This window comes from Sus scrofa, chromosome 1 (genome assembly GCF_000003025.6).
Source record: "Sus scrofa isolate TJ Tabasco breed Duroc chromosome 1, Sscrofa11.1, whole genome shotgun sequence".
NCBI classification, from domain to species: domain Eukaryota; kingdom Metazoa; phylum Chordata; class Mammalia; order Artiodactyla; family Suidae; genus Sus; species Sus scrofa.
The window spans coordinates 141,427,186-141,715,543 of NC_010443.5; the positions used below are offsets into that span (position 1 = coordinate 141,427,186).

The 288,358-nt window shown below is 44.7% G+C and overlaps 1 protein-coding gene and 1 long non-coding RNA gene across 2 annotated transcripts; one reads left to right on the plus strand and one right to left on the minus strand.

The window, feature by feature from the left end:
- Positions 66,366 to 240,161, plus strand: ATP10A (ATPase phospholipid transporting 10A (putative)). Its single transcript, XM_021098662.1, is given in 23 exon segments — positions 66,366 to 67,970; positions 143,849 to 144,053; positions 189,290 to 189,375; positions 196,065 to 196,171; positions 196,531 to 196,662; positions 197,676 to 197,806; positions 200,417 to 200,669; positions 204,184 to 204,240; positions 204,243 to 204,400; positions 206,401 to 206,595; positions 209,364 to 209,934; positions 215,249 to 215,352; positions 215,431 to 215,557; positions 218,118 to 218,302; positions 222,906 to 223,233; positions 225,932 to 226,008; positions 230,314 to 230,439; positions 235,328 to 235,528; positions 237,886 to 237,966; positions 238,061 to 238,165; positions 238,559 to 238,746; positions 238,890 to 239,401; positions 239,404 to 240,161. Coding segments are annotated over 23 exon segments (4,434 nt in total). The 5' UTR covers positions 66,366 to 67,506; the 3' UTR covers positions 239,445 to 240,161.
- LOC110261522 lies at positions 67,947 to 69,910 on the minus strand. The gene is made up of 3 exons (XR_002345713.1): positions 69,641 to 69,910; positions 69,361 to 69,474; positions 67,947 to 68,033 (listed from the first exon to the last, which is right to left on the minus strand). It is a non-coding gene; the product is annotated as an uncharacterized LOC110261522 (long non-coding RNA).

Consider the following 288,358-nt stretch of genomic DNA (forward strand, 5'->3'; position numbering starts at 1 on the left):
GAGGGACAGGATGAGTTCAAGGCACTAACAACAAAGGCAGGGAATTTAAGACAAGCAAGAGTGGTAATTGGGAGCAAAGGGATTAAATTTATTTGGGAATGTGTTGAGTGTGGAGTATCTGCATGATAGCCAGTTTTGTGTCCACGAGACATTTAACACACAAGGGAGAATTTGGGAACTCTAGGCATTTGCTACATCTTAGATGTTGCCTAGACATCTGGAGAAAATATTTAGCACCACCACCCTACCCCCAATTTGAGGGGGACTACATACCCCACCACTGGAAACACAGCCCTGCTCCATTCTTCCTGACCACAGAGGATGACAAAAGGCTGTCTTGATCCACAGTGGACAGATGGGGTTTTTTGTTTGTTTGTTTAATTTTTTGCTGTTTTTCCTGTTATGGTAACACCTGTGGCATATGGAAGTTTCCAGTCTAGGGGTCGAATCAGAGATGCAGCTGTAGCCTACGCCACAGCCATGGCAACACCAGATCCATGACCTTGCTCAATGGGTTAAGGATCTCAATGGGTGTTGCCATGACTGTGGCATAGACTGCAGCTGAAGCTTCGTATCCTCATAGAGACAAAGTCAGGTCCTTAACCTGCTGAGACAAGATTAGGAACTCCTGGACAGATGTTTAATTCAAGTAGCAGAGAACTGTCAGCCAACATCCAGGAAGGAGAGAGGGAAAAAATCTCCACTTCTTTTCTGTCAATTCTTGCTTCCTCTATAGGTTGAACAAAACAGTAGTAAGTATATCTGACAAAGCAAAAGACATGTTTACAGCTTCTGTTAGGCAGGGCTTTTTCAAGGATAGTTAGACAATTGTTAGACATGGAGGATGGTTAGGCAGGCAGGGTGCCAGCTGATTTCCAGCTCATCACAGTGTCTACCCCACAGCACTCCTCTGAGCCCATGGGGTGGTGAACAAATACCCTCAAGCAATGCCATCCACAAGTACCAAGTACTGACAAAATCAAATCATGCTCCCAGGGAAACAGGCTCTGAGAACCTCATGCAGCAGGCTTATCGGGAGTGTTTCCAGGAATCACTGCCTGAGAGGGAGGGGCAGGATGGAGCAGAGGGAGTGATTGCACTGTGTTTGATGCCTCAGTGGAGCCCACAGGGAATTCAGAAGCTGGGCCAACCATGCAGAGTCATCCACCCTGAGGCAAGAGGGTTGAGACTTTGTAGCCTTCTATAGATTAGTCACGGGGTATAGGGGGCCCAGGAAGCAGGTACAACCTGGATATGTCAGTTCTCTAGTGGGTGGCTTCCTGAGCAAATGGCCATAGGTCCCCTCTGGGGAAGGACTGGGTGTGTCATTAACAGAGAGCCTTTCCATAATGTCTTAGGGCCCTCCCTCAACAGGACCTAGACTTTCTTCCAGTCAGTGGAGTCCAGGTTGAGATTCTAGAATCACTAGCTGAAATGTGCAGCAGAAGGTAAATTTTCACTGGGTACTTTGCCTCAGAAAATAGATATACCATTTTTAAAGACTTTACAATGTTTTCCTATGTTGAGAGAAATCTCAACACAGAAAATGGAACATAAAGTGATGACTTTATGTTCAGAACAAGAACTCTTTTCATATGCTTTAAGCCAAGAAAAAGAAGTCTATGTATTATATGCACATTTCCACTAAAGTGCATGTGTTTATATGTGTATATGTGTGTGTGTGTATATTATATATATATATATATATATATCCTCTGAAGAATCTGCTGCATGTGTGGAAGATACATGTGTCCCCAAGGAAGAGATCTCATTGCCTACCTGTAAATCTAAGTCAGCTACCAGTGGATAGTTGACCCTTTGAAACATTTTCCTTTGGAAAGAGGTCATTTCAAGTTCAATGAAAACATCTCCTTCTTCTCCTCCCAGGTATCACATGTTATGAAAGAGGAATATTCACCTGAATATTGAAGATACAAGGTTGCAGATACTCAGGAAAGGGGGTCAGGGCAGAAATTGGTATGAATTTGAAAGAGGCATGAAGAAAAACAAGAGGAGAATACGTGGGGGGGGGGGCGTGTCAATCTTTTCTTGTTTATTAGCCTGTTCATTATAAGACACAGCTTCTTTCTTGGTCACCTCTTCCCCCCATCGTCATTCTAGACATCAATTTCTATTTGAGTGAAGGTAACAGATGGCATGTGCACAATGGACCGCTCTGCAGACATCACCTGTTTGGGGGGCAGTTGCCCTTTGTTTATGTCAATGTGATCCATGGGAGTTACAACAAGGCAAGGAAAAGTGGAAATCACAGGTGTGATTTAGACTGTTTAGTATGATTACCACATGAAGTACAGGAAGGGAAGCCAGTTCAATCTGAATTTCAGATAAACTCAACATATGTATATGAATATATATAAATATATACTTATAGAGTATAATATATAATATATACTTATATATGTATACTATACATGTGTGTTACATATGTAGTGTAAGCAATCTCTATGCAATATTTGAGACATACTTATACTTAAAACCATTCTTTTTAAAAATTTTATTTATTTTAAACTCTATTGTTTCTTTTTTTATGGCCTCATCTGAGGCCTATGGAAATTCCCAGGCAGGCCTACGGCCACAGCCTCAGCCATACTGGATCCAAGACACATCTGAGACCTACACACTGCAGCTTGTGGCAATGCCAGATTCTTAACCCACTGAGCAAGGCCAGGGATCAAACCCACATTCTCACAGACAATATGTCGGCTTCTTGACCCGCTAAGCCACAATGGGAACTCCAAAAACTTTTTTGTTTTTTATTAACACAAATTCAAATTTACTGGGCATCCTGTATTTTCATTTGCTCACTCCATTCTTCCTCACATCTCTTTCACTCCTGCCCTGTGATCCTATTTGCTATAGAAATCCACATTGTGGTCCTTCCTTATTGAAATCCTGAAGATAATAGACAAATGAGCAGATATGGCTCTCCAAGTCACATTACAGAAAAGGTGGACCCAAACTGGCTTCTTATCTTAAGAAACATTCAGAATTCACCCTGACCTTGAACATTCTTGGCAGAACTTTCCTCCTCAATAACCATCACACATCAGCATATAATACCAGTACTTTGTGATCAGCTCTCATGTTATCACATCATAAAAAGAATCATCTCCAGTGTATCACCTTAACCTTTACAGAGTTTGTGGGTTTTACTACATTATCTCCAAACTTAAGGGCTGAGGGCAACTGTTGATGACTGCTCTGGAGTCTTTCTGTCAGCTGGTCAATTCTAACCTCCAGGAATTAAACCCACAGACTGGGACTCAAACTCAACCAAAACTCACATTGGGACTTGAACCCACTCTCTTCTAGTTAAAATCACATGCCTTGTCTCAGGACTTACTGAAGTTCATGTTTTTTTTATCTCAGAGCAGAAGGAATTCAGCAAAAGGCAAAGTGATAGGTAAGTAGATTTACTGAGCGAGATAGAGAGTGGGCTCTCTCAGAAGGTGAGAGGTCCCAAAATTGGGGTGCTGAGTTTTTAAGGGCTAGTTAATTTCATAGGCTAATAAATGGAAGGATTATTCCAACTATTTCTGGGAAGGGGCAGAGGTTTCCAAGAACTGGGCCACTGCTCACTTTTTGGCCTTTTATGGTCAGCCTCAGGACTGTCATGGTGCCTATGGGTATGTCACTGAGCTAACGTGTTACAATGAGTGTATAATGAGGCTCAAGTTCTACTGAAAGTTAAACCTTCTAGCATATGGGGCCTAATCCATTCAAACCAGTGTCCTGGTACCTCTTCAACGGATACATATAAAACATCTTTGAGCTCTTCTGCAGGAACTAAGGCCCCAGTCCAGAGAGAAGCTGAGCACTTCCTGAAACACTGCCCTGCTATCTCACTGCCAACCCATCAGAAAATTCGCATACCAGAGTTCCAGTCCTGGCACAGCAGAAACAAATCCGAGTAGGAACATGAGGTTGTTGGTTTGATCCCTGGTCTCACTCGGTGGGTTAAGGATCTGGTGTTGCTGCAGCTCGGATCTGACGTTGCTGTGGCTGTAGTGTAGGCTGGTAGCAACAGCTCCGATTGGACCCCCCCAGCCTGGGAACCTCCACATGCCACATGTGTGGCCCTAAAAAAAGGACAAAAAGACAAAAAAAAAAAAAAAAAAAAAAAGAGTCGCATACCCTGCAGCTCTTTCCAAATTTTGCCTATAAAAATCTCTTCTCTGAAAACCAAGAGTTTGAGCATAAGCCACCCATACTCCTTGCTTTGTCCTGAAATAAACTTTTCTCTGTTCCAAACTCCAATGTTCCAGTTAGTTTGGCCTTACTGTGCCTTGCACACATGAACGTGGGTTTGACAACACGGTAATCCCAACACATTAACCAAATTTAATTTTCCCTCTATGGGATGCTCACCTGTGGTGCTTGATTAAATCACATATCCTTGTTATCTCTATCTACAACTCAAATAAATTGGAGAATACACAAAAGCTCCTTTCACAAATAGACTTAGGTATAAAAAACAATGTTTTTAATGAGTCATTGGATTTAATGAAATAAAAATCAGTAGGAGCCCTAAGTATTACAAAGGCTTTGTTTTGAGTGAGGGCAGTAAAGGTTGGAGGGCTTTGTGCAGCAACACATGGCTGATAGTCAGCAGAACTTGTAAACAGAAAGGGTAGGAGCCCCCAAAGAAAGAGAACCAGGCATGGCTTTCTTGACATAAGAGAAGCCATTTTGGCCTAAGCCATTTTGTTGTCTAATCCTGGCCCAATGCTTGCTCTTGAGCAGATCTCATTAATTCACAATCTCAAGGGGAAAAAAGGAATGCAGAACAGAAAAAAGGTGGTCAAACAATAGTGCAATGGTGATACAGAGTCTAGTTCCTCTCCAGGATATAATAATATAGCTTTGAGTTCTGCAGGAAGTAAGGCCTCCACCCAGGTGGAGGACAGGATGATGATGTTGACCTTATTGACTTCAATTTACTAAAGCTTGGACTCTATTGAACTTGGCCCCAATTCCATGCTGAATTCTCTGCGCAAGCCACCTCATGAATATGGATTTACCCTGAGTTTAAAACTTCCTAATTTTGTTGTTGGGGAGACACTGCTTTGGAAAAGATCCTCAGTGATCTCCTTACTTGCTGGAGTAATAAATGCTTCCTTCCTCCATGCCTTAAGTTGGTTGAGTCAATTGGCTCCACACCCACCAAGAGGCAACCCTAGTTTTGGGGTAACAGATTGAGACTCCATCCTGGAACTCAAGTGTCTTTATTTTTTATAGAGGGCCCAAGAGCTGCAATGATTTATAACAGTGTATAATAATCATTAGACATATCCAAGTTGGTCACATTTCATTTCATTTGTACTTTCTCCCTCCCAACAGTATTCATGTGCTTGACAATTTAATAAAGTATGATAATATTGAACTAAATGTCCTGAAGCTTGACAAGCATCATACATTCTCATAAAAAATAAAGTACTGCTTTCCAATCTAAGTTTCTCTTGTTTGCTTATTTAATGTAAGTTGCCCACTCTTGGGACATTAGTACCATAAAGTAGAAAATGTTCTGGACATAAATGCTGAAATATGGAGTACCATTCACTTCTTCCTTTCATTCGTTTATTCATGCATTCATTGCCGAAATGCAACCAATGAATCCAATCTACATTTTGAATGCCTACTCTATGCCTGGCATAAATCTATGCCTCTTATAAGAGACACACTAGTTTTGTAAAAGGCATCATCTCATCACAAAGAATATCACAGTTTAGTTGGAGGATAGCTACAGAGATATCATAAACGTATATCTGTACAGGGCATATGAGAGCACAGAGGGGGCCTTGAGGCCATCGTGGGTGCTAGGGGACCAGAGCACTAGGGAACACTTCATGCTGGGGAATGGCCTAGCATGACTCTCAAAGGATACAGGAGGCAAAACTGATGCAAAGAGCAGGTGTGAGAGAGGAAAAGGAGGAGAAGAGAAGACCAGCAGAGATGAGGAGACGGAGGTAGGGGGTGGGGCAAACGCATCGGAGCAGACCCAGAAATCACTCTCTGGATGGAACTACAAGCTGTAAGGTCAGGACACTCAAGATGGCTCTTCTCTTGCTCTCTGTACATCTTCTGCTCAACCAGTGTCTGCTTTACTTACACTCTATGCACTTGACTGACCTTCCTATGTATTTGCCCAGGCCCTAGCTAGTGATGGGGCAGTGAGGGGCATGAACCTTTCCTGGTTTCCCTGGTAACAATGGGCAAACCTGATGTAATTCCCCCTATAACTGGCAATCTTCCCTCCCCCCAAGGAGTGAAGGATGCCTCCATGTCCTGCCAACTATCAGCTGCATACTCTGAGGATCTTGTTTCAGATGTGTAATCTCCCCTATCCATTAACGAATTGTATCTTTGTTGCTGAATCTGGGCTCTTTCTTTGGTCTTGAAGCTGGGCAAGCATAGGCCTTGTAGGCTTCTTGGGTACAGCCCAACACAAGCAAATCCATGTTTCTGGACATCACGAAAGCCAGAAGGGCAAGAGCAAAGGTGTGGCCTGTTCAGAGCAGGCAGCTCACGCTGCTGTTCCCATGTGGAGCCAGGTGATTATGATGGGGACCATCCTATGCATCACAGATTGTTTAGCAGCATCTCTGGTTTCCACCTACAAAATACCAGGAGCAACTCTGCCGCAGAAGTGTCTCCAGACACTGCCAAGTATTCCCTGGGGGGAATGGCACCCTAGTTGAGGATCACTGTTGTAGGCAAAAGAAGGTCATTTTGGTTTCTTCTGTAAGGGGTGACAAATTGGGATTTGCCTGTGCCTGGGGCACAGAGCCTGGGCAAGTCTGTGACAGCCATACTGAGTGGTCTGGGTCAGGAAAAAGCCTGGGTGGGTAGGGGCGTTACCTGAAGTGACATTTGGGGTCAACCAGAAGTGAAATAAGAGGGAGAGACCTGGAGTCCCCGTCGTGGCGCAGTGGTTAACAAATCCGACTAGGAACCATGAGGTTGTGGGTTCGGTCCCTGCCCTTGCTCAGTGGGTTAACGATCCGGTGTTGCCGTGAGCTGTGGTGTAGGTTGCGGATGCAGCTCAGATTCCACGTTGCTGTGGCTCTGGCGTAGGCCAGTGGCTACAGCTCCAATTCGACCCCTAGCCTGGGAACCTCCATATGCTGCGGGAGTGGCCCAAAGAAATAGCAAAGACAAAAAAAAAAAAAGAGGGAGAGACCCCCTTTAATGCTGTGGGAAAGGTAGATTGAGTGGGAAAAAATGGCACGTCCCTTTGAGAACATGTCCCACTGTAGGTGTAACTATGGTATGTTGATGATTGTGGCATTCTTCGGTGTGAACCAGGAAGAAGGGTATGAGCTGAGGATTTCTATTTGGGTACCACGGCCACATACACAGTCTCTGAAACCTTGAAAGTGATTAGAACCTCTGCAGGAAAGCATTTCAGATAAGCAGCAGGGTGAGGAGAACCCTCATTTAGAGACAAAGAAGGCAAGGAACCCAGAGAAGATTCAGTCAGAGGTGGTCAGGGGGAACCCCAGATCTTGATGTCCTGGAAGCCATGGATGTGAAGGGCATGTGGGAAGGACCATGGCCAGTGACCCAAGGTAGACAATGAACCTTCACATTTGGAAGACAGTTGATCAGAACTATTGCATTTAGAATGGATAAGCAATGAGGTCCTACTGTACAACACAAGGAACTATATCCAATCTCTAGGGGTAGAACATGATGGAAGATTGAGAAAAAGAATGTGTGTGTCTATATATATATATATGTATGACTGGGACACTATGCTGTACAGTGACCCAGTAATACATATATTGATGCAACAATATACTCTAATAAAATATAATAAAAAAGAAGGACAGAGGAGGCATGAAGTGAGAAGGGCTCCTGCCTGCCCCACACAAGCCAGCAGGACAGCCAGAGCCTAGGCATTTGACCTCCCAGGATTTCTAGAATTTGAATGCCTAGCTATGTCACCTAGTATCATCAGGACTGTTTTATTTGCCTTGTTACTTGCTGTCCAAATCTGAGCTTTATATCAACTTTCCTATTCATGATAACTCCATCACTGTCCTTCTATTCTAAGCACCAAGCCCCAGCCTCCTGTTCAATCTCCCTTTTCCCCTTGACATACATACATATATACATATGTATATTGAGTTTATATACATTTATATACATATATAACTACCATATATATAACATATATATATGTTATATATATATATACACACATATATATGTGTGTGTGTATATATATAAAACCCATATGTGTGTGTATATATATAACACACATATATAATATATATAACACACATATGTAATATATATAACATATATATTTAATATATATATATGGAGTTTCTAGTCCACTAGACAAATTTTCTCCCAGAGTCTCTCAAATCAGCTCCTTCCTGTACATTACCAAGGTCACTGCCCCCAGCCTGGCCCTCATGCCATCTCCCTGACTTTTGCCCTACCTCTGTAAAATCCAATCATTACATTCTTCTTCCCAAAAGCCATCTGCAGGTGTCCTGCAGGGAAAAATCTTAACCACATTAACTTGGCATCTAAGACCCTCCTCCATGGGACTTTCACCCACTCTGGTTCCCACTGATTCCTACCTCAATCCTGTGTTCTCATTGGCTATGTGGTCCAGGGAAAAGCCATCCTCAGGACAAGAACTCAGAAGATAGGTCCTGTCAAATGGGAAGTGAGAGAATCCCCCTCTCTCTATATATAGGATCCACATCTCACAGAGTCTCAAGTGGCTTGGGGAAGCTCCCAGAAGGTAGCTGTGATACTGTAATTTATGGTAAGAAAAAGAACATACATATGTATGTGGGACTTTGCCATACAGTAGAAAATTGACATTACACTGTAAACCAACTATAATGGAAAAAATAAAAATCATTTAAAAAAAAAAAAAAGAAGTATACCTTTGGTCTTCATCTCTATTTTTGGCACAGAGTTCCTAAAACCCTTAAAATTTCCAACATATACCATAAAGGTGGGTTTGTTTTTCTCTGTTTACATTTGCATCTGCTAAATATAGAAGTTCCCAGGCTAAGGGTTGAATCAGAGCTGTAGCTGCTGGCCTAAACCACAGCCACACCCACCCCAGATCTGAGCCATATCTGTGATCTATACAGCAGCTCTAGGCAATTCCAGATCCTTAACTCACTGAGTTGAGCTGGGAACCAAACTCCCATCCTCATGGATCCTACTCAGGTTCAATGCCATGGAGCCACAACAGGAACTTCCTGAGGCTTTAACTTGTGGGATTTGGTTCTGTCTCCACTCTCTCTGATAGTATCAGAATGGAGTTGAATCGTAGGACACTCAGCTAGCATCAGAAAATTGCCTGGTGGTGTGGGGAATATCCTGCCCCATCCCTCATAGGAGCTATAGGTCCACCTGCATTTCAGACAGAGCTGGGGGATGGACAGGGACATGACAGAGTGGACTCTCACAGCAGGGCCAGAGAAGATTGGTCTCAAAGGCTCAGGCTGGGCACTCTGAATCTCTGGCCTGTGTGGTGACAAGGGCTGTGCAAGAGGTGGACTTAGGGGAGGGGGTGGTAGTGGTGGTTGAGGCATCATATTCTACCCCACGCCAGAGAGCAAGACTCCATACCTGCAACCTCACAGGGTCTGCTTTGTCCTTGGGATGGGGCTGCCTGCAAAGATGGGGAGCAGATGGTGTCCCCAGCTTCTCAGGAAGCTCTGTCTCAGTGAAGTCTGGAGACTGTCTGTGGTCAGAAAGCTCCAAAATTTGTCGTCCAGACCTTGGCCCAGCCCTGCCTTCTTTGCCCACCATCTTAGCCCAGAGGGAAGGACACAAAAGTCACAGCTGTGTGATGTGTGTCATTTTCCCTTTGCTCAACTTTTCCGTCACCGTCTGCTCCAAAAACTCCCACCCATGGCAGAATGCATTCCACCAGGTTCCTTTTTCAGATGTCACTTGCTGTGCAAACTTTTAATGACAAAAAGCCATGCATGAGGTGGATTTTTACACACTTTTGTTCAAAAGGCAGAGCTACGGGTGATCTCGGTCCATCAGGGGTTGGCGGTAGGAGAAAGAGGGACAGAAAGTCTCAGAAGCTGCAAGGCCAAGCCCCCTGGAAAACTGAATTGCCCTGTCAAAAAGCTAAACCCAGGACTCCATACAAATATAGAACAGATATGTGTCACAGCTTTGTATACCCAAGAGTAAAGGGTCCAGCAGGACAGCAGAGAGATTCAAAGAGTTCGTGGAAAAAGGTCTAGAGCATCACTCAGGAGGAAAGGAGAAAAAGTATCATTGAAATAAGTTTGCCAGGTTAGAGACAAATGTGGCTAATGTCCTAATGAGGAAAAAACACCTTTGGTAGGATCCTCTCCACTGGATGCAAACGGTTTGCATCTCTTGTGACCAAATGCAAGTTCACTGGTCACCTCATAGGGTTTGGGCCTGTGCTGAACAGAAACTGAAATGGCCCGAAGGCTTTGTCCCTAATCACTGGAATGATGAACATGATGAAATAGAACATGGTTCTGCTACCTTTCATGGCAAGAGGGGCTATGCAGATATAATTAGGCCCGGGTGGGCCTGGTCTCATCACATGTGCCCTTAGAAGCAGAAGGAAAAACCAGAGGGGGGATTTATGAGGAGAGGTCCTGGGTTCCTGAGATGCAAGGCAGCATGCAGCAAAGACCTGACAGCAGCCTATAGGAGTTAAGAGCGTCCCAGGCCAGTGACGAGCAAGGAAATGGGAACTCCATCCTATAGCCTCAAGGAGCTGCCAACTACCTGGATGTTACCAACAAGCAAAGGCAAACAAACCACCACCAAATGAAGGAGAATAAGAAGTACACACAGTCCAGCTCTAAACTATTTGTACCCCTTCTCACCGGCTTCCAGAGCCTGCCACCACCATCCCATCCCAAAGAGAAAGAAGGCATGGCAGGGCATCCCACCAGCAAATCATTGAGCCTGCATTTTCTTTAAACATCCAAGACCTAGGAGTTCCCCGTTCCCTGGTGGCCTGGTGGGTTAAGTATCCAGTGTTGTCACTGCTGTGGCTCAGGTTGCTGCTATGGCATAGGTTCAGTCCCTGGTCGAGGAACTTCCTCATGCCATGGGTTCAGTCTAAAACAACAACAAAAACCAAAACAAACAAACAAAAAAACCAAAAAACCATCAAGACCTATAGGATAGGAAATATGCTTTACAATGCAACCCAATCAACCCACACGTATTTAAAGGCAAATCTGCACAAAAAACATAGGGTTAGGGTTAGGGTTAGGACATGACATAATATGGGCTGAACTGTGATCTCCCCAAATTTGTGTGTTGAAGTCCTAATCCACGGTACCTCAAAACATGACTGCATTTGGAGACAGGGCCTTTAAAAGGGTGATTAAATTAAATGAGGTCATGAGAGTCGACCCTAATCCAACCTGACAGGCATCCTTAGGATATCAGGAGGTTCCCACTGTGGCTCAGCAATAATGAACCTGACAGTATCCATAAGAATGAGGGTTCAATCCCTCATGGGTTAAGGATCCGGTGTTGCCATGAGCTGTGATGTAGGTCACAGATGTGACTTGGATCTGGCATTGCTGGGACTATGTTGTAGGCTGGCAGCTAAAGCTCTGTTTCAACCCCCCTAGCCTGCTGGGAAGTTCCATATGCCACAGGTGCCATCCTAAGAAAAGGAAGAAAGAAAGAAGGAAGGGAGGAAGGAAGGAAGGAAGGAAGGAAGGAAGGAAGGAAGGAAGGAAGGAAGGAAAGGAAAGGAAGGAAGGAAAGAAAGGAAGGAAGGAAGAGATTAGGACACAGACAGGCACAGAGGGATGACCATGTGAGGACGCAGGGAGAAGATGGCTGTCTACAAACCAAACAAAGACCTCTGAAGAGATCCACCCTGACAACCTGGACTTCCAGACTCCAGAATTATTAAATCATACATTTCTGCTGTTTTAGCCACCCAATCTGTGGTACTTTGTTATAGTGGCCTGAGCAGAGTAATACATGATGAGCCGTACTCTATATTTCCTAGTCTGTTCAATTTCTTTCTTTTCTCTTTTTTTCCTTTTATGGATGCACCCACAGCATATGTAAGTTCCCAGGCTAGGGGTTGAATAAGAGCTGAAGCTGGCAGTCTACAACACAGCCATGGCAACACAGGATCTAGGTGCATCTGCAACTACACCACAGCTTGCAGCAACACCAGACTCTTAACCTGCTGAGTGAGGCCAGGGATTGAACCCTAATCCTCATCGATACTAACCAGGTTCTTAACCCAATGAGCCACAACAGGAACTCTTACATTTCTTTTTTTCTTTTTTTTTTTTAATGTTTTTTGGGAAAAAATTTATTTCACAGTGACAAATGGACCATACCCACAGCCTTAAGAACTAAGACAATTATAAGATCCTTCCATTTTTATACACCAACAGTAAGAAAATTGTTCCCAATAGTTTCAATTTTTAGAAATGAAAAAAATCCATATGTTCAATACAGGAAGTGGCCTTGAGTGGTGGAATCCAAATCTAATGCCTTTAATGAGGAACAGGAACTTCTCCAATCATCCCTGACACAAACGCAAATAATCCTTTTTACTGTTCTTTGAAGAAAGAGGAGTATATAAACTTGAGTTTTAAGGAAGGAAAGCAACTTTTTCCAGCTCTTTCTGCAGCTATGATCCCACTCCTGATTAAGCTATTTCTATGTCATACTGCACAAAAGAAACAAGGAGGGTCATTTAGCTTTGATGCTAACTGTCCATCCTGGAAATTTTGAGAAAGGGTAGTATATCCTGACCTTGGAAAAATCATTTCTCTGCCAAACAGAAAAAAAATGAAAAGCAGCTCAATGTGGTTAATCATCAGGGAAATGCCAATCAAAAACCACAATGAGGTACCATCTCACACTGGTCAGAATGGCTGTCATCAAAAAGACCCCAGTTGGAGTTCCTGTCGTTCCTAAGTGGTTAATAAATCTGACTAGGAACCATGAGGTTGCAGGTTCGATCCCTGGCCTTGTTCTGTGGGTTAAGGATCCGGCGTTGCTGTGAGCTGTGGTGTAGGTCGCAGACGCAGACGAGGCTTGGATCCTGTGTTGCTGTGGCTCTGGCATAGGCCGGCAGCTACAGCTCGGATTCGACCCCTAGCCTGGGAATCTCCATATGCTGCGGATGCTGCAAGTGCAGCAGTGGAAAAAAAGACAAAAAAAAAAAAAAAAAAAAAAAAAAAAGATCACAGTTAACAAATTTTGGTGAGGCTGGGGGGAAAAGAGAACCCTCCTTCACTGTTGATGAATATGTCAATTGGTGCAGCCACCATGTAAAGTGGTTTGGAGGTTCCCCATGAAACTAAAAATAGAACTACCATATGACCCAACAATTGCACTCCTTGGCATATTTCTGAAAAAAACAAAACACTAATTTGAAAACATAATGTACCCCAGTGGTCATGGCAGAATTATTTGCAATAGTCAAGGTATGAAAGCAACCCATGTGTCCATCCAAAGAGGAATGGATAAAGATCACATCTTCTTATATAAACCACACACACAATTGAATGGAATAAAAAAAGAACAAAATCTTGGCATTTACATCAACATGGATAGACCTCAAGATTATCATCCTAAGTGAACTAAGTCAGACAGAGAACACTGCTTATAAGTGGTATTATATACCACTTATATGTGGAATCTACAAAATACAAAAAATAAAAATTAAAAAAAAACACAACAAACTAGTGAATATAAAAAAAAGAAGCAGATTCACAGATACAGAGAACAAAGTAGTGGTTACCAATGCAGGGGCGCTAGGAGGGGAGGAAGGAGGAGCAATATAGGGACAAGGAAGTAAGAGGTACAAATTATTAGATATAAAATAAGCTACAGAAAAGAGAACATAGCCAATATTTTATACCTTTAAAAAGTGTGAATCACTATATTGTATATCTGTAAACATATAATAGTGCACAGCAATGATATATTTCAATTTTTAAAAAAAGAAATGGAAATAGAGACAGACATCCTATTGGTTCTGTTTCTCTGGAGAGCCCTGAGTAGTACCTTTGTCAATATTGGTTCATTAATCTTAACAATTGCACTGTTGCAGAAACTGTAGCAGCAGAAAGACACAAGCAGCACTCGGAGATGTGGAATAGCCAGGTTTATTCAGCACCGGTGCGGGCTCAGAGGAGTCACCTCCAGAGTCTGAGCACCAGGTCTTTGTTCTGGGTGGCTTTTATACAGTACAGACTTGGGGGTCTTGTTTTCCCCAAGCAATTACCCCAGCCCTCCCCCATCCCAGTACAGACAGTGATCCTGCCTAAGAAGACAAGACTACAAAAACAAAACTGATAAGCAATGCTTGGAGCATGGCTAGCAGAGCTGCTAGCAAGGACATAAGGCACATAGTTACTGTAATATTACAAGAAGGGTGGTATGGGGCGAGCAGAGCTGCTGTCAGGCAAGTAGCTGCCTCCTCATTTCGGGGGGAGGGGTGTTGTTTCTCTAGTTAAAACTCTTATTTCAGTACCTCACTGATTTCACATGTGAAGAAAAGGAGGGTCTCTGAATAGGGGTATACAGGGATTCTCTGCACTGTACTGCCAATTTTTCTGTTCATCTAAAACTGTTCTTAAAAATAAAATCTGCTAAAGAAAAAAAAAAAAAGGATGGTAACATTGGGGCTCAGGGTAGACTGCCGCAAAATGTGCCGCAATGGCACATTGATTATTTTGAATTAAATTTACTTAAGAAAGGGAGTTCCCTGGTGGCTCAGTGGGTTAAGGATCTGGCATTGTCACTGCTGTAGAGAAGGTTCAATCCCTGGCCCAGGAACATCCACACACTGCGGGAGCAGACAAGGACGAAAATTTCCTTAAGAAAGGACCAATGCAGGAGTTCCCATTGTGGCTCAGTGGTTAATGAACTTGACTCATATCCATGAGGATTCGGGTTCAATCCCTGGCCTCACTCAGTAGGTTAAGGATCTGGTGTTGCTATGAGCTGTGGTGTAGTTTGTTCGGATCTGGTGTGGCTGTGGCTGTGGTATAGGCCAGCAGCTACAGCTCTGATTGGACCCCTAGCCTGGGAACCTCCATATGCTGAGACTGCAGCCCTAAAAAGACAAGAAGAAAGGAAAGGAAAGGGAAGGGAAGGAAAGGAAAAGGACCACTGCAAAAAGATGCTCTGACCCTCCTCTCTCCCGGGGAGCAGGAGATAAATCTCCCCCATGAAAGATGCACTCCCTGCCTCTGTAAGTAGAAAGACCTCCTTCATCACCAAAGAAAGTGATTTCCGGCCAAGTAGCCGGAAATTATACATAATAAACAAACCATGTTACTTCTTTAATTGGTTTAGATTCTTCCCTAATGTTGGTGCCCCAAACCTAGGTTTCTTTGTTCTGTCAATTCCTCAGAAATGAATAATTTGTCTAAAATGAAAAGTTGCCTGCTTGGCACCCAGGTCCATTTCTATGAGACCTCCATGCCTATGAATTGAAATGTGTTTCTTTTTCTCCTCTTAATCTGTTCTGTGTATTAATCCAGCCACCAGAACTCAAGCGGGATGAGGGGTAATTTCTCCTCCCTGACAGTGACTAGAGACAACCTAGTGCCTTGTTTAGATGCACATTTGAACAGGCCTAGAATCAAGGAATCTCCCCAGATAGCGAGGTGGGGATGGGGTCGGGGGAGATGAGTGTGTGTGTGAAGAAGGTACAGAGCTGCTAAACCTCCCTCCAAGTCTCCTCTCCTCTTCCCAGACAAGCAGGAAGCCTTGGCTGCAGAAAGGAGAGCCTGTTCCTCAGACGTTTGTACTCCACGTCCTGCCTTCTCTGCAGCTGCTGCGCCTGGTTCTAGTGGGTGGGGGGGCTGGCGGGGCACCTCCCTCAAGGCTGTCAGACGCCCCCTTGCTCCTCCCTCCTCCGAGCCCTCCCCATGAAGACATCACCAGAGAAAAATGAAACTACCTCCGCTCAAGGTCTTACTTTGTTTTTTAAAAGGGAGATGGGTTTGCTCTTATTTTTGGTTCTAAAACGCAAGGAATGTGGGCAGAGGATGGGGGAAGCCTTCGCCAGGACCTTGATCTTCCCAGACCGAGTTCCCAGACGCTTGATGGGGCCGAGGCGCCTGCTCAGATGACTCATCTGGGGAAGGGGAGGCAAGAAAGCAGGGGAAGGGGAGGCAAGAAAGCAGAGGAAGGGGGAGAAAGTCCCCTGGGGACGGAGGAGGCCAGGCTCCCGAAGGCGCTGGGGGCTGGGCCTGGGCCTCCTTTCCAGGACCCCAGCTTGTGCACTGGGTTTTCTTCTGTTCTGGTTCCCACCCTCCCTCCACCAGCTGGAAGACGTGGCTCCCGGGGATCCTCTGAGGAGACCCGTCCAGTCGGGCTTCCCCAGAAAGAGGAGCAAAACAGAAAGCAGGCTGGTAAGCTGAGAGCTGGGTCTTAAAACCGCAAGAGAATTCGGAAGTGTTTTACCCGGAAGGATATGGGCCAAACAACTTCCAAGTGGGTGAACCCTCTGTTGGATGCAGAATTGTAATGAGGTTTAATAAGGCTCCACATAAAAGAGGAACCACTGGAAAAGCGGTTTTACACCGACAAAAACAACAATGCTGAGGTATTTTTAAAGCAGGCTGAAGTCCCCCTTCAGACAACTCCTTCCACCAAAGAAGCTGATCCACCTGCGAGAGCAGGAAAGAAAGTGGATCAGGGCATCTGGGGAAATAGCTTTTCTAGAGGGAGGCGCTGGGAGGCGGCGGGGTAGGAGTGGGGGGTGAGGGGCAGGGGGAGGGAGGGTCCCACAGCCCCCCAGTCCCTCCAGCATAGGGCATAGGCAAGATTGGGCACGCCACCGCCTGAACCTCAGAGAAGAGGCCTGGGAAAGTGCTTTTTACTGCCTGCTGGCTTTCTTTCTTTTTTTCTTTCTTGCTTTCTTTGTTTCGTTCTCTTTTCTTTCTTTTCTTCCTTTTTTCTTTCTTTTATTTTTTTCTTTCTTTCATTCTGTCTTTCTTTCCTCCTTCCTGTCTTTCTTTCGCTCCTTCTTTCCATTTTCCCTTCCTTCCTTCCTCCTTCCTTCCTTCCTTTCCCTCCCTTCCTTTTTTCTCTCTCTCTCTGTTTCTTCCTTTCTCTTTCTTTCATACACTAGTTGCAGCTTGGATTCAAATTTCTTCACACACAAGGAGTTCCCGCTGTGGCACAGTAGGTTAAGAGCCCAGGTGTTTCTCTGCAGCAGCTAGGTTAGTGCAAAAGCATGGGTTCAGTCCCTGGTGGGCACAGTGGGTTAAAGATCCAGCTTTGCCACAGCTACAGCTAGTGTTTTATCCCTGGTCCAGGAACTTCCTTATGCCATGAGTGCAGACAAAAAAAAAAAAAATTGTCTTCAGACACAGGCTTCTGTTTCCAACACCCTCCAGGGAATTTTGGAAACCTCACTTAGGGTTCTCCTGAGACACTGAACCAACAGGATATAGGGATGTAGGGTTGAAATGACTTTCTAAGCCCAAGATAGAACAGCTCCTGCTGGCATTCTGGACGGGGGCGGGGGAGCACGTCAGCAAAGCTAAACTTAGATCATTTTTTTCATCCCTGTAGATGCTTCACTTGACCAGTCAGCCATCCAGTCAGCCAGTCCCCAAACACCAAGCCAACTCTGGGCCTTTTCACCCCAAGAAAGGGTGACTCGGTGGCCCCAACCAATCGGGTATTTTTGATTTATCTCTTCCTTATTCTCGATACTTTATTATTATTTTTTTTATTTTGTTACTGAAGTATAGTTGATTTACAATGTTGTGATAATTTCTGCTGTGTAACAAAGTGATTCAGTGATACATGTACACACATCCATTCTCTTTCAGATTCTTTTCCAACGTAGATTATCGCAGAATATTGGGTAGAGTTCCCCCTTGTTTTTTATCCTATAAACACTTCCTGCCTTTTGCCTCATTTTGCAGTTCTGCTTCCTGAAGTGTTGAATACAATTTGTATCACCTAAATTGCCTTCTTTAATCATTTTCAAACAATAAGAAGAGGCTTATGGAGGATTGGCTGGAAACACCGTGGAGACCAAGTCCTGAGACCTGATGTTTGTGAATGGGGGCTCCAGACAAAGTCTGAAAACCTGAGAACCGGAGTCTGATGTCTGAGGGCAGGAGCAAACCCCAGTCATATGGAGAAAGCAAATCCTTCCTCCCTCCCTCTGCCTTTCTGTTCTGTTTGGGCTCCCAGCAGGTTGGGGATGCCTGTTGTCTTGGGGAGGGCCACCACCTCTACGCAGTCTGCCAACACAGATGCTGATCTCTTCAGGAGCTGTCCACATAAATATACCCAGATCACATTTTACCGGCTCTCCAGGCATCCCTTAGCCCAGCCAAGTGAACACATAAAGGTAACCACCATACTGCCCAAGCTCAGGGAACGCCTCCCATTCTAACAAGTTCCTCCTATTAAAACGCATCAGGCTTGGAGTCCCCACTGTGACACAATGGGATCGGCAGTGTCTCTGCAGCACCAGGACACAGGTTCGATCCCCAGCCTGGCACAGTGGGTTAAAGGATCTGACAATGCCCCAGCTGCAGTGTAGGTTGCAGCTATGGCTGTGATCGGATCCCTGGCCTAGGAACTCCATATGCCATTGGGTGGCCAGAAAAGAAAAAAAGAAGTCAGATTTGATACTATCACCACTACTGTATATCCAGGGATCATAAAATTCCAAAACTCCAACAAAACCAGGCAGGTGGTCCTCTGCATATCAAAGTAGGAGATGTGGGAGTTTTGTCTGGCTCTGAATTCTGTGCCAAATAAAGACAATACTGCAGGCTTTTAGGTGCAGATTCACCCCAACATCGCTTGCAATCAGCTAAGAGTCCTCAGATAGCTCTCTTTATGGAACTCAGAGATGCCAAGAACAGAGGGAAAGCTTGGATGATCCCTAAGTGGATGTGAAGCAGCACACTTGGATTCTAATAATGCTTCAAGATATAGCCTCAGATGCCAAGTGAGGACTCGGTCCACAGTCAAGACTCACAGGTCTGCCATAATGCCCAGGACTAGGGATCAAACTTGCACCACAGCAGTGACAACACTGGATCCTTAACCTGCTGCACCACCAGGGAACTCCATAAGTTATTCTTGATGACCAGGAAATGAGTGGCAGGAGTGTAATAATTCACTTGTCATAAAATCACCAGCAAAAGTGGCACATGACTGCAGTGTTCAGGAAGAAACTGTAAAAATGATTGAAGACGTCATGTTATAAATAGGGCTCGTGTCTAAAATCACATGTCAGGACATTTCCAAGCCAAACATTTCAGATATTAGAGCAAATGTCAAGGTTGTACCTTCAGTAGCTTTAATTTGTAAGAGGGCACATAAAAAGAAAAAACCCACCATAAATCAAGGATACTTTAGAATTATTATTTTTTTTGTATTAGTCTAGCTAAGATCTGTAGACACTCAGGAAATTGTATACATATGTGGAAGACAGATCTTTATTGAGTCTAAAAGCACTGTTAAGCATACCTAGGGGGTGATATTCCTGCTGTGGTGCAATGAAATTAGCTTTGTCTTTGCAGCTCCAGGATGCAAGTTTGATCCCTGACCCAGCACAGTGGGTTAAAGGATCCGGCATTCCCACAACTGCAACATAGGTTGCAACTGTGGCTCACATCTGATCCCTGACCCAGGAACTCTATATGCCTCAGGGGATCCAAGAAAGAAAAAAAAAGAAAAGAATATTCAGGGAGGTGCCAAAGGACTTTGGCCCAGGGGAAAAGGTGATGCCAGCCGGTGTGGAGGTACTCAGCAGGGCAGGAGTAGCCCTGGGACGGATCTGTCTGACCTTTCTGGATACAAGCCACCTCAAACAAATAAGAGTTTATTGTCTCAAATAAAAATGAAAGATGGTTGCTCCCAGGTGGTGCAGCAGGTTAAGGATCCACCATTGTCACTGCTGTGGCTCAGGTCACTGCTGGTCACTGCTGCTGTGGCTCGGATTTGATCCCTGGCCCCAGAACTTCCACATGCCATGAGGGAGGCTCAAAAGAAAAAAAATAAACATCAAATAAAATTTAAAAAATGGAAGATGAATCATTGAGCCTCTTTAGGAAATTAAAATTCTTTAAAAGACAAATGCTAGACATTTATATTGTTGGACTGCTAAACTGTATTCATCTCCCACTTGGTTTGACTTATTATCTTCAATCTCTACAAAACTCTTCTCATTTGTTGCTAAAGTACATTTTCCAATGAATTTACTGGACTAAATCTTGGTACCATGATGCCGTAATGTATCAAACACAAACGAATCTGGGGAAAATTAAGGGATGCTTTTTTTTTTTTCTTTTTGAGTGAATAGTAAAAGCTCCACTTTGTACGGTGCTACATTTCATTGGTAAATGTCCAAATGGCACCTCTTCCATGTCAGAAGCTCTGTGAGACCACAGGCTTCTCGGTGACTGCATCTCACACTGGCACAGAACATTGTGTTGTTCTTCCTTGGAGGATGTCATGTTCGATTTATTTTTATGAAGAGAAATTATTCAAGGGAAAGTCAGAGGTTTTAAGGGAAATGGAATTAGGACCCACATGAGTTATACATGTGTAACTGAATGCCACTGAATGTTCTTTGGGAGTCTTTGACAAATTGTCATGCCATCGGGATGTTAAACCCTCCAGCTGCTTTCCTGGATTTCTAGAGAATTCCCAGAACCAGAATAGATCCCATCTTGGTTTTCTAAATCCTCCCACTACAAATGTTGGCTTCAGATAAGAAGTCTTCTTTAGCTGAGGGTGTAACATTATTAGACAGAAATTTATTTAGAACATTTTTGTGTCTAACCTACCCAGTGCATTACATGGAATTGAATTCCATTTCTGCATGAATGTTAGAACTCTCTTTACCAATTAAGTGGTTGAAAAAGGTAGGGGTAAAAACAGCTTACCTTGGGCTGAGTGTGAATTGTGTCTCCTGAATGAAATTCAAAGCAGTGGCTCCTGTTCTCTGTGCTGCCTGCTGCCAGCCCCCCACCTTCCTCTTCCTGGGTGATGCCTAAACTGCCTGGGGCGCCCTCATGCCTTCAGCCTTTCCTCTTTTTCCCATCATCACAGTGCCTTAGGGGGTCCTTCTGCCAGCCATTCATTCCATAACTCAGCCTCATTGTTCTTTTTTTTTTTCCCCTTTTTGGCTATGCCCACAACAAGCAGAAGTTTGTTTCTGGGCTGGGATCGAATCAGCAACACAGCAGTGCCCAGAGCCACAGCAGCAACAATGCTGGATCCTTAACGCACAGCACCACTAGAGGAACTCTTAAGCCTTGCTGTTCTTAAAAGTCTCAAGCATTTCCTGAATGACTATTAGGTTTAGACACAGAGCTTCCTCATTTCTTAGAGTTTTCTATCAAATACAAATTGAAAGAAGAGATTTTTCTTTATGAAATTTTTTCAGTAAACACAGAGGAATGGTTTGGCGATAGCTTAGGCAGTTAGTGTTTGAAGAGTGAAGAGTGATTTTCATTTTAAAAAAGTTAACTGCTTTCTTCTTATAGTAAATAAGTATAAGATGCTTGTGGGAAGAATGTGTAAAATAGGGCTAGATAGATGATAAAATGTCTGTTTTTATTTAAAGTCCAAGAAAAGAATCCAAATGAAAAGCAAAGCAGTGTTTTGGGGTTAAGACATTTCTACTGTGAGTTTACCCCACAAGGAGGTCAAACATGATGCATCCTCTGAATCAGACTTGCCAACAAACCTTTACCTCCTGAATTTGGAGGTGCAGAGTGTGCCTACACCACTAGATGGCACCATTGCCCACCGCACACTTCAAATCCCCGGCCCATTTTTGCCTCCAATGGCTCAAAGAAAAACCCCCGTTTATACCCCACCCCCGGTGTCTTGTATTCAGTGTTAAAGATCACAGATGCCTCTTTGCCTTGGAGTTATGTGCTGCCTATCAGAGGCCGTTAGCAGAGCTCAGGACCCTCTGCAGCCTCCTCCAGAGCTTGGAAGGTGGCTGGAGACTGGACCCCAGTTTATACTATGTGTAGAAAGTCATGCATGCTGACGATCACCTGGAATCTCAAAAAGAGGATCTGATTCAAGAGAGAATGTGGAAGATTGTTCTGGAGAGAAGGAGGGCAGGCGCCTGGTGCCAGATTTGGGAGAAGTGGGAGCCATGCAAGGGAGCATCAGTAGAGGGAGAGAACAGCCTCTGGATCCAGGCCCGGGATGGGCTAGCCAGAGGCAGCTGTGTCCTCTGGTGCCAGCAGCCCATGGAGACAGGTAGTACTACCCCATGCTTCAGACAACATGCTCACTACAGCTTCTAAAGTAAAGAGTTGATGGAGTTCCCTTGTAGCTCAGCAGATTAAGGATCCAGCATTGTCACTGGTGGGGCTTGGGTCACTGCTCTGGCAGGAGTCCAGTCCCCGGCTCAGGAACTTCTGCATGCTCTGGGAAAAAAAAAAGAAAGAAGAAAAAGTGAGGCCTGACCCTCAACCTAATCATGCACACTGTGCCTTATCCCTGTGGCATTTGTTTTTTCCAGAAATCCCACTCCTGGGTATGTATCCAGACAAAACATTCATTCAAAAAAATACCTCTATGTTCACACAGCACTATGCACAATAGCCAAGAAGTGGAAACAACCTAAATGTCCATCGATAGATGATTGGATTAAAAAAATATACTATGGAGAACAGTTTGGAGATACCTTAGAAATCTATACATAGAACTTCCATATGACCCTGCAATCCCACTCTTGGGCATCTATCCGGACAAAACTCTACTTAAAAGAGACACATGCACCCGCATGTTCATTGCAGCACTATTCACAATAGCCAAGACATGGAAACAACCCAAATGTCCATCGGCAGATGATTGGGTTAGGAAGATGTGGTATGTATACACAATGGAATACTACTCAGCCATAAAAAAGAATGACATAATGCCATTTGCAGCAACATGGATGGAACTAGAGAATCTCATACTGAGTGAAATGAGCCAGAAAGACAAAGACAAATACCATATGATATCACTTATAACTGGAATCTAATATCCAGCACAAATGAACATCTCCTCAGAAAAGAAAATCATGCACTTGGAGAAAAGACTTGTGGCTGCCTGATGGTAGGGGGAGGGAGTGGGAGGGATCGGGAGCTTGGACTTATCAGACACAACTTAGAATAGATATACAAGGAGATCCTACTAAATAGCATTGAGAACTTTGTCTAGATACTCATGTTGCAACAGAACAAAGGGTGGGGGGGAGAAATGTAATTGTAATGTATATATGTAAGGATAACCTGACCCCCTTGCTATACAGTGGGAAAAAAAAAATTTAAAAATAAATAAATTTTTAAAAATATGATACATTTACACAATGGACTACTATTCAGCCATAAAAAAAACAACGAAACAGTGCCATTTGCAGCAACATGGATGGAACTAGAGAATCTCTTACTAAGTGAAGTCAGAAAGAGAAAGACAAACATCATATGATATCACTTATATGGAGAATCTAAAATATGGCACAAATGAACCTATTTACAAAGCAAAAACAGATCACAGACACAAAGGGCAGACTTGCAGTTGCCAGGAGGAGGGAGTGGGATGGACGGGGAGTTTGGGATTAGTGGATGCAAACTTAACATTTGGAATGGATGGGCAATGGGATCCCACTGCACAGCACAGGGAACTATGTGTGCTTGGGTCACTTTGCTATACAACAGAAATTGAAAAAACATTGTATATCAATGATACTTTAATTAAAACATTAAACTAAAAATTAAAAAAATAAAAATAAAGTAGGGATGCACAAGACCCAGAATAAATGAGGTTCCAGGCCCTGAGCCGCAGAAGGGCAGGAGCGAGCCCCTGGGAAGAGATATTACCCCGAGTGGGGGAGTGAGGGGCAGATACCACCCACCCTCCTTCTCAGCCACAATGTGGGCAGGAGGCTACACCCCAGCTACTTCCCAAAGTGGGTGCACTGTTATGAAATGTTCACCACTCTTCAGGCAAACGTTATCATCAGTAGCTTTTAAAAGCACCTCAGAAACTGCTCAAACTTATGAAGCACTGTCCTGGCTCCTGAAGCCAGTGGGTTTGTAATAGGGAAGAAAAAAATCTGACTCCATTTTGGATCTGTGTCTTTTTCTTTAACCTTTGCCTTCTGTTGCTTTTGCTGCAAGTTAATCTCTAAAGGAATGTTTCCTATGAGTTTAAAGTGTACATACTGGCCCACCTCTGGGAACCCTGTCTTCCATGCCTGAGTGTTTAGCTAAAATACCTTTGTTTGAGCTCATGGGAAGCAGCTTCACCAGGCCCACCTGTCAATGGCTGCAGGAAAAAAGAAATTAATGCGTCTCCTTAGGAGGAGTCTGGCCTGAACTAGGAAATATTTGCCTCCATGAATTACCTTTTTAACCCTCACCTTCTCCTCTTTGTTCTATAAGAGAAACTAGCCTCCAAACCCAGGCACGATGGTTCTTTGGGACATGAGTCCACCATCTTCTCAGTCTGCTTTCTGAATAAAGTCGCTATTTGTTGCCCCAACAACTCCATCTACTGGCCTGTCCAGCAATGAGCAGCATAAGCTTAGGCTCAGGCTTAGTCATTCTTGAGAGGCTTTTTCCAACGGCTCAGGACTGAAGGGGAAGGAAGAGGTGCCAGTGAGGCTGGGAGCCCCTCTGTGTCCATCCTGGGACCCACGAGAGGACAGGAGAGAGCCCATCAGGCACTGGCCAGGGGGAGCGGAAGGCACATCAACTTTCCCAGTGCCATGCGAGGCTAACATTTGGGAATGAGACATCCAGGACATCACATAGGTGACAAGCCCACCCTAGGCGAGGACAATAGCCCTTTTAGGAAACAAGAGGAGGGTTCTTTGAGGGATTTAAACACATTCCCCCTCAGGGGCGCCTTCTGGGTGTGGCAGCCCTTGAAGGAAAAAAGCCAACCACATCCTTCACTGAAATTTACGGATTTCAGGCACTCGCTCCCCACCTTCCCAATCCCGACCGCAGGCCTGTGCTCTGAAGACCAAAGAGGCCACTGACTGTTATTTTAAGAGCTAAAATTTCCCAGAACCCTGGAATGCTCTGAGAACTCTCAAAGAAAGCTATTTTTGTTCTCTGACAATTTGGCCAATATTTAACCTTCTCCCTGAATCATCCAATTTCTTTCCTATGAAAGTACTCCCCAGGTTCCAAAGAGAAAGCTGCATTCATGATGTAAATGTTTTGAGTTACACATGGGTTAACACTGGCCGGGGTACTGGAGCCCCTGACTGTTGGGGGGTCACACACTTCCACAGAAGCAGGTTCGGGGTAAGATCTCCTTTGATTGGGCTCTTTGTTCTACTCCTGGATTCACTGAGGTCTGCCACTGGTGTGGAAATGGTGTCTTCCTACCTCAGGTCACTGCCACCTTTATATAGAAAGACAAGAGAAAATGTGTTTCCCTACACCTGAAGCTAACACAACATTGTAAACCAACTCTATCCAATAAAATCCAATTTTTTAAAAAAGAGGGAGTTCGCATTATGGCTCAGTGGGTTAAATACCTGACATAGTGTCCGTGAGGATGCGGGGTTTAATCCCTGGCCTCGCTTAGTGGGTTAAGGATCTGGTGTGGCCACAAGCTGCGGCAAAGATGGGCCTTGGATCCGGCATTGCTGTCACTGTGGCATAGGCCTCAGCTGCAGCTCCAATTCGACTTCTGGACCAGGAACTTCCATATGCAGCAGGTGTGGCTGTAAAAAGTGAAGAAAAAGAGGAGTTCCCTCATGGCTCAGTGAGTTAATGGTCTGACATTGTTGCTTCTGTGGATCCAGTAGCTGCTGTGGTGCAGGTTTGATCCCTGATCCAAGAACCTCCACATGCCATGGGCATGGCCAAAAAGAAAAGAAAAGAAAAAAAAAATGTGTGTTTCCTTTATAGAGCAGGATGATTGAATACTTTCCCTATTGCTAATTCAAATTCACTTAACTGTGGGAAGTTTTTAATGTGTGAGATTAACCATAACCATTCAAACCACCCTCTTTTCTTCCTATTTAGTTTTAGAATTTGAGCATCAGGGTTGTGAGTTCCCCCGCTGGCAGCTGGCCTGTGTTCTTCCTGCCATCCGTCCCCACATGGTAGACTCAACTGTGCAGAGGGGCTGACTGGCAAGGAAGCTCAGGCCCAGATGGGGTCCAAGTACCTAAGGCTATGTTAACTGTAAGACTGAATGCCCACCAGTGGTTTGGGAGAACAGTGGGATAAGTGCTCTGAGAGGGGTCACTAGCCGCTGGGCAATCCCACAGTCACCAGTGTGTATTGAAGGCTCCTTGTTGACCCAAGGAAGCATTTTACCTTGATTCTTCCTGCAGTTTTTCACCCTTGGCAAGGTCAACACGAGGCTGGGTAATTCCTTGCTGCAGGGACCATCCTGGGCCTTGGAGGAGGTTTAGGGTAAACCTGGCCCTCCTCACTAGAAGCCCTTCCCAAGTCAGGATACTGAGACTGCCTCTGCGCACCAGCAAATGTTCTCTGGGGGGGGAGTCAAGCCATCAATCACTCAGTGGAGAACCACAGGAAAGGGTTGGCAGGAAAGTGGGTCAGAGCTATACCATGAACTGGGAGGGACATTCCCCAAGGTCCTTAGACATGACAGCACAGGCTTGGACACCCTGCAGGGGACAAAGGGGAAATGTGTCCAAGAAAGAGAAGGCTGATCGTGCTGCAGGATGGGAGGGACAGAGGCATAGAGACAAGAGGGACAAGGTGAGGCATCTGTGTGCTCATAGATGACCCACCCATGCTGCATCTGTGGGCTACGCCTGTCTCTTCACAAACCTGCTCCATGTGGCCATCTGCACAGGTCCATGTGATCCCACTGCAGAACCTGGGCAGCATGTCACCCACAGGGATGAGTCAGAGGCACTTTGTGCAGGGCATAGGCATACTCTTCTGTGCCCAAAGTGGCCATCACCTGGTAAAGGACATCAGCAGATCAGAGCAGAAAGACGAATGTGTCCAACATCACGAGAGCACCCAAGCCTACGTCATAGGAGGGATGACAGAAAGAATTAGACTCATGCTTCTGAGAAAAGAAAATGACTTTGAACAATGTGACAGAGGCTGGGGGGTATCCTAGCACCTGAAAAATAAAGGAGGGAGACAGAACAGCTGCGTTCATACAGCTGAGGACTCCCGGAGAAAATCAAATGAGGGTGATGGATAAATGGTCCTGGGAATGCAAGCCTCAGGGGAGCTGTCTATCCAGACGATTCTGAGATTCTCTGGTTCCATCCAATCTCCCCACACCCCTGGGGACCAGCTGCACCTAGGAAGTCATGGTTGGCTCTGAAGGCCACATCTCAAAAGGAATTCTGCAAGCCCAAACAGGCTCCAAAAAAAGCATCGTCTTATTGTAAGCAACATTGTCATGTTCAGTTTTGTATTACTAAGTTAATGGGGAGAGTTCTCTTCTGTCTCCCTTAAGAATAACATCTATAAGAGTTCCCTGGTGGCCTAGTGGTTAAGGATCCCATGATGTCACTGCTGTGACACAGGTTCAATCTCTGGCCCAGGAACTTCTGCCATGGGTGTTGTCGAAATAAAATAAAAATAACATCTATAATTTCATCAGATTATAAAAAGTATTCATATTCTTGATGCAACTAGAGATTCTCATACTAAGTGAAGTAGGTCAGAAAGAGAAAGACAAATACCATATGACATCACTTATATGTGGAATCTAAAATATGGCACAAACGAACCTATCTACAAAACAGAAATAGACTCACAGACAGAGAACAGACTTGCAGTTGCCAAGGGGGAGGGGAAGGCAGTGGGATGGACTGGAATTTGGAGATAGTAAATGCAAACTATTCTATTTAGAATGGATAAGCAGTAAGGTCCTGCTGTACAGCACAGGGAACTATATCCAGTCTCTTGGGATAGACCATGATGGAAGAAAATATAAGAAAAGCAATGTAGCAGTGTATATATATGGGGGGGGCTGGGTAACTTTGCCATACAGAAGGAATTGGCACAATATTGTAAATGAACTACACTTTAATTTAAAAATGTAAAAATAAAAGTAAGCCTATTCTTTTCAGGATATTTAGAAAATACAGATGCAAATAATCCCACCAACTGAAAAAATATTTTTAATATTTTTTTTTATTTTCCCACTGTACAGCAAGGGGGTCAGGTTATCATTAGATGTATACATTGCAGTTACAGTTTTTTCCCCCAATTTTTAATATTTTAATGTTCTCCTATGTTACATTCCAAGATTTTTTTTTTCATGGCTGTACCCATGGGTATGGAAGTTCCCAGGTCAGGGATTGAACCTGAGCCATGGATGTGACCTACACCATAGCTGCAGCAACACTGGATCCTTAGTCCACCACGTCACAGCAGGAACTCCTTCCAAGATTTTTTTCTATGCATACATCAGATTCCTACCTTCAAACATAATAAAAAGAATATTACAAATTCCTAATGAACTCTGACTTTCCAGACATGATCTTCCAACTTTATTCCTGTCACTGTGAAGTTCATCATTAATTTTGCATCTTTCCTAGGCAATTGAGCATAAAGAATAAATCAAAGCAGGTATAATTGGGCTAATGGCCCCCTTCAGATTTCTAGCTTGATGCTGATTTCGTTATGTTTGAGATGACCTCTCCTGCTGCATGCATGATTCCATTTTCTTCTCTGTTTCATAAAATAATAAGGGCAAAATGTAATAAAATTATTCAAATAATTGCTCAAACCTTGCAAAGATGAAGCTGCCAAAATTAGACATTTGGCCATCAAGCAGTGTCCCAATGAGAAGGCAAAAAATTCTGGTCAGTTGACATATAATGTGTTCAATCAGCCTGAAAGGGGGAAAAATGTAGGAAATCCAAGATCTTTATTTTTTCTTCTCCTAATGAGATGTATGTTGTATGTGAGGTTATAGATCCCATTCTTTGTATATAATATATGCCAACATTGCTTCTATGTCATTCACTTTTCCTGGAATGCAGATTGGAAATGGGTACATAATGCTCATCTGAAGAATTTCCTAATAAATTTACTATTCCCCTTTAAGTAATGGTTATGGTAAGATAATTTTTATCATAAATAAATAATCATAAAATTAAAATCCTTGTAGAGAAAACTCAAGTGCATTGTTTTTACAGGCAAAATGTCTAGAGGTGAAATATGACTTTGAAAAGTAAGCATTTCTGTTATACTTGATCCATTTTGTCAAATTGCTCTTCTGATATATAATTCTTTTTTTTTTTCTTTTTATGGCCTCATCTGTGGCATATGGAAGTTCCTGGGCTAGGGGTTGAATAAGAGCTGCCTACAGCTGCCTATGCCATAGTTACAAAACTCAAAATCTGAGACACATCTGTGACTTATGCCACAGCTTGTGGCAACACCAGATCCTTAAACCACTAAGCAAGGCCAGGGATCAAACCCACATCCTCATGGACACTATGTTGGGTTATTAACCCACTGAGACACAATGGGAACTCCCAGAAATATAGTTTTTTAGTGATGTACAGCCACAAGAGCAGGATATAAAGCTACCGTTTTATTTTCCCTACCTTGTTCATACTGGCTATTATCTCATTTTTTTCCCCTTCGATATTTGACAATAGGCAAGATGCTTATTTTTCTCATTTGCATTTTTATATCTGAGGAGTGGAAATTTCTTGATATTTATTAGGAGATGGTATTTACCTTTTGTGTGTTTTGTTTTCTATTCATCAATATTTAGAATATTAAGCATTTTCTAAATCAAAACTACAATGAGATACCACCTCACATCAGTCAGAATGGCCATCACCAAAAAGTCTACAAGCAACAAATGCTAGAGAGGGTGTGGAGAAAAGGGAACCCTCCTACACTGTTGGTGCGAATGCAAATTGGTGCAGCAACTGTGGAAAACAGTATGGAGGTTCCTTAAAAAACTGGAAATAGAATTGCCATATGCTCCAGCAATCCCACACTTGGGCATATATTTGTAATTTGAAAAGATACATGCGCCGCTATGTTCATACTAGTGCTATTCACAATAGCCAAGACATGGAAGCAACCTAAATGTCCATTGACAAATGAATGGATAAAGAAAAAGTGGTATATATTTATAGCGGAATACTACCTTTCCATTAAAAAGAATGAAATCATGCCATTTGCAGCAAAATGGGTAGATCTAGAAATTATCATTGTAAGTGAAGTAAGTCAGAAAGAGAAAGACAAATATCATATATCACTTATATGTGAAATCCAAAATATGACACTTGAACTTATCTATGAAACAGAAACAGATTCACAGATGCAGATAACAGACTTACGGTTGTCAAGTGGGTGGAGTGTTAGGGGGTAGGGAAGGACTGGGAGTTTGGGATTAGTACATGCAAACTGTTATGGATAGAATGGATAAGTAATGAAGCCCTATTGTATAGCATAGGGAATATATTTGATATCCTGTAACAAACCATAATGGAAAAGAAGAATATTTAGCATTTTCCTTGATTTCTGTTTAATATTTTTTGATAAAACTTATCTCTCTCCCAGTCCTTTCAAATTCTCCACCAATTGAGAAATCTGCCCATCAGCCAGCAAAAGACCTGGTTCCTTGTGGAGCTGGATTTCATAGGACTGGAGTGGGTTCTAAGAATAAACATTTCCAACCAGTGCTGAGAAATGCTGATGTGCCTGGTCTGGGGTGTGCCACACACATGCTAGAGGCACCTGCCCACTTTGCTCCATCTCTTTGCTCCCTCTTCTCAGAGGCCTTTAAAGTCACCTTCCTGTTACCAGATTAGGTCTGGATGCTCAGCACTCACAAATCAATACAGGTGTTGGTAGAAAGGAAAGATACTTTTAATCAGAATTATGTCAATCTGGGGAGATGGTGGACTCATTGTTCCCCCAAAACCACCTCCGAAGATTTTACTTGGCCGTGAAAGTTTTAAAGGGAAACAGAGAAGTGATCTCAGTTAATCATGGAGATGCGGGAAGGGGGTGTCAGAGTGGTCACCATCCCCCACTGTGTGCAGACTTGTCAACCTGTGTTTTTTCTTCAGATGCTATCTTTGCACAGTTTGTTTGTGAGATTACCAAGGGGGAAGCCAGGGAGGATATCTGGTCATCTCTTCATTACTTACTCTTCATTTCTACTGCCTTGATGTACAGAAAGGGCCAACAAATTAAGCAAGTTATGATGTGATTGAAAGATTTGAAAGGTGTGCTTGGGCTGGAGATGAGTGGAGCATGGGGGGTACTGAGTTTAAGGTTAACTACCATATAGCTCTGTTAAAGTGACAGGAGAGGAGTTCCCTGGCAGTCTAGTGGTTAAGGATCTGGTGTTATTGCGGCTGTGGTGTGGTTCGATCCCTGATGCAGGAACTTCCACATGCCACTGGCACAGCCAAAAAAATCCCAAAACAAAGCCAAAAAGGAATAATATTAAAGATAATAATAGAAAAATAAGGTGACAAGCCAAAGAGGTCCCCTGTAGAGAGCTCTTTCCTGCCCAAAGCTGCTTACACTGGGTGTAGACAGTGCCTTTGCGAGGAGGACAGGGACACAGGCAGGTATGGGGTAACAGTTCTATAGGTTATGTACACTCTGAAAGTTCTTTCCCAAGTCTCCAAGCCTGAGCCCCCAGAGTAGTTTGCCCAAGATCTCCTTCCATCACGCTTCCCCCACTTAGCATGGGCAGAGCGTGTGCCCCACCCATGCCCAGTTATATAAAGGAGCATGAAAGAGAGCTGAACTACATGACCCTTTTGAAATATCTTTCTTCAACAGCTGATAAAGCACCTTAATCCTGCTTAAAGCATCTTTCCTGCTCTTACGCACAGAGCCATTACTGGTGACACTGCTATTAGAAGCTGAGACCATGGTCTTTGTTGGGTTTCGTTACTTAGTGTAGCGGTGAGCATCACCTCGTCCACACTGCCCCACATTATAGCAAAGGATACACAGGGAGGGTTCGATGAGAGTAAAGCCAAGTGTCAGCTTCTAAAAATATCTTGTGTTCCTTCTCCCGACTGCATAGGAGAGAGATCCTTAGCAAGAAATAAATGTCCCTCGAAACAGGCAGGAGCAATGCATGTTAAAGGCACTGATTCTCTTTGTCCTAAATAGAATGTTTTTTCAAGACCATCAGATTTTTAAAGATATACAATACCTGCAAATAAATAAATTATGAGCTTTCTTTCAGATTCTGTTTGTCATCATTCAATAAGGAAAGCAAACCTATGTGGTCAAATGAGAACATGAAATATTTATTCTAATCATAAATTCCCACTTTTATTTGGTCAGATAGACTGGTTAATACGTTCTGCCATTTATTAACAAAAAGCAAAAATTATACCCTTGGTATGACAACAAAGAAAAGCTTGGTAATGATCCCTTTTTTTAAAAAAAAAAGAAAGAATTGGGATTTCCCTTGTGGCAAAGAAGCAGGTTAGGGATCTGGCATTGTCACTGCAGCAGCTTGTGTCACTGCTGTGACCTGGTTTGATCCCTAGCTGGGGAACGTCCACATGCCATAGACGCAGCCAAAAAAAGTTTTCTTAATTTTAAAAAAGGATTTATTTACTGATACTTTAAAAAATAATTATTTGGATTTTTTCTTCTACAAATGTATATTTTGTAATTCTTTTATTGTATCACCGAGACCAATAATATTTTGTTCTTTTTTTAATTGTATGATTGCATTTATTTTTTTATTTTTTAAAGTTTTATTGAAGTATAGTTGATTTACAATGTTGTAATTTCTGCTCTACCACAAGGTGATTAAATTATATATATACACATATTCATTCTATTTCAGATTCTTTTCCCATATAGGTTATCACAGAATGGGTAGAGTTCCCTGTGCTATACAGCAGGTCCCCACTGGCCAGGCATTCCATATACATCAGTGTGTGTACACCAGTCTCACCCCCGGTCCGTCCCTCTCCCCCCACCTGTCCACTGTGATAACCATATGTTTGTTTTCAAAGTCTATGAGTCTGTTTCTGTTCTGCAAATATGTTCATTTGTATCCTTTTATTAGATTCCACATATAAGTGATATTATACAATGCTTGTCTTTAAAGGTCTTGTTTAATTTTTTAAAATAATTCTTGTTTAACTATCACTGAAGCCAAACACTGGTGTTAAGTACTTGCTGGCCTCTACATGTGTTGAAGGTTTACCATGGCTCCTCATGTGCTCCTAACCCCTTCGTGTGAGTCTGGCTACGTATAACATTTCATCATCACAAGTTAGGTGATGCTGAACAGCGTCACTCTCCTGTTTCCATAACTTAATAGAACAGATAATTGAACTGTTTAATCAGTATTATTTTAATCTTGACTGCTATTGGTAGTCTATCTTCAAAAACAGGTTCATGACTTAGGTTTCAGTGTTTTTTATAATATTCCTCAAAATGCATGTTAATTCATTTATTTGCATATACAAACAAAGTTCCCTTTTTTTCTAACAGAAAATGACTGTGACTGCTGGTTTACCATTAGGTTAATGTGGCAGACTTTTTCTGTAGGTTGAATAATCCAAATCAACAGCAGCTTTGAAGCTTGGAGAAAAATATAATGTATGTGATAAAAAGTGTTTTATCAAAAAAAATGTGGTATCAGGAGTTCCCACTGTGGTGCACTGTGTTAAGAATCCAACTGCAGCAGCTCTGGTCTCTGTGGAGTTGAGGATTCAATCCCTGGCCCAGGAATTTCCATATGTCATAAAAAAACATAGCATCAGCCACAAAAAACATATCATCAGCAAATGTGTTTTTGAAAGTCATGTCTCAATTTTTCAAACTCTTTATTAAGAGCCTAAAAGTGAAAAAGAACCAAGGAAAGTTTCTGTAGAAGAAAATGTGTGCCTTGGAGGAGAATTCTTCACTGTCTAGACTCTAGGACACATCCTTCCAGCATGTCTAATTCTCGACTGGTTGTGCCATTGAGCTATTTTATATCGCTGTAAGTTGTAGACAGCTTATCTCCCTGAAAAATACTTTATGCCTGTAGCCCCATAAACCTGCATCCTCTGGGGTCCAGCTAACTCCTCCCCACAAAAGAAGAGGCCAGTTTGCTTCATTTTCAGTTTTCTTTCTATATTCCAGATTTCTAATCTTGAATTCTCCTTTGAACTGGTTGTAATATCTTTCTAGTTCCCTCACTCAATAATGAGCTTAAATAAAATCTTTAACATGTCCTCCTTTTATAAATAGATGAGAATCATGATCTCACTTTTTTTGAAAATCATCTTTTCAGGTTGTTATTCCTGATAAAGCCTCTTTCTCAGAAATTGAGAAGGTAAATGACTTTACAAACCGCACAGTAAGTGTGGGAAACCCCCACAGTAAATGTGGTTTCCAACTTTTACTTTTAAGAAAACTGAATCAAGAAGTCAGAAGATAGAGGGATGACAATAATGTATAATGGTGGATTACTATGGGATTTGGAGCATGGAACTCCAAAGACATCCAAAGTGTTGACTATCATTGCTGTTATAAAAATAGCCCATTTACGTCAAGACTTTCCAATGCTACAGCTATAAAAATCTAAAATAGGAATAGAGTCAAAGCTGAACTTTACCACAGTCTAGCATCAAGTAATGGTCAACCGTGGGGACATGTACTAAACTGGAACATATCCTCATTTATTTCATTGTGGTGTGTTTCCAGTACAAATTTCATAATTACTTAATAACAGTTTTAGTGCATTTGTGTTTTGATCCATTTATATCCATGTTCTATGACAGAGAGCATGATAGAATAATCAAAGAATATTAGGATAAAATTGTGGGAGAAAGTGGAAAAGAAATAAACAAAAGAAAAAAACTTACAATTTCCGGCTGTCAAAGGTTTTGTCCTTCTATATATATTTTGTGTGTGTGTGTGTCTTTTTTTTTTTTTTTTCTGTCTTTTTGCCATTTCTTGGGCTGCTCCCGCAGCATATGGAGTTTCCCAGGCTAGGGGTCCAATTGCATCCGTAGCCGCCAGCCTACGCCAGAGCCACAGCAACGCAGGATCCGAGCTGCGTCTGCGACCCACATCACAGCTCACGGCAACGCCAGATCATTAACCCACTGAGCAAGGGCAGGGATCGAACCTGCAACCTCGTTCCTAGTCGGATTCGTTAACCACTGTGCCACGATGGGAACTCCTGTGTGTCTTTTTTTTAGGGCTGCACCTGCAGCATACGGACATTCCCAGGCTAGGGATGGAATCAGATCTGAAGCCACCAGCCTGTACCACAGCCACAGCAATGCCAGATCCTTAACCCACTGAGCAAGGCCAGAGATCAAACCTGGGTCCTCATGGATACTGGTCAGATTTGTTTCTGCTGAGTCATGACACGAATTCTGCTTCTATATTTTTTTAAGGATGATGGTGTATTTCATTTTACTAGAGGATTTAGATTTCATTGCATACATGCATTCTAACATACACACATAAAATACATATATATGCATATTTAAATGTTAATATTTGCAATATACCAGAAATTGCATTCTTTTCAAATATTTAAACTGGGTAAAACATGTCAAGAGCAATTTGTGTAAATATGTGTGTAGTTCTTCAATGTACTTTGAGGAGTTTATGAGAAAAAGTTTGAAAGTCATTATTGTAACTATTGATGTTTAAGTTTAGTTGGAATGTCATTTGACATTCAGTTGCTTAAGTTCCTTTTAGGGTCAGATCCTGTGATTATTCTGGTGATTACTTTTACTGTCTTGAGGCTTAGAGAGTACTTCCTTGTTCATTTATATAGTCTAGGGATTTTAATAGCTCCCAGGAGTGGATTGCCACAGACCACTTCCCCCACACATAGCTCTCTAATCACTCTTTCCAGTGGCATCTTTTTATGACCTCAGAAAGGCACTTTGCCCATCCTGGTTCTCTCCACCCCTGAGGGATCTACAAGTTTTTGGACTCACTCTCTAAAAGAATGTGTCACTTTGCATATTTAAAGCTGACATTTACCATTTTTAATCACACATTGAAATAGTTTCAAAGATCTAACTTTCAAGAGTGTGACGTGTGTTGACATTACAAAATGTGCATATTCTTTTAAATGTGTCCAACAGTCTAAATAGCCCCAAAATGTGATACCCACTATCATTCATTTTAAAAATGCATCAACAAGTTCCTCCTTAACAGCTTAGTTTTATTTTATTTATTTATTTATTTATTTATTTATTTATTTATTAGCAGCACCCACTATATGCAAAAGTTCCCATGCTGGGGACCGAACGCATGCCACAGCAGCGACAACACCACCTTGACCTGCTGAGCCACTAGGGAACTCCCTTCACAGCTCAATTTTATAGTATTCATTTTTCTCCTTCATGTGACTTTTTTTAACTCCCTTTCCTCCCAGGATATTACTATAATCATTTCTATCATTTTAAAATAATGTTATAATAATTTTATGATGTTTCAAAGACTTTTGCAGATCACTATCAAGTTTTCTGCAACAAAAATATGCATAGGAACTTAACATTTTAGTTTTCTATAAACATAATGTTATATATCTCTAAATGTTAAATGATTTTTTTATAGATTAAGTTACATTGTAATGATTATTAACATTAAATTTCTTAAGGCAAATAATTACATTATAACTTTTGACAAATATTCTTAATAGTTACTGAAAAACATACATTTATCAGAAGCACATCTTATAATGAGGCAAATGGTCCTGAGTCTTTTTTGAGGCTATACCACATGTTCATGGATGAATATTACCCATCAGCAGCATGAGATAGGGTTTTGTATCAATTGTACTCCCGTTCTTTCTTATATATGTCAGCTTGGAGAAAAACTTGATATTAAATTAAATCTTTTAAAGCTATGTCAATGTGTGATTAAAAACAGCAACATGTGTTCTGTGCAAGTCATTTTACAAGTAGATGTGTTTTTTTGATGTGTTCGTGGGAGAAGGTGAAGGCGACCTCTTACTTCTCTGCCATTTTGCTCCGCCTCCTCCAAAAACATGTGAATGGAAGTTTTGTCACAAAGATTTCAGAGGTCCCTGAAGGCTCAGTGGGTTGAAGATCCAACATTGACACTGCTGTGGCATGGGTTTGATCCCTGACCCCAGAACTTCCACATGCTGCAGGTGTGGCCAAAAAATATTTCATACCTTCCATTTTATGTGCTGAAAATTACCTGGTGAATGATCATGATAAATTATCATCTGATCTGTCAGTTTGTAAACTGACTAGCTCTTCCTTTAGTTCACAGAAAGCAAAGATCTAGAACTCTCTCACTTGCAGAAGGACTTGTGACTCCATTAGTCCTTCACTTTCCAGGGCTACAAACTTCCCCTTTCGGCTGTCGTCCAGAGAGCTTTTACTTTCCATAGGGCAGATGTGTCAAGACCCCTCCTGGCCACAGGGAGAGAGGGGAGACTGTGGTGGAGGGGAGAGGAGCTTCCCCCTCATCAAGAGGAGGGTGATAGGTTTCAGGAAGTGGAGATCTGGACCATGGTTCCCTTGAAACTGCCTGTGTGCCCCTGGAGTCTGCTCCTTGCTAGGGTTTGCAGGTCCCAGTCTGCCGATGCTGCTGGCATAAATCAGGTGAGGACAGAAGTATATGGCCCCAAACACTCTCTCTCTCTTTTCTTTTTTTTTTTTTTTGCTAAAGTCTTACTTTGTTTTTATCTACATATTCAGCAAACTGAGGCCCCTGACTATATGGTCAGTCTTACTGCTGAGGGCCCCACCCTGCTAGGCAGTGGGGACTTACATCCTGGCCATGAAGTTCAGTGGCCCTGGGTGAGGGGCAGGGGTGGACAAGGGCATGGCCACACTGAACACTACTGGGGAGAAACTGCACACTGTCCTCAGACCCCAGACCCAGGGCACTCCCTTTCCAAATGCAGCCCATAAGAAATGAGAAGCCCAGAAGTCCCTCTCTCTATCCTGTCGCAAATATGGTTCTCTTCACAGCTGAAACCAGGTTAGAGACTGTAATTTAGTTTTCAGCACAGTGTCTGATTTTAAACACAGTGCACTCTTAGTGGTCATACTCACACTATTACTATTATTAAAAAAAAAAAAAAACAACCTACATATTGGAGTTTCCTGGTCTTAGCAATTAAGGATCCAGTGTTGCCACTGCTATGGCTTGGGTCACTGCTATGACACAGGTTTGATCCCTGACCCAGGAACTTTTGTATGTAGCAGGCATGGCTAAAAAAATAAAAATAATTTTTAAAAAAGAAAATTATCTGCCTCAGGACACATATATGATACACATGGATGCATGGTGTGTATCTATAAGCTGTATAATACTTTGTTTTCTTATGAAAGGATGATCTGAAGGTTTGGAGGCCTAGAGGTCAATGGCTTTTTTCTGCCAAGAACATCTTAATGTCATCACTGAAGTTCATGAATAAACAGAACACACTTGGGCCAGGTTACTTTGTCCCACACACATTGGCCAGCATTCCAGGCCATGGGAGAGCATGGCCTGCAGCCCAGAGGACTGGGTGGGCCGAGTGTGGGCCCAGGAGGAATGCCTCCAATGGGAAAGTGACCGGAGGCCAGCAGAGGGGAGGCCCTCTGTGATAAGGAAGATAGGCACTGAGAACTTGAGGAGAATCTGGAGACTGTCTGACAGTAGAGAGCTATCTCATCACCTTGTTTTTGGGTGACCATGTGATGTGACACCCTCGCCCCTCCAGGCTGGCATCTCAGGCTCTTTGGGGATGACGCTTGAGGGCCCTCTGGGATGGGTCAGGGCAGGGGCCATTGGGTATAGTTCAGGACCCAGCTCTGGACAAGAGTTCCCTCCTGACCAAACTCTAGCCAGGCCCCTCAGAGCCCTTCTCTGGACTGAGCCTCAACCTGGGCCTATAAAAACTTGAAAAAAACTAATCTAGCTTCTGGGATGACCCTGGACCCTGCTCACCCTCATTAAAGTGCCAGCCTGAGAAAACTCAGCCAAAGGAATTTAGTGTTTGTTCCATGCAACTCTGGGTGTTAGGCTCCTATCTCTGTAGAAGCTTAACTTTGATAAGTGCTAGTTAACAAACCCAGATGGGTTACAAGGGAACAGCCCTCACTTCCCACTTTTTCTAACTTTCCACATCCCTGGCTCTGCTGAGGACCCTCTTCCCCACCCGGACCCACACCCCTTTTCCTTCTTTCTCCCTTTAAAATGCTCCTCTACCCCTGAGCAAATAGACATGGTGTTCAGTTCATACTGGGCCCTTTCCCTATTTCAACAGTGTATTTTTGATGAAAATCTGTCCTTATCCTTTATTATTATCATTATTATTATTAATTTATTTATTTTGTCTTTTTGCCTTTTCTAGGGCTGCTCCCGCAGCATATGGAGGCTCTGAGGCTGGGGTCTAATCAGATCTGTAGCCACAGGCCTATGCCACAGCCACAGCAACATGGGATCCGAGCCGCGTCTGTGACCTACGCCACAGCTCATGGCAACGCTGGATCCTTAACCCATTGAGCAAGGCCAGGGATTGAACCCACAACCTCATGGTTCCTAGTCGGATTTTTTAACCACTAAGTCACAACGGGAGCTCCCTCTTTGTTATTTTTAGTTTTAGTTTTTTAGGACCACACCCATGACATATGGAAGTTCCTGGGCCAGGGGTCAAATTGGAGCCGCAGCTACTGGCCTACATCAGAGCCACAGCAATGCCAGATCCAAGCCACATCTGCGACCTACACCACAGTTCATGGCAATGCCAGATCCTTAACCCACTGAGCGAGGCCAGGGATCGAATCTGTGTCCTTGTGGATATTAGTCAGGTTCTTAACCCGCTGAGCCACAATGGAAACTTCCTGTCCTTACCTTTTAACTGTAGTCTGGTGTGTTTATCTTTGACACTCTGGATTCAAGTGCCAGGAGGGGCTGCCCACCACACCCCGACCAGTGACCCTGCTGGCCTGCTCTTTTTCCTCTCTGAGGTTTTGGAATGGGCGTTGGTTCTGCTTTGTTTGTTTTCCTGAGTTTCAGTCTGTCCACACGTAGCTGTGGTCACCATGGTCAGCCCAGGCCAGCAACCCAGTCTGTCTGGAGGCCCTAATTGTGGCCTCTTGCAGGCCAACCTGAGTCCCTCTGCCCCAGCAACAGCCATGGCTTCTCACCCTTCATCCAGACTCTTCTTTGGCCCCAGTCTCAGCCAACATGCCACCCAGTGATTGACATTCTCTCAACACCATACAGATGGTCTCAGATGGGTCCACACTTCTTTTTTACCCTCTTCCTGGCCACTGAGGCTTTCATTAGCATCAACTGTAGTTTTTCCCTTAACAGTGACTGCCAGTCCTTGTGTAGGCCCTGCACCAGCCCTGACACCGGTTCAAGCATCAGATGCCCACAGGTCCGCACCTGCTCAGAGCCAGGTCCCTGGGAGACCAGCAGTCAGTATGTTTGGATACTCCACTCAGGATGCTCCAGGGAGCCTTTGAGATAGAAGAATAATGCACCAGAGTTTACTGAGCACCTCCTGGGCAGCAGCATTGAGACCAGAGCTAAGGGTGGTCTCATGCAATTCCCCAAGTCCTATCTGGGGAGGGATATGCTTTACCGTGTTCTATAGATGGCAAGAGAGGCCTCCTTAAGAGGTGAATTGTTTCTTGGATTTCCCATTGCAGTTTAGCAGGTTAAGGACCTGCCATACTCTCCATAAGGATATGGGTTCAATCCCTGGCCTCGCTCAGTGGGCAAAAGAGATAATGTTGCTGCAAGCTAGGAACAGGTCATAGATGCAGCTCAGATCCAGTGCTGCTGTGACTGTGGCATAGGCCTCAGCTGCAGCTCTGATTAAACTCCTAGCTATGAGAACTTTCATATGCCTCAGGTGCAGCTGTAAAAAGAAAAAAAAAGAGAGAGAGAGACAGACAGACAGAGAGAAGCTTCTTTCCTGAAGATCTCAGAGCAGCAATGCTGAGTCGGGGGAATTCCTCACTGAGGGACTTCTCTTAGAAATGCCCCCTTGGCATGTGCAGTAAATCCACTGGATTCCTCTTGAGCTAAGGGACACAACTCTAAAGACTCTCATCCTATATTTGCTTCCTGTCGTGGAATAAGCAACCACCACACTTAGCCACTTAAAACAGCAACTGCTCATCTTCTCTCAGCTTTGGTGGGCTAGGATTCTGGACACAGCTAGCAGGTCCTCTGCTTGGGATGTCACCAGGCTGAGATGAAGGTGTCAACATGGATGGTGATCTCATCTGGAGCCAGAGTTCTCTTCTAAACTCCCTGGTTCCCAGCAGAAATCAGTATTTGTGGTTGTCAGACTGAGATCTGCATGCTCTTGTTGGCTGGAAGCTAGGATCACTCAGCTCCCACAGGTCACACTCAGCCTTGAGCCACATGCAACCCCCCACAATCAAAACATGAAGCCTATCACATGAAAGGATGCTCACCACTGCAAACTATTAGAGAAATGCAAGTCAAAACTACAGTGAAGTACCACCTTACACCAGTCAAAATGACCATCACCAAAAAGTCTACAAGTAATAAATGCTCAAGAGGGTGTGGAGAAAAGGGAACCCTCCTACATGTTGGTGGGAATGTAAATTAGTGCAGCCTCCATACTGGAAAACAGTATGGAGGTTCCTCAAAAACTAAAAATAGAGTTACCATAAGATCCCATGATCCCACTCCTGGACATATATCCAGACAAAACTATAATTTGAAAAGATACTTGTACCCCCTCCGATGTTCATAGCAACACTATTTACAATAGTCAGGGCATAGAAACAATTAAATGCCCACTGACAGATGAATGGATAAAGAATGCGAGGTATGTGTGTGTGTCCTATAATACACACACACACACACACACACACACACACACACACACACACATATATATAATATAATGGAATATTATTCAGCCAAAGAAATGAATGAAATAATGCCATTTTCAGCACATGGATAGACCTAGAGATTATTATATTAAGCAGAGTAAGTCAGAAAGACACTGTGCATCTATCCAGGGAAAACCATGACTCGCAAAGACACATGTACTCCAATATTCATTGCAGCACTATTTACAATAGCCAAAACATAGAAACAGCCTAAATGTCCATCGACAGAGGAGTGGATCAAGCAGATGTGGTACATATACACAATGGAATATTACTCAGCCATTAAAAAGAACGAAATACCAGCATTTTTAGTAACATGGATGGACCTAGAAACTATCATGCCAAGTGAAGTCAGCCATACAATGAGACACCAACATCAAATGCTTTCATTGACATGTGGAATCTGAAAAAAGGACAGACTGAACTTCTTTGCAGAATAGATGCTGTCTCACAGACATTGAAAAACTTATGGTCTCCGGAGGAGACGGTTTGGGAGGTAGGGGGATGTGCTTGGGCTGTGGGATGGAAATCCTGTGAAATCAGGTTGTTATGATCATTATACAACTACAGATGTGATAAATTCATTTGAGTAATAAAAAAATTAAAAAAAAGAAAGAGAAAGCAAAATACCATATGATATAACTTATTTGTGGATATAAAACAAAAATCAACATATCTATGAAACAGACACAGACTCATAGACATGGAGAACAGACTTGTGGTTGCCAAGGGGGAGGTGGGTGGGGGAGGGAACAGTTAGAGGTTTGGGTATTATAAATAGGGTAGCTAAACAACAAGTTCCTACTACATAGCACAGGGAACTATATTCAATATCCTGTGACAAACCATAATGGAAAAGAATATTTTAAAAAATCCGCTAGGCTTCCTTTCCTTTTAAGGACTCACCCAGTTAGGTCATGCCCACCCAGATTAACTCAAAGTGAGCTGATTAGGGGCTTGATTACATTTACAAAGGCCCTTTTTGCAACCACATAATCTATGCTATTCATAGGTGCTGAGTGAAAGCCCATCCCCTTCTCACGTGCAGCCCCTGCTCAAGGGGAGAGTGTTATGTAGAGCATAGATCATAGAGCGCAGGAACAAGGGGGCTCTTGGGAACCACTTTAGAACTCTGCCACTACATGCTCCATTACTGGATTCTGTCAGATCCTTCAGGGACCAAGGCCAACTATGGAATCCTTCATTCCCTCTCAGGCCCTGAGAGCAGTGAATCACTCACGCCTGAAAACAAGGACAGTCACACACGTGTTTAGATGTTGCAGGGACACAGGTGTCTATGTGGCCACCACATAACAACTGGAGATAAAGAAAGAAGTGAGTATGCAAGTCAAAGGGTGCACCCCATTAAGCCGCCCACCTACCCTGCCTGCCATTGTACCATCCCTGCACTGAATCTGCCACCAGACTGCCCTCTGCCCCATTCTGAGACTCCTACAGCTTGGGCCTGAGTCACCAGCTGTGAAAGCCAAAGTTGGTCCAAACAGATGAGGGCAGGGCTCCACCTTGGCCCCAGTCATGTCAAATAGACTCTCCTCTACACTCAGCATGGAAGACTGAATCAGTTTCCCCTTCTGACAAGCCATGCACCAGCCCAGGCAAAGGAAAGGAGAACTTCCTGAGGCATGAGGGAGAGAACAGGTGTGGAGATGCAGATTCCAGAGAGGGCCGCTCAAGGCTCAAGGAGATTTGAGTCCTTTCTGTGTGTTCAGTGAGAACTCAGAAGAACAGTGCCAAGTGTGGTTGAATATTCCTATTCAGAGCCACCAAGATGGCATCAAGTTTAATCCATCATTTTTATCATGTGATGTTTGCATACGGCAAAAGAAGAAATCCATGTGGTTTAGCAGGGCCCACAATGAAAAATCAAAGTCCTTCTTCTCTCCCTCCAGCCACACTCCATGAGGTGACCACTGGCCCAGGTTGCTGGTTTCAGTTTTCTAAGGGGCAAACTTTTTGTCCTTTTGCTCTAAGTCCATAGAGATTTCCTCAGTGCCAGATTTTCTCAAGTCAGCAGCTTGATACTCAGCCATCCCCCATTTATTACCCTGAACTTCATTTGACTCACATTTTATTTACAATGTTTCTAAATTCTAAGAACACATTCAAGTGCTCAGAGGCTCCGTTTTCACAGCAGTCTGTTGTCATCTTAAAGCTGTATCTTCCAGAGTTCCCTGGTGGCCTAAGGGTTAAAGATTCAGCATTGTCACTGCAGTGGCTCAGGTTCAATCCCTGGCCAGGGAACTTCTGCATGCCCCGGGCACAGCAAAAGATAAATAAATAGGAGTTCCTGTCATGGCGCAGAGGAAAGAATCCAACTAGGAACCATGAGGTTGTGGGTTTGATCACTGGCCTCACTCAGTGGGTTAAGGATCTGGCATTGCCATGAGCTGTGGTGTAGTTCACAGATGCGGCTTGGATCTGACGTTGCTGTGGCTCTGGCGTAGGCTGGCAGCTATAGCTCCAATTCGACCCCTAGCCTGGGAACCTCCATATGCCACGGGTGTGGCCCTAACAGGACAAAAGACAAAAAATAAATTAATTAATTAAAAATAAATAAAGCAAGATGTATCTTCCTATAGCATGAATTATGCTTTCTACATATATGTGTATGCAACATTATATGTAGTTCACACATTATTATAATGCATTGTGTGTGTAAGTAATCATGTGTGTTCATGCCTTAGTTTTCTGTATATTACACATTACTTATGTATTAATATGTAGTAATATATATGTACTAGTAATGCATATACACATGTTACATCTATGTAATATAGGCAATACAATATTTGTACAACATACATATGTGTTCAATTAATATTTATGTCAATTAGGTTTGTCCTACACTTTAGCTTCTCTCTCCTTTGAAGTCAGCTTGTTCATCTGGCTCTTTCTCTGTGGTTGGTAGTCTTCCTCAACTGTGGGATTTTCCTTTGAAGGGGGGCCTTAAGGGCTAGTGCAGGTGGTAAGGGAGAGGGCAGAATTTTCAGCCAGGCAGGCCACTCAAAGGTGCTAGGTGTGTGAGGGCCTTGTGTCTGTTGTTTAGAAGCCCCGGGTAGAAAGTAAGGATGCAATGCCACTAGTGGCCCCATGTAGTGATTCAGTGGACTTTGCCATCTCTCCTGCTTTCATGCTGAGAGACTCAGGTTTTTCCCCCAGTCTGCCAGGGGACAACCCCTGCTGACTTATGGACATCAGATCCTAGTTTATACCTCTTTCTGCTCAAATCGTCAGATCCCACCTGCATTATCTCTCTCAAGACCTAAAAACTCACAGCCCAATGATGCTTCCTTTCCTGAGTTGTGCATCAGTGTACTTTCTTACTTTTCATTACCATCTTTTCTGTCATTTCAATAGGACTCCAGGAAGGATGGAGTTGCCTGGTCATGTCATCATTGCATCATCATTGTGTCCTTCCAAGGCCACCACTGCCTCCTCTTTCTCTCCATCTTGTCCTCTGAGACCTGGCATGTGGCACTGGCTGAGGGCTGGATCCTCTCTCACAGTGGGTACATGAGACTGCCATGCTTTCTCCAGGGAAGGGGAACCCAAGGTCCCACTTCCAGATTCTCTGATTCCATAGGTTAGAATGGAGCTCAGGACATCAGTAGGGACATCTGGTCTTCCCATGAGAGGGCTCCAACCACTTTCCAGGAATAGGGCTATGCTGGAGCAGAGGGGGTGGTGGTATCCAGATTTGACCCTCCTTCATCACTTACTGGCTGAGTGGCCTTGGGAAATTCAGTCCTACTCTCCAAGCTGTGACAGGGAGGGAATCAGGGTCCCTCCCTCACATGGTTTGCCTGGATAAGTAAATGGTAAAATGCAGCAGAGGACAGAGCAGAGCAGGAGGAAGCCCCAGAGGTTCTGGCAGGTATACCCCAGCTTCGGCTCCTGCATTTGTGGGTTGGGGGGATTTCAGCTGGAGACTCTAAGCTGGAGCCTCTCAACCAGTGGCATTCAAGCTGTATCACTTACGTGGTATCTCACAAGTCAGCAGAGTGTAGAGGACAATCAAGTTCTTCATAAAGAGACTTGGGCCTGATGCCACTTGGATCCTCCTGACAGCTTTCCTGGGTCATTTTGACCCCTCCTTGGACAGTGGGCATTTCACTATCTCATTTCTCTTACCCTCAGATAATGTGCCATTGCTAACCTACCATTCTAAGGACAACACACCAAGTGTGTTAGAACAATACCTATTTAAAAGAAAGAGCAGAAAGACTCTTCAGTCTCTGATCTTATGGTCTGATTGGAGTGGCTGTTGCATCTACGTGTGCATGTCTAAGTGCCTTAATGAGACGGTGTGCCCTAGAGAGTACTGCACTTCCAGCTAGGACCAAGTAATTTTTTTTTTTTAAGGGCTGCACCTGGCATATGGAAGTGCCCAGGCTAGGGGTTGAATCAGAGCTGCAGCTGCCAGCCTACACCAAAGCCACAGCAACACTGGATACGAGCCGTGTCTGTGACCTATACCACAGCTCACAGCAACACTGGACCCCTAACTCACTGAGCAAGGCCAGGGATGGAATTTTCATTCTCATAGATACAAGTCCAGTTCATTACTGCTGAACCACAATGGGCTAAGTAATTTTTGTTAATACCTGTTCTTGGTAATAAACACCTTCAATATTTGTAAGGAAAACCCAAAAAGCTGCAGTGTTCCTAACCCTCATCTAGAAATAGAGACGTATTAAGAACCACATTTTCACCAGGAAGCAAACTTGGATAATAATTCCAAAGATTTTAAAGTAACTTCTGAAAGCTGAATATGAAATTGAGGCCATACACAGAACAGATCTTACTCTGCTTTGAAAAGGTGAGAAGACATCCACTGGTGATAAATAAACTAGTTGAGCTGAAATGAAAAAAAAAGTTTTCTTTTCTGATCTAATACAATGGTTGGAAAAGGAAGCTGATTTGGAATATCAGAGCAGGTGGGTCAGAGTTCATCTTGATAAATTTCAAAGGAAAAGAATGACCTTGATTTAAATTGTTGGTACATAGCTCTTCAAAAGAGAAGGGAGTTTGTTTCAAACTCCTTTCATACACCCTGCTTTCTTTTGATCCTGCCACAGAGCTGAAACATAAAACACATCATAACAAAACGGGTGTCCGTTTAAAGAAGGTCTACTCTGGAAAACATAACTTTATCAGAGAAAAAAGAAGAAGGGAAGGAGGAAGGGAAAAGGCAACTTGCATTGAGCACAGCAGTTCTAGGAATTAAGATTATTTCCTTCTGGCACAAATGCAGGAACATGGGATTACGAAAAAATTAGAATAAAATGCAATTATTTGTTTCCAATTCTTATTTGTTGTTATTGCATTTCATATTTTAATGAAATTTTAGGGAAAATTAAGTTCTCCATTTCTCTTTTTCAAAGCTTATGACCATCCCCTGCCCCACCCCGAGTGAGTCTGCTCTGTGAATGCAGCAGGGTTCCACCAGGAACACCAGCTCATCCTCCTCAGCCCATAGGTCCAGGGGCTCTAACAGAACCCAGTCCTCTGTGCTGGGCAGGAGGCCCCCTCTGGGCTGGCTCTGGTTTTTCAGGTCATTGGCCAGCTTCTGTTGACCACTGAGTGCTCCTGCCTCACCAGCCCTGAGCAGAGTAAGACCAAGAGAGGCTATGCCCCCACCCAGGAGAGTTTTTGTATAATGTGAGTGTGAATATTGAAGGCTTTCCAGAACTCCTTTCCGATAGAAACCATCTTCTCAGTATTTATCTCTATCGTTCCTGCATATACCCTTTGGCTGTTGATTCACAGTGGAGCTTCCTCACTACATTATACAGTTTTCCACTCTTCACTACTACATATTGGACTCAGTCTCCAAGAGCCACTGGCTGTCCTACTTAACACATCGTTCTTTTGATCCATTGGTAGAATATTTGTTACATATAATAATAACAATAATAATAATGAGCCTTCAAATCCAAAATGTCTAAAAGTAATTATATGCCATGATCAGGTGGGATTTATCCCAGGTATTCAAGGATGGTTCAACATTTGAAATCAATGAATGTAATTAATCACATCAACAGATGAAAGAAGAAAAATCACAACAGGATCATACTAACAGAGGCAAAACATCATTTGACTAAATCCAAGATCTATTCATGACAAAAACTCATAGTAAAATAGGAATAGAGGAAAATTTTCTGCAACTGGATGAAGCACACCTACCAAGAAAACCCTAAAGCTAATATCATACTTAATGATAAGAAACCAGAATCTTCCCACTGAGAGGAGGAAAAAGACAAGGCAGTTTGCTTTCACCATGTTTTTCTTTTTTTCTTTTTCTCCTTTTGGCCAGGCTCATGACATGCAGAAGTTCCAGGGCCAGGAGTCAAACCTGTGCCACAGGAGAAACCTGAGCCAGAGCAGTGGCACTAGCAAGTCCTTAACCCCTGGGCCAACAGGGAACTCCTTGATATTATTTTTAACTAGAACAATAAATAATTGGTTATGGTATCTGAAATTGACCACATCCTTCCTGCCCCAAGATTAGAATATTCATAATGACCTTAGGGATGTATGTTTTCCATCTCATGAGTCTAGCTATCATTTCTAACCTTTTTCATGCTATGCCCTTGGTTCTCCTCTCTTCTCATGTCTCCTCCCTCAACCCCAACACTATTTTCTCCATCACCATTTCTCAAACCTTCCACAAGCCCCTTATCTTCTAGTCTTTACACACTTTCTTCCCCTGTCTGAGTCTCTCCTACCACACAGCCAATTCCACTACTGGAATCCACTCCCTCTCCAAAGTCAAACATGAATGCCACCATCTTGTCAAAGGCTTCCAATTCCAACTGAATATCCCCTTCTTCTGTTTCATGGGAAACCTGGGATTCCAGTCCAGCCTTCCCCACAGCTATCCATTCCATGTGATCAAGTACTTTATTTATGTATTGGGTTCTGGCACAGATTAGGTAAATTTCTCTCAGAAGGTCTGTACCTTTCAGTAACTTAGGGCTGCTTGAGTTGTGGCAATTTATGTTCATTCTCCTTCACCAGATTGCAAGCTTACTGAGAGCAGACACTCCTCTACTTAGCTTTGTGTCCTGGGTTATAGATCAAGGTCAAAGGAAGCCAGTGTAACTACACACTCACTTCCATCCAGATGGCTGCTATGGGATGGAAGATATCTTGCCTTCAGAAATTATCCAGCAGTAAAAGAAGATCTGAATGTACACTTTGATCACAGTGTTCATATGGAAAGATAAAAAGAATCAAAAATAGTCAGAAAAACTCTGGAAGAAAATAACAGCAGAGGATACTGTCCCTACCAGGTAATAAATTATGTAATAAGTTTTCTTTCATTAAAGGAGTGTGCTGTCGACAAATGAAAGGACAGCAGGCCAATTAAACAATATAAAATCCTTACATAGAACCAAGGACATATGGAGATAGAAAACATTATAAAAATGACTTCATAAGTCAGTAAGTAAAGGATAGTGTTCTCAAGTTTCTGCTGTGATGCAATGGGTTAAGAATCCCACTACAGTGGCTTGGACTGCTGTGGAGGAGCAAGTTCAATCCCCAGCTAGACACAGTGGGTTAAAGGATCCAGGGTTACTACTGCTGAAGCTTGGATTTAATCCCTGGCCCAGGAACTTCTAAATACCATGGCTGCAGCTGTTAAAAAAAAAAAAAAAAAAAAAAAAAAAGAAGCTAGCATTCTCAAACAGATGTTTTTGGTATAACAGGATAGCTATATAGACGAGTGAAATTGGATCTATACCTCACTCTCTAGGCCAGAATATATTACATATGTAACAGAAATTTAAGTGTAGAGTTTTGAAAACTAAGTTCTAGAGGAAAATAAGAGGAAACTTCTTTACCACTTAGAGGGAAAAAACCTCCCTAATTACGACTCGGAATTCAAAGTGTAGAAGCAGAGTTTCCTGGTGGCACAATGGGTTAAGGATCTGGCTTTATAACTGTGTGACTCTAGTTACAGCTGTGGGGCGGCTTCTATCCCTGGCCCAGGAAATTTTGCTTGCTGTGGGTGAGGCCAAAAAGATAAAAATGTAGGAGTTCCCGTCGTGGCGCAGTGGTTAAGGAATCCGACTAGGAACCATGAGGTTGCGGGTTCGGTCCCTGCCCTTGCTCAGTGGGTTAACGATCCGGCGTTGCCGTGAGCTGTGGTGTAGGTTGCAGACTCGGCTCGGATCCCGCGTTGCTGTGGCTCTGGCGTAGGCCGGTGGCTACAGCTCCGATTGGACCCCTAGCCTGGGAACCTCCATATGCCAAGGGAGCGGCCCAAGAAATAGCAACAACAACAACAACAACAAAAAAGACAAAAGACAAAAAAAAAAAAAAAAGATAAAAATGTAGAAACAATGAAAGAAAATACCAATAACATTATAAAGACGCTTGTAAAAGACTAGGCAAGATACAGAGAGTTCACAGGAAAAAAAAATCGCAAATAACCCTTACCCATATAATAAGAGGATAAGCCTCACTCAAAATAGAAATACAGGGGTGTGGTGGGGGTGGGGGGGGTGAAAAGGGTGAAGGGAGTCAATAGGCACAAACTTCTGGTTATAAAATAAATAAGCCCTGGGGATATAGTATATAGCATGATGACTATGGTTAATAATACTGTACTACATATTTGAAAATTGCTGAGAGTAGATCTTAAAAGTCATCATCACAAGAAAAAAAAATGTAATTCTATGTAGTGATGAATATAACTAGACTTAGGGTGGTGATCATGTCATATGTATACAAATATCAAAGCATTATGTTGTACACCCAAAACTAACAATGTTATGTGTCAATTATATCTCAGTAAAAAAAGAAGAATGAAGGAAAAACTTGCAAATTACATTGGGATACATGTAATTAATAAGGGTTGAACCCTAGGTAGTTGAGTTAAAATAACTACTGTAAATATTATTTAGATTAAAATGTGTTGACATTCAAATTCAGTTTTCACTTATATAATCAATTTGTATTTCTCTACAAGAGATATTGTGTTTGGCATGTAAAAATGATTGATTCTAATGAATTAGGGCAACTGAAAAATGCAACTCTAAAATTATACTGCGTATATAATATAACCTTTCTTCAAACCAAGAGATTTACTTTCAGATTTACTTTCTTTTTTTATTTTTTATTGAAGCGTAGTTGATTTACAGTGTTGTGTTAATTTCTGCTGTACAGCAAAATGATTCAATTATATATGTATTCACATATATATATATTCACATATCTATACATTCTTTTTCATATTCTTTTCCATTATGGTTTATCAGAGGACATTAAATATAGTTCTCTGTGCTATACAGTAGGACCTTGTTTATCCTCTGTGTGTAATAGCTAACCCCAACCTCCCACTCCATCTCTTTCCCAATCCCCTGCCCCTCATATTTACTTTCGAAGAGAGGGAAAACATTTTTGTAGACTTTTCTGATTGTTCTGATTCTGACCTAAGCAGGAGTTGGTTCTAACAGGAGTGGCAAAGATTAGGCTACCTACTACCACAGGTATCTTTACACCACCCAAAGCAGACAGCAATAGCTGATCGTGGAGTGTTTAATCCTACAGAGTCTGGATTCAACTATAGAACATTTTTCAAACTAGTGCTCAAGTCCATCCCAAAAGCCATTCCTTAGCATCTATTGCCATTCCTGGCCTTTACAAAAACAATTTTTAAATAGGAGTAGGAAGAAACATAAATGGTCACTGAGGGAGCATGACCACTTCTTAATTCAGACCAAAAAAAAATGAGAAATACAAATTAAACTAAACAGAGGAGTTCCCATTGTGGCGCAACAGGGTCAGAGGTGTCTCTGAAGTGCCAGCACTCGGGTTGGATCCCCAGCCTGGAGCAGTGGATTAAAGGATCAGCATTGCCCCAGCTGTGGCGTAGGTGGCAACTGCGGCTTGGATCAGATCCCTGGCCCGGGAATTCCATATGCCATGGGGCAGCCAAAAAAGCAAAAAAAAAACCAAAAAACAAAAAAAACAAAAAAACCCCTAAACTGAGATACCATTTCTCAACTACAAACTGTGCTTTGTGTGACAAAAACACAAAAGGTTGACAACCAACTGTGTAGGGGAGGGCATGAGGAAACAGGCACTCTCAGATATTCAGGGTGTAATGCAACACAGGAAAATTCGGCAATGTGGAGAAAAATGACATACGTATTTACTCTTTGACCCAAAATCATGCTTCTTGGAATTCAGCTTAAAGCCACACTTGCAAAAATGTGAAAAGATGTCGGCAAAAGGGTATTCGTTGCAGCCAAGGGCCAGAAACAGCCCACGTGTCAAAGTAACAGGAACTGACTGAATGCACTGTGAAACGGTAAAAAGGAAGAAGGGCTCTGGGCAGTAGTGATGTTAAGGTTGTTGTGTTGTTCTCCTGACTTTTGTATTTACCTAAGCAAATTTTTAATCATAAAATGTTAAACACTATACTTATCTTTCCCCCCGAGATTAGCCAGGGGGGAAGATCACGAAACAATTTTTTCTGCTGATCACCTCAAAGCAAAACCCTGAGGGTGGCCTATGTCTGTTTAGGAGCTGGCCACAGCCTTCTGTTTGGGGAGTAGTGAATGTTCCGAAAGTCTGAAAAGCATTGCTGTGTAAAACATATCCCTGGCTACATTACAGAGAAATATTTTGTTGCCATTGCAATTCATTCCCACTCTTCAAATTTACGAGCCTGGCGGCTTTTCCATTGACTCCCTCCACTGCAGCTGGCGTCCTCCCGGGCTGCCTACACGCGACCCTGTGAAATGTTCCTGTAGCTTGAGACACCTCCTGCTTTCTCAATACTTCACAGCCTCCAAGTCTGTCTTCCTATGTTCTGAGGTGACACTGCTCATGGGGCGAGGACGTTCAAAGTTTCAGAAGGACTGTGTCACAGCCAAATACACATCCCACTCCTGTGGCACTAGAGAGCAACCTTGTAAATAAATCAAACTAAAAGAGATTGCATTTATAAATAAAAGGTGCTGGGGAAATTGCTAGCTGTTACTCAAATGGGAGGTCTGTTACATAAAAATGCAAGCCATGTAGCTTCACCATCCCAAGATTTTTAAGCCCTATAAGTCTGGCTTGGCTCAGAGTTTGGTCCATCCAACTTGCAACTGGTATGAATAAACATTTCTATTCTCGATTAAACACAGCTCCCTTATGCTTCCTAAGCTTTTATTTCCTTCCCAAATTCAGGAGAAGTAAATGGAAGGTAACAAATTTATCATTCTATAGAAATTTACCTTGTAACACATTAAAAAAGTTTTGGCATTGGATGAACGGCACATATTGAATTAAAGATACAAAAATTGCACTGGAGTTCCCATCATGGCTCAGTGGTAATGAACCCAACTAATATCCATGAGGACTCGAGTTCGATCCCTGGCCTTGCTCAGTGGGTCAGTGGGTTAATGATCTGGCGTTGCCGTAAGCTCTGCCTCGGATCCTGCATTGCTGTGGTGTAGGCTGGCAGGTGCAGCTCTGATTCTACCACTAGCCTGGGCACTTCCATATGTAGTAGGTTTGGCCTAAAAAGACAAAAAAAAAAAAAAAAAAGAAAGAAAGAAAGAAATTGCATTGAGGGAGTTCCCGTTGTGTCGCAGTGGTTAACAAATTCGACTAGGATCCACGAGGTTAGGTTCAATCCCTGCCTTGCTCAGTGGGTTAATGATCCAGTGTTGCCGTGAGCTGTGGTATAGGTCACAGACTTGGCTCGGATCCCACGTTGCTGTGGCTCTGGTGTAGGCCAGCAGCTACAGCTCCAATTTGACCCCTAGCCTGGGAACCTCCATATACCGTGGGAGCAGCCCAAGAAATAGCAAAAAGACAAAAAAAAAAAGAAAAGAAATTGCATTGAGGAGTTTCCACTGTGATGCAGTGGATTAAAGGGTCCTGCATTGCCCCAGCTGTGGCTTGTATTCAATCCCTGGCCTGGGAACTTCCATATGCTTCCATAAAAGAAAAACGAAAAAGAAATTGCAGTGAAGTTGTAAGAAAGAGGTGTAACAAAATCTGCCTTCTTCCACCCAAGACCAAAGCTCTGCATACCCAGTGTCCAGGTAAACTTGCTGCACATTTGGTCCAAGCTCCTGGCTGATTGCAACCTCCAAGAGGCTGCTTGACTCAGAGGATACCTTGATACCAGATCTCTCATCATCCCCAGAGACAGAGCAGTGTCTGAGCTCCACCTCACACCTTGGCTTCCCCCCCCCATCATCCCTCTCCTCCAAGACTTGGAGAAGACTCACACCTCCTTCTCATTCTAAAAGACCAAGAACAGCCACGATTCTGTCTTAGAAAATAAGTTAAACGCAAAAGCCAAAAAAAAAAAAAAAAGGATATGTATTTTATTTCATTTATTTATTTATTTATTTATTATGGCCATACCCATGGGATATGGAAGATCCCAAGTCAGGGATTGAATCTGAGTTGCCACTGTGGCAAAATCAGATACTTTAACCCACATTTATCAGTTCTAGTAGCTTTTGTGTAGAATATTTAGTCTTTTCTTTATAGAGTATCAAGTCATCTGCATATAATGACAATTTTATCTCGTTTCTTCTAATTTGGATGCTTCTATTTCTTTTTTTTTTTTTAATGACCTCACCCACAGCATATGGAAGTTCCCAGGCCAGGGAATGAAGCCACTGCTCCAGGCTAGGAATCAAAACTGTGCCTCTGCAGCAACCCAAGCCACAGTAGTCAGATTTTTAACCCACTGCCCCACGGCAGGAACTCCAGGATATGTATTTTAAAAACAAAAATACAGCAGACTAAATTTGAAAACTATCAGGCACTGGGATTACCAAAGAGGTACAACAGTTAGATGGGAAACCAAAAGATAACCCAAGGAGAACTCAGGTTTCTAAAAATTGAAATAGTAAACATTAGGGAGTTCCCTGGTGGATCAGCAGGTTAAGGATCTGACACTGTCACTGCTGTGGCTCCTGTTGCTATTGTGACTCGGGTTTGACCCCTGGCCCAGGAACTTCTGCATGCTGTGGATGCAGCCAAAAAAAAAAAAAAAAAATAGCATAAACATTAGGAAATGTTAAGTGCAAACTAGAAATTAGGTATTTAAGAGAATTGGTTAATGCATTTAAAAATGTAAAAAAAAAAAAAAAAAAAACAGTTATGAAGTATCCAAGAAAGAAGTTACCTGTCGTGGCGCAGCGGAAATGAATTGGATGAGGAACCATGAGGTTTCGGGTTCTATCCCTGGTCTCGCTCAGTGGGTTAAGGATCCGGCATTGCCATGAGCTGTGGTGTAGGACACAATGCACTTGGATCCCACATTGCTGTGCCTGTGGTGTAGGCCAGTGGCTACAGCTCTGACTAGACCCCTGGCCTGGAAACCTCCATATGCTGCGGGTGTGGCCCTCGACAAAAAGACCAAAAAAAAAAAAAAAAAAAAAAAAAAAAATAGAAGAAGTTACCTGAGGAATCAACAAAGCAAAGCAACCAAAAGAATAGCTTGTGCATACAAGAACAGGAGCCTTTTGGAGAAATAGCTGCATGTGATAAAAATGCAAATTAAAGCAAAAAAGTGCAATTTTATAACTAACAAGTTAAAGTATAGATAATGATAAAAATCCCAGGCTTTTGGGCTCTGTGGAAGCTGGTTCCCTTGCGTGTGTATATGTGTCCCCCATACCCCTGCCTCTATACCAGAAACACTTCCCCAAAGTGAGACAGGGCCCTCAGCCACTGGCATGGAAGACAGAAACTGGGGGAGACTTTGAGTGGGTAGGGAACAGAACCAGGGCCTGGGAGAAGTAGGGTGAACTTGGCTGGAGGCATTGAACTGCTCCCCCTCACTGGTCTTGTCCTATTACCCCATCTTTCTCTGTCCTTCCCCACCCTGTCACTACCCTGCCACATTCTCTGCCTTTCCTGATAGATGGAGAAGAGCAAACCATTACATCCTAATACCGGCATGTTGAGATAGTCTGTTGATATTAACCATGGTCTTTTCTCATGTCCCTGGTCTCATTTTTGCAGCAATCTGGAAAGTCTTGTCTCACTAGCTCAATAGTGTGAGGGCAGACAAATAAACAAAAACGGCCCTAAGATCAGGTGGCAATGAGGGCTTTGGAGTTAATCTGGGACAGTGGTTAGAGAGAGAGAGGAGAGGAATGGGCAGTGGAGACCTGGCGAAGGGATATCCAGGGTGGAGGAACAGCACATCTGAGGGTGGACACGGAGTAGCCTCAGTGTATTTAGAGTGTGTTCCTAGCTGGTAGGTCGGCACTGCTTGTACAGGTGTGAGCGATGAGGCTGTGAAGACAAACAAAAGCAGATGCTCTGGGTTTCCTTCACAGTAGGAAAGGACTTTTTGAAGTCTAGAGAGGACTTCAAATAGAGGAGTAACCTCTTCTGACACACAGAGTTAAAAAGATCCCTCTGGCTGCTGGGCAGGAAATAGAACAGAAGGATGATTTCCAGGCCAGGTGGAGGCAGGAGGCCAGTGTAGCCTCTTAAGGGTGAGGGTGGTAGCTGCAGAGGTGGCACAGGTAAAGGATGCATTAAGGTTTATTTTGAGTGTAGAACCTATAGGATTTGTTTATATAGTATATAAACAAATTCTTCTTCCCACCGAACTCTTCTAGTTTACTTTCTTGATGTTTCTCTTTTTTAACTTTTCTTTAAAAAGACCTGAACTAAATGTCATAATAAATATATTATTTAAATATATAAATTGTCTGGAAAAATCTTCATGCCTTAATTTTAATTATTATAATTCCTTCAAATATAATTCAATATATTTTAATATATCATAATTTCTTTTCTATAATTTTAATATATTATAATTTGAGTATATTATAAATTCTTTAGAATAAAAAAAACTCTCTGATGTTTGTGATAAAATTGTTTTAAAAATGTATGTGTTGTTCCATTTCTCTTATCAGTGTGCCAAGAGCCATTTTTCTTCTTTTTTTCATTCTTTCATTCTGAATGAAAACACTTTTTTTTTTTTTCTTTTAGGGCTGCTGCTGCAGCTGCTGGCCTGCACATATGGAGTTCCCCAGCCAGGGATCAGATCCAAGCTGCAGTTGTGACCTACACTGCAGGAGCAGCAACTCGGGATCCTTCAACCCACGGTGCCCACTGGGAATCGAACTTATGTCCTGGTGCTGCAGAGGTGCTGCCAATCATGTTGTACCACAGTGGGAACTCTGTAAATTGATTTTAAAAACTGTGTAGCCTGTCCTGCCTTTAATCCAAAGCCTTTATTTTTGTTGTTGTTGTTTGTTTTTCAGTTTACTGTTCCTTATTTTCTTCTTTACCATGGTAATTCTGTAGATGGGTTGGTCTTTTGGATCTTTTAAAGGATAAAAATGGTGTTGTTTATTTATTTATTTATTCATTCATTCATTTATTTATGGTCGCATCTGCAATATATGGAAATTCTCCGGCTAGGGGTTGAATCAAAGCCGAAGGTGCTGGCTATGCCACAGCCACAGCAACACCAGATCCAAGCTGCATCCTCGACCTACATTGGAGCTCACGGCAATACCAAATCCTTAACCCACTGTGTGAGGCCAGGGATTGAACCTGCATCCTCATGGACAGTATGTCAGGTTCTTAACCTGCTGAGCTACAATAGGAACTGCCTGAAAATGATTTTTAATGTTATTTTTCTGTGTTCTTTGATAGCTCTGTATTTTCTTGGTGGAGACAAACTCACCTGTGTGGAGTTGGTTTCTTTCTTTGCTGCTACTAATTCTCATAAAAAACCTGGTGACTCTTGACTGTTTGATAGGTCAAACTTACAACTGCAGGTAGAGACCAGAGCTCCTAAACCTACCAGCACTTGAGAATCACCAGTGAATAACTGGTCTCCAGTGAGACGTGCATGTTGGTGTGGCTTTTGAAGCTCACCAGGGGATGCTCACATGCAGCTGGCACGTGGAAATTCCAGGGCTGGAGATTGAACCTGCTCCACGTAGTGACCTGAGCCACAGTAGTGACAACACTAGATCTTTAACCTGCTAGGCCATCAGGGAACTCCTGGAAAACATTTTTTTTTTTGAGTATCCTTTTCTACTTCGTTATATAATATATTCTCTTATATTTATGTGACATCCTTGCCAACTCACTTTCACCTGCTTTGTGTCTCCAGGTATCCCTTTCAATCATCTGAAGATGCTTTCCCCAGCTTCCAAGTACATCTATACATTTGTCTTTGAAAAAAAATATAACCTGTTGGAGTTCCCACTGTGGCGCAGTAGAAACAAATCCAACTAGTATCCATGAGGATTTGGGTTCTATCTCTGATCTTGTTCAGCGAGTAGGGGATCTGGTTCAGCGAGTAGGGGATCTGGTGTTGCTGTGAGCTGTGGCATAGGTTGCAGATGCGGCTCCGATTCAACCCCTAGCCTGGGAATGTCCATATGCCTCTGGTGTGCCCCTAAAAGAAGCAAAGCAATAACAACGACACCAACTACATGTGTGTATGTATGTGTGTGTGTGTGTGTGTGTCTGTCTGTCTGTCTTTTCAGAAGGAGTTTAGTTTGGAGAAAAGGAAAACAGTCGTGCTCAGGCAAGCTTTCTAAAATAGAAATCTTGAGTCTCAGGAATTTGGCATTTCTGGGATTTGGGATATTATCGTGGACCATTAGCCAATTAATTTAACCTAATATTCCACAGCTCTATACTTTGATCTTATTTATCTGTTTATTTTGGCCACCCTGCAGCATATAGAGCTCCTGGGCCAGGAATTAGATCTGAGCCACAGCCACAAACTAAGTTGTAACTGTGGCAACGCCAGATCCTTAACTCACTGTGCCAGGCCAGGGACTGCACCTGCATCCCAGCACTCCCAAGACTCTGCCCATCCCATTGTACCACAGCGGAGCTCCTCATAGTTTTTAAGTGAAAATTCAGGCTTGTAAATTAATGGTTGGCATCTGTGCCTGATTTTATACATTACAAATCTCAGAAATTTCTTATGCATTTTTAAAAAATATTAGGGGCAGGAGTTCCCTGGTGGCTCAGGAGGTTAAGGTCACTGCTGTGGCTCCCATCATTGCTGTGGCTCGGGTTTGATCCCTAGGACATTGGTATGCTTTGGATTAGGCCAAAAATAAATGTAGGGGCAATTACAGAGTAAATATTAAACAAGTGCTATCATTTTATGAGGTTGAGAATGTGATTCTCACTCCAAAGTATTGTGAAGCAAGCATCACACCATCAAAAGTCCTCATTGTTGGTACATGAAGGCTGGATGCACTTTTGAGGAGTGCATTCTGAAAATGTGGTTCTCCACATTTTCCAGCATAAATGTCACACCAGAGTCTCTGCTCTACGTTCTATTTTCCCTATCTCTAAGTACTGGCTTTTCATTAAATCATCCTGTATCTCTGGCACTGGGCCCCCCTGTAATGTTGAGCCTTCACTAGCCACTGGTTACTTGGCATCTGTTTGGTGTCCAACAAGCACCTCACACTTAACAGGGCTTATGCTAGCTGTGTATTTTCTTTCACGATTCTTGCCTGTAGGGGTGTAAAAATGTCTTCTTCCTCCCTGCAAGGTGCCATGGCTGGTCTAATAGTTAAATTGACAGAGGACGAATTAATAGGAGAAAGAGAAATTTAATTTTGTACATATGGGAGTCCCATAAAAGAAAATGAGATTCAACGAAGTGACTGAAGCAGGCAGCTTTTACACCTTTTGGACAAAGAAACCATGTATTTGTGAAGAATGTTGAAGTGGAATGTACAAACAGACAAAGGGATTTGGGCTTGGGGCGTGGAGGAGCAGATGGGGAAGAAATAACAAGATTCGTGTATACAGCCTTCTCGTTTCCAAATTCTGGTGATAAGGATGTCTGTTACCCTCCTGGTACAGGGAAGGTACCTCCACGTGGGAGATTTATTTCCTGACTTCAGGGGGCAAAGGAGGGTCAGAGTGTCCCTTTGCACTGGCTGTTTCTCAAGTAACTTTTAACTCAAAATAATCAAGGTGCCAAAGTATCATATTTTAGGGTGACATATTCTGCCTGCCCTCATCCCCAAGTCATTAACTAAACTCTTGAGTGTTACCCTTAATCAAACATCCAACCTGTTGGCCAGTTAAATGACTCTACCCGGAAGACAAACTTTCAGTTGTTCGACTCTGTCTATTCATTCCCTGGGTCTAAGCCACCTCCTAATCAATTCACTACCTGGCCTGTTCCCACTGGGCTCCAAATCCATCTCTCATCTTTCAAAAGGGAAAATTCATTCTTTCATCTCATGCCTGTACTTGGGGGCAGTCTGTGACTTCTGGCTGCCCTTGGAGCAAATCCAGAGAGGCCTATCCCTTCCAAAGGCTGGCCCTTCGGTCTCCCTCCCACTCCCAGCCATGCTCTCCTCCACCCACACCTGCTCTTTGACCCAAATGACATCTTTGGCTGGGGCACGTACACCCCTGTGTCTTGTGCCACTGCTCCCGGGCCTGGTGACCAACCTGCAGGCCTCCTCCCAGGAGTCTTCTTGCTCCAGCAACTCAAGTTCCCAGCCGTGCATCCTCAACTTCTTTCTTTCTTTCATACTCCACACCCAGGCCCCCAACAGATCCCGCTTGCTTTGAGTAGTTATGTTCCAGCCTCTACCACAGCCATCAGGCCAGAGCCACTGCCCCCTCCCCAAGGTCACTACAGTGGCCTCTAATGGCCTCTCTCTGCTATTCTCACCCCTCTTCCTTCTATTCACAAAGCAGCCCATGAGCTTTGGGAACCTGAGTTCACTCCAAGTAGTCCTCCACCCAAACCCATCAAGGCTCCTCTTCTCTCTCAGCTCAAAGTCAAACACTCCTCCAAGGCCCTGCGGGAGCCCACTCTGAGGCCCTAGTCAACTGGCCTGTCTGGCTTGGCCCCGAACCCCATGGTCTCCTGCACTTGGCACTTCTTCCTCCAGACACCTGGGTGTAGCTTGTTTCCTCAGCCTCTGCTCAGGGCTGCTTGGGGGAAACCCCACCACCACCACTGTCACCTACTGCTGTAGCCACAGCGAGCCAGACCCCTCCCTTTGGGGCTCCCTGTGCCCTTCCATTTCCTGTGCCCTCCTTGTCGGAATTCCCCCAGGAGAACACAGCGTTCCTGAGAGCAGGGACTTAGCAGTGTTCCCAGAGTGGCTTGTTCAGTTGATGCCTATGTTATGGGACACCAATTCCAATGTGTGTGGTGGTGGAGGGATGGATTTCCCCCACACCATCAAGCAATTCTGTGACACCAGCTGGGAGGCCTTACAATTCAACTCAATGCCGACTCTGTCCACCTGGATATAGGGTCAGCTCCCACAGGGTAAGGGCACAGTCCCACAAAACTGTTCCCACTTCAAGTGGCAATCACAAGTTCAGGTTTGTCAGTTGAAGAATAAAATATCGCCTGTCCTATCAATAAAGAAAAGATGTCACAGTCAGCAGCATTGCAGTCACCTCCAAGCAGGTAAATCCTGAGGAACTCAGGGAGGAAACAAAGAACACCTGCCATCTAGCAGCCATCAGACTGCAGCCACTCCCAATGGTGAGCCCTCAGGATGTGAGAACACAAAATCTGGCCCCAGACAGCTGAGGTGCATATCAAAGGAATGATTTCAGTGAGCCAAGACTTGTTTTGTTCCTGCAACCTGTCTTTGAGGCAAAAACTTCTGTATATCCTAGCTGCCCCCTCTCCTCCTTGGAGCAGTTTCTCAGGGCTACCTGAGATGTTGTCTCCTAGCCTTAAGTCCTAATTTTGTCCCAAATAAAACTTAACTCTCAACTTTCAGGTTGTGGATTTTTTTAAATATCATTTTTATGTTTCGTTTAATTATTTTTATTTTACGATGACATATTTTTTCCATTATAGCTGGTTTACAGTGTTCTGTCAGTTTTCTACTGTACATCAAGGTGACCCAGTCACACATACATGTATACATTCTTTTTTCTCAAATTATCATGCTCCATCATAAGTGACCAGACATGGTTCTACACAGCAGGATCTCATTGCTTATCCATTTCAAAGGTAATAGTTTGCATCTATTAACCACAGATTCCCAATCCATCCCATTCCCTCCCTCTACCCCCTGGCAACCACAAGTCTGTTCTCCATGTCCATGATTTTCTTTTCTGTGGAAATGTTCATTTGTGCTGCAAATTAGATTCCAGATATAAGTGATATCACATGGTATCTCTTTTTCTCTTTCTGACTTACTTCACTTATCATGAGAGTCTCTAGTTCCATTCATGTTGCTGCAGATGGCATTATTTTGTTTTTATGGCTGAGTAGTATTCCATTGTGTATACATACCACATCTTTCTAACCCAATCATCTGCCGATGGATATTTGGGTTGTTTCCATGTCTTGGCTATCTTGAATAGTGCTGCAATGAACATGCAGGGGGATGTGTCTTTTTTTCAAGGAATGTTTTGTCTGGATATACGCCCAAGAGTGGGATTGCTGAGTCATATGGAGTTCTATGTCATTTTCTAAGTTGCTTCCATACTGTTCTCCATAGTGGTTGTACCAGCTTACATTCCCACCAACAGTGCCAGAGGGGTTCCCTTTTCTCCACACCCCCTCTAGCATTTGTTATTTGTGGACTTATTAATAACGGCCACTCTGACTGGTGTGAAGTGGTACCTCATAGCAGTTTTGATTTGCATTTCTCTAGTAATCAGTGATGTTAAACACTTCTTTCCTGTGCTTGTTGGCCAACTATATATCTTCTATGGAGAAATACCTATTCAGGTCTTTTGCCCATTTTTCAATTGGGTTGTTGGCTTTTTTGTTGTTGAGTTGTATAAGTTGTTTGTATATTTTTGAGATCAAGTTCGTGTTGGTTGCATCATTTTCAACTATTTTCTCTCAGTCTGTAGGTTTTTTCTCTTTTGTTATGATTTCTTTTGCTGTGCAAAAACTTATAAATTTGATTAGGTCCCATTGGTTTATTTTTGCTTTTATTTCTATTGCCTTGAGAGACTGACCTGAGAAAACATTTGTAAGGTTGATGTCAGAGAATATTTTGCCTATGTTCTTTTCTAGGAGTTTGATGGTGTCTTGTCTTACATTTAAGTCTTTAAGCCATTTTGAGTTTATTTTTGTACATGGTGTGAGGGTGTGTTCCAGTTTCATTGATTTGCATGCAGCTGTCCAGGTTTCCCAGCATTACTTGCTGAAAAGACTGTCTTTTTCCCATTTTACATTCTTGCCTCCTTTGTCAAAGATTAATTGACCGATGGGTATCTGTGTTTATTTCTGGGTTCTCTACTCTGTTCCATTGGTCTGTATGTCTGTTTTGGTACCACTACCACAGTGTCTTGATTACTGTGGCTTTGTAATATTGCCTGAAATCTGGGAGAGTTATGCCTCCTGCTTGGTTTTTGTTCCTCAGAATTGCTTCGGCAATTCTGGGTCTTTAGTGGTTCCATATAAATTTTTGGATTGTTTGTTCTAGTTCTGTGCAAAATGTCATGGATAATTTGATAGGGATTGCATTGAATCTGTAGATCATTTTGGGCAGTATGGACATTTTTACAATATCAATTTTTCTAACCCATGAGCATGGAATATGTTTCCATTTCTTTGAATCCTCTTTAAATTCCTTGATTAATATTTTATAGTTCTCAGGATATAAGTCTTTCACCTCCTTGGTCAGGTGTATTCTCAGGTATTTGATTTTTTGGGGTGCAATTTTAAAAGGTATTGTATTTTCATATTCCTTTTCTAATATTTCCTTGTTAGTATATGGAAATGTGACTAATTTCTGAATGTTAATCTTATATCCTGCTATTTTGCTGAATTTATTGATCAGTTCAAGTAATTTTTGGGTTGAGTCCTTAGGGTTTTCTATATTTCTACATATAGTATCATGTCATCTGATTACAGTGACAGTTTTGCCTCTTCTGTTCCAATTTGGATAAGTTTTATTTCTTTGTTTGTCTGATTGCTGTGGCTAGGACTCCCAATACTATGTTGAATAAAAGTGGTGGGAGTGGGCATCCTTTTCTTGTTCCAGATTTTAGTGGTAAGGCTTTCAGTTTTCCTCCACTGAGTATTATATTTGCTGTGAGTTTGTCATAAATGGCTTTGATTGTTAAGGTATGTTCCCTCTATACTCACTTTGGTAAGAGTTTTTATCATGAATGCATGTTGGACTTTGTCAAATGCTTTTTCTGCATCTATTGAGATGATCATGTGGTTTTTGACTTTTCCTTTGTTAATGTGGTGTATGATATTGATTGATTTGCCTATGTTGAACCATACTTGTGAACCTAGGTTGAATCCCACTTGGTCATGGCGTATGATCTTTTTTATATGTTGTTGGATTCGGTTGGCTAAAATTTTGTTGAGAATTTTTGCATAGGTTGTGCATTTTTTTAAGTCGACAATTTCAAAAAGACATAAATCAGAAACAGCAAGATTGAAGAGATGCACAGGGAATGCAGGGAGCATCCTACCTTTTTGAGCCAACCATGCTCCCAGAATCTCCACATGATTGATTATTACCCTGGAAGCTCTCTGAATATCATCATTTTTTTTTTGTTGGGGGGTTTAGGGCCACACCCAGGGCATATGTAAGTTCCCAGGCTAGGGGTGAATTGGAGCTGTAGCTACCAGCCTATGCCACAGCCACAGCAACACCAGATCCAAGCCACATCTATGACTTACACCACACCTCACAACAACACGTGATCCTTAACCCACTGGGTGAGGCCAGGGATTGAATCCATGTCCTCATGGATCCTAGTCTGGTTCATTACAGCTGAGCCACAATGGGAACTCTGAACACCATCCTTTTCCGTGATCAAAATCTTTGGTTACTGATGATTCAAACTCCAGGCTCCTTCCCCCAGAAGTCAGTGGGTAGGGCTGAAAGTTCCAAACTTCTAAAGGTGTGGCTGGTTCCCTGGCAACCAGCCCCCATCCTGAGGGACTTTCCAGAAATCACTCCATTAACATAAAGCCTAGCTGTGGTTGAAAGAGGTTTGTTATGAATATAAAGACACCATCATAGCTTGTATTACATAGGAAATTCCAAGGGATTTAGGATCTCTGAACCAGAAATGGAGACAAAGACCAAATACGTATTTCTTATTATAGATCACAAAATCACACTGCCTCCTCTACTAGAACATTAGGTCCAGGAGACAATTTTTCCCTATGGTCCTAGTGCCTAGAATAATGCCAGATACATGGTGGTCATGAACAAGTATTTGCTGAGTGAGGAAAATGAAAGGGGCTCGTCCAGGGGCCAGCAAGAGGGCCTCCTTAGAGCTCGGTGGTCCAGACAGCCAGCCCCAGAGTCCATCCAAGCCTCATCCTAAGGGCTCAGGCAGCTGAGAGTGTCTGAGAGTTTAGCTGACAGAACACATTCAAACCCCAAACCTCTATGGAGCCATCTTAGAGAGGTTTACATACCACTGCACATGTGTCAGAAGAGAAGTAATTCCACAAGGGTCAATGGATCGTGCAGTGTGGAAACCTTCCAGGAGGCCAGATGAGTGAGGCCTTGGTAGAAATACTGAATTTGGACGGGTGAAGAGCAGGTGGGGAGAGGTTCCAGGCTTAGGGAGCAGTGTGACTCACAGAATCTTGGAACCTTAGAGTGGAATGTAGATGGGATTGAACAAGGCCTGTTCTGAGAAGGGTAAGGAGACCTCTCCCCTGGGGCTGGCGGGGGAGGAGGGCGGGGCAGAGGCAAATCAGCAAGTTGGTGCCAGTTCCCCTGAGGGCCTCATCGGACCTCGCCTGAGGAGTCAGCCTTTGACTTTGTAAGCAGAAGGGGACTCCTGTAAGCTCCTGGGTAAGGAAACAAACCCAATAGTCAAGCAGGTCAAATAACCACTTTGGCTACCTGGGGACTGGCTATAGCTGGGAGACTAGGTGGCAGGGAGACCCTCCCTGAGGCTCTAGGGCAACCCTGGGGATACTGTAGGGATGGGAAATGGAGTGAACCAGTAGGCCTCAGGGACTTGTCAGTTCAGCAGTTGGGTCCAGTGATGGTTGATCCTTCCCTGGAGGCAAGGGAAGTTGTGGTCCTTTATGTACTGTTAAGACTCAGTTTGGAATTCCACTGGTCCACTGTGAGATCTGATTTCTCTCCCTGAAAATGCAGGCACTTCAGTCAAACCTTTCTCTGATCTGGGCCTCCACACATCAATATGGTGCACCTAGGAATGGTGGGGGGAAGAGGCTTGATATATGACATGGGTCATTTTCTTATGACCTGTCACACTATCATCCTTAAGCTGGATTCTAGTAAACACTGTGGTCTGTGGCAGGGGTCTCTGTAGAGACGTGAGCCCTTGGCCTGTCTGGCTGGGGTGTAAGATAGGGTTTGGGAGGTGAGGACCATCCTGAGAAAGGGTCATGGAAAAGAAACAAATGATTTGAGCAAAGCCAAGGGAGTGACTTGTCAGCAGGCTCCGAGGGAGGAACCCAGGGCCAGCAGGTGTGGCTAAGGTGGTCCTTTTGGCGTTGACAGGGTGTCCCAATTCAGGAAGAGAAATGAGGGGCTGGCCTGCAGGAGAAGGAGGCCAATATCCCCCTCAATCCAGACAGGCAGTACCTCACCCACCCCAGCCACAGTCTCCAGGGCAAGAAACCCCTGCTTCTCATCTCTGTAATTCTAAAGCAGAAGGCCAAACTGTCACAGCTGTACTACATCTGCAGAAGTGAGCATTCCCCATACCTTCTGACATGCCCAGCAGCTGCCCACCCTTTCTGATTCCCCATGAATACTAAGGGGTTGACAACAGTGCCACAGCAGCCACTTTTGCCATCTCTGTCACCCCCGCCCCCCATAGTCATCTCCAATGCCCAGTCTCTGTCTGAGTCACAGATGATACTTCCGAATAGAGCACACAAGGTATATTTTGGCGCTGAGGGTTTACCAGAGAGGAAAAGCGACTGAAATAGACCAAACCAAAGCTTGCCTTTCCTCATTGAAATATCCCTCCCTTAAATTAAAAAAAAAAAAATCCTATGTAGGGAAATAAGGAAAGACGATGATCATGAAATTTAAAAGTCTAGTTCACCCAAGAAGTTAATCTGCAGGTAGGTGAAGTCTGGGCAGGGTGGGGAAAAGTGTAGAGGCTGCGGAGAATCCGCTGTTCTCCATAAATAAGATTTAAAAATCGGATTAGCGTATGCCATGGCTCCTCTGAATTTTGATTCTAGTTAAATCCAGGAAGAGGTTCCCAGGCCAGGTCCCCTAGACCCTTCCCTAGATGGGCCCTGGATGAGACCGCCAGCCGCCAGTGACTGCGGTGCCTTTTCTCCCACCCGGGGCAGCTTCCTCTCTCCTCCGCTGGCGGGGCGCTTCTGCAGTGTGCTGGGACCCAACTGATGCTTCTGGGAAACGAAACCAAGCCGCGCTAAAGTTTCCAGCTTGACTTGTTTCCCGCTCTCTGCGATGTCCCAGGCGGGGCGCAGGGCGGGGCGGGGCTGGGAGCCGCCTCGGCGGAAAGGCCCGGACCCGTGCGAGGACAAGGGGGCTCTGTGCAGCGTCAGGCCCCGAAGGCGGTCTGGGCGGGGCGGGTGCTGACCGCGTCTCCGTGCGTCCCGCAGGCGGGGAGCCCGCGCCGCCGCACCCGGGCCGCCGGCGATGATCACCTAGGAGGCTGGCGCGGGCGGGCGCGAGCGGTGAAGGAGCCGGGCGCGGCGACACGCGGCCATGGAAAGGGAGCCGGCGGCGGCCGACGAGTCAGGGCCACCGGGACGGCGGCGGCGGCGGCGGAGGCGCCGGGAAGGCAGGACGCGCACCGTGCGCTCCAACCTGCTGCCGCCCCCCGGCGCCGAGGACCCCGTGGCGAGTGCTGCCAAGGGCGTGCAGCGGCGGAGGCGGTGCGGGGGCACGCAGCACCTGGCCGACAACCGGCTTAAGACCACCAAGTACACTCTGCTGTCCTTCCTGCCCAAGAACCTGTTCGAGCAGTTCCACCGCCTGGCCAACGTGTACTTCGTCTTCATCGCGCTGCTGAACTTCGTGCCGGCGGTGAACGCCTTCCAGCCAGGCCTGGCACTGGCGCCCGTACTCTTCATCCTGGCGGTCACAGCCTTCAAGGACCTGTGGGAGGACTACAGCCGCCACCGCTCTGACCACGAGATCAACCACCTGGGCTGCCTCGTCTTCAGCAGGTGAGCAGGGCGGGGCAGCTCAGGGTCCGCGCTGGGCCAAGGCGCTCCTGAGAACTTGGCGTCCTGCATGGCGTGAGTGGTACCGGTCAGGGAGACCCGGAGAGCAGCTCAACTCTGGGCGGAGGGCCGGGCCTCCAGGGATCAGGGGCCCAGGAAACCCTAGACTCAGCACGCGCGGGGATGCCCTGACCCTGATTGTTACTTAAAAGCCGCGATGGACCTGGAGTGATCCTAGGGCTGGAATCCAGCCGATGCTGGGTGTCCTTATTCCCAGCTGTCCTGCCTTATAAGTAAAAAGGAGGGAAATCTATTTCTTGGCTCCCTAGCCTGAAGTCCTGCCTCAGCCTTTGGCCAGGCTGTGAGGGCCAGGATGTTGAACATCTTCAACAACTTAGGAGTGTAAAGCTTGGTCTTAGACAACATCCCTTCTTGGGACAATGGAGTGAAACTGCCCCCAGGTTCTGACATGCCAGGCACAGACCAGATAAAAGGGCAGAGGTAGGAACAGCGGCATCCATGTACTGATGTGAGCTGTGGGCAGGCCACTCAGCTGGGTTCCATCCCATATTTGACTGTTAAGTTTTCTTAAAAAAATTAACCCCAGGAGTTCCCGCTGTGGCACAGTGGGTTAATGATCTGGCCAGTCTCTGTGGAGGCGCAGGTTGGATCTCCTGCCTGGTACAGTGGGTTAAAGATCCAGCATTGCCACAGATGTGGCATAGGTTGCAGCCCCAGCTGGGGTACCATCCCTGGCCTAGAATTTGCATACACCATGGGGACAGCAAAAAAATAAAATAAAATAAAAAATTAACCCCAGTTTCCAGATGGAAAGACTGAGGCTTTGAGGGGTTTTTCAAGCCTTGCCCCCCGTTAGTACCAGGGAATGTACTTCCTCTGGGTTTCTTCTGCTCCTTCTCACTCTCTGCACCTCCCTGAAGTTTTGGACCCTCAGGTGGGGCCTGTCTGGAATACTGCTGTCTCTTCTGTCTTTACACTCTCCTATCCCAAGAGAGCCCCTTGCCTGCAGACCCACCTTGGAGCTTTGTCTGCTGAAGGAGTCCACCTCAAGGCCACACCCCTCAGGAAGGCAAATAGTCTTGGCTTCCAACCAAAGCTTAGCCCATCTTTTTCTTCTATCCTCTTTGTTGAAGTCTTGGTGTAGAGGCTTCTGAGTGAAGGCCATTAGCCTTGTTCAGCCTCCATCACATGTAAGTGGCCTCCAGGAAGCCCCTGGTACTCTCAGTGGGTCATGGTTATTCCTGCCTCTTAGATAGCTTAGATGAAGACCATGAATGCCTTTGAGTATCCCTGACCCTCCCAGCAACACTGGTTGTACTTTATACTTATTTTACAAATGAGTACAGAGGTTCAGAGAGGTTAAGTAACTTACCCAAAGCCACACAGCTGCTGTATAGTAGTTCTGGCATTTCATCCCGGTCTAAATGACTCCACAGCTTTTACAATATTCTGGTGCTTATGCTTCTTAAATTTATATAAGAATTGCCTGAAGAGTTTATTAAAAACAACATTTTAAAAATCTGAATCAAAGAATAAACAATTTAACCATTCTCAGGCTCCATCCCCAAAACATCTGACAAGCTCATTTGGGATTGTGCCCAGGAATCTGAGTATTTAATTAGCAAAGAGGTGATGCTTATACAGTGGCCCACCTTTGAGTAATGCTGCCCTGCTTGCTTTCAAGGGGTGGCCATTGTCCAGTCAGCAAGCATGACGTTGATGGAAAGGGCTGTGGGATTTCCTGGCTCCTGTTCACCAGACTCCTGAAGCCGAGAAGGGAGGGGGCACCTTTACACAGACGTCCTTACTGTCCCCAGTGACAGCACTCCAGTCTTCTGCGCAGCATGACCCTGGTGGGGCTCCAGGTTTAAGTCTTTATACACATACCACTTCCTGTTTTTACTGAGCTGGTAGCTCCTGTAACCTCCTTTTTAAAAATACCGAGGCCTCAGGAAACATCATTTATTTTCAGTTTATAGCAACCATCACCCACCAACCCCCCAAAATGCCCACAAGAAAACTCAGAGTAGAACCCAGACACAGTGGGCTCCATGACCTCAAAAGTCTTCCTGGGATTCTGAAACCTTCATCTCCCCCTTGGTTCCACCCGCCCAGGTTCTCCTCCCCTTCTACCCTGACCCCACCTGGGTTCTCAAACACTCAGTACAGTCCTTGGCGGGGGCAAGGCCTCAGGCGCTAGGGTGCTTTCAGGAGAAGTTGCCTAGCACCTCCCAGCTCCCAAGTTGAATTCCTTAAATGCTTTTCTGCAGAGAGAATGTGTCTTCTACCTGGGGAGGGTCTGTGGGTGTGAGATGGGTGGCAGCTGTGTGTGGAGAGGAGGCCTGTCTGGAAGAGAGTCATCGCTATTCAGAAATCAAGTCAGGCTCCTCCAGGCCCAGAAAGCCTGGATTGGTGCTTGCAGGCCTGGGCTCTGAGGCGTGTGGATGTCAGAGCTCTCCTGTTGGTCTTCTGACCTGGCACCTGTTGCCTTCCATCCTCCGTGTGGCTGCCTGGTCACGCCTGCCCTGAGCTGTTCCTCACCGAGCCAGGACCCCACCTGGGGACCCATGGCACCTTGAGGTGTGTCCTCAGGGGGCTTGGGTGGGGATCCTGGCCCAGTGAGGCAGCTCAGGAGACTCTCAGAGGAGGGCATAAGAGCGAGGGGCACGTGATAGGGTCAGGGAGCCCTGAGACTGCAACCAGGTCTTAATCTGTGTGTGAGGGAAGGGGCGAGGAGGAGGTGCGGCCTTGATGTCAGGATCTCGGTGGCTGACATTGAGACTGGCCCAAGAGTTACTACAGAGTTCCTTTAGGGCCTTTGGTTACTACAGAGACAGTGGGCTGCACAGCAGTGCACACTTGGTCTTCTGCATTGTGTCATTGCTTTGGTGGATGTGCCAATTGGAATTTAGTCAGAGCGCTTTTAAAGCAGAGAGCAACCTTTAGTTGGGGAAACCTTGCCAGATGACACTGTCTCTAGACTGTGGCTTCTTTGGGACCTCCTCTGTGTTCTAACTACAGTGATTTTTTTTGCATCATTTATTTACACCCGTTATTTATGTGGTGTTTCCCAAATACCTGAGGTCTTGCATTCTCACTCTAGGAGACTCTCCCATCAGGCTTGCTAGAAGGGCAGGTTCCCAGTCCCCTCTCACCCCCCACCCCCGGCTCCGCACTGCAAGCCTGGGCTGCTGAACCCCTGCAGGTAGGAGAGCTGGCACCCACTCATGGCTCCATTTGCCCACACAAATCTGAGTAGTAATCCTCTGTTTCCAGTGCCTGAGCACACTGTATCATCTCCTGGATTTCAGACTATGTTTATGAAAATCCTCCTGAGCCACTCCAGCAGGACGAGAACGCAGTGGGTGATCCTGGGGGCTCATGTCTTGCCTGTGACTCCTGCCCTGCAGGAAGAGTCTGTCTGAGCATCACTCGGCTGTGGGCTGGTGGGATGGGGTGTGCATGGAAGACCTTATTGGTCATGTAGACCTCCTTTAGTGCCGGCGATGGCTGACTGGAGAAGCCACCTCCCTCAGGTTACAGATGGAAAGAAAGGGGTTGACCAGTTTCTCCCACCCCCCCAGTTGCACTCTGTTTCTAGTGCAGGTGATGCGGCCTCACGTTTCTGTTGCTGGGGACTTGGACTTGACTTTAGATGGTGGACACTGGCTTCCAACACCGAGGGAGCATCCAGGTGGGACAGGGCCAGTGCCACCAGGGTCAGTGAATGATCGCAGGGCCCAAGGCTGGAGGGGGCTGGCAGAGGAGAGGGGACAGGAGCGCGGAGCCAGCCCAGAGAATGGGTTCTGGTGGCTGGAAAGCACAGAATGGTTAGAGAAGAAGGGGTTGGAGGGAAATTGAAGAAGAAACATTCAGAAGGGGATTTGTCTGGGATGGGTGAGAGGTGGAAATGGGGAAAGCACTGTCATCCACCTCTCCAACCATAAGGCGAGTGGGTGACACATTAAAACCAGCCAACCTTACTCCCGCTGCCAGAAATGAAGCGCGCCTCTGAGGGGCGCAGCCTGAAATGGAGGTTCTGGGCTGGGTGCAGACCCTGCTGGGCCTGGACCCTGCATAAGCCTCCCTGCCTCACCTCACTCTGTTTCCTAATTTGTCAAGTGGGGTGCTGGCCCCAGGTCCACATGCCCTTTCTGGCTCTGATCCTGTAGCCCTGAAAGGGAGGGGCCCTTGTCCTGTGGCCCCCCCTACCCTGCCTGGGTTAATGTGTAATTTTTGGATGACAGACGCAGGCACCTTTCTGTGTCTGTCTCTAGGAGGGTGGAAACAGCAGCGCTTCTACATGTATTAACCTGAGGTGACCTTTCCCTGAATCTTTGGGGCCTTGGGTGCTCCATTCTTGGATTTGAGTGTGGCATTTTGGTATCTTTCTATCTTTTGGGAAAATAGGTGATCAGGGCACGGTCTAATGCTTATCTTGGAATTACATTAATTTTTGTCTCTTTGTTCCTTTAATTCTCACGCCGTTTCCCAGTTCATCAAGGTTATCTGTACTACTTGCTTATCCTGGGCTTCATGATTTGTTTTTTCAGAAGAGCCTGAAATGAGACCCAACAACGTTTTCCCTTTGTTTTCTGTCCATTTATCTTGTCTCCACCCTCCTTTGCTCCCTTTCCTTGACAGCAGTCTCTTCCTTGCCAGCAGCAGACACACTTCACCCCTGGGAAGTACAGCATCTCTATCTTACTTGACGTAAAAGATTTGTGGGAGCAGGAGTTCCCATTGTGGCACAGCAGAAACAAATCTGGGGGTTCTCAGGCTAGGGGTCAAATCAGAGCTACAGCTATTGGCCTACACCAGAGCCACAGCAACGCCAGATCCAAGTCGTGTCCATGACCTATACCACAGCACACAGCAAAGCTGGATCCTTAATCCACTTAGCGAGGCCAGGGATTGAACCTGCAGCCTCATGGTTCCTAGTCAGATTCATTTCTGCTGCACCAGGACAGGAACTCCCGTCACATTAATACTGTGTCCCCAGAACTTAGTTATAACTGGAAGCTTTTACCTTTTGACCACCTTTATCCATTTCCTCCGCCCACACTTTTCACTTTCAAATTCCACATGTAAGTGAGATCATGTAGTATTTGTTTTTCTCTGACTTATTTCACTTAGCATAATACCCTCAAGCTCCCTTTATGTTGTTGCAGATGGCCAGATTTCATTCTTTTTTATGGCTGAGTAATATTTCATTTTATGTGTAGTTACTTTTGGAAGACATTTTAAAAGATGAATCTTGGAGTTCCCTGGTGGCTCAGTGGGTTAAGGATCTGGTGTTGTCACTGGTGTGGTGTGGGGGTTCATTCCCTGGACTGGGAACATCTGCATGCCACAGACATGGGCAAAAAAAAGAAAAGTTAAAATAAATGATAAGGCTTGGAAATATTGGGAGGGGCCTCTGTGACTGCTGGGGTTCTGCCCTTCACAATGGGGTGGGTAGGCCAGCTCCTTGTTGAACTCCCTTAAAGAGGAAACCCAGTGTACTTATTTGTACAAGACTTACTTTGCTATATATAGAGCATTGAAAGAATTTACAGGAAAAATGGAGAACTATTTTGATCTCTGCTTTTTTAGACTACACTTTGCTTGGCTTTCTATGTTTACTTGTTTTGCATTTTTCCAGAGTACTGTCTGTATGCATTGCCCCTGACATACCCTCTAGGTTATTTTTCCATTGGGAATACCGTAGGTTGAAATACTTTTGCCTACCAAACTATTTTTGTTAGGCAATAATGAATTCCTTTGCCCACTTTAATTCAACCAGTGGCAATTAAAACACCCTTAATGAGGTGGAGCCCTTGCTAGCAGTAAGATGCTGGGCAGATGCATCTCTTCTATGGCCCAGTCTCCTCCTTTAAGCAGGAGGGAGGACCATGGCTTCTGGGCTGCTGTGAAAGCTAGTGAGCTACTGAATAAGATTGCAGAGCCAAGCCCAGGGAGGAGGGTCAGTATTGGACCAGGGGAGCTGCAGTACACTTTAGTAGGAACCTGCCACTGATAATCATTGTTGCTAAGATCTTTTGGTCCAAATTTTCTTAATATTGTTATGACACTGAAGTAGATATACTTCTAGCCAAAACAAAGACCTTTGTCATTTTGGAGTTCCCATTGTGGCTCAGTGGGTTAAGAACCCAGCATAGTCACTTTGAGGATGTGGGTTTGATCTCTGGCCTTGCTCAGTGGGTTAAGCATCTGGGGTTGCCACAAGCTGCAGCATAGGTCACAGATTCGGCTCGATCTGGCATTGCTGTGGCTATGGCGCAGGCCAGCAGCTGCAGCTCCAATTTGACCCCTAGCTTGAGAACTTCCATATGCTGTGGGTGTGTCCATAAAAAGATGAAAGAAAAACTTTATCATTTAGCCTGTGTCATTTTTTTTTAATTTATTTTTTATTTTTTTAATGGCCATACCCTTGGCATATGGACCCTCCCAGGCCAGGGATCAAATCCAAGCTGCAGCTATGACCTTTGCCGCAGGTACAGCAACACCAGGTCCTTAACCTGCTGTGCCACAGCAGGAACTCCTAGCCCATGTAGTTTTATCCTGGGTAAATGGACATCTTTTGAAAGCATTTTGAAATATTGATAGTAGCTCGTGGACTCCCATTGCTAACTTCTTGGACCCCAGTGGCTCAAGCATCTTCTTAGAAATGCACTTCACTGGAAAAGCCTGACGGGGAAATGGTGATATTAAGGCTCTTTTTGTTTGGATTAATAATTAGAAAGCAGTGTGGAAGCTAATATAAAAAAGGGAATGTGTGTATATATATATGTACGTATGTATATATATGTGTGTGTGTGTATATATATGTATGTATATATATGTGTGTGTGTGTATGTATATATGTGTATATATATATATGACTGGGGTCACTTTGCTGTACAGTAGAAATTGGTACAACTTTGTGAATCAGCTATAATTTAAAAAAAGAAGAAAACATTGTAAAAAGTTTTATAAATCCACTGGATTTGGTAAAACCCTTTTGCTGTGGTTTTAAAAACATCAGATGAGTTAAATTCCTTGACCTATTTGGTGATGTCTTTGAATTTCTCATTTTCACCCATCCACCTTTCTGTGTAAAACAACCACCACCACCTCCAGTAAGTCTTTGGTTTTTCAAAAGGAGAATAAGCCTTGAGCAGTCTGGGTGGACTTCCTCCCATGATGGGCTATGGACATGCAGGGCTCCTCAAAAGAGGACCTCACAGTCCTCCTGAGATCCTAGAACTTAGAGTAGGAGCATCCAATCAGCTCAGGATCTGCTTTCACTTTTCTTGCACATCAGGTTTGCCTCTTTTGGAAATAGACTTCCCTAGAAAGGCCCGGGTGTGAATAGACTGGAGGGTGGGCTGGGTCTTAAAAGTCTGCCCCTTCTAAAGCTCTGGGAGCCCCTGAGAACATAACCACTAGGCCACGAGGGAACCCCATTAGCACTTTTCTGGTGGAAATGTCTGCCTCTGAAGGGATCCAGTATCTGAAGGGTTGATGAAAGGGAAGGAAGCTCAGGCTGTCACTGGGCACTTGCCTCTCCCCATCTGTCCAGCCCTGTCTTTCTGCGTGCTCCTCTGAAGGCTAAAGAAAGTCAGGTACAGGAGAGCTCAGCTTTGATTCCAATCCCTCTCTTTGGTCAGATGTGACACTGGGACTCTGGGTGATATCTGCCCTAGGTGTCAAGCTGCAGATGGGGATGTGGACATGGTCCAGGCATGTGGATCCCACCCATGGTTCCTTGGCTCCTGGTCCCACCAGCCTGGAACAAGGGCAGCACCCAGGCTGGGGGGCTTCTCCAGAGAGCGAGTGGGTGGAGAGGGCACCCTGGGGCTTTATTCAGAGGGTGTGGCTACCTCTCATCCACTATCTTCCAGTGCTGTTCTCTCCAGCTCCTGGGGAAGAGACACAGATGGGGCCTCTCCCCTTGCCCTTGGCCAAGCTGCAAATCATTTTCATTTGAGCTACAAAATCCCTCCACTCTCCATATTCCAATCATCTTTAGATAGCAGCTCAGGAAGTCTGTTGACTCAGAAAACTCAGAACACCCTGAGGCAAGAAAACAATGCAAGGAGAGAGTAAGTTGACAGGAGGGGGAGCAGCCTTCTTGGGGTGCTCTCAGCTTGTTTTTCTGAACAAACAAGCCGTTTTAAAACACATCCAAGCGATTTGTTTCCCACTATCTCCTATAGACAAATAAGGGCCGCAAATGTTCCCTCTTCTTTTAATAGCCTCAAGAAACACATGACATTTCTTTATTTTTGAAAAGAGTGCTTCTATAAAATTGTGTGAGATTTTAGCAGATATGTCTGGTTTCTCATGACTAATGGGTAGAAACTGAGGCTGTAACATTCCAGATCACAGTTATCATCATCATCCTTTACTTTTCCTTCTTTAATTTGCTGTGACAGACTTTGGTCACATCAGATGTGCGCGACTGTTCCTGGCACTTGTAAGTGGCATTGTAACATTTTCCACTTACAGCTTTTTTTTTGGAAAGAAAACCATGGCTTTCATGTAGGGTGGAAAGTTTGATTCATTACGTTGAGATCTGGTTGCAGTGTTGCTGTCTTGAAATGCTTGACACATGGCAGCAGGCTGGGGCACTGGCCCTTGGGCTCCTTCACTGCAGCTGAGCATCAGGACTGGGCCAAGTCCCAGGCCTGTGGTCCCCAAGACAGGGGCGTCTCCCTGGGGTCTGTGGATATTCATCACTGGTCACCATACTTCCCTGTTTCTTCTTTTATTACTTTCTTCTTTTTATTCTTTCTGTTTTCTGTCTCATGGATTCCTCTGCGAGTTCATGGGAATTCCCTCACTGTGTGCGAGGGGGCTGGAGGAGGGAACACTGTGTGTGTCTGTCATTCTTGGCACTAGTCCCAACTGGTACATGCAGTGACATTTTAAATCTGTTCCTGCTTCTTTAGGCCAGTATTACCCTTGTCTTCTTGTGTGTGTTCAGATGCTTTGACATTTGGGGCCTTGGCTCCTCCTAGGACCAGCCAATTCCTAGAGATAGCAAAAGGCTGACCTGTGAGTATGCAAACCAACCAATCCATAGGCCATACCCTATGAGCCCTTTTGTCAGACTGTCACACTCAAGGCCACCATTCCCCTTCCCCCAACCCCCAAGGCCAGGTACCAGGCAGCTGGGGATGGCCCCTATGCCCCAGAGCCCGCTGAAATGGTTCCTGGGCCTGCTTACCCTGCCTCTCCTGGTCCTTCCCATGAAAACCACAGGAAAAGCTCAAGCCCATATTTTCCCGTCACTCCCTCTGCCTCCTGACTGACCCTGGTGCTTTCCTCGGTGGCCTCTCCTCCTGGGAACCCTGAGAAACAAGCTGTCTCTTCACTGACAGTGTGTTGGCTTCACCATACCCGAGTAACAGTAAGACTTGTCTCCCCAGAGCTACTGCCCCAGGCCCTCTTCAGCTTCTTGTGTGTCTGACATCACCTTCTAAATTACCTACCTGCCTTTGTCACCACCTCATCTGTGGTCTCCCTTATTGCCACCAGAGCTGTCTTTTTTCCTTGGACTCTTGAAAAAAGAGTCCAGAGTGAATCTGGACATCTTCTGCACCTTTCAAGCTGAGCTGCAGCCCTGGACCTCTGTGCGCAGGGCCCTGGGCCACCTGCTGTGTTCATACCTGCAGCTCCTCTACCCTACCCAGCCTCCCATCCCCATCCCAGGCCTTTTCTCCAGGGCCAGGTAACTGCACCCTCCTGCTGCCATCTGCCCCTGGAACAGGAGCCCCTCCTCTGTACCCTGGGTGTCTGTGCCCCACCTGATCTTGATCGTGAAGGCCACTCCGAAGGAGGATGGTTTTAAACCTTTTACTAATGAGTGAGTTCTTGCTCTACCTACATATGGAAAACCTTCAAGGAACACAAAAATTGTTTTTAAAGGAAAACAACTTTATTTAATTGCCCCGTGATTACCTGAGAAATTAATATATCCCTTTGAATATTGGACATTACAGGGAGTTCCATGGTGGTTAAGGATCCAGCTTTGTCACTTCTGTGGCTCAGGTTGCAGCTGTGGCGTGGGTTCCATCCCTGTCCCCAGAACTTCTGTGTGCTGCGGGTGCGGCCAAAAGGAAAATAGGACATCGTAAAAATGAATATGGATGGATAGAAAAGTATTTCTTAAGCTTCATTATCTTCATCAGGGTTCCCAGTTCAAGAAGGGGCATAAAAGCCCTTTTATTTGTGTCATAATTTTACTTGAGGTTGGAGTTTATTAATCTTCCCTTTTGTAGAGGGTTCTGCTGGCTGGAGGCGGGATGTGCGGAGAAACACCAAGATGTGTTATCTCAAGGTCATTTCTATGGAATGGCAAATTCTCTCCTTTTTGAAAGTGTTCAAATTGCAATGTTAGGACATACAACCAGTGGGAACTAGTAAACATTCTACTGAAGTGAGTGGCACAGCCATTTTTTAATCCCTGTGTGCTTTGTGGCCTGTGCCATTTGTTTCTCCCATTCTGGCTCCTTCGTGTTATTTGAAGTGATAGTAAAGTAAGGTGTCACCCCCACTTGATGTGTCTTGAACAGAACTTTCTAGTGAAGGGGGCTTTGACAGACTTTTGGCAGAGAGCCATGCTGTCGTGTTTTTGACAAATATTTCAAAACTGTGCTTGAAGACCAGGGGAAGGAGGAAATAAGTGAAAAGGAGACTCCAGCCCTTTCTGACATGTCTCTTGAGTGTTCATGAATTTAGAGCTTCCAGAATCAATCAGGAAGAGCATCCAGAAATAGCTTCTAGAATTAGAAGGTACCTGTGGCAGAACTTGGGGGCTGGCGTGATTGACCCAGAGCTCACACATGGAGTTTCGTGTAAGTAGCCAGACATCTGTTGTTTATTATTATTATTATTATTATTATTTTATGGCTGTATCTGTGACATATGGAAGTTCCTGGGCCAGGGGTCAAATTGGAGCTGCAACTGTGGCCTACACCACAGCCACAACAATAATGGATCTGAGTCACATCTGCAACTTGTGGCAATGCCTGATCCTTAACCCATATCGATTGAACCTGCATCTTCACAGACACTATGTTGGGCTGAGCCACACGGCAACTCTTGTCTTCATTCCTGAATGTACCTGAAGCCCCTTTTCTATTTTGGATGCTGGGATGAAATCTGAGTAGATGGAAATCTGTGAGGTCAGGGATGAGGGGGAGGATGTTGAAAGAAGTTGTCTTCATAGGAACGTAAGAGCCAATGTGCAGGTGTGCGTGTGTGTGTGCATTTACTATCATGAGGGATGCAAATGACAAACCCCCTCACAGAGAAGAATGTCTCTTTTCTGCACCAAACCTGGGCACTGAGATGGGAACATCATACATTCCATCTATACAGAGGCAAAGTTCAGTCGGCGTCTTAGAGAAGATGCCTTGCTCCCTGCCCTTTAATTGCCTCTGCAAGAGAGAGTTTTCTTCTGTCTGTCTCTAGTTGTCTGTTTTGAAAATTTGTTTTAAAAATTTTTAGATTTTTTAAATTAAATTATAGTTGATTTAAAATATTTCCTGGAAAGTGTCCCAGCACACACACACACACACACACACACACACACACACACACACAAAAGAAACATAAAAAAGGGAATATATATATTTTCTTATGTTTTGAAATTTGACATCTGCAGAGGCGTGTCCTCAGGATTCTCTGCACACCCTGACATGGGTTTGAGTGGTGAGAAAAGACGTTGGAATGGCCCAGCCATGTTGGGGCCAATGGGGGTGGAGAATGGACCTTCTGCCCCTTGGGTTCACATCTGCTCTGGCACTGGTGGAGGCATGTGGAGTGACCAGGGTGGACAGGAGTTTGCACAGCTTTATGTTGTACCTCTGCTCCAACTTTAAGTTGCTTGAATATCCTGCAGCTGTTTAGAACACCAGGTTTTGAAATTCTGGTTGGCAGAGGAAGGTAACTTTAACATTTAAATAAAAAAACTCCTTGATAATAGAGTCAGATTTTTAGCGGTAAAAGAAACCTTATAAAATCGGAGGTGGAGTTCCCACTGTGGTGCAGTGGATTAAGAATCCAACTGCAGTGGCTTTGATTGCTGCAGAGGTGCCAGTTCAATCCCCAGCCTGGCACAGTGGGTTAAAGGACCTGGCATTGCCACAGCTGTGGTGCAGGTCTTAGCTGAGGCTCAGGTTCAGTCCCTGGCCCAGGAACTTCCCCATTCTGCGGGTGTGGCCATAAAAAAAAAAAAAAAAACCAGAGGTGACATTTGTGCCTAAGGTCTGAAAGACTTGACATTAATCATATAGATAATGTAAATTCTATTCATCACAGGGTGCAGAATGATGCCTTGCTGATAGAAATATCTCGAAAGTACAAGGTGATGTTTTAGTTTCTTGCAATTCATTAAAACTGGTAGAAAAATTGAACAACAGACTTCTGGTTCCAGAGTAAGATGGCATAGATTCACTTTTCCCAATTCCTTCCTACCATCAAATCCTAGGAAGAATTCAGCAGACAGCAGACAGAAGACCCAGGAAGCTGAGAGATGAAGGTGGACTGGTAGGGGACCTCAGCACATGAGGAATGACTGTACAGTGAATTCTCTGGGTCTCCTTTTAATCTGTCATGTATGGCTAGCCTGTGCATGGAGATTCCCCTTAACTAGACCTGCCAACAGGTATAGACAGAAAAAAGGTCCTTTCTGGCCATAGGGGAAGCCCAGTGGAGACCTGGGAGACCCCTAGCCTGCTCCACATGGGGACCAGCTGTACGAGTGCCCCCTGCAGGGTCAGAAGCTCTGGTTCCCTGCACTCCACCCAGTGGCATAAGGAGACCCAGGCCCACCTACTCACACCACAGCAGAAAGCAGTGTAGGGATGTGTCTTCCACTCACTTAGCCCATGTACAAAAATCCAGAGTAACATAATACTAACTGTGAAAGACTGATGCTTCCCCTCCTAAGAAAGAGAAGAAGACGATGTTTGACTCATCATTCTTACTTAATCCATTACTAGAAGTTCTTGTTATTGCAATAAGATATGAAAAGAAACCAGGAGTTCCCATTGTGGCTCAGTGGTTAACAAATCCGACTAGAAACCATGAGGTTGTGGGTTCGATTCCTGGCCTCGCTCAGTGGGTTAAGGATCTGGCTTTGCTGTGAGCTGTGGTGTAGGTCACAGACGTGGCTCGGATCCCGCATTGCTGTGGCTCTGGCGTAGGCCAGTGGCTACAGCTCTGATTCAACCCCTAGGCTGGAAACCTCCATGTGCCATGGGTGCGGCCCTAGAAAAGACAAAAAGACAAAAAGACAAAAAAAAAAAAAAAAAGAAAGAAAGAAAAAGAAACCAAATGCATATAGTTGGGAAGAAAAATAAAACTCAGTTTGTGGAAAACATTAAAATCCTAAGGAATCTACAACCCAAACCAAATCAAACCAAAACAACAACAAAAAAAGAGCTCATTAAGGTTTCAGCATACAGGAGTTCCTACTGTGGCTCAGTGGAAATGAACTTGACTAGTATCCATGAGGATGTGGGTTCGATCCCTGAATTCCTCAGTGGGCTAAGGATCTGGCATTGCTGTGAGCTGTTGGTGTATGTCAGAGACCTGGCTTGGACCCTGTGTTGCTGTGGCGGTGGTGTAGGCTGGCAGCTGCAGCTCCAATTTGACCCCTAGCCTGGGAACCTCCATATGCCATAGCTGTGGTCTTTATTTTTTTTTTTTTATTTTTTTTTATTTTTTTGTCTTTTTGCTTTTTCTAAGGCCGCCTCTGAGGCATATGGAGGTTCCTAGGCTAGGGGTTGAATCGGAGCTGTAGCCGCCGGCCTACGCCAGAGCCATAGCAACACGGGATCCAAGCTGCGTCTGCAACCTATACCATAGCTCACGGCAATGCTGGATCCTTAACCCACTGAGCAAGGCCAGGGATCGAACCTGCAATCTCATGGTTCCTAGTCAGATTCGTTAACCACTGAGCCACAACGGGAACTCCATAGCTGCAGTCTTTAAAAAAAAAAAAGTTACAGCTTACATGTAAAGCACAGGGAACTATATTCAATCACTTGTGATGGAACATGATAGAGAATGATGTGAAAAAAAGAGTGTATATATATATATATATGTATAATATATATAAAATATATAAAAATATATATAAAATATATAAAATATATAAAAATAACTGGGTCACTTTGCTGTGCAGCAGAAATTGACAGAACATTGTAGATAGATCAACTGTAATAAAAGTTATTTTAAAAAAAGAAGATTAAAGAAAGTTACGTTTTTGGGGAAAATAAGATTACAGCGAGATAGAAATCAATTACTTTTCTATATACTGACCATGGACAAATGGAAACTGAAATCATAAACACAAAAATACCATTTACAGTTGCTCCAAAGAAAATGAAATACTTAGGTATAAATTTACCAAATCTCATACAAGATCTGTATGATGAAAGTTACAAAAAGCTGATGAAAGAAGTGAAAGGAGGTCTCTATTAATGTCGAGGCATACCATGTTCGTGAATCAACATCATAGAGATATCCGTTATCCCTAAACTTATCTTTAGGCTTAACATAATTCCCCTCCAAATCTCAGCATGGTTTTCATAGACATGGGCAGGTTTATTCTCATATTTACATGGAAAAGCACAGGTCGTAGAATAGCCAAAACTGTTTTGAAAAAGAGTAGAATGGGAGGAATCCCTCTTTTCAATATTAATGCTTACTCTTGAGTTACAGAATTCAGTGTAGCATAGTATTGGCAAAGAGATAGTCACATAGATCAAAGAAACAGAATAGAGAACTCAGAAATAAACCCACACAAATATGTCCAGTTAATTTTTGAGAAAGAACCAAAAGCAGTTTGATGAAGTATAACACTTTAAGAAATTGTGCAGGAAGAATTGAGTATCCATAGGCAAAAAGAAAGGAGAGAGAAACAGACAGAGACAGAGAGAGAAGAAGGAAAGGAAGGAAAGGGAATAAGCCCTAAACCTAACATCTCATTCAAAAATTAACTCCATACATCTGAAACTGTATTGTAGTATTGTATACTTCAATGAAAAAAAATTAAAAAGTTAAAGAGATCATAGATTTAAATGTAAAACTATAAAACTTCTAGAAGAAAACACACATATATATTTATCTTTTCTTTTCGGCTGCACCTGAGGCATGTGGAAGTTCCCAGGTCGGGGTTTGAACTCACGTCACAGAAGCAACAGGGGCTGCAGCAGTAACTATGCGAGGTCCTTAGCCAGCCGAGCCACAGAAGAACTCCAAAAAATTTTTTTCAGGACCTAGGACTAGGCATAAAGTTCTTAGACACAGAGTTCCCGGGTGGCCTAGCCGGGATCCAGTGTTGTCACTGCTGTGGCACAGGTTCTATCCCTGGCCTGGGAACTTCTACATGTGTGGGCATGGCCAAAAAAAGTCCTTAGACTTGATACTGAATTCATTATCTATAAAAGGAAAAGTTGATTAATTGGACCTCACCAAAGTTAAAAACATTTGCTGTGGGAAAGAACCTGTTAGAGAAAGAGAAGACAATTTGTACAAAGTGCTGAAGACAAAAGTACTTGTATTCAGAATACAGAACTCTAAAAATTGAATGTTACAAAAATCCAATTTGAAAATGGGCTAGACATGAGGAGAAATTCACTGGAGAAGATATATAGATGGCAGTAAGCACATGGAAAATGGTCAGCATCTTTAGTAATAAAGAAATGCAGATTAAAACCACAAGGAGATATCACTGCACATCTACTAGAACGGCAAGAATAAAACAGTGATAACACCAAAGTTTGCCAAGAATGCCGAAAAACTGGATCTCTCATATATTGCTGGTGGGACTGTAAGATACACCCATTCTTGGAAATAGTCCTTTTAAAACCATAAATAGAATTTCTTTAGGATCCCGACTGTACTCTTGGGTAATTACCCCAGAAAAACAAGAACTTATTTTCATGCAGAAACCTGTGCACAAATGTATGTAGATTAATTCATAATAGCTCAAATCTGCCAACAACCCAGATGTTCAATGGGTGAATGGTTAAACATACTGCAGTCCATCCACACCAAGGTACTCAGCAATAAAATGGAATGAACTATTGATACCCAATGGCTTGGATGGGCCTTAAGGACATTTTGGTAAGTGCCAAAAGCTGGTTTCAGAAAGAAACATGCTACATGATCCCATTTATGCTGCATTTGTGAAAGAACATAATTCTGGAGATGGGGAACAGATTAGTGATTGTGAGATTAGAGGTTAGAGATGGAGACGGTGGGTGTAGCTACAAAGAGGTACGAGGGAGCCTTGTATCTTAATGTGGTGTTTATACGAGGTTACAGGTGGGATACTGTGTAGAAGGACACATACCCACAAGGGTGCCTCTAAAGCTGGTGATAACTGAGTAAATTCTGTAGCTTATATTCTGGTCATTTTCCTTGTTAAGTATTGTTGAATATTGTCTGGTTATGCAGGAATGCAGGGTGTTAGCCTGGGAGAGGCAAGCTGAATAGTGCATGGGCCCTCTCTCTACTTTTCTTTGCAACTTTCTGTGACTCTCTATTTTAAAATGAAAAATTTAGGAGTTCATGTTGTGGCTCAGCGGGAAGAATCCAACATAGTGTCCATGAGGATGCAGGCTTGATCCCTGTCTTTGCTCAGTAGATTAAAGATCCAGAATTGCCACTGTGGCGTAGGTCATAGGTGCTGCTCAGATCCCACCTTACTGTGTCCTGTGGTATAGGCCAGCAGCTGCAGCTCCAATTCGACCCCTAGCCTGGAGACTTCCATATGCCGCAGGTGCAGCCCTAAAAAGGAAAAAAATGAAAAGCTTAAAAGTGATCATTTTAGTATTAAGTACTCCAACTACTAAATATGAAAAGGAGATGCAGCAATTCAAGGTACCTAGGACCTGACCAGTGAGAACGTGAGGCTGCCAGGACCATGGCCTCAAGAGGAATCCCTGGTCTGCCAGGTTGCTGTGCTACTGCAGACCAGAGGGGCAGAGGAGGTGTGCCTGCCACTCTGTCCAGAGGTCCATGGTGTCTGACGTCACACGTCCCAGCAGAGATGTAGCGCTGGGGAACGACATCTCGTATGGGTGTAGGTATAAGCATGTAAGACTTATGAATAACTCTAATTAAAGGCAAATAGAAGAGTCTTGCTTTTATTCCAGACCTGACTTTAAAGAGACTTGGTCCTCTGATTATAAGCAATATATATAAAACACTAGGGGATATTAGCTTACATGCCTGGAAATACCACTAGTATTTTATCTTGGTGTCCTTTTATCTTATTATTATGAGCAGTTCAGAAAGTTATGTTGGAAGGGATGCAGTAAAGCATCCTGGAGTGACTTATTAAACCTGTCTCAATCCTGAGAGTGTCACCATCCTTTGCCTTTGAAATCGGTATTGTAACTGGATGCTGGGGGATGGCCAGTGTCCTCTAGAAAGAATGGGCCTGGGATATCAGCATATTGTTATGTCACAGTTGACACCTAGGTATAGGCTCATTTTTAATATATTTACAAGAGATATGCTATAGTGCATCAAATGTTCCTAAAATAAAACAAGCTTTCAGCCAGAGACATTCACCCCTGCAAGACAAGCTATACTCAACACTGGCCAGTGTCTTGCAGTCCTATGGGAAGATGAGGAAGTTCTCAATAGGAAGTGCCTCTGAAAACACCTTGATTGCTAACTGTAAAGAAAGGCGACTTCTAGAACGTCTTGGAGGAATGCCTGGCGCTTTCCCTGTTTGCTCATGGGAAATAGGTTTTAGGGAAGTGCCACATGCAATATCATTAATCAAGAACCTTTGTGCTTTTTTGTTTGTTTGTTTTTTGTTTTTGGTCTTTTAGGGCTGCACTGGCGGCATATGGAGGTTCCCAGGCTGGGGAGTCAAATCAGAGCTGTAGCCACTAGCCTATGCCAGAGCCATAGCATCATGGGATCTGATCCCTGAGTCCTCATGGATGCTAGTCATGTTCGTTAACCACTGAGCCACGATGGGAACTCCAAGAACCCTCACTCTTAATGGGACACTCCCCTTATAAGAGGCCTCAGGCACTCCGTTGCACAGGAGTTGAAATCTGCAGAAAAGAGAAATTTGATCTGCTTTTGAATAACAACCCTTATTGTTGGATTAATAAAATATTATATGGGGGGAGGGGTGAGAGAGAGATGGGTTGGGAGTTTGGAATTACCAGATGCAAACTAGTATGTATAGGATGGATGGACAGCAAGTTCCTACTGTATACACAGGGAACTCTCTTCAATATCCTTTGATAAGCCATAATGGAAGAAAATATGAAAAACAATGTGTATATATATATATATATATATGTATAACTGAGTCACTTTGTTGTAGAGCAGAAATTAACACAACATTGTAAACCAATTATATGTCAGTAAAGGAAATTTTTAAAAAATATTATCTCAGCTCAAATGGAGCTCTGTGGCCTTGAGCAGAGAGCTGAGTCCTGAAGCTGTCATTGGAATGCTGTATACTCTGGTCCAAGCTGGGGCTGCTCTCGGGCTTTCACATACACCGTTTGGCTTGGAAAGTTGTTGCCCAGCCCAGGCGTGACTCTGCTAGGGATGTGAATTTGTCCCAGGGCTGCACAGGACCTGAGCTTGTTTGGGGTCCTGGGCCTGGATTTGGTGCCTACCTTCTGGAGGCAGGTAACCTGAAATGAGACACATTCCAAAGTGTCAGTTAGGCCTCTGAGATTCTTATTGCTGAGTCATAAGCACTTTGAGTGTGTTGGTTTCACATTGAAAAATCAGAATATCCCAGTTTCTGTTATGTCTGGATCAGGTCAAACGAGAACCTGAAAACCTCAGAAGACTGGACCTAGATGGGGTACACACTTTCTGAAAGGGTCTTCCCATGGGGCCAGCTCCATGGGACCCCACTGTAAAGGGAAGCCAGTTTGCATGCCTCTCTGACAGGTGTGCAGCAGAATTAAATACCTCTGCCATCTGGCCTTTGATATGCTCAGCTTTCTTTCTTTTTAAAAACTGGTTATCTACCCCATTTTGCTCCAGTAGCATCTTAATAATTTTCACGTATTTTCTTACCCTTAATAAATTTTTAACTAAGGATAACCCTGTGACAAAATAATTTCTCTCTATAATCACTATTTCTCTAAAGATTGAAGGCCGTTTCATATTTAATGAGATGTACTAAAGTTAAAATCTCAGGGAGGTCCCGCTGTGGTGCAGTGGGTTAAGAATCCAGCTGCAGTGGTTTGGATCACTGCGGAGGCTCGAGTTCAAAGTGGGTTAAAAGGATCTGGTGTTGCTGCAGGTGCCATGTAGGTCACAGCTGCAGCTAGGATTCAATTCCTGGTTCCAGGAACTTCCATATGCTTCGGGTGTGGCCATAAAAAAAGATCTCAGTATGTTTGAGTTTTTAATAAAGTAGTGAATCTTATAAATTATAATATACATGAATCCATTCAAGTTAGCTTTCTCAATTGTATGGAAGGGGGAAGCAAGCCCTCCTGGGGAAACTGAATTAAAATCAGCTGGAGAGCTGCTTTTTCAGAGTCTATTTGCTTCCCTACATGACTATTTCCTCTTCTCCGCTCCCCATCCACTTTGCTGCCTTGGTTAGCAGTCATCGCAAGGCTTGGTCTCCTGGAAGGATTCTCAGTGGGAAACATGCTTGCTTCCTGCTGGTTTATTCTTCTGCTCAGGATAGAATGAGGTCTGCTAAGGAAGGCTGGTGACAACAGGCACCTCTTCTCTGGAAAGCAGCTGAATCTGTGCGGTTTGTACTCAGGGACTTAGGTGGACCCCGTTTCAACTTGGCTAAATTGGGGGTGTAATGACAGGCAGCAGTGTGGAGCTTCACAGACACACAGTGACACCTTCTGCTAAAGTTGTGGCTGGAACTCTCTAGAGCAGTCCTTATCAAAAGTGTGGTCCCTGGACCAGCATCATCAGCATCACCTTGGAACTTGTAATAGGTTTACATTCCAATGCCCTGTCTGTCCCCCACCAGCTGATCAGACATTGCGATGGGTGCTTTCATCTGTCTTTGGTGCTTGCTGAAGTTGGAGCACTGGCCCCAGAGCAGTGGTGCCATCAGCTGTCCCCCTCCTCTTGCCCTTCATACTGCCAAGGGCAGTGCCCCCAGACAGGCTCATCTTTCCAAGAGCATCGTCACCTAGTTTAGCCCTCCCTGAGCCATCTTCCCTCCTGCCCAGCTCCCCTTTTAACCAGTTGTACAGTGTGTTCCCCCTTTAGTTTGCCCAAAGCCTGCCCCCTGTCCTAAGCTGTTTCCTGCGAGCCTCCCTGATGACTAGGAGCATACAAATGACTTCCATCCACCTTGCTTTTTGTGAATCTGCATGGTTTCTGGTCCCTTACCAAATAGTGCCCATCTACTTAAGATAATAGGATCTTAGAGCTTAAAGTGCATTGCAGCTTATTATACCTTTGCTTGTTTTTCCCGCCAGCATGCAGAAGTTCCTGGGTGAGGGATCGAACCTGTGCCATAGCAGTAACCAGACCCCAGCAGTGACAGCACTGGTTGCTTAACTGGCTAAGCCACCAGGGAACTCCTATACTTTCATTTTTGTTCAGTATCATCTATACATATAAAGCCCAGTTCAGGCACTCTTTGGACACCAAGGTGAAATATTGGCCTTTGTCTTTAAGGAACTTAAAGCCCAGCAAGAGGAACAGATGGTTTTGCTAGATGTATGGCTCTTTGCAAGTGACCTCTGTTCTCTCTCTCCTCTGTGAGTCAAGGGTGATGATGGTACCCATTTCCTAGGGTTGCCATGAGAACCAGCTCCTATGAGACAATACCCGCGGTGTATATAGGACACTTCATGGTACATAGTTGGCACTAATTAATTAAATAGCTATCTGAGAGGACAAAGAGGATGATCTGTCCTGGCTGCGCTGCCCAAGAAGACTTCCTGGAGGAAGTGGGATTTACCTGGGTCCTTCAGGATGTCTTAGTGTTTGAATAGGTAGACTTGAGTTTAATAATGTGCCTGCACTTGATTGCCTTGCTTTAGTGATGTCTGTGGCGGTTCAGCCCACGCCACGAGCCTTGAATGCTTCTTCCTCCGACGTTGGTGCTGCCACCTCAGTGGTCAGGGCATGTTTCTTTTGCCACCAGACTTGTAAGTTAGTTGGTTCAGACAACCCTCTGAAAGGAAGTTAGGGAAGAGAATTAACCACGAGGAAAGGGTGCAGAAAGTGGAAATGAAATGAAGAGATACACCTGGGAAAGGTGGAACAGGAATAACATAAGGAACTGGAGGGAAGGAAAAGCTGGAGGGGCTTGGAAAGGTGGGAATGAGGGATGCCGTTGAGCTTAAGGACTCTGGGATCACCATGGTGTGCACCAAGCCTGCACCGACTCCTGCAGCCCAGAAAGCCGCTGCCGATGCTGTTGAATGGGTTCCTGTCCCTTCCCTGGGACACAAGGGGAGCCACTTCTGGGGGGTGTTGCCCTGTTGGGGCCCATCATGGATTCTTTTTTTTTTTTTCTTTTCTTTTAAAATTTTGACTTTGAAGTGCAGTGTTTGGTAGCAGTACTCTACTGGCAAATGACCCTTCAGAAAATAAAATTGAGGACCCTACAATAAAGTCAGCCTGAACTGGCCTCTAACTCCTCCACCTTGGCTGCTATGGAACCAGATTTCCATTCTGTAGAGACACCAGTTTTTCCATTTCCTTATCTTTGGGGAGCCAGGCCAACCTGCATAGGTGCCTTATGTTCCTTTAATTTCCTTTCTGTAGGCAGGAGGCAGGTGCTTGCCCGCTTTTGTTTTACTTTTCAGCTTTCCATGTAATATATGAAAGTAAGGTGACTTGGATGCAGAGGTAAAATGTGCTTGAAAAAACCTGGAGCCCATTTGCAGTAGTTCCCGCAATCATAAAACAAAAAATGGAATCTGTCGGCACATCAACGACCTGGGTTGTAAAAATGCCAGTTTGGAATTCCAGGGATGGACCCAGAATGTCCTGTCTTTGGGAGGCCCGTGCCCTGTTGACATGGGGCCTGTGTCCGCATGGGAAAGGGAGCTCAGTTCTCTACCCTGGAGGTGGTAGTTTGGACATGAACCAGGTGGCTTAAAGCAATGGAAATTTATTCTCTCACTGTTCTGGTGGTGAGAAGCATGAAATGGAGCTGTCAGCTGGGTCATGCTCCCTCTGAAGCCTCTGGGGAAGAGTCTGTCCTTATCTCCTGTAGCTTCTGGTGGCTGCCGGCCGTCCATGGTGTTGCTCGGCTTGTAGCTGCACAGCTGCAGTTTTTCTCTTCATCTTTCCATGTGTGAGTCTCTGTGTCTTTGTTTTCTTTACGGCTGAGGACAGCAGTATTTGGATTTGGGCCCACCTTGTTCCAGTCTGGCTTCACAGTTAACTTGCCAAGACCCTGTTTCCAAATAAGGCTGTGCTCTGAGCTTCTGGGTTGGACAGGCCTTCTGGGACACCGTTCATTACAGGGTAATTGCCTAGTCACTTACTGACACTTGCAGGTCTCTGTTGAGAGGGTCTGTAGGTTCTCATTTATAAAGGATTCCATTTTGGTGCTGAAGATTAAGTGTTGCCTAAACTAGGCCTCTGTCCACCAGTGCTGAATAGACATGCAGAGACAGAGTTTGGGGTGGAGGAGGAAAAAAATCACTTTATTACTTTGTCAGGAAGGCTCCTGTCCTAAAGATAGGCCTACTTTTAGGAGACAATTGGAAGTGATTTTTATAGTTTGGGAGTAGGAAATAGGGCCGCACATAAGGATCAGGTTAGATGTAAGCTTGCATTCTTCTTCAAAGCAGGTGTTTAGTGACCCTGGGACTGGTTCTGGTGGTCCTGGGATGAAGAAGACTTCATAACACTGTCCATTTGTTGGGGGTTTTAGTTTTTCAAAAGAGCTCCGAGGTATGGTTATGTGTATCCCTGAAGGAGGAACCAGGATCCTGCCCCAAGGCTGCACCATTGTTTTTGATTGTTCTTCCCTTGTCTTTGCATGCCCTCCCTTCCCTGATCAGCAGCCGTTTGAACCTACCCTTTGGAACTCAAGGAAGGTTGTGGAGGTTACCTGAGGCCTATTTCCTACAAACAAGAAATGGGGGACACAAAGGTTTTTGTGCCCAGGAGCCTCAGAGGGTCTTGCTTGGTGTCATAAGTTGTTAAGCTGGAGGGTTGTATGGCTCTTTGGAAATCCCTGACCATGCTTGTCTTCTGGGTCAGCACCTGAGCAGGCAGTGAGGTGGTGCCCAGGGAGCATCTGGAAGTGCAGGGAGTGTCTTGGTCATGGTCCCTGGCTCCCCACACCTGGTGCAACACCTGGCATGTCATATGCTCTCAGTTGGAGCTTGCGGATAAATAAAAACTCAGAAAACATGCTGCATCAATCCATATGGTATTTGGGGAAAAAAAAAATCCTTGAAGACACTCTGATTGCCAAGTATTTCGAGGATGTTGCTGGGTCAGCTTTAATTTCACGTCACTACCCACTGACGTGTGTTTTGAGAGAACTCCCAAAAGTGGTTCCCTCCCCTGTTAGGAATTGCCCGCCCACAGCATTCCCCTGGAAAGTGTTATCAAGGAGATTAACTGTGTCCAGGAATAAATCTGGTGGTTTTTGGAGGGAGCATAAACACACAGAACTCGTTGCAGTTATGACACGTCATTGCAGCATGAGTACCTTCTATGGGTGGATCCGTGCAGCCCCAGCTGCACAGGGCTTTGGAATGAGCTGGGCTTCCTGAGGAGAGAAAGGGCGTGGGCAGCGGTTCCAGACGTCCAGACACAGTGGAGGGTGCTGGGTCAGGCCCAGGGTGCAGCCTGTCTGTGGGAGGAGGTGGTAGGCGGTGGGGAGACTGGCTGCATTTCAGTGGATTTGTCATGCACCCTGAGTATGGTTTTGGCTCTGAGTGGTGCGGATGGGCGGATGCAGGGAGTCTGGAACATGGTGAAGCTATGAAACTGAGGGAGGGTGGATACCTCCTCTGAGAGCCTGGTCAGCTTGACCAGTTGTTCTTTGGTATCATCTGTACATTTGAGGAAATTGATGCCTTAGATTTGAAATGTCAACTTCCATATGCTGTTAGGTATTGGAGGACTTATCAAGTGACAGGCTTCCAAAAGCTAATTTTTATTTTTACTTTTAAAATTTTTCAAATTTTTATTTTTGGCCATGCCTTGTCATGAGGAAGTTCCAAGGCCAGAGACTGAACCTGTTCCACAGTAGTGACCCAAACCAAGTAGTGACGACACTGGATCCTTAACTACTATGCCACTAGGGAACTCCCTAAAGCTGATTTTTTTAAAAAAAAGGGTTTAATAATTAAACCAAAAAGGGTAGTCTTGTAGTGTCATGCCTTTCTGGCTGTGGAATAATTACAGCCTTAAAGTTATAGTCTTAGAGTTCAGGACCAAGGACCTCCCTCAACCCACAGTGAGAGGAGGGGTCCTACAGAACGAAACCTGTCAGTCTAGCAGAGGTGTGGCTTCTGGAGACAGATGCTGAGTCAGGGTGATGGAGGAAGGGGGCACTGACCTTTGGCACTGTCTCTCCTGCAGATAAGCCCATGATGTGCCTCTGCTGTGGGGGGCCATCCTTACACCCCTTCCCTTCATAGATGGATCCTGGCTCCAGATGATTTTCCCTCACTTGTCACTGCACCACTGTCCCAGCTGGCCTCTTAGCCTTTACTCTGTCTAGTTCCTTCCATGGCCCCTGGCTCCATCACATGCCACATATACCCTCTTGCCAGAGGTCAGAGCAGTGCCTTAAGATCTAAAGGCACACAGGCTTCTGCTCAGCAGCCTCCCTGCCTCCACAGCCACCTGGAGGAAGACCCAAAGCCCTCCCTCTCGGGCCTCCAGGGCTCTGTACTCGGCTGGCTGTGGCCCGCCTCCCTCCCTCCCTCCCGTTCGTGCCCCCACAGGCATCCCGTCACACACTCCACCATTGGCTGTGCCCGCTCAGGACCCTTGGCAGCTGCCCATCCCAGAACCTTCCCTGAACTCCCTGACTTGCCCTACATAGTACTATCCACATCCAGTTCCAGTGTCATATCCACGGGGATCCCTTTCCTGCCCCCTGCTCTGTTTATCCTGACGGCACTCACCGCAGTCCACCTGCTACTTGTCTGAGCCTTTAGTTATTTTGGAGCCCCCTCCTGTTAGCGTGTGAACTCCATGGGTGCACACCTGGCCTCTTGAGGGGAGCACACCTGCCTCCAAAACAAGCTCACAGTCTACATACATCACATATATTTTAAAGAGCAAATGACGTCACAGTGCTCACTAATGATTGCCTTCCTTATTTAAGACTTTTTTTACTGGGATCCCCATTTTTATGCATTTTTTAATTTGTAATTTAATTTAATTTAATTTAATTTTTTTGTCTTTTTTGTCTTTTTAGCACAGCACCTGCGGCATATGGAGATTCCCAGGCTAGGGGTCTAATCGGAGCTGTTGTTGCTGGCCTACCCCACAGCCATAGCAATGCCAGATCTGAGCCACATCTGTGATCTCCACCATAGCTCACACCAATGCTGGATCCCTAACCCACTGAGCGAGGCCAGGGATCGAACTGCAACCTCATGGTTCCTAGTCGTATTCGTTTCCACTGCACCACGATGGGAACTCCTTATGCATTTTTTTAAATGGGGCTAATACTTCCCTGCTCAAGTTAAAGGGATGCAAAGTCCTGATAGCACTACTCTTTGGGTGTGACCAGGGGTTGTCCCCATCCTTGTTAACATGACCTCCTGCCATGAAAACACATGAAATGACACTCCCAGAGAGATATGATCAAGCTTTGTAAAATTCTTTTATAAAAAAGCAGTCTTTTGAGTTCCCTGGTGGCACAGCGGGTTAAGGATCTGGCCTTGTCACTGCTATGGCTCTGATTACAGCAATGGTGCAAGTTTGGTTCCGTCCCTGGCCTGGAACTTTCTGTATGCTGAGGATGAAGCTCCCCCCCCCAAAAAAAAAACTATTCACATATTTATGTTATTATAAGAAACATGGGAAAGGAGGGCGCATGCATGGCCTCCTACCCCTCCCCCTGTGTTGATTCTCTTGAGCACAAGTGCAGTCACAATATCTGCCACTGTGGTTTCTCCCACATGTGTCCAGCATGTGTAGGATGCTAGACATGGCCTCATACACAATGAACAGAAGGTGGCCAGGTATCACCAGCCATAGAAATATCCACCTTCTGAGTGGAGGTTCCATTTCTATAAATCTATCCTGAGAAAATCATTTTTAATGCAGTAAGATTCGAGTGTCCAAAGATAGTTTTTACAGCAGTAAAAACAGAACAGAACTTAAATTCTGCCATATTAGCATAATAGATATTATGGTATATTCATTTTTTGGAATATATTTATTAAAGTTTATTTATTTATTTATATATTTATTTATTTATGGAGGTTGCCAGGCTAGGGGTCGAATTGGAGCTGTAGCCACCGGCCCACGCCAGAGCCACAGCAACGCGGGATCCCAGACATGTCTGTGACCTACACCACAGCTCATGGCAACAGTAAATCCTTAACCCACTGAGCAAGCCAGGGATCGAACCCCAAACCTCATGGTTCCTAGTCAGATTTGTTAACCACTGTGCCACCAAGGGAACTCCTAAAGTATATTTAATAATACTTTTAATGACATAGGAGTACTTATATTTGAAAAAAAAGTACAAATGATGTTTAATATAGGTTGTTAAATTCGTTCCTGTTTTAGGCCCTCTTTTAACCACATTCTGTAAGTTTTAGTGTGTTGTGTTTTCATTTGCACTTATCTCAAAGTATTTTCTAATTTCCCTTGTGATTTCTTCTTTGATCCATTGGTTAGTCAAGAGTGTATTGTTTAAAGTCCACACACACACACACACACACACACACACACACAATGTTTTCATGACAAAAACTTTGACCAAAGTGGGTACAGAGGGAACACATTCAACATAATAAAATCCATTTATGACATACCCACAACCAACATAATACTCAACAATGAAAAGCTGAAAACCTTCCTGCTAAAATCTGCAATAAGACAAGGATGCTCACTGTCACCACTTATGTTCAGCAAAGTATTGGAAGTCCTAACCACAGTAATCAGACAAGAAAAAGAAATAAAAATGTGTCCAAATTGGAAGAGAAGAGGTAAAATTATTATATGCAGATGACATGATATTCTGTAAAGAAAACTCTAAAGATTCCACACAAAAGCTACTAGAACTGAGAAATGAATTCAGTAAGGTAGCGGAATACATGATTAACATATAGAAATCTGTTGTATTTCTTTACACTAACAATGAAATATCAGAAAGAGAGTGTAAAAAAAATCCTTTTTAAAATTACATTTAAAGAATATTTAGGAATAAACCTGATCAAGGAGGTGATCAGGTTGATAAAGGAAATTGGAGATAATTCAAAGAAACAGAAAGATATCCCATGCTCTTGGATTGGAAGGATTAAATTAATATTGTTAAAATGGCCTTACTACTCAAAGAAATCTACAGATTGAATGTGCTCTCTATCAGTTTACCCATGGAAGTTTCACAGAATTAGAACAAATAATCCTAAAACCTGAAACCACAGTAGACCAAGAATTGCCAAAGCAGGAGTTCCTGTCATGGCTCAGTGGCTAATGAATCCGATTAGGAACCATGAAGTTGTGGGTTCAATCCCTGGCCTCGCTCAGTGGGTTAAGGGTCCAGCTTTGCAGTGAGTAGTGGTGTAGGTCACAGAGGCGGCTCGGATCATGCATTGCTGTGGCTCTGGCATAGGCCGGCAGCTAAAGATCCAATTAGACCACATAGCCTGGGAACCTCCATTTGCCTTGGGTGCAGCCCAAGAAAAGACAAAAAGACCCCCCCCCAAAAAAAAAAAAGAATTGCCAAAGCACTTCTGAGGGAAGAAGAACAAAGCTGGAGGCATAACTTCCCCAGACTTCAGACAATACTACAAAGATAGAGTAATCAAAACAGCATCATATTGGCACAAAAACAAATGCATGGGAGTTCCCATCGTGGCACAATGGAAATGAATCCAACTAGGAACCGTGAGGTTGCAGTTTTGATCCCTGGCCTTGCTCAGTAGGTTAAGGATCTGGTGTTGCCATGAGCTGTGGTGTAGGTCGCAAACGTGCCTTGGATCTGGCATTGCTGTGGCTCTGATGTAGGCTGGCAGCTGTAGCTCCAATTAACCCCTAGCCTGGGAACTTCCATATGTGACAGGTGCGGCCTTAAAAAACAAAAACAAAAAAAAAAAAACAAAAAAACAGATATATGGATCTGTGGAACAGAATAGAGAGCCCAGAAATAAACACACACACTTATAGACAATTAGTCTTTGACAAAGGAGGCAAGAACATACAATGGAGAAAAGACAGTCTCTTCAGGTAAATCAGTGAAGTTAGAATATTCCCTCAGACAAACTGTATGACTTACTTTTATCATTATAAAATATCAATTATATGCAGAATCCAAAATATGATACAAATGAACTTATTTACAAAACAGAAACAGACTTACAGACATAAAAAATAAATTTATGGTTACCAAAGGGGAAAGTGGAGGTAAGGGATAAATTAGGAGTTTGGGATTAACAGATACAGACCACTGTTTATAAAATAGGCAAACAAGAAGGACCTACTCTTTGACAAAGGAACTATATTCAGTATCTTTTAATGGAAAATAATCTGAAAAATAATATATATATGTGGGTGTATAAGTGGATCACTTTACTGTACCTGAAACTAACACAACATTGTAAATCAAGTGTACTTCAGTTTTAAAAAGGAGTGTGTTGTTTAATGTCCATGTTTGTTTGTGTTTTCCAAGTTGGCATCTGTTACTGATTTCTAAGTTCTGTGCATTGTTGTTGACGATTATATAGTTGGTATGATATCCATTCTTTGAACATTTTGAGTCTTATTATATGGCCTGCTTTATGGTTGGTACTTCAGAGCATCCCATGTATACTTGGTAAGATGTGTGTTCTGTTGCTGGGTGGTGTGTTCTGTAGTTGCCTTATATTTCTAGCTAATTTATGCTAATTGTTCAAGTCTTTTTATTTACTATTTTCTGGTAGCTATTCTACTTGTTATTGTAAGTACTATGTTGTCGTCTCCAACTATTACTGTTGAATAATTTGTTTCATCCTTCAGTTCTATTAGTTTTTGCCTCATGAGTTTTGGACCATGTTGTTAAGTGCCTTTATGTTTATAACTGTATGACTTTTATCATTACAAAATATCCTTCCTTATTTTTAGTACCAATTTTAAGTCTATATTTCCTAATATTAATGTAGCTAATCCAGTTTTCTTTTGATTACCATTTTAGTGTTGCATACTGTCTGGGGCCGCTTTGTGCTGTTGTGCAGGGTTAAGTTGGTGGGAAAGAGATTTTTACATCCTGCAAAGTCTAACAGATTTACTCTCAGGTCCCTGCAGAAAAAGTCTGCCAAATTCTAGTAAATCAAGTAGCTATAGTAAATGAAAATTTTTTTGGTAATGTATTGGTAAAGGTGTTAGCTTAAAGTTTGCCTGCTACCACAGGGTTATTTTCGAAGGTCTAATGTCAAGAATAAACTCATCTGAATGTTTGGGTTGTGAGCAATGTATGTGTGCGTGTGTGTGTGTGTGTGTGTGTGTGTGTGTGTGTGTGAGTTTTTGTTTTGTTTTATTTTTTTGCTTTCCTTATAGCAACTAAGGATCAATGATAGTTGAATTAATTCCAGCCATGTTTTTTGTGCTCTGAAAATTGTATAGTAACTTCCTTGGAAAATCTTGTACTTGAAACAATTGGTCTCCCCACTTAAGTTTAAGCATTTGAAATATAATAGTATGAATTTCTGACTCCAAGAAGGAGGAATGCCTATGTAAGGGCACACACCTGGAGGAAGTATTCAAGCTTTCAGGTGACTTTGCCTTTCTGGCCTCAGTTTTGTCCTTTTAAGTGAGTATAAGATAACTCCTGAAAATGCTGTGTGAAAATAAAGTAATGTTTGTGAAAATTCCTCATAAATTATATGAGTAAACAATTTTCTGCTATTATTGTTATAACTAATATTGTTATTAGTGTATGATAGAGATGCCAAAGAGATTTTTTTTTCCTGTGGCCAATACATAACATTGAGGCCAGAACTCTTGTAACTATTAACCTCTGCTTTAATTTAAAAATATTATAGTCTTTTCCAAATTCAAACTTCTGTTTCTCATTTGCTTTTAAGCACTCTTCTTTTTTTGTGTTTTTTTGTTGTTGTTGTTTAAGTATGGTTGATTTACAATATTATGTTAGTTTCTGCTTTACAGCAAAGTGATTCAGTTATATGTATATATACTTGCTTTTAAAAAAACATTCTTTTCCCTTGTGGTTTATCATAGAATATTGACTATTCTGTATCATGGGATATTCAATATTTGGTCTTCTTCCCATTTTAGAGATAAGGAATCTGAGCCTGGGAAAGGTTAAATAATGTGCAGCAGTGGATCTCCATCTATTAAGAGTTGAATTGGTAGTTGAACCTCTTGATCCCTCCTTCCCCAAGGAAGTGACCAGTGTCCTCCTGGCTAGAATCTGGGTAAACTAAGAAAAGAAAGAGCTGATAGTATGTATGCATTTGGGAAGCTGTTGTTCCCTCTAAAGAAAAGATTTTCTCATTCACTTTTAGACACTTTGGTAAGATTAAGTATGTTAAATATGTTAAGTCAAATTTTATTTCCCCAAATGAATAGTATTTTCATTTTAATAGTTTTCATGCTATCAAAATTGGAAATTGATCTATTAAACTGATATATATTTATTTTTAATGGCCCATACCCATGGCATATGGAAGTTCCTGGGCCAGGGATTGAATCTGTGATTTATATCACAGCTGCAGCAACACCAGATCCTTTAACTTACTGAGCCAGGCCACAGATTGAACCTGCACCTCTGCAGTGACCTGAGCCACTGTGCTACAAACCCATTGTGCTACAAACTGGTCTATTTAAGTATGGATTTACTTAGCAAGCTATGGACTGCATTATATATTAACATAGAGAGGAAAATTGCATTATAAATTTTAGGTGTAAAGATTAGTAGATTGTAAAACTCAGGCAGAATTTTTTTCCTACACATTATCAAATTCCAGAGTGAGGACGCACACCTTCTGTAGCCCGGAGTGTCAGCTACAACAGAAATGCTCATGCCTATTCTTAGAGTAGACTTTTCTATGCCTAATGAGAATTATACTTTAAATGTGGAGATCTTAGATCGTTTCACTTTGCAGATAGATCACACCTCAAAAATTCATACGGATAAGAGAAAAAATAAGTTTTTCTCATTTTAAAGTTTTGCCTAATGTCATATTATCTCAGAACTATGTAGCATGATAGCTGACCTAGCAGGTTAGGGAGAAAAGTAGCCAAATCTTTAGCATGGTTGATGATTACTTTTTAAAGAGATATTAAAAGCATGGCACTATTTTTCAAAATATTAAAGAAATGTATACTTTAAAAAACTTGCACGGAATTCTGTATTTCATGTATTTTTACTATGTCATTAACAGAAATCTGATTTTTTTTTTTTCTGCCTTACATGAAACCAATTTTATTCCTTAGGCATAGTCAGAAAGAAAAACTGAGTTCATTTGGTTTTTCATATTTTTTCACTGTTGTTTTAAAAGCAAAACCAGGAGTTCCTGTTGTGGCTCAGTGGAAATGAATCTGACTATATCCATGAGGATGTAGGTTCAATCCCTGGCCTCGCTCAGTGGGTTAAGGATTCGGCATTGCTGTGAGCTGCGGTGTAGGTCACAGATGAGGCTCGGATCTGGCATTGCTGTGGCTGTGGCATAGGCCAGCAACTACAGCTCTGATTGGACCTGTAGCCTGGGAACCTCCATATGCTGCAGGTGTGGCACTAAAAAGACAAAAAATAAAAGTAAAACCAAAAAAGCAACATGTGATCAGTCATTTTATTCATCCTAAGTTTTATTATTTTGCAAGTTCTGTTCACCAACTTCATACATTTTTTTTTTTTCTTTTTAGGGCTGTACCTGCAGCATATGGAGGTTCCCAGGCTAGGGGTCCAATTGGAGCTATAGTTGCAGGCCTACACCACAGCTCATGGCAATGCCAGATCCTTAACCCACTGAGTGAGTCCAGGGATCGAACCCACAACAACCTCTAGGTTTCTAGTGGGATTGGTTTCTGCTGTGCCAGAACAGGAACTCTACATTTTAAATTTTACATTTTATTGATCATAAAGGAGTAGATATACCTAACTTTTAGAAATATTTTAAGGTTTCTTATTAAGTTATTTATTACAGGCATTCTAGATCCCTTATGATGGAAATTTCTGGTTAAAAATAAGATTTATGTAATTTTCCTCTTTTTCTTAAAACTCTTTCCCTAAGACACAATTGTCAGAGTAACCCTCAGATTATCAGCCTAGAATTGGAAAGGTAAAATTTCCTTACATTTGCAAGAGTTTCAACTGAAATGACCTGTTGATTGGAAGAATTAGCCCCTGTAAAGCAAAATGTATCATTCTAAGTGGGGAAACTAGTTTCTTGGAAGAGTTAACATTTCCTCTAAAATGGCTCATAAATAAAACCAGTCTTTTGTTTGAACATTTCCAACATAATATCATTTTCTTGGGAAAAGCCACTTGTCACATGTGCAGAAAATCTGGTCATTCTAATAAGGTTAATAAAGCACATCTGCAGAATTTATTCCTGAGTTTGGCCTGAGCTCTAAGGTTCTTTGCCATGTAAGATTCTGCAAACGTAAGCATATCTGCTAATAGAAACAAAGTGATGGGATCCTGCTGTGTAGCACTGGGAACTCTGTCTAGTCACTTATGATGGAACACTTAATGTGAGAAAAAAGAAAGTATACATGTATGTGTAACTGGGTCATCATGCTGTACAGTAGAAAATATATATATATATAAATAAATGATTAAAAAAAAAAAAACGAAGTTGATGCATTTAAGTTTTCCATCTTCCTCCTGCCTGACTGCTTTTGGCAGTGAGAGGAGTTGGTGGGAGGGTGAGAGTGAGTAGCCAGGCCAGGAGAGGCATGTTCTCCCCGCTGCTATCAGGTGCCAGGCTGGATAGGCATCCAGACCCCCATGATGGATGGTGGTTTATGCTGCAGAAGCCATCTGGGCCCCCAGACATGCCCCTTGTCCCATACAGTTGCAGTGCTGTCTGACTTTCACAACCAAGTAGACATCGAGATTTTTTTACAAATGTCTTTTTATAAGTCTCTCTTTTTGAACTCTCAGGGCAGAGTTTTTTTTTTTTTTTTTTATCTTTTTTTGGTCTTTTTGCCTTTTTCTAGGGCTGCTCCCGCGGCACATGGAGTTCCCAGGCTAGGGGTCTAATCGAGCTATAGTCACTGGCCCACACCAGAGCCACAGCAACACTGGATCTGAGCCGCCTCTGTGACCTACACCACAGCTCACAGCAACGCCGGATCCTTAACCCACTGAGCAAGGCCAGGGATCAAACCCGCAACCTCATGGTTTCTAGTCGGATTCGTTAACCACTGTGCCATGACAGGAACTCTTTAGATCAGAGTTTATGGTGGACTACTGGTTTGGACCTTGCTGTACCCATGGACTAGGCCCTCCGTCAACTCTGGTGATGCTATTTTAGAAGTGTTCAATATAGAACCTTGAAGAGCCACAGTCCCTCCTTTATGCAGTGAGAAATCAATGTGGTTATAAAATGAGAAAGCAGGCCTAGATGTGCAAGTGGCTGGTCTGTAGCTACAGCTTTCCAGCTGTCCTGTCCCTCTTTGTGTCCCCTCCCTAAAATGCCACACATACTTCTTCTGGTTTGGAGTTTGAGGTTATGTTAATCATTTTGAGTACCAGTAATCTCAGCTGATCCATAACCTCTGCTTAATGGATGAGCGAATAGGTATCTATTTCCAAAATTGTTTTTGTTTTAATGGAGCACACCTGCCTGTTTTATGGAATTGAACTTCAGAGAGCCCAGTGGGTTGCCATCAGCTTGGTAGAGGCTGAGGGGATGGGGAGAATTCAAATTAATTGAATTGATTTTAACAATGGCAGGACAGTTCATTGTAATATCTTTTTTTCTTGAAAGGACATTCGTTTCTTGAGAGAACCTTCCTACATACATATTCTTCACAAGCCAGAAGGGGATTTTGTGTTTGGGAGGTGAACACCTTACACAGTGCAGATATTTGTGCATTTTCCCATTAATTTTAACATATTAGTCTCATACTCTGACAAACTTCCCTGTACCAGGTTCTATGGCTGGTTCTGCCTTTGTCTTCTGTCTGTTCTCAAATTTGGAAATATAAAAGGTTTTCCTCTTTTTAAAAAAATTATTTTATTGAAGGATAGTAGATTTACAATGTTGTGTTAATTTCCACTATATAGTAAAGTGATTCATATATATATATATATACACATTATTTTTCATATTCTTTGTCATTATGGTTTATCATGGGATTTGAATATAGTTCCTTGTGCTAAACAGTAGGACCTTGTTGTTTATCCATTCTATATATAATAGCTTGCATTTGCTCATTCCAGACTCCCAACCCTCCCTTCCCCCAACCTCCCCCTCCCCACAGCCATGGGTCTGTTCTTTATGTCTGTGAGTCTGTTTCTATTTTGTAAATATGTCCATGTCATATTTTAGATTCCACATATAAGTGATATCATATGGTGTTTGTCTTTCTCCGTCTGAGTTACTGCACTCAGTATGATCATCTCTAGGTCCATCCATGTGGCTGCAACTGATTTTCCTCTTTTTATACACAGACTAAGTTCCCAAACCAGAAATAGTTCCAAAGGAAGTCCACAGTGGCCTAGTTTAAATTTAAGAAGGCATATTCATTTCTCCTTCAAAGTAAGGAACTCCCATCTGCCAGCATAAAGACGTGAGCACCTCAGGGGTCACAAGGAAGCATGTCTTTCCCAGAGTAACTTTAAAAAATTGCAGGAAAAGGAGGCACCAGTTGGACTAGGCGGTGCTGAGGAAAAGGGCAAATGGGGACTTGGACTACAGACCCAAAGGTGTGGATCTGCAGACGTCACTGGTGACACCAAAGCGATGGGCATAGCTTCTGGTGCCTGTCACTACTTCTGTGCCTGCAGACTCCCATCTGACAGCACGTTCCTTCTGCCCAAAGGCTTTCCATTCCCTTTCCTTGAGGACAGGTCTGTCCAGGATGAAGTCATGAAGTCTAAAAAAAGTCTCTTTTTTGTTTTCAAAATGTATTTTCACTGAGTGTACAATTATAGGTGGACAACTTTTTCTCTGAATACTTTGAAAGCATTGCTCCACTGTCTTTTTTTTCCCTTTCTCTTTTATTTATTTATTTTTAATCGTTATTTCCCCAATATGCTTTTTTTCCTACTGTACACCGTGGTGACCCCGTTACACATACATGTATACATTCTTTTTCCTCACATTATCGTGCTCCATCATAAGTGACTAGACATGTGGCTCTCAGCATAACTACTCAGCATTTCCACCGTCTTTTTTGCTTCAGTGTTTCCAATGAGAAGTTTATCATTCTTATCTTTGGTTCTCCGTAAGTAATGTACCTTTTTTCTCTGTTGTCATGATTATCTCTGTCACTGATTTTTAAAAAATAATTTTTATTAAAAATTTAAAAGAAATTTTATTGCTACGCCCATGGCATCTGAAAGTTTCTGGGACAGGGATTGAATCCAAGCCACATATGTGACCTACACTACAGCTGCAGCAATACTGGATCCTGTAACCACTGCTCCAGGCTGGGGATTGAACCTGAGCCTCTACAGTGACCCAAGCCGCTGCAGTCATATTCTTACCCCAGTGTGCCACAATGGAAACTCCTCTGTCATTGATTCCTACCCCCTCCCCGCCCCTGCTTCGTGTCCTCCCTGTGTTTTTGTTCTTGATTTTTATAGTTTATTTGCAATATTCTGTCAATTTCTGCTGTATAGCAATACACACACACACACACACACACACATTCTTTTTTAACCTTATCCTCCATCATGTTCCATCACAAGTGATTAGATATAGTTCCCTGTGATGTACAGCAGGATCTCAGTGCTTATCCACTTCAAATGCAATAGCTTGCATCAATTAACCCCAAATTCCCAGTCCATTCCACTCTCTCCTCCTCTCCCTTGGCAATCACAAGTCTGTTCTCCATGTCCATGAGTTTCTTTTCTGTAGATAGGTTCATTTGTGCCGTATATTAGATTCCAGATATAAGTGATATCATGTGGTATTTGTCTTTTCTTTCTGAGTTATTTCACTTAGTATGAGAATCTCTAATTCCATCCATGTTGCTGAAAATGGCATTATTTTGTTCTTTTTTATGGCCAAGTAGTATTCCATTGGATATATGTACCACATCTTAATCCATTCATCTGTCAATGAACATTTAGGTTGTTTCCATGTCTTGGCTATTGTGAATAGTGCTGCAATGAACATGTGGGTGCATGTGTGTTTTTCAAGGTAAGTTTTGTCTGGATATATGTCCAGGAGTGGGATTTCTGGGTCACATGGTAGTTCTATATTTGGTTTTCTGAGGTACCTCCCATTTTCCATAGTAGTTGTACCAATTTACATTCCCACCAACAGTCTCCACACCCTCTCCAGCATTTGTTATTTGTAGGCTCTTTAATGATGGCCATTCTGACTGGTGTGAGGTGGTACCTCATTGTAGTTTTGATTTGCATTTCTCTAATAATTAGTGATGTTGAGCATTTTTTCATGTACCTGTTGGCCATCTGTACATCTTCTTTGGAGAAATGTCCATTCGGGACTTCTGATTGTGGCTCAGTGGTTAACGAATCTGACTAGGAACTATGAGGTTGCAGGTTCGATCCCTGGCCTTGTTCAGTGGGTTAAGGATCCGGTGTTGCCATGAGCTGCAGTGTAGGTTGCAGACGCGGCTTGAATCCCGAGTTGCTGTGGCTTAGGCCGGTGGCTACAGCTCTGATTAGACCCCTAGCCTGGGAATCTCCGTATGCCACAGGAGCTGTCCAAGAAATGGCAAAAAGACAAAAAAAAAAAAAAAAAAAAAAAAGAAAGAAAGAAAGAAAAGAAATGTCCATTCAGGTCTTCTTCCCATTTTTCAATTGGATTGTTGGTTTTTTTTTTTGCTATTGAGTTGTATGATTTGTTTGTACATTTTGGAGATTAGGCCCCTTGTTGGTAGCATCATTTTAAACTATTTTCGCCCATTCTATAGGTTGTATTTTTGTCTTCTTAATGGTTTCCTTTGCTGTGCAAAAACTTGTCAGTTTGATTAGGTCCCATTGGTTTATTTTTGTTTTTATTTCTCTTGCTTTAGGAGACTGACCTAAAGAAAAGATCTATACGGTTGATGTCAGAGTGTGCTTTACCTATGCTCTCTTCTAGGAGTTTTATAGTGTCTTGTCTTATGTTTAAGTCTTTAAGCCATTTAAGTTTATTTTTGTGCATGTTGTGAGGGTATGTTCTAGTTTCATTTATTTACATGCAGCAGTCCAGTTTTCCCATCACCACTTGCTGAAGAGACTGTCCTTTTCCCATTTTATGTTCTTGCTTCCTTCGTTGAAGTTTAATTCACCATAGGTGTCAATTAATGGGTTTATTTCTGGGTTCTCTATTCTATTCCATTGATCTGTATGTCTGTTTTTGTACCAGTTCCACACTGTCTTGATAACTGCAGCTTTCTAGTATTGCCTGAAGTCTGGGAGAGTTATGCCTCCTGCTTGGTTTTTGTTCCTTGGGATTGCTTTGGCAATTCTGGGTCTTTTATGGCTCCATATAAATTTTTGGATTGTTTATTATATCTAGTTCTGTGAAAAATGTCATGGGTAATTTGCATTGAATAGGTAGTTTGTTTTGGATAGTATGGCCATTTTAACAATATTAATTCTTACAACACAGGAACAAGTAATATCTTTCAATTTCTTTGAATCCTCTTTAATTTCCTTGATTAAGGCTTTTCAGTTTTCAGCATATAAGTCTTTCAACTCCTTGGTCAGGTTTACTCTATGTATTTAATTTTTTGGGGTGTGATTTTAAAAAGTACTGTATTTTTATATTTCTTTCCTAATATTTCATTGTTAGTATATAGAAATGCAAATGACTTCTGAATGTTAATCTTGTATCTTGCTATTTTGCTGAATTCATTGATCAGTTCAAATAGTTCTTGTGTGGAGTCCCTAGGGTTTTCTATATATAGTATCATTTCATCTGCATAGCATGACAATTTTACCTCTTCTCTTCCAATTTGGATACTTTTTTTTTTGTCTTTTTGTCTTTTTTTTTTTTTTTTTTTTTTAGGGCTGCACCTGTGGTATATGGAGGTTCCCAGTCTAGAGGTCCAATCGGAGTTGTAGCTGCCATCCTACGCCACAGCCACAGCAACACCAGATCCAAGCCGCATCTGCGACCCACACCACAGCCCACAGCAATGCCAAATCCCTAACCCACTGAACAAGGCCAGAGATCAAACCCACAACCTCATGAATCCTAATTGGATTTGTTTCCACTGCGCCACAACGGGAGCTCCAAATTTGGATACTTTTTATTTCTTTCGTTTGTCTGATTGTTGTGGCTAGAACTTCCAATACTATGTTGAATAAAAGTGTTGGGAGTGGGCCTCTTAGTCTTGTCCCAGATTTTAGTGGGAAGGCTTTCAGCTTTTCTCTGTTGAGTATTATATTGGCTGTGGGTTTGTCATAAATGGCTTTGATTTTGTTAACATGTGTTCCCTCTATACCCACTTTGGTAAGAGTTTTTATCATGAATGGATGTTGGATTTTGTCAGATGCTTTTATGCATCTATTGAGACATTATGTGGTTTTTGACTTTTCTTTTGTTAATGTGGTGTATGAGGTTGATTTGTGTATATCGAACCATCATTGTGAACCTGGGTTGAATCCCACTTGGTCGTGGTGTATGATCTTTTTTATATGTTGTTGGATTCAGTTGGCTAAAATTTTATTGAGATTTTTGTGTCTGTATTCATCAAAGATAATGGCCTGTAATTTTCTTTTTTGGTAGTGTCTTTAGTTTTGGAATTATGGTGATGGTGACTTCATAAAATGTCTTTGGGATTATTTCTTCTCCTTCAGTATTTTGGAAAAGTTTAAAAAGGATGGGTATGTTTGGTAGAATTCACATGTGAAGCCATCTGGTCCTGGACTTTTATTCGTAAAGAGTATTTTTATTACACATTCAATTTCATTTTTAGTGATTGGTCTGTTCAGTTGATCTATTTCTTTTTGATTTGGTTTTGGCAGTCTGTATGTCTCTAGAAAGTTGTCCATTTCTTCTAGGTTATCAAATTTGTTGGCATGTAATTGTTCATAGTATTCTTTTTTTTTTTTTTTTTGTATTTCTGCAGTATCTATTGAGATTTCTCCTTTTTCATTTCTTATTTTATTTGGGTTCTTTCTCTCCTCTTCATGATGAGTCTGGCCAGAGGTTTGTCAATTTTGTTTACCCCTTCAAAAAGCCAGCTCTTGGTTTTATTGATTTTTTTCTATTGATTTTTAAATCTCTATTTTATCTATTTCCTCTCTGATCTTTATGATTTCCTTCCTTCTGCTGGCTTTAGGTTTTGTTTGTTCTTCTTTTTCTAATTCTTTTAGGTGGTAGTTTGAGTTGTTGATTTGAGATTTTTCTTCTTTTCTAAGTAAGGCCTGTTTCACTGTGAACTTCCCTATAAGAACTTCTTTTGTGGCATCCTATAGATTTTGAATGGTTGGGTTTTCATTATCATTGTCTCATATTTTTTAATTTCCCCGTCGACCCATTTTTTTTTTTTTTAGTAGCATATTGTTTAGTCCATGTAGTCAGTTTTTTTTTCTCATTTATTTTCCTGTGGTTGATTTCTAGTTTCATGCCATTGCAGTAAGAGAAGATACTTGAAATAATTCCTGGGAGTTCTCATCGTGGTGCAGTGGTTAATGAATCCTACTAGGAACCATGAGGTTGTGGGTTTGATCCCTGGTCTTGCTCAGTGGGTTAAGGATCCAGCGTTGCTGTGAGCTGTGGTGTAGGTTGCAGACGTGGCTCGGATCCCATGTTGCTGTGGCTGTGGCATAGGCCAGCGGCTACAGCTCCAATTAGACCCCTAGCCAGGAACCTCCACATGCCACAGGAGTGACCCTAGAAAAAGGCAAAAAGACAAAAAAATAATAATAATAATTTCTATACTCTTAACTTTATTAGGTTAGTTTTGTGCTCCAATATGTGGTCAATCCTTGAGAATGTTCCATGTGCATTTGAAAAGAATGTATACTCTGATTTTTTGGGGGTGTAACATCCTGAAAATATCAATTAAGTCTAACTTTTCTATTGTGTCATTTAGGATTTCTGTTGCCTTATTGATTTTCTCTCTAGAGGATCTGTCCATTGATATGAGTGGGGTATTAAAGTCTCCTACTCTTACTATATTCCCATCAATTTCTCCTTTTATGTCTGCTGGTGTTCATTGTATGTCTTTGGGTGCTCCTATATTAAGGGCATATATATTGATGAGTGTAATATTCTCTTCTTGAATTGATCCTTTTATCATTAAATAGTGTCTGTCTTCATATTTCTTTATGGCTTTCATTTTGAAGTCTTTTGTCTGATATGAATACTGCAACTCCTGCTTTCCTGTATTTTCCATTTGCATGAAATATGTTTTTCCACACCCTCACTTTCAATTTATATGTGTTCTTTGCCCTAAGGAGAGTCTCTCATAGGCAACATGTTGTAGTCTCTTGTTTTTTTATCCAGTCTTCCACTCTGTCTTTTGATTGGAGCATTTGGTCCATTGACATGTAAGGTAATTATTGATAAATATGCATTTATTGCCATTTTAAACCTTGTTTTCCAGTTGACTCTATGTTTCTCCTTTGTTCCTTTTTTTGGGGGGGGGTGGATGTTTTCCTTTTATTTTATGCTTGTGTCCTCTTCTTTTTAGTTTTTGTGAATGTATGATTTGGTTTTGATTTATGGTTGCCCTGTTTTTCAAGTATGTTAACCCCTTCCTGTATCTGCTTGCTTTAGCCTGATAATCATATAGCCTCAAACACATTCTTAAAAGAAGAGAGTCTAGATTTTCTTACTTTCCTTCCCACATTTTATGATTTTGATGTCCTTTTAAAATATCTTCATGTTTATCCTTTTGCTGTTCTTTGTGTTTACTGTCACTTTTACTATAGGTTTTTTTTTTTTCCTTTTAGATCTGTGTACTGGCTTATTTAAGTGATTACTTTCCAATTGTGATTTCATCCATCCTATTTCTTATTACTTCTTTTTTATTAGAGGAGTCCTTTCAGTATTTTTTCTAGTGTTGCTGTACTCTTTTAGTTTTTGTTTATTGGAGAAATGCTTTATTTCTCCTTCTATTTTAAATGATATCCTTATTAGGTAGAGTATTTTAGGTTGCAAATTTTTCCCTTTTAGAACTTTGAATATATCTTCCCACTCTCTTCTGGCCTGTAATGTTTCCATAGAGAAATCAACTGATAGCCTTATGGGGGTTCCCTTATAAATAACTCTTTGTTTTTCTCTTGCTGCCTTTAGAATCCTCTCTTTATCTTTACTTTTACCATTTTTATTATAACATGTCTTGGTGTGGGCCTGTTTGAGTTCAACTTGTTTAGGGCCCTCTGTGCTTCCTGTCTTGGTATCTACTTCCTTTAGATTTGTAAAGTTTTCAGCCATAATTTCTTCAAATATATTTCCAATTCCCTTTTCTTTTTCTTCTCCTGGAATCCCTATTATGTGTAGATTGGCCCACTTTACATTATCTCATAGATCTCTTATATTGCTTTCATTTTTTTTTTATTTGGTTTTCTGTCTGTTGTCTTGATTGGGTGATTTTCTTTATTCTATGTTACACGTCACTAATTTGTTCCTTTGCATTATTCATTCTGCCCTTCATTGCCTTTAACTGAGCTTGCATCTCTGCAAATGAATTTCCTAATTTTTCTTGTCCCTTCCTTATATTTTCTAGTTCCTTTCTGAAGTAATTTGAATTACTGTTCATATTCTCTCTTAATTTCTTCAATATTTTCACTATCTCCTTTTTGAACTTGGTTTCTCTTAGACTAAAAGGTCTGCTTCATTGTTTGCTCCTTCAGGGGAATTCTCTTGTTCATTTAACTGGGAATGGTTCCTGAGCTGCTTCATTTTGCTTATACTTTTCTTATTCTGTGTGTTTAGGGAAAACAGCAGCTGTAGTCTTAGAGGGCTATTTATATGTGAGTGCTCCTGGGCATTTTGTGGGGGCTTACTATTTATTTTTGACATGAGAGCTGCTTTGGTTTGGATGCTTGCTGTCTCTTTCTTCAGCATGTCCAGACTTTTGTACCCTTGATAGGGTGCTGCATGTGCTTCCAGGAAGACAAGGAGGATAGGCAGGCCCTGGTTGCTGGGCCCTTGACAGTGGCAAGGACCCCAGGGAGGTGGTGCAGGCTACTGCTATTTGCAGGGCCCTGGGCAGTAGCAGTGACCCTCAGACCATTGTATGTAGTGCCCAGAGTGTTTGGCGGTGGCAGCAGCAGGATGTGTGTATTCCCAGGAGAATAAGAGCAATAATCAGTGGTGTTTGGTTGTAGTACCCTCCTCTGTGCTGACCTCTAAGGTGACTGGATCCATAGATGGTGCCTGTTCACAGACCCCTAGTGATGGTGGACCACGCCCACCTCTGGAGTCTGAAGTGACTGCCATAGTTTGCCCCTGGTGCCTGTAGACCACACGAGAGGTGCCACATCATGCTTAGCCTGCATAGGAGGCACCCTGCTGCCCTTAGCTCACACGAGAGGTGCCCAGCCACCCGAAGCCCACACAAGAGGTGCCTCACTTCTCCTAGACTAGGCCAGAGACACCCCACCCTCTGAGAGTCTGCATGTGCACAAAGAAAGATATCTTTGTGGTGGTCTGCAGCTTCTCCTCTTGCCCTCCTCAACAATGGTGACTTTTTTTCCTATGGGCCCAGGCCTCCTACTGGGTTTCCTTGGCTGTAGCACTGGTTTCCCTGGCCCATGGTGCACTGCCCCTAGCCCCTAAGGCTGTCTCCACACAGCCAACCCTTGTCCTCCCCAGAACTGACCTTTGGAGCCTGAGACTCAGTACCCACCCCCTGACCCGAGCATCTCAGGCTGTGGTGTCTGAGTGTGGTGGTACCGATGGTTTGTGTGGCTTTCCCTCTGCTTTGCCCTCCTCAGTCCATCTTCTGTGCTTTTCTCCAAGACTTTGAGGTACCTCCATCTCAGCTGATCCCCCTATCAGTTAGATGGCTTCTCAGCGTGTGGGTTTCTTTCCTCTTTCACAGCTTCCTCTCAGGAGTGCTAGTCCCATCGTGATTCCTTTTTTCTTTTCTTCTCTCTCTCTCTCTCTTCCTTTTGTTCTAGTCAGTTATGTGGAGGGTTTCTTGCCCCTTTTGGAAGTTTAAGGTCTTCCACAGCATTCAATAGATGTTCTGTGAGAATCATTCTACATGCAAGTGGTTCTTTTTGATTTGTTTGTGGGGGATGGTGAGCACCACATCTTAATCCTCCACCATCTTGATCCTGCCTTCTGTCATTGATATTTAATCTTGTGATTTGCCTCTGTGTTGTTTGCTTCTTGTTTGTTGTGCTTGGGGTTTATTGAGTGTTTTGAATCTATGGTTGTATAGTTTTCACCAAATCTGGGAAATTTTGGTCACTATTTTTTCATTTTTCTCTATCCCGCCTCTCAGATTCTATTAGAGATATTGTCCAACAGCTTTCTGGTGCTCTTTTTATAGCCTCCCATCTTTTTAAAAAAATATCTATTTTTCAGATTGCATGGTTTCTATTTACATGTCTTCGAGGTCCTTTTTTTTTTTTTTTTTTTTTGCAATATCTAATCTGCCATTAATCTCATCCAGTGTTACTTTTCATCTCAGATTTTTATCATTTTCAACTCCTAAGTTTGATTTGGGTCTTTATTTTTAAAATCTGCTCTGAGTATCTACTTAATAATTTAATCTTTCCTCTAGTTTCCTGAACATACCAATTGCAGTTATCACAACTATGCTAAGGTCCTACTCATTCTTTCACCTATATCATTTCTATATCTGTATGTATTCCTTGATTTTTGTCTTCATTATCACTTGTATTTTTCTTCTTTGCATGCCTGTGTTTTTTTTTTTTTCAATTAGTTGATCAAGTGTTGCGAATTTTACTTTATAGGCTATTGGACACTTTTGCTCAATTTGAACTAGGAGATTTTCAACCCCAGATGATGACAACAAGGACTGTTCCTGGACCACTGGGAGCTTCAGAGATCATTCCTTGGCTTTTTTTTTCAGGTGGTTCTTTCCCTGGCCTTGGGTCCTTTTCCTCAGCAGAAAACTCAGGGGATTCTCCATTGGTTTCCAGAGTAGCCAGCCTCTCTGGGCAGCTCTCCCTTTCTGGCATTTCACCCTGCAAACTGCATTGGCCTTGGTCTCCCTGGCTCCGTCCCCAACTGGGTTTGGTAGACTGAGGGCTCTGCCTTGTTCTCAGTCATATCTGCAGCCTGAGACCCTCCAGACAATAAAATGGGGCAAGGGTGAGGCTTACCTTGTTCACTTCCCTCTCACAGCTTTCTTCTGTCCAGTGTCTGAAAACCATCTTTCAAAAATATATTATGTCCCAGCTTCTCTCTCTTTTTTTTTTTTTTACTATTTCTTTGGGCCGCTCCCACAGCATATGGAGGTTCCCAGGCTAGGGGTCTAATTGGAGCTGTAGCCACTGGCCTATGCCAGAGCCACAGCAACGCGGGATCCGAGCCGCATCTGTGACCTACACCACAGCTCACGGAAACGCCGGATCCCTAACCCACTGAGCAAGGCCAGGGATCAAACCCGCAACCTCATGGTTTCTAGTCGGATTCGTTAACCACTGCGCCATGACGGGAACTCCACCAGCTTCTTAATTGTTTCATAGAGGAGGATAAATCCTGTACTTTTATTTCACTTGGTCAGAAGTGGAAGTTGGGGATCATTTTTGAAAATGGAATTATACTTTGTCTTTTCTAAAACTCTAGCTCAGAGGAATTCCCTGATGGCCTAATAGGTTAAGCATCTGGCATTGTCACTGCTGCTGCACAGGTTTGATCCCTGGCCCGGTAACTTCTGTATATCTCAGGTGTGGTCAAAAAAATTAAAAAATCAGGAGTTCCCTTTGTGGCTGAGTAGTAATGAACCCAACTAATATACATGAGTACGCAGGTTCAATCCCTGGCCTCTCTCGCTCAGTGGATCTGGTGTTGTCGTGAGCTGCAGAAGCAGCTTGGATCTGGTGTTGATGTGGCTGTGGCATAGGCTGGCAGCTGTAGCTCCAGCTCTGATTTGACACCTAGCCTGGGAACTTCCATATCCTGCAGGTATGGCCCTGAAAATAAATAAATAAATGAATAAATAAATAAATAAAAAATAAATAGTTTTAAAAAACCTCCAGCTCAGAGATTAATACTTTGTCTTGCACTGCAAAGTTTCAGAGTTTGAATCCCTGTGTTCAAAGAAAAATAAAGACAGCCTAGTGCCTAAAAAATAGCTTGTTTTAATTTAAAGTGGAACAGAATGAGTATTTTTTCCTCTGTGTTTAAGTCAGATTGATCATAGATAAATTAAAAGGCTTTGATATCATCAGCAAAACATTCTTGCCAGTCCAGGGACAAATGCAAGTGTTCTTGGAAAAGGTTTGTGGGTGTGCTTAGGGCGTCCTTGTTATTTTCCCTCACTTTGAATGAAAAAAGAACCTTATTTATTTTTATAGTAATGTTTCCTTAAAGTGATTGTGTAGCAACGGTAGAACATAACACTCAACATTACAAAGCAGAAACAAATCGAGCTTTGTACTCAGCCCAGGGCATGCTATCCAAACTACAGAAGTGTTCTTTAACACGGTAAGAATCTGAGTGAGGTTCCTGTTTCCTGACTTGTTATTTTTAAGTGTGATTGATACCATGCTCTTTATCAGAGAGTAGTTAGAAACTCAGGAAACTGTTAAAAAAAAAAAAAAAAAAAAAAACTGACCTCAAACTCAAACTCATTTGGGCTTTAACTCCTGGGCATCAGCTTCTCAGTGCACCAGGTGGGCACTACAAGATCATCTTAGCTATTTTATTTTATTTTATTTTATTTTATTTTATTTTATTTTATTTTATTTTATTTTATTTTATTTTATTTTCACACCTATACCTGTAGCACATGAAAGTTTCCAGGCTAGGGGCTGAATCAGAGCTGCAGCTGCTGGCCTATGCCATAGCTATGGCAACACTGGATCCCAGCCACATCTACAACCTATACTGCAGCTTGCAGCAGTTCCTGATCCTTAACTCCACTGAGCAAGGCCAGGGATCCAACCCGAATTGTCGTACAGACAATGTCAGGTCCTTCACCTGCTGAACCAACCACAGCAGAACTCCTTGGCTCTTTTAAATGTTCACTGTCTCCAGAACAGTCAGTCCACTTTCGAGGAGCCAAGTGGGGTGAAACTCGGACTGGGCACTGAGCAAGCATTACCATTGTGCCAGTTTCCATGTGAAGCTCTGAACTCTGCCTGCTGGCATCTTCCAGCTTGTGCCTTTGTTTCCCCAGCCACAAAGAGTAGAGAGCTGTGGGGTGTAGCCTGGCCTGAGCAGATGCAGTGACAAGTGGAGCCAGCTGTGGTCCATCTGGATTTGGTGTGACTTCGGTGTCCGTGTGGCAGAGGACTCATGGGCACCGTCTCCCTGAATTCCTGACCCCTGTGTTGTTTCTGGGTCCCCAAGTCTCTTCTTCCCCATAATCTCACTTGTGCTTTTTCATTTTCTTCCTTGTAAATTTTCAGGTGGCTTTTCCACTTAGGCATTGATCCTGCCGCCAACACTTAGGCAGTAAGGATGGTGGCCTGTGCCTTCTCTGCCTATGAGGAGCTGAAGGGGTGTTACTGGAGCTCTGGCGGCCCCGCCCTATTCATTTTCTTTCTCCTCTCTCTTCCCTCTCTGTCTTCATTGCCTGCTTCTCTTTACTTTCTTCTTCTTCTTTCTTCTTCCACCTGTGCTTTATGTCTGGGTGGGATGCTTCACTCCCTCTGTGTCCACAAACTGGCCAGTCAGCAAAGTTTGCCTCTGGCCTTCATCTCCTTAATCATCCAACTCTGTGTCTGCAAAGAGCCTGCAAGAGCCCAAGTGGTCCAAGTCTGCCTGGGGCATCCTGGCAGCTCTCTGCTGGGCTCCTACGGTATCTGGGATGCTGGCCTTCCCTGCCTCCTGTGTTCTACCCACGCAGACCTCTCTAGGACCTATTCTCACTGGACCCCATTGTCTGGTGGCTAAAGGATGGTAAAGGTTGTAATTAGTGCAATGAAGTGAAATTCCTACTAAGGTGCTCTCAGGTCATCTGGGACCCCTACTGGATGGCATGAGTCCTCCACCTCCTTAAAACATAGGATCCATGGCTAGGAGAGTATGGCTGACTCTAGATCAGGCAAGAACTTCTCTGCCTCTGTCAGGTTTTGGTTAAAGGGAAGGCCGTGCTCCACTTGGCTTCTGGACATAATTTCTTTTTTTCTTTTTTTTTTTTTTTTTGTCTTTTCTAGGGCTGCTCCCATGGCATATGGAGGTTCCTAGGCTAGGGATCTAATCGGAGCTGTAGCCACCAGCCTACGCCAGAGCCACAGCAACGCGGGATCCGAGCCGCGTCTGCAACCTACACCACAGCTCACGGCAACGCCGGATCATTAACCCACTGAGCGAGGCCAGGGATCGAACCCGCAACCTCATTGTTCCTAGTCAGATTCATTAACCACTGTGCCATGATGGGAACTCCTGAACATAATTTCTGATGTGTCTTTTCTCCCCTTACCTCCATGGCTTTGAGGATGAATTAATTGCTGGTCACCCCGGGACCACCTCCTGGATCCCAGGACTGGTGCTTTCTGGGGAAGCCTTTTCTATCAGATCTGGGTAGACCTGGCCTTATAAGTCCTGGCCAGGACTGTTTCCTCAGTTTTTAGACTGTGGTACACATGTTGTTTGTTGTAGGCAGGTAGGAGATAAAGCCCTGTGGACACAAAGTCTGAATTTTTAGCTTGTCTGCTGTTTTCTTTGGCCACCTTTCATCGTATATTTTTAACTTTTGCAAAGTGGTCTCTGTGCCCAGAGCTCTGTTGGCATTGTTACACATTGAAAACATAAATAGATAGATGGGCATTTCCCAGAACATCTTTAGATTTAAAAGAACTGTAAGATATGCAAGAGAGGGGGTTGGTCTGCCCTTGAACTGTCTCCCAGCAGCTCTGAATTCTAAGTGGTACAGGCACCTCAGGCTCTAATGGTCTATTTGGTAATTCACCCAGCCTTTGTCCCTGCACTCTGTCTCCTGACAGCCCCACTGCTTTTGTAAAGGCTGTACTGTTGGGTGACCACAGCCAGGAAAGTTAAGGAAACTTGAACTAGCCCCTCAGGCTTTCGGCAGCAGGTTTTTTAGAAGGTGTGCAGGAAATGAGGAGTTGGAGGATGGTTTTCCTGCTCTGACCTCCTCATTCCTTATTCCCCACCCTGTGACACTGCAAGAATCACAGTGAGTTAGCGTTGAGTGATGGGGGAAGCTGCCAGCGAGACTTCATCTCTGGCCGATGACTCTGATGTTGAATATTAGACTCTAAAATACACATTGTCATTCTTGGGAAAAAATGTTTTGCAGTTAATTTCTTACATCAGGCTGTTTACCTTATGTGTCCTGGATCCACCTGAAGTACATAGAATCTTGGGTGTGGGTGACCCCGAAGCAGACCACTTCTGTCCTGAGTGGCCAGCCTGGGTCGTAGCAGCACTGAGAAGGCGGAACTGAGAATTCAGGCCGTGGGAAGGGTGCCAAGCGGCTCCCCATCCCTTTCTTGTTTCTGCAGCAAGTCCTTATGCTAAAATTACCATGTGCTGCTGGAGACCAAAGATGAGCGGTGGTTGTGGAAACGTCTTACCACCTCCCAGCACATCCGAGGTCATGCACTGTTCTCAAGCACATGGTGCATCCTTAGGACCTTGTGTGAGTTTGAGGATGTCCCAGGAAGGAAAGGAAAATGAGTATAGATAAAACATTGATGGCAACCTTGAAGATAGACTTTAACACCCCTCCCCCCACTCCAGTACCATTCCTGTGTAAATACGCCCTTTGTTAGTGTTAGCTCACAGCAGGTTGGTGATGAAGTGGATAAAGTTCTTAAGGTTTGCTGCTCATATGATTTTTTTTCTAGTTCTTGGTTTTAAAAGAAACTCCATTCCCTCCCCCCTTTTTTTTGGGGGGGAGGTGCTGCACACACCTGCAGCATGTGGAGATTCCCAGGCTGGGAGTCAAATTGGAGCTACAACTTCCAACCACAGCCACAGCCACAGCAATGCAAGGATCTGAGCTGTGTCTGATACCTACACCACAGCTCACGGAAACTCCAGATCCTTAACCCACTGAGCGAGGTCAAGGATTGAACCTGCATCCTCATGGATGCTAGTCGGCTTTGTTTCCACTGAGTCACAATGAGAACTCCTGAAACTCCATTCTTTTGAGAAAGTTAAAGTGAAGTGCGTGCCCTCCATCCCTCTCCCATGCGGTAACTGTCCCCTGATGCCTTCCCTGCCACCCTAGACTCTGTGTAGGAGTTACGGGCATTGCAGGCTTCCTCCCGTGTCCTACCTCTTGGGTGCTCCTCCGCTGGGACAAGTTTCAGGGCTTCTGCCATCCCCCACTCAGCTGGGCTCTTTCAAGGGGTAGACCTACCTCTCTGCCTCATGCCCTCTCATCTGTGGCTGCCCAGGGTGCAGAGTGTCCCAGGGCTTAAGAAGCTTCCGCAGGGTCAGGGGTCAGAGAACACAAGCAGGGCCCCTCCCACGTAGCCCTCACATCTCTCCTCCCCACCACATGGGCCAGCTTCCTGAAGGACCCCACTGCTCACATCTGACCTCTCTGCCCACCCCAGTCTCATGGCCAGTCAGGAAGCACAGCATGTCCTCCCAACCACATCCATCTTCCCCAAACCGTGGAAAGCCTGTGCTGCCATGAATACTTGTGATTCTCCCCAGCCTTTAATCCTAAAGCCAAGCCACACCTCTTCCAAGAAACTTCTCCTAGGTTCTCCCAAAGAGTATACAGCACTTGGCATTCCATAGATCCAGGCTGGGCACCCAAGGGGGAAGATGCTGGCAAAAAAAAATACGCAAGTTGGGAATCACTAGTTACTTACACAAACTGCCTTCCTACCTACGAAACAGGAAACAGATAGGAAAATGTTCCTAGGAGAGTTGTTGATCAGTTGTGCTGAAATACAGGTCTCCATTGCTTTTTGCCAGTTTGCTTTATGTCACTTTTGTTTTGTTTCGTTTGCTTTTACTTTTGCCTTAGTACCTGTTTTTGATAACCAAAAGAAATCACTCTTGGGCATATATCCAGGCAAAACTTTCCTTTAAAAAGATGCATGCATATGCATGTTCATTGCAGCACTGTTCACAATAGCCAAGACGTGGAAACAACCCAAATGTCCATTGACAGATGATTGGGTTGGGGAGACGTGGTGTATATATACACAATGGAATACTACTCAGCCATAAAAAAAGAACAAAATAATGCCATTTGCAGCACCATGGATGGAACTAGAGACTCATACTGAGTGAAGTTAAGTCAGAAAGAGGAAGACAAATACCGTATGATATCACTTATATCTGGAATCTAATATATGGCACAAATGAACTTTTCCACAGAAAAGAAAATCATGGACTTGGAGAATAGACTTGTGGTTGCCAAGAGGGAGGGGGAGGGAGTAGGGTGGAAGGGGAGCTTGGGGTTAATAGATGCAAACTATTGCTTTTGAAATGGATTAGCAATGAGATCTTGCTGTGTAGCATTGGGAACTATGTCTAGTCACTTACAGTGGAGCATGATAATGTGAGAAAATAGAATGTATATTTGTATGTGTAACTGGGTCACCATGCTGTACAGTAGGAAAAAAAAATTGTATTGGGGAAATAATTAAAAAAAAAGAATAACAACAATAACAACAACAACCAGAGATAGACTCACAAACATAGAGAACAGATTTGTGGTTACTAAAGGGGAAGGGGGAGAAGGGATAAATTAAGTATTAACAGATATACATGACTATATATAAAACGGGTAAACAACAGGAACCTACTGTATAGCACAGGGAACTGTACTCAATATCTTGTAATAAACTATAGTGGAAAAGAAAGTAAAAAAAAGAGTATATATATATACATATAGATGGAATATAAATATATATATGAATAACTTTGCTGTATACCTGAAACTAGCACAACACTGTAAATCAACTCTATTTATTTTGCTTTTATGAAAAAAGGCAAAAAGCAAAAATAGCATGCAGCGAGCTCTGTTAGAAGCAGTGCATACCTGGGCAGTGAGGGTGGCACCACGAAGCAGGCTCCTGGGAACCACTTTCAGCATCTCTGCATCAAGTAGCTTCAAACTGTGTGAGCATCTGCACTTTATTTTGTGCATCCCTTAGCCAGATGTGTCCTATGGTAATTACTTCTTCCCTTTCGCCATTTTGGGTCAGGAACGGTTTTGTAGGAATACTGTACTTTTGGATAGTTGGCCATCCCATGGCATTTGGAGTTTCCAGGCCAGGAATTGAATCCAAGCCACAGCTTTGACCTATGCTGTAGCTGTGGCAATGCCAGATCCTCTAACCCACTGTGCCAGGCTGAGGATGGAACCTGTGTCCTAGCGCTGCAGACACTACTACTCCTGTTGGGCCACAGCAGGAACTCCCTGTTATCCTTTCTTGCTCATTTAATCATTAATTTATGTCTAGCTGCTTTGTCTAAAATACCCTCTATGGTGGTAAGGTCATAGTGAGACCTTGAAGAAAACAAATGCAACAGTGAGAACGAACCCTAGAATTGGCCCTCACTACCCAGGGGTGACTTGTAGCACTGTTATTTTCATATTGTGAAATGAAGGGCCTTTTACATGCAGGGAGTCAACAGTTAAATTTGGGACTGTCTGCTCTCAGCCTGCTGATGTATTTGGCATGTTTGACAGTAAATAGGATATATTTAACTTTCAATATTATTTAATTACTTGTTGCTTTTTTTCTTGCTAAAATGTTCTACTGCTTGCTTGTTGCTTGTTTGTTGCTTTTTTTCCTTGCTTGTATGTTCTACTGTGGTCTTCCTGAAAGAAATCTTTCATTTGAACTATTAAAATTTTTTCACTGAAGTATAGTTGATTTACAATATTGTGTGAATTTCTGCTGTACAACAAAGTGATGCAATTATATATATATATATACTCTTTTCCAATATAGGTTTATTACAGACATTGAATATAATTCCCTGTGCTATGCAGTAGGTACTTGTTATTTATCCATAATAGTTTGCCTCTGCTAATCCCAAACTCCCAATCCTTCCCTCCTCCATTCCCCTACCTCTTTGGCAACCACATGTCTGTTCTCTATGTCTGAGTATGTTTCTCTCATGCAAATAGGTTCTCTGTGCCATATTTTATATTCCACATATAAGTGATATCATATGGTATTTGTCTTTCTCTTTCTGACTTCACTTGGTATGAGAATCTCTAGTTCCATCCATATTGCTGCAAATGGCATTGTTTCATTCTTTTTAATGGATGAGTAATATTCAGACACACACACACACACACACACACACACACACACACACACACACACCCCACATCTTCTTTACCTCTTCATCTGTCAATGGACATTAGGTTGTTTCCATGTCTCTGCTATTGTGAATAGTGCTGCTGTGAACATAAGGGGGCATGTTATCTTTTTGAATTAGAGTTTCGTCTGGGTGTATACCCAGAAGTGGGATTGCTGGAGCATATGGCAACTCTATTTCTAGCTTTTCGAGGAAACTCCATACTGTTTTCCATAGTGGCTTCACCAGTTTACATTCCCACCAACAGTGTAGGAGGGTTCCCTTTTCTCCACACCCTCTCCACCATTTGTTATTTGTAGACCTTTTAGCAATGGCCATTTTGACCAGTGTGAGGTGGTACTTCATTGTAGTTTTGATTTGCATTTCTCTAATAATTTGTGATGTCAAACATCTTTTCATGTTCCTAGTGGCCATGTATACGTCTTTTTTGGAGAAGTGTCTATTTAGGTCTCCTGCCCATTTTTCAGTTGGGTTTGCTTTTTTTGTGTCATTGTTGAATTGAATGAGCTATTGTATATTTTGGAAATTAAGCCCTTATTCATTGCATTGTTTGCAAATATTTTTTTCCCATACAGTAGGTTTTTATTTCATTTTGTTGATGGTTTCCTTTGCTGTGCAAAAGCTTGTAAGTTTGATTAGGTCCCATTTGTTAATTTTCGCTTTTGTTTCTGTCACCTTGGGAGCATTCAGTCAAACTTTTCACCTTCACCTCCACTATAAAGATAGTTAACAAAATTCTAAAGGACATCATTTCAGAGTCCCAACTGGCACTGATGAAGACATTTTTCTCTTTAAATGATTTGGTTAATTAGGACTTCCTTAAAACCATCATCCTGTGAGGAATGTTTGACTGCTGCAAGAATTTCAAAGCCTTCTTCAATTCAGCCAGCAAAGCCAACTTCACATCTGGGGGGCTGGGCCATGGGCAGGGTGAGGCGATGGGTGGCTCATAAGCCCATGTCTAGCCTGTGCTATGGCCAGATGGACTGGGTGAGGAAGCCCACAGACAGGCTTCCCATCCACCATGCCTGGTGTAGGTGCATTGGTCCCTTTCAGCGATCTGAGGCAAGTAATGGAGGAGAGGGATAGAGTTCGGGTCAGTTCTTGAAATATGTGAAGATTCCACTGAGTGGAAAAAGGGTGTTTTCCTGGTCTCACATGCGAGGTCGCCACACTTTGAAAGTCCTGAGAATGTCTCTCTTGCCTGTCTTTTGTTGCCTCCTGAAAAGCTGCCCGCCCAGCCCAGGTGGAGGCGGTCGGTGTGATGGAGATGTGGGAGCATTGAGGGGTAGGCTGTGATCAGAACCGTGCCATTTAGACGCAGGGGAGAAAACGTGTGCCTGCCCTCCAGGTCTCTGGTTTGGGCTGAAGGAATATTCCCAGTGGAGGGAGGGCAGAAAGTGTATCCAGGCGGCTCTTTCTCCTGTATTAGAAAATAATCGTGTTGAGCAGCTCTCAGTTGCTTCTTCTCAAAGCAGTAGGGGGCTTTTCTAATAATTAAGGTAAATGTCTTGGGAAAAACTATCCAAAAGAACTAGCAGATGTGTCTGTCATCCTCGATTCTAAAGTATCTTTTCCTCCAGTCTCTGTGAATTATGGGAATTTCAGATTTCCTCTCTTTTCTTTTTAATAAAGGTAGAAGCTCATTTTCATGAAGCAAATCCTAAAAATGATTGGCGATTCCTAGAGCTAGGTGAGAAAAGTGTCCAACATTCCTTTTTTTTTAACCTATGGATTTAGCATTTCCTCGTGTTCTGCCCCTTTAGGGGAAACATAAGCCTACAATCTGTGGGCCCAGGAGGTAGAGAGGAATACTACCCACGTGTGTTGGGCTATAGGACTTAGGCTTTTATCTGGGACTTTCTTGTATGTTCATGCATTATTTTCCCCGTCAAAGTCCATAAACAGTCAGCTCTCTGCTGTTCTGACTCAGTGATCATGCAGAAATACGTGTGAAGTATGATGCAGTGGGTGGGCCCAGTTTTTTTGGTAAATGCTACTACCGACACATTGATTATGATGAAAGATGTTCTGTTTCCTAATGAGGCCACATCTCTTTTCCTGGATCGCCACCCTTGTACATCAGGAAGCACTGGAGTTGATGCAGTGGGGGCCCTGAGGCCATCTGCATACTGGGCAAAAGTAGTCATTCAGAAATGGCTGGAGAAGCACTGCTGGGCAGGTGTCCAGGCCCCGTATGTGGATGATGTGGATGTGGAGGCTGGTTCTCTTGCCCTGCTGCACGTGCCTTAGAAGATTGCAAAAGAGTTTTTTCTTGTCCTCTGTTCCCACCTTGCTGTTTTCCAAACCAAGAGTATCTCTCTGCCTAGGATGTTTTGCAATCTGAGTCAATCTAAAAAGCCAATACTTCAAACCCCTGATAGTTCTATATTTTGTTTTCTATTTGTAAAGGAAATATATCTATTACTCATTCAACTATTTAACAAATATGTATTTGACTCTATATATTTAATATTCAAAAAGTGTGTGCTGGAAAAAATTCTGACTTGGGTCCCAAGGACAGTTCTGAGAGGTGACTCTCCTGTGTCATTGGCCTCATTTTACAGAGAAGATGACTTATGTTCATGTTCATGGTGGTTAGGTGGCTTATCCAAGCACACATGCTGGGTGGATGACAGAGTGGGATTTGGATGCTTCTGTCTTCATAGAACTCAGTCTCTTTCTACTCGACTTCCACACCTCTTAGTTGTCCTTATGTGTGTATCTGTGTGTACCCATCCATGTGTATGTGTGTGCACACCCCCGTACAGGCAGACATACCACACATACTCACTTGCACATACCCCACACACTCACATGCACACCCCACACACACTCTCACATGCGCACACACACACTCACACATACAACTGCACTCACACATCTCATGGGTGGGGCAGTGTGGAGACGGACCAGCAGTGTGGATGGTGCTAAGGCGCATGGAGCCTCCTCATGCGCCTCATCCCCGTCTCTACTCGCAGAAGCCAGGCCCATGGAGTTTTGGGAATTGACTAGCATGATCCAGATATGGTATTTCCTTTGTTGGCTTCTGAATTCGCTATTGGGTTTCACGGGCACTGCTGGCCTGTCCACTGTGGGCCATCTTGGCATCACAAGCAAGACGGCATCACAAGCAAGATGGCATCACAAGCAAGACGGCAGCACTTGGAACCTGAGGGTCACGTCCTTGTGGAACAGGGGCTGGTGACAAGGGATCTTAGGAATAGGACCTGATTTCACCCACCAGGGGACAGAGGCACAGCTATGTCATGGCCCAACTCTGATTTCTGCAGACTGACTAGGACAGCAATGTTGGCTGCTTGTGCTGGTCATCACTGTCTTTAAAGAACTCTTGAGGGGTGTTCCTGTTGTGGCTCAGCAGGAATGAATCCAACTAGTATCCATGAGGACTCGGGTTCAATCCCTGGCCTCACTCAGTGGGTCAGGGATCCGACATTGCTGTGAGTTGTCATGTAGGTCTCAGACTTGGTTTGGATCCCAAGTTACTGTGAACTGTGGTGTAGGCCGCAGCTGTAGCTCTGATTTGACCCCTAGCCTGGGAACTTCCATATGCTGTGGTTGTGACCCTAAAAACCAAAATAAATAAATACATAAATAATTTAAAAAAGAACTCCCAAGGTGGTGATTTGCTCTAGAGACTCAGCCCTTGTGTCTGAGAAGCACGGAGGGCAGCATGGGGATGTTCAGAGGGCACAACGACATCAACATCCCCCCTGCTCCATGTCATACCTTGTCCCTGAGCCCGCAGCCTGTGTCTGACCGAACGAACAGACACTGAATGGCTGAATGAGTGAATGAGTCAAATGAGGGAAGTGCCCAGCCAGCATGTGTAGTTCCTAGGGGGCCACGTGGCAGACAGCTCGAGGGACAGGAAATAGAGGCTGCAGAGTCATGACCCACGGCCCGGCCACATTCCCACTAACCACTGTCTCCCATTGGACCCTGAGACCCCTGTGTCCAGTGTGATGCGACCAACCTGGCCTTGCCCTCTCACTAAAGTCCTCGAACCATGAGATCAGCAGGTGGAAGCTGACTTCCTCAAACTGCACATTCCTCAGTATATTGGCCACACCCACCTCACATCTAAAATGTGGTTTTATGTGACGTCTATTTATGATTCATTTTAGGCAGAGTAATGGTCCCCCAAAGATGTCTGTGTCCCAGTCCTCTGAACCTGTGAACATTTTTGTTTACATGACAAAGCACAATTAAGGTGGCTCATGAGATGACCTTAAGGAGATTATCTTCGGTTTTCTGGGTGGACTTCTTCTTATTTACAATTTGGTAACCTCTCCTTCCAGCTAATTCCTGCTGACTGGTATGAAAATCACAGGGGGTCTTAAGGTGAAAGGAAAAATCTAGAGAGAGCCAGTGGAGCTCAGTGAAAGAGACCTGATGCCACATTATTGAGTTGGAGGTGGAGGAAGGGCTAAGTGCCAAGGATAGGAGTGACCCTGGAAACCTAGGCGAGTTTGCCCCTGGAGCCCCTGGAAAGGGATGTGGCCCTGATGACACCTTGATTTAGGCTCGGTGAGGCCAGTGGCAGGATTTTGACCTCCAGGACTGTAAGGCAGTAATTTGTATGGCTTTAAGCCATTGCGCCTGTGGTCATCTGTGACTGTCACCAGAGGAAACAGGTCCACAGTCCCAGGGCTCTGGCTTAGTGTGTCCCTGTTGCCCCGGCTGCAGAAAGGGGAGCCCAGGGTCCTGAGAGAAGCTGCCTCAACATTTCCCAGACCAGCGGTCTCGGTTTTCAAAGAGGCAAGCCCAGCTCTGGGTTTCAGTGTTAAGACAGCACGATCTGTACCGCAGGGACAGGCATAGGTTTCCCCCGTGCACTTTGCCCAGTTTCTGTTCTGTTCTCAGATGACAAGCATCCAGATGGAGCATTCCCAAATAAAGTCTTGGCCCCAAAGCAACACTGAACAGACTTGAAAGGGGAAAATAATTTTACAAGTCTTCCTGGTGAACAGAGATGGCTCTGTGTATGGTACTAGCCTACGTTGGCCAAGTGCCCCCGTCACATGGAGCACATGTTCCCTGTGTTAGTAGAAAAATGTCCGTGAGGTCTTCCCTTTCAGACACGAGGAGGTTCTCAGCCTTTGGCTCAGAGCACGTGTGCTGCTCGCCAGCTCAGATCACTTAGCAGAGTGATGAGATCAATAATGGAGGAGATTTATGGCCATGTGGCCACATGCTCTGCCAGGCATGTCAGGCTTGGGGATTAGTAAGGAGGGTTCCCCGGCACCCCTCCTGCCCTGTGGTACAGAAGGACAGTAGCCAGGAGAGTCGTAGTTGCAGCAGGGGCCAGGGCAGGGGGCTTTCTAGAGCAGAAAGGTGTGTTTTCCTTAAAAAGCTGTTTGATGCTGGGCGGAATCCTTTTACCAAAATGAGCAAATTGAGGCCTGATGGATGGGGAGCTAAGGGTGACAGGCGTTGGCTGCCAGGAGAGTGACTGGGTCGGCATTCGGGGCTCTGTGTTTGCCTTGACCCCCATCCCCCAATGGCTGGTACCCAAGACACCCTCACAGCAGCCCCGAGTGAAGAGCTGAGCTCAGCCCTGCACCCACCCACTCCCCACCCCATCAGTACAGGTAATGTCACTATTCCCTCCTCTGCAGATGGGGATGCAGGCTGTGGCCACACAGCTCTTAAGTGCTGACCCTGGGGTTGAACCCTGGATCTGGGCTGTGACTGGCTGAGTAGCCTCAAATCCTTGTGTATGCAGGACAGCGAGAAGCCAGTACACGTGGCTGGATGTACTGTCCGGCACATCTGAAAGCATCTGTCCCCCTGGGGTCACAACACACACTGGGCTCTCCTTCCTGGCTGTCACCCAAAGGGTTTTCTTCTGTTCAGGTTGGTTACCTAAGAGGAGACACATTTTCCTTTCACCCAGAGTGACTCCCCGAACCCTCTGCCTTGTGGCCAAAGCTTTAGGAGGGGTAAAGTCTGAGGACTATTCGGTCAGCTAAAGTTACTCAGATCTGGGGGTGGATTAGAGGTTCGGACTTTCCTTCTGTGAAAGCTGATGTTGAACTACTAGGAATAGAATAAAACTGAAAAATAAATAAGGTGAGAAATAGATGGTGAAAGTAGTTACCGTGTACTGATGTTTGAAATAAAGCGATTTTGTTAGGACGGGTGGGAAGCCTCCCGAGTGTTCCAGAGTGAGACGTGGGCTGCCCGAGGAGCCCCCACATGTGACACTAGACTCAATTTGCATTGTTGGGGGTGTCCATTGTGGTTGCCACTGTACGTTTCTAAGGAGGGGAGGGGGCCAGCTGACCAGAGAGAGGGGCGGGACACTCCCACCAAATCGGGTTTTGCCCCAAGGATTTGTGTTGCTGAAACCTGGCCTCTGTCCACTGGTGCCAAATGGAAACACAAAGACAGAGTTTGGGTGCAGGAGAGAAAAACAGCTTTATTGCTTTGCCAGGCATAGGAGGCCACAGCAGTTTAACACTCTAAAGACTGTGCCCTCCTTTGGCAGAGAATAGGAAGTGGTTTTATAGTTTGGGAGTAGAAAATTGGGCCTCAGATAAGAGTCGGGTAGATGCAAGCTTGTATTCTTCAAAGCTTGTGTTTAGTGGCCAGGGACTGGTTCTGGTGGTCCTCCTCTCCGGTTTTCATTTGTTGGGGGTTTTAGTTCGCAGAAGAGCTCAAAGATAATGTCATGTGTATCCCTTGAGGAGGAACCAGGACCCTGCCCCAAGGCTGTGCTTTTGTTTCTTGACTTTTCTTCCCATGTCTTTGCATCCCCTCCCTTCCCTGATTAGTACCTGTTTGAATATGCCCTTTGGAAGTCAGGGAAGGTCACAGAGACTGAAGATTATGCCCTAAGAAAAGAAATGGGGGACACAGAAAGGCTGGTGCCCAGGAGCCCCCACAGGACCCTGCTTGATTTCATCTAGAGCCTGTTCTTTTGTTGGGTGTCTGTCACCCAGTCCCCTGTGGCCCTGGAACCCCAGACTCTGCCTCCCCAGCCTAGAATTGCACATTGCAGGAAGTAGAAAAGCCTTTCTTCTTTGGCCAATTTGAATCTTCTGTGCTGTCCTCCTCATGCCCTTGGCCTTGCTATGGAATGTCCACAGGCGGTAGTGTTGGTGGTGGTTTAGTGTTTGGGGGGGTAGGTACACTGACCTCATGCCCATATGGGCAGCAGGTCGGCCCCTTTTCATGACCATGACCAGCTGGAAAGTGTCTCCTCAGCGTGGGGGGCACCTGTCCTAGCTTTCCTGGCAGTGGGAGGGACTCTGGGCCCTGGGGTAGGCTGATGCACACTTCTGGCCCAGGAGCAGTGGCCTTGGGAGGAAGCCACCCTAGTTTAGAATCCAGTCCCTTGCAGCACAAAGCACATCTTGCACCTGGCACCCCAGCAGGCTGATATGCCTCTGAAATACTTTGATTCCGTTGCTTTGGGAACCAGCGCTTCCAGCCAAGGCAGGGCAAAGCTGCCCTTAGCAGCAGAGTGTCCAGTGATGATGGAGTGGAGGGCGTGTTAGTAAGTTATTAACTCCAAGTGAAGGGAAAAAGGCAGAGGCCAGTCAGGGAGGGCCTCTCTCTTTGGGGTCATGAAATTTGTGGCCCACATTCCTGGACTGACAAAGTCTGCAAGGGCCGTGCTTTTAAAAGTAGCTTAAGACTAAGTTTGTAATTGGCCACAGAAGTCTTATGTTCAACCCATTCTCAGAAAACTTCTTACTGGGGGGCACAGTCACTGTGGGGATGAGGATGTACGCTGGGTGTGGAAGCCCAGCCACGGGTGAGACTGGGCAGCTCATCCTCTCTACCCTGGGGTCTCTGTCCCCTGCCCTCAGGCCAGCATCTCTGGTTAAGCTGGAAGCCCAACCTTTCATCCCAGGAGGGAAGGACGATCCTTCCTGGCTATTCTGGGTGACTGTTCCCATTGACAGGGGCATGACCACTGCTCACCCTTGGCAGAGCACCCATCTCCATCAGGAGAGAGTCTGCAATTCCGGATGTTTCAACAATGTTCAAACAGTTTCTGTTTGGAGTTCCTGCTGTGGCACAGTGGGTTAGGAATCTGACTGCAGTGGCTCAGGTCGCTCTGGAGGCAAGAGTTTGATCCTTCACCCAGGAACTTACATATGCTGGTGGGCACAACTGGAATAAACAACTACAACAACAACAGTTGTTGTTCCTGTTTAAAAGTCCTTTCGACTCAAATCACTGGGGAGAATCGAGGGAAGAATCTGTCTCCCTAATTTCAGGAGGCCATGTTGACAGCCTGAAGTCATCCTGATTACATGCTTAGAATTGGGCCAGAGGTGGCCAGTTGGCAGGCCTCCCTGCTGTGGGGCTGTGTGACGGTAGGGTGGGCTCAGCTGTGTGACAGCGAATTGGTGCTGAGGGGCTGGGAACCTCCGGTGTATTTAGTTCCTTGGAAGGGGTGCGCTTCTTACCTTTGTATGTTTATGGATGGGCCAAAGATGCTTTGTCTGGAACTAGTTGTAACCTGCTAGTTTCCCAAAGAAGAAAAGAAAAGTTTTTTTCTAAATAGAGGTAGGCGAGAGTATCTATGATCCAACAATTCCCATTTCTAAACCATTTAGATTATTGTCCCCCTCCCCAGAAATCTGAACTTGGAAAGCATGTTTGGGGCTTCCTTTCTCTGTGTGGCTTTGCAGCAGCTCCCTGTGAGTTTTGGGGCACCCGTGAGTTTGGGGGCATTGACTTAATCCCCTCTGACCCTCAGCATCTTCATCCTTCAGGTGGGAGTGGCACCACCCCACAGGGCCCCTCGGAGATGGACCAGTGACCGTGACTCTGCAGTGGCCTGTGGGGTGTCCGGCGCCCATGGCACAAGGCAAAGGTGACTGTCCGCATGGCCAAACTCACCGTGTTTTTCCCCGAGGAGGGGGTTACGTCAATTCTAAACTCCACCATTGTTGATCATTCTCAGGAAATTACTGGGTGCAGTCAGTTTCCCAAGGTTACTTGCTGCTGTTACTCCCAGACTGTGAATTCCCAAGGTCTCTGACATCACCACACAGACTGTATGAGAAGAACTCAGGTCACCACAGCATAGTTTGATTCATATTTGAACATTTCTTCCCTTCCTGGGACTTAATCTCCTGAAGCACAGGGCACGTTCGAGGTCTTTCACAGACTGTGCTTGACACGACTGCAATAAATAGGTTATGGAGAAATATTACTTACCACGGTGATCTCATATAGAGAAGAGGCTGCCTTTGTGAGTCCTCATTCCTCATGGGGGGAGGAACCCAGGGTGGTGGTGCTCAGGGACTGACCTGAAGGTAAGTGCTTTTCAACGAGCCCCAGAGAGACTCCCAGGGCTGCTCTGACCCAGACGCTAGCCTCAGCGAGTGAGAAAACCTGTCCACCTTTCTGGCCCTTAGTCTCCTCCAAAAGTCAAATGAGAGAGAGGGACCTTGTCATCCGTGAAACATTTCACCTTCAAAATGCAGACAGAGGGAGCAGGGGGCTCTGGGGAAATGGAGGCCTGGAGTCAGACCCTTCACCCCTCCAGCTTATGCACAGGAGCAGAGTGGCCACTGGCTCTCTGCACATCTGGATCGGCCTTGGTCTGTCTGGGTCCAAGGATAGTGCTGGCTCAGGTTCCCCTACATGTCACAGGCATTTGAAAAACAGCTCCCAAAAGCCCTGGGTGGGTCCTGTGAAGCAGAGTGTCTTGAAGGAAGCCTCACCCTTTAGTGGGAAGGCGGCCATTGGTGCATGCAGGCATGCCATCAGTGGTGGCATTGGTGCATGCAAGGGTGACCTATGCCCTGGCGTCCAGTGTGCTTTTTATTTACCCCTGGGGCTGGGAGAGGCTGCCCGGAAGGCCTGGATAATCTCCATGCTCCTTGCTCTCTGGGGGCCCCCTTCGCCTTTTCCAAGGTGGGGACCTCCCATCACTTTGGAAAACAGAGCAGAGCCTGAACATGCTCACCCCATTCCTCCTACGGGGCCTAGCCACCAGGAGAGGAAGGTGTTTTGAGCAAAGGGAACTCATGCCCAGAGAAACAGCTGCTGAGGACGATGTGGATCCACAAAGAACTACTCACACTAACCCAGGGAGCAGTGAGCATCCAGATGGGAAGTGGGAAAGATCATGCTGAAAATAGGAACCAAGATTTTAAACTACCTAGGAATCAATTGAACACGAAGCACTCAGAACCTTCATGAAGGCAACTCCAGTATCTTTTTGAAAGATGGAAGCAAGCAGGAGGCTTGCAAGTGGCCGTGGTGGGAGAGTGAGTTCTCCAAGAAGACTGTGCCTGTGTGTCCTGCAGCTCTGCCGATAAGGTTCTCTTGCAATTGAATAAAATGGCCTTGGAGTTTATAATGCCCTGATATAGCCAGATATTTTTTTTTTTTTTAATTTTTTATTTATTTTTTAAATTTTATAATGGTTTTTATTTTTTCCATTATAGCTGGTTTATAGGGTTCTGTCAATTTTCTGTACAGCAAGGTGACCCAGTCACACATACATGTATACATTCTTTTTTCTCACATTATCATGCTCCATCATAAGTGACTAGATACAGTTCCCAGTACTATACAACAGGATCTCACTGCTTATCCATTCCAAAGGCAATAGTTTGCATCTATTAACACCACATTCCCAGTCCATTCCACTCCCTCCCCCTCCCCCTTGGCAATCACAAGTCTGTTCTCCATGTCCATGATTTTCTTTTCTGTGGAAATGTTCATTTGTGCCATATGTTAGATTCCAGATATAAGTGATATCAAATGGTATTTGTCTTTCTCTTTCTGACTTACTTCACTTGGTATGAGAGTCTCTAGTTCCATCCATGTTGCTGCAGATGGCATTATTTTGTTCTTTTTTATGACTGAGTAGTATTCCATTGTGTATATATAAACACATGTTCTTAATCCAATCATCTGTCAATGGATAGCCAAGATATTTTTTTAAAAGATGAAACGAGGGCACTTTTCTTGCCAGTTAGTGAAACCTGGGCTGCAGCATGATGTTGTAGGTGCCCTGCAGAGGCAGGAGCAGGAAGTACCTGGTGTGACCCAGCCAGGGCCCCACCTTTGGGCTGGCTCCACTCAGTGGTGGCGGTGATCCAGCCCACTGTGCTATGGGACCCAGTGTCACTGTGTAGACATGGAAAAAACAAGATGATTGCCTGAACATGATAGATAAGCCCCAAATGATATTGTATGCAAGAATGATAGAATGAGTATTTAAGTTCAGTGGGAAAGGATTGTTTATAATGTTTATACAATTGGCTGTCTGGAGGAAGCAGGTTGTACTGTATAAAAATGAACCTCTGGGAGTTCCCGCCATGGCGCAGTGGTTAAGGAATCCAACTAGGAACCATGTGGTTGTGGGTTCGATCCCTGGCCGCGCTCAGTGGGTTAATGATCTGGTGTTGCCGTGAGCTGTGGTGTAGGTCGCAGACGTGGCTCGGATCCCGCGTTGCTGTGGCTCTGGTGTAGGCTGGCGGCTACAGCTCCGATTAGACCCCTAGCCTGGGAACCTCCCATATGCATGGGAGCGGCCCAAGAAATGGCAAAAAGACAAAAAAAAAAAAGTGAACCTCAGTTTGTGTAAACGCTTGAATATTAAAAAAGTACTCTGCACTCCACCACAAAAAACAAAGATGCAACATGTATAGTCCAGGGACACAGGGGATGGACTTTCTTAGCCAGGCCTAGAAAACTCATATGTATTTAACTCTATAAACATTTTAAACTGTTAAATGACAAAACACACCATAAGCAAACATTAAAGAAGAAAAAAAACTTCTTTAGTGAAAAATATGTTCAAGGTGGAAGACAGTAAAGGGGTTAATATTTTTAATATAGAAGCCCTCACAAATTAACTTGTCAAGAAGGAAGCAAACAATATAATAGGAAGAACAGGAAAATAGGCAGTTAATTCCCAGAACAGGTTTAATGGCCTAGGAGTCAGGCAGGAGCAGTAAAAAGGTAAGATTTCCTGTCTGCCTTATCAGACTGGCAGGGGGCAGTTTCAAAAAGAGGGAAAGAAGCAGCTCTTGTTTGCAGAACCAGGGTGGCAGATACTCTTAGATATCTCTGGGGAAATATGGATTGTTGTAGCCTTTTGGGAAAAAATTGTTAAAAATACACAGACCTCTCCCAGTTTAGGGATTTGCCCATTTGTGAGAACGCTATACCAACCAGTGAATTAAGTTAGAAGATAGTGAATTAGGGTAGAGCAGTTACCTTGAAAACTCTGAAAGTGCCCCCGAAGTGTCTTGCATGCTTTACAAGTGGGCATTGTTATTTTTTTCTTTTTTTCCTTTTTTTTTTTTAATGGCCACACCCATGGTATGTGGAAATTCCAGGACCAGGGATTGAATCTCAGCCTCAGCAGCTGTGGCAATGCTGGATCCTTTAACCCACTGCACCGGGCTGGGGGATTGAACCCTTACTTCTGCAGCGATCCCAGCCTCTGAAGTCAGAGTCTTAACCCACTGTGCCAAAGCAGGAACTCTGCGATCAATGATATTATTGAGATGATGAAGCTGATCTCGGTGATTTGATGTCCACTGAGATATTTTCGAGACTGTTCTGTGAAACTCAGAAGAGACTGCGGTAGAAACAATTTGTCCAAAAAAAAAAAAAAAAAAATTTTATGTTAAAACTAAGAGGTTTCTAAGCAGTCTTAGGTTTTTTTAAGTTTCATTTTGTTGTCACAAACTAGTACGTTTCCTAGGAAAATTCCTTTCTTCTGGATATTCAGTGTGGCATTGGAGTGAATAATTGTGGGGTCCCAATGCAGTCTATGTGGGCTGGAAAGTCAGCATCCAGCCTTCATTCTACAGAAGCCAGAGGCCCTTGGAATCCTGGACAAGTTCCCCCAGCATCTCTGCTTCTAGTATTAGATTCCGAATCCATTAGCCCGTCTCACCCAAAGAACAGCTGTTTCAGTTTAGGGTAAGAGGAGACACATTCTGGAGGTTATGCAATATATGTGGGTCAAGTTCCTGCTGCAGATTTTGCCATTTCTCTCAAATGATTTTTTTTTTTTTTTTTTTTTTGGCTGTGCCCACTGCACACAGAAGTTCTCAGGCCAAGGATCAAACATGAGCCACCCAGGGAACTCCATGCCCATATGATTTTTAAAATATGTTGGTCCTATAAACATTTGCTTAGCAATCTTAGAATATATATCTCAAGTGCAGTAAAGCAGTGGTTCTCGACCTGGGCTGCTCAGACTTGTGGGGAGGGGCTGCTGCTCTCTTGGGTGGAGGCCAGGTGCTGCCCAAGACCCATGGTGCAGGCCATGCTCTTCGAAAAGAATGATCTGGCCCCAAACGTCAGCTGGGCTGAGGCAGAGAAACCCTGCTTTAAGGCCATTGTCTCTCTCATTGTGGGCTTTCCCCTTCTCTGCCTGTTGAGTAATGGGTGTGTATTAAATTCCAAAGTCTCGACAGGTTTTTTTTTAAAGTGCTGTGAAAACTGTCCCTGTCTCTGTCTCCCTCTTTCTCTTCATGCCCCACCCCCCATGTGTCCACAATCTGAATTGTGACTCCACGAAGGGTTTTCTTATCCCCAAGACAGCAGAATTTGGCACAATGATTATTCCACGAGATTCTTGGATCTCTTGCTGTGACCCTCCCATTTAGGGCTTGCCTCACTGCATCCTGTTTTCTCATTTGTTCTCTTTGCTTAAAAAGCGTTGTGCAGCTCTCCTCTGTGTGGGCCAAAGGAGTCCTTCCCTCGGGTCATGCTTGGGAGGCCTGTCCACTCGATTTGCATGTTTAGTTAGTTCTGTCATCTTCTCTTTTTCTTAAAAAAAAAAAAATGTGTTTTGTGGTCCTTTCTAGATACTTTATGTTTGACCCTACCTCGTCCTTGAACCATTTGCTGGAAAAGAACATTCATTCAACTCTCTTGCCTGTAAGATGCATCCGTCCTAATACGTTGCCTGTTGGGACGCATCCCAAAATTTCTGGCTTAAGTCTGTTTCTGTTGGTTTAGTAAAGGAAGCATAACTTTAGCTAGGACATGCCTTTCTTATCCAGGGGATGTTGTACCAACAGGAAATGCCATTAACTGACAGGTGAACCTTAAGCAGCTTGATGTTTGGAAAGAGCTTTCCCTGTACCCGGGTAATTGTTCCATGTCTGTGATGTCATCAAGAATGCTGCTTATTCTGATCTTACGTGATCTTATTTTCTATATGACTATACACTCAGCACCACCCAGCCAGGTGCTTCATTTTCTTAACTGCTGTGAACAATTACACTGTCTTTCTAAGTTAAGAAAACAGAAGAGCAGCTCTTGTTTTAATTACAAACCACACATCAAAGTTGAGATGTAACTGCTGTAGTATTTCTGATTTTATTAGTCAAAATCAAACTCTCGCTTCACAGCTAATAGGGAGAAAATCACACAGAAAGATGGAAGGGAGGTCAGGATAGAGATGGTGGCCTCTCTCTTGAGGGGTCTCTGTGGGCTCTCTGATGGGAGAGTGGGCAGCCCCCAAGGGCCAGAGCCAAGGCTGCTGGGGTCAGCTGTAGACTGGGTCTGAGGACTGTCTGCAAAGCAGGACCCGGGGCCCATAGTTCTGGCTCCTGAACCTGGCCCTTCTCTTCCTCTGTGCCTCTTGCTCCTGGTGAGTCCTTACCTTGGTGACATAGGGCTGACCACCTCCTGAGCCCCTGACCCTCAGTGAGAGGGTACTTCTTAGTACTGATTGTAAATATTTTCCAGGGAGGGTTTTTTTGAGAAAGGGTGGGCAACTTTGTGCAAAAGTGACAGCTATGGGGTGGGGGTGGGGTTTCCCTCTTTGAAAATGGCCATGCCTCCAGCAGTATCAGTTGTACCCTTCCCAGGGTGAGCGCACTTTTTTTTTTTTTTTTGGTGAGCTGCCAAAAGTCGTGAGAGTAAACCTCTGTCCAACTCCAGTCACAACCCACCAGCCACCCTTCAGCCCAAGGGTCCCTTTGCAGGTGGCTACAGTGAGCCCTGAGCCCATCTCTCAGTCTCCGCACTTCCCAGGTTGTAGCCAAGACCATAGTTTGGTGACTTCCGACCTTGTATGTGGCCTGGCTCATTATTTGCAAATAGGCAGGTGTTCTGGCCAATGGACTGAAATGTGTTATTGCATGTCAGGGTCACATACCACCTGGGTCCGGAACTGCCTCTTTTCCACCCTTTTTCAAGCATAGCAATAATTCATTTTCAGACCACATCAGTCTCTTGGCCTACTTTTCCTTTACAGGGAAAGGAACAAGCTTTTGGTGTTTCACATTTTGGCAATGAGAATATTGCCAAGTTGTCCTCCTTGGGCCACAGATGAGGTGTACTTTCAAAACCTGACCTCCCAGAGGCTTCCCGGGCCCTGGAGTCGGCCAGATTTGGCCCTCATGGTGCCCTTTTCTGGGGTGACTTTGGACAGGTCAGTCTGTCCACCAGAGAGTGAGAATGTAGTGTTAGGACTGAGTGAGGATTTGCTGGGGGGAAGAGTGTAAACACCCTGCACAGTGCCTGCTCCATGGTGGGCTGTACCCATCGTCCTGTTGCTGATTAGGGCTATGCTGATGTGTCAGTGCTGATGGAGGTTTGGTCTTGGCCTCCAGCTCATGTTGGCTGAAAGCCTTGTCCCAAGCCATTAAGCTTTTGTGAACCTTGTGCAGACAGCCCACATCTGGAAAACATTTCCCATTTTTCAAACGACTGAACTTGCCCTTCGCTGGGCAGGAAATTCAGCTTGCCCTGGAGTCATGAACAGGTCTGGAGTGGGAGGAAGAAGGGCCAGAGGTGTTTGGAAAGGTGACCTTCAATCTTAACGGGTGTGCCATGTTCAGGTGTATGCCACTGAAGGTTGTGGCCCCACAAGAGGAAATAAAAATGCAGTGACTATGAGCACACATTTGGGACAGTTTTCCCAGATGTGTTCACTTGGCCATGGGATGAGAGGCGTTGGAGTGAAGGTGTGGCCCCTGGACTCCTGCCCATGGCTGCCTGTGGCTCCCAGCACCCCCCCACCGCTGGCTTGACCTTCCCTCCCTGGTCCCCACTGTCCCTGCTCACTCTTATCACTGTCTCCTTCTAGCCAGCTCTCTTTCTGGTAATTACAGCAACAGTGCCTACAGTGGTGGTCCTGTCACCTCCATGCATGAGCCCTTTTCTACCTTGGTCTTGAAAGCACCTCCACCAGCCCCACCAGTGCCTTGGACTCAGAATTGCTCACAACTGGATTCTGTTCCTTCCCACAGCAACCCCACTCCTGGGTGAGTTGAGTGGCACCCACATTCCAGCCACCAGGGTTGGAGAACTGAACACCCCATGCCTGTTCTCCTTCATCATGATGTCCAGCGACCTCAGTGGTACAAAGTCCCATGCTTGGTCTTTCTTCCGTTTCTGTTTCTGAGTCTCATGATACCTTTAGCTCTGCCTCTGCCTTAGCTTTGGTTTGGGCACTGCCTGTCTAGCCTCTCCCTAAATTCCACTCTTTAGTATAAATAGTCCCCTTGGGGTAGGGTAGGGTATGGGTTAGGCTAAGATTGTTTTCATCCTTTAAGAGCTAAATTCAGATACCCCCTCTTCCAGGAGGCACTCCCTGATTGCCTAATGAAAATAAGTATTCTTTCTCTCAGCCTTGACTGGTACTTAAAACATGTGAGAGGATTGTACTTTCATCTTTATGCTTGTTTTCAAATGGATTTGCTCAAACCTTAAAGACCCTCCATCACGGAGTTCCCTCTGTGGCACAGAGGTTAAGGATCTGGCATTTTCTCTGAGGCGGTGCAAATTTGATCCCTAGCCCGGGATCTTCCATTTGTCTTGGGCGCGGCCAAAAATGAAAAAAAAAAAAAAAAAGGCCTCCATCCCTTCTTTATTTTCCTCACTCTTTCCTACCCATGCAAACCCCACACATGCTCCTTTGTTGATTGGTCTTGCTAGAGGAGAGGCAAGTTTAAGAGAGGAAGAAATCAGGTGAGGTAAGTGAAAAGTGCCTTCTTTATTCCTATGCCACCGTCGCCAGCACCTGAGCATGGTGTGGGTGTGGTGAATGGTAGGAGGGCAATGGGCGGGGTGTTTCCTCTTTGCAGGTGTGAAAATAATATGCAATTGAATTAAAGCCAGCATTTTTGCAACAAAGGAAAGTATATGGTAAAATATGGCCACGTAAAGTTGTTAGATAATGTAGTGGTAAGAAAATCAAATATGTATTCAAGTTATAAGCACTTCAGACTTCTCATTCATTTCCTAAATTACCAAGAAATGGAAGAGGCAAGTGTCTCCAACGGTAAGATGCCCTGGGAAGCTGGCTTCATGCGTGTGTCATGGGTGTTTCATGGACACGCTTAGAAGTGTGAGCAGCCTGTCACCTTGTCACTAAACTGGAATGGTCATATCACATTACAGGGGAGAAGTCACCTGCTGTGGGTGGAATGGAAAATGGGCATGTGTCTTCTTCCTTTTCCTCCTTCCTCCAGCTAGGAGAACTCTCATAAAGGGACATACTCATGTGAATCTGCAGACCAGGTTGGAGACAGGGATTGTGATGGGCCAATTATTGTTGTGACTGTCATTGTACAGGGAGCAACAGTGGGTCACCAGGGATAGTAACTGGTTTATTAAGTTTGGAATCTGTTGTCACCTTAAAAAATAAAGATGTTCTTTTGCTATTAGGGGAAATGGTAACCCTATTACCTAGATGCAAATCCATTTGAAAACAAGACTTTAAAGATGAAAGTACAATTCCCTCAATTCCTGCAAGTACCCATTTAAAAAAAAAAAATTTTATGTAGGTTTGTTTGGTTTTATGACACAGATCCCACCTTTGCCACATTGTGTTACTGAATCCAAACTCGCACTGCTCGCCCACGACAGGCCAATAAATCGAGAGATGGTTATTGGGACAAGGAATAGTGATTTTTTTTGGAAAGCCAGCAGACCAAGAAGGTGGTGGATTTGTGACCCGAAGAACTACTTTGCCTGAGTTAGAAGTCAGGCTTCTTTTATACTAAAAGGGGAGGGAGTAAAAGCAGACATTTCCTGGTTCCCATCAGCCTCAGGAGAAGATGTGTTACTCATGGATACTAGTTGGATTTGTTACTGCTGAGCTACGAAGGGAACTCCATCCCCACGTTTTAACAGGTTCTTGATACCCTAGGATGGGCTTCCATTTTGTGGGGAAAGAGAAGGGTGTTTGGCTTTAAACCAGACTTGCTTTACGTTCCTTTCCCATGAAGTAGTCCTTGCTCAGGTTGGCAGATTATAATGCATAAAGAGTTTTCAGTTTGCTGCGCCCTGCAGAGGACCGGGCTACCTCCAGCTTCTGCTCTGGGCAGAAGACAGGAATGGTGTGTATTTGCTTTCTCTTGCCTTGTGACAAGTTTCCAAAGACTCAGCAGCTGGAGACACCTCAGAGGTGTGCTGTCACCATTTCTGGGAGCAAGAGTGTGCTCACGGACTGGCTGGGTGCTCTGGCCTGGGTCTTGCCAGCTGTGGTCCGATGTTTTCCAGCTGAGGTCTTGTCCCAGGCTTGTTCAGGTAGTTGGTGGAATGGAGCTCTGGTGGTGGTAGGCCTGACCCCTGCTCTTACTGGCTGGTGGCCAGGGCCACTCTCAGTCCCCTGGCCCTGATCGTGGGGACCATTCCATCAGGCCCACCTGCTGGTTCCCCTAGGTACTCAGCTCGTAGTTCACTGATTGGTCACCTTCAAGTCGGCTGCGGGAGTGACTTCTCCCACATGCACAGCCCCCACCTTACTGGGGCCAGGCCAGGGCGTGCACACCAGGCCTGGGATCTAGGGGCCATCTCAGAATCCTGCCACCACGTGGTAGGGGGTAGCACCTATGCTTAGAAGAAATGTCACAGGGGCCAGCTAAACAGTGCCACTTACTAAAAGTGCTGTCAATAAATGCAGAGAATTGATGATTGGGATGATTTTAAACCTGGTATCTCAGGAGGATCCCCTGGCCCCTGGAGAAAGCCAGGCACCTGCCTGGTTGATGTAAGAATTTGGAGGTTTCTCTGTGTACACCCTGGAGACTTTTCCCTTGGAGGGGAAGGGTCTTGTATCCTGTAAATGGCATCCACTGTGACCCAGGAAACAGAAAACAGTCTGAAATCATTTACCTGCTGCTGAAGTCTGTAAAGGAGAGTTATTAGGAGGCTGGTGTTACAGTGCCGTGTTTGTTTCTGTCTTCTCTGTGAAGCTTTTCCTGTGCACAGACCTGGGGGCGTGTGGGACACATGCTGTGGAAGTCTCCTGGTACAATGCCCTCTGTCACTTTGTCTTCTGCTGCTCCCCCTTTCCTGTCCTTGTCTTTGTAGCCTGGGAGCCACCTCTTCCAGCAGGAGTCATGCAATGAAGTGACCAGGTGCTAGTCTGGGGGGGCTGCCATGACAGCACCACAGATGGGGTGGCCTAAACAGCAGATGTTTGTTGTCTTACAGTCTGGAGGCTGGACATTCAAGATCAAGGCCTCGATGGGACTGGCGCCTCTGCCGACGGCTGTCTTCTCCCTGTGTCCTCGTGCGGTCTTCCTCTGTGCACATACCTTCCTGGTGTCCCTCCCCTCTTCTCTCTCTCTCTCTCTTTTTTTTTTTTTTTTTTTTTTAATTTTTATGGCTGCACCTGTGGCTTTTGGAAGTTCCCAAGCCAGGGGTTGAGTCGGAGCTGTATCTGAGGCCTACGCCGCAGCCACAGCAACAGCAACGCCGGATCTGAGCCACATCTGCAACCTATGCCATGGCTTGTGGCAATGCTGGATCCTTAATTCACTGAGTAAGATGGGGAATTGAACCCACATCCTTAGGAAGATAGAGTTGGGTCCTTAACCTACTGAGCCACAACAGGAACTCCTCTTTCTTGTTATAAGGACTCTGGTCACATTGGATCAGGGTCACACCCTATGATCTCATTTTGACTCAGTCACCCCTTTAAAGACCTTCTGTCCAAATACTGTTGCTGGGAAAAAATAAATATTATACCTTCCCCATGAAAAGGAGGGATACTCATATATATATGTGTGTGTGTGTGTGTGTGTATTATATATATATATATATATAAAAAATATGTATGTTATCTGTAATGTATCTGTATATATGTATATACATACATACACTTGTAATATGTAATATGGTATATTTTTCAAACTGTTATATAATGCATATAATGTATGTATTATCATATGAATATAATATATAATTATATTATATATTAATATATAATAACACTACATTATTTTATTGTATATACGTATAATAAAAATATATGGGTAACGCAGATGGGGGTTGCAGGATCAATGTAGGGTCCAGACTCAGTGCCAGGAGCTCCAGCAGGAATAGTTGAGAGGACTATGGGGCATCATGAGGAATCTTTGTCTGTTGAGGTGATGAAGGAATTCTGTGATGCTGTTCTGCCATGAGTGACGCCAACTCTGGGTTTTTAAGGGTCTTGCCATTTTAGGGTCCCTGGGAGCTGCAGGGCCTTTTTCCTTGCAGGGGTCCTGGGGCAACTCTGCTGCTATTCCCTTTGTTTTCCGTGGCTGGGCCAGTCCTCCCGCCAGGCTGTCACCTCCTCATCCCTCGCTCCATGTTTCCAGGGGGCAGTGGAGTGGACTCTTGTGCCTTCATCAAAGTTACCATTTTAAAAACATGCTCTAAAAAACAAACAAATAAAAAAAGGAGCTCCTGTCATGGCTCAGCGCCGACAAACCCAACTAGTATCCACGCCAACACGGTACAATCCCTGGCCCTGCTCAATGGGCTAAGGATCCGGCGTTGCAGTGAGCTGTGGTCCAGGTTGCAGGTGCAGCTCGGATCCTGAGTTGCTGTGGCTATGGTGTGTAGGTTGGCAGCTGCGGCTCCAGTTCGACTCCTAGCCTGGGAACTTCCATGTGCCGTAAGCATGGCCCTAAAAAGACAAAAAAAAAAAAAAAAAAAAAAGTAAAATAAAAACACGCACTGCTGCGTTGAGCAAGCTAATGTTTTAAGACTTCAAGGCAGATGGAAACTGGCTTAATTTTTGATGAGTTCTATGCATGGAATATAGCTAAGATAAACTGAATCCAGACAGCATTGCGCCCCATCCTCCACTCCACCATCACTGCCCTCTGCCTGTGACCTGGGCCTGTGCAGGACCACCGGTCACCTGGAGCCGTCCAGCTGGCTCTCAGCATGCACTGCCCCCCTCTGACTGCAAACTGACAGAGTTTCAGGAACTTTCTTCTGGGAAGGACGGGCCCTTTCAAATTCCTTTGTACTTCTGTGGGAGGCCAGTGAAGGACCTGATAAGGAAGAAAGAGTAAGTGAGAGAAAGTCAAGGTTTGACTTTTAGAAAAGGAAATAGGAACGTGGTTAAGTCCTGTTTGATCTGTCACTCATCAAGGCTCTCATCTGTCCATTGGGAAGAGGTCAGACTGTGACAGTGAGCCAGCTGTGCCCTTGGGCTGGGGCAGGGAGACAAGTCACAGATGGAGAAGGATAGTGGGAACCTGGAGAGCAGTGGGAAGAATTCCCTTGTGCTCAGTGGGGGCTTGATTCTGTAGCCCCCAGGGGACACTTAGTGCCTTGGTCTTGCCTTGAATTTATTTTTGAGGACAAAGTTGTATCTAATTTATCTTTGTTGGTCCTATAGTGACCAGATTATGGTGGATCTTGAATGAAAGGAATAGAGGCCACCTTTCTCTTCAGTATCTGGGCAGTATCTGGGGCAGTGATGGAGCCCCTGGAAGTTTGCCATAAAATAGGGGAATAAAACAAAGGTCTGACATTTTCAGTACTTGTCACCCAAGCTCAGGACTTGGATCCACCTTGAGTCCTAAATTCTCTGCCTAGATTCTCTCTCTGGGAGCTCAGGTGAGGCAGGTCGTTTTGTGAGGCAGGGACCAGTGACAAGGTCGTGGTGAAAGTGAAATGTGTTTTAGGACTTTTTATTTTCATCAAGAGTGTGGTCCAGAGGATTTTTTGATGCACTTTCATCATATAACATGTTGAGATAAAGATAAAGTCTTGTTCCTTTTTTTTTTTTTTTTTAATTTGTGCTTAAGGAAGGCATGTGGAAGTTCTCTGGCCAGGGAGTGAACCTGAGGCCTAGCAGTGGCAACACCGGATCCCTAACTTGCTGCACCACCAAGGAACTCTGAAAAATGCCTTTCATAGGATTAATTAGCCCATTTTTCCAGAGTTTAAAAAAAAATCAAAAGCAGAAATCTACAAATAACAGTTTCTTTCTCCTGTCTATTAATACATAGTAAGTAACAGGGTTGAAAGCTGACCATGGTGGGCACTGTTCTCAGTGGTTGCCTACTCGATCTTGAGTGATGAGGAGAGGATGCAGTTGCTGTGAGCTTCGTTCTGCAGATGGCACAGAGGTTCTACTATCTGTCTGTATGGATTTGTCTATTGTAGGGACCTCGGAGAAGTAGAATCAGACAGTCTTTGTCCTTTTGTAACAGGCTTATTCCATGTGGCATAATGTCTTCAGAGTTCATCCACATTGTAGCCTGCATCAGAACTTCCTTCCTTTGTGTGGCTGAATAATATTCCACTCTATGGGTATAGGACATTTCGTTTATCTGTTCAGCTATTTGTGGGCGTTTGGGTTGTTTCCACTGTTGGACTACTGTGAGTAATGCTGCTGTGAATATGGATGTGCAGATATATCTATTCAAGTCCCTGATTTTATTCTGTGGGGCATCTACCTAGGAGTGGAAAGTTTAGCCATTTTAAAGTGGACAGTGCCGCAGCATTTAGTGCAGTCAGTGTTCTGAAACTATCACCACTACCGAGTTCCGGAACATTTAAATCACCCCAGTGGAAACCTCTACCTTATAAACAATTTCTTTCTCTCCATCTCCCTCCCCTCAGGCCCTGGAAATCACTAATCCACCTTCTACCTCCATTGATTTGCTTTTTCTAGATATTTCATGTAATTAGAGTGGTATTATATGTGGTTTTCAGAAGTCTTCTTTTCTTTTTTAATTTATTTTTTGTTACTAAGGTATAGTTGATTTACAGTGTTAGGCCAATTTCTGCTACACAGCAAAGTGACCCAGTCATACATATATATATACATTCCTTTTCTTATATTATCTTCCATCATGGAGGAATCTTTTTAAAAACACTTCTGATTATGGAAGTTTTCAACATATCATAAAATGGCACCAAGTGTTCCATGAGTTCCCAGATTTGTCCCTGATGGACCCCCTCCAATCCTGTTAATGGCCATCTCTTTACCAGGGAAGAGAAGCAGTACGTGAACCGATTCTGGAAAGAAATCCGCGTGGGAGACTTTGTGCGTCTTCGCTGCAATGAGATCATCCCTGCAGACATCCTGCTGCTCTCCTCCAGTGACCCTGATGGGCTGTGCCACATCGAGACGGCCAACCTGGATGGGGAGACCAACCTGAAACGGCGCCAGGTGGTCCGAGGCTTCTCCGAGCTTGTAAGTGATCTGGCGCATCCAGGGTCCCAGGCACTGCATCCACTGGTCTTCCCGGGCTGCCCCTCTGGGCCTTAGGACACCTGCATCCCCTCTATCAGGCCAGGATGATTTTCCTAGTGGACGGGTGTGGGACTGAGGGTCTGAGAGGACCCCAGCCGGCCTGAGCTCATAACCGGGCTTGAGGCTGGGGTGGAACAGAACCCAGGTTTTGTGACTGATTTTCACTGAACACTTCTTAGATTTGGGGTCCCTTTCAAGTCACAAGGATACCTAGGCCCTGCTGGCTTTCAGCATTTGCCCAACTGTTCGCTAGCTGGCAACAACAGCAAAAGTAATGACCTGACCCCAGCTTAGGCTCAGGAATTTTTCTCCATGAGAGTGTTCTGAGTTCAGTGACATTTCTATGACTGAATTCTTCTGGCTCAGAGGTGCTGGGCCTGTAGGAGTGAGAAGTCAGAAAGGGAGCAGGGCTTGACCACCTGTCCCCGCCCATAGCCTTGTGGCTGGAAAATTCAGACCCCATCGGGGGTTTCCAACCTCTGTCTCACTTCAGGTCTGCAGAGGCTGCAGGGGTGACAACTCTCAGGGACAGAAAGGAACTTGAGTGCCCAGGGGTCAGGAGGCATCTGGCAGGGCAGAGGGCCAGCCCACACCTTGTTCTCCTGACACTGAGCTGCCCATGTCAGTCAGGCTGGGAGCCTTGCCCTACAAGGTGCCCAAGGAAGTGAGGGCCAACATTTCAGGAAGGAAGCCATGTCCTCTGTCACCTAATGGGTGTCATTCAATGTCACATGCTGGGGTTTTCACCATCTGTCTTGGTGCCCTCTCTACCAGTTCCTCCAGGAGAACCAGGCCTTGGAGTCAGGACTGGGAGGGGTGGGTTCTGGAACTGTTGGCTTGTTTTAGAGCTTGGGCTCTCCCTGGGGCATTGCTGGCATTTGGGGTGGGGTGTTCCTTGGGCAGTATTATTTTGGGGCACCCCTGCCCCCCACTATGAGTGTCCATGCCATTTACCCTTGGTCACCATGACAGCCAAAGGCGCCTCTACGCATGTGCTAAGGGCCAGATGACATCCCACATCCTGGGGCTCCCACCTGGCCTTGGTGGTAGGACGTTCTGAGCCTGGCAGTCACCCACCTCCTGCAAACTGCCTAGTCCTCTTTCCCAGCGTCTGGATTCTTCTGCCCTCACTTCCTCCCACCCCTGTGATTTCTCCATTTTAATCTCCTTTTGTGCCAAGAATGCTGTGTCAAATCTGTCTTAGAATGAGGAAAAGCATACAGTAAACAACAGAAATGGTAATTTTTTTTTGCCAAACCCATGGCATGCAGAAGTCCCCAGGCCAGGGATGGAACCTGCAGCATAGCAGTGACAACAACAGATTCTTAACCCTCTAGGCCACCAGGAAACTCCCCTAAATAGTATTTTTTTAAAAGGGGTGCTCTCTTTTTACCAGATCAGGAGAGTTGGAGACAGTGCTTGTTAGGGACCCTCAAGGCCCAGGATCCAGTTCCGGCTTCTGCACTGACCATGCTCCAAGCTTTTGTAATAAATGTGGGCCCACCTTCCAATGCCCTACCTCTCCAGGCCCTGTGCGCATGTGCTCTGAGGTTGTCTCACCCAGGCTTCTTTCCCTAGCCTCCCCCAGCCCCCAGAACCCAGAATTCCCAAGCCCTCTCCAGGGTACAGCCAGGCATGGCAACAAGCCCTGAGTCAGCAGGGATAGACTTAAAAGGAGACAGTGACTGCACAGACTCCATCTCCGTCCTGGAGGGGCAGCCAGTATACACAGAGGGTGCCTATAACATAAAGGAAAGCACAGAAGCATCTGATGGATGAATGATCAGGCAGTGTGGAAGGTCTGGCTAATTTGGGACCAGATTTCAGAGGGACCTGTTTGGGTGGCTGGTGGGGAAAGCCATGAAGGTGCATCTCCTTGATTAGCTCTTGAGAACAACTTCCTTATTTCCTGTCTTCTGATTTATTTTTTCAAGAATTGAACCCAGTAATATCGAAAAGCCTCTTCCTCCTACTTTTTCCCCAAACAAAAGCTGGAACACTAGATAGCTTAATGGTTCTTTGCATAAATACCCACTATTTGTAAGATGGATGTAGAAAATTCCCGGATGGCTGCAGATAGACACATCCTATGTCCCCCTCTTTAGGGCCCAGGGAATGTCTGAGGACGTCAGTGCAGCTGAGGTGTAACGTAGTCAAGATGTTCAAAATTAAGAACCAAAACAATTTTGATTAAAAACAAATTTCTTGGAGTTCTTCCTGTGGAGAACTGGGTCAAGAATCCCACTGCAGTGATTCTGGTCATTATAGAGGTGCAGGTTTGATCCCTGGCCTGGTGCGGTAGTTTAAAGCATCCATTGTAGCCAGATATAGGTTGCAGCTGCAGCACGAATTCAATCCCTGGCCCAGGAACTTCTGTATGTCGCAGGTAAAATAAATAAATAAAAAGAAGTTTCTTAATCAGCACCAAAATACATGCACATTCAATATGCATATAATATTCAACATGCATACACATTCTTGTCCCTAATATTGGTATATTTCTTCACCGTCTGTTTTTTTTTCCCTTCTTTCCCTAAGGTCCAAAGGCATTTTTCTGGTACCTGAATTCGTGCATTATTCATACATTATTATTCTGAAATATATGAACTACCCTATGCACAATGGAGATAGGAAATCTCTGGCTTTTAAAAGCCTGACAATTGGAAAACTAAAGTTCTGAATGCAGCATTACAAAGCCAAGAACATTTCAGTCCTGTGTGCTGAAGTGGGTTTTTCATGGACGGAGTCTGCTGGCCTCTCAGGCAGGTGAAGAGCAGGTTCCTATCCAGTATACAGACCATGGTGCCATGTTGATGAGTGGGCAGTTGGAAGTGACAACCCTTAGGAAAACTTAAATTGGAGGTGATTCACAAAACTTTGGTGAGGAGGAGTTCCAACTGTGGCTCAGTGGGTTAAGGACCCAACATAGTGTCCATGAGGATACAGGTTAGATCTCTGGCCTCGCTCAGTGGGTTAAGGATCCAGAGTTGCCACAACCTGTGGCATAGGTTGCAGACGTGTCTTGGATCCGGCATTTCTGTGGCTGTGGTATAGGCCTGAGCTGCAGCTCCAATTTGCCCCCTAGCCTGGGAACTTCCATAAGCTTCAGATGTGGCTGTATCTTTTCTAAAAAGAAAAAGAAGAAACTTAGTGAAGAATAAGAGGGGACCTTGACATTAATGTAGAGGATGGGTAGATCTGTCAGGGTCCATTGGAGCAGAAATCACACCTGGTTCATTCAGGGAAAGTTTGATGTAAAGAGCTCCTCTTGGGGGATACATAATAAGCAGTGACTCCCCAGAAAGCAGATGAGCTGATAGAAGGAATATCAGGGCCCAGGATCTGAGATAGTGCCCAGGGACGGGCCACCAGGCCTGGGTCTTGTTCTCATGGCAAGGGTATGGCTGTCCTCTGCCAGCGGAAGTCAGCTCTCACAGGTTCAGAGGAGCCATCCACTGGAAGGTGCTGGGCCAGGAGCTAGGGTGCTACCCTCTGTGTGTGGCTCCAGCCACCGCAGTGGGAGACCAGGGGTGGCTCTCCTGGACAGCAACTCCTTGGAGTCTAGGCCTTATGCATGCGGGGGTTCAGGAGGGGGGCCAAGGAACAGCAATCCTGGCTGAGGTCTGAGGCTGAGCCTCAGGGTCCTGGTTTCCCTGAGCTGAGAGCTGGAGAGAGCTTGTGTGGGCCAAGACCTAGAGAACAAATCCACTGCCCCCTCTAGCATCCTCGGTTGCTGTAGCAAGAAGGGGCTCCTCTTCCCAGCCTCTCAATTTCCAAAGTCATTTATGAAGGGCTTGTTTGCTTGGAGGAAGGATGCTAAGAAAGAGGAAGGTGGTGCACATGCTGTGGGGGTCTGGTCACTTAAGGCACGGGGACAATACCTAGAGGTCCCAGGCCCCCTCACCAGCAGACACCCAGACTGGGGCAACGAGAAGAATCCCATTAGGGGGCTGTGTTTGGAAAGTGGCCTTCTGGGGTTGGAGGGTGGGGAATAGGGAGACTCCCAGAAAACAGGCTTAAATATATTCTATAGGCTAGGTGGGGGGTTTGGGTGTCAGGTATGTGTTTGAGGGAAGGACACGGGTCAGAAGGTGTCTCAGAGGTGGAAATAGGATTGTATTTAATGAAGAGCATTGGATAAATTGCACAGAATTGAGGGGCTAGAAGCACTGCTGGGGTGGGGTCTGCCAGACCCCTGAGTCCAAGGACAAGGCCCCCAGACACCTTCAACCACCCAGCCATCTTGCCTCTGGAGAAGAAACATAGATATTGGGACTTCAAAATAAACATTTAATTAAAAGTTGGGGTCAAATTGGCTATCCTGGAAATAAGTGGAACCTCAGAGATGAACATGAGCTGTCACAAAAAAGCAATTCATATTTGTTCCGGCTTCCTGGGGGCCAGGCCTTATCATGTTTCTCTCATTCATAGTGGTGCAGACATTTTTGAATCATATTTTTAAATACAAATTGTGAGGTAAATGATGATCATACACTTTTGTAGATGAGAAACAGAAAGAAAAGTCAAGAGATTCTATCAAAGCCCCACTCCTCTGCCCCTTAAATCAGAGTAGGGTCTGGCAGCTCCTGGGTTGGCAGGATGAGGTTCTCCAGTGCCCCATCTTGCCTGTCACACTGGGCATCTGTGTTGCTTCACCCCACATGTTCATTCAGATGTATGGCCCTGCCTGTGATGCTGCATGCATTCAGCCTCTGTACGGGGAGAAGTTTATAGTTCATCTGCAACATTTGCTCAGTCATTTCTGCAGAATTGGAGTTCCATGGCCGATAATTTTATATAAAATCTTTCTTTTTCAGACTCACTTTTTTTTTCATTGTTTTAACAAATATTGATTGAGCACCTACCGTGCTTCAAATGCCATTCCAGGCACCCACCAAAACAGGCAAACATCTTTCCGCTTGTGGCAGTGTGCAGCGTGGAAATAGGTAAATCAGCAGAGTTGGGGAGAGATTCTTGCTGAGGAGAAAGCAGAAGCAGGACCCTGATGTGTCAGGTGGGGTTTGAGAGTTTCAGAGGGGGTGGGGCAGGCAGGGAGCCCAGCCCTGAAGCTGTGCAGGCCATGGAGCCATCCAGGAGGTGACTTACGTGTGGGTTAATTTCCTGGGGAAAGAAACACTTCTCCAAATTTTCTCTTGGATGGACCTGTGGGATTGTTGCCCACACCCGGCTACACCCACGGGGCCATCTGCTTCCCGCAGTTTGGAGCAGTGATTGTAAGGCCTGCAGGAAGAGCTGAAACCACAAGCCTGCCAAAGCCAGCACTTCCCAGGCATGTGTGGGTGTGAGCCCACGTGTGTGCACGTGTGCTCAGCATGTGCTCCTGGTGATATTAGTGTGGATGTTTACAAGGCTGGAAAAAGTCTAAGCAGCACTCCTTAAGAGATGCATATGTCCAGGCCAGCATGGATCCTAAGGCAGTGACATGGCTTTACCTCCACTTTGCACATACATTTTACTAAATTCCCTGCAGCTGGGTGCGAGGCTCTCTCAGGCAGTGACAAAGCTCAGTCCTCCCCCAAATTACTTGGCAGAATTCAAGGAACTTGGAGGAATGCCTTTAAAATTCCAAATATGTAGGAAACAAAACTAATATTTTTTGTTCCTGCCTACACTGTGCTCTCTAAGTTATCTCTCCCACAGGAAAACTAGTGGTTTGTAAGATGGTTCATGCACCAAAGTTTCTTTTTCCTCAAGCTTTTTGAGTAGTCTTTAAATTAGCTGCGTTCTCTGCTGTGGGATTGAAGAAGGAAACCATCTGTCATCTAAGCAGAAAATAAAGACAGCTGGCTGGGTGTGTTAATTGGATCAGTCAATATCAATCCTTGACAAATAGATTCATGGTTTTTTTTAAAACGTAATGAGGTATAGTCATTAAGCTCATAATTTATACTGTGGGATATTTTTGATCTCAGATTTAACCATCACATACTTTTGTGGAAAGATATTAAATAGGCAACAAGAAAGACTGTGAGAAAGAAAATTACTTTGAGTATACAATAACTATGTTTGGACTAAAATTTTAATTCTAGCAAGTGTGGATATGCAAAGAAATTCCATGAGGTAGATAATACAATAATCTTAGACATACCGTGTTTTATAATATCAAGTGTGTTTACTTCATGCGGAGTGTAAATTTGGTTGTGTAATAAGATGTTTGGATTTCTAATCCTTGTGACTTTGCCATGAATCCTTTGCCTTGAACCCATGGTGTCACAAAGCATAGGTGGCAAGTCGTGCTTGGGATCCTGTTACAGGAAGTGAAACACTGTAATCTTAATGAAAACAATTAAATGCCATGAATTTGATAATAGGAGGCTCATCTGAAATGTTAATCCTAAAAGATCTTATTACAATGTCTGGAAACTTGAACACTGTGTGCATTTAACTTCATGTTTTTTTGTGTGTGAAAGTGGTCATTTTTTTATTCTAGGAGAAAGGCAAGCAAAGCAGTAAGAGGTTTGTGTTCTATTTAATGGTGGTATACAATGTGAAATACTGTTTCTGTACTTTCATTGTTAAAAAAAGGATTTTCTCAAATTCCAACTTTTCTAAATGTAGTTGAATTGTATCGGCAATTGCAAAGGGTTTGAGGCTGTGTGTGCACGAGTATGTGAGCAGGCATTTCTTTGCCAGTAGAAAGAGCTGGTAGCATATCATATGCCCAGTTGGCTGTAAGTTCCTCCTCACAAGTGGGTATGGGTGTGTATGTAAGCACATCTGTGAGTGTGTGCATGTGTGTGTGCCCACATGTGAGTGTGCAAGTGTGTGTGCAGTCATGGGTATGTGTGTGTGTGTGCAAGTGTATGTCCCAAAGAATAAAGCAAAACGATTGGAACATGCCCAAGTTACCACTTTCTACCATCTTTGAAGAGAAGATAAATATGCTTTCCTGGGCTAAGACATGGTGTTCTGGAATAAGTTTGATCTGGAGGAGCTCATTCTTGGGGGATCTGGAATTTTCACTCTGGTTGTTGAGCATCTCAACAGCACGCCTTAGGCTACAGTGCCTGGTGGTCCCATCTCTGTGCAGTGGACTGTGGGACCCTTTGGCCTTTGATGGGGCATCGTGCTTGAGGTCCTGTCCCTTCCCCTGGTTTTCTGAGCAGAGCCTCCAGCAGAGGAAGATCCTTGTTTCCACAACACAAGACTGGTCGCCATAGCATTTTGACTGTTTTGAGTTATCCTCCTTTTGTTTTGTACTGTGGAAAGCTCTAGTTCCCCATTTCACTGAGAATTACTGAGGGAGTGATATAAAGCTTTTGACTTGCCTGAGCTGCTGCAGGAGAAGGCAGTGCTAGGTTCTTGTTTTGACGTGAGTTCTTCTGATTGACTGTCCTGTCCACCAGGGAGACCAGAGCAGGGATCCGTATCCACACCTATGGGGTCATCACGGCATCTGTGTGAACCACTCCTGAGAAGGGGATCTGTCTTTAAGAGGAGGAGAGCTGTACTACAGAGCAAGACCTGGCTGGGGGTAGATGAACCTTGCTCCTGACATCTCGGTTGAATCACATTAAGATACACCTAGGGATTTTCCAGCAGTGCTGACAGATAACCCATGCTGTGGAAGGCGCCAGGATGCAACTTCAGTGTCTCAGTGGGTGTTGTTACCCAGCTGAGGTCAGGTTGAAATGCACTTCTGTAGCTTGTGGGTTTCCACTGAAGCCACTTGCAGTAACAGTCATGTCAGAACGCCATCCCCTCCCCCTCTAAAAGAGTATCATTGCCGGTGACCGGAAACCCTCCCTCCCCAACTCTCTGTTCTAGAGAGGACCACTGAGATATGGCTTCATGGGTTTTGTGAGTTAAGATTGGGCCAAAGCTTAACACACAGACACACCAGACTTACCTTAACAGAAATATCCATGTGTGATTCTTGTGTCCTTGAGAAAAAAGGAAAAAATTAGTTCTCACTCATTTGTGACGAGTGACTTTTCAGCAATTCCTCTTGCTGTTGGTTAGAAGTGAGCCCTTTGGTTTGGGTGGTAAACAAGGCCAGCTTCAAAGGACCACAGATCTAGGTTTGTTTTGGAAGGAACTTCAAATGGCTAGTTTGGTCATCCGGCCTTTATCGAGTGTTCTGGAGCCTTGACCATCAGGCAGGAAATCTTGTGAGGACAGATTTTGTGAGGTTGACACGAGGACATACACTGGGGTATTGGGGAATGGGGGGAACATTGCACCCTCAGCCCTGGAGACCCTCCCCCAGGATCCTGGTGTTGGCCTATCCAGGCTAAAGGTAGGCAGGGAAGGTGTGCCAACAGGGTCCAGATCTGTAGCCAAGTTGGGACCATTCGTCTCGTCTCAAGTATTAGAGACTGGAGACTCAAGGGCACTTGGATTCAACAAGGGGGAGCCAACCTGCCTGTTCTGAGTGGTCCCACACGTCATCCCTCCAAGGATACAGGCATGGTTGTGACAGCTGCCTACCAACCCCAGGTTGACAGGAGACTCTGAGGCTGGCACTATGCAGAACCCAGAACTGGGGGGCTCCATGCTGGTGTCCAGAAAGATTATGACCCTTCCAGTAAGACTAAGGAGACCTGTGCCTTCACCACTCCCCCGGGCTGGGGTACCAGCTGATGCCCTCCCAGCAGTCCCCAGGCCTCTTTGGAGCCTCTCAGGTCACTGCGTCCTTCGATTCTCTTAACTCCAGGAAGGAGGTGCCCATTCCCATGTGATAGATGAGCTCTAAGACACACAGAGGCTCAGCCTCTCGGCCCAGTGTGGGGCAGAGGCAGCTGGAACCCAGGGCCACCTCCAGGGAGCCTGTTGCCAGACCATTGCCATTGACCATTCAGGATGAGGAGGGCCAGGCTAGGCTCATCCAGAGTCATGGTAAATACTGGAAGAAACTGAGATTTTCTCTGCCAATAAAAAATTTATCTTCTGCAAGTGATAATAGTTTCTGATGCTCCTGACACATGGACTTGGGACTTCTGACACTGGGGCAGGACACATATAGGTCAGTGTGATGGGCCGGAAGGTTTTGCAAAGTTGTTCTACAAATGCAGAAGGTGGTAGCACCTTGAGCTCAGTGACCTGCCTGTGCTAGAGATGGGATTCCTCAGTATCCAGCTCTCTCTGGTCCTATGAGGGGGACTGTTTCTCCTCTACTAGGCATGCCCAGGCCTGTGGTCAAGGCCCAGAGGTACCAGTCCCCTGAAACTGGGGGGCCCCTGGACCCAGTGAACTGAGCACGCACTCTCCCAGTCTCCACAAGATGTCACCTTGAGCAACAGGATGCCCGCAGACTTGTATCAGAGCCAGAAAGAGAGAAAGGGACCCTTGTGTAGGTGGTCTGAGTCCAGCTCTCCAGCCCCAGCTCTGAAACACCAGCCCCCAGCCCCGCATGGTGCCTTCTGCTCCTTCCAGGATTTGTTGGCAGGAGCCGGTGAGTGTAGACACCAGCTGAAGTTTTAGCTTCAGGCTTGGGGGCCTCGCAGACGAGATCCTTGGGCAGGGATGGCTGAAGGCTTTGCCTGGTTAATTCCCAGCTTCTGCACTGTCATGTTTTCACTGCATTGTACTCCTTTGCCTGGATGGCCACAAGGAGCACCAGATGGTGCTTAAATGGTGGATATGTACTGTCTGGCAACCTGGAGGCTGAAAGTCCAGGGTAAGGTGTGGGCAGGACTGGTTCCTCCTGAGTCCTCTCTCCTTGCTTTGTAGATGGCTGTCTTCTCCCTGTGTCCTCACATGGTCATCCCTCCAAACCTGTGTCCTAGTCTCCTCTTCCTATAAGGACATAGGTCAGATTAGATGAGGGTCCACCCTAGTGAGCTCATGTTAACTTGATTACCTCTGTAAAGACCCTACCTGCAAATAAGGCCACATTTGGAGGTGCTGGGAGGTAGGACTCTAATATATGAATTTGGGTGGAGCCAAGGGGCTGCACAATTAACCCGTAACAGTGTGATTTCAGGGTGAAAGTGAGAGTCCTTCCTGAAGGTATCATGCTGATCACCTCGACTCACTGTTCCAAATGCCTGCCTTTCTGATGCTGGGAGGAGAAAAATGCTTTCTCTTGATGAACTTATTGCTAGAAACTTGATCCTTAAGATGTCTGCAGAAGGCTGAGACAGGTGGCTTTCTCTAGCTGGTCATCAGCCAAGCAGCTGAAACTCAGTATATGCATATAGCATGTATTAGGAACTCTGTGACTGACAGTGGGTCGAAAAGACCGAGAATTTTACCATGGGGCAGATTTCAAAAATTCAGCTAGAGTTCTTTTAAGTATTTCTGTGCATGTGAGTGTAATTCAAGGTGTTAATAGTTAAGGCCAGGCTTCCTGCTGTGTCAATGGAATCGGCAGCATCTCTGCAGCACCAGGACACAGGTTCAATCCCCAGCCTGGCACAATGGAGTAAAGGATCTGGTGTTGCTGCAACTCCAGCTCTGATCTTATCCCTGGCCCCATATGCTATATGCTGTGGGGCAGCCCCCCTACAAAAGGAAAAAAAAAAACCTAATGCCATGCCAGGACAGAAACCCTTTGTCTTCCTTTCCCTTACTAATGTTGAGTGAAAAACCTTTCAACTTCTGAGAAAAATCTTTTTTTTTTTTTTTTTTTTTACGTTTTCATTGGAGTATAGTGTATTTATAATGTTGTGTTAGTTTCAGATGTACAGCAAAGTGATTCAGTTATATATATACACTTTTTAAAGATTTCTTTCCATTATAGGTTATTGCAATACCAAGTATAGTTCCCTATGTTATAGACTAAAAGCTTCTTTTGATCTTAGAGTTTCCTTCAAGAAAGATGTCATTTCCGATAAACACGGTATCTTGTGTTTTTCCTATTCATCTGTTCATTTTACAGGATAGAAAGGATTTCAGAGCTTGTTTTATTTACACCATTAGTAAAAAGAGATCTTTTCTGAGAATCATTTTGGAAAAATAAGACCTGGACCTGAGGGGCAGAGAAGGGCCCTCTTTGGGGTGTCTGGACGGAGTAAGAGTCTGGGGCCTTGTGGCTGCAATGTCACACCTGTCCTGGCTGGGCTTCCTGCCCAACTTGGAGTGTGTTCTTCTGATTCCACTCCTGTGACATGAGGGGAGCAGGAAATGTTCGTTTTTATTCTAAGCAGAAGCCGTTTGTCCCCCTGATGTCATCACCTTTCACCAAAAGTCCACAGTGAATCAAATTGAGCTGCCGTGGCAAGAACAGGCCATTTGGGCACCCCTTCTGTCTATACTCACCCCACAGCTCAAGGGGCCCCCCTGACCTGACCTTCCTCTTGGTCATGGCCACGCTTCCCACTACCAGTGTTCAGCGTTCAGTTCTCTCTCGGCCACTCCATCCCAGCATTTGGAGCTACCACTGACCTAACCCTCCCTCCCTGAATTCAGAGAGCTGATCCCAGTCCTATAGATTCTGCAGCACAAGGCTCTGGATCCCGATGGTCAGGGTTCAGAGCCTTGCACTGCAAAATCTATGCTGGGGATGCCCAGAGTCTTTCCATGCACCCATGCAGGCTGGCACGTCAGATTCATCCTGAATACGTGACTTTGAAAGGTCCCCTTTTCTTCAGCTGCTTGAAGAGCATCGCCCCTCCCCTCCCACAAGAGCTCTTCAGAACTTTGAAAGCTGCTGGCAGCCTGCCCAGGGCAGTGGTCGCTATAGCTGACTGCCAGGCACGTAACCACTTCGCAGCGTTTACTAGTGTTGTTTCCCTAAACCTGTCCTGAGGGTGCACGGGGTCCCGGGCCAGCTCCCCGGCACTCTGCCTCCCTTGCTGTGGGGTGGGCAGGCACTGGTCCTTCCTAGGCTCCCCAGGGCTGAGGACAACTGCCCTGAGATAAGAACAGTTGCCTTCCTGTTTTACAAATAAGGTGGCCCAGGTCCAGAGAGGTTAGGTGGCTCCCCACCCCATCCTGCAGCTGCAAGCAGGCATCCTGGCCTCACACCAGTCCTGCAGCGCCCCCGCCTGCACTCACCCTGTACGGATGCTTGGGTTCACCCTTTACAGGACAGCACCTGACGTGGCTCCTCCTTGCACCTTCCCAAGGTTGTTGCAGTGTGTCCATGTGGCGTCTGCCCCCCACTGAAGACCCTAGGTGCTGTAGCAGCAGCTGCTAGAATCAAGTCCAAATTGCTGCTCCTACCTTGGCACTGGCTCAGAAGTCTGCAGCAGGGGTGGGCACTTTGGAGCACCATGGCACAGTTATGAGACAGCTCTTTGGGCCTGAGTGGGCAGAAAGGAGATGGATTATTATCCAAAAATCTAACTATATTGCGCTGTGCAGCAGAACAACACATTTGGTTTTTTTTTTTTTTTTTTTTTGGAGTGGGGGGTGGTCTTTTTGGTGGTGGCATACAGCGGCTTGATGTGGGATCTCAGTACCTAGACCAGGGATTGAACCTGGTCCACAGCAGTGGATGCACCTGACCACTAGGCCACCAGGGAACCCTCCAGGTCTGTTTAGAGAGATACCAGAAAACCAAGGCAGGGTAGAATACATGATATGTGTTTGTCTATATATGTGTTTCTATGTAGAGATAGAGCAGGTAGGGATGGACATGCACACACGTATCTGTGGCTTCCACTTGAGGTTTGATTTGGTGGGAGAATGCCAATGGTTTGAGTGGAAAGGTTGTTTCCAGGGCCTTTGGGGTACAGACCTCACTGAATGGTGGTCCTCATCCCTGGCTTTTTTCCAGGAGGCCTTGCTGAGCATGGGGTGCTCCGAAGTCCAGCAGACGCCAAGCTCCGGGATTCTAGAGCTGAGTAGAAGGCTCTGTCTCACCCCAGCTGGTCAGCCAGAATGATGAGGGATCCTGGGCCTGTGGCAGGCAGACAAGACCACCTGGGCCTATGTCATGTCCCCATGGAGCCTGCTGCTCTCAGGTGGCAGGGACAGGAAGCATTTGCTTGTGGGGAGGGTGACCCCGGGAGCGACTGGATCACTGTTCCCACAGCAACGCTGCACTTGGGCTTTTAAACAAGCATGACAGTTGTCATGGGATCTGACCAAGATGTGGAGGGAAAGCTGAGCCCTGGCTATCTTTGCTCTGCGCTGCTTGAGAAGAGCAGCTGGGGGTAGGAGGGGTGGGGTGCTGTCCCCCTCACAGGGTGGCAGGATACAGCTTGTGTTGGTGAGGACCCGGAGGCTCTGAAAGGCTCTTTCAGTGTTCACAGAGTTACTAAGTAAGTACTTGATATGCCAGGCACTGAGATGAAAACAGAAAAGGAAGCACAGGTTAAGTGACCTGAGCTACTGAGTGGAGCAGAGCTGGATTTAAATTGAAGCCTGTCTGAAGCAGTAGGAGGGACATGGCCCAGCCTCCAGGCTCCCCGACCACTCCCCAAACCCTGCCCTTACCCCCTATGGATGGGGGGATACCAGGCATGCAGTTTCTCTGTGTATGTCAGCCTTGCCTGCCACATTCCCTCTAAGACTTTCTAGGAAGAACACAATTAGAGTAGAAGCTGGCAGAACTGGGGAGGCTGGCTTAAGACTGCAGCCCCTCAGTAGTCCACACAGAGTAGAAATAATGTTGACCTTCTGTGGCCTGTGAAATGGCATCTGGCTTCCTGGCTTCCTGCCTTCCCAGCTTCCCAACACCCTGCCCCAGTGGTGGCTGGCTCTTCTCACCCCTTCTTGCTGACTCAGAGCAAAGCCCTGTCTTAGGAGGGGCCATGTGATTGCAGGGGCCCAGGGAGGAAGATGCTGGTGGACAGTTGGTCATCTGAGAGGGAAGCCCAGGTGGGCTTAGTCACCCCCAGTGCCCAGGAAGATGGGGGCCTCAGGAGGGTACCATGGAGAGCAGGCTTTGGGATCTACACATGCTGGCTTGTGGCCCAGGAGGGTCATGTGACCTGCCAGGCCTCAGTTTCAAAACCGGCAAGATGGAAACAGTGTCAGAAGTTCTTTCCTGGCAGGCCAGACCCTGGATGTAGCTTGAAGGGCCTCTGTAGGGAGGGTGGAAGCGGCGCCTGTGGGCCTCTCTGTGCAGAAGATCCTGATAATAAACACAGCAGGTCTGTCCAAAGTGGGAGGATTGCCTTGGGCTCAGTGAGTCCAGAGCAGAGAGAGAGAGCTGGAGGGTTTGGTATAAGAAAAATCGTGCAGGGTTCTGGGGAAGAGGAGGCTGCAGCTTAGAGTGGCTTGGAATACCAGTCTGCAAGTGTGGGGTGCTGGTTTCACCTGACATCCTAGTGCAAGAAAGCTGGAGTAGGAAGGGCAAAAATCAGGCACCCAGGGGGAGGGGAGCTGCTCCTTGACTCACCCGCAGGGCAGGGCTATGTGCTTCTAAGGCAAAGTCTCAGTTTTCAGAGGGAATCCTTTTGTCACATATTGTGGCTCTTGGCAGGTATTCCACAGAGGAAGGGAGGGTGCTGGCTTGATGTGCCAGGGACAGTTATGTTACACAGATCTGCAGCCCAGGGGCTGGGCCCTTGGTGCTGAGCTCAGCAGACATGACACCCCAACCCTTGCCTCCTAGTGCTGACTTCATTACCGGGATCCACGAGCCCCCGAGGCTCTCTGGAGATGCTCCATTTCAAACCCAAGGATGGTTGTAAAGGCCAGGCTGCAAACAGAAAACAATCCAGAAGCAAACCTTAATTTATGTTCACAAGCCTCACACACATTTACCAGGCACACTGCAGAGTTCTCCTCTGCCATTGGTAGGCTGGAGCCAGCATCTCTTGGCACCTTGAATCCGAAGCCAGAGCCCATGTGGTTTCTAGTATCACAGATGGGGTACTCAGAAAGGGTGACAAACCCTAAAATGTTGTGGTGCAGTGTATTGGGGTCCTCCAGAGAAATGGAACCAATAGGGTAGATAGATAAATAGATAGGTCAATCTCTTTGTATATCGTTTTCTATATCTATGTTTATCTCTCTCTCTAAGTCAATATCTATATGAAATCTCTCCATATATATGTGTGTTTATATGTTATATATTTGTGTGTGTGTTTTTCTCTAGAGAGATATAGGGTTTATAGATCTCTCTCTCTCTCTCTACATATATATATGTATTTAGAGATCTATGTATATATAGAGAGATTTATTATAGAAACTGGCTCGCATGGTTATAGAGACTGAGAAGCCCATGATCTGCCATCTGCAAACTGGCAGAAAAGACCAGCAGTATAATTCTGTCTGAGTCTGAAGACCTGAGAACCCCAGGAGCCAACAGTGTTAATCTAAGCCCCAGCACAGAAGATGAGGTGAGAGGTCTCAGCTCAAAAGTGAGGCAGGAGAAAGGGTGGATTCCTCCTTCCTCCATCTTTTGTTCTGTTCAGGCCCTTGGTGGTCTGGAGGATGACCGTGCGTGCAGTTTGGACAGGAGGCGCCTCAGAGCCCTCATGGTCCAGTGATGTTCTGGTCTAGATGGTCGGGGAGAGAGAGAAGTCAGGGTCAGACCAGACTTGGTCAGAGTACCAAGGCCATGTCATGGATGGCCTCCCCTCCCCCTACCCAGACTCACTGACTCCTGAACCCATTCACCATGACTCTGTCCCTCCCACTTCTCCTGTTCCCTGGTGAGACCCTGGGATGGAGTCCTCCCACTCAAGCAATCAGTCGAGGTCAGAAGCAGGAGAGTCCAGGGAGTTCCCTAGTGGCTCAGTGGGTTAAGGACCTGGTGTTGTTACTGCTGTGGCTTGGGTTTGATCCCTGGCCCAGGAACTTATGCATGTTGCCTGAACCTCCACTCCTCAAAAAAAAAAGAAGCAGAAGAATCCACACTCAAAGAGTACTTAGGCCAAAGCAAAGGTACCAGAACTACCTTCCTCTGCCCTTTCACTGGTCATACTCTCCAAGGAAAACCCCACAAAATGTCAAGAAAACACAGGTGGTAGTTAATTTTACATGTCAGTTTGATTGGCCCTGGGGTGCCCAGATTAAGCATTGTTTCTGGTGAATCTAAGTGGGATGAGCCTTTGCAGCAGTGGACTCTGTAAAGCAGATGCATGGTGCGTCTTGTCAGAAGCCAGCACTAATGGAGAGTTTGTGCGTGCATTGGTGTCTTTGTTAAAGTATCTATAAAATGATCGGCAGCCTGGAAGAGAGGGACATTTATCTGTTCCTTCTGTTCCTTGATTTTCCTCTGCTTTGATCAGGATGAACCAGATTAGCTGTCCCAGAAGGTCTGTGAGTGCCGTGGCGGAATTAAGTACACCGCACCACTGACAGACCAAGCCCAGCAGGAGCTGGGAGTGTCCCTCCATGTGCCCCAGAGGACAGAACTGCAGCTGCCCTTGCTGCCCCAAGCAGCAGGTGCCCTGAGAGCCTGAGAGGGAGCAGAGGGTGGGGCTGTTCGGCAGGGAGGAGAATTGCCATCTGACTTCATACTGTTGGATAACAAAGAGGTCTAGTTTATTTGCTCAGGTTTTAATCCTGAGAAGTATTATGATCAGGAGGAAAATGAGTGTTGCTAGCCAGTTAAGCATGGGATTTGGAGCATCATTCTAGGTCCGCTGCTTTTTACCCACTTGGTGGACCAGGGGGGCAGCTGCTGACACCAGCGTTGCCAGAGGAAGAGAAGCAAAGGAGATGTGCATGAGAGCAGCATATACAGTGCAGCTATTTTCTGTGATCCAGAGCCCCCTTTCTCCATCCACCCCATCGAGCTAGATGCTAACGCTGGGGGCAAGAAGAAACATAGGGAAAAGGAATGATGCTTTTTTTTTTTTTTGGCCCGCTAGAGGCATGCAGAAGTTGCTGGGCCAGGGGTCAAACCCGCACCATATCAGTGATTCGAGCTACAGCAGTGACAAGGCCAGATCCTTAAAACACTGAAGATCAGGGAGTTCCCGTTGGGACGCAGTGGTTAACGAATCTGACTAGGAACCATGAGATTGCAGGTTCGATCCTTGGCCTTGCTCAGTGGGTTAAGGATCTGGCGTTGCCGTGGCTGTGGTGTGGGTGCAGACGCGGCTCGGATCCCGTGTTGCTGTGGCTCTGGCATAGGCTGGTGGCTACAGCTCTGATTCGATCCCTAGCCTGGGAACCTGCATATGCCGTGGGACGGCTCAAGAAAACGCAGAAAGACAAAAAACAAAACAAAACAAAACAAAAACACCGAGGATCAGAAGGGTTGTGAGTGGAAGCTGCGCTAAGCCTCAGGTGATAGGAAGTTTAGACCACGGGAGGGGCAGAGAGAGCAGATGTGGATGGAGGCTTGGGGACCACAGTGTTTGAAGGGATGCTGGAGAGCTAGTCCGGGGAGGAAGTGAGTTGCTGCAGGCTTGGGCCTGACCAGCTGCTGTCATCTGGGATAAATTGTGCTCATCAGTTGCTGATATTCAAGAGACAGACAAATAAGCTTATGTTAAATGAATGCTCTAGAACAAAAGGAATGCCTCGTCCCAATGAAAATAATTTATTTCAAGAATTCTTTTCTCTTTGGGGCGATGGAAATGCCGAATGGATGGAATTAGGTAGTGATGATGGTTGTACAACACTGTGAATGTTCTAAAAAGCCACCTACTGGAGTTCCTACCATAGCTCAGCCATAACGAACCCAACTAGTATCCACGAAGACTTGGTTTCAATCCCTGGCCTTGCTCAGTGACTTAAGATCCGGCATTGCCATGAGCTGTGGTGTAGGTTACAGACTCGGCTCAGATCTGGCATTGTTGTGACTGTGATGTAGGCCGGCCACAGTCTGGCATTCGACCCCTAGCCTGGGAACTTCCATATGCCACAGGTGCGGCCCTAAAAAGACAAAAAATTAAAAAATTTAAAGCCACCTAAACTGGCTACAATAGTGAATTTTATTTTCAGTGATTTTTTTTTTTTTTTTTTTTTTTTTGTCTTTTTGCTATTTCTGGGCCGCTCCCGCGGCATATGGAGATTCCCAGGCTAGGGGTTGAATCGGAGCTGTAGCCACCAGCCTACGCCAGAGCCACAGCAATGCGGGATCCGAGCCGCGTCTGCAACCTACACCACAGCTCACAGCAATGCCGGACAGTTAACCCACTGAACAAGGGCAGGGATCAAACCCGCAACCTCATGGTTCCTAGTCGGATTCCTTAACCACTGCGCCATGACGGGAACTCCCAGTGATTTTTTTATGCAATAAAAAATTATGCATAAAAAGAAAAAATAAGAATTCTGTGTGCAGGCAACCAAGGCTTGTCAAAGTCAAGCCCTTGCTCTGGGCAGGTTAATTTTGCTGTAGAGTGAAGTAAGCGTAGGTGGAGGATCTGTTATTTTCTTTCAGAAATAAGTTTCTCTCTTCGTAAAGTGAAAATAGCCTGGGAGAAGTCTGATGACAGTGCCCTTGAAGGACAATTAAGCGGTTGTTTCACCTGCTCTGAAAGGCTTGTTGAAAAAATAATGTTAGGGAGTTAGTGTGTTGCTAGGGGAAAAAAAAAGCCAAACAAAATGTTTGCCATTTAATTATCAGTTGCAAACTTCAGCAGCCCTTTCGTTTAAAAACTGCTTCATTGAGGTGCATTTGATATACAATAAACTGCACATATTTAAAGTGAGCAGTTTGATGAGTTTTGACATATATTATACACCAGGGAAACCATCACCACAATCAAGTAAGAGGACACATCCATCACCCCTAGAAATTTGTAATCCCTCTCTCCCATCCTTCCCTGAGGCCCTGGACAAACATTGATCTTCTTTGTCATTACCCATCATGTTGGATTTTCTAAAGGTTTATAAATGAAATCATAAAGCTGGTACTTTTTGTCTGGCCTTTTTCTCTCAGTACAAATATTTTGAGACTCATCCCAGTTGTTTTGTGTTACTAATTTGTTTCTTTTCATTGCTAGTAGTATTCCTTTATATAGATATGGCTCAGCTATATATATTCCTTTATACAGATATGGCTCCATGCATTCATTTTTTATAGATGTGTGGGTTGTACAGTTTTTGGTTGTTACAAATCAAGGTGCTATGAAAATTCATGTCTAGGTCTTTGTATGGAAATAGGCTTTCATTTTTCTTAGATAAATCAAATACCCAGGAGTGGAATAGCTGGATATCATGGGAGGTGTCTGTTTAACTTTTCCGAGAACTGCCAACTGCTTTCCCACGGGGCTGCACCATTTTGCATCCCCACCAGCTTGTATGAGAGTTCTGGTTCTTCCACATTCTGTTTTTGGTGTGGTGAGTTGGCCAGCCAGTATTTTTATTCTAAATGTGTTTAAATAGGTATTACCATAAAATTAGCTTTTTGCCATTGTTAAGTGTACAGTTTAATGGCATTAATTTCATTGTGTTGTGCAAACATCACTACTATTTCATTTCAAAACTTTTTATCACCCCAGATGGAGCTCTGTCACCCTTAAGCTGTACCTCACCACTCCCCTTGTCCCTGGCAACCTTTGATCTACCTTCTGTCTCTATGAATTTGCCTATTCTATATATTTGTATAAATAGAATAATACAATATTTGTCCTCTTGAGTCACTTATTTCACTAACAATTAGGTTTCAGTTTTCATCCATGTATCAGAAATTTATTCCCTTTTTACTCTAACATTCCATTGTGTGTATATAGTACACTTTGTTTATTCATTTGCTGATGGCCACTTGGTTTTTTCTACCTTTTAGCTATTGCGAATGATGCTGCAGTGAATTTTGGTGTGCAAGTATCTTTGAGTCTGTGGTTTCAATTCTTTTGGGTTTTTACTTAGAAGTGGAATGCTGCATCATATGGTAATTCTGTGTTTAGCTTTTAGAGGAACCATTGAACTCTTTCCACAGTGACAGCACATTTTACATTCTCACCAGCAATGCATAGGGGTTCCAATTTCTCTAGATCTTTGCCAATACTTGTTATTTTCCTTTAAAAAAGTGACAGACATCCTAGTAGATGGGAAGTGGTATCTCATGGTTTTGATTTCTGTCTTCCTGATGACTGATAATATTAAGCACCGTTTTTTATTGAAAGTTTGTATATATTCTTTGGAGAGTTGTCTGCTCACGTTCTTTGCCCACTTTTAAAGTAGGTGATTCTTTTATTTTTCAAATTTAAGAGTTCTTTATATAGTCTGAATAGTAAACCTTTTACAGATGTATGATTGCAGATTCTTTTAGTCTATAGGTTGACTTATCAGTTCAGTGGTAATGTTCTTTCATTCCCAAAAGTTTTAAAATTTGGTGAAGTCCGTTTTATCAGTTTTTTCTTTTGTCTCTTGTGCTTGTGTTATCATAGCTGAGCATCTATTTCTAAGTGCAAGGTCAGGAAAATTTACCCCTGTGTTCTTCTACGAATGTAATGATCTTGCTTTTATATTTATATCATTGATCCATTTTGAGTTATTTTTTATATGTGATTTGACTTAGAGGTCCAGCTTCATTCTTTTGCATAGGGATAGCCAGTTGTCTCAGCATCATCCACAGAAGAGACCATTTTTTCTCTAGTGAATGGTTTTAGCATCCATTTCAAAAATGATTTGACCCTATATGCAAGGGTTTATTTCTGGGCTCTCTATTCTGTTTTGTTAGTCTATAAGCCTATCTTGGTTTTTCATTTTTGTTTTGTTTTGTTTTTTAGGGCCATACTCGTGGCATATGGAGGTTCCCAGGCTAGGGGTCAAATCGGAGCTACAACTGTTGGCCCATGCCACAGCCACAGCAACTCAGGATCTGAGCCACATCTTCACCTACACCATGGCTCATGGCAACATGGGATCTTTAACTCACTGAGCGAGGCCAAGGATCGAACCTGCAGCCCCGTGGTTACTAGTTGGATTAGTTTCCTCTGTACCACAGTGGGAACTCCTGTAAGCCTGTCTTTATGCCAATACCACACTGTTTTGACTATTGTAGTTTTGTAGTAAGTTTTAAAATAGGGATTGACAGAACACTGTAAACCAGCTGAAATGGGAAAAATAAATAAATAAATAAATAAAATAGGGATGTGTGAATCCTCCAATTTCATTCTTTTTTCTTAAGATTGTTTTGGCTTTTGGGGGCCCCTTGGAGTTCCACATGAATTTGAGGATTGACTTTTCCATTTCTGCAAAAACGGCTGTTGGGATTTTGATAGAGACTGAATTGTATCTGTAGATTACTTTGGTTAGTATTAGCTTCTTAACAGTAGTAAGTCTTCCTATTCATGGACATAGAATGTCTTTTCATTTATGTAGATATTCTTTAATTTTTTTCAGCAATATTTTATAATTTTCACTATACAAGCCTTTCATCTCCTTGGTCAAATTCATTCCCAGATATTTTATTCATCTATATGCTGTTGTAAATAGAATAGCTTTATCAATTTCTTTTTAAGAATGTTTGTTCCTAGTGTATAGAAACAGCTGATTTTTGTGTGTTGATCTTGCACCCTGTGACTTTGCTGAATTTATTAGCTATAGTACTTGAGGATTTATTGAGACTTTCTCTATATAGTATCATATCATATATCACTTTTTAATAGATACAGGGCTATTCAGCTTTCCTTTTTCTTCTTCAGTGAATATTGGTAGTTTGTGTCCTTTAAGAAAATTTTCCCTTTTTGTCTAATTTGTTGAATTTATTGACAAATTTCGTTCATACTCGTTCAATCCTAATACCACTAATTTGAGTCTTCCCTTCTCTCTCTCTCTTTTTTTCTTGATAAGTCTGGCTAGGAGTTTATTGGTTTTTATTGATGTTCTCAAAAGGAAAGCTTTTGATTTCAATGATTTTATCTCTTTCATTTTCTTTTTTTTTTTTTTTTGGTAATTTCCATTTTGATCTGTATCGCTTTCTTATTCTTACTTTGTTTTGGAGGGTTAACTCTGAGGTTACTGAATTGAGACCATTCTTCATTTCTGATGCATGAATTCTCTTCTGCTTTAGCGGAATTCCACATGTTTGTGTTCTTATTTTTGTTCAGTTCAAAACACGTTCTGATTTCCATTTTTATTTCTTTTTGACGCAGAGGTAATTAAGAAAGATGTCATTATGTTTCCCAATATTTGTACATTTTCCAGAGATCTTTGTTAATGCTTTCTAATTTAACTCCATAGTAGATAGAGAACATATTTTGTATGAATTCAACTATGTTAAATTTCGTGATACATGTTTTATTATCTAGAATATGGTCTGTCCTGGTAAGTGCTCCATGTGCTCTTTTTTTAGTAGTGTGAATTGTGCTGTTGCTGGGTAGAATATTCCATTAAAAATCAAGCAAATCATTCTGGTTGATGGTATTGTTCAAGTTTTCTATATCCTGATTGATTTTTTACTACTTGTTCCATGAATTATTGGAAAGGGCTATTGAAACCTCTGAATATAATTGTGAATTTATCTATTTTTCTTTGCAAATCTATCAACTTTGTTCATTTATTTTGAAGCTTTCTTTGGGGAGGATATTTTGACCCCTATATCCCTATGAAATAACTTTCTACATACTTAGCAATACTCTTTGCTCTAAAATTTACTTCTCTAGTAGTAATATAGCCATTCCAGCTTTCTTTTGACTGGTGTTAACATGCTGACCATGTATTTATTTATTTATTTATTTTTTGTTTTTTTTTTAGGGCCACACCCTTGGCATATGGAAATTCCCAGGCTAGGGATCGAATTGGAGCTACTGCTGCTAGCCTATGCCATAGGCACAGGAGTGCAGAATCTGAGCCACATCTATGACCTGCACCACAGCTCTCAGCAATGCCAGATCTCAACCCACTGAGGGAGGCCAGGGATTGAGCCACATCCTCATGGATATTAGTAGGATTCATTTCTTTTTATTTTCTTTCTCTGTTCTCTTCTTTAGCTGTAACTCTTTATTTTGATGTTTTAGTAGCTACTTCAGGATTTATCTTTAACTCATCACAGTTTATCCCAAGTTAAATTATTCCACTTCACATATAATAAAACTTGGTAGTGCTTACATTTCTTTTCTCTCAGCCTTGCAGCCTTTGTACTAGTGTCATCATACAGCTTACTTTTATAAGTATGTTAAACACCACAATACATTGCTATAATTTTTATTTACATATATGTATTGAGATTTAAATAAGAAATAATACGTATCTATCCATGTAGTTACCATTTCCTGTACTCTTCAATATTTTGTATAAAGTCAAATATCCAAATGGTACCATTTTCTTTCAACCCAAAGGACTTTAACAGTTCTTTTAGATAGAGTCTGTGGTGATGAGTTTTTTTTTTTTTTTTCCAGCTTTCGTATATGTGAAAACATCTTTCTTTTCTTTTTTTCTTTATTTCTTTCTTTTTTTTTTTTTTTTTTTTTGGCTGCACTTGCAGCATGTGGAAGTTCCTGGGCTAGAGATTGAACCTAAGCCACAGTTGCTGCCTGAGCTGCAGCTATAGCAACACCAGATCCTTAAGTCCCTGTGCCACAAGGTAACTACCTGGTTTTCTTTTTGAAAGATGTCTTTTCTAGGTATAAAATTCTAGGCTGACAGTATCTTTCCTTTCAGTGCTTTAAGGATGTGGCTCCACTGCTTCTTGCTTCTGTTATTTCCAGTGAGAAATCTGATGTCATCTTTATTTTTGTTCTTTTATATGCAACATAGTTGCTCTGAGGATTTTTGGTTCTGAGCAAATTGACTATAATGTGCCTTTGTAGTTTATTTATTTATTTCAATTGTTTTTAGGGCTGCACCTGCCATATATGGAAGTTCCCATGCTAGGAGTTGAATCAGTGCTATAGCTGCCGGCCTGTGCCACAGCCACAGCAATGTAGGATCCAAGCTGCATCTGTGACCTACACCACAGCTCATTTGGCAAAGCTGGATCTTTAACCCACTGAGCGGGGCCAGGGATTGAACCCACATCCTCATGGATACTAGTAGGGATCATTTCTCCTGAGCCACAATGGGAACGCCTGTGGTTTATTTTGTAACTTGGAGGCTTCGGATTCTTGAATCTGTAGGTTTATAGTTTTTATCAGATTTGGAAACTTCTTGGCTATTACTTACTCAAATATTTTTAATATCCTCTTCCTCCTTTGAGGGATCTAAGTATTGAAATATTAGGCTTCCTGACTTTGTTCCATTAATTCACCAATGCCTTTTCCTTTTGATTCTTAGTCTCTTTGTATTTCATCTTGGGTAGTTTCTGCTCCTGTCATTCAAGTTCATTAGCTTTTCTTTTGGCATTTCTAATCTTTCAATTTCTTCCAACTTATTTTTCATCTCGAACATTGTAGTTTTCATCTCTAGGTGTTTAATTTAGGTCCTTTTTGATACCTTTCCTGTCTTTACTTAAATTTCCAATCATAGGAAATCTAGTTATTACTATTTTAATATCCTTCCTGTTAATTATAACATCTGTCTCTTTTCTGGATCAGTTTCAATGGATTTATTTATCCTCATTATGGGTCTTATTTTCCTGCTACATATTTGGATTTTACATTATTGGTTGCTGCCTATTTTCATGTTCTTTAACTATTCTCAAACTTTGCTCTGGACTGCAGTTAAGTAACTGAGAATAATTTGATTTTTTAGTTGTGTCCAAAGCAGTACTCATTTAGCACTAACTATTCTCCACACCTAGAAAAGGGAACCCTCCTACACTGTTGGTGGGAATGTAAATTACTACAACCACTATGGATACAGTATGGACATTCCTCAGAAAACTAAATACAGAACTACCATATGATCCTGCAATCTCACTCCTGGGCATATATCCAGAGAAAACTATAATTCAAGAAGATATATGCACCCCAATGTCATTGCAGTGCTACTTACAATAGCCAAGACATGGAAGCAACCTAAATGGACCTAGAGATGATCATACAAGTGAAGTAAGCCAGACAGAGAAAGACAAATACTGTATGGTGTCACTTATTTGTGGAATCTAAAATATGGCACAAACGAATCTGTCTACAAAACAGAAACAGACTCAACAACAGAGAGAACGATCTGTGATTGCCAAGGTGGGGTGGTGAGGGAATGGAATGGAATGGGAGTTTGGGGTTAGTAGATGCAAACCATTACACTTAGCATGGATGAGCAATGAGGTCCTACTGTATAGTATAGGCAACTGTATCCAATGTCTTGGGATAAAATATGATGGAAGATAATATAAGAAAAAGAATGTGTGTGTGTGTGTGTGTGTGGTGTGTGTGTATTATTCTTCACACCTGAGTACCTGCCAATGCCCGTGGATTATGCATTTTCCCAGGCTGGCTGGTGAGCACAGGTACCGTTCAGGATCTGTGTGAGCCCAGACACAGTGCCCTCTAATTCTTTTCAGTTGTTTTTCTCCCTACCACATGCAGTTCCCTCACATGCTAGATACTTGAGGTGTACCCCCTGCATATCTCTGGGGTTCTCTGTGCACTTTTCTCTTCTGTGGTGCTCTGTCCTGCAAACTAATTCTCCTAGTCTTCTTGGACTCCTAGGTCCAGCTTCTTAACTGAGGAAATCTGCCAGCTGGTTTCCCGTCCCACTGTCATGGCCTGTAAAGTCTTTTAAAGCAGTAATCTGGGATGTTTGTAGGACTCGGTTCCTCTGTTTTCCATCTTTCATATGTGTTCAGTATCTTGCCTATCTTTGGTTTATATATTTTGTCTGTTGCTTTCGATGGTAGGTTCAGTCTGGTCTCTGTTACTAAAACTTGAACTTTAAAGAAGACCTGAACTTTAAAAATCTCCTGCCCTGTAGAGGATGCCTTTTCCATAGATACTGTACTTGTCTTTCAGTTCACTCAATTACACATGCCCAACCTCTTCCACTGAACAAGGCAGTCAGTTCAGCAAGAAGAATGCCCCTGAGGAGGATGGCCTCAGCCTTCAGGGCATTTATGGTCATGGGGGAGTTTACATGGATTGCGTTCATCCAAGCAGGAGTTAGTGAGGCTCTTAACAGTGTAATGGAAGAGAACTCAGAAGCTGGGGATAGAAGAAAATGGCTTCAGACTGAAGATGAGATTTTAAAAGTCTTAAAGGATTTAGCAGATCCTTACATCAGTATAGTATCACCTCTGAATAGTACTTTACAATTGGCAGAGTTTCTACTCCTCTCTCTTAATGAAATTATGTGGATATTGGAACAATTGAAGGAACCCCCATCCCCATCCCTGGCATAGGATACAGCTTAAATAGGATGGGTGTTAAGAAAGCCTGGAATGTATTCAGAAAATAGAGCGTTTTTTAGTTGGTGTACAGGTGCAAGATGGCAGCAGATAAAAATTCTGGGGAATGAGATGGTTAGGAGGCCATTATGTCAAGGTAGTAAATGACAGGTAAAGGCATTTATAGTTAATTTCTTAGGCAGCAAGGGTCATTGAGGAGAGCATGGGATCAAAATAATAGAAGCTATGGATTTTGAAATTAACTTAGAAATAGGGTGTGGCCAGGATGAGAGTGCAGAGAGAATAAAGGTTAGAAAACCAAAAACCATTTAAACTGCTACCTCTTCTCCATTCTTTCTGAGTTTTCCTTTTGATCCTATGCCATCTTGTTGCCTTGAAACAGACACTGGAGAAAAGCTCTGAGTGTAGGCATTTATGAGTGTGTGGGACACAATTCTAGGAAACACAGATAGAGGAGTGGAGAGTAAAACAAGGGGGGGAAGGCAACCAATCAAGGGTTCATTGTCAAGCAGGTACCACTATGGGCACCTAGAGCTGAACTGCAGCAATTTATTAAACTGTGGGAGGCGGTATGGACAGCCACCTCAGATTCACCTGCCTGAGAGGATGGATGTTCATATGCTGATAGCTGCCATTCCCACACTTCTACCCTGCCCTGGCAGAGTGGGCTCTGTTAGTCCCCCAAAGCCCTCTGGTAAAGAAAGGCAGGTGCTGGCTGTGGAAGGCAGACAGTGACTAGGATGTACAGGACCCCTCTCCGCATAATTCCCAACCAGCTCATTCTCCACATCTGTCAGTTCTTCAAAGTGGAGGCCAAGACAGTGTCTTGTGCAAGAACAAAACAAAAGATAATTGTTGATCCTGAGGCCATAATTAATATTCACTATCACTCTCTTCTTCCAGATTCCCCTTCCCCTCAACCAGATCATCTGTTGGTCTAGGCTGTCTGCTTGGTAGAGTGACCCAGATCTCTTCCTTTGTTGGCCATACTTGCTGCAGCTGCCCATTCAGTGTCATCAGTCATGGAAGCATCAGATATGCCCTAGCAAATTCTCTAAATTTCAGACATACCCCTCTCTTCCCCCTGCCCCTTGCAATGTAGTAACCCTCTCTACTCATTAATGTTTTGGCTTGAGGAGCCTGGGACAGGTGGCAGCCATAGCATTAGGTTAATGGACAGGTTTTCTTTTTTTTTTTTTTTTTTTGTCTTTTGTCTTTTTTGTTGTTGTTGTTGTTGTTGTTGTTGTTATTGTTGCTATTTCTTGGGTCGCTCCTGCGGCATATGGAGGTTCCCAGGCTAGGGGTCGAATCGGAGCTGTAGCCACCGGCCTACGCCAGAGCCACAGCAACGCGGGATCCGAGCCGTGTCTGCAACCTACACCACAGCTCACAGCAACGCCGGATCGTTAACCCACTGAGCAAGGGCAGGGATCGAACCCGCAACCTCATGGTTCCTAGTCGGATTCGTTAACCACTGCGCCACGACGGGAACTCCCAAGGACAGGTTTTCTGATAGAAAACCATGCCCTCCTCGCATCCTCCTCAAGGAACAGGACTTCTAGTCCAGCAGAACCTATAGATAGAGGGACAGGAAACACCGATTCCCCATAAGATCACTGGGGAGAGTGAGTGCTGAGGAGAGGGGCCATTCTGCTTCCATACCATCTTGACAGATAATCCCAAACGGTTGTTCTCCCTAAAGGTCCTCACTAAAGCTGCGAGTTCACTCTGCACTAACTCCTCACCAATACTTGGTTATTTTTTTTGGCCATGCCCACAGCATGTGGAAGTTCCCAGGCCAGGGATCGAACCCATGCCATAGCAGCGACCCAAGCTACAGCAGTGACAGTGTTGGATCTTTAGACCTCTGAGCCACAAGGGAACTCATACTTTTTTAAAATTGTCAATCTGATGGGTATATGGAAGTATCTTGTTTAATTTGTACTTTTCTAATTAGGGCTATTGAATCTGATGGGTATATGGAAGTATCTTGTTTAATTTGTACTTTTCTAATTAGGGCAATTGAATACCTTTTCTGTTTTTTGTTTTTTGTTTTTTTCCTACTTAGATATTACCTTTTGTAACATAACTATTCAAGTCATTTGTCTAATGTTCCTTTTGGTTATCTGTCTTTTTGTAATTACTTTCAAAGTAATATTTTACATAATTGTTTTCATAATTCTTTCATAATTATTTACAAAGAATTCTTTGTGTATAAAACCCTTGTGCAGATATTTTCTCCCATTCTTTGGCTTGCCTTTTAACATTTTCTGTGGTGTCTTTTGATGAAGAAAAGTTATTAGTATTTCTAGAAGTTTATTGGTCTTTTCTTTTGTGACTAATCCCTATAGGTTCCTGTTTTATTTATTTATTTATTTATTTATTTATTTATTTATTTATTTATTTATTTTAAATGTCTGCACCCTCAGCATGTGGAAGTTCTTGGGCCAGGGACTGAATCCAAGCCACAGCTGTGACCTATGCCCAAATCCTTTAACACAAAGGGGTGAAACCCACAGGGGCTGGGGAGCAAACCCATGCTTCTGCAGTGACTGGAGCCACTGTGATAGGATTCTTAAGCTGTTGTGTCACAGCAGGAACTTCTAGGGTCCTTTTCAATAAATCTTTCCTTATCTAGGTATCATGAAGATGTTTTCCCGTTAACTTCATAAAAGCGTTATTATTTTACCTTTCTTTCACGTTTAGGACCATAGTCAGCCTGGAATTGATTTTTGAGAGGACTTCCTTTTCCCATATGGATGCCCAGTTATCCCCAAGTCATTTATTGAAAAGACGCCCCTTTTCCCAGAGCAGTACCCCCGTATCAGATGACCATCATGCACAGCTAGTGTTTGGAGGCCTCTCTGCCTCTGTTCGGTTGTCTGACCTTACTCCAACACTGCACTGCATTAATTGCTCCAGCTTTCTGATAAGTGTTGTAACATGGTTGACATCTTCCTCCCACTTCGCCACTTTGTTCTGTTTTCAAGAGTGTCGTTACTATTCTTGGTTGTTTGCATTTCCATTCTTTTAGAATGAACCTGGTCCTAAACAAATTTCCAAAGATGTTGGCATTTTGATTGTGATTACATTGAATATATCAATAAATTTGGAAAGACAAGAATTGATACTTTTATAGTTTTGAACTCTAAATTCATAAATTTTATGTATTTCTCTACTTAATTATGTCTTCTTTAATCTCTCTCAATAATATTACGTAGTTTAAAAGAGTCTTTGTACATTCTTGTTGTATTTAACCCCGGCACAATGCTTTTGTTAGTTCGTTATAATGTGTAAATGAAACGTGTGCATTTACAAAGTAGTAAATGCAGTATACATACATCTATGTGTATTTAAGTGTATACAATCTGTAGAAATACAATGGATGATCTTGTTTTCAGAAACCTTGCTAAATCCACTTATTAATTCCAACAAGTTTTGTGGGGATTAGTTTAGATTTCTATACCTATAATCATTTCATATGCAATAATATGCATTATTGCTACCTTTCCAATTATTATACTTCACTTCTTTTTTGTTTCCCCATTTGCAAAGGCAAGGACCTCTAATACACTCTTGAATAAAAGTGGTGATAGCAGACATCCTTTCTCTGATATAAATCTTAAGGGGAAAAATTTGAACATTTTACTACTGTATGATAATTCATTATATTACTGAATACCATTTACTGACTAAGGATGAGCCCTTTAATTCTTATTCTGTTAAGAGACATTATCATGAATGGATATTGAATTTATAAAATGCACATTCTGTTTCAATTGAGATTGTGCTAATGGGGCTAATTACACTGATTTTTCTAATGCTATACCAACCTGGAACATTTGGACTATATCCACTTACCTAATGTATTATCTTTTAATATGTATTGTTGGGCTTAGTTTACTAATGTTTTATTAAGAATATTTGCATAAACAAGATAAGCACGCAGTTTTCTGTTTTCATAATGTGCCTTTTGGATTTCAGTATCAAGCTGATATTGGCTTCAGAAATTAAATTAGGAAGTATTTGTCCTCATCAGAAGTTTTTTGCCTTTCTTTTTTTTCTTAAATACTTTTAATATATCCAAATAGACCCTTAATTTCCCTAAAAGCAAGCAATATCCCACAAATTTTGATGCATAATATATTTAATTTCATGTAGGTAATTTTATGTCTTAATTTTTCTAGTGACATTTTTCTTTGACCAATTGGCTCAAAGAAATAATAAAGAATTTTATTTTTTAATTTAAAGGGAAGTACTTTTAAAAATTATTTTCTGTTTGTTGTTTATTCTATTTTAATTGAATTCTGTATTAATTCATTTTTTGAGATTTGTTACTTGCTTTATGGCTCAGAATGTGGTCAACATTTATAAATTTTGTGTTTGCAATTGAAAAGACTGTATTCTATAATTGTTGGGTGCAGTGTTATAAGTTTGTTAATAGAGCTGTTCAAATTTTCTATACCTTCCAGATTTTTTGTCTGTTCCATTAAATACTGAGAAAGGAATATTAAAATCCCCTGATTAAGGAATTCCCTGGTGATTCAGTTGGTTAAGGATCCTGCATTGTCATTGCTGTGGCACAGGTTTGATCCCTATCCCTGGAACTTCTGTGTTGCCATGAGTGTGGCAAAAAAAATTATTTTTAAATCCCTTTAATTTTTTTTTTTTTTTTTTTCTTTTTAGGGCTGCACCCGCAACATATGGAAGTTCCCAGGCTAGGGGTCGAATCGGAGCTACAGCTGCCGGCCTATGCCAGAGCCACAGCAACGCAGGATCCAAGCCATGTCTTAGACCTGCACCACAGCTCACGGCAACGCCAGATCCTTTACCCACCCAGCAAGGCCAGGGATCGAATTTGTGTCCTCATGTATCTTAGTTGAGTCTGTTACTGCTGAGCCATGATGGGAACTCCTAAAAAATTTTTTTAAGATTGTAGATTTATGTCTCCTTTGTTTCTGTTAATTTTTGCCATCTGTAATTTGAGGTTTTGTTATTAGGAGTATGTAAATTAAGAATTTTTATTTTACTTTTTGTCATTTCAGATTAACCCTTTTTCTGTATAGTTATGTTTTTTGATTCAAAATCACTTTATCTAAGATTAATACAGGTACACTAGTTTTATTTTTGTTACTCTTTGTCAGATATATATTTTTTCCTCTCACATTGTTTTCTAGTATCTTTATATTTCTTATAAATACCATACTGTTGAGTGTTTAAAAATTCATTCTATCTTCATATTTTCACTAAAAGAATTTACATTTACTTTTTTTGATAATGATTTTTTTTTACATTTATTTTTAATGTTGTTGGGAAGTGTATTTGCATGTGAAGATTCTTTTATTTGTTATCTCTGATCCATTTTCCTTTCTTCCTCCATTTTCACCTTGTTTTAGATTGAGAGTTTTATTTTTCTTTCTTCAGTTGGGTTGGAAGTTATACATTCCTTTACTCTTGTGTTAGTGGTTATATTAGAGATTACAGCATGCATCTTTGACTACCAGTATTTAGTAAACATGAATTGATTTTTACCTTTTTACTGGACAATGCAAGGAATTTTTTTTTTTTTTTTTTTTTTTGTCTTTTGTCTTTTGTCCTTTTAGAGCCACACCTGCGGCATATGGAGGTTCCCAGGCTAGGGGTCTAATCCAAGCCATAGCTGCCAGCCTATGCCACAGCCACAGCAACGCCAGATCTGAGCCTCATCTTCAACCCACGCCACAGCTCACAGCAATGCCGGATCCTTAACGGACCAAGCAAGGCCAGGGATCGAACCCGCAACTTCATGGTTCCTAGTCAGATTCGTTTCTGCTGCGCCACGATGGGAACTCCGGAACCTTTTTTTCTAACATCTTTTTTTTTTTTTTTTTTTTTTTTTTTTTGTCTTTTTTGCCATTTCTTGGGCCACTCCTGCGGCATATGGAGGTTCCCAGGCTAGGGGTCGAATCGGAGCTGTAGCCACCAGCCTACGCCAGAGACACAGCAACACGGGATCCGAGCCGCGTCTGCGACCTACACCACAGCTCATGGCAACGCCGGATCCTTAACCCACTGAGCAAGGGCAGGGACCGAACCCGCAACCTCATGGTTCCTAGTCGGATTCGTTAACCACTGCGTCACGACGGGAACTCCTCTAACATCTTTTTATTCCCTCTTAACTTATATGCTCTTGTAGGCACGTGTTGTCATCATATCTGTTTATAAATCTCCCGAGACATCCTTATTGTTTAATACAGTCTCCAGGTATTTACATTTGCCTGCACATTTACCATTTTGTTGCTCTTCATTCTTCCTTGCATGTGAACCCTTTTACCAGGGCTATTTTTCCTTCTCTTTGAAGAGGACTGTTTTGAAGAGTACTGATTTTCTTTAATTCTAGTCTGCCAGTGACACATATTCTCAATTACCTTTTAAGATTTTATCTTCTTTGGTCTTCAGCATTTTAGTGTTGTGTGCCTGGGGATAATCTCCTTTTACCTATTTAAGGTTTTTTGGATCTGTGGTTTGGTGCTTTTTATCACAGTTACTAAATTCTCAGCTATTATTATGCCTCCTGCATAATCCTTTGTCTCTTTCCCTTCTGGAGCTCCAGTGACAAATATGTCAGCCTTTCCCTCTCTCTCCTCTGTATCTCTTACTCTCTCTTCTGTTAGCTTTCACCCTCTAGTCTCCCCATGCTTTTTATTTTTTTAATTTTTTTAACTTCATTTAACTTTTTTTGGCCATGCCTGCAGCATGTGGTGGTAGTTCCTGGACCAAGGATTGAACCCCTGCCATAGTACCTTCTGAGCTGCTGCCGTGACAATGCCGGATCCTTAACTGGCTGCTCCAACAGGGAATTCCTAGTTTCCCCATGCTTTATTCTAAACATTTTTCCTAGCTTTTTTCCTACTTTACCAATCTTCTCTTCAAGTTTACCAGATCTTTTATTGAACCACTCATTGAGCTTGTCATAGGTTTTTTTTTTTTTTTCCCCAGGTCTAGCTGTTTTTTTGTTTAATTTTTATTGAAATACAGTTGATTTACAATGTTGTATTAGTTTCAGGCATACAAAAGTGATTCAGTTATATAAATATTCATTTTTAAAATTATTTTCCATGATAGGTTATTACAAGATATTAAATATAATTCCATATGCTACACAGTAGGTCCTTGTTGGTTATCTATTTTATATATTTTAATTCCGTACTCCTAATTTATCCCTTCCCCTTCCTTTCCCCTTTGGTAACCATAAGTTTGTTTTCTCTGTCTGTGAATCTCTTTCTGTGTTGTCAGTAAGTTCATTTGTATCATTTTTTTTAGAGTCCACACATAATTATAATTGTCTTTCTCTGTCTGACTTACTTCACTTAGTATGATTATCTCCAGGTCCATCGATATTGCTGCAAATGACATTATTTCATCCTTTTTTATGGCTGAGGAATATTCCATTGTGTATATATGCCACATCTTCTTTATCCAGTCCTTGTCAGTAGACATTTTGGTTGTTTCCATGTCTTGGGTATTGTGAATAGTGCTTCCGTGACATTGGGGTGCATGTATCTTTTTGAGTTATAATTTTCTCCAGATAGATGCCCAAGAGTGGGTTTGCAGAATCATATAGTAGTTCTATTTTTAGTCTTTTAAGGAACCTCCATACTGTTCTCCATAGTAGTTGCACCAATATACATTCCCACCAACAGTCTAGGAGAGTTCTCTTTTTCTCCACACCCTCTCCAGAATTTGTTATTTGTAGATTTTTTGATGATGACTGTTCTGGCTGGTGTGAGGTGTTTGTTGTTTGTTAGGTTATGTTTTAGTTTCTAGCTCTTCTAAAATGTCAGCCTAGTCAGTCTCATATTTAGCTTCACCACAAGTGCGGTAATTTAAAATTTCTGTGAGCCTGATCTTAGTCTTGTTTTTGTTGATTCTTATTGCATGATGCCTGATCTTGTCTTATGCTTGGTTATCTCTGAGTATATTTTTGACATTGTACTTGGAAATTTGTTTTTTTATAAATAATTTGAAGACTAGGGTTATGTTTTTTTCATTAAGTGAGGACTTTTGTTAATTATCTGAGCATTCCAGCAATCTGGAATCACCTTAGTCCTATACCAGTGGTTGATATTTTCTGGGTCACCCATTTGACTCTAAGCTGGAGAGCAGTTTGCACAAAGACTCACTCTTCTAGTTTACTCTTCCTCCAGGGTTCAGTTCTTCATGGTTCCATGAAAAAGCATAGCTGTTTTCCAGGCCCCTCTGTTTGTGAGTTCTGGGGTAGGCAGAATAATAGCCCCCTAGAGATTCCCATGTCTTACCCCAACCTCAGGATATGTTGTGTTACATGAGGAGGGAACATTAAATTTTCAAATGGAATTAAAATGATTAATCAACTGTCCCTGAGGTGGGGACTTTGTCCCTAATTATCCTCCACTATTGAGGCCGGCTCCTCATAATCCCAGGGGGTCTTGGAAGTGAAAGAGCAGGCAGGTCAGTGAATATTGGATGGTGTGTAAGAAAGAGGGCCTCCAGCTGCTGACTTTGAAAATGGAAGCTGTGAGTGGAAGAATGGGAGTGGCCAGAGAAGCTGGATGAGGCAAGACAGTGGATTTTCTCCTATAGCTTCCAGAAGGAATGCAACCCTATGGACATCTTGGGTTTTTTTAGTTCAGTTAGGCCCCTTTCCAACTTTCTACCTGCAGACCTGGAAAATAGCACATTTGTTACAGCAGCAGAAGGAAACTGACTCAGGTCCTGCACTCAGCAGCCCCACTCACTTTTCTACTAGCTCTTTCAGAGACTGAAGACTCCCTGAAGGCAAGAGAGGCTCTAAGACCAATCTCAACTCTCCATACTTTTGTCATTTTTAGATCTTGGTTTGATTCTTCTTCACCTTCTTATTAAATCTCTGATTCCTGTGGGCAGGTGTTTTGAATATTTTTGTCATGGTCCATGCACGTGGGTTGGAAGAATTTCCAGACTCATAGCAGGGTGAAAAGAAAGAGTTTGTTGAGATAAGAGTTGCTGCTAGTGCAGTGGGATGACTTCCTGATGATCATGGAGAGCCAACCTTCAGTGTGTGGTTATGTCTGTTTTTATAGTCCAGGGAGAGAGGAGAGGTCTTGTGACACACCTGCTGATTGGTTGGGGAAAGAGGGTCTTAGGATACACTTACTGATTGGTTGGAGCCGTATCAGGCCCTTATAGGGGCAAGGTGAGGAATGGGCCACATACCTTCCTAGTAGGGCCAGGAAGGAGTAGGCTAGGTTGCTCAAAGAGGGAGAGGTGGTATTACAGTGAGATAGATGGAGTGATGATAAGGGTCTGGTAATTCTTGGCCAGAGGCTTTGAGTTCTACCTCCTTGAAGAGGCCTCGAAGTACCACAATTTCGTCCAGTGTTTTTGTTTGCCCACAGGCAGACATTTGGTCCAAATTGCCTATCTTTAATGCTAGACATTTTGTCCCTTTTGAATCCCAGTGACTGAATTGGACTTCTGATTGTGCTTTAGAATTTCATGCTCCTGCTGCCATTGGGGGTCATTTCCCAGGTTAGTGCTATATTCTGATGGTATGACAATTCAACAGCCATTTTTGTGCCTTCAATAGGATTGGAAAGTGTGATCAGCCATATTGAAACCTTAAAAAATTCATTCAGCAAACTTTCAATAATAGTAACCGGGCTATTAGCCTGATAAATTCTGAGGTCTCTGTGCTGCTTTAAGTGACTCACTTCCTAGCCTTTTTTTTTTTTTTTTCACTTTTTTTAGGGCCGCACTCAAGGTATATGGAAGTTCCTAGGCTAGGGGTCGAATCGGAGCTACAGCTGTTGGCCAGTGCTACAGCCACAGCTGTGCAGGATCCCAGCAGCATCTGTGACCTACACCACACAGCTCATGGCAACACGGGATCCTTAACCCACTGAGTGAGGCCTGGGATCTAACCTGAAACCTCATGGTTCGTTTCTGCTGCACCACAACAGGAACTCTTCACTCCCTAGCCTTGACAACATCTTCAAAAACTGGTTTGGCATAGAAAGCTCTTGGCTTAAATATTTACTTGTAACTCTATTAATGTTCTTAGCGATATTGTTTGTATTTTGACTTGTAAATCTATTAATGTTATTAGCGATATTGTTTGTATTATTTGATATTGTTTTGCAAGATTATTGTTTCTGACATTACCAAATGTGTGACTATGCCTCCAACAAAAGTAATGATGGCTAGGCTCCTTGAAGCAGCTGATCAAATGTATTGTTCTTTACCAGATCAATGATTGTACTAGTGTAACTCTAGATACGGGAAGATGCAACAAGAGAGAATATTTGCCTGGACCATAACAGACTAGTAAGACCTCTGAGGTCCAGAGACTTTTGGCTACTGTTAATAATGCCTGGTCTGGTGATAGCATGTTGAGTGGCCTATCAACAAAATCTTCATCAGACCTGGGAGTGAGGGCTTGAGACAGGTATTTTCAGGAGATTTTATGAGCCCAATTCTTGCATCTCCTTGTATCTAGAAAAGCATGAAAATCCTTCATGGTGATGTCTGCTCCTCATGACTAGCAGCACAACCTTCTATAAAATGTGTGCTTGGTTGCATGTACCTTCCCCTTCACCAAAATCATATGCATACTGACCTCCCCACTACCTTTTCAGAGCGGTGGTTCAGAACTATTTGAAATGCTCTCTCCCAGACAATGGTCCTCATTTTGCCCCAAATAAAATTTAACTCTCAACTTTTAGATTATGCATATTTTTAAGTTGATAAATCCTTAGCTAACCACTTCTTTTTTTATTGCCTCCATCCTGATTATCTGCTAGCACTAGCAGTATGACCCCCTCCTACATGGTCACCTTTGGGCACTGCCCTCAGGATCCACTTGGTTATAAATGCACTGGAGGCTCCAGTTCCCTTCAGGCCACCTTGTAAGAGAAGATGGCCTTTTCTTCAGCTAAGCTGTCTGCTCCATGATCTCCAAAGCCTGACAGGTTCACACCCTGCTGCTCTGTCTGTGCCCACACGTCACACCTACCTGTGGTGATGAAAGAGGGACAGGATCCCTGTGGTTGGAAGCAGACCTGTCACGTGGCAGAGCAGAGCAGATCAGCTCAGCAGTGCAGATCCAGATATGTTTTATGCAGTGGCACCATGTTGGATTAAGTACAGATTCTTTTAAGAGGGCTTTTTTAAAGAGCAGCACTCATTTAGGTTTTGAAGTTGGTTTTCTATAAAAACAACTCGTATTGCTTAACTGTCTGAATGCACAGCCAGCCCTTAGATATTCTTAACACATTTGATAAAAGAAAGAGCGGGGCTCTGCTGGCAATCACAGCCCACAAAGGCAATATGGGGCATTTGTAGCCAAGAGGGAAAAAAGCCTTTTGATTTTGAGAATCCAGGCTCAAACCCAGTACTCTGAGCCTTTGCATTTTACCACCCTCTAAACTAAAGCTTTGAGGCTTTTTGACTGTGAACCAGCAAAGGATGAAAAGGCAGGGAAGGAAGGGAGGGCTGGCTCCTGCGTTTTCAAGCCAGATTTAACAAATGAAAGGCTGCTTTCTACCTTTATACAAAGGGAAGTCCATTTGATCTCTAGAGGCCAGACTTAAGGAAGGAAAATTTGCAATTAGAATAAGAAGTCTGCAGTAGGACACCCCTAGACCAGGTCTCTACCATCTGTCCAAGGTACTGGAAGCCTCCTGTGAAGCCCACAGAGGCCCGCTGCCTGCCTATCTCCTGGTCCCCATCAGCTTTGTTTCCCTGGAGATGATGATGGAATCAGGAGTGGGTGTGGCTCAGAAAACCCTCACGTGCTGTGCTGCCTGCCATCTAGAGCTCTGTCCTGGGCTGCTGTGCCAGCTTCCTTATGCACGTATACATTTAGGGCATGTCAAATGATACAGGCACACTACATTAATTGTAGACTAATGACAGGTGTTTCATGATTATTTCTAGTCTATTCGTGTCTCTGTCGGGGATTAAACTCCCAGTGTTACACTAAGTCTGAAACTGATCAGAGAAAAGATTCTTTGGTTTAAGGTTCCTGATATATTTGCTGTCACCTGACTCCAGTACCAGAATACTTTTGGTTCATGTAGGTTTTTATTTAATAAAAACTGACTGAGCACCTACTGTGTGGCAGGGGATGCTGTGCTAGACCAGACACTTGCCCATTTCAGGTTAATGGATTTGTTGACTGAAAAATATGCACAACCTAAAAATTGGCTGATACTTTTTATTTGCTGAACAAAACTGAGGACTTCAAGCCTGGGAGGCAGCAGCTCAAGTAATGCTGAGAAAACTGCTCCTGGGAGGCCAGGAGGCAGTCAGGATATATAGGAGTTTTTGCAGCAAAGGGCAGGTAGTCTGAACAAAAGATTACTGTTAATAAAAGAAAACCAGATATCTCAAATTGGGAATTTAGCACTTTTTTGTGTTTGGGGAGATGCAAGGATCTAGGCTTACTGAAAGCATTCCTTTGATATGCACCTCAGCTGTCTGGGGCCAGCATCCTGTGTTTTCACATCCTGAGGGCTCACCATTGGGAGTGGCTGCAGTCTGATGGCTGCTAGATGACAGGTGTTCTTTGTTTCCTTCCTGAATTTCTCAGGGCTCACCAGCTCACCCTTGGAGGTGGCTATACTCACTGATGACTTTGACATCCTTTGTTTACTGATATGGCAGACAATATTTTGTTTCTCAGGTTGAAAATACTGATTTGGCAATAGAGTCTTTGTTGTCACTAAGTAAGTTCACTCATTCTTCATTCATTCTCTCTCTCCCTTTTGTGAATGCCCACAGCTTGGACAGGCATGTAGTAAATATAGTTTAGATTGAAACTGGAAAACAATGGTTGGAGTAGTTATTCTATTAGTTTGGGCTATATGCTTTGCCAAAATTAATGCAGATGTTGTTCACCTTTTGTCAATAAATAAGCAGCTAGATTCGAGGCTAAAAGAAATCATTTCATATTGCCATCAAGTGAAATGCACTAGTTTTGTTTTTGTTTTTGTTTTTTTGGCCATACCCTTGGCCTGTGGAAGTTCCCTGGCCATTGATTGAACCCCTTCCACAGCTGTGACCTACACCACAGCTGTGGCAACACCTGTGCTTAACCCGCTGTGCTATAAGGGGAACTCCTGCACTCATTTGTAAAAGGGGCTGTGCTTTCTGGAACACAGTGAGGCCCTACCAGCCCCCCTGGCAGCCCCATCTGCCTTTGTATCAGGTGAGGGGTGTCCAGTAAGCAAGGGATCTCGGTCTCCAAGCTCGGGCCTCAAGGAAACAGAGCTCCTATTCTCAGAGAACCTGAGGATAGTGAAGGAGAAATGTGGGGGAGGGCAGGTGTGCAAGCTCAGAGCAGCAGGATCTGCCTGCCCCACCTAGAGCAGAGGGCTGTCACATTCTGAAGCTCAGGCAGCAGTTAACTGGGTGGAATCAGGAGGGCGGGCAAAGGAAGCCATGTGGAAAAGTGTAAGCCTCTCCAGGGCACCTGAGTGCAGGAACAGGTGTTCATTGGGGGCAGGGCAGCTGACAAGGTCAGCTTGCCCCCCCCCACCTTCCCGCCCCAGGGCAGAGCCTGACTGCTGTGTGGAGGTGCAGAGTTCATCCCTTAGGGCAGCAGCTGATGTCCAGTGATCAGCCTTCAAAGGCTACGGTGGGGCAATGGTGCTGAGGCTGGAGGTTGTTGGGAAGCCCAAGTCCCTTGTGTGCGAGAGCACTATGACAACCATGGACACAAAGGGCATCTGCAGGAATATAGGATTGGTAACAGAATCTTCCTGATGAATCAAGCGTTTACTCAGTGACTGGTCTGGGCACTGCTCAGTTAGACAGGGCGCTCCCCTGGGTGGTTGAACCGGGGACACCTCTCCTGCACAGCTGGCTATTCTACCTGAGGAAGTGCCAAGCAACAGGAGGAAATGGATGCTTGGCATCTGTGGAGGAAAGAGGGGAAGGACCACCCTTTGGGGTGACTTAGTTACAAGCTTCTCAGCTGTTGCAGTTTCTAGAGAAATGCATGTTCAAGGACAGGGCCCAGGGCGCTCCCCTGTGTCACTGCACTGCCTCTCCCTTTTCACCTAATCGCTTTGTCCGGAGAAATTTGAGCAATGTTTGGAGAATCACAGCAGAAACCATGCATATTTTGTTACCAGTAAGGTGCTTGTTTGTATGCGGTCAGCTGCGCTTGGCCAGGGATGCTGCCTATGCTGTGGCCAAGCTGCAAAGAGCGGGCAGCTTGGCTAAGGGCCCATGGGTGTGACAGCACTATGGCAGGTCATGCTGCCTCTGCAGCACCTCGCAGTACCCTGGCCATCACAGCTGAGGTGGGCGGGTGGTTGGAATGACCTCAGCATGCATGGAATAGTGAATTCACAGAGTTCCAGTGACCTCCGAGAGCCAAGTCTAAGTGCCAAGAGGCCCACATTTCTTTTTTTTCATATTCTTTTCCATTATGGTTTATCCCAGGATATTGCATATAGTTCCCTGTGGTATAGGACCTTGTTGTTTGTCCATCCTATATATGATAGTTTGCATCAACTAATCCCAAACCCCCAATCCTTCCCTCCCACCCCCTCTCCCTCTATCTTGGCAACCACAAGTCTGTTCTCTGTGAATCTGTTTCTGTTTTGTAGATAAATTCATTCGTTCCATATTTTAGATTCCACACATAAGCGGTATCATAATTATATTTGTCTTTCTTTGTCTGACTTATTCGCTTAATATAATCAGAATCTTGCTGCAAATGGCAGTATTTCATTCTTTTTTGTGGCTGAGTAATATTCTGTTGTTACCTCTATATCCATTCATCTGTTGATGGACATTTAGTTTGTTTCCATGCCTTGGCTGTTCTAAATGGTGTTCCTATGAACACAGGGGTGTTTGTATCTTTTTGAATTAGAGTTTTGTCTGGATATATGTCCAGGAGTGGGATTGTAGGATCATATGATATTCTATTTTTAGTTTTTTAAGGAACCTCCACATTGTTCTCTTAGTGGCTGAACCAATTTACATCCCTAACAGCAGTGCATTAGGGTTCCCTATTCTCCACACCATCTCCAGCATCTATCTTCTGCAGATGGAAGAAGCCCACAGTTTCTTAACTCAGAAGAACTAGAGTAAATCCCAGGCCTCCTGACTTTTCACTCCAGTTTTCCAGCTTTACATCCCCAGCATTGCTGAAGATGGGAAGGGGGTATATCTCATTGATGCATGTTTTTGAAAACATGAAAACTTTAAGACTTGTTTAAGTTTCTTTGAGAATTTCTGTAGAATTGATTGGCTTATTATACAGAGCATCGTCTTTTCTTGTTAACAAGAGATAGTCTTGGTGAAGCGGGGACAGCAGCTGAGCTGGATGTCTGAGAAGCCAAGGAGCCTCCCTTAGTTACTCCAAGGTCTCTTGACTTGCATGACCTTGGGTGTAGTCCTTAATCACCCACATTAGAGGTCCTAAGGAAACTGACCTCCTAGTGGTGCTATTGAGCTGTTCAAACATCGTAGTTGTGATTGATGGTGATGATACAGATGGTGGGGTACAGAGGTGCCCTTGGGTTCCTTAAGCATGATGCTGTCTGTATTTGCTCCGAAATCCCTGATTTCCGAGCTGGGTTCTACTTGATGATTAACCTGTTTCTTCACCATCACTTCTCAATGTTTGTTTATATTTTTCTTTTAAAAATTTTTTTGATGGTAACATATGCATACGACCGAAATGTACCATTTCAACCATTTTTAAATGTACAGCTCTGTGAAGATAAGTACATCCCCACTCTTTCACAGTGGTCACCACCATCCATCTCCAGAAATTTTTCATGTTACCCAACTGTATCTGCTTGTTTCCTTCCTTCCTTCCTCCCTCTCTTTCTTTTCTTTTGTCTTTTTTTTTTTAAACACAGTCCCACCTGCAGCATATGGAAAGTTCCTGGGGTAGGGGTTGAAATGAAGTGGCAGCTGCAGGGATGGCAGCACTGGATCTGAGCCACACCTGCCACCTGTGCCACAACTTGCACAGCAATACCAGATCCTTAACCCACTGATGGAGGCCAGGGATAAAACCTATACCCTCATGGACACTATGTTGGGTTCTTCACCCGCTGAGCTACAGTGGAAATTCCTGCTTTTTAAAAAATGGAATTAGTGTACTTGAGATGGAAATGTAGACTAGACCCTCTGTTCGTGCCCTGGGGCTGAGTTGACAGAAGTTTGGATGACCTTGAAACCAGTTGAAACAAGTTTGGATGACCTTGAAACCAGCAGACGGGTAGATGATTGCATGCAGGGATAAATAATTTTTTTTTGTCTTTTTGTCTTTTTTTTTAGGGCCACACCCGGGGCATATGGAGGTTCCCAGGCTAGGGGTCTAGTCGGAGCTGTTGCAGCCGGCATACACTACAGCCACAGCAATGCCAGATCCAAGCCATGTCTGCAACCTATACCACAGCTTCCGGCAACGCTGGATCCTTAACCCACTGAGCGAGGCCAGGAATTGAACCCGCAACCTCATGGTTCCTAGTCCAATTTGTTTCTGCTGCGCCAAGATGGGAACTCCATAAATAAATTTCTTAAATGGAGATATTGTGATATGGCCAATTAAGTTGGAAACAATCAACCTAAGCAGAATTTTCCCATCCAAAAGTTGGGCTCCAGATGTGAAACCCTTTTAAAATGGGAATCTTAAAGGTGGTTTCTGTATTAGTTTTTTAGGGCTACCCTATCAGAATACCACAGATGGAGTGGCCCACACAACAAATGTATTTTCTTGAAGTGCTAGAGGCTGCAGTGTCCAAGATCAAGGTGTCCACAGGGTTGATTTCTTTTTTTTTTTTTTTCTTTTTAGGGCTGCACCTGCAGCATATGGAAGTTCACAGACTAGGGGTCAAATCCGAGCTGCAGCTGCTGGCCTACCCCACAGCCACAGCAATGCCAGATCCAAGCCACACTTGTGACCTATGTTGCCGCTTGTGGCAATGCTGGATCCTTAACCCACTGAGTGAGGCCAGGGATCGAACCCACGTCCTCATGGATACTAGTCAGGTTCTTAACCCCCTGAGCCACAATAAGAACTCCAGGGTTACTTTCCTTGAGCCCCTCTCCTTGGCTTGCAGACCAAAGAGTGTCTCTTCCCTTTTTCTTTCCACGGTCTTCCTTCAGTGTGTCTGTGTCCAAATTCCCTATTTTTATAAAGTATGCCAGACATATTGTATTAGGGCTCATGATGATCCCATTTTTAAATTAGTTATCTTTTCAGAGACTCTGTGTCTGAATATGATTTTACATTCTGAGGTCCTGGAGGTAAGGCTTCAACCAGTGACTTCTGCGAGTGGGGGTGAGGGGACACAGTTCAACCATAACAGTCTCTAAAGAGCCCTCCAGTTCTAAAAATCCTTCCCAATTCCAGACAAGGTAGATGAAGCCAGACATCCCGTGCCCTGGACATGCACATTCCCCAGGCGCATGGTTATTGGTAGAACATTCTGAATGCAGCTCTGACACCCCGGAGACAGAATGTTCTACCGTTTCTGAGCCATGCACGTTACATTTTTCTTAGAGAGAAAGAATAATAAACAGAGACAGAATATTTTAAGTCTGCCCTCCCAGTCTGCCAAGAATAACCCTGGTCTGCCATGAACCTCACTCCCTTCATGGCCATCCTGGACCCTGTATCTGCAGATGTCTGCTCTGGAAAAGGCAACCAACTGGCTCTAAGATAATCCACAAGCCTTTCCCCTAAACACAGGGCTCCTTGAAACATAGCCTTACCCTGAAGCAGAGCCAGAAGCCATTTCAGTCCAAGGGTAGAGGGCCAATGGTTAATTGAACTTCAAGAAGAGCCTTTTAAAACTTTTCATTCCAGCTGTTGAATTGAGATACTACTATGTAATGGGTTCTTTTCATGTACAGGGCACACTGGAAAATAGTCAGGACTGATTTGGGAGTCATGACCTTTCAGCCCTATTCTGTGCTGGGAAGGGCATGGTCGTGCTGAGTGGTAGTTACCAGGGAGGCTGCCAGTGAGGTTTATGCCACTCCTCAGATTTTTAACCACTAGCATTTGCGTGTATACGTGTGTGTGTGTGTGTGTGTGTGTGTGTGTGTGTGTGTGATGATATGATTGTGTGAGCAAAGACAGTTCCCTTTGTTACTATGTTATGACGCTTGATGGAGAAAAGACAATGGCCGGCCTCATCAAAGTGAGCTGATTTTTAAAAAGCCACAAATCATGCTCAGTTATTTATATGAAAGCTGTCCTCCCCATATTGCTCTCCTCTCCCGTATCCTACTCCCCTTCCCTACTCCTCACCTCTCCAGGAGAGATAGGCCCTCCTTCATCTCTCAATGTCAAATGCCAAGTGGAAGAAAGGCTTTCTTTTCAAGTGGTGAGCTGTTGTTTTTTTCACCAGGCAGAATAATAAATCGTTGGCTTGCACATTAGTTATTTTATTTAAATGTTTTCCACCAAGTGTCTGTGAAGAATTTTTAGCACACATTGAAGAAATGATATTTTTATTCTAAGTTCATATTTTCTTTCTTTCTTTTTTTTTCTTTTTATGGCCACACATGTGGTGTATGGAAGTTCCTAGGCTAGGGGTCAAATTGGAGCTGCAGCTGCCAGCCTACGCCACAGCTATTGCAACACCCCGGATCCAGGTCACATCCTCGACCTCTGCCACAGGGCTCCTTGAAACATAGCCTTATCCTGAACTTATGACAACAACAGATCTCCTACTGAGCCAGGTCAGGGATCAAACCTGCATTCTCACAGAGACAACATCAGGTCCTTAGTCTCCTGGGCTACCATGGGAACTCCCATTCTAAGTTCCTATTTTCCAGATGGAATCTGTGTCTCTGAATCTGTAGAGAAAGTTGGAAGGTGCTGGTCTGTCTTAAGAAACTCACTCATCCCTTCCTGCCTCCAGTGGCTTCCTTTGCTCTCATCTCATATGCACTTAATTTGCATTAGAGCTACAGTCATTTGGGCTCACTTACAGCTGTCACTCATTGAAAAACAAACATGCAGGGGCCAGGCACCGTATGTGTGTGTGTGTGTGTGTGTGTGTGTGTGAGAGAGAGACTGACTCTGCACAAGCTATAACGCAGAGTCCTTCATGAAATGTCCCTGCTGTGGGTGTAAGATAGAGAAGCAGTCACCTTTTAGATGGACAGGCCGAGCCCAGCCCTCTCTAATGTCTACATGCTATTATTTTAGGTCTCCGAATTCAATCCTTTGACGTTCACCAGTGTAATCGAGTGTGAGAAGCCCAATGACGACCTGACTAGGTTTCGTGGGTGCATGTGAGTATCAGACTCTGCCTGTGCTTGCCCTTCTCTTTGTCAGACAACATATATGTATGTAGTCGGCCCTTGAACAATGAGGGGCTTTCTGTGTGAGTTCTAGCCTTCTGCTTTGCTGATGCGTGCAGCATCATTGCCTGTGCCCAGTCCAGGATAGGCTTCCACTCATGCTGGGGTGGGGGAGGCAGTGAATGAAAATTGTTGAACAGTGAAGGGGGAGTGATGGCCCATCACCTGCTGTAATTGCTGATTCTTGCCTCAGGATGGACCAGAACTTTGAAGTGTTAGATTACCTCTTAAAGGAACTACCTAAAGGAGGGTAAGACTTGTAAGAAAAGTGCTAAAATGTAATCTGTAAAAGCTGGGGGAAGATACTCCACCGTCTGTTTCAAACTGGCCTGCTGTGGATTTCCCAGACCCAGCAGCTTCATGCACAGGTCATGGACCTCAGCATCTCCCCGGATCCCCAGGGCCACATGGGCAGAACAGAGCAGATGCCAGGTTTATACAGACCGTGAAACGATGACTGTAAGGCGGTGGGAGCAGCCTCTAGGGTCATGCTTGCTGATGGGGTAATTTTTTTGGTGCCACCTTCCCCAAAGGAACAAGCTAGACCCCCTTCTCCAGGCTGTACCCTGGCTGCATTCCCCTGGTCTGTGGAGCTCTCTGAAGCCCTGTGTTCAGCCCACACCTCACACCCTCATTGCCTGCCCCAGACTTGGATTAGCCCTGGAGGGGATTCAGCCCTAAGTCAGCTGTGCTCAGGGCTTCCCTCAGGAGCCAAGGCTGTGTTCAACAAGGGTATCAAACATTCCCGGTTTAGTGCTGAAGCTGGCAGACTCTGGAGCCCACACTTTCCAGCAAGATAGTTCAGCAAACTCCTCAACTTGACTCCTCTTCTGCTGGGGAGAATCCAGGAGCCCCTTGTGTCATGGGTACAAAGCTTTGTCACTTTAATCCACGGAAAGCTTTTGGAAGGAGGCATGCTTAGTACATATGGGCCACTATATGGTCATTGCTGCTGTCATTAACATTTCTGTGACCATGTTGCTATATAGTAATACGGTATTTTTATAGTAGTATAGAGCAGGGAGAGAGAAGAGGCAGAACAGAGGCCAAGGAGAGATTTCAGATGTTCCCTGGGGAGGGAGAGCCAGTGGAAGAGGAGGCTGGGAGGATGGTTTGTCTCGAGTGTATGGATCAGGAGGGGCTATAGGTGGAGGGAAGATGGGGTTTGCGGTTTCCTGAATTTGAGGAGTTGGCAAGTGCATCTGGTGGAGCAACCCAGCTGGCCGAAAAAAATATATATGTGTTAGAAATTCAGTCGAGTAGAAGCTAAAGATAGAGGCTTGGTGACCCTCTTTCTAGACGGCATGTTTGAAGACGGGGGAGACACCAGGCCAACATGGGACAGAGGATTTGGGAAAAGAGGAAAGGAATGAAGACAAAGCCATCCCAACAGTCAGGAGCAGGAGGCTTTGGCTTGGATGGGATGCCGTTCTAAGGTCAGTGCCCAGTGGAGGGGGCACAGATGGACATTTAGGAAGGCAGTCTGCCATGGACCTGGCATTGAGATGGTATGTAACCACATCAGCTAGACTCCAAAACGGGAATATTTTCATTTTACTTTTAGCACCTTTTTTTTTTTTTTTTTTTTGGCCATGTCCAAGGCATGCGGAAGTTCCCTGGGCCAAGGATTGAATCTGTGCCATGGCAGTGACAATGCCAGATCCCTAACCCATTGAGCCACCAGGGAACTCCTACCCTAACACCTTTAACTGATATTTACATCTTGAGAAAATCTAACATCGGCACAAAACACAGTCAGGTGATTTCTGCACTTACATAAAGAAACAGAAACCTGAACAGCTATTGTTTTAAAGAAAACTACACTTGGGACTCAGCAGAGGAAGCAGTTCTCTCCTTTCCATGCTCCCTACTTGTGTCAGTTGTACCCTCCAAACCAGATCGGATGCTCAGATTCCAGTGTGTGGGGGCGCTACTAGCCAAGGGTCCATTTCCGAGGAAGGGGATAGGGCTTAGGGCAGCCACAAGGCTTAGGAGCAGCTGAGCTGTTGTCACCGTGAGGCCCAGTGGTCCAGGGGGAGGAGTGGTCCCTGGGGACTCATGTTGAGGCTGCCTGGGAAGGCTCATTGCCCTGGACAAGGGACACAGCTGGCTCGGCACTCTCCCCAGGAGGAGCCAAGAGGCATGCCTCAATCCTTGCTCGCCTCTGTCCACTTCTCTCATGTCCTTCTGACACCCCTATGGACAGGACCCACCCGGAAGCTGAGGGGCAGGCAGCCTCAGCATTTGCCAGGGATTGAGGTAGGTGTGGGTTGCATAATATTAGAAGTAAGGAGCCCATCTCTACAAATGGAGACAGGGAAGCAGAAAAGAATAACACAGAGTCTCCTGGCTATGGGGCTGGTAGAGAACTTAGCATCAGCAAGTTCCTGAGAGCTATAAAATGTGAGCCCAGGGTAGCAGGCCACACTCCCTCAGGCAAAGGCAAGCTCAGTCTGCTCTGGGCCAACAGACAGTATGGGTGGCAGACATGCAGTATGGATGGCTGGGGCCCCAAACCCGTGCAGGCAGGGCCATCCTGGGGCACAGAGTGGCCATGTGTACCAAGAGGAATTAACCTGCACCCTGAGACATCGCTTGGTGCCTGGGTGAGAAAGGGATGGAGGGATCAAAGCTGGTGACATTCAGGTCATGAGAGCTGTGTTATAATCTCCAGCAGAGATAACTGGAAGCCTGAATCAGGGCACTGATGCACAGATAATGGGAGAAGGAGGGGGATTAGAGAAATAGCCATGAGGGGGTACAAAATCGAGGACTGATGTCTGAGTGGATATAAAAGTGAGGAAGCGGGTGGAGAAGGGCACCAAGGCTGCTGGTCCCAGTGACCAGTCAACAGTGGAGCTTCTTTGAGCAACAGTAGAGCAGAGATGAGCCCCAGGCCTGGGCGCTGGAGGGATGTGACCAGGGCAGGGGCTGGCTGCAGGCTGCTGCTGTCCAAGGTCCCCAGCCTTTTGTACCATAGCCATGGCGGTGGGGGAGACCAGGCAGCTCATGCTCCTTGCACCTCTGTGTCTGGACTGATGGATGGTGACCCCACTGCAGGCCCTGTGAGCTCCTCCCCTGCTGGGACTCAGATGGACAAGCACTGACATGTAAGCCCAGTACCAAGAGCACAGACTGTCAGGAGATACAGCCTCTCCAGAGAAAGAAGAGCCAGGCAGGATATCTGTGAGCTGAGCCCTGCCACTTTCCAAGGAACCTGCACAGGGCATGTCCTGGGTCACTTTTGTCAGTTTTGATTTCGAAGAGATTGGTTGGATGAGTCAGGTGGCTTGGGGACCTGAACTGGAGAAGCTCTTCTCACTGGCTCAAATTAGATGTTAAAGGATGTATCCATTTGTTCAGGCTGACACAGACCTGGCAGCTTAAATAATAGAAATATATTGTCTCGTGGTTCTGGAGGCTGGAAGTCTGAAATCAAGGTGTCAGCGGGACTGGTGTCTCCTGAGGCCCCTCTCCTTGGCTTGAGGATGGCCACTTACTCCCTATGTCTTCACATTGTCTTAACTTCTATGCCTGTCTGTCTTTGTGTCCAAATCTCTTCTTAAAGAGACAGCAGTTGGATGGGGTTAGGGCCCATCCATGTGACCTCATTTTAACTTAACTCTCTCTTTAAAAACCTAACTCTAGGAGTTCCCATCGTGGCTCAGTGGTTAATGAACCCAACTAATATCCATGAAGATGCAGGTTCGATCTCTGTCCTCGCTCAGTGGGTTAAGGATCCGGCATTGCCGTGAGCTGTGGTGTGGGTCGCAGATGCGGCTTGGATCCCACATTGCTGTGGCTATGGCATAGGCCAGCAGCTGTAGCTCCAATTCAACTCCTAGTCTGGGAACCTCCATACGCCGTGGGTGTGGCCCTAAAAAGATAAAAGACAAAAAAAAACCAACAACGAAACAACCCTAACTCCAAAGGCAGTCATATTCTGAGATCCTAGGGTTAGGACATAAAAATATGAGTTCCAGAGAGACACATGTCAACCCATAAGAAGGAGGGAGGTGCTGAGGGCAGTGTGATGGGCTTGCATTCTCGTGCATGTCTTCCTGGAGTTGAGCTTTGTGCCTGCAGGGCCCTGGGCTTGTTGGCCCTTGGCAGGGCCTTTCCCCCTCAGGAGACCAAGGCAGAACTTGAGCTGCCAAGCACCACTCTCCAGCCTTCCTCCCCTTCTGATGCAAGGCCACTCATGAGAGCACAGCCCCCATCTCAGGGTGTCTGCGGCTAGGGGTCCAAGCTGATGCATCTGCTGTGATCAGCTCTGGTCTGGCCTGATCTGATTAGAAAGCACAATCATTGCTAAAAGGTATAGGTCACATGAAAGGAAGCTTAATGAGATGCATTTTTCTTGTTTCTGCTGAGTTCATCTCTTGTTGCGAGTAAGCATGTCTGGAACTTTGGTTTAGAGGCTTCGCTCTCTATTGCTGTCTTGAGAGATGGTTTCCGTGCCTGGCTGTTGCCGAGAGAACCACGGCCATGGCATCCTCTGACTCCAGTGGCGGCAGCTGGATCCTGTGCGTAATGTCTTACCCACACGGGCCTCTTGATGCTTTAGCTGGCACTGAGGTTTCCAGACTTGAATCTCTTTTTCAAGCAAAATTTGACACTGTTCTGCAGTTGCTAAGAGAGGATGGGGTCCTCGCCCCTCCTCCTGCATGCTCCATTGCAAGAATTCTGCAGAAGTGCCAGCGGTGTGTTGGTCAATGACAGGCTTGTAGGAAATGCGTCATCCCCCCAATCCCCCACATGTGTTTTGGCTTTATCTTTATCATTTAGCGTCTTTTCTTAGCCATGAAATACAATGATTTTCCTGGTTGTGAGGAACACAGGTTATGTCTGAGGTTGACAGGTAGCCCTAACCCTCATGACGGTGACCAGGGTCCAGATGTGGCAGGAAGTGCTATTTTCCTGGAATCCTTGCGGGCTTCTTCTGACCCTGTACCCCTCCACACCCACTCTGCTCCCTGGTCAGGGGGCACCATGCCAGGAGCTGGTGGGAGGGGTGACACATTCAGGAGTCCTTGGTGAGCTTCAAGAATGGCAGAGGAGTTTGGGTTGTAGGCGTGTGTGGGAGAGCTGTCCACCTGGGGTGAGAAGGTGGCTTCTTGGAAGGCAGTAGCTCTGCCTGAAATAGGTTAGGCCTGGATCCTGCTCTAGTTCTGACAGCTTCCAGGGCTCCCCCTTGTGACCCACTAGTCAAGCTCCTGAGACCTCATCTGCCCTACTGTGGCCCTAGCATGGGACAGTCCTGGCTAACAGGGATGAGGGTGTGACCATCATGAGTGAGTCAAGAAAAAGAATTTGAAAACCACTGCAACATGGGATTGCTCTGGATCTAAATAACAGTGAAACTCAGTTTTATATATTGTGAATATATAAAACTGAATTAAAAATCACTTTGCTATGTACCTGACACTAAAGCAACATTATAAATAAGCTATATTTCAATTTAAAGAAAAAGAGAGATTAAAAATTTTAAATAATAAATAGCTGTGAAACTGGATGTATAAAATTGTCTCATGGAATATACCACATTTCAAATTGAATTTATTAATATTTCTAATAATTTTATGACCTTTTATAAGCAGAATAGGATGTGGAAAGTATTGCTGCAGAGTTCCTGTTTCAGCTCAGTGGTAATGAACCCAACTAGTATCCGTGAGGACATGGTTCAATCCCTGGCCTTGCTCAGTGGGTTAAGGATCTGTGGTGTAGGCTGGCGGCTACTGTCCCAGTTCAATCCCTAGCCTCGGAACTTCCATATGCTGTGGGCGCAGCCCTAAAAAGACAAAAAAGAAAAAAGAAAGCATTGCTGAAACAAACATTACCCCCCCCCTTTCTAGAGAAATGTTTGTATCTTTGTGACGGCATGAGGTACTGGTGAGGAGCGGTGTGGTCTGTGATGAGTAGGACATGGGTGGTCACCACCTGGCAGGGCCTTCCTGGGCCAGCTTCCCACCTCCATCCACCACTTCTTGGCTCTGCCCTCTCTGGCTGTGGCCAGTCCCTGTGGCTAAAAGCCTACCATGGTCCTGGTACCAATTCTGATGTATGGGTCTTTTCCACACAAGCAATTCTGTGACACCAGGTGGATGTCACAAAATGTAACTCTGCCTGCCTGGGGATGGCTCTCGATCCCAGAAGTTGACTGTCTCGGTCCTTTGTCAGGAACAGGAGGACTTAAAGAACCAATATTAGAACAAAACATATTCCTAGTGCTCTGATCAATTAGGAAATTACCAGAATTTTAGGAATTCTGTGCCAGGAACTGGAATCCAAGTCTAACTATTAGAAGAAAAGATTGTCCCAGCACCTCTGTTGGCATAGGTGTCAGGAGTTCTGTGTAGGAACTGGGGGCAGAGATGAAACCATATATTTCCTATTTCACAAAGCCCATGGGCAAAGTAAGTCAACAAACATCAGGCTCTGGAGGGGTTTCCAGAAGCCTGGTTACTGTGAGCACCAGCCCCATCTCAACTCCTGCAGAGGTCCACTGAGATCCTCCGCTCCTCCAGCCCCAGTCTAGGCTTTCCTTCCCAGGGTGGAGCAGCTGGAGCTGCGAGGCCATGTATGCACCCATGTGACAATGGCCAACTATTCCTTGACAGCATACATGACAACGGGAAAAAGGCCGGGCTCTATAAAGAAAACCTGCTGCTTCGAGGCTGCACCATTCGAAACACGGAAGCTGTCGTCGGCATTGTCATATATGCAGGTAGGCTTGGTGGGCTGGGTGTTCTTGGGCATTGCTCCCTGATGGTTTTGTTCTTTTCTTGATTATCAAAGGACATAAGCTCATTGTAGAAAACCAGGAAAGAAAGAAGCAAAATGTCTAATGCTATCTGGACGAGCATCTTAGTGTATTTCTTAGCATCTCTTAGCATCTTAGCATGTTTCTTTCCAGGCATTTCCCCAAGGTGATTACATATTTAAGATTAATTGTAGAGCCTACTTTTTGGATGGAGCTTATCCCGTAAGAGTCATTAGATGGCAGCATCCTTGTCTAGTCCACAGAGTCAGCATAGCCCCTCCCTTAGCTGCTGGGCATTGATTTACCCTCTGTCCTCCCCGCAGGACACGAGACCAAGGCTCTGCTGAACAACAGCGGACCCCGCTACAAGCGCAGCCAGCTGGAGCGGCAGATGAACTGCGACGTGCTCTGGTGTGTCCTCCTCCTCATCTGTATGTCTCTGTTTTCTGCGGTTGGTAAGTCTCCCAGAAGGGTCACAGTGAGTGGGTGCTGCTGGACAGCCTCCTGCCAGCTGCCTCTGACTTCTCCTGACCCAGGGCTCTGATTAACACACACTCACCACTGACTTGGACTCTGGGGATATGTGCATCATTATGGCCACGCGCAGAATGGGCTTGGCAGAGTCGTGGTTTTCGAGTTGGCAGCTTTTTGGGTGAGAGAAGGGTTTAATCATGCCAGTAGTAATGAGTCAGGGGGAGAAAATGTTAGTAACCTGGTAATGAACAGGAATCATAGCAGCAGAAGCACCAATGCTACTAATGGAATCTCCATGAACCAGGAAGCCTGTTCTTTAGGTCCTAAGAGGAGGCTGTCAGGTGGTACGGACTCTGATGCTCTCCAGCCTTTGGTGGTCTCCAGACCTGCCAGCTGCTTTGGGAAGGGAAGTGCATTGGGCCTTCAGCTAGGTGATCATCCCCATGTCCCTGCTCAGCTGTCACCCTGCACCAGACGGGGGTGGCATGAGCTCTGAGCTCAGTGGTGAAAGGTGCAGGTCTATGAGGCATGCAGAAGGCTCTGTCATCACTTAGCACAGGGCTCAGTTGATGAAATAATGTGAGTTGCTGTTGGCTTCTTAGAGTCTGTAAATGTGAATTTTACATCTCCAAGAAGGGACGAACTATAATGGGCAGCGTCCAGAGCCTACAGAGACCAGTGTTTTGCCAGGCACACAATGGGAACTTCCTTTCCAGGGGGCTTCTCATGGGCAGCTGCGACCACACATCCAGTTCCTGAGTTATGGTGCTATTCAGTGCTAACAATGAGGTGAGGCAGAATCCAAATCCCAGGGCCTTCCAGAACTCTGATCATGGTGCCAGTTCCATGGGTTTTTTGCTTTCTTAGGTGGCAAGGCGGGCTCAAAAACCCTAGTGCGCTTATGTCCAGTTGTAGAGTTTTGCTTTGATTTGCACTAGCAGGGTTCTTATTTTCCTGGTAGGTGAATGATGTTTCTCTTTAAATGTTGCTACAGGACACGGACTGTGGGTGCAGCGCTACCAAGAGAAGAAATCATTATTTGATGTCCCTGAGTCCGATGGTACCTCTTTATCCCCAGTCACGGCTGCCGTTTACTCGTTTTTGACAATGATAATAGTTCTGCAGGTAACAGTACTAAGTGCCATAGGACAGTCGCCTTACCTTTCTGATGAGAACTTAAAGTCATCATGGTCTGCTAAGAACCTTCTACAAATTCTGCATCTGGGGGAGGAGTTCTCCTGTGACGCATCAGGTTAAGGATCCTGCTGGTGCTGTCACTGCAGTGGCTCACATTGCTGCTATGGTTCAAGTTCGATCCGTAGCCTGGGAACTTCCATATGACATGGGAGCAGCCAAAAAAAAAAAAAAAAAAAAAAATTCTGCATCTGGGAGGAGCAGATTCACCCACCTACTGTGTTGCATTTTGTTTTCCCACTTGAATTTATCTAAAGGGTCTTTTCTTGGGTGCTTTTCAAGTTAAAATTCTTTTTTGCTGTTCTGAAGATTCCTAGGCTTTAAAGGATTGTTTTGTTTTGGTTTTGCTTTTTAGGGCCACACTTGGGGCATATGGAGGTTCCCAAGCTAGAGGTCTAATCAGAGCCTCAGCTGCCAGCCTACACCACAGCCACAGCCATGCAAGATCCGAGCGTCTGTGGCCTACACCACAGCTCATGGCACCACCAGATCCTTAGCCCACTGAGCAAGGTGAGAGATGGATCCTGAGTCCTCATGGATGTTAGTCAAATTTTTTAACCACTGAGCCACAACAGGAATTCTAGGATTGGTTTTTTTGATCATTGTTTTTATTTTGTCTTTCTATTCTGTTACTTCTTAAAAAAAAAAAAAAAAAAAAAAAAAAAAAACCTACATTTTATTTTGGAATAATTTTAAGCTTTATAGACAAGTTGCAAAAAAATAATATGGTGTGTCTTTCACTTCATGTGAGCATATTACTATACTATGGTACATGGTCAGAACTAAGAAACAACTTTGGGAGTTCCCATTGTGGCTCAGTGGGTTAAGAACCAGACTAGTATCCATGAGGATTTGGGTTGAACTCCTGGCCTCATTCGGTGGGTTAAAGGATCCTGTGTTGCCACAAGCAGCGGTGTGGGTCATAGATGCTGCTCGGACCTGGCGATGCTGTGTCTGTGGCTTAAGGCTGGCAGCTGCAACTCCAATTCTACCCCTAGCTGGGAACTTCCGTATGCCGCAAGTACAGCCGTAAAAAGGAAAAAAGAAAAAAAGAGAAAAGAAACCAACTTTGCCGTGGGCTAAACTCCAAGACGGCATTTGAACTTTGCTAGGCTTACCACTAATGTGCATTTTCTGTTCCAGGAGTCAATTCAGGATATCACATTGCATTTTGTGGCATTATTTCTATTGTTATATTATTATATTACTGTTGTTAGTTCACATGCCTCTGGAACAATTCCCCATCACTAACTGAGAATCTATGCCCTGAGGTCTTTTAGTGTGGAGAGGGGCCAACATATTTGCCACTCCTTAGGAATACAGTGAATAGAAAACATTGGCTTAGTCTTTGCCTGAAAGAGGAGCCCTGCTGCCTTTTATCATGTGTACTTCCTACAAGGAAACAGTCTTCGTTAACTTTCCAAATTAGTCTCCTTTAACTTCTCAAAGTAGTCTCCTTTTTAAAATTTATTAATTTTTTTATTAAAGTATAGTTGATTTACCTTGTGCCAATTTCTGCTGTACAGCAAAGTGACCACATATATATACATTCTTTTTCTCATACTGTCTTCCATCATGTTCTATCCCAAAAGATTGGATATAGTTCCCCGTGCTGTACAGCAGGATCTCATTGCTTATCCATTCTAAATGTAATAGTTTGCATCTACCAGCCCCAAATTCCCCGTCCATCCCGCTCCCTCCTCTTTCCCCTTTGTACTTCCCTTGTGGCCTAAAGCAAAGTAGTCTTCTTTGATGAATGCAAATTTTATAGAACAGAAGCCTTGTGTTAGTGCTGTAGTAGGTGGTATTGTACTAACATTTACTTAAGTTATCTAGAGAACCCGGTTAGTCTGGATGAGAAAGTCTGAGCTCATAAATATTGGTTCAATACTGTTACTCCACAAAAAAATAAAAAACTGAAGCATTGATGTCGTGAAGGTTCTTCTTGAATCGTGAAGATTCTTCTTGAATTGTCAAAGCATAACTGTGACTATTCTTCTCAAAGCCTGCTTCCGCTCTGCTCTGTATTGCACGAGATCCCGGAAATTGTCCTTCGGCGTAAAACCAGCCTCTGAAAAACCTCTCTTCTGAACTGTGGGGCTGTATCTGCGCGACAGGCAGCTCCTGTTGCGGGAACCCCAGGACACCCTGGGTGCGAGGTGACTTTGCTTTCAAGGACTCTGACTATGACGTGTGTTTTTTCCCCTCTTTTCTCTCTTTCCTTTCCTAGTTTTTCTCAAGCACAACTTAGTAATATGAAAACGCTTGCTTCTGTCCAAGCCCTGGTTACCATACTTCCAGATATGATAGTGGATTTCCGCTCTGCAGTGGCACCGTAGGCTGTCCTAGTTTAAACTCTTTGCCAGTGTCCTAATACATTCCAATACTGACTCTAAACCAACCTGTTTAAGCTCTTAAAGGTACAGTATAGTCCCTCCTTACTTGGTTGTAGCTACTTGTCATTTAAATAGATTGAACTGATTCCACAGCTCCCAGGTCCTGAGGGTCATTCTTTCATTCTCTGTGCCTCATGTCTCCTAGGTTTTGATCCCAATTTCCTTATATGTCTCCATCGAAATTGTTAAAGTGTGCCAAGTGTACTTCATAAACCAGGACACAGAGTTGTATGACGAAGAAACAGACTCGCAGCTGCAGTGCCGAGCTCTGAACATCACGGAAGACTTGGGGCAGATACAGTACATCTTCTCTGACAAAACTGGCACTTTAACTGAGAATAAGATGGTTTTCCGAAGGTGCACTGTGTCTGGAATTGAATATTCTCACGATGCGAATGGTAAGTCTGGGGACAGGGGCTCCCAGCCTGAGCTTGACCAGAGAGCTGCTAAATCAGCTTTTGTGTCTGTATGTGCTCTGTACACACACACACACACACAGTTTCAGGGATTGCTTATTTTTCTGAGAAGATAACAAATTATTTGTTTAGGTTAATGAACTAAAAAAAAAAAAGAAATATTCAAACAGAAGTCTGTATATCTTTCCAAAAGTCACAGAACAAAGTACATGTTGAAAATTTTCTTTTCCAACCAACACTTTATGAATTACATGGTGAACTGATTAAATTCTGATATCTTTGACTAGTACCCGGTCACAGGTTTTAAGATGTGAGTTTAGTCAAGTATTTATTCCTGTAAACCCTCTATACATCACCAGATTTTGAATTAGTATGTGAATCAACACCTGCCAGAAAAGCTTTTGCTGCTTTTTGAAGGAGAATAAAACAACAGAAAGGCTGTCAGAGCAACTCTGGACCAGCATCTATAGCAAAGGCACCTCCTCATTGCTAAGGGCACCCTGCTCACTTCGCTGTCTGGTGTAGTGGGCATTGGCTTAAACACTCATTTTCTGCCAGACCAAGCAGAACCAAGGAGGGCAACCTTGGGTGAGGAATTCAGTTCAGAGGCATCCACTGTCTGTCACACTAAGAGTCAAAGAGATGTTTCCTTTGTTACTGGTCGATCTCCTTGTTATCAGCTCAAAATTCTCAGCAGGGCATTGGCAGTTTATGCTGCATTCTTTCCTCTGGAATACAACGTCCGTCCATGTCTGTCCCGGAGAGCTAGAGGGAATTTAGGCAGACCCGCCTCCCACCTCTCCTTCCCCATCCTTGGCTGCCTCCATCCCTCTGAAAGCACAGGTGAGCCATTTGCTTCCTAAGTTGCGGGGTGACTGGAGCCAGCCACCCCCCCAACCAGGAGGGGTTCCCCACACCACAGTAGTATTCCCGGGGCCCTCACACCTCTGAGGGGACATCTTCTTTGCAACCAGGACTCCCCTTCTTTCCTGTGAGAGCATCTGAGAGGCTCAAAGAAACCCTGCCACTGAAACAAAAGCAAATCCAGAACAGGGGATGGCGTGGGGGTGGGGGTTAATAAGAATCTGTTCTTTAGGGGCGTTTGTTGGGAATGATATGTTGGAAGCATGGGATTTTTGTGAGTTCTATAAAACCAAGAATTATCATGATATCCACGAACGAATATCCTCACGTAAAATGAATCATATTAACAGAAGGCACAGGAACGTAACCAATTTATTTCATGTTTTGACACCCCACATAAATGGTCAGGAATAATATCTCATCCACTGGCCTCCCTCTCTGGCTCCCCTCTTCCCTGATTCCTCAGCCTGTCGCAGAAGAGCTCGTTGGCCTGAAAACAGAACTCAGCCTGGTTGTAAAGGAGTCAGAGGACCCAGATCTGAAGTCAGGCTTTGGGAACTGGAGATGAGGCTGTGGGCAGAATCCCAAGTAGGATTACAGAAGGGTTTTGACAGGAGTCACATGCTTCAGCACAAAACCAGAGGCCACTTGACACCTACCCACCACCGGAAGACATAGGAAAGAATTTCTCAGGAAGACAGAAACAACCAGATGTCTCTGCAGCACTTTTTGTTTTGTTTTGTTTTGTTTTTTTAAATAGCTGTACCCATAGCATGTGGAAGTTCTCAGGCCAGGGATCGAACCTGCAACCTAATAGCAACCCAAGCCACTTTAGTCGGATTCTCAACCCCCTGCACCACAACAGGAACTTCTGCAGCACATTTTAAAGTAGAGCTGCCATCAGTGACTAGTGGGCCCCTGGGGCCAGAGCACCATCAGCAGCTGCTCCCTGGATCCCACCTCTCAGATCTTGTTAGTAAAATGAATTCAGTGAGTTTGGCTCTGAGCTCTGAGCTCACGTGTACCTGAACCGGCTACCTTGACCATGGGTATGTCCTTTTCTACCTCATGTCCTGGTGACAGTGCAGGGCCAGGGCCAGGCATCACCTGCTCCTTATCCCCATCTTCCCCAAGGACACTGTGGGCATTGCTGCAGCCACAGCTGGTCCGAAACTGCTACGCAGTCACAGAGCACAGACACAGTGGCAGTGGCCTGAGGTATGGCCACTTGCAGGCTAACATCTGACCACTGCTGTGGGAAGGTGGGCTGGGCAGGTGTACACCTGGGAGGCTGATGCCACACCCCTAATGCCCAAGCCTAGGAGCAGCACTGGCCCGGTCCAGGCTCTGCCCTTCCTTGCTATCCACTCACCAGCACACTGTTGGGAGCAGCAGGTATGTGTAAGAGCTTTGCTCCTCAAATGAGGAGCTCCCTGAGTTGGAATCCTGGCATTGTCAGTTATGTGGCCTCATGGAGATGGGCAGGTGACTTCCCTTTCCTTATCTCAAAAGAAAACTCTTTCCAAGGAAGCTGCTGAGTGCAAAGTCTGGCCCACAGGACAGACTGCACCACGTCATGTCCAGACTGAGCCCCTTTCTCCTGGCCCCTCACACAGGCTACCTTGTGCTGCCATAATTCTTAGAAGTTGCTTATTTGGAGGGAGCAGGCTTCCTGACTAGTCTCCTGTTGCTCCTCCCTGATGGAACAAACTGAACGATCTGGGCAAAGCCAGGAAGATGTATTAAGAGCCCTCCATTAATAAGCACAGCAGTACAGGTGCACTTCTGTGAGTCTCTGAGAGCTTTGATGGCCCCTGGGACCATTGGTCCCCAGCACCCCCTAAGGACTCAGCACAGGATCACAGTCAAGGTCCTCTTAAGTGGAGTTCTGCTGGCTGGGTCTGAACTCTGGTGGCATTCATTCTTCTGTGTGACCCCAGAGGACTGTGAGCCCCTCTGTTTCATAGAGCTTCATCCTTACAGAATGAGTGCGGATGGTACCCATCCTTCATCTGGCCCTGAGCAAGGAGCCCCCTCAGGAGAGTGCAGTCAACACAGCCTGAGAACCATTATTTATGTGTGACTGCGAGGCAGATGCCCAACATGTGATCTGTCCTGATGGCCCCAGGGAGCAGGTGGCCCTGTGACCCCAGGATGAAGGTCAAAGCCCAGAGCCCAGCTACCTTGTTGGCCAGGCCTTCCTCCCAGCCACCTTCCTGCCAAGGCTGAACAGAGGCTCTGTATGTGAACCCATCTCTATCCACATCTGACTTGTGTGTGGAACGGGGTGGCCTCTGTGCCATCAGGGTCAGGATTCATGCTTTGGCCTCACACAGTCCTGGGTGCCATCTTCACCCCCTGCCCCTGCATCCTGCATCCTTAACAAGCTGAGACCCAGTCTCCTGATCTGTGAAGTGGGGTTGAGAACATCAGCCCTATGGGGTTGACTGAGGGTGCATGTAAATGAGAACGTCCTCCATCCCTCATGGAAACATGACCTTATCATTAGACAGCAAGGGTGGCAAGTGCCTGGGGACGCCCTGCCTGGCAACTCATGGAACTGAAAACACACTGAATCAGTTTCATGTCCAGCCTCCCCATGACCTGTCACTTCGTGTCCCTCTCCCCACAGCCCAGCGTCTGGCCAGGTACCAGGAGGCGGACTCAGAGGAGGAGGAGGTGGTGCCCAGAGAGGCTCGCTGCCCCAGCGTGGCAGCACTGGGAGCCATCAGGGCATCCGTGTGCTACACAGGAGTCAGAGCACCAGGTCGCACCGGCGCACAGGCAGCCGTGCCGAAGCCAAGAGGGCCAGCATGCTGTCCAGGCACACGGCCTTCAGCAGCCCTATGGTAAGTCTGTCAGCCATCTCTCGCCATCACCTTCCTGGCCACCGAAAGTGTCTGTATCTTCAGGGTACAAACAAGCTGTTGTTGGGGAGTTACCTCTGTTCAGTAAGGGGACATTCTTCTGGCCAGTGCCTTTTCCCCACACCACTGCACTTTCTCCAAGACGGCTGCCTTACCTGGCTTTTCAGGCTGGGGACTGCTGGGGTCCCCCTTCTAGAGAGGAAGTCTGTCCTGCCCTAAGAAATGAATAAAATATCAGAGGAAGAGGAAGATGACAACTGTGAAAAAGCAAAGTCAGATTAAAAAAAAAAAAAATTAGATGAGCCTGAATGCAATAAAAATCCTTTCTCCCTTGCCTTGTCAGCAACCCAAATATTTGTGGACCATTCTCATCAGGCAGGGGAATTTCCAGAAGTGCATGAATGACAATCTCTAAAAAGTCCTTTCACCTCTAAAATTCTTTTTTTTTTTTTTTGTCTTTTTGTCTTTTTTTGTTGTTGTTGTTGTTGTTGCTATTTCTTGGGCCACTCCCGCGGCATATGGAGGTTCCCAGGCTAGGGGTCGAATCGGAGCTGTAGCCACCGGCCTACGCCAGGGCCACAGCAACGCAGGATCCGAGCCGCGTCTGCAACCTCCACCACAGCTCACGGCAACGCCGGATCGTTAACCCACTGAGCAAGGGCAGGGACCGAACCCGCAACCTCATGGTTCCTAGTCGGATTCGTTAACCACTGCGCCACGACGGGAACTCCTCACCTCTAAAATTCTTAAAAACCAGAGAAGGAGAATCCATTGTGCTCATGCATGGCGGCCTCATTACTTTCTATCCTTAGAAACCCATATAGAAACTGCCATTTGAATAGAAGTCACTGAGAATTGCGGTCACTGGTGGTCACGGGACACATGGACAGGGGTCCCTCACCCTGGGCAGGAGGGAGGCTGTGTTGGAACAGATTTTTCTGACATAGATTTGGCAATATTGGTTGAATATTTGAAATGTTCCGACTTTCTGATCTAGGAAGTTAGTGCCCAGAAGCTTATCAGTGTGTTATCTATGTCAGCAAATACTGGAAAAAATGTACCCAGGGTTAAAGGAAGTCTCAAATACATTATTGTATGTCCATTTTGAAACTGGTGTTTTTCAAATAGCTCTTAAAGGCCTGGTAAAGACAAGGTAATGTAATGTTTTTGGAGAAATGGAAAATATTTTGATTCTGTAAAATGTGTAGAAAAAAGACTGGAAGGAAAGGCAGAAGCATGTGTTTCAAAAAGTAATATTGCCTTAAGATGGTGTAATAGAGATTTGTTACATTTTTCTTATTTTCTTATTTTTCCAAATCTTTCCAAGTACGAAACTTTACACATAATGCTGTACATAATGTATACATAATTATTATACATAATGTTATGTATAGTAATATTTTATAATATACTATATAATACATGTTATGTGTTATATAATACATTATTGTACATTATGTATTATATGTTGTATGATATTATGTAACATACAATGCAAGAATAATACCTATTCTTGGATGTATTGTTTTATAAAAAGAACATATGTATCTTTTTTTTTTTTTTTTTTTTTTGGCTGCACCTGGATTATGTGGGAGTTCCTGAGCCAGGGATTGAATCCAAACTGCAGCTGTGGCAATGCCAGATTCTTTAACCCACTGCATGGGGCTGGGGATCAAACTTGTGCCTCCACAGTGACTGGTACCCCTGCAGTCAGATTCTTAACCCACTATGCCACAATGGGAACTCCCATGTGTATCTTCCTATGTATAATAATATATTCATTTCATTTCATATGTCAGCTGTATATTCTAATACAGTTAAGATTATATAAAATCTGTCATTATAAAATGACATGTGCACGTGTGAGATGAAGATCTGTTTGCAGCTACTGGTAAAATCAAGGTGCCCTAAGTAGTCAAACCCCAAGACACTTGGCAGGTAACTGGGTCAGACTGACCACTTGTCCTCTGTGTTCTTCCCAGGAGAAAGACATAACACCTGACCCAAAGCTTCTGGAGAAGGTGAGCGAGTGTGACAGGTGCCTAGCCTTCGCAAGGCACCAAGAGCACCCACTTGCCCACCTCTCGCCCGAGCTGTCTGATATTTTCGACTTCTTCATTGCACTCACCATCTGCAACACAGTGGTGGTCACATCCCCGGATCAGCCAAGACAAAAGGCAAGTTCTGGAGCATCTGTCATGTGAGCCCACAGAGTCCTGACCTTGGGTGTGACCCCACTGTCATCACTTCTTGAGAGGGAGCCCCACTCTTCCCTTTCCTACTGGAGCCTGGGTCACTCAGCATCACTCCCAGGTTTGAAGAGGTGCACTTGGGGCTTCAGACAGGGTAAACCAGCTCAGTAGTTCTGCAGTGACATCCCCAGACTTCAGTGGGCAGGTGCCAGGGTCGTGGCCAAGTGGGAGAGGACAGACAGTCAGAGACAGCTACTGAGCCTGAGACACAAAACAGCAGTCCAGCCAGAGGTATGCAGGGCCAGGAGGAGGCTGCCTCCCTATTGACCAGCGCCTTGGGGTCCTAGATTCTTATCGGAGAAAGTACAGGATGGGCTGGGGCCTACCTAGGCTCTGGGGGGAGCTACCTGGACTTGAATCCTGACTTCACCACAAGCCAGTTGCCTCCTATGTCTTGGGCCCCTGGTCTGGGATGTAGGTCAAAGGTGGAGCTGTAGGGAAGGGTCTCGGAATAGGACTTGGCACATATTTGACACATATTTAACATTAATAAAGGCCTTTGGAGCTCCCGTAGTGGCGCAGTGGTTAAGGAATCCAACTAGGAACCATGAGGTTGCGGGTTCGGTCCCTGCCCTTGCTCAGTGGGTTAAGGATCCGGCGTTGCCTTGAGCTGTGGTGTAGGTCGCAGACGCGGCTCAGATCCCGAGTTGCTGTGGTTCTAGCATAGGCCGTAGGACCCCTAGCCTGGTTACCTCCATATGCCGCGGGAGCAGCCCTAGAAAAGGCAAAAAAAAACAAAAATAAAAACATAAATAAATAAAGGCCTTCAACACTGTCATTCAGTAAGTAGTTGAGACTCAATGAGAAGTTGCTTAAGGTGGTGGAAATAGCAATAGCCAAGTTGGGTTTGGTTGGTGTTAACATCAAGGTTCTCTCCAAAATGAGGAAGGTTTTATGTGCAAAAGAAACCTCTATCACCCAAGTGCTCCTCAGAAGGTCCTCCAGGTGGGCCAGGTGGTATTGGGTCGAGGGGGTCATGGTGAATACCTAAGTGTGGCAGTGCATAATTCAACTAGGAAACTTTAAATGGCTCCAAAGAAGGTGTTCTGAGATGTATGTTCTAAGATAGGTGTTCTAGCTTGGATGTATGCTATAGGCCTATCTCCTGAACCCTGCCCCCACCCCAGGCCCTTTCCCCTCCTCCTGAGCCAGACATTCCAGGAGGTCCCACTGGTGATGCCATGGGTGATGGAGGGTGAACAGGGGGCCTCCACTCCTTCTGAGGCAGCAGTGTATCTGGCAGCAAGGCTGACCACCCCCCACCCCCCCACCCCCCGCCGACCATGGCCTTTTTCATGCCTGGCAAGAGTACGAGGCCTGGTGGGTCCCAAGCCGACAGGCCCCACCACTCAGAGACCACTGGCTGTGCCATCAGCCCTGAATGGGGATGCTTGTTGCTGCAGCTCACCTCTCAGTGGCCTTGGCATCCCAGCGGTCTGGCCTCTGGGCTCTTCCGCTGCCCTGTATTCAGTCCCTCTGGTATTCCCTGAGGTATCTAGTTGCTAGGTTACCCTATCTGATGGACCCAGGCATTGCTGCAGTTACTGAGTAAGAGAAACTCTGATAGGACTAAGGTGTGTGCCAGTGGTCACACATGCAGTGAGTTCCATGTAGGGAGCAGAATATTTAATTGCTCACCTTTAGACTGCAAAGGAACTTGTCTCTGGATGCCTTTTCTATACCCCTATATGAGCGGGTACTACCTGGAGGATGTTTGGAGGCAGCAGGAGCTCCAGCGTGGCTGCCTGAATCTCCTGCGTGGACATGCAACGTAAAGTCGTTAAAGGACCAAAGAAAAATCACTTTTATCAAAATGAGTCCTCTGTGCCTTGTTTTACTAAATGCCTGACTTTTCTGGAGGCTATTACTATAATTCACAACTTCGGACCCATGGGCAAAATTACAAAGATTTAGAGATTGATTGTAATTCAGCAGTTTAACTGTTTCAACATTGGCTTTAAATCCATTATCTAGCAGAAAAGTAAAATTGGTATATTATACCAGCATTAGTAAACAACACTGATTTAAATAGAGTGTTGCTCTGTTGTTCCCTTATTGAGCATTTTAAAATTTTAACAGTTGTATATGTATCGTTTTATTGTTTTCATTCCTTGCTAGAAAAGATATAATTTCCCGTGATTTTTTTTTTAAATATTTGTTTAAGGATTTGGGTCCTGAATTTGTCTGTTTCATTTCTTTAGACAGATTCTTTTGGGTTTGAGAATTTTTTTCATATATTTAAATGTTTTATGGACATAATTCAAAAGAATGTGAAAATTGGTCTGTTGTTCAATGGTTTTTTAATTGGAAAAAAATTAAAATAATAAAAAGCCAGGTAGTGGCAGGCCCACTCCTCTGAATGTTTTGGTAAAGCAGTGGGACACTGCATTGAGGGGACAGCTTCAAAGCATCAGGCACCACCAGCCACCAGTGCACTGAGTCCATCCAGGACCTAGGTCTTGCCCCCCGCATCCTGAAAGAATGAAAATTGCAGAACCTTTGTCAGAGGCAAGAGTGGAAGAGGTGGAGGAATAATCTTAAGGACTAAGCTCCAGCCCTGGTTGCAGTTTTCAGTGGGAAATGGGAGATCTGTTTTCCCAGCCCCTACTGGGGAAGTGGAGGGAGGCCCTATGGGAGTCACGGTGGGGCCTTAGGGGAGAACCTCACTTGCCTTCTGACTGCTTCCCTGGCAGGTGAGGGTGCGCTTTGAGCTGAAGTCCCCCGTGAAGACGATCGAAGACTTCCTCCGGAGGTTCACGCCCAGCCGCCTGACCTCTGGCTGCAGCAGCATTGCGAGCGTGGCCACCAGCAAGTCTGCGCACAAGTCAGGGTCCAGCCTCCTGTCCACCCTGGCCAATGACGGTGCGCTGCTTGGGTTGGAGGAGAGGCTGGGCCCTCCAGCCCCGGGCCTTACCAGCAATGGCTACAGCAGTGGGGCAGATGGCTGGGCCCAGCACAAGGTGGCGAAGGAGCCAGAGCCTGAACAGGAGCTGCGCTATGAGGCCGAGAGCCCTGATGAGGCGGCGCTGGTCTATGCAGCCCGAGCCTATAGCTGCACGCTCGTGGACCGGCTGCACGATCAGGTGTCGGTGGAGCTGCCCCACCTGGGCAGGCTCACCTTCGAGCTCCTACACACGCTGGGCTTTGACTCCATCCGCAAGAGGATGTCGGTGGTGATCAGGCACCCACTCACGGACGAGATCAACGTCTACACCAAGGGTGCTGACTCTGTGGTCATGGACCTCCTGCTGCCCTGCTCCACAGGTACCCTGCTCCCCTTGCTCCAGGGTCAGGGGCCCTGGGGGGTGAGGGTGTCGGTTCCCAGAAGTCAACTCCTCCCCCATCGGTGCTTTGGGTCTCTGGGTGGCCATTTCCTCCCTTTAAAGGGTTAGGACTGGAATGCACCAGATGCTGGTGGGGATACAAGGCTTCAATGAGCGAAGCCACCTCAGAATAATGTGATTGAGGATTACTGGGGGGTGAGGCCTAGTAATTTTTAAGTTTTTAAATCTGTCTGATGAAAGTTAAGAACTACAAGTTTAGACTACAAGTCCCAGAAGTTTCCTTTCTGCCCTGTGATTGCCTGGACCTCAGATACCTATGAAGCCCAGGCCATGGTTTTCAGCCCATTTGTGGGGCTGCCTCAGGCTTCAGTGGGGGCCCAGGTAAGTGGGGACTGCTGGCCTTTGGCCGACTTCAGGCGGAGAAGCTCCATCCTGGTCTTCTGTGTGCTAGAATTCCTTTTAACTTTTGAGTTGAAAAAGAGGAGTTCAGAAACCACTGCTGGTGCTCTACACTCCTTGGTGTAGAAAGTGGAACTTTGTTCAGCAGAAAGGCTTGCACTTCTTGCCAGATACAAATGCTTCTGGGGCTTGGGAGGGGGAAGGCATGGGTCCCCACTGGTAAACCTGGTTACTCCTCCCTCTGTACCCAGAGGACAAAAGGGTCACATCTGACCTCTAGGGGAGAGAAACTGGATAGAAGTGAGGATGCTGCTGGTGATGGAGGGGGACCACCTGGAGCCTGACCCCCTATAGCCTTTCTCTCCTGTATCCTGGAAACACCTCTGGGTACCACCTCTATGAAACCTAGTATGCTGAATATGCCCTTTTGGAGCTCTGGAACAGAATGGGGGGAATACCACTCTGCTTCCCATGGTCCTCTCACCATGATCTCAGTGCTTCAGTACAGGACTCACTTGGGGCTCCAATTAAGGGAAAGTGCACTAGAGGGTCTCGTCAGACAGGAAATCCATTTTCTAGTCTGTAGAAAGCGATTGCCTCCCAAAGGCAGCTGAGTGATTTGCAAATGTGTCTCTGAAAGTGGTTTGCATGGCCTTTCTTGGGAAGGGCCTACTTCAGGGCGGAGTTTTGCCTTAGCAGCCCTGTAGTGGTTCTGCCCTAGGGTGGACATAGAATCCAATGTCCAGGCTGATTTTGCATTCCAAGGGCATACTTCATGATGAAATTTGATTTTTGCATTCATGCAAAAGAAGAACAGATAGATATGGCAATTATTCTGGGCAGATTTCAGCCTACTGCAAAAATATCACCTTTGTCCTATTCCACAGCCTTATATTAAAGACAGTGTAATGGACCACTGTGTTTCAGACTTGAACATGTACAGTGGGTCATGAATAGGGAAAATCCTGAACCAGCACTAGCCAGCAAGGGTAGGAGGGAGTGACAGGAGAGGCCCACCCCCACTCTAGAGAGAGGGCGGGGAGCCTGCTGAGCTGTGCAAGGCACAAAGGAGCAACTGAAAATGTAGCAGCAGTGACCAAATTTGTCCTTGGCTGGCAGTCCATTTTTTTTCTCAAGTTTTATTTATCTATTTATTTTGGCCCTAGCAAGTAGCAGCTTGATATGGGACCCCAGTTCCTAGACCAGGGATCGAAACTGGACCACAGCAGTGAAAGCGTGAACCCCACTAGATTACTGGGGAATTCTCAATGCACTTTTTAAAATACATAGAATGCCTCAAATTTCTTGACAAGGCACAAACAAAATTTCTATCCCTCAGAGTCGACTTCAAGGTCAGGGAGTGCGGGGAGCCCATGGGCAAGCTGGGGAACCTCCCAAACCCCTCCATCTGGTCCTGCTGCCCCTGCATAGGTTTGCTGTTGCACCCACCTCCTCTTCTGCTGTCCACCTCCTCCCATGGGTCTCTGGGAGGAATTAACTATAGGTGAGAAAGAGCAAAGTCTTCCATCCATTGCATCACAGAGCAGACAGGTCAAAGCATGACATTATCCAAACCATAACACTGAAGGGAGCAAATCAGTAATAAGCGGTTTGTGTAGCTCTCCGCCCTTCTTCGGGAATTTCCAGGCAGTGTCCACTTTAAATAGATTTGAGTAGACATGATCTATGAGTAGATTCCAAGCAATTTAAGATTCAGGACATTCAGAGCCCCCTGTGGTTTCTCAGGTGACAGGATGGCTCTGGGGTAATTTTGTAGTTATTCACCAGCGATACCCTGGCAGTGTGCATAAGCTTTCACCTTGGAGGGGTTGGCGGGGTGTGGAGTCAAGCAGACTTGCAGATGGTCAGGCTGCTCTACCTGTGTGCAGGTGATCAAGTGAGGAGGGCACTACCTTTCTTCAAAGAGCTCACAACGCTTTTACCCAGAAAGGCACGAGGAGGCTCAGCTGATAGTGGATGGGGAATGTGTGTATTCACAGGATGTGGCTGGGTCTTGCCCCGCCAGCAGTAGGTTGTGGGGGATCGAGTAGAAAGCCTGGACTATACCTCACCCTAGTATCTCCAGACCGCTGTTCAAATCCCAAGTCTACAGTTATGGGCCAGGTGACCCTGGACAAGTCACTTTCCCTGTGCCTCACCTTCCCTCTGTACAAAGAAATCCGGATGCTGATCTCACAGGAGAGCCCTGGCCAACCTTCTAGCCCAGTGCCTGGTGTGTTATAGGCATAAAGCATAAGCTAGGTCCCTTTTCTTCTCTCTGGTTTCGTCTCCAGACTTGCCCGAGGTTCAGTCTAGTTGCCATTTTGTGTGGTCATTAAGACATAAAGCTGGGATGGCTCCACCCACTCCAAGGGCAAGGATGGAGGAGGAGGAAGGCGTGCCATCGAAGAGGTTACCACGTCTCTCCTTGCAGGGCTGCCTGGGCTCTGTCCCACACAGAAACATGTCAGTGTTTTGTGTGACCACACTCTCCTCCAGGGCATCCTGGGTCCTGAGTGGCCCGGCCTGCCTTCTCTCTCTCATTAGTTTTCTCTTGACCAGTGTGGTTAAGGGCAGCATCACAGCCCCTGCTCCTTCCCTGCAGTGCACCCTTACCCTCCCCCTCCAGACAACTCAAGTACTTTATTAGTATTAATTCCAGAGTCCCCTCAGCCAGATGTGTCTTTGCTCAAAGAACAGTCAGAATCTGGAATAGCATTATCACAATACCAGGAGTAAATTGTAGTCAAAATTAAAACGGCTTTTTCATCTTTTCAGGAAATTTAATTTCCTAAAGCAAAGTGATCTAGGGCAGAATTTCCCCACTCTCTTTCTCTTCACTAAGAAGACTCCTTAAGGAGTCTTTTCAGATTTTTTTTTCCAATTGTCCCCCCTCTGACATTTTAATGCCACAGTTATGCTGTAGATCCCTTTATGTACGCTTTGTGTATTTGTGCTTTATGCTTTTTTATGCATAAATCTTTTTATGATTTTTTTTTGTCCCCAAGGGACCAATCTTTGGTCTTTTAGGGGCACCATCTTCTCCCTGGAGAGCACAGGTCTAGGAGATTAAGAGTGTTTCTCCCAGGTCTTGTTTGTCAAGCAGCTGACTTGGACTGTAGACAACCTTCCCCAGACCAGGGGGCTCACCACTGGAAAGTAGGGTTACCAGATTTAGCAAATAAAATATATTGAGAGTCCAGTTAAGATTTAATTTCAGATAACTGACAAATAATATTTTTATTAAAAATATATCCTATGTGCTGTTTGGGTATCTGATATTCTGTCTGGCAACACTGCTGGTGTAGAGGGGATATAAACTGCACTTCTTTCTATTAAGTATGATTTTTCATAAAAAGAAGTTTATGTGCCTCCGTTTATGTCCACCTCCTGGACAAAAGGACACCAGATCACTCTTACTGAAGTCTTTTTGGTTCATATGAGATTCTCATTTCAACAAGGGGTATTAGAAATAGTCTAAAATATGAGGTTCTTTTTTTAATTTTTAAATTTTATGTCAAAGCATAGTTGATTTACAATGTTGTATTAGTTTCAGGTGTACAGCAAAGTGATTCAGTTATATATATATACATGTATCCATTCTTTCTCAGACTCTTTTCCTATGTAAGTTATTATAGAATACTGAGTAGAGGTCCCTGTGTTATACAGTAGGTGCTTGTTGATTAACTATTTTATATCTAGTAGTGTATATATGTTAATCCCAAATTCCTAATTTATCCCTCCCTTCTTAACATTAACTCTAAGTTTTATATGGGATGTGTATAATACTGACAAATAATGAAACAGACATGGGATAAGTCTAGTCGTGCAGATGTTTTCTGGGTGCCCCTTACTGGAAGCTGGAATAAATCATAGCAAAAGGATGTACTTGTGACATTCCTGCATAATGAATTGCAACAAAATTCTGGCCGGCTCTCCAATTACATCCAGCTAGGGCAAGGCAGTATAGGGAGGTCCATGTAGTCCTCACTGGCTCTGAAACACACTAACTTATACTTTTATCATGCAAAAACTAAAGCACCTTCTGCTTCTCACTCATAATCATTGACCCAAAAACACGGTAGACTTAAGAAGGTATGTGTTGGGAATGCCTGCTGTGGGGCGACAGGATCATTGACATCACTGCAGCTGCAGGATGCAGGTTCAGCTCCCAGCCCTGCACAGTGGGTTAAAAGATCCCGAGGTGCCACAGCTGCGGTGTGAGTCGAAACTGTGGCTCAGATCTGATCCCTGGCCCGGGATCTCCATATGCCACGAGGCAGCCAAGACAGAGTCAAAAGAAAGGAAAAAGGTGTGTGTCACTTTGCAGTGGACTCCACAGTTGGGTGAGGCTCAAAGTCAGCATTTCTCCAGTTTGGTAAAAATAAGCAGTGAGTCTGCTCCCCATCTAGGTCTACAGGAGATAGAAAAGGGGGTGGATGCTTGGAAAACTCTTACTAGTTGGTGCTAATTTCTTAGCGTTTTAAATTTTTTTTAAATATGGTTTAAAAAAACAACATACTATAAATCTTAACCATTTTTAAATGTACAGTTCGCTAGTGAGTATATTCACACTGCCTTGGGACAGATCTCCAGAACTTTTTCATCTTGCAAAACTGAAACTCTGTATCCAGAAAATCTACTTTCTCCCCCAAGCCCCAGCCCCTGGCAACCACCAATCTATTCGTCTTTCTAAGCGTTGATTACTTTAGAGACCTTAAAATATGGCTGTTGTCTTTCCTGGGGTGGGAAGACAGCTCAGCGCCATCAGAGGGTAGTATAAAACGTATCAGCAGAGTGACTTCAGGGGGCCCCGGGGTCTGGAGAGGTCCAGGGTGGTCCACTGAGCTCTGTGGTGATCTCTCACCCGTGTTTCTGCATCTAATCCAATTTAGATGACGCCAGAGGACGGCATCAAATGAAAATCCGAAGCAAGACCCAGAATTACCTCAACCTGTATGCAGTGGAGGGCCTGCGCACTTTGTGCATCGCCAAGAGGGTGAGGGGGCGTGGCTCTGTGGGAGGGGCGGGGCCGGCCGCTGGGCTGTCTCTGCACTCATCAGGGGGTCTCTCCCAGGTTCTGAGCAAAGAAGAGTATGCCTGTTGGCTGCAGAGCCACTTGGAAGCGGAATCCTCCCTGGACAACCGCGAGGAGCTCCTCTTTCAGTCTGCCATTCGCCTGGAGACGAATCTGCACCTGTTGGGTAATTACGCTCAGAGCGGGTATCTCATGCCATGGTGTGGAGTTTGCGAGTCCTGGACGCTGAGGTGCCCTGGCTGTAGTCAGCGGCAGCTCTGAATGTGCTGGGCTTGGTTAAGAGTACTTCTGGCCTGACGCTAGCGAGAACCCCAGATGGGCTGTCCTCAATGGAATGCTTTGGCAGTGGCCTGTTTCTGGGGCATTCCGTGTGCCAACCTGCTGGGCAGATCAACTGCACCCAACTTGCTTCGCCTGAAGCCCTGCTTTCCCACCAAAAATAGAGAGGAGGCGCAAGCCTTTTCATCGACTGATGCTTGTAAGGCTACCCCCATCCCAGGAAACAAACAGAAGCAGTTGGACTCCAATCAGGGCTGCATTTTACATCTTGTGCATGTTTCATGGATTCAATTTGGGTGCAATTCATTTTTACTCAACTATGCCCATATTTCCTACTGAGTTAATAAGAGTATTTATAAGAGTATTTATTACTTTGGTATTTATTTAATTTAGTATTTAATATTTAGTAGTGTATGTATTAAATTAGCTGGGTCTTTGTATGTGCATGCTCTCTCTCTGCTCTCACCAGGAGCTCCTTGTGACAGTGTTGTGTATACACCAGCCCCCAATCCCATGGTACTGGTGGTCAGATGATACTCCTGAGGCACAAAGAAATAGGGGTTCATCTTTTAACAAGAAAGGCTGTAATTTATTTGGTCCCCTTTCCTGGGCAAAGGAGTTGGAATACCTGAATATCTCCACATGGATATCTAAGAAAATATGCATATGAATTAATATTCAGATATTTAAGAGTATTACATATAGACACTTTCTACAATTTTCTATTTTGCCTGTGGTGTCCTATGGGAGACCATGCACTATTCAAAAAAGCCCGAGGATCCAGAGGCCCAGAGGCATTCTGAGCGGTATCCTTGGGGGTGAATTAAATGAAACACTTGGAAAATGGCTGTGCTCCTCTCTGCTGCCAGGATCTGATTTCCTGAAGCAGATTTCCTGTTCACACCTGGAATGTGCTTCTCTGAAAGACACTGTCGATAGACCCATGGGAGGTGGGTGGGTCCCACTGGTTATCCTGGCCCACCTTGATGACCTCCCCTACCAGGGGCCCTCCCCACTGCCCCGTTCCCCCCCCCCCATCTCCACCACCCCGTCTAACTTCTTGACATCATCCTCTATGCACCTGCCGTCTCATCTGTTCCAGGCAGAAAAAGGGAAATGGAGTCTGTTTTGGTTATTTCAGGCTGCTCTAATAAGAATTCCATGGGGCTGATGGCTTAAGCAACAGACATTTATTTCCCACAGTTCTGGAGGCTGGGAGTCTCAGATCAAGGTGCTAGTCAGTTTGATTCCTGAGAAAGGCTCTTGTCCTGGTGTATAGGTGGCTGGCTTTCTTCTGCATCCTCACAATGTAGAAAGGTTGTATCTCATGCTTTTTGTCATAAGGGCACTAATCCATTCATAAGGGATCCACCCTTATGACCTAATCACCTCCCAAAGGCCCCACCTCCTAATGCCATCACCCTGGGGATTAGGACGTAAACCTGCGGATTCTTAGGGAGGACACAAACATGCAGTTCATAGCAGCACCCCAGCACAAGGAGCAATGGGACGAGAAGTAGGGCTGATGCAGGTCCCTTGGGAAAGAAGGTGGGTAGAGACCATCTCACCAGGTTGCAAGCAGAGGGAAAAACTGAGGCTGGCCTAGAGAACATTTTATTGCTCCAAGTTGTATATTTTCCCCAATATATAGAAACCTGTATGGGAAAATCTTCCTCTTAGGTGTTATGTCTGGAAAAATCATATTCAGGATAATGTTGCTTTCAAGAAATAGACCTCTGTGGTCAGTTTCAGCAGCAGATGGTAAACAGGGTTGAGAGCAAGCACTACTGATGTCATTTGCCAGAAGCTTTGTGTGGGATAGGTAATCTTAAAAACTTTTTCGTCCATTGGAGCTCCTGTTGTAGCTCAGCAGAAAAGAATCCAGCTAGTATCCATGAGGATGCCGATTCGATCCCTGGCCTCACTCATTGGGTTGGGGATCCGGTGTTGCTGCAAGCTGCGGTGTAGGTCATAGACAGCTCGGATCCCGTGTTGCTGTGGCTGTGGTGTGGTCTGGCAGCTGTAGCTCCAATTCAACCCCTAGCCTGGGAACTTCCATATGCCACAGGTTTGGCCCCAAAAAGCAAATAAAATAAAAATAAACCTTTTTCATCCCTTGGTGTATGGGTCATTCCCATTCCACAAGCTTTGTTTCCAAGTTGTCTGAAAAGTTGAAAGTCAGCTGACTGTTAGGAAGCACTGGAGGTGCTCTGCACATCCAGAGAGTTATATTCAGTGCCTCCCAGTTATTCCTTCTGTGTGAAGTCAAGAGAGCTAGTGGATGAGAATCACCCCATGCTTCCAGATGAGTTGGACCACAAGCAGGGTCCAGTCTGCAGGGGCTGGCCAGTACCTCTACTGTGTTGGAGTGTGGCATTCATGCCTGTCGGGGAGGGGGTGGTGCCCATGAGCAGGGGACTCATCCATACCATTGTGTCTTTGACCAGGTGCCACTGGGATTGAAGACCGCCTGCAGGACGGCGTCCCTGAAACCATTGCCAAGTTGCGTCAAGCAGGCCTGCAGATTTGGGTTCTCACTGGGGACAAACAGGAAACAGCCATTAACATTGCATATGCTTGCAAACTATTGGATCATGACGAAGAAGTCATCACCCTGAATGCCGAATCCCAGGTGGGTGGAGTCCCAGGTGGGTGGTGTCCCAGAGCCCTGCCCTGCCTGGGCAGCCTCCTATCCCACCAGCCCCAGGGCAGAGCAGGAAGGAATGCCTGCCATTTCTGGAAGTGGGCCTTTGCCCTCTGCCTCTCTCTTTGCACCTGTGCTGTGCTTCTGGCACTTAGAATGCGGTGCTTGTCATTGTCTCAGAGTCTGGGGAATTTAATGGGATTTCTTAGTTTCAAAGGAATGCACATCTGGACTTTATAATGCAAAGTTCAAGCCACTTTTTCCTGACACACCATCCAGCTAATAGTATCAGAGAGTGTTTTTCATGTGGTCAGGTGGAGCCAAGGCAGCATGGTTATCCTCAGGATGGTTGTCTGACCGATGTCCCAATGGCGTTGGGGTTTTAATTCATCATGTCTGTCCCCAAGTGTGGAGGGGAGATCTGCTTTCTATGGGCCCTGGCCTGGGCTCTGAGTCCTTGATTGACTGCCCCTTGGAACATCTCCAGAGGATGACAAGTCCAACTTTTATGGCTCATGCTCTTGGTATCACACTAAAGATGTGCCTAACCACAAAGATTTCTCCTATATTTTCTTCTAAATGGTTTATAGTTTAGTCTCTCAGCTTTAGACATAGTCCATTTCATGTAGAATTTTTTGTAAGGTGTGAAGTTTATAGCAGACTTCATTTTTCTGCATGTAGCTGGCCAGTTAATCAGGCACCATTTGTGAACAGTCTTTTTCCTTTGCTGAAAAATCAGTTAGTCCCGGAGTTCCCACTGTGGCTCAGTGGAAAGGAATCTGACTAATATTCATGAGGACACAGGTTCACTCTCTGGCCTTTCTCAGTGGCTTAAAGATCTGGTGTTGCCATGAGCCGTTGTGTAGGTCAGACATGGCTCAGGTCTGGCGTTGCTTTGGCTGTGGTTGTGATGTAGGCTGGTGGCTATAGCTCCAATTTGACCCCTAGCCTGGGAACTTCTGCATGCCGTGAGTGTGGCCCTAAAAAGACAGGAAAAAAAAAAAAAAAAAGAAAATCAATTCAGTCCTATTTGTGTGGATCCATTTCTAGACTTTCTATTCTGGTCCATTGATCTGTGTGTCTGTCCCTTTACCAATACCATGCTGTCCTTTGGTTTTTTGTTTTGGCTGTGCCCACAGTGTGTTGAACTTCCTGTCCCAAGGATAGAACCTACACCACAGCATTGACTCAAGCTGCTGCAGTGACAAAACTGGATCCTTAACCCACTGTGCCGCAAGGGAACTCCTGTGTTTTTTTTTTTTAATATAAATCTTAAACTAGGTAGTATTTTGTTTAATTTCCAAGTACTTAGTGTTTTCTTGTTGTATTTCTGTTTGATTTCTATTTTAAACCTATTCTATTGATTTCAATTCATTATTGTCATAGAACATGCTTTTGATGATTTTAATTCTTTTGCATTTGTTCTTTTTTTTTTTTTTTTTTGGTGGCCGCACCCACAGCATATGTAAGTTCCTGGGCCAGGGATTGAATCCGAGCCAAAGCTACAACCTACATATGCTACAGCTGTGGCATTACTGGACCCTTTAATCCACGTTGCCGGTCCAAGGATTGAACCCATGCCTCTGTAGCAACCCGAGCCACAGCAGTCAGATTCTTAACCCACTGCACCACGGCAGAAACTCCCATATGTTCATTTTTTTTTTTTTTTTAATGACCCAGGGCATAGATTATCTTGGTGAATGTTCATATGTGCCTGAATGTGTTTTCTGCTATGTTGTTGGCTGGTGGGTTAATAAGACCCAACTGAGAGATAGTATGATTCGATTCTTTTATAAGAGGGGTCAGCAAATTGTAGCCTATGGGTCAAATCCAACCTACCACCTGTTTCTATAGATATTTGTTGGAACACAGCCTTCCCCATGTTTTTATGTACAATCTTTGTCTGCTTTTGTGCTATAATGGCAGTATTCAGTAGTTGCCATAGAGACCGAATGACCTGAAAAGAGTGAAATATATACTCTGACCGAAAATAGCCACTCCAGCTATTCTGATTTCTGTTTGCATGGCATACCTTGTTTTATTCTTTAGTTTATAATCTACTTATAGGATTGCATTTGAAATGAGGTAGGGGTTTGGGGGGAGGTTGGTAGTTAGGTCATGTTTTCATTCATTCAGACAGTCCCCTTTAATTTGATATGCTTAGATCATTTACATTTATTATAATTTTCAATATGTTTGGATTCAAGTCTACTCTTTTATTTCTTGTTTTCTTATTATTCTGTTTTCAGTTTCTCTAAAACGAATTCTTTTTGCCTGTCTCAGGCTGACTTCTGGAAGAAGGTCACTGTGCACAGCTCATACTTACAGAGTGTGGGGTTATATTCCCCTCCTTGAGCATAGAGAAATTACATAAACTACTTAATGTAGTCCAACAGTGAACACATAAATGGAATCCAGTGAACTTTTTATTTTGGTTAAAATGTTTCGGGGTTCTAAAACTTTTATTTGATTTTTCTTTATATCTTCTCTTTGTTTCCTGAGACTTCTTTTGTATTAAGTTCTAGAATGGTCTCTTACTCTTGGAACACTTTTGTAGTGGCCGCTGCAGAGTCTTTGTCAGATAATTCCAGTCTGTGGGTCATCTTCAAACTGGCTTCTGTTGATTATCTTTTTCCACAGGCACTGAAAATTTTCTAGTTCTTTATATGCTAATAACTTCAGAGTTCTATTGTGGGCATTTGTAATGGCACTCTAGTCATTTTATTTTAATTATTATTATTATTGTTTACAATTTTTACTAAATTATTTTTTAAATTAATTTTTAAAATTAAAGTATACTTGATTTACAGTGTTGTTCCAATTTCTGCTGTATGGTCATTTCAAATTCTACGGAGAATGGGGATTTTTTTAAGTCAGTCATCTTGGGTTCAGGCTGCTTGCCCTGAACAGCCTCGGGGTGTTGGTTTCAATGTCAATTTTGTTCAGTCTTTGCTAAGCTGTTAAAATCTGTCTCATCTCTTTGCCAAGCTCAACCCTCTCCCAATTTTTCCATTACTTTCTGATTCTCTGGGACTCCCTCTGGCAAGAAAGCTAGGGTTGGAGTTACCTTGATCTGCCTTGTACTTCTTCCCTGACCCTGACACAGGGGCCAAGTGGTGGTGGGTCAGACAGCATGGAGGACAGCACTTACCTTGCCATTCTGGATGTTCTGATGGGAAGGAAGGGCCACCTCCCTCAGTGTCCTCAGCAGCAGATGGCCCTGTTGTTCCTGCTGCTTCCCCCAGAGCAGAACTGCCTGGGGCTGTGCGCAAGAGAACAGAGGAAAAAAAGTAAATAAAAATGTGGTTTCCTCCATCTTCTCTGAGCATTTGGAGTTGTCTTTTCCACTCCTCAGGCCAGACATAGAAGGCTTCTCCAGGAGCTGGGGCATACTCTGTCCCTGCTGTGGAGCCCACCTCCAGCTTCCATGATGCCTGAGTCCAGACCAGAGGCTGCCAGAGTGACAGTAGAAACCTCACTGTTCAGTGTCCTCAGAAGGCTGGCCTTCTTCCCCAGCCTGACAGCTGCTGTTTGCTCTGAGTCCTCAACATTGCTCCAGGAATTGTTCAGATGCCACAGCTGCATTCATGGGGAAGGCAGGGCGTGCTTGCTCCTTCTTACCTTGTCAGTGCCTTGAGCTGGGACCAGATGATTCATGCTGTTTCTGAGATGAGATCCCACATTCTCTGCAAGGCCTTCCTGGTCGCCACCACTCCCAGCCCCTACCAGAGGCAAGCCTTTCCCTCCCTCTATCCAGCGACACTTTGCAAATCCTGGTCAGTGACTTGCTATGGTTGTGGATGAGTGCGCATGTGTCTGTCTGCCTGCCTATCACCCATGACCAATAGCTGCATCTTCTTGGGCTTCTTTTGCCTAGTCCCATTCACTTTCCTAAATGTAAAAGTTCCCCGGTAAGCGCTTGTTGGACACCCCTGGATTTCCACGGTGCATTGCAGGAAGCTGGTCACTAACCCACTGTCTATCCGTGGAGAACTAGGAACCACTTATGTTCCCTGGAGTGTGTTCATTCCTGGAAACACTTATCCCACCTATGCCTCTGTCCCCTGACCCTGCAGATTCCCCAGTAAGTTCCCCTGTTCTTTTTGGAGCTCTTGATACAGCTTTAGAAGGGCACAGCCAATTAAAAGCCACAGTAATTATGCTTTTTACTGGTCAACTGCAGAGCTTAGGGAGACACTGATTACACTTCTTTTGCTTTTGCTGGTGCCTCACTAGGAAACAAGAAGGGCTGCATAAGGGCCTCTGAGGACCCACAGGAAGTGCTTGGAAAGCTCCTGCAGCCTAACCAGTCAGCAATTCATAGTCCACAGTCTGGCCAGGCCTCCCAGAGTGAAGGTGCTCTGTTCTGACCTCTACACAGGATAATGAAGTCATGTGGGTCTCATAGGAACCCTAAACTGACTCGATCTCTTACACGTTGAAAGTTATCCTCTTCCACTGGCTCCCCAGTTTCAGGAGAGTGGCCTTCTGGGCAGAGCCTGAAGCCCAGGATCCTCAGATGAGCTATAGGGAATAACCTAGTCTGTGATGTGGCCGAGTGAACCGCACCAACCTCTCATGTTCATTTCAGGAGGCATGCGCGGCCCTCCTGGACCAGTGCCTACACTACGTGCAGTCCAGAAGCCCCCACAGTGCCCCAGAGAAGACTGCCAGCAGCGTGAGCGTGAGCTTCTCGCCCGTCTGCCCGCCCTTGGTGACCACCACCCCCAGCCCCAGCCCCAGCCTTGTGATTGATGGGAGGAGTCTGGCCTATGCCCTGGAGAAGAACCTGGAGGACAAATTCCTCTTCCTCGCTAAGCAGTGCCGGTCTGTCCTTTGTTGTCGCTCAACTCCCCTGCAGAAGAGCATGGTGGTGAAGCTGGTCAGGAGCAAGCTCAAAGCCATGACTCTGGCCATAGGCAAGTATCCACACCAGCCAGGCGGGGCCTTGTGTGAATGAACAGCCCCCACCTCGTGCAGCTGCTTCCTCTCGAAGCCTCCTGAATTTCCTGCCTTTTCCATGCTATGCCAAGAGCTTCCTTGCTCTTTTTTCTATTTATAAAATCACACAGTGCAATAAAGCAGCCTGTTCCAAATATAAAGCTTAGATTTGAAAACCACAAAATACACTAGCAACTGATATAGATATTAGAAAGTCAATAATAGTGTAATGGTGGTTTAAGATGAAGCTTCTTACTGCTTCCTGGGAGGCAGTAGACTACTGTCGCAGGCAGCCATGGCCACAGCGGAGCCCTGCACATGAAACACTATCCCAGGCCCTTTGCAGGTGCCTCTGATCGCTGTGAGCTGCCTGGAGTCCAAGGCCCTGTAATGCTGCAGGACCCAGAGGCTCAGTGGTGATCAGAACTCCCATTGCTTCTTGTCTGCTGAACTTTGTTTTAAGACAAGCATCTAATTTTTTTAAAATTCATCCTAAGGTATAAATAGTTACTAAATTTTGCATCCTTCCCTTAAGGGTTGTGCATCTAATGATGGTTTTTCCTTCCTTCTCTACCCCTCTCCAGTGGTCACCTGTTTCCCCCCAGGGCAGCATCCTTGCCCACCTCCGATTCAGGTCGTCTCCCGTGAGGTTCAGGGACTTGGCAACGCCACCTGCTGGTGAGGGCCGGGAGAGACTGTGGGTAGCCTAGGAAACGGGAGGCTCCCCAGGGTCCCCGGATATCCAGCATTGAACAACCTAGGTGAGAGATGGCTCTGAAATAAAGCATCCTCACCAATCAGTAACAATTACCATATTTTCTACAAAAGGTCTGGGTCAGTCCCTCTTTGCTGCTGTGGGGATGGCTGCCCTATCACTCCTCATCAGGACAGCTGAGGCCTCTGTAGAGCTTGGGTCTGGGGTGGGATGGCCTTAGCAGTGTTACCATGGAGGTGGCCCTGCACTCCAGAGGGCTGTGGTAACTGTTAAGGGGAATGATCATGTTAAGACAGGCAGCTTTCCCATGGGTGGCCCCTCCTCAGGGAGGCTGTCCCAGGACCACCTTTCCCTCCTGTGTCTGGAATGGCTTTTAGGTCTCTCTAACAAATGTTGGAGTCAGGAGCCAAGGAGTCTGCAGGCTACCTCTGCACCCTCAACGCTAACTCTGCTCCTCTACCATCCACCCTCTGTGGTGACATGAGGACAGTGTACCCAGTAGGCTGCTGTGAGACAAATGATAAATCACATTTTTAGTGCCTGGTCAGTGCCTGGCTCAGCCACTGAATCACAGGTGTGTGGCATTCATTTAGGAAAATGGAGGTAAAGCCTCTGCTGGTTAAAAAGAAAAGAAAAAAACAGGAGTTCCGTGGTGGCTCAGTGGGTTAAAGATCTAGCATCGTCACTGCTGTGACTCAGGTCGCTGCTGTGTCGCAGGTTCAGTCCCTGGCCTGGAAACTTCCACATGCTCTGGGCACGGCCAAAAAAAAAAAGAAAAAATTCAAAATAGAATCACAAAAGAGAAAGTAAGGACCCATCAGAACTTTAGCTTATTTCTTTCAGTGAGTTGAAGTGTAGATATGACTTATTCTTGGGCATCCAGCAGTTAATAATCCAGAGAACATCACTGCGTACATATCTCACTTTGAATAGAACATTCTTAGAAAAGCTGCAGAGGTTATTGCTTCACAGAATTTCAGTTGGACAAATATTGACTCATCACCCATGTTGGGCCCAGTGCAATAAAGAACAGAGAAATCACGGGAGAGAGATATCCTGGAGCCATGGTTTTAGTCACTCCAGAGTTGAGTATCTGCACTTTTTGTGTATTTGAAACATGGGAGGTACTCTGGGACTTGTGCCCTTTTGCTGCCCTGTTCCAAGAATGGTCACTATCACTGAGTGACAGTGACTCCAAGTTTCTGCTTGCTTTTCCCTGAAGGTGTCGAGAGTGCTGTCCTGTGCTCCTACACTTGTTTTTATTTGGCTGCGCAGTGGCATGCATAAGTTCCTGGGCTGAGGATCAAACCCATGTCACAGCAATGACCCAAGCCACAGCAATGACAATGCTGGATCCTTAACCACTAGGCCACTAGGGAACTCCAGCTTCTATGCATTTTCTATCAGCAATGTGACTGAATAAGCAGGAGGTCTCCTTTATCACATACTCAGAGACCCCAAGGGTGAGCACAGTATCTAACAAGCTAGCTGGATGTGGGTGTGCAAAAAGAGCCCTCCAGTTTGCTGGGCAGAGTTCCACCTCCTATCATCAGTTTTGAAAACCACTGGTGTGCTGTGAATTGGAGTAGCCTTGGCTAGTATGCTATATGTGTGACCAAGTCTGGAGTAGTCAAGGGGATAACGATGAAGATGGTTGTCCTGTCCCTCCCCATGCTGGATGCCGTGTGAAGAGCTCTCTTGGTTTGAGGAGCCAGTAAAGCAGAGCACATTCTAAGTGGGAAGGTACATGCTGGCCGCTGCTTTCTGTCATACCTCCTGGTCCAAGCATCCTGCCATGCTGCTTCTGCCTGCATCACTTGGTTCCCTAGGGATTCTTCCTCACTCCATCCCAGGACCCTCCACAGGACCCCAGCTCAAGGGCACCCCATGAAGATCCATCAAGCCCATTTGATTCCATGGATCTCAGCTCAAACGATTCTTCCCACCTGTGCTGTTTCTAGGAGACGGAGCCAATGACGTCAGCATGATCCAGGTGGCAGATGTAGGCGTGGGAATCTCGGGCCAGGAGGGCATGCAGGTAAAGACCGAGGGGCCCTCAAACCGTGCTGGCCTTCCTGTGGGTTCTGTCCAGCAGAGCTAAATATTGGACTTCAATACATTCTGGTAGGAGACCAGGTGGCCGGTGGCACTTCATGGGTGTAAAGCCACGTGCCGAGAGTGGGTGTCTGTAAGTATATGTCTGTGAAAAGGTGGGAAAGAGTGCAGCAAGGTGAGTCATCGCCTTCCTCTGGCTGTCAATGCGTAGAAGGCCCTCTTTCCTGCCCCTAAACATTAATGGTGCCATTTGCTGGAGTACTGTTGCAACCTAGTGCCACTATCCAGATGGAATGTAGCCATCTTGGCTTGTGTGAAAATTCATCTCTGCACTATTTTTTTGTCCCTGTCTTTGTCCTGGACCTGAGGTCCAGGCAATGAACCAATGAGTTCATAAAAAAAAATGTTTCTTTTGGATAGAGCTTTACAATTTCTGGACCTTTGATTAACTTTGAATTACAGTATTTTTAGCTTGGTGGTGACCATAGGGAACAATCTATACAGTCGTCTTTTAAAAGTCAGGATGTTGGTCACTGTTTGGTCATTGGTTGATCTGTCCATTGATGCATTCAGTCGGTAATTAGCTATTGAGCATGTATAGATGCCTGGCCTGTTCAGGCTTCTTGATTTCCTCACTTAATACTGAAGTCAAAGTGAGATGGAAAGTCCTGAGCCCAGAAGCACAGTCGTTCCATCTCAGGCCCATCCTCTGCACCTTCCAACTCTCCTCTTCTACTCCACTGGTTTGTGTTCTGTTACTTGGCGTATTTTTTCTTCCTCCACAAAATTGAACTTGGAGCCCAAGTTGGAACTCATCCTTACTTCTTCACAGTGCCATGCCCATGGGGAAAGCCTCACCAGTGTCATATGGAGGTTCCCAGGCTAGGGGTTGAATCAGAGCTGTAGCTGCCAGCCTACACCACAACCACAGCAACTCGGGATCTGAGCCATGTCTGCGGCCTACACCCGGCAACACCAGATCCTTAACCCACTAGCCAGGCTAGGGATCGAACCTGCAACCTCATGGTTACTAGTTGGGTTTGTTTCTGCTGCACCACAACAGAAACTCCCATGCTGAGTTTTTCAGCAGCATTGCCTCTTGGCCCCCATTTTCTAGAGTGAAAAGCTACCCAGGGTGGTGCCATAAACCACAGGTGCAGAGAAGTTCACCCAATGAATCCACTTTTTATTGAAGACTCCAGATCCAGCATGTGGGTGGGGAGGGAGGGAGCCACCACCACTACGTGTCCTCAGGGCCGAGGGAGGCAGAGGTGTCTGTGAGCCATAAGAGACTTGGTGAGAACAGCTGAGCTGTAGGGCTCGAATTGAGGTTCTGAACAGACATGACTTTGGGATAGGATGCTTCTGTATTTGTTTATTTATTTATTTATTTAGGGCCGCACCTGCAGCATATGGAAGTTCCCAGGCTAGGAGTCGAATCACAGCTGCAGCTGCTGGCCTGTGCCACAGCCACAGCAACACAGGATCCAAGCCATGTCTGCAACCTACACCACAGCTCAGGGCAATGCCAGATCTTTAAGCCACTGAGCAGGGCCAGGGATCGGCCCCGACTCCTCATGGATACTAGTCGGGTTCATTTCCACTGAGCCACAATGGGAACTCTGTTTCCATACTTATTTAAAGCTATACTTCTTTATGGAGGGTGCAATGTGTAAGACAGTGGTAAGGTTGTACCCCTTTTGACTATTCTCAGGGGCTCAGGTCACCCAGGGGAATGTGGCTCTGCTTGCATTTTAGTTGATCTGATAAGCAAAGGGACATGATGCTGAGCCCTCTGGGAGACATACATGGACCCAGGGAGTCCAAGGGTGGTCACTGAGGAAGAGTGAGGTGCTTGGAGCTCCCCACTCAGCCGGGGTGGGAAAGGGGTCCTGGGTGGGAGCAGAGGGGACCAAGGAGGTTCTGTAGCTTTGAGACGCTGAGTCTTCCATGGAGTCGCCTGGTCCGATACGTTTGTTGAGTGCCCCACAGGCCAAGAACTGGCTGGGAACTGGGGTGGTAGGGGGACCACAACATCCCCTGTCCTGACTCTCATGGAGTGTTCAGAACAGGAGGTTAGAGAAGTATTTTAAACTTAGGAATTCCCTAGTGGCTCTGAGGGTTAAGGATCTGGCATTGTCACTGCTGTGTCATGGGTGCCATCCCTGGCCCATGGCTAGGGCATGGGCGTGGCCAAACAAAACAAGACAAACTTACACCAATAGTCATAATGGAAGTGAGTGCTATGAAAGAGAAACACTGGTTTCCTGGTTGAGGATGTGACAGAAGACTCTGACCTGGCTGGCAGGAAGCACTGGGGAGACCCCCTTGATGGAGGAACAAGCCATGTGTTTGCAGCCCAGATGTGGAGGTGGGAAGTTGTGACCAAAGGCTGGAGAGGCAAGCAGGGCCTGAAAGAGAGCTTCACCTGCACTTCTCAAGAGTCAAGGCTGCTTCTTAAAGACCTCCTAGTCCTCTCCTTAACTCTATTTAACAACAACCCTTTGAGGGTTTTTTTGTTTGATTTTGGCTGCCCATGGCATATGGACTTCCTGAGCCAGGGATCAAATCTGAGCCATAGTTTTAGCCTTGGCAACTCTAGATCTTTAACCCACTGTGCTGGACCAAGGATTGAACCACCACTCCAGAGACACCTCTAATAATGTTGCACCACAGTGGGCAGTCCCCCTTTAAGTTTTTTGATGACTCCCTTGAGGCCAGGGACCCTATGTGATCATGTCTATGTCTCTAAGTCTGTGCCTGGCAACTGGAAAGTCTTAATATATGATTTTTGAGAGGATGGCTAGGAGGATAAATGAAGGAAGGAAGGGTGCACAAAACCCTTAAGACACCTGTATGTAGATAGGAAGAGATGTAAAGACACAATTTGCTTCCAGATCCTTAGTTTGGGGTTGGAAAGCATTGTAAGGCTTCAGACTTTTCTGATGCACGGTGATGTTATTCTGTTCCCCAGACTAGACAACATCAAAGGTGACCTACTCTTTTCCAGGTGTTATTTAATTATAGAAAAGTCAGTTAAATTTTAAAAGCAGACATATTTTTGTGTGGAATAATCCTCCAAAGATAAGCAGAAATGTACTTTTTTTCCCCCCTTTTGTCTTTTGAGGGCTGCACCTGCAGCATATGAAAGTCCCCAGGCTATGGGTCAAATCAGAGATATATCTGCCAGCCTACGCCACAGCCCCAGCAATGCAGGATCCGAGCCTTGTCTCAGACCTACGCCAAAGCTCATGGCAATGCCTTAACCCACTGAGCAAGGCCAGGGATCAAACCCACATCCCCATGGACACTAGTCGGTTTCATTACTACTGAATCACAGCGAGAACTCCAGAAATGCATCTCTTATTGACATTTTCTTTGATTTTTTTCCCCCAAATGATTAAATTCACTTTTCAGTATGTTCCAAGTGGTTTGGGGGCACAGAAGGTGTTACTTAGATGGCATCTGTATGGCCCAGTTAGTTTAATTGTGGAGAGCATGGTGTTCAGCAAAGTACGGGGAAGCTTCATCCCCAGGCGTCTTTCCTGTCTGGAGAGGAAGCCTGCTGTCCCTTGTCCTATCAACATCCAGGACCGTGCAGTGGACATCCTAGGACTGAACTGCATGGAGGCCAGGGGAACCAAGGCCCTACACTTGCTCATTATTTGTGGCTCTAGGGGAGAACAACCCAGAATGCACCTCCAGGACAGCCAACTGTCTTAACGCTGGTGCATACATATGGGCAACTTAGGTTTATCTTTGGGTTGAGAGCCTAATATGACTTAGATGAATAAAACATCAGAGGGTTGGAATAGAAAGGAAATGTCTTGCATGTCCATATTTTTGTTTACCTTGTTAAAAAAAAAAAAAAGCATGGGAAAGAAAAAGCAAAAACTTAAACAAAAAATCCATCAATTACATATATTGGAAATCTCAAATGAGTCCTCTAGAGCCATATCCCTGAATGAGGGTATTGTTGAGATTGGAGCCCCCCCCCCTTTTCTTTGTAATGTCTGCACCTATGGCATATAGAAGTTCCCAGGTGAGACCAGGGATGGAAACCATATCCTCGCAGAGACAGTGTCAGATCCTTAACCTGCTAAACCACAATGGGAACTCCGAGATTGGACTTTTCTTAAATGCAGGCCATCATCAAGGGAGACAGTGGTCCAGTCAGCCTTGGCTGGTCACATGTGTTCAGACTGGATTTTTCCATCCACATCGCACCTTGTGTTTGGGTGGAGGGGGATCTTAGATGGCCTATAACGGGAACTCTCTCCCTCTCAAGGCAGTGATGGCCAGCGACTTCGCAGTGCCCAGATTCCGGTACCTCGAGAGACTCCTCATTGTTCATGGACATTGGTGCTACTCCCGACTTGCCAACATGGTGCTGTACTTCTTCTACAAAAACACGGTAGGTGTGGGAGTTCCCATTGTACTGCAGCAGAAACAAATCTGACTAGTATCCATGAGGATTCAGGTTCCATCCCTGGCCTTGCTCAGTGGGTCGGGGATCCGATGTTGCCATGAGCTGTGGTGTACATGGCAGATGTGGCTTGGATCCCAAGTTGCTATGGTGGTGGCATATGCTGGCAGCTGTAGCTCTGATTTGACTAGTAGCCTGGGAACTTCCATATGCTGTGGGTGCAGCCCTAAAAAGCAAAATGAAAAACAAAAAACCAAAAAAAAAAACATAGTAGGGGTTTGATGCCAGGATAGAGGATTTTAGCTATGAAAGGCCTGAGAGTCACAGGGCCCTCACCTGAACGTGGCCCTTAGGCCACCTCATTGGTTCCACCCTCCTTAGCCTTTGTGGATTCCCCCCATACCTGCCCTGGCCTTGTACCTGGAATCTGAATTCTCCTGCACTACTGAGGGAGAAGGTTGAGGAAACGGGTCCATCCAGGAAAAACATCCACTTGTAGCTTTATAATAAGTAGAGGAGTCGGGAGTTCTCATCGTGGCACAGCAGAAACGAATCTGACTTGGAACCATGGGGTTGTGGGTTCGATCCCTGGCCTCACTCAGTGGGTTAAGGATCTGGTGGTGCTGTGAGCTGTGGTGTGGGTCACAGACATGACTTGGATCTGGCATTGCTGTGGTTATGGCTATGGCCAGCAGCTGTAGCTCAGATTGGACCCCTAGCCTGGGGACCTCCATATGCCGTGGCTATGGCCCTAAAAAGAGAAAAAAAAAAAAGAAGAGGAAGGGGGAAAAAAGAATTAAAAAAAAAAAAAGTAGAGGAGTTCCCCTGTGGAGCAGCGGGTTAAGGATCTGGAATTGTCACTGCTGTGGCATGGGTTCAATCCCTAGTCTAGGAACTTCTGCATGCCAAAAAAATAAAAATAAGTAAAAATCCCTGGGCACCACCCAACATCTGATGAATTTGATGAGAGTGATGAAGAAACAAAATTCATAAATGATTCTGAGACCCCTGGTTTGAATGGCAGGATTGATGATGGAGTCGGTAATCAACACTGGGAATGTGGGACAGGAAGTAAGTGTGAATGGAAAATGTCAGGAACTGGAGTTTGGAGGCATTGAGCAAGCTTTGTAGCTTGGGTCACTGCTGTGGCTTGGGTTTGATCCCTGACCCAGGAACTTTGGCCGCAGGTATGGCTGAAAAGAAAAAGTAGAGCAGCCATGAGATACAATGGTTTGCATAAAGTCATCAGCCAGGGAGCAGTCAGGCCACATTTAGCCTCCATCCATCTGACTCCAGCTCCCAAGCCCTTGATCCGGAGTCCTCTGATCCTTGCTCACTCCAGAGCAGGCAGGGAATTGCATGATAAGCAGGGCTGTGATTGGCAGTCCTGGAGCAGAATGAGAGGACTCACGCTGTGATCCTGATACTGGGTGGCCCACTGAGAGATGCCTGCCCTACCCTCTCGGTGCTGGCAGCGCAGACGCCCTCTTCCAAAATTGACGCTTCTGTTAGGACATGCCTGGGGTGGCTCAGGACAGTTCTATCTCTCTAGAGAAATGGATCCAGGGCCCTGGTCCATTTCCTGTTGCCCCTTGCATTTAACGCTTAGTTCCTTCATTACTATGTCCTTGGCAGACGGCAAGCTTTCTCCAGGATGGACAGCATGGCTATTTCAGAACCCTGCTCTACTTGTAAGTGAGGTATAGACATTTTGCTGAGAAGTAGCTGGATTGCTCCTTGTCACTCTTTTTTTTTTTTTTTTTCATGGCCACACCCACTTCACATGGAAGTTCCCAGGGCAGTGGGTTGAATCCCTACGCTTTTCTGTGCAGCACCAGATCCTTTAACCCACTGTGCCAAGAAGGGGTCAAACCCACACCTCTGCAGTGACCTGAACTGCTGCAGGTGGATTCTTTTTTTTTTTTTTTTTTTTTTTGTCATTTTAGGGACACAGGTGCAGCTTACAGAAGTTCCCAGGCTAGGAGTTGAGGGGTTGAATCAGAGCTACAGCTGCTTGCCTACACCACAGCCGTAGCAATGCGGGATCCAAGCCGCATCTGGGACCTATACCACAGTTCACAGCAACGCCAGATCCTTAACCCACTGCTCAAGGCCAGGAATTGAACCCGAGTCATCATGGATCTTAGCCAGGTTCATTACCACTGATCCATGACGGGAACTCCTGCAGTCAGATCCTTAACCCACTGAGCCATCGTGGAAACTCCACTCCTTGTCACTCTTGCCTCTGATAGCTTGTGGTCAAAGGCGCCAACAAGGAGACAAAATAAAGAAACTCTGGGGATAACTGAGCCTCCAGAACCATCCCATGAACACACCACACTGGACAGCACAGCTCCAAAATCCTGTCCTTTTCTGAAACAAAATAAAATACCTTGAAAGGTATAGTTATTTCTAATTGCACTTTAAAATCTCCATATTCACTCTGTATTACCATCAAGACAGCCCTTGTGCATGTCTTAAATGTTCCTTCTCAAGGCTCAGACTTACCTGTCTTTTCCCATCCTCTCTTGCCCCCTCACTCTCACCTGTTTTTTGAAATGTCTTCTAGCAAATGAATACAGATACTCAGAACCAATCAGGGCATGTCTGATTTTATAGTCTGAGTTCTGGAAATTAATATATATTGGGTTCTGCCTGGGACTCGATCCACACAAGGCTGTGCCACACTGTCCCTGTCCTTGTTGGATTACTGCCCATTCTTCTGACCGACTGGCATTGCCTCCCCAGCACCAAGCCCCTCCCCACCCCATGAGCACAGTTGCAAACCTAGAGGATCCCAGCTCCCAGAGGAGTGGGTGATCACTTTGAGTAAAGGTGAGTGGGGCTGGGCAGGATGGAAACCTGTCATTCATTAGCTGTGCAGTCTAGAGCAAGTCATTTGCCTTCTGTGGACTTTGTTTTCTTCATCTGAAAACAAAACGAAACTCAAGAATTGAATTCTACCCTAATTCCTCATGAAAATTTCTCAGACGGAGAGGAAGGCATTCAACATTTCAGTTGCAAACGAGGCCCAGAGCGCCACCTGGAATGGGCCCAGCCTCCTGCCTGCCAGGGAGAATCTGTCCTCATGGAGGGAGGAAAGGAGGAAGGAGAGCCTGTTTTTACTCTAAGATGCAGGGCCTTGTTAACAAGCGCTTAATCTACTTGAGAAGTTCGAGGATAATCACCCTGCCTCCAAAAGTGAGAAATTCATTAGTTTTAGGAATAAGTTGGCCTTCCTTTCCAGTCAGGAGCAGAGAAGAAAAGTTTCCATAGCAACAGTGGTTTAGGTTCTAAGGCTGTTCGGTACTACAGGAGGAAAAAAAAAATCTCAATTATCTAAATGCTTTTCCTCCTCTTTGTTTGACCCCACTTGTTCACTAGATGACTCATTAGGCATCACCTGAGGGGGTGAGAGAGAGAAAAATCAGGAGTGGGCGTGAAGAGGGAAGAAAGTCAGTGAAAAAGCCCAGTTTGTCGATTTTTAGGGTGGAGGGGAACAGTGGCATTCAGTCATAGACTGAAACAAGTCCTGGAGGATCTATATCATTAGAGGTGCTGTCCATGTAGACTGTCATTGTTTCTGAGCTTTGGAACAAGCCATTTTTAGGTCAAGAAACCAGAGCTCAGGGAGGTTATGTGACTATGTCAAGGTCAGACATGTGCACCAGCCGAAGCTTCAGAACCCACACCCAGGCCGTTGCCTGCAGGGCTCAGCTAAGAATGTTCTTCTACAGTGGCTCTTCCAGGCTGAGACCTACAAGTGGTTAAACAAGTTGGGTTTATTACTCATACGATGACCACAGTCTAGTCATTGAACACCTTGGACCTCAGTTTCCTTTTCTCTAAATGAGGTGAACACACTAGCCCTGCTGGAGCCTCAGACAGAGGAAAGAGCCACCCTGCTCACAGTGACAAGCACGGACCATCGACAAGCCTCTACAGTGTGCAGGGGGCTTTTGAGAGTTCTTCAAGGTGCCTTAGTCATTAATCCTCACTGCAACCCCATAACTAAGTACCATTGGTGCACCGGTTTCATGGACAAGGTCACTGAGGCAGAGATGTGGTAAATGGTCTGTGTCAGGGGCACAACTAATAAGTGTAAAAATGCTTTGCAATTGCTAAACTGCCATGCTCCTCCTCGCCATAAATGCACTCAGGCCAGGGATGTTCGGGGATCAAATAACAGTAGGATGAGATCCACCCAGCTCCACCTACCTTGCACAAGAGGAGGCTCTTCCACCTCCTTGAACCTTCCTTTCCTGCTCACGGGAGCTGCAGGGACCAGCGATGATGCCTATAGCTTACCTTCCAACAGAGCACCCAGCAGATGCCAGGGCTCTCAGTCAAGGCAGCAATGTTGATGTCATCATTGACTTTACCGCCATGCTTGTGTGAGTCAGGAATTGCACATGGTTCCTCATCAGAAAGAGGGAGGCAGGATTCGAGATGTAGCCCAGGTAGGTTTAGTTTAGTGCACAGCGAGGGGTGCCAGGAAAGAAGCCTGGTGATGGGTGATGCACCCAGCTGGCCTTCTTGAGATGTGAACCACTCTAGACCCTGCCAGACCTTTATTTTGTTTTCTTTTACCATCTGTGGCCATTTTGGGCACAAGACCTCATCCCACCAAGGACTGTAGGTGGGAATTCCTAGCTCCCCTTGTTGGTCTTTGATGCTCAAGGGATCAGGGAAGGTGCAGGGAGGAGGAAGAGAAAGAGATAAAGGGCACCAAGGGTAGGACTGGCTTTGGTGAAAACATCTGCTTATAAAGTCAGTCTTTACAGTCAGACTTTGCAAGCCCCTTGGCTCCCCTGGCCAAGAATCTGCAGAGCAGCTGAGAATTGCTCATCCCCACTCTTCCCCCTCTTGATCACAGATGTTCGTGGGCCTCCTGTTTTGGTTCCAGTTCTACTGCGGCTTCTCTGCATCTGCCATGATTGACCAGTGGTACCTGATCTTCTTTAACCTGCTCTTCTCATCGCTTCCCCAGCTGGTGACTGGGGTTCTGGACAAGGACGTGCCCGCTGACGTGCTGCTGACCAAGCCACAGCTCTACAAGAGCGGCCAGAACAGGGAGGTGAGGCTCCCTGTCCTCCTCCCAGAAAGTGCCAGTCCCTCACCTCCCTCTAAAGGGACACCCTGGGGAGTTCCCATTGTAGCTCAGCGGTTAACGAACCCAGCTAGGATCCATGAGGATTCGGGTTGGATCCCTGGCCTCTCTCAGTGGGTTAAGGATACGGTGTTGCCACGAGCTGTGGTGTAGGTCTCACATGTGACTTGGATTCCGAGTTGCTGTGGCTGTAGTGTAAGCCAGCAGCTGTAGCTCCAATTCAACCCCTTGCTTGGGAACTTCCATATGCTGCCAGTGTGGCCCTAAAAAGCAAAAAATTAAATTAAATTAAAAATAAATGGACACCCTGGGACAAACAGTTCAATTCTAGACGCTGACCAGTGGGAGGAACGCAATGAATTCTGTCTCCTAGACTGTGCAATGCTCTAGGTAGAGAGAGATGACTGGTTGTGGTGATGGTATCAGGGGTGTATGTAGGTGCCCAAACTCATCAAAATGCACACATTAAAAATGTACAGATTTTGTATATCAATTTACTTAAGTAAAGCTTAAAAGAAAGGCAAGATTTAAAAAAAAAAAAAAAAAAAAAAAGAAGAAATCTCCGGGACTCCAAGGAAAGCCCCCTTTTTTTTTTTCTTTTTTTTTTGGGGGGGGGGTTTAATGGCTGTACCCACAGCATAACAGGGACTGAATCCAGGCTGTGGCCACAGCAACAACAAGCAGATCCTTTAATCCACTGTTCCAGGCCAGGGATGGAACCCACTCCTCTGCAGTGACCCAAGCTACTGCAGTTGTATTCTTAACCCAACTGTGCCACAGCAGGAACTCCAGGAAAGCCCATTTGGAATCTTAAGTCAAGGTCACATGTGATCATTGCAGCCAGAGCAGAGATTTTTCTAAAACATCCCAAAGAAATGTGATTTACTTTGAATGAGGTTTAATGAGAAGAGTACCCCCTAGGGAAACCCCAGAAAGAACAAGTGAATACCAACAGATGATGTAAATACAGGTTTACCTCAATACACCACGTAGATTGACATGCTAATTACTAGCTGTTCCTAGCCAGCCATTAAAGGAAGCCCTGTTGGAATTACTCTATGTGTGCCAAGGTAACGGAGCCCTACATCTCACACAAGGGTCTCTAATTCAGAACTGATTCACTAGAGAGTTGACTTCCCCTCAGGCAGCGTGGGGTGGGGGCTAATGAGGGTCAGGAAGATAAGGAGGCCTCTGCTTGTCACCTGTCACCTGGGGCAGCTCCTGCACTCGGTCAGGCCTCAGCTCTTACGGCTGCAGGGAGTTTGTCCTGGGGTTTCAGGTGATAGCAGGAAGGGCCTGGCTTTCCAAAGCGCCCAGTAAATGCTCATCTATCCACTCCTGTGCCCTATGGGCCAGCACCAGCAGCTCAGAACTCAACAAAGTTAAATACAGAATCGGGCACCCAGACAGTGAAGACATGATTAGTCCATTTCAAGGTCATTGTTGCCCTTGGTAAGCAGCTGTTTGATTTTAACATTAGGAAACATCCATGATCTAATTTCAAAATAACTCACCTTTAAGAAACATTCTAGGGGTTCCACCAATAAAGAGAGGCAAAGCCCTGACAGAGTAGAAATAAAAAGACTCAGATTCGGAAATAAATTCATTTTTATCAGAACAGAAAGAGATTCACAGTCATAGAAAACAAATTATGGTTACCAAAGGGGAAAGGGGGGTAGGGAGGAGATAAATTAGGAATTTGGGAGTAACATGCACACACTACTATTTATAAAACAGGTAACCAGCAAGGCCCTACACAGAGAATTATAATCCATAGTTTCTAATAATCCATATGGGAAGAGAATCTGTATGGGAAGAAGATTACACACACACACACACACACACACACACACACACACACACACACGTAACTTGGTTACTGTGCTGTGTGCCTGAAATTAAGACAATGTTGTAAATCAGCTATAGCTCAATAAAAATTAAATTTTAAAAATAAAATTAAATATATAAAAAATATATATAGTCTCTCTCTACATATAGTGTGTGTGTCTATATATATGTATAGTCTAAAAAAGGTTAAAAAAAAGAAGGATTCAGATTGGGGGACGATGCCAGAATTTCAGAGGAATGTTCCCTCATGCGATTTTAAGAGACATTTTCATTTCTCTGCTGTTGACCTTGAAATACTGGAGCAGGTCTTGTGGATCCAGTTGCTCTCAGTGAGTCTCCAGGCCTTTCTGTAATGTTTTTCCAGCCACTTGCCCTCCCCCAAAGTCCTGAATTGGCAAGTCTCCCTGGGTGCTTGACTTTTGCCTTAGGGACCCCTGTGACCAGCTGTCACCTCTGAGCTTGTTTTTGTGTCTCAGGAATACGGGCCTCGCACATTCTGGTTGAACATGGCTGATGCTGCCTTCCAGAGCCTGGTGTGCTTCTTCATTCCCTACCTGGTAAGTTACCAGAACCTGGTAAGTTGGCAGTAGCCACAGCCTTTCCCACCAGGTCACCTGGCCACATGCAGACACACGACCTTCTGTCTTTCAGGCTTACTACGACTCAGACACAGACATGTTCACCTGGGGGACCCCTATCACTACCATCGCTTTGTTCACCTTCCTGCTGCACCTGGGCATTGAGACCAAGACCTGGGTGAGAGTTGCGGGCGCTCTCCAGAAGGGGCTGGGCCACGTAACCTTCACCTCCAAACAGACTCCGTGCGATCCAGCAGGGCTGTGAGCAGACAGGAGTGCAAAGCCCATCTCACTGTGACAAGAACAAAAACAGATCCACAGACCGGCCACACAGACCCAAGCTCAGGGTGTGGAAGCAGCTGCAGCCTTGGTTCTGGGCCCCTTCCCACTGGAGCCCCTCCACCCCAGGCTCCCCTTCCCTCTCCCTCCCCCTGCATCCTCCTGTGTTCAGGCCAGTCCAGGGTTCCCATAGCTCCACGCCCCACTGACACCCTGTTTCCATCAAGCCTGCTTGTGGAGGACCAGTGGATTGTTGTTGAAATAAAACCCTGTCTTTCTCTCCCCACCTTAGACCTGGCTCAACTGGACAGCTTGTGGCTTCAGTATCCTTTTATTTTTCACCGTGGCTTTGATTTATAATGCTTCCTGTGCAACCTGCTATCCTCCATCCAACCCCTATTGGACCATGCAGACATTAATGGGAGACCCCGTGTTTTACTTGACTTGTCTCATTGCACCTGTCGCCGCGCTACTGCCCAGGTGGGTTTGTGGAACATTGACCTTCAGGTCCTCTGTGAGCCCTGAGAGCCTTTTCCTTGCTGTGCTCCCGCACTATCTGAGTCTCAAAAGCTCAAAGGCACCACTGCAGCAAACGATGACTGTTTTCTATGTGTTCTTTCCAGATTGTTTTTCAAAGCCCTACAGGGAAGCCTTTTCCCCACTCAGCTTCAGCTGGGACGCCAGTTGGCCAAGAGGTCCCCCAAGAAACTCAGGGCTCCCAAAGAGACCTCTGCTCAGGAAGGCCTCCCAGGAGAACCAAGAACTGAACCGTCAGAGCAGGGGAGCCTCGGCACCTCCAGGTCCTTGTCCCAGGACTGCAGCTCGCAGGCAACCTGGCCTGCCCAGCAGCCGGCCTGCTCCCCAGAAGCCAGCGGGGAGCCCAGCGTGGTGGATGTGAGTGTGCCTCTGAGGGAAGACGCCCTTCTGGAAGGGCTGAGCAGCCAGACCCCGGGGTTGTCCTCGCCAGGAGAAATGATCCTGGGATGTCCTGGAGACTCCAAGATGAAGCCCACCAGCACCAGCAGAGCAGCCCCCCTCTCATCCATCTTCAGCCTGTCCGGCTTCAGCTCACTCAACTGGATTTCTTCTCTCTCGTTGGTCAGCGGGCTGGGAAGCGTCCTACAGTTCTCCCGAAGTGGTTTACAGATGGACAAGCAGGACAGCGAGTTCTTGCCTAGCCCCCTTCCGCCAGACCAGAACCTACAGGCCACAGACTATTTCTAGGAGCCCTTCCAGGGCCTGCGGCTGCTGGTGGCAGTGGTGAAAACCTCGAAATGCTCTTTTTTTTTTTTTTATAACATAGACATTAATATTATTTATGTTTCTTATTTGCACAGAAGAGTTCTAGTGAGATGTATTTTATATATTTCCAAGGCTAACACAGGAAATGAAAGGTACCAAAAAGAAAGTTTATTTTTTAAAATTTCTAAGTAGAGTATATTGAAGAGAAAAATAAGAGCTTTAACATATATAAAAGTTTAAAGGAGAGTGACACTTGAAAGGGTGTGTTTGGATTTATTTTTTCATCTCGTTTTATAAGAAAATGCATTCTGACTGGTTTTCTTCAACTCATGTGGCCTTTGCTTTCCCCAAGTGTAAACATATGTGAGCACAGTGAACCCTGGGCGGGTGTGGAGGGAGGGAGGAGGTGGGCAAGTACACAGCCCCAGCAGATCTCCCTGCCGTCTTGTTTCTCCATCCCACCACTAGGGGGTGGGGGGGCTTTGCTTCACCAGGAACGGGAAAGTGAGAACTCCAGGAAAACCTACAGAAGTTCATCCCCGTGCTCATTTTTTACACAGGCATTAGGTAAAGATCACCTGCAGGTATTACAGTTCCCATGTGAGGCCTTGCCTGTCAAAATCATAATAAACAACCTTCACTTTGCAAAGAGAGCGTGTCCGGTTGTCACTGTTGTGTGATGTTAACTAATGTTATTAATGTGACCTAATGTTACCGAAACTCATGTTCATGTGCCCAGTGCAGAGTGAGGCCAAACAAATGGGAACTGAGTTTGGAGCAGATAAAGTTTTATTGCAGGACCAAGCAAGGGCATTGGCGGTTCATGCTCAAAAATACCCCAAACTTCCCGAAGCGTTTCAGCAAAGCTTTTTTTTTTTTTCCCCCTGGCCACAGCCACAGCAGAAGTTCCTGGGTCAGGGATCGAACCCAAAAGCCACAGCAGTGACAATGCCAGATCCTTAACTGCTAGGCCACCAGGGAATTCCTTAGCAAAGCATTTTGAAAGGCCAGGTGAGGGAGGGCTGTCCCAGGATACAACTATCAGATTGGTTGGTGGTGAGGCAACAGGGCTGTTAACATTATCATCCTTAGGCACCAGAAGGTCTGGAGGCCTGAGCATCTGATCATCAAGTAGTTCATTTCTTCCATTTGGTGGTGGTGGTTCTAGCCTCTGAAGAATTCAGGAAATACGCATCAGATACTATTGTCTAGGTATTTCAGAGCAGAGCTAAAGCAGAGAATTTAGGGGAGGGGGTCTGTCCCGGGAAGGCCCTGTAGGTTCCTGTTCTGTTACACTAACAGAACATGTTTTGAGTACTGAAGGGCTCTTCCTCATGGCAAATCCTTTTAGATGCCATAAAAGAAACAGCTGGGTGACATGCAAGCTGCACATGTGGACACTGTGGCATGGCTACAGCACAGCTTCTGTAAGCAGGCATCAGCACCCACCAGACCCTTCCTGCCAAGAGGCTGGGCTTTTTAGGTGTGTGGGTCTTTAGGCATTTGTCTTCTTCAGTTATTATTTCTGTCTCTCTAAACAGAAAAACAGAGAAGAAAAAGGTAATAAGAATCCAAGGCGGGAAGTTCTCTCATGGCTCAGCAGGTTAAGGATCTGGCATTGTTACTGCAGTAGCTCAGGTCGCTGCTGTGGCACAGGTTTGATCCATGGCTTTGGAACTTCTACATGCCCCGAGGGTGTGGCCAAAAGAAAAAATTTAAAAACCCAGGCAATTACATAGCATTTCCTCTTTAGAGCCCCCTCTGTCTCTGACTTTGCCAACCATTGTAAGTTGCCTGCTTTTTCTGCTTGGGGATGTGAAGAGAGCGGGTCCTATGACTGCCTGTCCCTGGAGCAGCAATGTGCAGAGGTCAGAGGATCTTGAGACTAAGCAGTCTGGAGCACAGCATGCCAGAAAAAGTGTCTGGTTACCCAGTGTGTGTGTGGCCCATTTCACGTGACAAAAAAAAATGCATCCCACCTGGACAGATGGAAAGGAAGGTCAGGGCTCCTGTCTGCAAGGTCAGAGAGAGGTGGACTCCAGGGCAATTGAACACACAACCCAGACCTAGGCTTCCCCCCTTCTCCCTGCACTCAGCTTTCTGAGGTCAGCTTGATGCCAAGGCTGACTCTGTTCTTGGTGATAACATAGTTGGAACCATCTTAAGGCAGGGCATAGATGGGCTCCAGGCTAGACATTTACTACTGACCACATCTTTATCCTTTGGGATAGAAATAACAAGAGGAATGAGCTAAATAACAGGGCTTTTGTCTCTTGTGGATATTTTAAACAGCAATGGCAGGGGCAGGTTTAGTTTAGTTCTCTTATCATAATAAGTGAAATAAGTCAGAAAGAGAAAGGCAAATACCATGTGATATTACTTGCATATGGGAATCTAAAATATGGCACAAATCAGAGTTCCCACTGTGGCTCAGCAGGTTAATAACCTAACATAGATTTCATGAGGATGTGGGTTCCACCCCTGACCTTGCTCAGTGGGTTAAGGATCCAGTGTTGTCACAAGCTGTGGCCCAGGTCCCATATGCAGCTTGGATCCAATGTCTGGTATTGCATGGCTATGGCTGTAGGCCTACAGCTGCAGCTCAGATTTGACCCCTAGCCCAGGAACTTACATATGCTGCAGGTGCAGCTTTAAAGAGAAAAACATATATAGTTACAGATATAGCTAGATCTTGGGTCAGCTAGATTGACAGTAAACCCACAAATGTTACCTTCTCTTTGGAATCCTTCCCCTAGTTAGAATATTAGTCCAAGTAAATAATTAATATAGTCCTGTAATTTCTAGAATTCTGTCGTTTTAGGATAGGCCATCCTGGGTTTTAAAAAAAAAATACAATTTGAGGTGATGTCATAGATGCTGTGATGTGCCACCCAACCCCAGGTCCACTTAGGATGGTAGCACTTACTCAACTCCTGTCAGTGTTGTACCAACAGCTCTTTGCTAAGTCCCTCTCAAGAAAGTGCCTTCAGCTAGAGAGACTTCCTTCCCAGGCTTACATTTTCTCTCTGATTTCAACCTGCATCTTGGCTTATGTGATGGTACCAAGGCCTGGCCTCCTGCCTCAATTTTGAACAGTGTTTAAGAGTCAGTCAAGCCCCAAAGCTCCTTGTGGGATCAGCTGACACTTCTGTTATGACCTCATCTCTGTTCAACAATTCACTGCCCAATCTTGCTTCCTTCATGTTCCAGCAAATGAGATTCTGAGAACATTCCCCAGGAGACCTGCTACACCAACCTCAGTCTCAGAGAATCCCTATCTCAGACAACTCCCAAGTCAGGAATAGATCCTTCTTAACTCGATTTTATCTTTGCAAACTTTGCTTGTGCCTCTATTGTGTTCCAGCTGTCATTTTTGTCTTTCTGTTTTGGAGATGGAAGTCCCTAGTTTTATGTTCACTTCATTTTTTTTTTTTTTTGTCTTTTTAGGGTCATACCTGCAGCATATGGAAGTTCCCAGGCTAGGGATTGAATTGGAACAGTAGCTGCCAGCCTACACCACAGCAACATCAATGCCAGATCCGAGCTGCATCTGCAACCCGCACTGCAACTCGAGGCAACACCAGATCCTTAACCTGCTGAACAAGGCCAGGAGTCAAACCTGGATCCTCATGTAGTTGGGTCCTTAACCCACTGAGCAACAATGGGGATTCCTATGCTCACTTCATATTGAACTTCCTTCAATATGCATGTGCTATGTGCTATGATCATATTTTCCTAACTAGAATCAGGACTCCCACTCTGGCATTTCCTAGATAGCACAATGTTTTAAGTGGGAGTTACATGGAAATGCATGGATCTATAGCCCATTAAAAAGGAAAGTAAATTACCATACAAGAAATATTAATAAATAGAAAAATTTAAAGTATAAAAATGATTAGATTTATATCCCCCTTCACACTAGATGGGGGAAAGGGGGAACAATAACAATAAATAACAGAGGGACACAAATAGAAAACAAATAACAAGATGGTAGACTTGACCATATTGATAATTACATTAAATGTAAGTAAACTAAAATCTTCAACTAAAAGACAAAGATTTTCAGACTATTAAAAAAGTAAGATCCAATTACATGCATTTGAAGTATAAAGATATAGACGAGTTGAAAGTACAAATAATATGAAAAAGGAATAACAAAGAAAGATGATATAATTGGATAAGGAGGGGCAATTACATAACGATAAAAGGTTATCTTCTCTGGAAGATATAATCCTGAATGCTCTCCACCTGATAACAAAGCTTCTAAATACATGCAACAAAACTGACAGGAGGGAGAAATAGAAAAAAGTCACAAATATAGCTCAGAAATTTTCTCTCAGAAATTAATAGAATGGGTAGAGAAAAAAGTAGTTGTAGAAGTTAAAATATCATAAGCAACTTGTTTTTGTACTTGTGACCATGCAGTGAGTAGACAATATAGGCTCCACTGTAAACCTCCAGTGGCCACAAGTCCAGAAAACCCAGCACCTCCTCTTCAGCTAGAAGTGTATTAGACCAAGAAGGGCCAAGGAGGAGCTAGTGTTGGGGCATGTGGACAGGGAGCAGAGACAGGGGCAGGGAAGGTCCTGGAGTCCTTGGCTCTCATGTGCTAGGGAGGCAGGTGCCCTTCCACCCACCTGGCTTTGCCCTGCCCTCACTTCCTTGTCTGTGCCCCCTGCCCAAGCCCCACACACACTGTGTTGGCCCCAGCACTGTGACTCTGTTTCATCTCATCCTGCATTTCTTGAATCTTTACCAAATAATCTCTGTACTGGGACTTGTTCTTAAATCCTTTCCTTAAGTGTTCACTATGCTACTGCATTAAAAGTGGTCTTGGGGAGTTCCCGTCATGGCTCAGTGGTTAACAAACCCGACTATCATCCATGAGGATGCTGGTTCCATCCCTGGCCTTGCTCAGTGGGTTAAGAATCCAGCATTGCCATGAGCTGAGGTGCAGTTCGCAGATGCGGCTCAGATGCCGTGTTGCTATGGCTGAGGTGTAGGCCAGTGGCTACAGCTGCAATTCAACCCCTAGCCTGGGAACCTCCATATCCATGGGTGCAGCCCTAAAAAGACAAAAAGACAAAAAAAAAAAAAGTGATCTTGGGTTGGGGTCCATTCATAGATAAATCAAATTTGTCTCCACCAGCCACTTTTTTCTTTTCTTTAATGAACCGATGGCCTTTGGGCGTCTGAGCAAGCCACAAGCAAGACAACAGTATTTGGCCACTTTGTTCCTAGCCTCTGGACCTTGATCGTATTCAGAATGAAGAGTAAGAGGGCTGTCTCTGCCCTGCCCAGGGGTGATGTCTCTGTCACATGGACCATTACACAATTCCCTAGCATCTGTCCCAGGAGGATCTGCATGTTATGACTCCTTTTTGATCTTAACTCTGCAGTTTTAACATAATTACAAGCTGCTTTATTTCTTATGTGTGTACGTCAAAGCACTAAAACGCTGTTGAACAATTTGATCTTCGTTTATACCTAATTGAGCAAGTGTTTTGGAACAATCACAAAATATTTTCAAAACACTTATAGTGGTAATTTTTTTCCTCCTATCCTCATTAATAAAAACAGCTAGGGACCTTCACTGGAACATTTATGACACAGTTCAGACACTGGCTGGCATAAGGAAAACCTCTGTAACTAAGCCCAGTCCTGCTCAGCACTTGGTGGCCCTGGCACTCTGCCAGGAAGGTAGCTCACTGCCTTATGAGGTTACTTAGCTGTCTTCCTACCCCTGACACACTGAGTCAGGATAGATTAGTCACCACCTCAAATCAGGGTGGATTTTAAGGAACTCTGGCTTTCTTCATAGTTAGGATTTTCACTTTCTCCAGTTCTTCATTTTTTGTTTTTGTTTTAATTGTGCCTTGACTTGCATTGCTATTTAATGTATGTGTTTATATGTCAAGTATTTAAAAATCAACATTTAGGTAAACAGAGGTTGAGAACCATCTGTCATCCTCAGTTCTTCCTTTAAGCAAGCACACAAGGCCCAGGTTGCTCACAGAATTGAACCTCTTCCTGATCCTCACCTGTTCCCATACTTTTTGGTGGGAGGGTGGGGTCAACCCTAGATATGGGGGAGGCCAAGCAAATGGCTGTGCTCAGGAAGTGAAGAGCTGCCTTCTGGTCTGCCTTCCACATGTCTAGCAAGGCTGCCTTCCCTGACACCCCCGGCAAACTAGTCTTTTATCTCAGAAATTAATATTTCCTAGTCTATCATTTAATTATTTTTAGAAGAGGTGGCTTTTTCATTTTAAATATTTTTAACTCTTCATCTTGCTTTTCAAAGTTAAATGACAATAATAAATGGCAAAGATACACTGGTCGTGCTGGCTCCAACCTGTAATCCATGTACAGGGATGCAAAAATGTTGTAGGCTGTCAGGGCAGATCCATTCCCTGGTGGGATGAAGCCATGAATTTTGAGGAGAACTAGCCAGAGATAAGGCCACTTTACCAAACAGAAGAGAGGTTCATGGTTAGCACAATTCTAATTGGAGCTTAAGGGTCATAATTGTAAACAGAAGTCCATATTTTGGGTGGGCAGCCAAGGTCTGTAGAGGTGTGTTATCAGCCTCTTTCTTTTCCTGTATTCCACTTTGGACCTGAGGTCAAGACATGTGCCTCAGGTACTCATTCCCAGGCTTTGGGGGTACAAGTGGCTGTAGGAGTTTCTCTATTTAGAAAATGTTTTGGAGTCTTGACTCTGCATCGTGGATGGCTTCTGGCCCTGGTGCCCCATCAGCTCCATGCCCTGCAGCCACCCAGAGGGGACACCAGGCCACCTTCTTCTTTCCCCTTGGGCCCTGCTGATGGACCAGGGTCATGAGGCTCTTGTCCATCTGCAGCAACTCAACAGCTTCAAAGGAGAGAGTCCCAGGCCCGGAACACACATAGAGTCTCATTACGAGTTCTTTCCATCCACAGAGTGATTGTCAGGGGCACTTGGCCTTTCTGCCTCGCATTACACTTCCCTGGCCAAGGAAACAGGGCTGCTAGAGCTGTGAAATACCAGTCAAATGAGTGTCCAAGATACCCACGTGGGCCATCACCCCCTAACCCACAGCTGTTTCTCTTGGCCTCTGCAGGCACAGGTGACTTCAGGACAGTCCCAACAAGATGAAGCAGCAGGCTGCCTAGAAAGGGCTGAGGCTCCCCCAAACCTACTGCGCTTTGGACCCTCCCAGATGTCACCCTAAGTATCTCTTCATCAGGTTGTCCATCTGCATCCTGCATCATATCCTCTAGCAAACTGATAGACAGAAGTGAGTATTTCCCTGAGCTCTGTAAGCTACTTAACTCTAGCAAATCATTCACACCCAAGGAGGGGGTTGTGGAAATTGCAGATTTGTGGCCAAATTGGACAGAATTTGTGGGCAACCTTGGGATCTACTACGTGTAACTGATACCTGCATCAGGGATGGTCTTGTGGTACTGAGCCTTTAACAAATGGCATTTGACATAATCTCTCGGGAGATAGTGTTAGCATTGAGTTATATATTAGGATATCCAGCTGGTGTCATGAAGCTGTTTGGTGAGGGTAAAAATCCACACATATGGTGACCACAAGCGACAGAAGTGAAGTGTTCTGTGGGAGACCCCTAAGTATTTGCTGAGGCCCTGACCAGCATCATCACTCCTTGTGATGGGTTGAATCATGCCCTCCCCCCACCAAAAAGATGTGATGAAGCCTTAAGCCCCACTAGCTCAGAATGTTACCTTATTTGGAAAGAGGGTAGTGGCAGATATAATGTTAAATGAGGTCACTCTGGGTCAGCATGGGCCTGTGGTCCCAATGGCTGGTGTCCTCAGTATAGAGTTACACAAAGGGAGATGGACAAGTGTCTCAGGAGGCAGAGATTGGAGCAATGTGGCTGCAGCTCCAGCCATACCATGGATGGTGGGTACCACCAGCAGCCAGGAAGGGGCAAGAGAAGATGATACCCAGAGTCTTCAGAGGGAGGACTGCCCCCTGCTAACACCTTGACTTTGGACTCTAAGCTTCCAGAACTCTGAGACAATGCATATCTCTTGTTCCAAGCCCTCTAGTTTGTGTATTTTGTTACAGTGGCCCCAGGGGACCAAACAGGAAACTCCTGCCAGGAAAGCTCCCCTTAACCCCTCTGCTCCTTTCCTCTGCTTTGAGTATCTGCCCGGAATTCTTCCCCCTCCACACTCTGGGAATGGGGGCAGACCCAGGAATGCCAACCCCAAGAATCTCTTCTGCCAACCACACTGCATCTCCTTGGGATCTGAGGAGCCCACTGTCTTGCTTGGTGGCCTTTGTCCTTGGGCCCCTCACTCAGCTAATGTGCATCTTACTTTCTGGCTGAAATCTGGGAAAGGGGCAGGGGGACATAGATCTGCCTCCAGCTGTCCTTTCCCTCCCCCCACCCACCCCACGTGGTTCTCCACCAGGCAACACTGGTGCTAGAGTGGGCTCGCTTCCCTTTCTCTTCCAGGCTGGTCGTCCCGGGACTAGTCCTGGCCAGTAACACCATGGGAATCTTTAGGACATGACTCTATCACCCTGTTGCCTTGCTAAAGTGGGGAAGTACATTCTCCTTGGGCCTCGGGACTCTGACCTCATATGGGAGAGGCTGCAAAGATGCAGAACTTGAAGGACTTAATATTTAAAGTTTGCAAAACGTCTTTATTTTGTATGTGTGAAGCAAGAAAAAAAAAATGGGGAGGTGGATGGGGTAGGGGCACTTGACTGAGTTAAAGGAAGCGTATGTCCGGGTAAAGGGTCATTTTTATCCTGCCTTCATTATTTTTTTTTCTTTTTTTCTTTTTTTTAGGGCCACACCGTGGCATATGGAAGTTCCCAGGCTAGGGGTCAAATCAGAGCTGCAGCCGCCAGCCTATGCCACAGTCACAGCTATGCCAGATCCGATCTGTGTCTGCGACCTACACCACAGCTCATGGCAATGCCAGATTCTTAACCCACTGAGCGAGGCCAGGGACTGGACCCAAATCCTCATGGATCCTGGTCAGATTCTTTAACCGCTGAGTCACAGAGGGAACTCCGGTCCTGCCTTCATTCTTGTCCCTGCCTCTCCTGCTACCTCAGGTCTTGAGAATGATGGAATTTAATGTCAGGATCACCCTGTTACCCTTCATACTCCTAAGTTATAAAGGGAGAGAATTTAAAGGCACACTCTAGGAAGGCAATCATGATAAATATCACCAGTCAACAAGATGTGGTATATTTACTCTCTCCCCATGAGGTTCATAAATTTATTATAAAGCACAGCTATCATGGCAGACAAAGATCATGGTCATGTGCAACTACAGAATAATCAGAGAGTATGTCTAGAGGTGGGAATTCTCAGGGAGAAGATAGATGGAAATTGCCAAGGGACCGTCCGGCTTACACGTTCTCATTACTGAAGCCCCAGCCTGGCTGTGGGTCCCAAAAGAAGCCATCTCTGCCACAGCTGAATGGCCTTGCCTGTGACATCAGTCCCTCTAGACTCTCTCTAGCAGGGCACATTCTCTATGATTGAGCAGGACCCTAGGCAGCCAAACCAAAAGAGGTGTGCCCAAACAACACCCTCTGCCTGCCTCTTGTCTGTAGAAAAATTGTAGCCTCCCAGGCCTTCCTCAAGTCCCAAAGAGTAAGTTTAAGCAGAGAAGTGAGAACATGCAGAAAGAAAGAAAAACAGTTGAGCAAGACAAAATAGTAGCTAAAATTACTATTTGGCCATTAAACAAAATCAAGGACTTTTATTCTTCCTCAAGGGCTCTAGATAATATTCTGAGCCATGTCCTTTGAGCTGATTTGCAGACCGTATTTTCTTTCACTACAACCCCTGTCAGTAGATTGGCTTCACTGCTTGAGGGCACCTGGACCCAAATGGTTCATAACCTCTGCACACTGTGGTTCTACTCATGTTAGTGTTGCTTCCAAGATTGTAAATCCCATGACAACAGCGTTGAGATTCCCCTCATCTTCTAAACAGCATTATTTAATGAATAAATCAAAAACTAATACAAAGTCACATGATGCTTCTTACATTACTCATCATGATTATGTTTGTTATCAGTGTGTAAAATATACCCAGAGAGGTAAAATGGAGCCATCTGACAGATCTTTGACAAGAATAGTGAGAAATTTAGTTCTAATTTAAATTTTAATTTCATAAACTGAGAAATTCCGAGCCACTGTTAGCTTCTACTGAGGTAGGGGTGTATTCATGGTGTTGATGGAGAAGGTACATTCTCGGTGCCTCTTGGCAGGGCAAGAGGGAACAATGGAGATACCAGGATGAGTTCTTTCCAGGACGTTCCACACTGTCTAAGGAAACTGTTCCAGGCTCCCTTCCGTCCAAAATGATGTCATAGAGACTTACTTTTATTTCATGAGTCTTCCTAAAATCTACATTGAAAGTGGCTTCCATAATGCCCAGGATGGGTTTCCCCCAAGTCTGGGAGATGAAAATCTACCCCTTCCAAGACCACATTAACAGTAAAAGCTGCCACCATGATGGGGACACCTGGGGCTGGGAAGGCTGCGATTCTCCACTGGCCTTTGCCTTCCTGGCCCAGCTTCCTTTTGTAAAGCTCTCAAATGTTCAGCCAACCTCAGCCTAATACAAAAGGGATCTTTGGCTACTGCTCATGGCAAGAAACCAGCTCTGAGCAAACATGAGAGGACCCTGCTGAATCCAGTGGGAGGTGTGACACTTGGGCGTAGCAGCCAACAGTGGCTATGGCCAGAGGAGTGAGAAATAGCCTCTAGGACATGCAGAGGCTTCTTCAGCTCAGACCCCTTCCTTCTCCCCATGCCATCCATCATTCATGAAATCCTGTCAGTCCAGTTTCAAAATGGATCCAGATGCTGCCACCTCTGTCCGCCTTCCCCAGTCCCTGCATCATCCCCCTGGGACTGCATTCCACCATCTCTGCCCAAAACAGAGTCCAGTGAAAAGCTATGTCAGAGCCTGTCCCTGCTTTTCTCAAAGGCCTCCAGTGGCTTCTGTGTCTCCCCAAGAACCACAGTCCTTGCAGGGCCCACAAGGTCCGACATATCTGTGTCCCCTCCATTCCTCTCTCATCTCCTCCACTGCTTACTCTGTCCTCAAGGGGACAAGCAATGGGCCGTGCACCTGTCTGTATGGGGGGCTGCTCCCTCTGCTTGGACGCCAGGACCCAGGTGTGCCCTTGGTTAATGTTCTCTGTAAGCCAGGAGACCCCCCTGGACACTGTGTAACACTCACCTGTCACCTTCCCCTGCTCCCTGCCACCACCAGCACACCCCACCTTCCCTACCCTGCTCAGCCTTTACTTTTTTCCCCAGAGTAGCCATCACCTTCTGGTAGACTCTACTATTCCTTTTTATAAAGATACTCACTGGTTCTGCTTCTGCTTACTACACAGCAAGGACCACAAAGTCAAGGATCTTTTTCTCTTTACTTCATGTGGTGTCAGTGCCTGACAGTAAGCGTTTGATTACCAAGGCATTCATGTTTTAAAAAACGTTTTAGGCCTTTGATCTATTTTGAATTAATTTTTGAATATGGCATAAGTTAAGGCTTTTGCCCCAGGGAATGGAGTGAATATGGGTGAAATTACCTATGCCTCAGTCCAGCTAAAGTTCTGGAAATTCTTGTGGTGGGATGGACAGAGTGCCATTTACCACTGTCTGGCCAGGTCTGCAAACATCATTGGTACTTGGTTGTTTTTTTGTTTGTTTGTTTTGTTTTGTTTTTGTCTTTTTAGGGCCGCACCTGCAGCATATGGAGGTTCCCAGGCTAGGGGTCTAATTGGAGCTATAGCCACTGGTCTACACCAGAGCCACAGCAACGCCAGATCAGAGCCATGTCTGCAACCTACACCACAGCTCACAGCAACGCTGGATCCTTAACTCACTGAACGAGGCCAGGTATCGAACCTCTGTCCTTATGGACACTAGTCAGATTTGTTTCCTCTGAGCCAGGGCAGGAACTCCCCATTGGCACTTGTTTGTTGTCTCTTAGAATCTTAGGTGAGGTTTGTATTAATGACATACATACATTTCCAGCAAAACAGAAGCCATTAGGCATCATATTTACCACAAAATCATTGGCTTAACCCAAGGAACATTAGAATTAGAGCAGTGCCTTAATTTTATAGATGTCAAAAATCCAAAAATGGCAAAACTAAAACCATGAAATCAATGGAGAGTATTTAGTAAGAGTTTATTCTGCATATGAAAACAGGTTACTGGGAGCTTCCAAATTCAAAGTGATACAAAGCTCAGAGCCAAGAAGTTACAAGATGGCTTTTAAAGTAAAAACGAATATTTGTTATTATGATAGGGGTTTCTAGATGGCAGGAGATTGGCTAAAAGTGATTATTTTATACGATTTTTAGGAAGATGACAAATTTCTTTTAAAATTGCCAGAGGCATTTACATGAAATAACCTAAATTAAATTTTGCTTTTGTTCATGAAATTAGCTGGGTGTAGTTTTACTCGCATGGCTTAGATAATTTTGTTTGCTCAGAGAATTCTGAAGTCTTGTCTTTTTTTTTTTTTCTTTTTTCTTTTTCTTTTTCTTTTTCTTTATATGGATGTATCTGTGGCATATGGAAGTTCCTGGGCCAGGGATCAAATCTGAGCTGCAGCTGAAGGCCTGTTCCACAGCCATAGCAACACTAGATCCCAACCACATCTGCAACCTAAGCCACAGCTTGCAGCAACACTGGATCCTTAACCTACTGAGTGAGGCCAGGGATGGAAACCATATCCTCACAGAGACAACGCTGGGTCCTTAACCAGCTGAGCCATGGTGGGAATTCCTCTGGTCTTCATTTTGTATTTGATTTTAATACAAAGGACAGATTCAAGCTCAGAGAGGTTAAGTGCCTTTCCTGAAATCACACAGGTTTGCATATAGTGGAATCAGGTCTGGACTGAAGAATTTGGATTCCTGTTTTACGTAAAGAAAAAGAAAAGAAAAGAAAAATAAGGATAAAAAAGAAGGGGTGGGGTAAGTGAAAACAGAGAAAGAGACCAAACAAACAAATAAAAGCCCATAAAGCCTCACAGTATATGATGAATGGCTGGAAAATTGATGGGTCAAAAAATCTGGAAAAATATGCAAAATGAAGTTTCCTGAAATGTTTCCTCAGACGACTGACCACATATGAAATCCACTGGCAAAGTCTGAGCAGTACTGTTCCTGAGCCTGTGGAAGGAGCTTGTATTTGTATTTTGCACTTATATTCTGAGGCCTTGCAACGTTTGTCCCTTGTGACTTTTCTCTGGACTATTCTTGTCATAACCACATATTGCCCATGACCCCATAGGGCCCTATTCAAGAGCAATCTTTGGCATGTCAGAGGCACATTATGAGAGGGTCTACCCACTGAAATGTTGGATCTCTTCCAAGAGAAAGGTGAGTAGCTCTTTAAGGGCCAGCTGCATTTTGGAATACATTGGATCTACTTCCTCACAGTGCCATGCACCACCAAGAGGAATATGTGTCTGTGGCAGCTGCATGGTCACTGTCACTGTCACAGGCAGCAGAGACCTGGAGATGTCAGTGGGTTATACAGATGGCAATGCACATAGCACTTCAGTCCTTGGGAAGCAAAATCACATGGGAAGGCTTGACAGCAGAGCACAGTTGGGTGGAGGCTTAAGGGCACCTCCATAAAAAATTCTAAATCCTTGACTTCATCCATTACTGTCCCTAAACATCTATTTGTCAGGTTTTGGTAGCTTTATTTATTTATTTGGGTACCCCGAGGCATATGGAGTTCCTAGGCCAGAGATCAGATTTGAGTTACAACTGGGACATACACAGAAGCTATGGCAACACCTGATCCTTTAAACCGCTGTGCCAGACTAGGGATCTAACCTGCATCCCAACACTGTAAAAAGGCTCTTGATCCTGTTGCACCAAGGTTTTGGTAACTTTTTAAGTAATTTTCAGACAACTGCAGCAGGTCTAGGGCTGCTGCCCGCCCCCTGCCGCCCCAGGGTCAGCAAGGACATGCACAGTGCTAGATGTGCCTATAAGCTGAAGCTCTGGAGGCCTGTCACCCTGCACCATGTTATGGGCAATGGGCCCACAGCAGCTCTTGTGGGTGTCTGCCCCAAGGGGTGGGGGGTGTGAATCTGCCAGTGGCTCAAGACTAGGTCAAAGGCCAGAGGGCGTGAATTGAGATTCACCTGCTGCTGCTGCTTCAGGTAGCCAGTTTGAAATATTCACCTTTGAGGTAAATGCTACCCTAACTAATTTGAAATATGCATACAGAAGAGAGTTTATGGCATATCTATGAGATCTATGAGATATATATTGGACACATATGCTGCGGTCTGAATGTTTGTATCCCCACCCCCCCAAATTTGTCCGTTAAATCCTAATTCCTAAGATTTAGGAAGTGGGGCTTTAGGAAAGTGTGCCCTCATGAATGGGATTAGTGCCCTAGAAGAGGTGATACCATAGGAATTCCCACTGTGGCACAGTGGGTTAAGGACCTGGCTCTTCTCTGTGGAGTTGCCTGTTCAACCCCTGGCCCGGCATAGTGAGTTAAGGATCCGGCATTTCTGCAGCTGTGGTGTAGGTCATAACTCCAGCTCAGATTCGATCCCCTGACCAGGAATTTCCATATGCCAAGGGTGTAGCTGAAAAAGAAAACAATAACAAAATTATTTTAAAAAGGTGACACTAGAGAGTTTGCTCTGATCTTGCCCCCCTAACCCTGTCCCGGCACTATATGAGGACACAAGAAGGCAGCTGTCTGCAAACTGGGAAGAGAGTTCCCATCAGGAACCTTCCATTCTGACCCCTTGATCTTAAACTTCTAGACTCCACAACTGTGAGAAATACGTTGTTTAATCCACCAAGGTTATAGTATTGTGTTTTGGAAGCCCAAGCAGGCTAAAACACTAGGTCATATCAAATTGTCTCCCAATTTATATATCCACCAGAAGAATCCTTACCCTTTTTAAGAGACATTTTTTTTTTTCTCAAGAAAACTATGGTCTTCTTGATAGGGTTCTCTTTTTCCCATCTTGACTGGTAGTTCTTCTGGGTCATCCCTCTGTCACCTGATCCCCATGACAAGGCCTGGAGGACCCCTGCCTGGTTCAATCTCAGGGCAGCCTCCAGAGAAAGCACTGCAAGGCCAACTGATCATGACTGACGTGTTTTATTCACCTCAGGGCATCTCCCATGATACCTTTATGAAGCCAATGAAACAACAATTCCTGCCTGGGAAAGCACACATAGGCACATAGCTTCCATTTAATTTCACAGTGTTCATCATCCTCAGGCCCCAGCCCAGCTGAATAAGTTTTATTCAGCCTGGAGAAGAAGCCTGTGTGAGCATTTGGCCCTGACTAAAGCTGGGGCTACACGGCAAAGTGAAACATAAATACTTAAGCACTTTTAACAGAGAAGAAATAATGGCAAAAGAAAATGCAGAGTGGAAGTCAATTTCAACAGCAGAGCAATCCTTGAGGCATGTTCATTTATTTTGTAAAGAGTTACTTGCCAGCTCCATGAGCCAGGCGCTGTGCTTGGATACAGAGCTGGCTGTGATCGACATACAAATGGAAGCAAGTGTGTTTCTTTAAGAAGGAGGACACCAGAAAGTCAGTGCCTGAAGGTTCCATCTGCATTGTCCAGCAGTGGGAAACTCAAATGATGAAGGGTCCTTGAAAGTTACCCAGTTAGCCTACCACTGTTCATAGAAGCTGGAAGGAGATACAAGACTTCTAGGTCAGAAACAAAGGATCTCATCACGCATGGCACTGTTCCTCTTGCCCCCAAAGTCCTCATGGGTGATATGTCAGGCCCAGAAGGATACTGCCAACATGGTGGGTCTATAACTGAAGAACCCTGGTATAGGAACCTCCCAGTCGAACAAAAGGGTTGGTAAGCAACTTACCTAAATCACAACAATATCCTATCTTGATCAGGAAATAATTGGACCCTCTGCCCTGCAGGGAGACACTATCTCTGTCTCCCAAAGTTGTTTGCTACACAGACAACTTTGGAACGATAGCCCAGGACAAAAGGTGATAGAAGATGGGCAGAAATACAAGAAAAATTACCTACTATCAAAAGAGGATAGCATTTCAGTTCCTGGATGTAGACACGGAAACTAGGGTGCAGAGGGGTTAGGGTCTTACAGGGGAACACACACTGATGGGCCTTGGACTTGAAGCAGGTCATGAGCCTCCAAAATGCAGAATCTGTCCACTGTACTGGTAGACTGGGGTGGTTTGGAGTTAGGTGTGGAGGATTTGCCTGGGAGAGAAGGCACTGGGGTGAACAGCTCATGCTTCTGGCAGTTGCATCTGGAGACAGAGGGCTGGTGAGCTGCAGCCTGAGTGAATGAGTGGGTGGGGACAGGGAGGTGGGGTAGGGCAGTGGTGGAGGCGAGCGGGAAGCTGGGCCAGTGCAACATGTGGGGAGCTTGCCAGCCAGGCCACAGGGGCTGGACTTGGTCTCCTGCAAAAGAGCAAGCTGGCAAGATGTGCAAAATGCCTAGCCCTTCACGAGCATGCGTTTCCCTGGCAGCCACCTGGGTCCTACTCCATCTCAGAAAGGTCAAGATGGAAACTAAGAGAGGCAAACAGAGGGTCAACATTTTTCAAAAGGTGTTCTGTTGCAGATCAAGTTTGAGATAGAGGCAGGGAGACACATATTCTGTTCTGTATCTCTAGCATACTGAGATGAAAGTATCCAAGAAAAACTCCTAGAAACTAGAAGAAACTCTAGAAATTAGGCAGAATCCTAGAGGGAACTGGGAGCTCATCAGACATCAGTTGTTTGCAGCAGATAATTGACACTTATTCTGAGCACCACATCCACTGAATTAAAGGGTTGAATAAACAAGTCCCCATTCAAAGTTACTGCAGTCAAGAAAGGTGAACTCCAGATGCTTTGTTCCTAGTGTAGGAAACACAGGAGTAAACCCTCAAGAGCAGTAGGTTGAGACCCATCCTTGACTGCAGGCTCAGATATCCTCTTCACCTCTTTCCTTCTCTCTCCTTTTCAGGACCATTTTCTCAGGACTGGGTGATGGGGGGAGCTAGGTCCTGGGGCTGGGTTCATCTCACTGCTTCCAGAGAAGTTCTACTGGCTGAATGGAGGAGGTGCTGAGAACTGCACATCATGGTGAACTGTGGATGGCATGTGGCATCTTCCTTGGCTCACCATCCGTTTTCCTCATCCTCACTGCCATCTGAGGGCTGGATTCCTGGCTCAGGGAAGGTCCAGCTTGTTTTTTCTTTCTTTCTTTCTTTCTTTAGGGCCACACCTGTGGCATATGAAGGTTCCTAGGCTGGGGGCCAAATTGGAGCTACAGCGGCCGTCTCTACACCACAGCCACAGAAACATAGGATCCGAGCCACATCTGCTACCTACACTGAAGCTCATGGCAACACCAGATTCCCGAGCCACTGACCGAGGCCAGGGATCAAGCCTGCAACCTCATGGATACTAGTCAGATTTGTTTCCGCTGTGCCATGAAGGGAACCCCCAGCTTGTTCTTTCTTAAGGTTTCAACTGACTTGATGAGGCCCGCCCATAATATGGAGGTTCATCTGCTTTACTTAAAGTCTACTGATTTAAATGTTACCCTCAGGAGTTCCCCAGTTAAGGATCTGGCGTTGTCACTGCTGTGGCTCCTTGTCCTTACTATGGGGATTGTGTTCAATCCCTGGCCTGAGAACTTCCACATGCTTCAGGCAAGAAAGAAAAAAAAAAAAAAAGGAAAGAAAGAGAGGGAAAAAAGCTCATTTTTTACAAAAAAAAGTTTTTTTCACAGAAATACCTAGAATGATGTTTAACCAATTATCTGGGTAATGGGGCCCACCAAGTTGGTACATAAAATTAACCATCATAGATGGAACATGCATGCGCCTCGTATATTTCACTCTGAGCTTCTGAGGAGGGAGGAGAGGGGAAGGGTATGGTAACCTGCCCTTTAAGCTGTGAGCCCATGAGAGATCAAGGGAGCAGGGAAGGTGCTATTGGGGGTGGAAAAGAAAGGAGGACTGTGCCTTGCCTTGGAGGGAGGGTTCAGATACACCAAGAGGCTACCTTCCATCCAGATAAGATGGGCTGTGAGGTGCCCCCCAGGTGAGTAAAGGCAGCGCCCCAGGGTGCCCAGCCCTTTGGCAGGCATCATCCCAGATCCATAGGCGACATTACTATTCTTTTCATCCCACCTCATGGATGAAGCTGCTAATGTGAAAAGTGGACACATCATCCAGATGCACACAGGTGTTGTGCAAAAAGCCAGGACCATGCTCGGGTGTGCCTACTCCAAAGACGGAGATGCTTTCCCACTTCACCATGCAACCTCCCTCCTTCTGAGAGTGGAAAGAGCCCTAAGAACTGAGTTTGACATGAACAAGACTTTGGAGGAGGGCCTACCAAGCTGCAGTCTTTTCTCACTCAGCACTGGTGGCTCAGCAAAGGGAGGGAGAGCTAGATCCCCAAGCCCAAGACAAAGGCACCCACTTCCCTGCTTGTTCACATCAAGGGGGGCTTATCTGTCCTTTATTATCTGATAGCTGTAGCCTCAGTGAGAAGATTCTTATTTCTTCATACCTGAGGACTCCCATTACTGGGAGGGTTGCACACTGTCAGCAGGTACGTGATCCTGAGGCAGGCTGGACACCCACTAGGCTGGGCCTCCCTCTCCTTCCAGAGGCTCTTTGGGACGTCATTGAGTTGACCCTGCCCTAACCTCCTCCCTGCCAAGAGGCTGTGAGTTTGCCTTCTAGAAACCACTGGGAGAAGCAGGGGTTCATGTGGCTGGTATGGGGGCAGCAGTGGCTTCTGGCCATGATGTCTGCACATTCAGCTCTGCCAACAGGTCAGCCATTCAGTCCCCCAACCCTACAGTCCTGCTGGGAACTATTCCCAGGCAGAGGACAAGACCTGAGGGTCTGTGAGTCTGAAGTTCAAATCCCCTTGGGGAACAAATTATCCTGAAAGAGAACAATGAGACTTTCAAAAGAGAGGACAATATGCCAGGGACCCACGTCCATGCCTGTCTTTTGGGTTCAGTGCCTCCTGGGAACACCGGACTAGGGACACAAGAAAGAGGCATGGACAACCCCTGTGGGCTGGTCGACGACAATTTCAGAACCTGGCTGAAGTCACCAGCTTCTCCAGGCTGCACTGCGGCTCTCAGTTAAATACAAGAAGTTCCCTTGTAAAGCAATGGGTTAAGGGTCTGGTATTGTCACTGCTGTGGCGTGGGTTCAATCCCTGGCCTGGGAACTTCCATATGCTGTGGGCCCACCCACTCCCCCCCCCCAGAAAAAGTCAAGAAGGACATGCAGAAAGAAAGGCTGTCAGCCCTCCCTCTGTGAACCTTCCTAGGGTGTCATGCCATTTGTGGGAGACTCAATCCCACCCACCTGTGGAAGGAGAAGTCAGGCTTTCTGAACCGCTGAAGAAGAAAAATAAAAGCACATTCTGATATACCCATGACCTCAGCCACACCCTGCCTTATTCACAGTACAACTACATGGCCACATGTACTCACCCACAACCACATTTACACACTCACTGGGAATCACCCAGATCACTACCTTGAGAACTCATGAGTTATCCCATCCACACACACTTGCTGAGGCCCCTGTGGCTGGCCAGACAGTGAAAGACACTCTCTGAAGAAGGCAAAGATGGTGTCTCAGGTCTCCAGAGGCCTTGCACTCACCTCACATCAGACCACGGAACCAGGGCCCTTTGTGCACTGAAGCCCAGAGCTCTGCTCAAGAGGGTGTTTCTGGCCCTAAAGGGCTTCCCACTTTGACGGCGGTTCAGCCCTCAAAGTTCAGATGCCTTGAATGACACAAGCCAACAGAGAGGGAGAGAAGGAAAAGATGAAGAGCAAGACTCTTCAGCAATCTGGAAGCTCCCTCAGGCCACTCAGAGACAGGATCCTGAATGCGGGACAGAGCTGGGCTAGGGATCCAACTTGGGGGCTGGGAGGCTGCCTCCTGAGGGGCCCTAGCACTCAGCTTTGAAAAAGGTGATTCCTGGGTCAGATTCAGTGATGGACAAATTCTGAAAATAGCAGCCACTCAACCCCCCACCCCCGACCCCGCTATTCAAGGGGCCTGGAGTACTCTTGCAGGAATGTGAAAGGTAAATACCTGTTGGATTCCTGTTGCAGAAACACACAAACAAAATCCATGTGACCCTCTTTCCTAGAGTCAGTCTTCCTGGAAGACTCAAGGGAGGCCCAGCTACAAAGACACAAAGATGGACAGGCCATGAGGTAAATGTGGGAGCAGCCAGGACTCTGAGCAATCAGACTCCTCCCCTTTTCATGGGCTCCCCTGAAGTCCCTCCCCTGGGCAGCCCAGTCCCGAAAACTCCCATCCTCCTCAGCTTGACACCTAAAATGTAGATTTAGGGAAATTGGTGGTGGCTTAAAAAAAATATCCTAGTAAAAGACCTAAATAGACATTTCTCCAAAGAAGACATACAGATGGCCAACAGACACATGAAAAGATGCTCAACATCACCAATTATTAGAGAAATGCAAATCAAAACTACAATGAGGTGTCAGCTTACACTCGTCAGAAAGGCCACCATCAAAAAGTCTACAAATAGAAGTTCCCTCACGGTGCAGTAGATTAAGGTTAAGTTATCACCGTTGTGGCTCTGGTTGCTGTTGTGTCATGGGTTGGGATCCCTGATGCAGGAATTTCTGCATGCTGAGGGTGCAGCCAAAAAAGTCTACATTTAACAAATGCTGGAGAGGGTGGAGAAAAGGGAAGGTTTTTACACAATGTAGACAAAGTAGGAGGCTATGTTGTTTGTGGAAATGTAAGTTGGTGAAGCCACTGTGGAAACAGCATGGAGGCTCCTCAAAAAACTAAAAATAGATTTACCATAGAATGCAGCAATCCAACTTCTGGGCATATACCTGGACAAAAATATAATTCAAAAAGATACATGCACCTCAATATTCAAAATAGCTAAGACATGGAAGCCATCTAAATGCCCATTGACAGAGGAATGGATAAAGAAGATGTAGTACATAAATACAGTGGAATATGACTCAGCCATGAAAAGAACGAAATAATGCCATTTTGCAGCAATGTGGATGGACCTAGAGATTCTCCTACTAAGTGAACTAAGCCAGACAAAGACAAATACCATATGATATCACTTATATGTGTAATATAAAATATGACACAAATGAACTTATCTACAAAATAGAAACAAGTTCACAGACATAGAGAACAGACCTGTGGTTGCCAAGGGAGTGGGGAGGTAATAAAGGGATGGACTGGGAGTTTGGGACTGGCAGAGGCAAATTATATACAGGATGGATAAACAACAACGTCTTTAATGTATAGCACAAGGTATTCAATATCCTGTGATAAAACATAATGGACAAAATACGAAAAATAATGTGTATATGAGTGTGTGTGTGTGTGTGTGTGTATAACTGAATCGCTTTGTTCTACAGCAGAAATTAATGCAACATTGTAAATCGGTTATACTTTAATACAATAACATTTTTAAAAATCTGCTACTTGGAGTTCCCGTTGCAGAACAGTGGAAATGAATCCAACTAAGAACCTTGAGGTTATGGGCTTGATCCCTGGCCTCGCTCAGTGGGTTAAGGATCCAGCTTTGCTGTGAGCGGTGGTGTAGGTCGCAGATGCAGCTTAGATTCTGAATTGCTGTGGCTATGATGTAGGCTGGCAGCTGTAGCTCTGATTGGACCCCTAGCCTGGGAAACTCCGTATGCTGAAGGTGCAGCCCTAAAAAAGCAAAAATAAAAAATAAAAAAAATCTGCTGCTTTTCTGGTTGACCCCAAATGGAATACCTATCAAACATATCAGGGGCACTAATGTGACCTCACAATAGTCAGCTGCCTTGTTTGTTCCTTGCGTGGTTGTGAACATATAGCCTGTCCTGCTCCTGGATTGCACAGGTCACATTTCAGATCCACACTGCCCACACCCTCCACCACCCCTGCCTGGTGCATGGGTTTCTATAGAGCAGAGGTTCACAGGATGTTTGCAGATATGCTACTCTATGCATTTTTCCAATAGAGCTGCTGTTTAAATCAGGATCTCACTATTAGCCCAATTTAGAACTTTTCTAAAAGGGGTTTTGTCCTCACTACAGAAACTCAGAAATTTAGGTTTTACCTGTTTGAGCTTTTGAACTAAAAAGAAATTTAAAAAACAAGAAGGGATATTGTTTTTTGCACTGGTGCATCCAACACTGTTACACTGTCCCTATCATGGACTAGAAAAGCTAAAATAAGATCGTTGCCACCTTATAATCTATTTATAAGGCCCTCCCTGCCTGCTTGATTGTCACGTCCTATTATTACAAAGTCATCTTTGGTCCCAGTTTGTATAATAACGAGAACCGCCCACCCGCGGTTATTTAGTTCTTGATATAGTCCCAGCGGTGGTTTTGTGAACCAGTGGACAGATTCGGCCTTCCAAAGGAGAGCAGGTTTAAAAGGAACTGGAGGCACAAAGGGAGGGTGATGTCATAGCCCTTTCCTTTGTTCAGAGCTGAGGGGAGGGGAGCTAGGCGCTCCCTCCTGTCCTGCCCGCCTGCAAGCAGGCTCTTCCCCCCCTGGGTCCCTGACCTTTCTCTTGTCTCTCCTGCCAGCCCAGATGCAGCTCAGCAAGGCCAGTCCTGATGAATTTTCACCAAAGAGGAAAAGGGGCCCTTCCAATAGCCCTCGACCATTTCCCTCTAACAGACAGGCATGGGGACAAGCCCCCTGGCCCTCATCATCTCTATGCCCTTTCCTCCAATGCACGAGCCCCAAGGCCAAGGCCATCTGGGTCCCTGAGTCACACCTGGTCACATGGTCTCCTCCCTCTTCCTGCCACCTGCCTGGTGAGCTGAGTGGGTTGAGCCAACTCCGAAGGCTGCCAGTCATGGAGGGCCCTTGGGTCCATGTCTCCATCACCTCTGGCCTGTTTTCCTGTTCATATTTTTTTCTCTCTTCCTCTCCTCAGGGTCTTAGTTTTCTTCTGATATTTTATAGAAAGGTTTATTCTTTTTTCTTTTTAAAAAAATTTTATTGGGAGTTCCCACTGTGGCTCAGTGGGTTAAGAACCCAACTAGTATTCATGAAGATGCAGGTTCCATCCCTGGCCTCACTCAGTGGGTTAAGGATCCATGGTTGCCAAAAGCTGTGGTGTAGGTTACAGGTGTAGCTCAGATCTGGTGTTGCCATGGCTGTGGTGTAGGCTGGCAGCTGCAGCTCTGATCCAACCCCTAGCCTGGGAACTTCCCTATGCTACAGATGCAGCCCTAAAAAGGAAAAAAAAAATTTTTAATTTTATTGAAGCATTGTTGATTTACAATATTGTATTAAGTTCTTCTGCACAACAAAGTGATTCAGTTATATATATATATATATATATATATATGTATTTTTCATATTCTTTTCCACTATGGATTATCATAGGATATTAAATGCAGTGCCCTGTGATGTATAGTAAGAGCTTGTTGTTTATCCATTATATATATAATAGTTTGCAGCTGCTCATCCCAGGCTCCCAATACTATAAAGGGTTATATTGTTATATTTTGCATTTAATAAGAGGGTTTTTTTTCTCCTCTCAATAGAAGAATTTAATTTTATTGTCACAAAAACATCATCTGTGAGGTAACATGTAAGCAGGGACCCTTAGCCCCATTTCACAGACTGGGGAACCTAAAACTAGCTAAGAAAGCAAACATGCTAAGTCCACGTAGTGAGGAAGAGCCTTGGCTCTTTTAGTCAGGGAAAGAACTATGGGCTGCAGATCCCAGGAGACCCAGAGTTTCTAGCCTGTCAGGCCCTCTGCAGTCTGCACTGCTATCCTGAACGTAATGCCCATTCCTTCTGAATTCATAGGAACTTGCCTGTTACATATTTTCTCAATTGGCAGATACTGAAAGAAAAATCACCCTCTAGGGAACGTGCACAAATTTTTTTTCTTTTCACTCAAAGGACCTCCTTATAAAGGGTTTAGAATCCCAGAAAAGGGGCAGACACTCAATCATCACCATTTCCCAAAGTGGGGTGTACATTCTGCTGCTGACACACAAGATAATTTTCAGGGCTACGCGGGAATATTTGGCCACACCAGAGGCACATGGAAGTTCCCATACCAGGGATCAAACCCATGTCACAGCAGCAACCTGAGCCACAGCAATGACAATGCCAGACCCTTAACCCACTGAACCACCAGAGAACTCCTACCCTGACATTTTTGTTTGAATGCGTTAGCTTTCTTTTGTGATTCTAGCATTAAACCTTTTAAAAAAGACTATTCAAGTAGAAAAGTAGGGTGATAGTAAAGAAAAGGCTGGTTGGTAGGTAACTAGCTCTGCAGGCCTGGGGAAGTGCTCATTGTAGGAATGGAGGACATTTGTCTAACCCTGTGCTAACACTGTGCTAAGTTAGGCAATCAAGATGTTGAAAAGAAAATATTTGAAAATGAACCCATTATCAGCCAGAGTGTGAGGTAACCTGTGCTCAGGACAACTGTCAGAGGGCCAAGACTGGCCCCATGACTCTTGCAGCCTTGCCAAGAAGACCCCCATGAGGGCAGTGCAGCAAAGAAAAGCCCTGGCACAGTTCTGCCAATTTTCCTCTCCCCTCAAGGATGCCTTCCCTGTGCCCTGGGATCCCCCTGCTCCCACAGGCCAGAACCCCCTCAGGACCTGCCGGCTCCTGGGGCTGCCTCCCCCAGTGGTCGGAAGCTGCTCACTCCCACATCCCTACGGGAAGGCTGCATCAAGGGAAAGGTTTACTCTTTCCTAAAGGACATGCCATTTTAGCCATCATCAGGCTTTGGGTGTCCAAGATTTCACTGCAGGTGATTCACTTTTCCTTACATTGGACAAGTTGTAGTCTTTCCAGCAAAGTAAAGTTTACATTTGAATCTCCAACAGTAGACCAAATAGATTTCATTCATGTGGGCAATTGGATGCTTCTTGGGCCAGAGGAAGGATTAAAGAAAACAGACAGAAACAATAAAAGTAGGTATGTCTACAGAGACCACACCAGCACAGGGGCTGATGTAAAAAATTACAAAGGTCCAAAGTATCAAAGCTGGAAGGGCCAACCCAGGGAAAACCTGTGCCCCATGGTTAGAGAACTCAGCCCAGCGAAGCAGCAAGCAGGCCAGGCAAGGAAGTGCACAAAATCCCCAAAAAGAGATTCCGTGGCTGCCTGTCATGTTTCCAAATATATTGTGGCAGGTTTGCAGTTTGCAAAAGCAGGTTTGCTTTTTGAAATTCTCCTTCTCTTGTTTTGTAAAAATGAAAATATGAGGAGGAGCTTGGTTATGAGTTGAATTGTGCCCCTCCCCAAGTCATATATTGAAGTCCTACTGCCAGTACGTGAGATTGTGACCTTGTTTGAAACAGGGTCACTGTAGATGCAATTAGTGAAGATGAGGTCATACTTGAGTAGGGTAGGCCCCTCATTCAATATGACTGTTGACTTTATGAACCAAAATGTAACATGAAGAGGAGACAACAACAACGCACAAAGAAGAAAGAAGATGGAAAGAAGCACAAGGAGAAGGAGGCTGTGGGCAAGTTAAGGCCTCAGAAAGAATCAACACTGCCCATGCCTCCATCTCGGACTCCCAAACTCCAGGACTGTGGGATAACACTTTCTGTTGTTTAAGCTGCACCATCTGTGGTACTTTGTTATGGCAGCCCCAAGGCAACTAATGTATGCTTCCAGTAAATTCTCTATGCTACATATGAAGAAAAACAATTTAACAGGAAACGAGTATAATAGAAAAAATTGGGGAGTTCCCATTGTGTCTCAGGGGGTTAAGGACTTGACGTTGTCTCAGTGAGGGTGAGGGTTCCATCCCTGGCCTTGCTCAGTGGGCTAAGGATCTGGAATTGCTGAAAGATGTGGCATAGGTTGCAGATGTGACTAGGATCTGGTGTTGCTGTGGCTGTGGTGGAGGTTGGCAGCTGCAGCTTCAATTCCACCACTAGCCCCAGACTTCCGATATGCCACAGGCATGGCTGTAAAAAGAAAAGAATTTTCCTTTTCCACTGTGACCTAAGGATCCATGTCTATCATACCACCTAAAATTAAATTTTATTCCCAAACACCTTGATTGAGAAGCTTTATTCTGGTAGATGTTGTGCAGCAATGGATTAGACACAGGCTCTCTTTCAATAATTAATTCAGGTATAATTGGTGTACAATAAGCTTCATGCGTATAAAATATATAATTCATAAGTTTTGCCACATCGCTACACATTGTGTGTGAAAGCTTCAGCACAACCATGACAGTGAACAGATCCATCTCTTCTAGAAATGTTTTCTATCCCTTCTGTTATCCTGCTCCCATCTCCTTCCTTCCTTCTTTCCCCAAGGCCACCCCCATCCCCAAGGAACAAAGGATCTGCTTTCTGTCTTTTCTAGAATTTTATGTAAATGGACCACAGCATGTCATACTAAAAACTTGCTTTGCTTCTTTCAGCATAATTATTTTTGAGATGTTTTTCTCCCATGTGGTTGCCAGTATCGGTCAAGCATTTCTATTTACTGCTGAGGAGTAGTCTATTATGTGGATACGACTATGTTTATTCATTCGCTTCTTGACGGACATTTGGAAAGTTTCCAGTTTTCAGTGATTACAAATGTGCTGCTGTGAACATCTGTGCATTGGTCTTTACATGAACATCTCTCTTGGGTAAACACCTAGGAGTGGAATGGTTGGATCATATGGTAGGCATGTGTTAAACTTTTTAGGAGATTGCCAGAAGTCTTCCCTAAGTGCCATACCCTGTGGCTCTCCCACCAGCAGTGAATGAGCTTTCTGGTTGCTTCACACCCTCGCCCATGCTTGCAGGGTCTCCTTTTTTTATCTACTCTGTTCTACTTGTGCAGTGGTATGTCACTGCATGGCCCAGGGACTTTGGCTGGGCCACGCCAAGGAGCCTTGTAACACAGAGACCCTGTGGAACTAGAGTCACATTGTAAATGGGGGACCTACTCTTGCTAACTCTCAAGGGAATAATGAACATGATGCCGAAAAATCTGATGAGCCATTTTATGTCTCCTGATACAGAAAACACATTGCAGGTGGATTAGACCTGCATTTAAAAAAATCTCTCAGGTAAAAAGTGCTATTGTTTGTTCCACAGCAAAAATACTGGAATGTGTGAACAGAACCTAAATATGCAAATGCTCCCTCCACCTCCCCCCTGGGCCCCAAGGCCTGTGCTGCTGACCACCCCTGGAGATACTGAGCCCTCCCACACGTTAGCAGCTCTGCCTGGGTGTCCCTGCGGAGAAGCTCCGCCCACTCCCCCCTTCCCGCCACCTGCCACATTATCCACCAGGCAAACTCCCTCTGTAGGATCCACAGAGAAGAGACGCCCCTAGTCTGTGAACCAGCCTCTGCCTATGCAGCTGCTCCCGAGTGCGTGTTCTTACGGTACCTGTCACAGGTTGGCCTTCAAGCACCTGAGAGTCCCTCTTGGGAGAGGACTTTGCATCTGGGGGGACTATGTTCTCAGGACCCAGCACAGAGTAGCAACCAGGCAGCCTGTGCCCAGTGAAAGGAGTAAGCACATGGGCCTGTCTGACAAGGCAATATCGCTGTGAGTGGCCATCCAACCCTGAATGAGTTAAGCTCGTGGTCACAGCCGTCACTGCAGCCTCCCAGGACAGCCTCTCTGGGCTCTCCCAGCTCCACCCCCACTCAGGGAATCCATGGGCTGCTGTTCAGGGCCTGGGGCCCTTAAATGATCCTTCGAGAAATGCGCCTCTTCCGAGTCTGTGGCATTTCTCTCTCTTTTTTTTATTGTTTGTTTTTTGTTTTTTGCTTTTTAGGGCTGCACCCACAGCATATGGAAGTTCCCAGGCTCGGGGTTGAATCCAAGCTATAGCTGCTGGCCTATGCCACAGCCACAGCAACTCTGGATCCAAGCCGCATCTGTGACCTACACCACAGCTCACTTGGACACTGGATCCTTAACCCACTGAGCAAGGCCAGGGATTGAACCTACATCCTCATGGATCCTAGTCAGGTTCATTAACCGCAGAGCCATGAAGGGATCTCCAGGGTCTGTGACATTTCTGTCCTGCCCCAATATGCCTTGCTATTACTGTATGCCTTAGTTAAACATTACCTAACCCCATGACATATGAATGGAGAAAGAGTTGTTGCTATGAAACACAAATTCACAGCTTCGGAAAGGCTCAATAATGGTAAATCATGAAAAAAAAAAAAAAATGATGTCCCATTATGTGTGCATGGGGAAAATGTTTAAAGCTGAGAGGAGTAAAAATCCATAAGAATTCTGCATTTGGAGTCTTATGCAAATGTCTTGGTTTTTTATGTCACTTTGAATAAGTTTAAACTGGAGTATATGCAGATGATGCATTATGGCTGTGTGTGCTTTGGATAGAAAATGTGGATTGGAAATCACCAAACCAAATGATTATCATATACATCTATGTATGTAGGCTTCAAGTTAAAATAAAATTTTATATATAGACATACATATATAGACATGCATATATGCACATTTATGTACATATGCGTATATGTGTATCTGTGTGTGTATGCATATATGTGTGTGTACAAACACACAGACACACATGATTTTCTACTTTAAGTAATTTGGGCTATTTACTCACCAGCTACTGGTCTCATAGGCATTAGATAAGAAAACGCCCACTCTGGAGTTCCCGTCGTGGTGCAGTGGTTAATGAATCCGACTAGGAACCATCAGGTTGCGGGTTCAATCCCTGCCCTTGCTCAGTGAGTTAACGATCCTGCATTGCTGTGAGCTGTGGTGTAGGCAGCAGACGTGGCTCGGATCTGGCATTGCTGTGGCTGTGGCTTAGGCCAGTGGCTACAGCTCCGATTAGATACCTGGCCTGGGAACTCCATATGCCGAGGGAGCAGCACTAGAAAAGGCAAAAAAAAAGACAAAAAAAAAAAAAAAAGAAAAGAAAACTCCCACTACATACATAATTAAGTACATATGCCTATATAAATATAAATACATCATAAATATTTGTTTATATACATTAAACATCTGTGTAAACATGCTTTGTATATTGAATATTTTTTTGCACATAAATACACAGTATATAAATTGAACATTTGTGTTTGTATTTGAGTTTCCTCCATCCTTGGCCTTTAAGCATTTCTAGGACAGATGGTGGTCACCATTGGGTTCACAGGAAGCCAACTTTTGAAGTCAAGCTTGGTGTTCAAGATGTTTATCAGGGGAAATTTTGGGATCCTCACCTGTGGCAGGAGGACAGGAAGCAGGACCAGGTGGAAGAGAAGTCAGGATGAGAAGTGGCCCAGCAGCCTTGGCCAGTGCAGGAACTCTGGGGCGATAGTGGTCTGAGTTGTCCTAAGTTGGACAGAGATGGTGATCCCTGGACCTGCCACAGGACATGGACCCCAGGGAGGGAGGTGACCCTGGGTGGGATGGCTCTGTGGCCAGGGCAGTCCCCACGTGGCTACAGGCTGCAGGACAGGCAGCAAGCCCGCCATCAGAGGGACACTTGGCAGCAGAGACTAGCATCTTCACCAGGGGTGGTTGGCTATCCTCCAGAAAGAGTCTCACCTATCACATGGAAAAGATTCCAAAGACCCTACCAAAGCCTCTGGATTGATAACCTGCTCCTTGACTTACTTTTACATCATTTCTCCTTTCCTTAACCTCGAAATGCCACATAGGATGGATCCAGTCCCCCCAGTGGAGAGTACTTACTCCTTACAAAGTGTTGAGGAATATTTGTACTGAAAGCTCAGCTGTCCTTGGTCACCAGAAGCTAGGGCACACACAAGGACACACACATATACACATGTGCTTGGTATTTATTGCCAAGTGGCTGTGCCTTGCTAATTACAAGTCCCAACCTGGAACTGGGTAGAGGTAAATTTCGGTTTTCTAAGTCCCCATCCTACTCAAGGATTCCATGAGTCCACAGCCTTAGAGAGGGATGACTACTCTACTGTTGGGTGAGAAATAGAAACACAAGAGCAATGGGAATTCCCGTTGTGGCAGAGGAGAAATGAATCTGACTAGTATCCATGAGGATGCAGTTTTGATCTTAGGCTTTGCTCAGTGGTCAGGAATACAGTGTTGTCGTGAGCTGTGGTGTAGGTCACAGACACGGCTTGGATCCTGCATTGCCATGGGTGTGGTGTAGGCTGGCAGCTGCAGTTCCGATTCAATTTCTAGTCTGGGAATTTCCATATGCCACTGGCATGGCACTGAAAAGCAAAACAAAACAAACAACAAAAAAACATACAAGCAGGGACAACAGGTTACTACCAACAGGTTACTACAAGTACAGACCTGGTGGGAATCTTGGTTGCTCAGGACATGTTTCTTTACCTCTTTGAAAATTTCTTTTTCTTTTTTCTTTTTTTTTTTGGTCTTTTTAGGTCTGCACCTGTGGCTGGGGCCTAATCAGAGCTGCAGCCACCAGCCTACGCCAGAGCCACAGCAACATCAGATCTGAGCCATGTTTATGACCTGTACCACAGCTCATGGCAATGCTGGATCCTAAACCCACTGAGCAGGACCAGGGATTGAACCTGCAACCTCATGGTTCCTAATCATATTCATTTCCACTGCGCCACAACAGGAACTCCTAAACCTTTCTTTCTATTCCCCAGCTCTATAAAGTGACCAGTGAGATCACATGTTCTAAAGTACATGTTGCTCAATGCCTGGCAAGAGCCAACTTTAGAAAAGCAGTAGCCACAACATTGTAAATCAACTCTACTTTAAGAAAACTTTTTAAAAAATTTAAAAAAGAAAAGAAAAGCAGTAGCTACATTTTCAGATACCACTATGTCTGCAAATATGCTAAAACATATAAATACCTGTACACAGAGAATTCAAGTGAACAGTAGTTATTACTGGATGGGGAGAATGTGGGTGAAGTTTTTTCCCAATAAATTATTGCCCATGATTTTTTTAAAGCAAGGAGATATTACATTTGTATTCAGAAAGAAATGCAATTTTAAAAATAAAATTAATTAATGTTAAAAAAATCATATTGAAGTCAACAGAATTGTCAATTTCGTGGCCTAATTGACCCACTTCAGGAGGACAAGAGTACTCAGGAGGCAAACTTTTCCAGGCGATCCAGAGAAGCATAGCTCTGGGACAGTGGTTAACCCCCAGGCCCTGAGCCAAACTAGAGACACTTCCACCCACTCGTCCCCACTCTGCCTGTCCCTTAGCTGCCAGGTCCCTTCTCCAGTAACCCCGAGCTCTGTTTCTTTCCTTCTGAGCTCATGCTCTGGATTTCCTTCCCCAGCCTCCCATCCTTGTCCTCTTTGGAACAGGGCCCTTATTCTTCCCTGTAGTCCAGAGATTGGAGCCCTTCCCCAGCACCCAAGACAGCAACAGGGACAACAAATTCAATACAGTATTCACAGAAGGAGGAATATGGCTCTGTAGGTAAGCCTCTAAATTTGGCGTAATTTGTTATAAAGCCATAGATAATACAGTGCTATAGGAGCATGAATTAAAGAAGGATCTTTGGGAAATTTGTGTTTTCCAAGATAGATTAATCAAAAATTATGCAAACATATAAAAATGCATAGTTTTAGGAGTTCCCGTTGTGGCACTGTGGAAACAAATCTGACTAGTATCCAGAGGACGTGGGTTCTATCCCTGGCCTTGCTCAGTGGGTCAGCAATCCAGCATTGCCTTGAGCTGTGGTATAGGTTGCAGATGTGGCTCATATCCCGAGTTGCTGTAGCTGCGACTGGCAGCCGTAGCTCCAATTCAACCCCTAGCCTGGAAACCTCCATATGCCACAGGGTTTTTTTTTTTTTTGCTTTTAGGTGTGGCCCTAAAAGCAAAAAAACAAAAAAAAAAGCATGGTTCGAGATAAGTAATTCTATGAGACTTATGTGCTGCCTACTGTACTAAAGAGGCAACTTCAGATAAGTAATTTTAAAATGCAGTTGCAGCGATGTTAATATTTTCAAGTGATTTATAAAAATTTGCTGACCTGAAGGAAAAAATATGAATTAAGCAATGTGGCCCTTGAATACAGAATTCCCATTAATATCCCCCTAGAGAAGGCACTCTTAGCCCTTGACCATCCTCAGAGAGGCTCTCTACCAAAATGTAGTCATCCACACACAAGACACACAGCCCTATTTTGTAAGAGCAAGTGAGAAAGGCACTGTGTGACACTCCAGAAAAATAGATTGCCTGGAAATTCAAAAAATGCACGTTTTCCTTTATTTATTTATTGTCTTTTTAGGCCCGCACTCACAGTATACAGAAGTTCCCAGACTAGGGGTTGAATCAGAGCTGTAGCCGCTGGCTTACACCACAGCCACAGCTACTCAGGATCTGAGCCAGGTCTGCAACTTAGAATCACAGCTCACAGCAATGCTGGATCCTTAACCCACTGAGCAAGGACAGAGATCCAACTCATGTCCTCATGGATACTGTTGGATTTGTTACCACTGAGCCATGACGGCAACTCCAGTATTTTCTTTTAGAGCCGAGCTCTTAAGTATAATTCTTAGTTGCTCTTTGAAATCTGTAGTTCTCAAGTCCAGGATGAAGTCCTCCCAAGACAGCATCTTCAAAGATACACTAAGACTGGGTTGCTCTGTCTTTAAGTGATGATGAGCTCTTTCTCCACTTGGAAATAATTTTAACAGTGAGTCTAGTGGCTTCCCTGAAGCTGTCCACCAGACTAGCTCAAAGAAATCCTGAGCACCTGAGTGGGCAGTGTTAACCCAGCTCTTTTCTGAGCTCCCAGGAAAGTTGTCTGGCTATTATGACAAGGGAAATATGTAAGGGTCCCATGGTAAATATTTCCTGGGTGGGTTCCCCCAGCAGAGGACTGGGACTCCACTCCTCTTATCATAAAAGGAGGCAAAGGAAAGAACTTATTTGAAGAAAGGATGCCTCAGACCTCACTGAAAATGTGATCTGTACTTTTACAGTTAGAAGTGTCAGTGGGACAGTGGGGCATTAAGGACCACTAGGACTCACCATTGTGAACCAGATCAGGAGAGAGGACAATGCTGGCACCTGGTGGAAGTCCAGTTTAGGTTGGGGTCAGGGGGTGCTCTGGAAGATCTTCTAGGGACTTCCGGGAAGCCCTGTGAGAGAGGCTGGGTGAGGGTGGAGCCAGAAAAGCGTGATGCCATGGCTGTGAATAGCACATAGAGCATCCCACAGACTGGCCCTCAGCATGATGCTCACCTCCAAGCCATGTTGCGGCGAGTGTTTGTTCTGCAAAGGAGGCTCAAAAGAATCAAAACTATAGTTCCCGTCATGGCTCAGTGGTTAATGAATCCGACTAGGAACCACAAGGTTGCGGGTTTGATCCCTGGCCTTGCTCAGTGGGTTGAGGATCCAGTGTTGCTGTGAGCTGTGGTGTAGGTTGCAGGTGTGGCTGGCATCTGGCATTGCTGTGGCTGTGGCATAGGCCGGCGGCTACAGCTCCCATTAGACCCCTAGCCTGGGAACCTCCATATGCTGTGGGAGCAGCCCAAGAAATGGCAGAAAGACCAAAAAAAAAAAAAAGAATCAAAACTGTAAGAATTAGACTGGGCTTCCTGTGTCAATAGTGATAGTCTGGAGTAAAATCTGCTCTGGTTAAAATGTGTCCCCTTTGCTCCTCATGGGGAGAGGAAGGACAGGGCTCCCATCATATCCTGTCCATTCCAAGACAGTTGCTAATCCCCTTCAGGAAGAATTAGAATGTGAGGCTTCAGTGCTATCTTGGTGCTTGATGGGTCCTCTGGTTCCAGACATCGGGGCAGCGCCTTGCCCCTTTGTCCTAGGAATGGCTTATGCCTACTTATACCTTTAGCACTTATACCTAAGTGCTGATGAGAGGGTTGCCCTGAACTAAAGACAAAGGTGCCTCCAACTTCTCCCTTCTCACTCAATTAGGCCACTGCCTCCATGTCCTGAGACTGTGAAGAGAAGCCCTGCAACTGAGAGGATAGTCATGATGAAAGATAAAGGGATCCCTGTGACCATTCAACGCAGGCTCTGGCTTCACTTTGGCTACAACACTTTGAAGTTCAGGGGCCTCACAAATCTAATGAAATCCCCCAGGTGACTATAGAACAAATTCAAAAAGGTGATGAAATGATGAAAGGGTGTTTATTTGGGGATATCCTGACATTCACAAAAAAAAAAAAAAAATTTTTTTTTATGGTTGACTTCGATATTTCTAAAACTAGCAACTTAAAATTTTCCTTAAAAGTGTTCTCAAACTTCAAAAAGCACTGCCGTTTCCTGTCCTATCTGAGTTCCAGCAAGCTCCAGAGTGGGCTGAGAAGATGCACATCAAAGCTCTCTATTGGCTTGTCAGTGATTTATCAGATCAGAGTCAAGTCACAAAGGAGACATTCCTGCCAGAAGTCTCAGAGCAGAAGGATGCATCTTTGATGGATTCCGTGGGAGAGGACCTGATTCAAACATTCAAATGCAATTAGTATTTTGGGAGAGATACAGGAAAGACTTGGAGCGGGTGGTGGTAGCAAAGTCAAAAGGAAAGGAAGACAGCCAGTGGGATGGGGGCGGGGGTAAAAGGGGGGACTGTATCACTAAACAAGTAACCATGGGGGCAGCTGGAGTTCAGTCCCAGTGGGGGTCTCTACCTACAATGGAGAAGACACCTCAAAGTTATTCCAACCAAAGGATGAGGAAGAACTGTAAATTATTAGCATAAATTTTAAAGTTCATTTTTATACTATGTGATACCAGTTTTCCATGCAAATATCAGCATTAACTCATGCAGAATCATCAAAATTATACACTTCTACTTAGCAATTCACAATACATCTCTTACCAAAATGGTGGCTGCACAAATAACACCTCTTTTTTTTTAAATGGTCACACTTACAGCAAATGCACCACAACTACATACTACACTGCAGCTGCAGCAGCGCTGGCTCTATTAACCCACCGTGCTGGGCCGAGGATGCAACCTGCACCTCTGCAGAGATCTGAGCCTCTGCAGTGAGATTCTTAACCCACTGCACCATAGCGGGAACTCCTAACTCCTCTGGTTTTATTTTACATCTCCATGGGTGTCAGTTCACCACCCCTACACCAGCTACCTTTGGCTCACTGGTCAGTAAGCATGGCCAGAAAGAAAAGGTGGGTTGGCCTATCTTTGTTTCCTTCTATCTCTTCACTTTTAGCAATTGATTGGCTAAGAGGGGGAAGTAGCAAGAGTAAGAAAGATGATGGGCTTCCTTAATTGTTGCTCCTGAAAACTTCTCGGTGTGCAAAGCAAGTTCTGGTGTGATCAGAAAGTGTGGCCTCTTGGAGCTGTTTTCTCCCCTTTACCCAGTCATAGATGTGACACTCTTATCTTGTACTTGCTTTCTCTGGGCAGCCTGGGTCCCTAAATTCTGGGTTTGTGGGACATCGGGAATGCTCTGGGGGAATGGGGAGGCAGGGAAGGACAATGGGGGCCACCCACTTCGTGGGGATTTTCTCTGCTCACACACATGCCCTGGGCCTCATCACCTTCACTTACAAAACACTAGCCCAAGAACAAAACTACTTGAATTTCAAGATAATGACAGCAGAGCATGAAACCAGGTGCAGGGCCCTTCTCAAGGTGGGGTCCTCCTGGGGCTGGCCCTGGCTGGGCATTTATCCATCAAAGCCCACATATGCGACATTCAGGACAAGCCAGGTAGGGAAACAGAGTGAAAGCTGTGGGCAGAGATGCAGTATTCGTCATTTGCATTTGGTATGTAGAGGTAGGTGCTGGAGTATCTGTGGACACTGGTCTGTCTCCAAAGACATCTCTGAGATTAAACAGAAGAGCGTGGCATTGCGGGGCTTGCTGGGTGCTCTGGGCTTGCCATTCCCTGTTATGGAGATGAAAGTCAGGAGATTTGTCACGGGGGATTTACTTTTTCTGTGTCTGTCCCATCAAAGTGAAAGTCACATAGGCTCCCCTCACTAATTGGTCTCTTCCTTCTCTCTTATATTTTTATTTTTTATTTATTTTATTTTATTTTTTTGGCCACACCCAGGGCATATGGAAGTTCCCGAGCCAGGGATTAAATCCAAGCTGCAGCTTCGACCAATGCCACAGCTGCAGCAATGCTGGATCCTTAACACACTGTGCCAGACTGGGGATTGAACCTGTGCCTCAGCAGTGACCCGAGCCCCTGCAGAGACAATGTTGGACCCTTAACCTACTGCTCCACAGTGGGAACTCCCCACTCTTTTTAAAATTTGAGGTATACTTTCTTTTCAATATAATATTAGTTTCAGGTTTACAACACAGTAATTCAAAATGTTTAATTATCCGTTTATAGTTATTATAAAATATTGGCTATATTTCCTGTGCTGTGCATCACATCCTTGTAGCATATTTACTTTATACAGAGTAGTTTGTACCCACATGCTTTTTTCTTTTTTCTTTAAAATTGTGGTCTATCACAAGACATTGAATAGAGTTCCCTGTGCTACAGTAGGACCTTGTTGTTTATCCATCCTGTGCATAATAGTTTGCATCTGCTAATCCCAAACTCCCAATCCATCCCTCCACATGTCTTTGTTTTGCAGCCTGTTGTGTACATTTGAGACTGTCACTGGCTGACAGCCATTTGCGAGGTGCCTGTAGCACTTGGCTGTGCAGGAGAAGGACAGGGGACAGCCTCTGTGGGATAGGAACACAGGAGCAGAAGAGCAGCCGGAGGCCAGAAAAGTCAGAGCCCACTGGGTTCCCAGAATCCACTCAGCCTAATTGGAAGCAGAGCCTACAGGGGGAGGAGCTGAAGTGGGTGGAAAAAATTCTCTCTATTCTAATTCCAAGTGCTAGAGAAGCTTTGGTGAACTGGGCTGACTGCAGGGAGAGTGTACATGTCGATAGCCTTATGCGTAAGCAATTTGGTGATATGTATTTAGAATTTCAATAATGTTTATACCCTCTGCCCTAGAATTACACTCTCAGGAACTGATTCTATACACATTTATTGAAGTATCATTCACCTTGGAAAAAAATTGTACAAAACTCAATAATAAAAAACATCTTCCAAATTCCCAGGTGAAGGAATGCTGTGAGGCCAAAAAACTATTATGCTTTGGAATAATAATTACAGACCTGGTAAAGAGTTCACAATTAGACTGACATGCTTCCCCATTTGCCCATCAGAGTTCTGATCTGCACACATGACCCTGGGAGAACTTCTCATGGTCACTCCACCCATAGCATAGCAACTGGACAAATCTGGCAGTGACACTCTATATGTTGTATTAACTGGTAGAGGAACGGTGCATGTCTACCAAGCGGCTCTCTGGGAGACTGGTTCTGATGACAGTGTCTACAAACTTCACTAGTGTAAATACTACCATTGTGGCTGATTTTAAGCCACAGCATGAGGGTAGATGTGGGCTGAGATGAGCACAGTTGCTCTCCTGAGCCATCCAAGCAGACTCAGCCCACCTCTGGGGGAAATACGACATGGTGGTGACAAGGGTCGTTGTCTTCATTCCATGGTTGGAAGTAGTTTTCTGCTCTTTTCTGTTGGGGGAGGGAGGGTGTCTGACACCCACTGGGCACCACCCCTAGAGAGGGCGACTTCTGCACTGGAGGCAGGTGGGAGACCCTTTGTGGAGATGGTGCCTTTCCATCGCTGCGCAGCAAGTGCGCTCCTCCCTTGGGGCAGAGGACCAGTTCTGATGCCTCACCTTGCTCCTTCCAAGACTGGACAGGATAAGAATGGGGAATAGCCAGGGCAGACAGATGTGTTAGGAGGCTTTAACAGTATTCAGGAGCAGAAACCAGGGGCTAGTGGAAAGGAAGGGCAAAAACTGGCAGAGGAGGGGTCATCTGCAGGAAGCACTATGTCCTTGTGCCCTGTCCTGACAAATGGAAATGAGCAGGGGAGAAGGACCGGTCCAGGAGCTATCTTGTTGCCGGACTTCACTGCCCAAAGTTTTCAAGGGATGCAAGCATCATTAATGTAGATTAAGAGGAAGCCAGTGCCAGCTGGTGGAAACCCCATGAAGAGAGGGGGCATGTGTCCATCCTTGTCTGTCATGCCCATGGCCTCCTGCCTCTAAGCTGCAGTCACAAAGCCCATCACCAGCAGGGCCCACAGCCTCAGCCGTTGCATAGTGTGCCTGAGTTGGGGATCCTCCTTGGTGCAGCAAAAGTGGCTGAAGTTATTTCCAAACTCAGATTATATTTGTATACTATGATGGTCTGAATGTTTCTCTGTCCCCATATGTTAAATCTTAAATCACTCAAAAGTGATGGTATTAGGGGCCTTTGGGAGGCGATTAAACCACAAGGGTCGATCCCAAAGGAATGAGGTTATACTTTTATAAAAGAGGCTCCGGAGAGCTATCTCAGCCCTTCCACTGTGAGGACACAGAGAGAAGCTGCAGGCTATGAACCAGGATGCAGGTCCTCAGCAGGAGATCCTGCCCACACCTTGATCTTGGACTCCAAGCCTCTAGAGCCATGAGAAATAAATCTCTGCTGTTTATAAGCCATCCAATCTGTGGCATTGTGTGATAAAAATCCAAAAGGACTAAGACAGATACATTCATTCACTCTCGAACAATTTCCCCATTCCATCTGACCACCTGTAGAGGGCCACGTCTCCACTTACTCTATCCAAGCCTCTGTCTGTACAGGATGAGGACAGAACCAGTGCTAGGGAAATGTTTTCTGTGAGGAAGAAGAGAAGGAAAAACCCAAGGAAAGACTTTAGGTGGGAGATGGTGCCTGGTCTAGCAGAGGTGAGGTGAAGAAACCAAGGAAACAGGTGAAATAAAAAATTCAGGGGATGGACTTCCTGTTGAGGCTCAGCAAGTTAAGAACCTGACATTGTCTCTGTGAGGATGCAAGTTCCACCCCTGGTCTTGCTCAGTGTGTTAAAGATCTGGCATTGCCATGAACTGCAGCATAGGCCACACTGCAGCTCCAATTCAACACCTGGCCCAGGAATTTCCATATGCCACAGGTGTAGCCACAAAACGGAAAAAAAGAAAGAAACTCAAGGGAGATCTTAGAGGTTAAGGATATGGTATTGTCACTGCTGTAACTCTGGTCGCTGTTGCTCTGGCTAGGGTTCGACCCCCGGCCCAGGAACTCCATATGCTGTGGATGCACCCGTTCAAAAAGAAAGAAAGAAAAAGAAATTCAAGAGAGGCCAGATGCAAAGAGCCTCATGTAACATAATCAAAAAGGGGAGATGGGCTTAGACCTCATCCCTGGCCTTGGAACTCCATGTGCCATGGGGCAGCCAAAAAAGAGAATATTTTAAAAAGAGAGAACAAGTGGTTGGCTTTATGTATCAGAAAGATTGCTCTGGAAGTGGTAGGCCAGGCAGACGTGATAGGGAGAAGTTGGAGGGTTAGACGGGGATGACACTGCAGACCAGTTTAGAAAACTGAGGGGCACTGGAACAGGGTGAGAACATTGAGTGGGGCAGGGGCAGGCCAAGGAGGCCAGGGCAGGACGGGGGCACTGCAGAAAGAATGCATGTCCTATTGCCTAAGGATGTATTGTGTTTCTTCAAGGATAAAAGTTGAGTTCCCACAGTGGCTCAATGGGACCATTGGTATCTCTAGAGTACTGGGACACAGGTTCGATCCCCAGCCCGGCCTAGTCGGTTAAGGATATGAAATTGCCCCACCTCCTGCTGCTCAGATCTGATCTCTGGCCCAGTAACTCCGTATGCCAAAAAAAGAAGAATCAAGGCTGTATTTTGAAAATATTTTTTCATCCGTCCTAATTGGTATGTCCCCAGTTATATTTTTTTCAAGTTAGAAATTTGTGGTAAATCAAAGGAAAACACCAGCTTTGCATGTACAAAAAGACCCCAACTGCAGTAACAGGTCCCGGAGAAATGTAAAGGCCCAGGCTACACTCTGCCACGCATCTTCCCTCCCAGGCACTGCCCACAGGTGGTTCTCCCCCTTTCTGACCGTGCTGTAAGCTCAGTCCTCTACAGGTTTTAATGGCAGGGCTCTGGGTTAGCATCTCTACCCATCCAGACTTGGAATGAAAGGACAGTGAGAGTAACCCTACCTTTCCATACTCCAAATTCTTTTTATTTGTCCTAAGTTTCAGGTCTTAACTCAGGAAATTTCTTCTGAGCCATACTTTTCTTGCCCCAGTTCTCTTCATGAAGTTCCTTTTTATGTCAGCAAACACTCTTCAGGAGGTAAGAAAACAAACCTGGACTTGACTACCTAGCAAGGGGTTTTAGCTTATGCTGTCTATGGGATGCTAACTGAATCTATTTTCCTCCCAACTTTTTACTATGAAAAATTTAAACACAAAGAAGACTTGAAAGAATACTACAGTGAACATTCATTCATCCACCAATGATATTCAGTATTCTACATTTTGTCACGTGTTTTTCTCTACCCACCTAACCTATCTGTACTTTTTTGTATCATTATAAATACATTATAATATCATAATAATTAACATAATTGTATAAATACAATATAATATCATTATTACTATAATATAATAATGCATTATCTCTTCAGTATGTATCTCCTAGGAAAAAAATTCTCCTTTATGACTACAATAGCCCAATCACACTGAACCTTGATTCCCTTATATCATCTAATACCCAATGCATATTAGCATTTCCCAGTTGTCTCCAAAAAGTTTTGGGTTTTGTTTTATTTATTTATTTATTTATTTATTTATTTTTGGCAGGCCCCATGACATGTGGAAGTGGGGCCTGCCAGGGACTGAACGTGAGCCACAGCAGTGACAACTCCAACTCCTTAACTGCCAGGCCACCAGGGAACTCCCCAAAATGATTTTTTATAGCCCAATCTTTTAAAACAGTGTGGATACAGAGTTCCCATTGTGGCTCAGTGGACTGAAATCCCAACACAGTGTCTGTAAGGGTTCGAGTTCAATCCCTGGCCTAGCTCAGCGGATTAAGGATGTGATGTTGCCGAAAGCTACAATGTAGGTCACAGATTTGGCTTGGTTGCTGTGGCTGTGGTGTAGGCTGCAGCTGCAGCTCTGATGCAGTTCCTAGCCTGGGAATTCCATATGCCACAGGTGTGGCCCGAAAAAGAAAAAAAAAATGTAGAAACAAACAAGATTCACATGTTGCATTTGGTGGTTACATCATCTTAATCCCTTTGATCATGATACTTTTTTTTTTGGCCTTTCCCATGGCATGTTGAATTTCTTGGGACCAGGGATCAAACCCAAGCCGCAGCAGTGACAAAACTAGATTCTTAACCTGCTGTGCCACCAGGCTGATTATGTTTAGAAGATACCAGGGTAATTGTCTCATGAAATGTCCACATTCTGAATATGATGGGGATGTCATTTGTGGCATCATTTGACTTGATGCTCTCTCTCTCCTGTAAACTCGAAATCAAAACAAAAGCTTCAGTGAGATGTAGTGTAAACATTTTCATCAAGAAGGATTTGACTTGACTGAAATGTTTCCCAAGTTCAAACTATACCACATTGGGTCTGATAGCTCCAAGGTCATGTTGCAGCTGTGTCAAAGGGTCTTCCTCTTCCTCCCTCTGTGTCTGGGTTTCAGAACAGTGGTAGTTACTTTACTGAACAATCCATGAACATCGGCCCTGAAGTTCACGTTGCAGATATGTATTTAAAGATGCTTTGGGGAAGATCCCATTGTGGCACAGCAGAAATGAATCTGAGTAGTATCCATGAAGATGAGAGTTTGATCCCTGGCCTCACTTGTGGGTCGGGGATCCGACATTGACATGAGCTGTGATGTAGTTCACAGACATGGCTCGGTCCCGAGTTGCTGTGGCTGTGGTGTAGGCTGGCAGCTGTAGCTCAAATTCAACCCCTAGCCCGGAACTTCCATATACTGTGAGTGCAGGCCTAAAAAGAAAATAAATAAATAAATAAAAATAAAAAAATAAAGATGCTTTAGTATCAAAATAACCCAGGAGCTTATTTAGCACTTTGGTCCCTTGAGTTTCCTTTAGCAATAAACCCTAAATTGAAGACTTTTTCGAAGATCTCTTTTTCACTTTCTTTCTACATTGATACCTTCTAAGGTTACTTGAAGAACTAAAGTCAAAATCAATACAAAACTCATTCTTTTCTTGTGATATTGCAATAAATACAATAGGCACATGAAATTTAATTTCCTCCAAACTATTAAAAAAAAAAACAGAATCAGGACAAGGGAGTTTCAGCAGTGGTATATTAAGCTGGTCTGTAACATTGGCAAAATGATACAACAGTTCTTCCAAGATCATGTAGGTAAGTCCCAACTTGTATACAAGGGCAATTCTACAGACAAATATAACCCAGGGTGACTGCAGGCAGCCTAAGACTATCTGGAAGGGCTTTTCCTTCCAGAGCAAACTCTAGCACTATAGGTAGATTGTGGTTTAATATGTATAGATCCAAATTAGTCATAAATGTTTTATTGTGGGAATACATACATGACATAAAAATTACCATTTTAACCATTTTTTTTTTTTTTTTTTTTTTTTTTTTTTGCTTTTTAGGGCTGCACTTACGGCCTATAGAAGATCCCAGGCTATGGGTTGAATTGTAGCTACAGCTGCTGGCCTACACCACAGCCACAGCAACACAAGATCCCAGCTGGGTCTGTGACTCACACCACAGCTTATGGCAGAGCCAGATCCCTGACCCACTGAACAAGGCCAGGGATCGAACCAGCATCCTCATGGAAACTAGTCAGATTGGTCTCTGCTGTGCCACAATGAGAATTCCCTTAACCATTTTTAAGTACACAGTTTAGTGCATTAAGTACACTCACATGGTTATGCAACAATCACCACCATTCATCCATTTTCCGACTCTTCATCTTCCCAAACTGAAACTCTGTACCCATAAACTACAGTTCCCCTTTCTCCATTCTCTCCCCAACCTGTGGCAACCAACACTCTAATTTCTGTCTCTATAATTTTGATTCCTCTAGGCACCTCATGTAAGTGGATTTATACAATATTTGCCCTTTTGTGGCTGGCTAATTTTACTTAGCAGGTAAAATCCTTAGTTCTCAGGATTCATCTGTGTCATAGCAGGTGTCAGAATTTTTTAAGGCTGAACACTATTCCACAGTATTTATAGACCACATTGTGCTTATCCATTTATCTGTCAATGAACTTTTGAATGTTTTCCACCTTTTGGCTATTGTGAATAATGCTGCTATGAACATGGATGTAAAAATGTCCATTTGATGACCTGACCCCCTTGCTGTACAGTGGGAAAATAATAATAAAAAAAAAAATGTCCATTTGAGCCCATGCTTGAATTCTTTTGGGTATATACCCAGAAGTGGGACTGATGGATTATATGGTAATTCTACATTTTGTTTTGATTTGTTGCAGATAATTATAATTTTTAAGTATAGCAAATAAAAGTATGGTGAAATTTCTGTACATAATAAAGAAGTCACAAGGACAATTTACACATTTCAGTTAAAGTTATGTTTTTCTCAGGAAAAATAGAACTTATGAAGCAGCTTCTTGCTCTCAGTTTCCAAGATCATCTTCTCAGGGAACTTGTGCATAATTCTTGTTAGGACTCATGTTGATACCTCCAAGGTGGGCCAGGCAGCAGGGAATAGTCCAGGCAGATGGACAGCCAATTATAAGAACCAGTAGAATAGATGACAAAAACATTCACAAGGCTGCCAGATCCAGCAAGGTACAAATTCCAGAGATATTATTAATAGGAAGAAAGGAGGTAAATTTTAGTCACTGGCCCAGATAAGCTAACTCAGGTAGAAATCCTCAGGCTCTGAGGATATAGAATGAAAGTCTGTATATTATATTGGCCATCTTTTTTTTTTCTTTTTGTGGCTATACCTGCAGCATATCAAAGTTTCCAGGCTAAGAAATGAATTGGAACAGCAGCTGCAGGCCTATGCCACAGCCACAGCAACACTGGATCCAAGCCACATTTGCGACTTATGCCACAGCTTGCACCAACACCAGATCCTTAACCCACTGAGTAAGGCCAGGGATCAAACCCACATTCTCATAGAGACAACACTGGGTCTTTAACCCACTAAGCCACAATGGGAAATCCTTGGCAGTGTTTTATTAATCAAGGCAATAGAGAGCACAGCATGTCAGAAAATGGGCCAGTCTCTCTCTTTTTTTTCAATTCTTTTTTTTTTTTTTTTTTTTTTTGGTTTTTATTCCTTTCCAAGGTCAGAATAGAGAAGTCTGAGGAGAGTTTACTCTTTGATGTTGGTGATAAAGTGGTTTCTGAAGAAAGAGAAGAAACTGAAATCTGAAGGAGAAAAAAAACTTGTATACAAGAGAAATGGAGGCAAACCAGTAGCTAATGAGCAAATGGATACACACACACATATGTATATACACACATATATATATATATGATAAGGGGATACATATATATATTTATATTTATATATATATTCTCCTTCTCTAGAATCATTGGATTCCAATGTCAGCAGACACTTTGAAATCTGTCACTGAACTCTGGAGCAGGACGTTAGGGCAAAGTCAGCCAGCCCCCAAATGACTTGGGGGAGGTTCTGGAGTCCAGGAACAGAACAGGGAAGGCCAGCAGCTTGTCTCTGCCTATAGGAGATGAATGATTCCCTCTGGAACTTGAGCCACCCAGAGATATGCAGCTCCCTCAGCCCAGAACCCCATCTGAACCCAAATCTATTGGAGATATTCTTCAAATAAAGTGCCTAGGAGTGCTGGGTTGCTGTTGGTCCACATACTGTCCCAACAGAGCACGGACTCTCCATGGACAGCAAGAATCACCAAGCCAGCCCTGGATGGCTGAGAAGAAAGACTACAAACAGAAGTCACTTCAGTGCGGGGAGGGGTTTCCTCCTGAGGCGAGATTAAATCACAGGCCTCAACATGGCTTTCCTCAGCTGTTTTAATTTACATCCCATTGCCCATCACATGGACAGCAGCTGGAGTCGTGCAGAGGAGCTGCTATTCACACAGACGCTGCACAACCCACAGGCCCCTTCACATGCCACCTCTTTCTGCCACATGGAATCAGCAGCAGAGAGCCAAGGGGGGCCCTGCATATCTTTCTCACAAAATCAGGCATGCTTTTGCCTAACTGTTCCTACTCCTCTGGACTCTTGGCCCTCAGTGTTACCATTCAGCCTTGCTGACCCTCACAGCATGGAAATTCAGGTCCAGAGGACAAGGCTACATGTCTACTACTAGAGTCCACGGTGCCCAGGGCGCTGATGGGGGCAGATGGGGTTCAGGTCAGATTTGTTCTAACAATGCTTCCTTTCCCCTCAGCAACTACTGATGACATTCCCTTTAGTTCTCCAGGGAAACAACTGTCTACACTGTGGGGCTCATGCCTCTCACTCTTTTCCCATCCCAGCCACATGAACTGGACCAAAAGCCCTCCTAAAGAGGTCGTTCACCTGACTTTTTAAATGAAGAGTTATAGGATCTCCTGAAAAGGGCCTTAGTGTAGAAAACAGGGCACATAATTGGGCACTTAATAATTGCATTCATAGTCCCTGTAAATTGTCCTCAGTGACACTCGTGTCATACTGCGTCACTGGGCTCCTTACCAAGCTCAGGCTTGGAAGCAAGTGATGTCCAGATTTTTCGTTCTTTCATTTATCTGTTCATTCCCTCACTGCTTTCCACACACCACATCTTTGTTTGAGGCATTTGCTTCTATGCACTCTCTCTCAGCTTAGAATAATGAGATTTTGGTGTAGTGGAAGAATGTCTTTAAAAAGATCTGCAGTACCTCCCTATAAATCATGGACGATTAACCTATAACTGCTTTTGGAACATTCCAAGGCACACATAGAAACTTTATCTTCCAAAGCACTTAGGTTTATGCTATTGGAAAGAACATTATATTCACGAAGGGGAAAATGCTAATGCTAATATGTTTTTTTTTTTTTTGCTTCAGTATCCATAAATCAAAACTGACACTGATAGCCCAAATTATCATGATTTTTAAATTTTCCCCAACTATGAAAGTAACAAATGGGTCCAGAAATGGCAGATTGAGCAGTTCAGACCAACCCTTGCTCTGAGAAAAACTAAACTATCTGGATGTTGCTAAAATATATCATCTTAAAAGCTTCCAAGAGCTAACAAGGGAGTAAAGAATCCTCAGACCACACTTTGAAAGAAGACAAGAACCAGAAAAGGTAAGCCAAGGGCTCAGAGATATTTTGCTCTGTGATTCCCTCTATAAACAAAGAAACAGCAGGAAAACTGATTTTAGGTAAGAAGGAATCCAAGTCAAATCTCCAGGCCTCCTGAAATATGGCTACAAATAGACTACACCTATGTGAAGTTAGGACTCCAAAGGTCAACACTCTCAGGATGAGAGTGAACATAGATAAGCTGGTACCTAGACCTGCAACCTGACTTTGAGTTGTCTCTGTGGCCCAAGGAGCCTCAGGTTCCAAACTTGGGTTTGAGTCCAAGCTGAGTGGTGCACCCAGATCCTGATGCAAAAATGAATGTTACATCCAGAAACTGGAGCATATATTACACCCCTACTAAAAGGAATCCTACTGGGGAGTGAGCTATAGGATACATTGTTAAGGGAAAATGAAAGACGGAAAAAGTTTGCAGCATTGTAGTCTTCATTTACCTGGTCAGGGTGGGGGTAATATATATGTATATGTGTATATGTTTATGTGGGCTTATATTTTTAATTACAGAGTAAATAATAGGGCTTTTTTCAATGTAGTGTGTTTTACAAAATTGACTTTGGAGCTGTATGCTTTCTACAGAACAAGATTAAAAAAAAAAATTCCTAAAAACTCAAAGCAAAGCAAAACAAATGAGGTGCAAAGATAATTAATCAGATAATTGGAGATTTATTGGTACTGATCCTCTAAGACTGATGTGTGTCGGGGGAGGGGAGAGAGGCAAATTAACAAGCAAGACATGGATAGGAAAAGCAGATAGAGATTTAAAGTCAATGAGGTTAAGTAAAAGCCTATAGTGTTGGATCTGAATTGGAAGTAATTATGTGAACCCACAATGTATATCTTTAGATAACAAGTTTACATAGTTCTGGAGTTCCCATCGTGGCGCAGTGGTTAATGAATCCGACTAAGAACCATGAGGTTGCGGGTTCGGTCCCTGCCCTTGCTCAGTGGGTTAACGATCCGGTGTTGCTGTGAGCTGTGGTGTAGGTCGCAGACACAGCTCAGATCCTGCGTTGCTGTGGCTCTGGCCTAGGCTGGTGGCTACAGCTCCGATTCGACCCCTAGCCTGGGAACCTCCATATGCCGCGAGAGCGGCCCAAGAAATAGCAAAAAAAAAAAAAAAAAAAAAAAAAGTTTACATAGTTCTATTTTAGTGTGCTGAAATGGCACAGAAATAATGAAAAATCAGTAGGCATGGACACAGATTGTAGTCTAGTGCCCAGATTGTGGTCTCTAATTACCATTTTCCAATAAAAGGAAGCAGAGTTCATCAGAGAAATGGTTTTGATGAAGAAGGAAGTATATTAGACGAGCAGAAAGCAAGGAAGCTTTTAAAGTCTCCTAGGGTCATGCCAAAAGGACTCAGGAGTCCATCTGAAGAGGCTTCCATCGGACAATGAGAGAACTGTAACCTCGAGAAAGGTAATAATGCCACAGGCTAAATCATATCAAATATATTAAATCCACAAATTCATAAGGATAACAATAGTAACAGCAAGAACAAAACTCTGGGCTCATTTTTCTGATGCCTGGAGGCCAATTCATTATTTTGGGATAAAGGGAAAGAATGAAAACTTTTATTCTGCCTTTGCTATTCAAATTTTACATAAAGGCAACCAGACAACAGATGAGAAGTGTTTCTTATTTTTTAAATTTTTTTCATTATTTTATTTTTATTTTTTTAGGGCCGCACCTGTCGCATGTGGAAGTTCCCAGGCTAGGGGTCAAATAGGTGCTGTAGCCCCTGGCCTATACCACAGCCATAGCAATGCAGGATCTGAGCAATGTCTGTGACCTACACCACAGCTCAAGGCAACACCACATCCTTAACCCACTGAATGAGGCCAGGGATTGAACCTGCGTCCTCCTGGATACTAGTCAGATTTGTTTCCACTGAGCCATGATGGTAACTAGGAGAAGTGTCTTTTTTTAATTGAATGTTGCGTAAATATATACATATATACATGTGTATATGTATATATTATTTATCAGATTATTTTCCATTATAGGTTATTACAATATATTGAATATAGTTAGCTCTGCTATACAGTAGGTCCCTGTTGTTTATTTTACATATAGTAGTGTAGTAGCATGTATCTGTTAATCCCATACTCCTAATTTATCCATTCCTTGAATGGATATAGTCTTTCCTAAATGTCCATCAACAGATGAATGGATAAAGAAGAAGTGATACATGTATACAAAGGAATACTTCTCAGTCATGAAGTTGAGACACTGGGGTGAGCATGTGTGTGTGTGTAAGGGTGGAAAATCCTTCTGTTATACTTCTGTTCAGATTCCGTGGACTAGGGTTAGATCTCATACCCATGCTCTGGCTGCAGGGGGTGGGGAAGTAAGGACTTGATACTTTCATTGTCTCTGGTGAAGTGTGGGCTCTGGCAGTGGGGAAGAAAGGAATGATTGATTGATGATGGGCAATTGATAAATAGATGAAACTTTTATTATTCACAGAGTATATGATTGAGTATGGAAAAATCTGTAAATAAAATAGAACTTGAAAAAGAGTTTGGCAAGTTTGATGGATTTTAAGTAAAATATAACACTCAATTGCATTTTTACATATCTGCAACAAATATTTAAAAAATATTTTTCATAGTATATCATTAGCAACAAATTTACAGTAGCAAAAATCTAGTAATAAATTTAGTAAATTCTGTATAAAATACTAT